We start from the raw sequence: 276744 nt of genomic DNA, 5'->3' as shown, positions 1-276744 counted from the left end.
ATCTGTAAAGAGATCCGATGCCCTCTTCTGGTGTATCTGAAGACAGCTACAGTGTAATCATATATAATAAATGAATAAATCTTTAAAAAAATAAAAAAAAAAAAAAAAAAGAAAAAGAGGCCATTAATTTGGGAGTGAATGAGGAGGGAACCTGGAAGGAATTAAAGGGAGGAACAAGGAAGGGGAGAAATTAAGTAATTATGTTTTAATTAAAAACAAAAAGATTGAAATTGAAAATATTTTTATCTTCTAATGTTATCTTCTTCTTTTTTTTTTTTTTTTCTTTTTTTCCGGAGCTGGGGACCGAACCCAGGGCCTTGCGTTTGCTAGACAAGCGCTCTACCACTGAGCCAAATCCCCAACCCCCGAAAATATTTTTATGTGTGTGTGTTTGAGTAGGTCTGTGTGCAAAGTGTGTGCTGGTGCTTGTGAAGGCTGGACGGTGGCCCTCAATCTTCTGGAATTGAAGTTACAGATGGTTGTGAATCACCAGACAGGGCTGCTGGGAACCAAACCTCGGTCTTCTGTAGGAGTAGGACATATCCTCAACCTCTGAGCTTTTCTCTGCCCCTCTAATTTTTTTGTCTTTTTTGAGACATGGTCTATTATGCAGCTCTAGCTGACTCAGAACCTGCTCTGTAGACCAGGCTAAGCTGGAGCTCATGGAGATCGGAGATCAGCCTCTGCCTCCCCAGTGCTAGGATTAAAGGTGAGTATCACCGCACCTGACCTAATTTTTTTTTTTTTTTCGGAGCTGGGGACCGAACCCAGGGCCTTGCGCTTGCTAGGCAAGTGCTCTACCACTGAGCTAAATCCCCAACCCCCTCCTAATTTTTTTTTTTAAAGACAGGGTCTCAAGCCCTGTGATGGTGTCACACACCTTTAATCCCAGTACTTGGGGGACAGAGGTATTCAGATCTCTGCCAGTCTGAGGTCAGCCCAATCTACAGGGCTACACAGAAAAACCCTGTCTATAAAAACCAAGACAAAGACAGGGTCTCATGTAGCCCAGACTGCTGTCTCCTCTTTACCTCTCAAGTGCTGGGATTACAGGCATATGACATCACACAGAATTGTAGGAAGAAGTGTGTGTGTGTGTGTGTGTGTGTGTGTGTGTGTGTGTGTGTGTGTGTGTATGTGTGTGAGAGAGACAGAGAGATGTATGTATGCACTGTACAATCATGCCATTTACCTGTGTCAACACTGTGGTGTCTATTCTCACCTTCCCCGTTACATGGTTCCGGTTTTTGACTGAAGACACCAGTCCTGCTCAGTAAATGATTTTATTTGCTAGGCAATCTCTCTAGCTCCCCAGAATTAGCCCCCCCTTTTTTAAAGAAAGGGTTTCATGTAGCCTAAGTTGACCTTAAAACTATGCATAAGGATGACCTTGAATTTCTTCTCTTTTAGCCTCCACTTCCCAAGGACTGGGATTAAAGGCATGGCCCACCATGCCTGACTGAATCCAGGGGCCTTGTCCATGCCGGGTAAGCACCTCTACCCAGTGAGCTACATTTCCCCAACCCCAACCCCCAAGCCGTTTCGTTTGTGTTAAAATGCTGTTCATGTCTGTGGTGTTTTGAATAGGTTGAGCCCCAATAGACTCCTGTTTTTGAATGGTTGGCCCACAGGGGGTGGTACTATTAGGAGGTGTGGCCTTGGAGGAAGGATGTCACTGTGGAGGTGAGCTTTGAGGTTTCCTAAGCTCAGGTTCTGCCCAGTGTGGAATATGAGTCTTTTCCTGGGTGGTTGCCTTTGGATCAAGATGTACAACCCTCAGCTCCTCCAGCATCATGCCTGCCTGGATACTGCCATGCTGTCATGATGATAATGGACTGAACCTCTGAACCTGTAGGCCAGCCCCAGTTAAATGTTGTCTTTTCTAAGATTTGTCTTGGTCATGGTGCCCCTTCCCAGCAATGGAACCCTAACAAAGACAATGACTGTTGGCCTATAGAAGAGACTGCAGTTTCCCCAGGCTACTGTGAGTGTGCAAATTATCCAAGAGCGGGGTTGGGGATTTAGCTCAGTGGTAGAGCACTTGCCTAGCGAGCGCAAGGCCCTGGGTTCGGTCCCCAGCTCCGAAAAAAAGAAAAGGAAAAAAAAATTATCCAAGAGCAGTGCCAACGTAACAAACACTTCAAGGTGCTTCATCATTGAGACCATCTGGCAAGGTGGTTCATCGTCAAGGACTTCTGAGCTCCGGGATGTAGTTTCCTCCCTCCCAACAGAGGGAAGTGGCGAGCTATGTCATACTTTTCTGGGGTTGACATAATCTCAGGACTTGCCCTTGAAAATTCTGCATTCACATGAGAACTCATGGAGCCCAGAGCTTCAGAGATGAAGACCTGAACACCCTCATGGCCCTCCCAACCTCTCGGATGCCAGCTGCAGTTCTCTCAGCGCAACTCCTTGACAGCTTAGGCCTGCTGTGGAGATGCCTCCCTCAGTGCTGTTCCCAGGAAGTTCTCTCACCACTGTGGAGACCTCACACTGGGGTGACAGTGGGGGTCCACAATAAAGAGAGCACATGGGGGGTTGGGGATTTAGCTCAGTGGTAGAGCGCTTGCCTAGGAAGCACAAGGTCCTGGGTTCAGTCCCCAGCTCCGAAAAAAAAAAAAGAACAAAAAAAAAAAAAAAAAAAGAGAGCACATGGGCTGAAGACAAACATTTTATTTGAAGGTATTCTTCAAGGCGTGCGGAGTTCCCATCATGCACCTCTCTGGGACTGTTCTTCCAACCCAAAGAAAATGCACGTAGGGGCCAGGTGGGAGGCCCCTGAGAGGCACCTGGAAGCCAACTGACAGATGTAGTCTGAGAGCGATGGAGAATGTGGAAAGGCTGGGCTGGGGTGGGGACAGCACAGACCTCAGCTCATCCAAACTGGCCTAGAGTCAAAGTGTTAAACTCTTGGCTCCACCGGAGTATAACCTCCTCGCCTTTAGCCGGGCTCAGCACGTGGTACTTCTCGTTCAGCATGCACTTCATGCGGGACATCTACAAAGGGATGGTGTATGGGGAGTGGGGGTAAGGAGGTGCCAGAACCAGGGGCAAGAGGGAGAGGGCAGAAAGGAATACAGGTGGAGGAGGCCTAGACTCAGAGAGGAAGCACGTTACCCTAGACTACATAATGCATAAGGCTGGGAGGTTGGACTGAAACTCACTGTCTGGTTTCCAGGCCAGCTGAGGCTCTCCCTCTGGGTTCTCAGGGCCCATCCCTCTTATCTGTCCCAGCCTCTCCTGCCCACTCCTGCCTGAGAGACCCTGGCTCACCCCAAGGCTAAGAAGAGAAGGCATCGTGTGAGAACTGCTGACGGGGAACTGTTTCCACAGCCTAGCTTCTGGAAGAGAAGGGCTGGGAACAGGCCCTCCCAGGGGCACTAAGGGACTGCTGGGAGGTGAGGACAGGGCCAGCCACTCACCTTTCTGTTCTGGTTTTTCAACAGGCACTGTTGGCTTTTGAAGGAACAGTAGTTTGGGTACTGGACGTAGTTTGTGTCACAAATCTACACCGGGAGAGCCAGGGAAAGAGCATCAAAATCCTGACAGGACACCAGTATCTAGTTTAAGGGTAATGACAGCCTGCCCTGGGTGGGACAGGGCTCTAGTGCAGCAAACCTTGCATAGCTGGGGGTGGGGAGGCACCCCACTGTCTTCCTTTACTTCCTTCTACTCTCCATCATGAACCCCTGGGAAGCAGTCGGGAGGTAACAGGGACCACAAGGGTCTGTTCTATTGGCCAGCTTACTGGGTGCAGAGAAAGGTGCTTAAGAGGCCAGTACATGAATGGCCAAGGGTTTGCTTAGCACACATAGGTGCTTGGTGCCACCCCTAGCAACACAAGACACAGATAGACATACATACAGACATACATACATACGTACAGACAGACATACACACAGGCAGACACACAGACACAGACACACACACACAGACACACACACACACACACACACACAGAGGTGGGGGTGGGGAGACAGAAGAACAGAGTATAGATCCAACTAGTGGTCCAATTATCAAGAAGTCTGTTGGTGATGAGTGAGGGGGAGGGGGAGGGGGGTCTCTGACAAGTGACAATCACTCCCCCACGGACCCTGCCTACCCTCAAACTGTGGAGAGGGCTTGGGGACTAGCTCTGAGCAACAACAGATGATTAACTACTCAGAGGAGGCAGGTCGGGGGTGAGGGGGGATGTGCTGATATTATTGGTCAGGGAGAGCACTGGGCTGTGGGGAACACGGCTTCAGGCTGAGCTAGGAAGGCAGGGTCCACAGGGCTGGGCGGTGAGGGTTGCAGCAGTGACTGTAACTTTGGGCTGCAGTGGGCAGTGACTTGAGCAGAGCCAAGCAGCTAGTGATGGGCAAGGCTGCAGCTAGAGCCTCCGTCTCCATCTCGTACCCCCGAGGGTTGGAGTTTTCTCCCTGGGTAGCGTTCCTACTGTTGCTTGAATGCGACCCTGCTTTGCTGAGGGAAGGGTGTTGAAGAATGGCAGGAGGACGCTAAGGGCTGTGTCTCGGAGCCAGGATCCGAAGGCCAGGCTGTTTAGAACAAGTACCTAGAAAGAACTGGGGACGGCTGAAGGAGCTAAGGTTGAAGAGGAGGATCTGACCTTCGTGGGGAGATCCCCATCTTGGAAGCTAAGGAACTCTGCCTTGAGCCAGTTGGCGACCCGGTCATCTTCACAGCCCTTCAAGGCGAGCCGGTTACACCAGAACTCAGAGCTGAGCCCTCCGTACATTTCTAGCCCAGCAAAGCGACCTTTTTCTGGTATCTTCGCCTATGGGACAGAGACGCGTGAGAGGTGCAGGCCTCTCTAGCCCCAGGCCTCCTTCCTTCCCACAGCCCCGTCAGCTGGCCGCGCTGCGGGCTTCCCAGCTGAGGTACCTGGTTGCCGGTGGATATGCTCTGAGCTGAGAGCAGGGGGCTGATGAACGGGATCTTGTGGGAGGCGTCGCATTGCTGGCGCAGCACGCTGGCTTCGCTGTGGCACTGCTCTAGCTTCAGGGAGCAGAATGCACAGAGGGGACAGGCAGCTGTGTGTCTCCGTCCAAGATTGTCACAGACCTGGGACAGGAGTTTGAGGCTAAGTTTTGGCAGGCTCTCCTTTCCCTTGCTTCAGACCTCCAGAGCATACTGCACAGTGTTTGATGCCTTTGACTTAAGGCCTTTTGCTTTCCTCCCCTCTCCTCCTTCCTCAGAATTCCTTGGGGACCTCCTCTCAGCGCTTTCTGGATGGTTATTCAGTCCTAGGCGATCTACTTCTACAGGTGGCACCCACATCTTTATTACCAGCTCTGACTTCTTCCCCAAGGCCCAAATCCTCCTCACTGAGTAATTCACAGGCCTCTAACATGGGGGGAGGCAATCATCCTTGCTTAAGCAACCCAAAAGGGACCAATTCCCCTCTCCACTTCATAATGACAGTGCTAATCATATTTGCAGAGGTGACAGTGCTGGCCAGCAGTCAGGAGCATCATAAAAAGACAAGCAAGCAGTCAGGGACTTACCCTGTTGGAAGGTGAAAGCAGGAGGATCAGGAGCTCAAAATCCTCAAGTTCCGGGCCAGCTAGGCCTACAGAGATCCTTTCTTTAGAAAACAAAAGAAAAGAAAACAAACAAACAAAAAACCCCAGCCAGGCGTGATGGCACAAGTCTTTAATCCCAGAACCCCAGAGGCACTGGCAAGTGGACCTCTGAGTTCCAGGCCAGTCTGGTCTAGGTGGTGAGCCATTGTGTCCAAGTCAGAAACAGCAAAGAAACACTGTTAGTCCCCAAAGTTCTATCCAATGTTGGCACTTCTTCAGGAGACTGAGGTTCCATGTGGTTAAGAACACTGCTCGAAGTTGGATCCAGGTCTTTCTATCTCCAAGTCATCCTCCATCAAATGCCTAGATCCAAACCCGCCAGTTCCTGGAAGCTCTTTCACAAAGTGGAGCTCTTTCACAAAGTGGAGTTACAACCTCCTGGCTGAGCGCTGGGCTCTCCTTACCCCAACCAGACAGATCTGGCCAACCACACCTTCAGGGGAGCCCACTGTCACCCAAGGTGCAGCCTGAAACAGCATGGGCTCCTTTGCAACCCATGCTAATCTCGCAGCAGCAGGCAAGGAAGACAACAGGACCCTGGCCCCAAACCTTTATGGATTTTCCTTTGCCTGCAACATTAAATGGGCTTCAGGTTTTCCCCATTAGTACCCTATCTTTTTGACTCTGTTTTCTGCTACTACATGCTCAGTAAAAATGGACTCTGTTCCCTTATCCAACCATACCACCCTGAGTCTCCATGACCTCTGAACGTACGTGTTTCTAAAAAGGCTCTACCACACCCTTTGATAAGATTGCCAACTCCCCATTAGCCTCCTGCACCCGGGCGAAGACCCTTCCAGCCAGAAAATAAGTTCATTCCGAGCTCTTCATGAACTTTCAGTTCTTGCTTGCTGCAGAGAAAGCCACTGTGCACACTGGTCTTTCTACCAAGAACTTTCCACTGTGCCCCTTCTTTTGCCTTGTTACCTCCCTTCAGGTCTCAGTTTAAACTCCAGTTCCTCTAAGAACATTCTCTGGTCCTTGCAATCCTGGAGAGTGGCCTGTTCACGACGCCGGATGCTTTCTTGCAACTTTCCTCCTCACCCCCACAGTGCCCATCTCCCCGATAATGCCCAGGTCTGCTGGTATATACCTGCTGCCCCAAGTACCAAAGCCAAGTACCTCAGATATGCAAGCATTCTCCCATGAAGCACACCCCGGGGCCTTGCACACCCTCCTACTGAGCACACCCCAGCTTTACTTTTCCTTCTCTTTCTCCTCAACGATGACGAGAGCAAGCATCAAATCTACTGTGAGCATCCCAAGTGTCTAGTACATAGCTGGAACCCCATCAGTGTCTGTCGAAGAAATTGGTGAATGCCTGGTAGACTGGCACTCAGTGGTTGTTGGCTAAACTGTAGTTTCAAAACCAGGGAACGGTATGTGGCAGTGCGTACTGCACACTCAACTGTGAGAGGATCACTTGTGCCTAGGAGCTCCAAAGCGCCCTTTGCAGCAGAGACCTTGGCTCAGACAACGACACTGACAACAAAGGAACACTTAAAGGTCTATCTTTCAGGCTGGAGAGATGGCTCAGTGGCTAAGAGTTCATTTCCCAGCAACCACACGGTGGCTCACAACCATCTGTAACCCATTACAGATGCCCTCTTCTGGCCTGCAGGTGTACATGCAGGCAGAACTCTATACATAATAAGTAAATCTTGTTTTTAAAAAAGTATCTTTTAGCCGGTGATTGTGGTGGCACTTTAATCCCAGCACTCAGGAAGCAGAGGCAGGCAGATCTCCGTGAGTTCGAGGCCGGCCTGGTATACAGAGTTCCAGGGTGGCCAAGGCTACACAAGGAAACTGTCTCAAAAACAAAACAAAACAAAAAAACCCGAAAAAGAAATATCTTCCTGGGAATAGACTTGCTAAATGTGGGAGAAATATCAGAACTGGAATCTTTTTTCTTTCTTTTTTCTTTTTTTCGGAGCTGGGGACCGAACCCAGGGCCTTGCACATGCTAGGCAAGCGCTTTACCACTGAGCTAAATCCCCAACCCCTGGAATCTTTTTACAGATCCCTCCAAGTGCTAAGATGGTTGTCTTGATTGTCAACTAGACCGCATCTAGAATCAACTAGAAGGAAAGCCATGCAGCATTCCTGTGAGGGATTTTCTTGACCAGCTTATTCAAGCGGGAAGACCTGCCCTAAATACCGGATGGAAGCGGGGATAAAAGGAAGACGGGAAAAGGAAGCTGTATTTCTTTGCCTGCTTGCTTCACTCACGCTGGCAAGTGTGTCCACTCCACTGCTGTCAGTGCTGTACCCCTCCACTTCAATGGCTCCCAGCGTGGACTGAAGACCAGCTGCTCCCCAGGAACCCCGCATGCTCCAGTACCTGGCTGGGAAAGCTGAGACAGCCCGGCTCATGGACTGAACGACTACCACGGCTGGACTATCAAGGAGACTGTATCATGTTACCCACTCTAGTAAACCTTCACTCTCGTGCATCTAGATTATGGCACCAGGCTCCCGGGGAACAGCTATCCACCTCACGGAAGGTGGCATTGGGGAAGTGCAGTGTGTTTTCTTTCCATGAATACTTATGGGTTTTTCTGTCTTGCACATAACGTTTCTGGTGAAATTGTCATCCACGGACTTGCAGAATGCCTGCCTTATCTGCCATCATGGAATTCCATCAGTTCTGCTTCTGATCAAGGAATGCACTTCTCAGCCCAGTGAGTGCCCTATAGCCATGGAATCCACTGCTCTCACCATGTTTCCCAATATTCGGAAGCAGCTGGCTTGATCAAACGGGGGAATGGACTTTTTACTTTTTAAATATTGTTTTGGTGTATGAGCGTTCTGTGTGCACGTACATCTCTCCGTCTACTACTAGCGTTGTGCCTTGTGCTCTTGGAGGCCAGAAGAGGGTGTAGGATTCCCTCATGTTCCTCGTGTTGTGGAACTAGAGTTGCAGACGGTTATGGGCCACCATATGGATGTTTAGAATTAAACCCCGGTCGTTTGGAAGGGCAGCCAGTACTCTTAACCTCCGAGCCATTGCTCCAGCCCCTGGATTTGGCTTTTTTAGTTCTTTTTTTTTTTTTTTTTCCGGAGCTGGGGGCCGAATCCCCAGCCCCGGATTTGGCTTTTTTAAAAGACAGTGACTTATCAATTAGATGGGAGTAGCCTAGAGGGCTGGCGTAGTGTTTTCCAGAAGACTGTGTATGTTCTGAATCAACCTCCTCCGACATATAGTATTTTTTTCCCTATAGCCAGGATTCATGGTCCAGGAGTGAAGGAGTGGAAACGCGATGGAATTCCTCACTATCGCCTCTGTGACACCCCAGGAACAGTTTTTCATCCTGTTCCTTGGAGTGCATGCTCGGCCAGCCTAGAAGACTTGGTTCCACAAGGGTGAGCACTCCTGCCGGGAGTCACAATAAACATTCCACTTAATTGGAAGCCAAGACCTTTCCTTGGCCACTTTGGACTCATGACACAAGTCATCGGGCTAATAAAGGGATAATGTTTAGGAGGGTGATTAATCGGACTACCAAGGGAAAACTTCACCATGGGGATAAAATTATGTCTGGACTGCAGAGATCTCTAGGACTGTGGTTCCCAACCTTCCTAATGTCATGGCCCTTTAACGCAGTTCCTCATGTTGTGGTGACCCTCAACCATAAAATTATTCTCATTGCTACTTCATAATGGTAATTCTGATACTATTATGAATTATAATATAGATATCTGATATGCAGGATACAATATACAACCCCCAGGGGGGGTCACAACCCACACATTGAGAACCACTGCCTCACAGCATCCCTTGGTGTTACCATGACTCGTGTTTAAGGTCAATGGGAAACTACAACCTAATTCAGGCAGGATGACAAAGGGTCCAGACCCTTCAGGGATAAAGGAATGAATTACTCCTCCGTGGGGGAGAGCCAAGGCCTTCCCAGGTCTTCCTGACGGGAGGAAATACAGGATGAGGAACAGAAGACGGTAAAATCAACGAAGGCCTAGTGACCAGTCCCAGAAATGAGGACTGGGCCTGACCCGAGTGCTCCTGACCTAGTTTGCTAAGAACATGTTTGTGCAGACACGTATATATTAAGCAGATATCTGTGTTTTCTTTCCTCTATTTCTTTATCATGTAATGTAGCATCCATTGAGATACTATCAGTGTTTAAGTGTTGTAAGTATATATTACCACATGTAAATTATGGGACACTGAAAGACTAAGCATTCTTCAAGGGATTTTGTCAACTCCTCTTAAATAGTGTTTAGTTATATGTGGGGTAGTTGTATCACGTGTAGGCAGAATTGTAATCTCGTCACTGTTTCCATTTGGAAACGAAGCATGCCGTCAAGAGCTGACTGGATGCCAACTGACAAGGGGTGGATGTTTGACGGTTATCCTTGGTGGTCAGTTTGACTGGATTTGAAACCAACTAAAAGCAAGCCACAGAGAACTCCTGTGAGGGATTTTCTTGACCAGATTATTTGAAGGGGAGACTGATCCTATATATGGGCAGAACCCTTCGGCTGTAGCCCAGATCAAAGGGAGAAGGAAGAAGGGGGCTTCACTTTTTGCCTGCTTGCCTTCACGCTTGCTGGAAGTCTGTATCATGTTGGTGCGACATCCCTTCACTGATATTAGAACTGGCTTCTTTGGCTTCCAATATAGACGGAAGACCAGCAGCTCTCCAGGAAAATCCTCAGTCTTTCAGTGCCATATTGGGACCGCTGGGACATCCAGCCTCACAGATTAAGCAACTACCAGATTTGCCAACCTCTCCAGTGCGAGACAGACATTGTTGGGCCATGTAGACTATGTCATGTAAGCAAATCTAATAAACTCCTTTCAATATATATTCATTCTATCAGTTCTGCTTTTCTAGAAAAATCCTAATATAAGCGCTTTCTGTAATACATTGGTTTTTAGTGCTGGGGATTGAACGTAGGGTCTTCTGTACGCCAGGCAAGTGTTCTACCGCAGAGCTCCATCCTCAACCCTCTGTGTCCTTTTTTTTTTTTTTTTGCAACTGGGTTTCCCTAAGTTGAACTCATAATTCTGCCCATTCCAGAGTGAAATTGGGACTCATTTGCTTCAGCCTCCCAAGGAGCTGGGACCACAGCCCACGTCATCAGACTCAACAGGAACAGGTTCTACGACCCTTTTGGCAAGAAATAGAGCTGAGTCTAAGGCACAGCTAGGGACTGAAGGTGCTGAAGAGGACTGAAGGGATGGTTTACGACCTAGCAATTTGAAAAACTGAAGGACGCATTCCAGCCCAGACTGGCTTCCAGACCAGGTCTGAGCCTTCCTCTGCAATAGATGTCCTTCCAAGGTACCTCTTCAACTAGGTCTCATGCTTTCCTTACCCAGCCCCTCACCCATGGCTCACACAGTGCCAGGCCCATGGGATGTCCATTAAATAGCATGGTGGACATACCGAATCCCCGAAGCCAAGGATCTCCTCCTCCATGTAGCTCCAGGCCTTGGCTGTGGGAGTCATGGTGCAGGTATTCTCCATAATGGAATAGCATAGCACCATCAGGGTCTCCGTGTGGGGCAGCTGCTGGAGGCTGCAAGAAGACAGTACAGACTGGTAGGGATGGGCTAGAGGGCTGGGGCAGAACACCACATCCATCTTCCCCTCCGCTGAGCACTTGGTCTTGGTCATATGCACTATTCAGCATACTTAGCAGAGGGTCTCCATCCTGGAGCCCGAGAGGACCTTGCACCAACTGCCTACTTTTACAAGAGGAACCGAAGTCAAAAATGGAAAGAAAAAAAAAAAAACCAAAAAAAAAAAAAAAAAAAACAACAGTGGCTGGAGAGATGGCTCAATGGTTAAGAGAGCACCTGTTGCTCTTCCAGAGGTCCTGAGTTTGGTCCTCATCCTCAGCACCCACTCTTGCAGCTCACAACCATCCATTTCCTGTAGACCCAGGGGATCCGACGCTCTCTTGTGGGCTCCTCGGACACCTGCACACGTGTACACGCACACACACACACACACACACACACACACACACACACACTCACACACACTCACACTCACACACACTCACACTCACACACACACACACACAGACACACACACACACACACACACACACACACACACACACACACACACAGAGTCACACGCGTATTATGCCTGAGTAAAATTAAGTAAATATTAAAGAACAACAACGAGATGGAGAAATAACTTTCTGAAGGCTTTAGTGCTAATCAAGGCCAGAGGTAAGACCAGAGCCCAGGGTGAGGCTTAAAACAAGGATGGGCACAGAACAGGAGGGCCGCCATTGCTAGCTGTGCTCGAAGCCTAAGCAGGTCTGAGTGGGTCTGGAGACCAAAGCTGGTAAGTGGGCTTCGCATTTCCAGAGGAGGCAGCAGGGATGGCAGGGCCCATGAAGAAGTCACAATTTCCTGTACCTGCCAGTGCTTTGGCTTCTCCAGGAGTCATCGTACAGTTCGTTCATTTCGTCCATTTCTTGGGCGGACCGGATGAGCTCCTGGATGTTCTCCATCATCAATGGAGCGGACTCCACCTCTCGGACCCGGGGAGTGAAGAAGGAAGGGTTGGAAGACAGTGACTTGGACTGAAACTTGGGCTCCGAGTCTGACTGCAGTCTGGACACTGAATCCAGACCCTCCTCTGTCCCCTGCCCCTCTTCCTGCTTTGCCTCTTCCTCCTCTTCCTCTTCCTCTTGCTCCTCCTGCTCCTGCGCTTCTTCTAGCTTGTGTTCTTGGATCTGCTCCTGCTTGTGCTGCTGCTCCAGGCCTAGCTTCCGACTACTCTGTTGCTCCTTGCCTCCCAGGGACAAGGACGACTGGAGCAGCTCCTCCACATTGTTGTTGAGCCGCTCGGGCCAAGGCTGGAAGGCCTGGTGTTCCGTGGCTGCAGCAAGGTTTAGGAGAGAGCAGGAGAGAGAAGAGGAAGAAGGGATCAGACTTCCAGCCCCTGGAGTCACCTCATCTGCATAGGCAGCTGTGGAGGTACAGGCCTGCAGACTCAGTAGCCCGGAGGTAGAGACAGGAGGGTCAGGACTTCAAGTCCAACCAGCTCAGCCACATCTCGAGCCTGAGGCGGGAACTACATGAGATCCTATCTTGAAGCAATGTCAACACAAGCTTTTTGTCTGTTTGTATTGTTTTGGATCGAGAAATTGGGGCTGGGGGGGTCAGCTCAGTTGGTAAAGTATTTGCAAGTGTGGAGACCAGAGTTCAGCCGTTAAAATCTACATAAAAGCTGGGTATGGTAACGTGTGCTCGCAATCTCCGTGCTGGGGAGGCGGAGGCAGGATGCTGTTGAGGATTTACTGGCTTACCAGTGAGCTCTAGCTTTATTTCCATTATTATTATTATTATTATTATTATTATTATTATTATTATTATTATTTTGAGATAAGGTCTCACTATGTAGTCTTGGCTAGTGGACTTGTAGCCTGGAATTCAGAGTTCCCTCTGCTTCCTGGATGCCGATGCCATCACTAATGGGCCATCTTGCTCAGCAGCTCTGAGATTATTTATTTATTTATTTATTTTTATTTTTGGTGAGTACACTGTTGTTGTCTTCAGACACACCAGAAACCAGAAAAGGGCCTCAGATCCCATTAAAAATGGTTCTGAGCCACCATGTAGTTGCTGGGAATTGAACTCAGGACCTCTGGAAGAGCAGCCAGGGCTCTCAACTGCTGAGCCATCTCTCCAGCCCGGTGTCTATTTTTTTGTTTTTTCTTTTTTTTGGATATGTTCATCTTTATTTTATGCGCATTGCATTTTGCCTGCATGTATGTCTCTGGGAGAGCGCTGAATCACCTAGAACTGAAGTCACAGACAGCTGTGAATGGCTATGTGGTCATTGGGAATTGAACCCCTGTCCTCTGGAAGAGTGGTCAGTGCTTTTAACCACTGAGCTCTCTCTCTCCAGCCCAGCTCCAAGTTTATTGAAAAGACCCAGTCTCAAAAACTAAGGTGGCCTGAGCTGGGGGTAGGGGTGTATATGCCTTTAATGCCAGCATTCTGGAGAAAGAGGCAGGTCTTTGTAAGTTCTACATAGTGAGTTCCAGGCCAGCCAGGCCTTCACAGTCATACCCTGTCTCAAAATAAATAAATATGGTGACTGAGGAAAACACTCAGCATTGACCTCTGATCTCCACATACGTGCACGCACACACTGAACACAGTATGTACAAACACGGACATTGCCATAACATGCTGGTATGTGGCTCCTTCCCACTGTCTTATAAGGGTCCCTGTTCCCTAACTCCTGGAGCAAATGTTATCATTTATCCATGTCACCTAGAGAACACCATGTATTCCTAAGAGCTGGCAACTAACACCTTCTGTTAGAATGAGGGGGGTCTAGGAATCAAGCCTTGAGCCTCAGGTATAGAATGTATGTGTAAAACATAAGTATACATTCCACCATTGAGATATGTATACCTCCAGCCCAAATACTGTCTAAAATGAAGATATCAATTTACAAAAGGCCCGGGGGGCTTTTATTCTTAATTTCATTTTATGTGTACAGGTGTTTCGCCTGAATATACGTCAGTGCACCACATTCATGCAGTGCCTGTGGCGGCCAGAAGGGGGCGTCAGAGCTCCCAGGAATGGAATAACAGACTTGTGAACTGCCACGCCAGGGCTGGGAACTGCGGTCCCCACTCTGGGAGGTCTCACCTGTGGCACGGGATACAATGGGGGTGGTCACGGAAGTGAGAGGAACTTCTGCTGAGGACTCCACCTCCTTTAGAGTGTTGGGGGAAAGGATGGAGACTGGCTGGGAGCACCGGACCCTCTGCAAGGAAAGACAGGGAAATGGAATTCCTTTTCCAAAGAGGAGCCGCTCCTGCCCCGGCAGTTTCCTCAGACCCCTTTCCATTAAGTCGCAGCCCCCACGGTTCCCATGCAGGGAGGAAGGAGCGCAGTGCCTCTAGGGAGCCTCTACTTCTAAGAAAGGCCACCTGCTGGCCTTCAGTGTTTTCCAGCTGATTGACTAAAAAGCATGGACCCTTTGGGAGCAATGGACAGGCCATATGACTCTGCCTTCCCTGTATCTCTTCTCTCCTTCACTCACAGTAATGAGGGTGGTTCAGTCAGTATGAACGGCCAAGGTGAGAAGACTATGCCCACCTTGGCAAACTGACAGGGAGCGTGCACTAAGATGACTTTCCCAAAGCCCTTCCTCAACTTCCCACCCCCACAGCGTTCCCTTGGCCCTGGCTCACCAGACCTAACCTTTCTCACCTTGGCATAGTAGACATGGTTGGAGCAACGATACTGAGCAAACTGGCAGAAAGACTCAAACCAGGAAGCATAGGGTAGGTCAGAGCAGACAGCACCTGAGGAAGGACAGCGCACATGGAGAGGCTGGTTATAGGAAGGCCAGGGTCGAGTCAAGGTCACCAAGAATGAGAACAGGTTCTGGGGTGAGCTGTGCTATAGCCTTCTCCCGACTCTCATGTGAGCACGAAGCTTTTGCCCTGAGCCTAGGTGACCTCTAGATGCCTAAGTTTTCCCACCAGTCTGGCCCTCACCATCTGGTACCAATCCGTGGTTTTCATATTGATCCAGCTGAACGAGAGTGGGGTTCCGGCAGCCGTGGGTTGCACGGAGGCGGCAGGTGGTCTCTGCCTTCCAGGTTGGGGTCAGCAGGGCGAAGAAACGTTCATATTCAGTGGATGAGAGAGGGCTGCCTGGAGTGGAGGCTAAAGCTTCCTCAGCTGAAAGAGGTGTTTCAGGCAGGAGCAGCACTGCAAGGTAGGGGGACAGACAAGAATGGACCTTAACCCATAATGCACTTCCGGTCCAGTGGCCAGATCCAGACTAGATCTGGAGTGTATGTGTGTGTGAGTGTATGTCTTGGGTGATGCCTGATGGCTATGGTGGAAGGCTTCCAGGGACAAGAGATAAAAGACCAACCTCTCTCAAGCTTGTATCAGGCACAACTCAACTTCCTGGAGCCTGCCGGCTCAGAACCCATAACAAGGGAGCTCAGGGGGGCAGGGCCCTTCTGAAGCATAAGGGAGCCCCAGAGAAGCTCCACCCGCAGCTTCAGACTACTGCAGCGTCCAGCGGGCCAAGCGTAGCCTCTCACCTTCCAGAAGCATCAGAAGGAAGCTAGCAGCTAGTTTCATCACGTCTTGGTAAGATCCTCCCGCGTTTTCACAACAAAGCGACCTCCAACGGGCTAAGCCTCGGAGATCGTGGGTCTCGGGTTGCTAGCGCGAAGGTAGGAGGCGCGGCTGCGACGTCACAAAAGGTGAGGGCGGGGCCAGGCCACGAGGGGGAACTCCTCTGAGCCGCACCAGTAGCGGGCCAAGGACCGAAGTCAGAGGCAGCCTTTCCAGTCCCATCTTCAACAGCAGTCAACCTCTACTTCTTGGTACCACTTTCTTCGAACTTACTTTAGTGCTGCCGGGAAATGGACCTAATTCCTCCTTCTCCTACCACAGAGCTGTTACCCCAGCTCTGCGTGCTCCTTCCTGCCACTTAACCCCTAGGCCCTGGAGGTGTGTACTCTATCAACCCTTCTTCAGATACAGACGGTGGGCTTCGTGAAGCAATGTCCGCGGTTTTATGGAGATCTGGCTGTTGAGTATAGGCAGAGCTGGAATGTCTGAAAGGAAGGCAGGGAAGGGGAGGAACTAGAGAAAGCACCTCTTAGGTAAGAAACAGGCCCAAAGTTAAAATGCACGCAGGGCAGACCAAGGCGAGCACACGTGTAAGGATGGTTCAGTGGTCCAAGGGATACTGTCCTAAAGGAGGAGGTGGCCAACACTCACTGAGAGATGGGAAGAAAATACCTGTTTTCTATCTGTATTTAAAAGGAGAAATCAAGCTAACACTATTATCACAGCACACACATATAAAGCAAATACATGATTTATTGAGTGAAAGGTGTTTCGCGGAGCGCGTACTCGTAATTACAAAGTTCTGAGTCCCCGATGCCGGCACCCTCCAGGTGGAGAAGCTGAGGATACCACAGGACAAAGACCATTTTGGGTTTTATGTCTTGTCCTATTTCTGGCAAGCCATCCTCCTGCCTCTCATCCAATCCAGAGAATGCAAAAAGAATGCTTACCACATATACGTAAACAGTCTCTACAATAAACACAGAGGCTAGCGTGGATAGCTTTTATTTACTACCCCGACTCCCTTTACATGTGAGCTATCTGGGCTCCACCTTCCCTCTCCCATTCAAAGTCAGCAGAATTCCCCGGGCCATAGAGGTTGGGGTAACCACTCAACTAGGCCACAGCCCAAATGACCTAGAAGACCCTCCCCATGGAGAAAAGGAAGAGCACAGAGAAGGCAGTCTGTCCTACCTAGTTCCCAATGGGGGAAGGAGGATTGAGGGGACTGGGAGAGTGCCCACTCCACTGCCCACTTCTAAGTCAAAGCAAGGGGAATGAAGAGGACCCTCCCTCTGAAACACAGCACCAACCTCCCCACGGAGGCAAAAGGACAGTGAGTGGGACTACTTCCTCTGAGGGCGAGGCGGGGAAGGAGAGCACATCCCGTCAGTGGCTGTGGCACCTTCTCTACTGGGGTTTGGATGCAGCCTCAGCACCGAATGGGGAGAAGGGAGAAGGGATGACGGTACTGCACTGTCCCCATCTCCCTGGACCCCCATCCCCAGCACAGGCACCCCTCTCTGTCCACTAGCCCAGGTCAGGGGGATTCAGAAGAAGTCTCTGATGGAATCCAAGGAAACCTATTTCTTCTTCCGTTCTTGGGAGCAGCGTGGGCAAAACCTAAAACCCAACATGGAGGAGAGAAGAGTGAGGCAAGCAGAAAGCAAGACAAGTCTGCATGTTCTCTCTTACATTGGGTGCCGGGACAGCCCAGCCAGCTCCTGCCACAGCTCTGTCACTTACCATTTCCCTCGAGGCTTGGTTGTCAGCCCCACACAGGCAAAGTGGAACCACTCAATGGAACACTGGAAAAGGAAGGAACACAGTCATCAGGGAGGGACCTGAGCCAGGTAAAGGGAAGGGCCAACTGTGGACTCGAGAGGCACCCTTTACTCCAGCTTAGAAACTTTCTCAAGTTCCAAGCAAACGAGTCCCCCCCCCCCCCCAATTCTGCATTCTTCTCTTCAAGCCAATTACCTCCTATTCACGTCCTCACCCCTCAGAGCCCCTCCCCCAGAGCCCAGGGCAAAACGGTTCTCACGTCTGGGTTGTCACAGCCAATCATCTCTCCATAGGAGACCTGGTGACAAAGGCAATATGTGGGTTCGTTGGGATCCACAGGCATATCCAACACATCAGAGGGGTGGACACTGCCAAAGGTCACTGAGGGCATCCCATACTCAGGACTTCTGCATGCCAAGAGGAAGACAAATGTCATCTGCAGGAAGGGAAGCTACAACCTGCGCTCTGAGGTGGTAGAAGATCATGGTGAAGCATGGTGTGGCTTCTTCTCCATCCAGCAGACACCACAGTGACAGTTTTACTGGCACAGAAGACAGGGAAAGTGGCAAGAGGCAGGGCTGGCTGGGAGGTGGGTGTATTCTGGTATACTCACGTGCGCACAAGTTTTAACTTTTTCTGGGCAGCCTTGGGGGCTTCTTCATCTGAGTTTTTCCCTTTGGAACGGGCACGGGCAGCTTTTTTCTCCTTTTGGGTCCGGCCTTCTAGGAAGAAAGGGTAAGCCAGAAGGCAGAGACAAAAAGATGGGTTAGGTTCTCTTTGTTCCTGATCCAGGCAGTGCTGCTCCCTCAGGCTGGAGTAGGCCTCTTCTCTCTGACCTTTCGCCCCATCTCACGGCCCCGCCCCCGCTTCTCACAGCCCCGCCCCTCCTCACTCCTTTTGCCTTTGCTGGAAGAGCTGTCATAGTCACTTGACTCGATCTGTTTTTCCTTCAGATCAGCCTCAAAACGGGCCAGGTCTGTGTCCAGCCGCCGAATGTGTTTGTCCACCTGTGGGGGAAGGAAGGGAAGCGGTCCAAGTCTGGTCCCAAAGGAAGAAAACAGCTAAGGTAGACTGATGGATCTCCCAGACCCAATACAGATCCCAACACAGCTGACCCTGAGGATTAGATGGGAGATAGGTGGGAAGCCATGAACAGAGCCATACCATCTCATAGGTCTGCATGGCCAGCTGCACCTTGTCGTCACCAAATTCCTTGCATTTGCCATAGGCCTCCTGGATCTGTCTGAGAAGGGCCAGTTTTTCCTCGGAGCTCAGGCTGCGGGCGCTACTCATATATTCAGTGGCCAACTTGTCAATTTCAGCCTTCAGGTCTACAACAGAGACAGGCCTGGGTCACAATGGCCCCTGGTGGCTAGATGAAATATACTTCTTCCTCTTGTTCCTTGGACCTTTTCCACTGGCCATCAAAACCTTCCAAGTGAACTGTTCTGAACATTCACCAGTACTATGCCTTGTATTCAGGAAATGCAACATACTCAAATTATTTGGGCCTTCTGGCTTGTTTTGAGACTGTCAGTATGTAGCTCAGCCTGACCTTGAACTTGGGATATCCTCCTGCCTGAGATTTCCTAACACTGGGATTATAGGCATGTGCCACCGTGCCTGGCTGAGACTGTCTTAAAGTACCTTCAAGGTACAGAAAACATGGCTGCCGCAGTTGGGGTTGAGACTACTGCAAAGGCATTGTGGAATTCTCTGTACAGCATGTTAACATGTAGTGCACTGGATGACATTTCAAGACGCTTCTTTGCAGGGCTTGCTTGCTGCTTGCCTCGTGAGTTTGGATCCCAAGGCCATCTTCTTTCTTTCTTTCTTTTTTTTTTTCTTTCTTTTTTTCCAGAGCTGGGGACCAAACCCAGGGCCTTGAGCTTGCTAGGCAAGCGCTCTACCACTGAGCTAAATCCCCAACCCCGCCATCTTCTTTCTTAATAACAACTCCAAACGGCCCTGCCCTGACTCCTGCAAACTGGGTTGTGCCACTCACTGGGGCTCTGGCCTCCAGGTCTCTCTCCCTCCTTTTTTGAGATAGGGTCTTGCCCGGGTTGTCCTTGAATTTATGATACTCCCGCCTTAGCAGCCAGGTCTGAAATGTTAACATTAGGTCCTAATTCCTTCAAGGAATGCTGTGTCTGCGTCCTCCTTCCTGTCCACCCTGAGTACCAAGTCTCACTCTGCAGCTCAAGATGTCTTAGAACTTACAGTCCAGGCTGACACCAAACACAAGCAAATCCTCCTGCCGCAGCCTCCTGAGTGCTGAGGTTACAGGTGTGAGCCACCACGTCCGGCTTGCTCATCTTATGCTGCCCACCGCTTGGACTCACTCACAATTGTTGTCACTTTCTTTTTCTGTCTGTCTGTTCATCTGAGATATTGCTCAAAACACCTTTATACTAGAGGGCTGGTGATGTCCCGGAACACTGACTCAAAGAGCTCTACCCCCTAACATAACGTAGGGCTCTTAAAAATGACAATGGAAAGAGACAAAAGACTGACAGTAACCCAGTGCAGCAGCAGGCAGGGAGAGCATCTGGGAACATGCTATGCCCACAAGTCATGGCATTCCAGGCCTTTGGAAGAAGTGGGAAAAGTGCACGATTCTGTAACTGCCAGCTGGTCTCTGTACACAGAATCAAGACTTAGAATGGCACTGCAAGGAAATCCAGCCGACTCTAGCCATCTCGCAGACAGCCGTCAGAAGCAGGTGTCCAGGGTGCTAGGTGAATCCATGAAGACACTCAGCGGGAGCCACTTAAGTCATGGCTTCACATCCCAGTCTGTTCTCTCGTTGAACATGGCTACATAGGATGGCACATAAGACTTAGATATCTATCCTTCAGTAGGTATGAGGACACCTTCAAAGTGAACCGTGAGTCTGGAGCAGAGCGACCTGGGCATTGTAGTGTAGCCTTCCTTAGGCTCCCAGTGGATACCTCAGTGGAGCCAAATCAGCTCTGAGTCCAAGGACTGAGAGGACATCTATGTGTCTATGAGTTCAAGAAGACAATATAATACACTCTGGATGTTAACCAATGCCTTTTGTTTTCTTTCCTTTTTTTTTTTTTTGTTTGGAGAAAAGGTCTTATATAGCTGAGGCAGACCTCAAACTCTGGGTATGTACCTGAGATGACCTCAGAATTTTTTTTTTTTCCACAACAGGGTCCAACTATGTAGCCCTTGCCTGCCTGAAACTTAGTATGTAGGTCAGGCTGGCCTCAAACTCACAGATCTACCTGCCTTGCTACCGTACCCTGCCCTTTCTTTTTAATAGCTCCTCATCAAAGTTCCCAGCAGCCCACCACGCGGTGGTATGTAGTCTCAAGTGCTGTGTAACTGCTGATAACAATGAGGTATAACTCGTGGTTCTCATGCATAAGCAACAATCAAAACCAGGAGAAACGTCTGGGCTTGCTATCTTCAATTCTTGAGGAAGAAGGTACAAAACCCTAACACCTCTGAACCTTATATATTTTGTGAATAATTTGTATGGGTGCAGATGAATGTGTACAATGGCCCACAGGTTGTGGTCACGGGACTAACTTCCGGGAGGATCTCTCCTCCTCCTGTGTGGATCCAGGGGATCAAACTCAGGTCATCAGGCCTGGTAGCGGACACCTTTACCCACTGAACTGTTTTTCCAGCTTAGCATCACTGAGTTCTTCAGGCATCGTCTCAATACTCCATTTGATGTGGGAAAGTAGAAAAGAGGATGACTTATCTTTCTTTAAGAATTCCATGAAAGTCAGGAGAGATGGCTCAGGGGTTAAGAGCACTGGCTGTTCTTGCAGAGGACTTGGGTTTGGATTCCAGCACCCACACGGTGACTCACAACCATCTTTAGCTCCAGTTCCGGAAGATCTGCCTTCTGGTCTCTTTGTATACCAGGCACACACATGATACACAGATACACATACAGGCAGAACATTCATACACATACATATATTCATACATACATGCATACACACACACCCCAAATAAGTCACAGTTTACCAGATGGTTTGGCAGCAGAGAGCAGGAAAACACATGGTGGTCAACCAAAGCCTGTTATCCTGTACATACCCTCTGTCCTTTGGTCTAGGTCCCTCATGAGCTGAAAGTTTCTCTGCAATTCAAACGGGAGGTTTTCAATACCTGGGAAGAGACAGAAATAGCTGGTGGACTACACAGACGTCTTTGCAAGGGCTCTAGCACTAAGGTGCTGCAGCTGTCTTCTTATTTAACCTTTTGATTTATTATTTTTGTGATGCTGCGGATGGAATCCAGGTCTGTGAGTATGCCAGGCTAGTGTGCTGCCTCTGGTCTACATCCCTAGCCTGGCAGCTCCTTTGAAAATGAAGTTCAAGCTGGAAACAGGAGGGGGGTGGGCAGGGGAATTATGAACTCAAGTCAGTCTCAGCCATAGGGAGTTTGTAGCCATCTGGTTACATAAGATAGTGTTTTAAAAGGGAAAACAAAGAACGAGAAAAATAGACAAAAGCTCAGGGCCTGGAGATTCCAGCTCTGGGAGATACAATGTTTCTGAGTTGCAAGAGGGGCATGCATTCATACACACACACACACACACACACACACACACACACACACACACACACACACACACACAGAGACTGTATTCCCATGGGTGCATAGTTCATAAAAAAATAAAATACAAAGGTACAATTCAGTATTTAAAAAAAATCAAAGTATGGTTCAGTTTTTCCCTCATTTGAAACTGGATTTTTTTTTCTTTATTTTTAATTTATCTAATTTTTTTGGTGACAGGGTCTCTGTAGCACAGCTCAAACTTGCTTTGTAGCCAAGGATGACCAACAATGAATTTCTATTCTTCTCAAGTGTTGGGTCCTGAGTCCTGTGTCAATATGCTAGCTGTATACTGTTGGGCATCAAACCTAGGGGCCCTGAATGCCGGATTGGCATTCTATCAACTGAGCTAATGCCCTGCCCTGAAAATGAGGGATTTATCTGTGACAGGATTCATTTGCCTTTCTCAAAAGCTGAAGACCTTCCCCTCTTTTTCAGCTAGCCTCCTGTCTCTGCCAGTGTCCCGGCCTCTTCATTGGTGAGCTTACTCTATAAACCAGCTTTCTCTGAACTTCTACCTCCGTCTTCTCTGCTCTCAGCTTCAGCGCTCAGTAAGTTACAGCTGTGTTCCATACTCCTACCTGGCTTAGCTCACTCAGCCACGCTATCTTCCTGCTCTCTCTGACAACACTCTGGCCTTTTAAGCACCTCACACTTGCCAGCAACTTCCCAGGAGTCCTGTCTTCCTCACCCCACCCCCATTTTTTTAAAAGATTTATTTATTTATTTTATGTATATGAGCACACTGTAGCTGAAGAGGGCATCGGATCCCATTACAGATGGTTGTGAGCCACCATGTGGTTGCTGGGAATTGAACTCAGGACCTCTGGAAGAGCAGTCAATGCTTTTAACCGCTGAGCCATCTCTCGAGCCCTCACCCCACTCCCATCATACCTGCTCCCCTACTCCACATCTGTTTAGTCTTCAAAGTTCAATTTCAGAGCTAGACTTGCCCAGACTCCGACAATGCCTTACACAGACAGGCTGTCAAGATAGTCTAGCTAGTATTTTTGGTATTTATCCAACCATAACTAAATAATTAATGCAATCTGGGCCTGTCTCCCTAACCTTCCAGGACACACGCCTGGATCCACTTTAAATTTCCCTCATGTTTAGAATTGTCTTGTATACTGAAAGTGTCAAGTAAACAATTGAACAAATGCATTATTAGTTAAGCCTTTCCATAAGAGTGAAATCTCTTTACACAGCTTAACCTCATTTTTCCCCCCTCTGGAGGTGAAGACTGAACTTTAGTATCAGGGGATTCCCCATTAGGCAAGTGCTCTAATGTCGTCTCCTAAATAAATATAAAGACAGGGTCTCTATGTAGCTCTGGCTGGCCTAGACCTCACTACATATACCAGGCTGGTCTCAGAACTCACAGAGATCTTCCCAAGTGCTGGGATTAAAGGTATGTGCTTCCCAAACTTGTGTTTCTGTGACTCTAACTCAAATGTAAAAACTGTTAGTACTAAACAAGGCTTGGTGCTTATCAATAGCACTGGAGATGGAAGCAGGCCCTGGAGTTCAAGCCCATCATCAGCTATGTAGCAAATTCAAAGTCAACCTGGGCCTTATTAGATACTGTCTAAAAAGTCAAAACAAGAAGGTGCTTCTAGGGGTTGGGGATTTAGCTCAGTGAGAGAGCTTGCCTAGCAAGCGCAAGGCCCTGGGTTCGGTCCCCAGCTCCGAAAAAAAAGAAAAATTAAAAAAAAAAAAAGAAAAAGAAGGTGCTTCTAGTAACAGACAGATTATCAAATGAAATGACTCCTCTTTGTGAAGAAGTTTGAGGCAGTTGGTACTACCTTCTCCTTCAAGTAATTCCTTCCTGCTAGCACTGCCAATACTAGACCAGAGGCCTTATTACAATGCCAACACTGACATCTAGTCCTTTAAATGCTGGTTTCTTGAGCTCACTGTCTTTTCTTTACTCTGTGTCTTTTCCGTGAATGATCTCACTGTCAGATTTTATGCCTATTTCTAAGGCAAAGACTAAATTATTACTCCTGAATCTGCTACACTATGATATAGTTTATTTTCTAAGCAGAATTCACCTTGGATTTTCCCTCTCAATCAATCTTGCCATGTTTATAATATCGAAAACTTTTGGTCATTCTCTAAGAATACACTTCTGACTTGGCTTGCTACCGTTAACTAATTCATTAAAATCAATACTCTATTTTAAGATGCTAATACCTTAGTTTGGCATAACAGTTTGTCTAATACATCCCCAGCCTACTTCTCACTTTGAAGTCTCTTACACACACACACACACACAGGGCAGGGGTGGGGGGAGGAAGAGAGAGGGAGAGAAAGAGGGATAGAGGGAGAGAGGTGGTGGTGGGGGAGGCCGGGAAAAGAAAGGGAGAGAAGGGGGAAGGGAGAGACAGAATCTTCGTTTTTGAGAACTGGATTTTGCTCATAAAGTAAAGCATTTCAGCGATCAACTCAGTGGTCGCTCTATTCCACCCAGCAAGCTTAATGAGAAGCCACTTTTGAGACATAAAGGAATTAGACCAAATATTTGCAGCTGCTCCAAATGGCAGTGAATAACGATCCTGCACAATTTAGGAAAATAATCTACCCTCAAGAACTGAGTGAGCAAATACTTTCCTTGCTACCCTTACCCCTTTAAAATCCAGCCCTGATCCCACGGGACAGCCCTTTCCTTGTCTATACCTTGAGCGAGGCCTCTATTCCCCCTGCCCCACCCCCTCCCTCTTCACCCTCGAATAAATCCTCCCTCAGAACCCTTTCCCAACTGTGATCTTCAGTTTACCAGAACCTCGGGGCCATATAGTCTATCAACCCGGACCCTCTACACCACTCTATGACCCATGTCCCCTTCTCCAGTCGGCTCTTACTGTCCAGATAATGTTCCAAATACATCCCAGCAGCCATCTTGAAGCAAAACAAAGCAACTTCCGATCCTCCCCGGAAGTGACTGAAACGACAGGCGCTGTGACCATTCTTGGATTACAACCTTTCCGTACCTAAAAGAACTTCCGCCCTTACTAAACTACGGTCCCCGGATACATCCGCCCGGCATTGAACGTTTTTGCGCGCCTGTTCACGGTCGCCCACATCGAGGCTGCTTTAGCCTGGCTTCCGCCCTTAGTAAGACGTTAGTATGTTCCTGCGACAGGTATGACGTCACGCAAAGTCGCCATTTTGCATTCTCTAGCAAACTTTTTTTCCCTCCAAAAACAGGAATGTTTGGTAAATGGGGGAAATCTGTTCTGTGTAGTTATATTATGTAAATAACCGCTTTCAACAAATAGGGAATCGAGTGTTTTCGTTTATCTATTATAAATGTGATCATCGAAGTAACAGCTTAAGCAGAATAGAAGGTAGATGCTTTCTTCAGAAGTTGTCAGGCTTTGCAAATTTAACCCTTTGCATCTCTCACCACTCTTCTATAAGTTTGTGAAGCCTTCGCTGTCCTCAAATTTGTGAGACCCTCCTGCCTCTACCTCTGCCTCGCAAACGCTGGGATTAAAGGCGTGTGCTATGGGGAAACCGATGTTTATGTTTTACATTTGAACTAATGTATGGTATTAACATGATCTGAAAAGACTGGGTCATCGAGTAAATATCAGAAGACTGATATACATTAGCCTTCACTGTAGTCAAAAGTATCAGCTACTGTACAAAAGCAAGAGTCCGGCAGGTTGCTGCTATCTTACGGAAACAGAACTCAAACCCCGTAATAGTTAGTGGTGGTAGAGTCTTGCAAATAGTGTCACCTCGAATTGATACATCTTTCACAGAATTTACACCACATAGCACTTTTAAAATAAAATTCTAGCTCCCTTAGCCCAAATATGTAAAGGGCACCATAAAAGCCCAAGTTTACTACTGAGCAGATGCTAAAGTTAGGCAGTGGGATGTGGACTCCATTTTAAAAGCATGCTGTTAGATAATTTACTCTGCCCACTCTTTTCTATACAGTGAGAATAGACAACATCGAGTGAAAGTGGAAATGGATATTCACCCACAAAGGTGCGGATTCCAATCCTGTGAGGAGAACGGGGTTGTAACTCTCCGTAGTTGGCCAGTACACCAGGCAGTAACCAACAATGGGGTATACTGAGGTACTGTCCTGGATGCCTCGTCCCAAATTAAATGGGACTTATTACCCACATCACTAAGTAATGACAGTTGGTCAGTTCTCAGATATGAGAACACTTGTCAACTTTTTCAGTACCGTATGAAGGATTTAATCTTCATGAAGCAGTCTTGGGAAATTAGCTGAATCCTTTCATGGTACAGTGTGAGAAGTCTTAGGTTTCTTGTTATGCTCTGTGCAGTACAACAATCTTCCATTTTAGGTGAACATGATAATCATTATCACGGGAAGCTCACTACATTTGGCATTTTCTTCAGTCTTTTTTTTTTTCTTTTTCTTTTTTTTTTCCGAAGCTGGGGACCGAACTCAGGGCCTTGCGCTTGCTAGGCAAGCGCTCTACCACTGAGCTAAATCCCAAACCCCGTTTTCTTCAGTCTTAAACCCAGTAGCAGGTTATGGTTTCCATCACGGGAAACATCTGGTCTTAGGCACTTGAGTCTAGTGAGACATTATGTATACAAACACAGTGCCCAATAGAATTTGGATAAAATAGGTGAAGCACAGGTAGTGCAGGACCTTTCAAAAGGCCATACATGTCTGTGCCCCTACCCCACCTGCGCAAGACAAAAGTTCTCTGTGTAGACCAGGCTGTCTTAGAACTCGCTCTGTAGACCACGGTGGCCTCTCAGAGATCCAGCCTTCTGAGTAAAGTTGTGCACCATCATGGCCTGGCAGGGTTTTTTGTTTTTTTTTGTTTTTTGTTTTTGTTTTTGAGGGCAAAGGGTAAGGAATATAGCCATTTTGTTAAATGAATTCTTGTCTCACATAAGTAGGCGTGCAATCTCTATGGCAGAATCTGTACACAAATGTTCCTAAACTAAAAATGGCCTTGGAATAAAACATATGGTAGCTTACCACCCAAGCATCCATTCTCCACACGTTCCAGTTTAAATCCTTAGTGCTGTCCTGGAATAGCTCCCCAAATAGTCTTTTCCCATGCTAGCTTACATCAGCTGCTTACTGCCTCTCATCCTTAAACACAAATTTATTTCTGTACAATGTTCTAAAAACACCCCTTAGTTTGTACATAAGTTTTTCATTTTTAAATTGCTTTATAACAACTGTATAATTCCTGATTATTTTAATTTTCTTTTATCTGAAATTTCCCATGATTAAAAAAATTGAAAGGGAAAAGAAAATTAAAATGCCATGGCCAGAGGACAAGGTGGAGAAAAAAAAATAAGACAAAAATAAAACATCAATATGAAAATTCTCAGAGATAATGCATTTATAAACACAGAAATGGTTACAACAAAGATGGCCGTGATGAGCAGGTATATATATATATTTATATATATATATATTTATATATAAATCCATGTCCGGCATCTGACCGTGGCACCTAGGGAGGCTAAGTCCAGTCCTGTGTGTGCCCTGAATTCTCCCTTCTCTGCAAAGCCCAGATGGCATCGCAGAGAACACAGCTTACACAGCTCCCAGAGCTCCTTGGACTGGGGTAGTGAGACTGAGTATATAGGCCCTTGGTTGGCAGAGAAGGAAGGAGGTTGTAAGGAAAAATGGTAACTCACACTCTTAAGCCACCGTTGGTCACCTGGGGAATCTCTGGCACCTTGGTGACCATGTATCAGCTATTGCCCCCCTTACAAATAAAAAAGGTATAGTCACCACCCAATATGAAGTGAGACCATGTAAGGGGAAGAAAATGGCTCACAGGGATCAGGCCACGTGCAAAATCTGTTCTTTTACAGGTAAGCATAGAACGGAAGGCTGGCGACATTTAGAGCTTCCTTCTCTGTTATCTGGGAGGGCCAGCCACTAGTCTTCTATCAGCCCCAACTTTGAGGATGGAGAGAAAGGTAATCGCCCACACACTGGACAAGATGTGAGGTTACAGCGGATCCTTCTCTCAAGCACCAAGCCCCAGTTTTAAAAGCTCTGCTTGGATGGGGGCTGTTGGATAACACTATCAGCTCAGGATTCCTTGGCCAATCAGGAGCAGCTGAGATTAAGGATGGTTATCTTGCGAAGAAAAGCCATGCCTGAGACCCAAGGAGCTGGAGACAGGACTTGTCAAGGAAGAAGAGAACTTTCCCACCAAGAAGAGTTGACAAAGGAGGGACCAGGACTTCTCCCCTTTCCAATGGATGGCAGTACGGATCTCTAAGAGCTGGCCAGGTGTTCCACCTGGATGGTGCTGGTGGTGACAGTGAGGCAGATGTCTTTATGATGCTCTGCCGGCTTATAGGGGGTCAGGTCAAAGGAACACTGGGGTGGAGGGTTCTGGTTGCTGTCCCCACCACCCCCTCCCTGGGGAGCTGCCCCAGGAGACTGGAAGTGTGGTGGTTGTGGAGGTGGTGGCTGCTGCTGTTGCTGCTGCTGTGATGCCTGTGAAGCTTGGGCCTGGGCCTGAGCCTGAGCCTGGGCCTGGGCCTGGGCCTGAGCCTGGGCCTGGGCCTGAGCCTGAGCCTGGGCCTGAGCCTGGGCCACTGCCGCTGCCGCTGCCGCCGCTTGCACTTGTTGTTGGAGATCAGGAGGGTTGTGTTTGCGCATATGTTTCATAAGATATGTTTCCTGAGGGAGACGGGTATAAAAAGAAGTTAAGATAAAAGGAAGGGAAAAGATAACCTGCAACTCCCAGCCTGGGCTCTTACTCTGTTGTATCTATTTATGAAGGGATGTTCTGGAGTTGGGCAAAAAGGAACAGAATCTTTTTTTTTTTCTTCTTTTCAGAGCTGGGGACTGAACCCAGGATCTTGCGCTTGCTAGGCAACCGCTCTACCACTGAGCTAAATCTCCAACCCCAAGGAACAGAATCTTTAGAAGTCACTGTGCACACTGAGCTGGCAGACAGAAACCTATTTCTCTCAAAGACCTCTGAGAGAAGCAATTATAACCTTGTTCTAGAATCTTATAGAAAGTACCTGAAATCTTTTTCCCTCACAAAGCTAGCCTTTTATGTCTAGAATGAAAGTCATTGTTTATGGTGCTAACTGTCTCTGAATACTGACAATTAAGCAAGAGTGGGGGAAAGCAGGTGACAGGCCAGTCACCAACAGACCTCCATCAAGAAAGGACACAGTGGATTGCTGTCTTAAGACATATGGGGGTTGGGGAGTCACAAAGTACTTACTGATGTATATGCCCGACTACAGATTGTGCAGGTATAAACCTTGGCGTGCTTCACTGTGTGTGTAGATAAATGAGCCTCTAGTGAGGCTGCGTCTGTGTATGCTCGGTGACAGTTGTGGCACTTGAAGGGTTTATCTTTGTTGTGCTGCCGTCTGTGAGACTGCAAACCAATGAGAGAAACCAAAGTAAGTACTGACTCTTCCTTGGCCTTTATAGAGAGACAGCCCCAAGGTGAGCATAGACCATCCTCGCTTCCCTTTCTACAGGAAACAGTAGAGACTGCTTTGAATGAAACTTTAGGAGTAGTGACTAAGAGAGGAAACGTTATCTCAAATGGTACATGTCCTTTCCAGGGGTTCACAGAAGCAACTCTTCAAAATATTGAGCTAAGGGCTGAGGAAAGGATTCAGTAGGTAGAGTGCATTAACAACTGTGCTTAGACCCTCAGCATCCACGTAAGAGTAGGGTGAGGTGTTGTGGAAACAGGAAGACAGACCCCTAAGGCTTACCGGTCTAGTCAAAAAAATGGTGAGTTCCAGATTCAGTAAAAGATACTGTGTCACAAATAAGGTGGAGAGCTATAGAGGCAGACATCCAGCTACAGCCACACTCAAGCATAATAGCCACAGCTGTCTACACACACAGGGGACCAGGTGTGCCTCTGCGCTCTTGCTCTCTCACACTACAGATCGGCTGTATCAGGTGAGAGGAATCTGTTCACATTCAGCTAAGCCACAGACCTTGCAAAAATCCTGGGCATAGTAGCACATGCCTATAATGCCAGCACTTAGAAGGCTGAGGAGTTAGGATGGCAGGTTCAAGGCCAGCCTGAGCTACATGCACGGCACACCATTTTAATAACAAAATCACAAGGATTGCATGTGTAGCTCAGTGGTAGAGTGCTTGCCTAGAGTAGGCTATGAAAAACAAAACAAAACCAAAACATGAAAAATATGCCATATTTCCCATTGAGTGCCTTTGTGAGATTGGGGATATCAATGTTCTATTAATGCTACCATGGGATTGGCTCATATATTAGGATTATGCTTTGTTTTGTTTTTGAGATGGGGTTTCATGTAGCCTAGGCTGTGTTTTTGTTTTTTTAATATTTGTGCAGGCCAGCCTGGTCTACAGAGCAAGTTGCAGGACAGCCAGGACTACCTATCTCAAAAACCAAACCAAACCAAACCAAAAAAACCCAACCTCCATCCCCCCTGCACAAAAAACAAAAACAAAATAAGAGGCCCTCAAAAATGAGTATTTGTACAGGTGCCTTGGGGGTTAGAAGTAGCACTGGATTCCCTGGAGTAGAGTTAGAGGTAGGTAACTGTAACATAATCCTAGGACCTCTGCAAAAACAGCAAATGCTCTTAAGTGTTGAATGCTATTTTTTTTTTTTTTTTTTTGTTTCTTGTGTCTTGCTATGAAGTCCAAGGGAGGCTGGTCCCAGGCACATGTCACTATTGCCATTACCTGAGGGTTTGGGCTTTTTGGTTTTATTTTTTTAAATTTGGTAATTGTACCAGGGACTGAACCTATGGCCTGGTACATGCTCTACAATAACTATCAGTGAGCTACAGAACTGGTCTTTCTCCTTTCATTTGTGTGTGTACGTTTGTGTCCCAGACTGTGCGTACAGGCATAAATGCATTATGTGTGGGTGTGCGTACTTGCCATGGTACATGAATAAAAGATAATGGACACCTTCTGAGAGGGTTCTCACCTTCCAGTCAATGTTGGCTGCAAGGGTCGAACTCAGATAGTCAGTCAGGCTTGTACAGCAAGTATGTTTCAGATTTGAGCCATCTTATCAATCTCCAATTCTTAAAAATAACCCTTTTGGGTGTTTGTTCAGATGCACATGTGTACACATGCATTTGGAGGCCAGTGTCAACTTTGGTATCATTTCTCAGGAGTCACCCACCTTATTTTCTTAGACACAGTCTCAGTGGCCTGTGGCTAGCCCATTGCTTAGGCTGGCTAGGCAGTGTGCTCTGGGGATGCCTATGCCCACTTTCCCAGCACTGGGACAACCAGCTCACACCAAGACGACTAATGGTTTTCTAGATTTATTATTTGTTTATTAATTTATTTATTATGTATACAATGATCTGCTTACATGTGTGCCTGCAAGCTAGAAGAGGGCATCAGATCCCATTACAGATGGTTGTGAGCTACCATGTGGTTGCTGGGAATTGAACTCAGTACCTCTGGAAGAACAAACAGTACTCTTAACCTCTGTGCCACCTCTCCAGCCCTTTTTTTTTTTTAAGATTGTAGGGATCAATTCGAACCTTCATGTTTGTGGCGAGCACTTTACAACAATTTTATTTTTAAACCTTGAGACACGGTTATATCAGGCTGACCTGAACTCATTTTGTAGCTTAGGCAGGTCTTAAACTTTGGATCCTTTGCCTCAGCCTTCTAAGCAGCTGGGATTAAAGCCTGGCAGGCCCAGCCTTACCTCAGTAATTTTTAATGTATTTTTCTGGAAAAACCCTGAGAATCACAGTATTTGCTAAAAGGCATCCCCAAGTTTGAGACTCAAGATCTCATGTGCAATCCAGACACTGACCTGCAGGTTGGAGAGTTGTGTGAAAGCCTTCTCGCAGCCCGGGTGTGCACATTTGTATGGTCTATCGCCAGTGTGGATTCTACAGAGGACGAGAAGAGGCAGAGCATGCACGTAAGCAAGGTCACTTAGGAGACGAGCTCCGTACAAGATCTCAGGTTCTTCAGGTTGCCTCCAAGAAAGCTGCTCAGACGCATGTGCAGGAGGCGCTAGCTCAAGCCCCCCTTTGCCCTGGGATGGTTTGTGATGCCTCATCTCTGCTCACTGCCTACAGCACTCAGCTCAAGGATTCTGCTGCGAGAAGAAGGACTGAGGACTCAGTCACCAAGTCACAGGCAGGGCATGATTTGACATACAAATCTGCATTCAGAAACAAGGTAAATACAATTATAAGAAAGAATAATAGACAACACTTCCTCCTTGGTCTCTAGCCTATAGGCAGAAACTGTCCCCTCAGCCTTGAGCGTCCTATCCAGAGACAGTCCTGTTACAATGACTGTTGAAAGAAGCAGTGACTTTAGTGGAAACTCGTGGAAATCCCTGGGGAGATTCCCTCCAGTCTAAGCTGTTAATGACAGGAAATCCTGAGGTTGGAACCAAGTTCTCCTCTTCCCAACACCATAAGGCACTCTATCTACTACGATGCGCCCAAGACATGAGGATGCACCAACACCTGCTCCTTTTTAGGGCTTCAGACCATCTCTGTGATCAAGGCCTCAAATACACGAAGACAGCAAACTCCACGTCTGACCATTTTCAGGTGAGAACATCACATCCACAGGAAGCAGGGTGAGATGGCCAATTGCCAAGTCTGGACTTCATCTTGATAGATCACCAAAGGAAAAGGAAACCATCAGCTCTTTGGTCCCAAGCTGTCAGACTGCCTTTTCCCTAGTAACTCCACATTGAGATGAAATGCAAACAAGCATCCTGCTTATGAAGTAAGAGCTTTTCGTTTGTTTCCACTCCTCTGTGAATGTTCAGTTCATGTCTCCTCCTGTGCTCTTCTCTTGGCATCCCTTGAAATCAACCTTGCTTCTTGCTGTGAGTGTATCCAGGCTGGTGCCAGCTTCATCTGATTACGTCTCCCGATTCTAACTGTGCCCTGAGGCACCAGAGCAGAAATCTGGTAAGACGTGTGCTTGGTATTTCCAGGGAGGAAAGCGAAGGAAAGAGTCCTCTTTGCTCCAAGTTTGCCTCTGTCTTTAATCAATCAGGAAAGTACCACACAATCACTGTGTCTTTTCAATACAGTTTGTGCTCCAGAAAGACTCTTGGCTTCCACTTCTTTTCTCTGTTGCCAGTCATATTCTCCTCCAGCCAGGTCTCACCTCCAGCCAGGTCTCTCCCCCGCCCCCCCGCATGCGGGTGGTTGTGTGTCTCCGGGGCGGGGGTGGGGAGGGCATGCCAGCGGGGCGGGATCAATAGCCCGCCCCTCTCCCTTACCGTGTGTGCTGCTGGAGGTGGGAGAGCTGGCGGAAGGCCTTCTGGCAGTAGGAACAGTTGTAGGGCTTGGCCCCCGAGTGGATACGGAGGTGCTGGGCCAGGTAGGAGGTGTTGGCGAAGGTCTTGGAGCAGTGCGGGCACTTGTGGGGCTTGATGGTCTCCGTGTGCATCTTGGAGTGAATCCTGCCGGAGAGGAGAGGAGGGAAGGGGGGGGGGAGGAGGAAGCAGTTCGACACCATGGGCTCAGCTCTCTGCTGGGTGAAATGATGTTGCTTGACGGATGAGAGCACCCCCTCCTCCCTCCTCCCAATAAAGCTCCGGCTGCAGAGGCTAATGGAGGACACCCATGCCTAGGTTGTTGCTGATTGCAAGTCGGTTGCTAGAATGGCAGTGAGATGATGAAGACTGCAACCCATGGCTCTCGGTAACCTTACGGCACTCAGTCTTGTCAACCCTCGCTCGTTCAGCCTTTTCCTAAGGTTATACACTCACCACAGTTACCCTGTTTCCAAAAAGCAATTTGAACATAGGCCAATACCGCCTGTTCCCCATGGACCTGAAGTTGAGTGCACACCATGGCTCTGAACTGAAGCATATAGTAAAAGCAGGGTCTGCTCTGTAGAAGATTTCCAAACAGACACAGAAAGAAACCACAAAAGTTGTTCCAGAACTGGGGATTGGAAATCACAATTTTCAAGGCCCCCCACACTGCTAGGTTACACAGTTTAATTTTCAGATAGTAACAAAAGAGTAAGATTTCAAAAGGCAAAGGAGAGAATGGTTGGCACAGGCCACACGGCCTTGAAGGTTTTGTACCTAGGTAGGGAGGGGTAAAAGCAGCCTTACCGGGTGTGCTGCTGCAGGTGTGAGAGCTGACGGAAGGATTTCTCACAAAAGTTACAACTATAGGGCTTGGCCCCTGAATGGATACGGATGTGCTGGGCCAGGTAGGAGCTGTTGGCGAAGGTCTTGGAGCAGTGTGGGCACTTGTGGGGCTTGGTCTCGGTGTGTGACTTGGAGTGGATCTGCATCTCCGACTTTGAGTAGAAGGTCAGTGAGCACATCCGGCACCTGGCCAAGCAAGGGCAACATTAGAGCTTCCACTAGGAGGTGCTGCCTGCTGAGCCTCACAGCCCTGCCAAGAGACACCCACCTAACATCCCATCTCCTGTTCCAACCACACAGTGAGGCTTCTAGACGCTTTCTCTTTTCTTTTTAAAGAAAGGGTTTCATGTAGTTCAAGCTGGCCTTGAACTCATGAGACTCTTGTTCTTACCTCCCAACTGCTGGGACTGTAATAGCTATGTGCCACCAAGCCCAGCTTCTCACTTCTCTTTACTGCCTAAGCTGACACAGTGCCCAGGACTCAGAAATACCCAATCAGTGCTGCTGGTAAATGACTGGATACCCTAAGTATACACAATTTAGCATTGGACTTGGGTAAGGCAGGAAAATATAAGCTGAGTGAATACAGATCAGAGGTTCTTGACCTTCCTAATGCTGTGACCCTTTAATACACTCTCTCGTGTCGTGATGATCCCAACCACAAAATTATTTCATTGCCACTTCATAACTGTAACTTTGCTACTGTAATGAATCATAATGTAACCATCTGTTTTCTGATGGCCTCAGGGGACCCCTGTGAAAGGGTTGTTTGACCTCCAAAGGGGATGTGACCCAAAGGTTGAGAACCTCTGATAAAGACTTTATTAGGCCAGGTAAGTGTTCAAACTTGTTTCTCCGTGTTTATCTATTTGTCCCTTAGTGTTCAGGTCTCCATGCAATGAGGAAGAAAAGCTGGCTAGATGAGCGCTCCCACCTCTACATAACAGTCTTCAATGATTTCCCCTACTTCCTTTTCAGACTGACTGCTAAAGAGATGGAGACAGAAAGTACCAGAATTACTTGGAGGGGCTTTCCCAACCCTTATCTGGTCTCTACGTAGCTGACATTCCACTAATCATTTGCCCTTGCCTCTCGTCTCAAGCCAATCAAATGAAGACCACTTTTGAAACAGGCCAAGGTAACTGTTAGGAGTGGATTATAGTCCTTAAGTCTTAACAAGAAAAAGGATTGAAAATCAATGCTGAACTATGCTAAACCTTTTCTTTTGTTAACACAGGAAGCCAGCACTGGCTCTCCTAGATGACGCCCACAGCACCTGAATATATGTACTGGTCACCTGAACCAGTGGATCCTTCCTGCTCTGAAGCTATCCAACAATATCAAATAAGGAGGTCTCTCCCCAAATTAAGCCATCTTTGTAAACTGGGCATCAAAGGGGATGGGATGATTCTTGTGTTCTTCTCATTTCAGAATTTTTGAGATCAGCTAAGACCAAGACAACAAGTTCCCTCTGAGAAAACAGTATCATTTGCTCTCATCTCTGTATTAATCCGTTCACTAAAATCACAGTAACTTGATAACCAATCTTCGTGCTGTACTCACTTTGTAACTCTGAAGGAAACTCTGACTACCAGTTTATCAGTGACTGAGACGTCCAAAAACCGCAGGAGAGATCAGTGTGGTCCAAAGTATAAACAGTCAATGGAGATACCTGAACTCAAGTCCAACGGACGGAATTCAGTTACAGGTTGCCCACTAAACTGGACCTCAATCTTCTCATCTTTAGAATAATGCTATTAATTTTTGCCTCTAGAAGGGCCAGTAAGCACCCATGACCATCAAAAGTAAGCTAAATGTCCTTTATTAATAAAACATTATTGCTAACAGCCTCAGTGTTGATAGGTGAGCCAATGATGATACGGGTATTTTACAAAGACTGAGGTCAGCAACTGGACACAATGCCATTTCTATGACACTGAACTAATGTTGAGAAGTCCTTCGAAAACTAAAATTTCTCAGTCCAGGTAGAACATGTTCACTGTTTAGTATATGTGCTGCCGAAGCGAGCACACATATTCACTGTTTAAAAAGAAATGTTTTTACAGTGCTGAGGCTCGAACCTAGGTCTTGCCACACACCATGAAAGTGCTCTACTACTGAACTGTATCCTCAGCTCCAACATACATTTTAATTTAAGTCCTATCACCCTTAAAATGAAAGTTAATTATAAACAAGAAAATAATCCTAGCACTCGGGTGACTGAGGCCTAGGATGTATTCCAGCTTGGGTTAGAGTGAGACCCTGTGTTAAGAAACCAGAAAGAAATCTTCATCAAAACTTTAATTAGAGGGGAAGCTGAAAAACTTAACTGAAAACAGACTGGCAAGCTAGGTACAGTGGCACACGCATATAGTCCCAGAACCCAAGAAGTGGGAGACGGGACAATCAGGAGTTCAAGCCAGCCTGGGTTGCCTGAGACCCCCATCTCACAACAGAAAACAAAAGTTCGGCATCAGCATAACCAGTCTCAAAAGATCCTAGGATTCAACGACATGAGGATGGTCAGACAGTTGCTATGACAACCACAACTGCTGCTACTATTGCCAGGGATGGAGGTAGGTGCTTTTAATTAAGCATCTTTTGTTTCTACTCAAAATAACCTCGCAGGTATTCTAATTCTATACAAAGGAGCCCAAAAGCTCCAAAAACAAGCTATTTGTCAAAGGGCAGCTGTAAGCATATGATTGCCCAATGCTGACCTAACTAACTCCATAGTCTTGACACTAGAAGGACTCAAGCAGAGGCTGCAGAGCCATCTGCAGGTGAGGGCACTGACGTCTGATGATCATTTAAGTACAGGCTGGGCTTCCTTAATCCAAAAATCTAAAACCTGAAATGCTCAAATATACAAAACTAAGCACTGAAAATTCTACATGTTGCCTTATGGGACAGATGGAAATCAAAACACAGGTTCACTAAAAATACTGTGTAAAAGTACATTTAGGTTATCTAAATAAGGTATATTTGGAACAAATGAATTCCCTTCTCTTACTTAAAGCCTGAGCACAATTTTATTAAAGTCTAAAAGAAAACTGGCAGGGAAGGCAGATGGAAAAGAAGAAAGCCATGCCTTTCTGAGTTAGACATGAAGGTTCAGGGGTTGGGGATTTAGCTCAGTGGTAGCGCGCTTGCCTAGCAAGCGCAAGGCCCTGGGTTCGGTCCCCAGCTCCGAAAAAAAAAAAAAAAGAAAAGAAAAAAAAAAGAAAAAAAGGACATGAAGGTTCAACAAGCAGGCAGCCCCAGAACACCCCAGCAGTTATGTGGGTTGGAGAAACTTCAGAGAAAGTGAGGAAGTCCAAAGTGTTAGGGAGAGCGATCCTAGGCTTGACCCACTACTGGGATAGGGGGAAGGGGGTGGGGGAGGGGGATAGCTATACCCTTCTGAGCCAGGACTAAGGCTGGCAAATCCAACAGTCTCATAAAAGTTCCACAGCAGTCGTCTCTATTCTGGCTTTTGAGAAGCTATAGAGACCAGGCTGGCACTGAACTCTTGATCCTCCTGTGTCAGCCTCCCGAGATTGCTAGTGTGTGCCAGGTACCACATCCAGCCTAACAAATTCATGTTCAGACATGGGCCCAATCCCCACAGGTCTCATCATATATGTGCAGATATTACAAAATTTGAAAACAGCCAAAGTCTTAACCACTTTTGGACAGGAAATATTCAACCTGTGTTTTAAAACTCTAGGGTCCTAGGAAGCCAAGTGTGTCCTTGACTGTAAGGTACTGACTATTAAGAGTCTGACTCAGGACCGCTCTGGCGGTAGGAAGGGAAGCTAGCACCCACACCATCCAGGCCATCACTTCAATGGACACTAATGGACATCAGACACATTAACAATGCTATGCAATAGTGGCCTTGGATTCAATGATCACTGTGATTATTATCCCAGTTTTTTCTAATCTAAGATGCTGGAAACAGTTTCAAGTGTTCTGATTTCCCCTCAAAATATTTTCACACAATGGGCAATCTGGCTGCCTTTCCCATTCACTTCGCAGATGGGAACAGAGACTCGGAGCTGAGTTGTCCACAGTAGCAGCTCCTAACCCTCCATGCCCAGTCGTGCCGCTCACAACTGCGATGGGCAGAGCTGACACACATGCACCAAAATCAGGATTCTTTCTTTATAAGACAGGCAGCCAGCCAGGATTCTTTGTGATTTAATAGATCCCTTTGGACTTTAGAATTTTAAGTTTCTGAAGCCATTTTTTCCAACTAGGATATAGTCATTTCAGTTTCAGTGTACTATTTAATCATCCAAGTATGGGGGCTTTTAAGAATTCCAAAAACACTGAGGGTAGAAGGTCCCAGAAGGCTTCCTGCCTGCCAGCTGTGTACTCACAATTCTTTATATATACACCCGTGCACATATTCATACACAGCTGCAAAATCCACAATGATTTTAGTATAGAGAAAAAAAAATTAACTTGGCAGAATGGAAGGCCCTGGTGAACCAGAAGGGCTGCCTTCACCTTCAACATGGTATCAATGCATCTCATGTCACATGCCCTCACTTTAAGCAAATACATAAAAAAAAATCCAGGTATCTACACAACCAAGTTTAAAGGGATTTTCATTTAACTGATATAATAAAAGAATGCCTTTAAATGAATCAAACTTGTCAGGTACCTTTATAATATGGTATGATGTAAACATTTTCCAGGAACACTTATTGTATAAAGTGGGGTACACCTGTAATAATAAAGCTACAATGAACTTCTGGATTACAGCTGGAATTCTGCAGTGCTCAATATATTCTGCATAGCAACACCGCCCTCTTTTTCATGTATAAAGAGGTATTTAAACAGTGTACTTGTGGATAGTCTCCATAGAAGAACTAAACAATTCAAGTAAATAATGCTAAATTGTGATTAGCTCTCATCTTTCTGAACTTCCCAACATTTTAAAGATTATCTCATCTATACTCCCAACAAATGGGAGGCATACAAAGAATTCTCCCCATTTTACAGATGAGGAAACTGAGGCGCAGAGAGGGGAAAAAGGACTTGCCCAGGGTCACACAGCAAGTTCGTGGTGGAGCCGGGAACTGAATCCATGAGCCCAAGGCTCTGTCCATTTCCTGTGCCGCAGTTCCCTTCGCTCCTAAAATGGGAACAACATTGCCCATCTCGGTACACTAAGGACAGAACCAGTCTCCCAGCCATGCAAATCTGCCCCTGTCTATGAAAGCTGTGTAAAAGTTAACCCATTTTAAACATTGGGACCAAGTGCCCAGTACCCACTAGGGACCCTAACAGTTCTCAAGGAGGTTAAAGTTATTTCAACTTTCAAAAGGTAAGGAGTTTCTTTGTATGAAGTACAACATGCAATTATGCATGTGCTTTTTTGGAATGGACAATGTAGGAGAAAGTGGAGGATCAAAATGACTTCCATGAATTAGAAAGTGGTCGAACAGTCATTTTAGAGGTATACTACTCCTCCCATCCCAACCATGCAGGGCTGATGGACTCAGTGCTCAACACAGCCCAAAAGCTGGTGGATGGCACACAGGTTAGGTAAGGTGCTTACGAGAGGATTTCTTGGAAAATAATAAACAGAAAGGAAAAAAAAGCTGCAGACATTGTCTGGAACCCCGTCTGAAGCCGTATTACAAGAGAGAAACTCTTGTCAATGAAAAACTAGTCAAGAATTCTGACAAACCTCTATTCTAAAACGGAGGAAGGAGGAAGGGTCTAAACAACTACAGGTACCAAGAGCCCCGCCTTCCTATCACAGTACAGGACACCTGGACATGCAAATGGCTCTCAGGTAGACAGCTGCTTAGAGCACAGAGCCTAACTTGGGGCAGAACCCAAAGCAGATGGGGGAGACTTCAAATAGTGACCCTCAACCCATCCTGCCCCTGGCTTTGATTCCTACCTGTAGGTCTTGCCATCTTTCTGATGGTCATCGTCATCCCCAGGGGCAAGGACGTAAGGGTCATTCATCTCAGGAAGCCCTGATTCCAGCATCCGCTTCTTCTTGCGGCCCCGAGGAGGTTTAGGAGGAGCCACAGTGCCACCTCCACCACCACCTCCGCCTCCTTCCTCAGTTAGGGTTGATGCTACCTTCTTGGAGAGGTCAGGGACCACCTGTAGGGCTTGTGAGCCAGGGGGAAGAGCTGAGACAATCATGGGAGTCGAGATAGGGAAAGTCTGAGCTGATGAGGCTGTGGTCACAAGAGAGCCTGAAGGGGATGTGATTACCAAACCAGGACCTGGGGTGGGGAGGAAAAGAACATGGGGTCACGCTGTTCATCTTTGACACTCACTATCTCATTTTCCCCAGACAATTGTCTAATTAACCCTCACCACCACCCTCCAGCCCATACTCTAAAGGAAACCCCAAACCCTGTACAAAACCAATGGTTTCCTAACCCTTGTCCCCAGCCCCCCAGTAACAGTGAGATTTACCCCTTGATTGACTCCCTTCTCTTCTCCACCTCTGAGAACAGGAGACTCCTTGATTCAGAGAAGGAAAGAATGTCACCTCCTCAAAGGCAGGGACCGCATCTTCTACTTCTTTGTATCCCCCACAATGCCTAGCACATTGCTAGGTACACAGTAGGCACTTAATAAAAATCTGATTGAGGAATTAAACACATACCCCACTCCCCATGTCCTCAGAGCCCTCCAGACTGGGGTACTGATCATGGGAGATCAACACCTCAGATTGGAGAGGAGCAGGGGTGCTTACCCGCAGTCATGAGTCCTGTAGATGGTACAGGGACCACTGTGATGTTCTGGGTAACAGATGCCTGACTGTGTGGGGTCAGCTGTTCTGACTTGGACTCTGTGTCCATGCTGATGCCAGAGGACAGGGACACTGAGGCAGGCACTGTCAGCAAAGTGGGATAGTGAGGTGGTGCCAGTCCACAGCCCTTCTCTGGCAACAGCTGATCCTTCATCTTGTTGATGAACATAGTGTTTTCAATCTAAAAGAAAAGGAGAGGAATACCCTCTTCAGAAAGAGCAAACGACTCTGTCTGTTCCCTAAGGACTTTTCATTGTCTTCCTTGGAAATCAGCTACAAGGAGTTGATCTCTGCGTTTCTGGACAGGAGCCAGACCCACACCATGTAACTCTCAGTAGTAACGGATTCAGTGCAATGTTTTTACTTTGCTTCAGCTCCCACAGCAGAAACACCAGCATGACAAAGTACTACTCACCAGGGAGAACAAAACAATTCACTTACCTGCCCTGAGACCGTGGGGATAGAAGGCCAGAAGTACGGGTTAGAATTGAAGTGAGACTCTTCCATTCTCCCTGAGAAGACACAGACCACAGTGCACCCATGAATAACTACTGAACGTTAGTAATGGCACGGAGTAGTTGATGAAATTCTGGTCTCTGGCACCTGACCACATAGTTGGGAATTAACAATCATGACCTCAATGTCTAGACCAGACAAAGTGGCACAGTGCTATAATCTTAGCACCTAAGAAGCTGGAGTCTGAGGCCAGTATGAACCACCTATTCAAAGTCTCTAAAAATAACAAAATAGAAACAACCACTGAGCAGTATGGCCCATCCCAAAACACACCTTTAAATGTCTGACAAAATTTACATGCATCTCATTGAGCCACAGAATGTTTATCAAGTTTCAAAAACCCAGAATTGCCATTTGACATTGAAGAGAAATGGAGTTATAGAAAAGAGATGCGACCAAGGGTACACACAGCAAAGCATCCACAGGCCTGAGAGCAGCCATGCTAGCTTCCAGCATCTGCCCCTTCCCTTTTCCCTTAAATCCATTGTCCTTGGGAAAAAACTCTTATCCCCGATTTCCAATCAACACATCTACGAAACTGCAATTCTACGCCACTTCAGAAAGTTTTGGGGTAGGTTTTAAGCAGACAGGAACCCGAGCGATTCAAATTGGTGCTGTGACACTCCGCTGTGACTTTCTTGCCTTGGTGGGCACTTGAACACACAAAACATTTTTAAGTAGAAAAAGTATTAAAAGCAATCGCAAATCACTTTAGAATTTAGGTCTCCCCACCACTAGTTTTCAAAATCTGGTCACCTCTTTTGGAAAGGCTTCACAGGCGGAATACCTGGAACTCCTTCTCCAGACCAGGCTGGCCTTGAACCCAGAGAACTCCAGCTTCTGCCTCCTGAGTGCTGGGATTAAAGGCCTGCTCCACTGCCCAGCTCTTTTAAACTTTTAATTAAGCAAACAACTTGAGACAGGGTCTGATATAGTAGTTCAGGCTGGCATGAAATACACAGCAATCCTCCTGTCCTAGCATCCTGAGACCTATGATTAACAGACATGAGCCACAATGACTGTCTCACCATTCTATCAGACAGCATCGTCCATTTTCTTATATTTATTTATGTCTGTGTGCTTATATAGTGTAAGTACAGGCACACACAAGTCACAGTATGCATGTGGAGGTCAGAGACAACTTGTAAGAGTACTGTCCTACCATATGGGTTCTAGGGATCAAACTCAAGTCATCAGGTTTGGTTAGCAAGTGCTTTTGCCCTCTAAGCTATCTTATAAACACTTGAATTTTCTTTTTTCTTTTTTTTATTAAAGATTTATATATTTAATGTTTATGAGTGAGTACACTGTAGCTGTCTTCACACCAGAAGAGGGCATCAGATCTCATTACAGATGGTTGTGAGCCACCATGTGGTTGCTGGGATTTGAACTCAGGACCTCTGGAAGAGCAGTCAGTGCTCTTAACCATTGAGCCATCTCTACAGCCCCAACACTTGAATTTTCTTAAACAGTCTACAAAAGGAATTAAGTTTACTTCAGCCAAGGAGAAGAATGTAACAAATCTGTGGCTTGGGCAGTTTTACACAAGTAAGGATCAATACTAAATGGCTGGGCAATGCCAGGCAGCTCCTGATCCTGAGTTAAACAAAAAAGTCACCGAAGGTATCCCCAGGGGACTGATTCTAAGACTCCTTCCCAAGGGATATCAAAAGTACATGTTTAAGTCCCTTTAAATTTAAAAAAAAAATTTCAGGGGTTGGGGATTTAGCTCAGTGGTAGAGCGCTTGCCTAGCAAGCGCAAGGCCCTGGGTTCGGTCCCCAGCTCCGAAAAAAAAGGAAAAAAAAAAATTTCATTTATGTCTGTATAAGTGTGCGTGTGTATTTATGTGTCTGGCACGTGTATGGAACTTAGAGGACATCTTAAGGGAGTCAGTTCTTTCCTTCTTCAGAGAGACAATCATCCCAGGTGCATTCACACAGAGCACACTATTGCTAGTATGTAATTGCTTCTTAGGCTATCTACAGCTACAGGTAGCTGACCGGGAGGCTATGGAATTCCTTTTCAGATGGTAACCTAGCTGATCCGGCCCTTCTATGTAAGGGAGGTTCAGGACCTCAATCTGACTATAGTTTAAGGTGATCCAATCCAGCTCAACTCCACAGGGGCAGTGATGACATATTCTACATTGATGTCTTCCCGCTGACACTCCAATGTTACTCTGTACTTAATGATTTGACTAGTGGTCTCTCTATATGTATAAATTTTGAAGAAAAAAAAAAGCACTAGGAGTTCAAACGTCAATTACAACCTTTGTCCTCCTTTTCCACTGAAGAGAAATAAACCAAAAGCAAGCCAACCAATCAACCAAGTAGGGGGTCTAATTTCTAATTTCTCCTTAAAGAATAAAGGAAGAAGCTGGATAGTGATGTCTTTTAATCCCAGACCCAAAGAAAAGCAAATGCATTATAGATATGAAAATTCACAAGAGAAATCCAAAAATAAAAATGTCCCCGTAAAGAATTCCTGAAAACAAGGTCACAAAGTTTACACCCCTCCTATTTTCCTACAGCTCAGATCACTACCACAGGCAACTGAGGCCACCACCTAGTGCCACACGAAGGAATGTGAATGCAGCAGCACCGTGTATCATGTTCAGGACTGTTAAGAATTTTTTTTTGTGGGAGGTTTCCGAGTCAATTTCTCTACATAGCCCTGGCTGTCCTAGAACTCAGAGATCCACCTGCCTCTGCCTCCCGAGTGCTAGCATTAGAGGTGTGCACCACCACCACCTGGCTGAGATGATTTTTAAATGTATGGTGTCAGCATCTCATGTAGAGAGGCTAGGTGACAATCTGCAGTTCTCCTTCTACCTTGGATACAGGTTCTGAGGAGCAAACTCCGTCCTCCAGCTTGCTCAGAAAGTACCCAGCTCAATCATCTAACCTAACTCAAGAAAGTGACAGAGGACCTTACAATGGCTACCATATAATCCTGACAATTCTAAAAGGCATGAATTGTTAGCTTCACTCTGTGTGTGTGTGTGTGTGTGTGTGTGTGTAACAATATTTTTCTTGGCTGGGCTTAGTGACACATTCCTTTAGTTCCAGCACTCCTGAGGCTGAGGCAGGTATATTCCGGTGAGTTCCAGACTAGTCAGGGAGGACTACAACAGTGAGACCCTAATTAAAAAGTGTGTTTTTACATTTAATTTATATAGTTTGTGGGATGTGATCTGGGGCAGGAAGTTTGTACATACGGCCTTACGTGAGGAAGACAACCGGTTTTCCTCTTATGGCGTGGGTTCTTGGAACTGAATTCAGGTTATCAGGCCTGGCAAGACATGACTTTATCCACGGAGCCAGAAGATGGCTTGTTTTCAGTTGTTTCTGAGACAAGATCTCACATAGCCTAGACTGGCCTCTACCTCCAAAATGCTGACTAAAGGTATGTATCACCAAGCCCAGTTTCTAAACCCAGGCAGGGAAAAAAAAGGGGTTAAAGAGCTCTGCTAGATGAGACAGAAAAACTCTGTGATGGCAAACCGAGGGGGTGGGGGCGCGCGCAGGACTTGCAGGTCATCCTTAACTACAGCAAATTTAAAGTCAATTTGGGCTTGCTAAACGACCCTTTCTCAAAAACAGACAAAAGTTTAAAAAAAAAAAAGCAGGGGTTGGGGATTTAGCTCAGTGGTAGCGTGTTTGCCTAGCAAGCACAAGGCCCTGGGTTCGGTCCCCAGCTCCGGAAAAAAAAAAGAAAAAAAAAAAAAAAAAAGCACTTGGGTGTATTGGTTCACACCTACAAAGCCAGCCCTCCAGAGGCTGAGGGAGGTCAAGGTTGCCATGAGTCTGAGGTCCATGAGCCCCCCCTTCCCCTCCAATTGAGGCGCTATATACTAGCACATGGGGAGTCATTTTTCTTCAGTAAATAACCGTACTCATATTCATGCAGCTATCTTAAAACTGAGTGAGCCGGGTTGGGGATTTAGCTCAGTGGTAGAGCACTTGCCTAGCAAGCGCAAGGCCCTGGGTTCGGTCCCCAGCTCCGGAAAAAAAACAAAGAAAAAAAAAAACAAAAAAAAAAAAAACAAAAAAAAACAACAACAACAAAAAAACCGAAAAAAATGAGTGAGCCATTAAAAAAAAAAAAAAAAAAAAAAGACTCCAAAAGGAAAGGAATAAGAAAGGGTAATGGGGGAATCATAGGAACAATATATATCACAGGTGTGTAAAGTTATCAAAAAAAATTTAAAAAACAAAAGAAAATCCAGTCATATGATGGTGACAGATGCCTTTAATCCCAGGCAGAAACAGGTAAATCTCTAAGGGGCCAAGCCAACCTGGTTTACAGAGTGAGTTCCAGGACAACCAGAGCTACAGAGAGATCAGTTCTCAGACAGACAGACAGACGAGAAACTAGAGCTATGGCTCAGTGATTAAGAGTCCATGTTGCTCTTGCAGAGGACTCAGGTTCAGTTCTCAGCACCCATGTGGCAGCTCATAGCCTCCTTAGGTCCAGTTTCAGGGCCGTTTCCAATGCCCTAGACTCTGAGGGCATTGCATGCTCGCTCGCTCTCTCTCTCTCTCTCTCTCTCTCTCTCTCTCTCTCTCTCTCTCTCACACACACACACACACACACACACACACACACACACACACACACACTTACACTTAAGTTTTAAAACAAACAAACAAACCAAACCCACAACAGCCTGTAATCCCACCAAAGATGGCACAAGCAAGTCACATCATGAAGGAGTTCCCCAAATACCTGTTTTCTACTTCTGTTACAGTGCCATCTGCTTCCAAGCCTGTGTCTATAACCTCATGGTGTGCCCTAGGATCTGTCAGCTGACTGAGGTAGAAAAAAAATTGGGCCTGGTTTACTAATAGTTCTATATGTCATTCAGGGACAACCAAGAAGTAGACAGCTGCAGCACTGCAACCCCTTTCTGGGATAATCCTGAAAGACATAGGTAAAGGAAAATCTTCACTGTGGGTAGAACACACGGATGTATATTTTACTTGAAAAGAGAAATGGATGGGGTTAGGGATTTAGCTCAGTGGTAGAGCGCTTGCCTAGCAAGCCCAAGGCCCTGGGTTCGGTCCCCTGCTCCGAAAAAAAGGAGAAAAAAATAAAAAAAAAAAGGAAAAGAGAAATGGCCAGATGTGCAATTATTTACTGATTCATGGGTGTGATGGTTTGTATGTGCTAGGCCCAGGGAATGGCACTATTGGAAGGTGTGGCCCTGTTGGAGTAGGTGTGTCACGGTGGGTGTGGGCTTTAAGACCCTACTCCCAGCTGCCTGGGAGCCAGTATTCTGCTAGCAGCCTTCAGATGAAGATGTAGAACTCTTAGCATCTCCTACACCATGCCTGCCTGGATACTGCAATGTTCCTCCTGTCTTGATAATGGACTGAACCTCAGAACCTGTAAGCCAGCCCCAGTTAAATGTCCTTATTAAGAGATATCTTGGGGGGTTGGGGATTTAGCTCAGTGGTAGAGCGCTTGCCTAGCAAGTGCAAGGCCCTCAGTTCGGTCCCCAGCTCCGAAAAAAAAAAAAAAAAGAAAAGAAAAAAAAGAGATATCTTGGTCATGGTCTCTTCACAGCAGTAAAACCTTAACTAAGACAGAAGTTGGTCCCAGGAATGGAGTATTGCTGTGACAGGCCTGACCATGCTTTTGTTTGGAAGAATGTGGATTTGGGGACTTTGGATTTGGAAAGCAGTAGAATGCTTTAAATGGGACTTAATGGGCTATCCTAGTAGGAATATGGAAGACTTTGTTACTGAGTATGATTTAAATTGTGTGGAACTGGCCCAAGAGGTTTCAGTGGAGAATTTCAATATATGGCCTAGAGACTGGTTTTGTGGTATTTTGGTGAAGAATGTGGCTACCTTTTGCCCTTGTCTGAAGAGTCTGCCTGAGGCTAAGGTAAAGAAACTCAGATTAATTGCACTGACAGAGGAAGTCTCAGAAACACCCACCATAGACTTTGTTCTCTGGTTGTCTCATGAAGAGCATTTTAAGCAAGCATAGCAAGCTTCAAAAAGAAAAATATAAAATATATGGTTCAAATATTAAAGGGACACCAGGAAGTAAAATGGAACTGAATCCTATGTTTCAGGAGATAGCAGATTAAGGGAGTAGGACTTTTGGGCAAGATCCTACCCAACTAAATTTAGATTCAGGCATGGTGGTACACACCTTTAATCCCAGGAGACAGTCAAGCTGATCTCTGAGTTCAAGGTCAATCTACAGAGCAAGATCCAGGACAGCCAAGTTTAGGCAGTGAGGGAGTTGGAAACAGAAAGCTGGTAAAAGACTAAGGGGAGGCCACGTTCCAGCCCCAGCAAGCAGCACAACACAGCAGTTTTGTCCATGTGGCTCTGGCTTTAGAGTGAAAAACAGAAGGGACGACTGGGACAACTGATGCTGGTGAGCTGGAGCTAAGAAATTAGTGGTGAGTAAGAGACCAGAATTACTGAGGTGAAATCTCCTGGGGAGTGTTTTCTGAGAGCACAAAGAAGCCGTGCTCCAGAGATAGCCAAGGGTGTACCTCGTGCTGCAGCTGTCCTCGGTAAGTGTAATAGTCACCAAGGTGGTACTGGCTTTGAAGGCTGGAAGGTGTCATGAGAGCTGCTGAGGCTTGGTGTTCTAAGAGGCCATGAAAGGCTATTGGTGAAGGTGCAGCCTCAGCTGCAGTTGACAGCCCAGGACTGAAGGGGTCGTGCAAAGGATTTGAGGCTTGTCACCATAAAGAGAATCTATGAGAGGGTACTGGTTAAACTTAGTTGCAGAGAAAGACTCCAGTGTATTGGAGATGCCAGTACCATGGTATGATCACCAAGAACAGCAGCGTCAGCAGAGTGGATCAATCTGAGCTTCAAGTACTACCGAGGGCAGAGCTGGAGAAGTGATGCCAGCCCTTTGGAGGAGCCCAGAAGTTCATGTGTGGATCCCAGACATTGAATTAAGTTGTAACACTGAAATTGCCTCGGAGACCCCAAGATATTTGCGATGCTAGAGCCTTGGGCTATCTGCTGAGGAAAGCACTAACAGGAAGTAGAACCAGTCCAGGAGAAAGAAGTTTGTTGCAGTCAACAAAGATGAAAAAGGAGTTAGAGATCTGAAAACTGCTTTGACGTCAGACATGGAGATGCAGAGTTTGGAGTTTGCCCAGCTGGTTTCCTGTCTTGCTTTGGACTTTACAAGTTAAGGGATTGGATAAATCTCAGAAGAGACTTTGAACTTTGGACTTGTTGAGACTTTGAACATTGTGGAGACTGCCATAGACTATGGGGACTTTTAATTTTAGACTAAATGTGTTTTTATGCTATGTTTAGATATGGCCCCCATAGACTCATACATTTGAACAAGCCTATGGGAGCCAGGGAGTGAAATGTGATCGTTTGTATATGCTTGGTCCAGGGAGTGGCACTATTAAAAGGTGTGGCCCTGTTGGAGTAGGTGTGTCACTGTGGGCATGGGCTTTAAGACCCTTGTCCTAGGTGCCTGGAAGCCAGTATTCTGCTTGCAGCCTTCAGATAAAGATGTAGATGTAGAACTCTCAGCTCCTCTTGCACCATGTCTGTCTGAATGCCTCCATGTTCCACACCGTGATGATAACGAACCTCTGAACCTGTAAGCTAGCCCCAAATAAATGTTGTCCTTATAAGAGTTGTCTTGGGGGGCTGGAGAGATGGCTCAGTGGTTAAGAGCACCGGCTGCTATTCCAGAGGTCCTGAATTCAAATCCCAGCACCCACATGGTGGCTCACAACCATCTGTAATGAGATCTGATGCCCTCTTCTGGTGTCTATAAAAATAGCTACAGTGTACTCATATAGAGTTGTCTTGGTCATGGTGTCTGTTCACAGCAGCAAAACTCTTAACTAAGACAATAGGGCTATAGCCAATAGATTGGCTGTGAATGGTCTAGGACTTGGAAAGAGCATGATTAGAAAATTGGTGAGATACCTGGGAAATAAATGTGGGCAGATCTCTCCAAATAAGCGAAAGATGCCAGCATATTGGTATCCCATCTCAATACCCATCAAAAGGGGACTTTGAAAATTGGTTATTTTTTTCACTCATTATCCACCATCAGGGGTTTCCATAACAATCGTTTCTGACCAAGGAACTTACTTCTCAGACAGAAATTGTGACAGTGGGCCCACACTCATGAATCCACTGGTCTTACCATGTTCCTCACCATCCTAACAGCAAAGGGCTTCAATAGTCAAGATGATAAGATGACCCATTCTGTGGGCAGTGAGCCTCCCCCAAGACTTCTCATCCCTGTCATTAACCAATAAGCCTGTGAACAAAAACCATGGTGGCAGAGATGGAAGTTATACTTAGGCTTGACAATATGGACTTTCACTCACTGCTGAACTGGCTACAGGGGCTGCTCACTCAGAAGTCATCATTTCTGGTACCAGCTAGCAACCCCACGGCAAGCTGACTACTTCAGGAAAAGGAAAATATTTTATCCTTACTAGAGCAGACACTTAGTCACTTACGAATTTGCCTTTCCTAGTTCTAACAGAAGGACCACTGGTGGACTTACAGAATACTTTATCTGTTAAGTCTGAAACCTGGGACAAGTAGCTGAGGTGCCTATTTAACCTGGCCTCTAGGTTCTCCTAGCATCCCTCAGTCCCTGCCTGTTACAAGGTATGGTTGGCATACTCTTCACCTAGAGGCTCGTCCCTATATAATCTAGATATTTTGGTTACCTGCCCCCTTTGTACCTTTGGTCTCCTGGCTGCTGGACTTGGTTCCCCCCTCCCTTTCCCTCTCCTTCAATCTACATAGTTTAGTCATGGCCACTCTGGACTCTCCCAGATATCCTGTCTCTGGCTGTGCTCCTACTTATAATGAACCTTCTCCTCCACCATACCCAAGAGCAGTCATGTCCTTTCCATTTTTTTTTCCCCATTCATTATCCACCATCATGGGATTCCACATCAAATTGCTTCTGACCAAGAACTTACTTCCCAGGCAGAAATTGTGACATTGGGCCCATGTTCATGGAATCCACTGGTCTTACCATGTTCCCCATCGTCTTGAAGCAGCTGACCTGATCGAATGGTGGAATAGCTTTTTAGAGACAAAGTTCATTAGGAGGCTAATGACAAGGTGAAAGTAAGAAAAGAAGTTTAGGGTTAGGGCAAGAGACAACTTGGTGGTTCAAAGTGTGTGCTGCTTTTGCAGATGACCAAAATTTGGTTCCCAGCACCCAACATCAGGTGGCTCACAGCTGCCAGTCCAGTTCCAGACTGATCTAAATCCTCTGGTTTGAGGGCATGCATACTTACATAGACATAACCACACATATACACATAACTTAGAAAAAAAAAGTAGTTCAAGGCCATTCTAGTCTACATAAGTTTGAAACCAATCTAGGGATATATGAAACCCTATCTCAAAAAAGTAAATTAATAGTTTAAAACAGGGTTGGGGATATAGCTCAGAATACTGAACTCCAAACCAAGGTTAAAGAGATGATTCAGAAATTAAAAGTACTTATTCTTGGGGCTGGAGAGATGGCTCAGCGGCTAAGAGGTCTGACTGCTCTTCCAGAGGTCCTGAGTTCAATTCCCAGCAACCACATGGTGGCTCACGACCATCTGTAATGGGATCTGATGCCCTCCTCCTGGTGAGTCTGAAGACAGCAACAGTGTACCCACATACATACAATAAATAAACAAATCTTTAAAAAAAATAAGTACTTATTCTTACAGAAGACCCAGGTCCAGTTCCTAGCACATGGTGTCTTGCAACCACCCATACTCTGACAGACAATAGGCACACACATGGTACAAATACATACATATAAGCAAAATAACTTTTTTTTCCTCTTTTTTCTTTTTTTCGGAGCTAGGGACCGAATCCAGGGCCTTCCGCTTGCTAGGCAAGCGCTCTACCACTGAGCTAAATCCCCAACCCCGCAAAATAACTTTTTAATAAAAAAAGATTAAAGTAACAGAGGGTTAGGCAGCAATGGCTCTTTCCGCCAAGCCTGGAGACCTGAATTTAATCCCTAGGACTCACACAGTACAGAGAATAACTATGACAACTATTAACGCATACATGTGATCTGTGATGTACCCCATATGAAAAAATAAAATAAACCCCAACCTGCCAGTCATCATGGCACATGATTTTAATAGCAGCAGCACTGAGGAGGCAGAGGCAAAAGAGACTTAGTAAGTTCAAGGCCGGCTTGGTTTCTATAGTTCCAGCCAAGGATTCATAGTAAGAATATCTCAAAATAAAATACAATACAATAAAATAAAGAGGCACTTCTTTTTTTTTTTTTTCCCCCAGAGCTGGGGACTGAACCCAGGGCCTTGCGCTTGCCTAGCAAGCGCTCTACCACTGAGTTAAATCCCCAACCCCAAAGAGGCACTTCTAATAAACAGGTCAGCCCAAAAAAGCACAAACAATTACTGCTCAGGAGCATAAATATTTAAATATAAAATGACACATGAGGAAAGTGCTGTAATTTGTAGGACACAGTAACTCTTGCCTAGGACCTAAGCATTTAAGAGACTCAGACAGGAAGACTACTGTGAATTAGAGGCCAGCATCTGCTCTACATGGTTCTAGACGAATCTGAATACCAAGTATGACCCTATCTCCAAAACTACAGACATGCTAGCATGTCTTAGCAGGCGAAAGTGCTTGCTGTCAAGTCTAAGAACCTGGGTTCCATCGCCAGCATGGACTTGGTAGAAGGAAAGACCCAACTCCTCCAGCTTGTCCTCTGACTTCATATGTGTACCATGTCTCACATTTGTGCAAGCACACACACACACACAAAAAGAAATGTAAAAACACGGGGCTGGGGATTTAGCTCAGTGGTAGAGCGCTTACCTAGGAAGCGCAAGGCCCTGGGTTCGGTCCCCAGCTCCGGAAAAAAAAAAAAGAAATGTAAAAACACGACAAAAAGCATACTACCTTTCTACTGATAAGTTATCCTAAATCCTTACATTCCTTGATATGACATTGCCAAGAATGAAGGTCATGGCTAAAGTACAATGCAAATGGTGTTCCCCACTCGCTCTCCCTAATATTCTCACAACTTAAAGAAGGCCACTAATATAATAGGGGACACCATCTCTACACAAAACATCATTACCAATTGTAATTATACTGACACACTTAACAACAAAAAAGAGCTCAGTGTGGTGGTTGGTGCAGCCTTTAATACCAGCATTCAGGAGCCAGAAGCAGGAAGATCTCGGAGAGTTTGAGATTCGCTTGGTTTCTGCAGTGAGACTGTATCTCAAAAACAAAGACATAAATAAAGAACAGGAGAGACAGCTTAAAAGATGGCTCAGTAGTTAAAAGCACTCGTTGCTCTCTCCTGGGTTCAATTCCCACATCCACATGGCAGCTCACAACCACCTGTAAAGTCAGTTTCAGGAGATCCAGTGCTCTCTTCTGTCCTCCACAGCCACTAGGCATACAAGTGGCACACAGGCATACATGCTGGCAAACCATCACATACATTAACGAAATAAAAAGGGCCAGGTATGGTGGAACATGCTTGCAATCCCAGCACTCAGGAAGCTGGGGCAGGAAGATTCTGACCTCCATATCAAGACCAATCTAAAGCTGTCAACATGGCTCAGTGGACAAAGGTGATTGTCACCAGGCATAATGACCTAACTTTGATCCTCAGAACCCACAGGGTAGAGCTACCTTCCACAAGCTGACATCTGACCACTCTCCTTGCACCATGGCACGAGCACCCACATACATTATTTTTTCTTTCCACTGCCATACCTCCCATATGCAAAAACCAACCTGGGTTACAGTGAAGCTATGTCTCAAGAACAAACAAAAAACAAGAAAGGAAAAGAACTGGAGAACTGGCTTTGCTCTAGGATTTGGGAGCAAGTAGAAGGCTTTGAAAACAAAAAAGGAGTAGTTAAGAAAGAGTTCTAATTAAAAATGAGCTTCGTTGGGGATTTAGCTCAGTGGTAGAGCGCTTGCCTAGGAAGCGCAAGGCCCTGGGTTCGGTCCCCAACTCCGGAAAAAAAAAAAAAAAAGAACCAAAAAAAAAAAAAAAATGAGCTTCAATTTGCTATTCCTTCAAGCCTCAACTATGTAGTTACTAAGAAGGGAAGGCTAGATCCACAGGAAGGAAAAAATAAACCATAATTAAATTAGCACCTTTCTTTCCAGTCTCCAACCTCCATTTGGTGTTGTGGCTCCGCTGGTAGAGCACTTGTCCAGCATGCATAAAACCCCGGGTTTGATTCCCAGCACCACTTTAACCTGGGTGAAGCAAAATTGCTAACTCCGGCATTCAAATGGAGGCAGGAGGATCAAAAGTTCAAGGTCATCTTCTGCAACATGAGATCCTATCTTAAAAAATAAAGTAAAAAGATAGCTGCCCAGATGGCTCAGTAGGCAAAGTCACTTGCCACTGGCCTATTGTCTTGAGTTTGAGCCCCAGAATCCAGAACTCTTTCACAGTTGTCCTCTGACCTCCCCAAACATAAACAAAGTAAACAAATTTTAAAGGTACAAGATACAAAGATTTGATTTCAAAAGAAATTATAGGCAGTGAGGAGATGCTGACAGTAGGGGAGCACTCTCCCACTGATTGTCCTCTTCTACCCTGTCACTTATGGTGTTTCCAGCCATTCAATGATAAGGGGCCAACTTGCTATTCTGTCTTTTGTGGATTTATAAAGTGAACATAGAAGCCAGGAGGCAACCTCAGGTGTCATACCTCTGGTGCCATCCACTTTATTTTTAGATACTGGGTCTTTCACCAACCCCTATAGGCCTCACCACTTTTGGTAAGCTGGCTAGCTAGCTAGTAAGCCCCAGGGATCCAGCCACCTCTCTGCCTCCCTAGTGCTGGGTTTACCATGCTGGGCTTTCCTGCAGATTCTGGCAGCACCCCTAGGTTCCCACACTTACATGACAGGTACTTTACCAACTGAACTATCTCTCCAGCCCTCTACTGCTGTTGTTTTTAAACATTTGCTTATGGATTTTAAGTATATAGGTGTTTCATCTGTGTAACAGAAGAGAGCATCGATCTCATGGGACTACAGTTATAAAAGTTGTGAGCTGTCATGTGGGTGCTGGGGCTTGAAGAATTCAGGACCTCTGGAAGAGCAACCAGTGCTCCTAACTGTTGCTTTTAGCTGCTATTTTTCTACTAAAAGCCTTTCTTATTGCCATTCACAGTGGCATATGCCTGTAGTCCATACACATAGGGAGCAGAGGTAGAAGAGGTTGCCTCAAGTTCGAGGCCAATCTGGTTTATTTATCGAGTTCCTGGTTAGCCTGGGCTTCATAATACAATCTTGTTTCCAAAATATAAAATGCAAGGATTTCAGTATCACCATTAGGTTTCATTTTGAATTCTCCCAGATTTACTGGCGTAGACAGCATATAATTTTATCTCTTTTATTTCAAACTATCCAAGAAGCAGTGTTCCCCCAAAAAATATTACCTGACATATCAAACTCAAATCATCTCATGTTAAGAGTCTCATCTCTCAACAGAGCCACTCAAACACTCTACTGGACACTAAGAATGGGAAACTCCAAACTTGGCTGTTTGTTTCTATGAACTACACCATAAAGACTGCATTTGTAGCCAGAGTCCCTGTGTCTCCACAGTAGAATACATCTCTCTGACAAAATGCAAGCCCATTTGGTGGCTTCACTTGAGCACTTCACATTTCATTCCTGTTAAGTACCAGTGGCCATGAAAGGTAACAAAGGAAAAGTACCAAAGCTTTACACAAAAACTTCCTGGGTACCACAAAACAAACAATTAGGAAAAGGCCTTTTTTGTCTCTCACTGCAAGCCCCAGTGTTAATTACTCTAATAATTCTATCACACTGTTAAGAAAAAAAAGAAAGAAAAACCATTTGAGATGACCCCATCACTCCCCAAATCAATAAACGAAGAATGTCTTACCCTCTCTCTCTCTTCCTCCTGTCGTCTTATTCCTTCTCCTTTCCAGGGCTCCTGAACTTTCTGGAAACAAATTGTCTAGGTTACAGAGGCCAGTAAGGAAAGGCCACCAGAGAACTGTGGAGAACCTCAGAAGTTGACTGTCAGCAATTTGGAAAGCAGGCAGCTTCCCCAACCAACAATCCAAGGATGGAAGGGTGAGAATCACAGGCGTTCAGTGACACCCACTAAGTGTACACAAGGGAAATAAAGCCAGTTCCCCAAAACTAAGATGAGTTCCATCAGCACCATTTGGCTTCTAATCCTAGGCTCAGACACTTAAAATTCTTCATTCCCCAGGGCTACAGGTAACCAGGAGTCAGAGAATAGAAGAGATGAAGGAGGGTCCTGCTCCTGGGAAGTGGCATTAGAAAGCAAAGCTGAGGGTAGGGGGTATGCCCTAGCCCTGCGTCAGGCACAGTGCCAAGTTCAGGCCCAGCCACTTCCTCTAGCCTCGCTCCCCCCACACACACACTTCAGCTAGGACTTCGCCCCCTTCCTACCCAAGGCCTTGTGCCAAGAAGTACCTCCTTCAACCTTCAGTGGTCTATATACTGGAGACTCCCAGCTGGCCCCCTAAAACCTTCGCTCCCCTGAGACACCGAACTGGGTCCTTCCGATGTCAAGTCCCACTCCTTCCTCAAAGACCGGTCTTTGGGACGTCCCTCCTTCACCCCTCCAGGGAGCTGAACTCTGCCACCCACCAAACAGGCACCCGCCCCCTAAGCCCCCCCATTCCTCCTCATCGCCCGCTCCTCCACAACCACTTCCGGTTCCGGGACAGACACACTTACAGTCACATCGTGGACCCCCCCCTCCCCGCTCCCCCAAGGAAAAGGGGAGGGGGAGGAGCAAGGGGCTTGGCGCGCACCGACTACAGCGGCGCGAGACTCACCAGGCGGCGGCGACGGCGCCGGCGCCAGCGCCAGAGCCAGCGCGCGGGAGGGGCGGCGTTCACTGGGAAAGGAAGGAGCCGAGGGAGTGGGAGGGCTCGCAGGGCGCGGGACAGGGGACGCGAGGCCGGGCGCGCGGGCATGCACTGCAGGCGCGAGACAGACCCCTACACTCGCACGGGCTACGCGCTACACACCCGCAGGGCGGGGGCGCGAGGCAGCGTATAGGCCCCCCGCCCTCCTGAACACTCACCCGGAAGTGGTGCTGCGGCTCGTGCTCCCGGGAACCCCAATTCCTCCACGCCCACTTTTCCTCCCCGCCCCCTCCCCAATAGCCTCAATGAGCAGTCTTTTTGCGGAGAAGGCGGGAGAGCCGGAAACGAAAAGGGGGCGGGGGAGGGAGGAAAATAGCGGTGGGAGGGCGGCAGCAGGAAAGGGGGGGGGAAAGAGTTCAGAGACCGAGTCACTTCCGGGAGCGGCAATAATACATCCGGCGCTGTTTGGGCTCCGGCATATTCAGGGCAGAAGTTACGACAAGTAAGGGCGGAAGTAGCTCCTACCCAGAGACCTGTAGAGCGCTTGGTGGATGAGAGGCCCAAACGGAAGTGAAGACGGGTTCTGTTAAAGGGCTGAAGCTGAGCATTCAAAGAGCGCTCCCAGGCTTCCGGAAGAGACTTCTGGGGAAGTGGGAGGATGGATGGAAGCTGGACAGGTTCATGAATTATGCATCAAGACACTAAAGACAGTTTAGATTCCCCCCCTCTTTCTAGATTTATTTTACTTTTATATACATATATCTGTGTAAATGTATGTCATGTGTGTGCGGTGCCCTCAGCAGACCATTGGAGTTACAGTTTCGAGCTTCCCTGTCTGGGTGCTGGGAACCGAACCTCCGGTCCTCCGGAAGAGCAGCAAGCACTCCTTACAGTTGAGCCCCATAGAAACCGTGCAGAATTTTAAAAGACAAGGATCAGAGCTCATTTCTGAGTGGACTAGGTTGTTGTAGAGAGTTTACCTTTTTTCTTGGATCTTCACGAAATGTCTTTTTTCTGAGGTAGGGTGGGAAAACTCTCATTTATTTGAATATTCAAGAAAGGTAAGAATGAGGGGTTGGGGATTTAGCTCAGTGGTAGAGCGCTTGCCTAGGAAGCACAAGGCCCTGGGTTCGGTCCCCAGCTCCGAAAAAAAAGAACCAGAAAAGAAAAAAAAGAAAAAAAGAAAGAAAGGTAAGAATGTCCATAGTTGTTTGAGGTTTTGGGGTCAGTGCTATCAAAGTTTAATCGGTCTTCCTCTACCATACTCTTTTCTATTTGGTCTTTTCTTGTTGCTGACACCCACATTCTTATCTTCTTACCGGGTTTTACTTCTAAATAAAGCACTTAGCAAACCCGATGTTGTTTACAGCTCCCCTCCTAGCTCCATAAGGGCAAGCACTTTGAATTGCTCCCGATGGTATCAACGGATCCCAGAATTTATTAAGCATTCCAGTAAACGTTTGTTATATAAATGAACAATTGATTGTGAACTATTGCAGGAACTGTTTTCTGATTGTGCAACCCAAAGTTTTTTTTTTTTCATAGCATTTACTGTGTTTTTGCCCTTTAGTTTTTATTTATTCATTTATTTATTTTTGAGACAAGGTTTCTCTGCAGACCAGGCTGTCCTTGAACTCAGACCCATCTGTCTCTCCCTCCCACCACCCAGCTATGTCTTTGTCTTGAGACAGGATCTTCCCTTGGTGTGTTTAAAACTGGCCTTGAATCCTTGCTCCACTTTCCTCCATCTCCTAAGTGATAGGATTTTGAGCCTCTCTTAGTCTGTTGCTTTTACTAATTAATTTGTATATTTGAGTACCTACCAAGATTATCGGGGAAGAAACTGTTTGCACTAGATACAAATAATACATGTGTAAAGTCACAGATGCTGGCCCTGTAGAGATCAGCTTCCTTCTATCCAATCTTGGGCCTTCCCTAAGCTGCTAAACTGTTAGCTTGTAACAGCTCCAAGGTAGGATGGGACAATGGGACTAGCTCATAAACGTCTGCTTTACATCCCATCTGCTACCTTCACTAATCTGCTAGGCTCTGAGACCCCCTACCTCTCTAAGACTATAACTGTTAGTAATTCCCTTTGTTCTGCAATTTCCAGGTGGGTCTCCTGTGCCAGTTTCCTCTGCTTCAAGTGGCTGGTGATTAAAGGGCATGGTTACCAGAAATCCATCCCGGTACCAAACATGGAAAGAATCTTTAGTATTTAAAATAATGTTTATTTATTTAGTAAGTATATGTAGCTACAGGTCTGCACAAGATCAAATCTCTCTGAGCTCAGGTCGGTCTCAGCTCATGCAAATGAGCTCCCATAGTGAGAAAGCAAAATTGCTCTAACAAAGAACTGTGATCTTAGTCTACAGATAATTAAAGTGGGACTGTCAGTTTTAAGTGACTTCTCCCCTCAAAGTCATAGCCAGGACTTAGCAAAAGTTACCTTTATATGTCTGTCTGTCTGTCTGTCTGTCTGTCTGTTTGTTTGTTTTAGATAGGGTCTCACTATATAGCTCTGATTAACTTGGGACTCACTATATAGATCAGGTTGGCCAGCTAGCCTTGTCTACTTTTGGAGGCAGAATCTCTTGTAGTTCAGCCTGCCCACAAACTTGCTAGAATGACTGAACTCCCAGTGTTGCAGCTGCCTCGGTGGCCCTAATCTGTGTTGGATCACAGACACACACCACCGCACCTTTTGTTTTTTGACTTTTGTATGTATGTGGAGGCCAGAGGTCACTATTAGATGTCTTCCTTAATCCTTGTGCTCATGTTTTTCTGTTGAGATGGGGTCTCAAACTGAACATAAAGCTCAGCAATACATCCGGTCATCAAACCCCAAGATGCTAACTGCCTCCCTAGTGCTGGAATTAACAGATGTGAACCCTCATGACCAGTATTTTTATGTGGGCGATGGGGATCAGACCCAGATCCTCATCCTTCCATGGAAAGCATTTTACAAACTCATCTACCTCCCAGCACTGTTTTGGTTTGTTTTCGTATTTTGAGATAGTCTCACACAGCCCAGACTGACCCAAACTTAGCACATAACTAAGATGACTTTGAACCCCTCATCCCCCTGCCTCTGTCACCCAGACACTGAAATTATAGGCATGAGCTGTCCTGCAAAGTGTCTCTTCCTTTTTATTACAGTTTTGAACGCAGCACTCAGTCTGTGTTGATTTCACTGGCAAGTTAGCAGGATAAGGGCTTATGTGATGGTGAAGCTATTGTGTATCTGTAATCCCAGCATTCAAGAGGCTGGGGCAGTATTCAAAGTTAAGGGCAGGCCAGCCTGGGTTATATATAGAGAGACTGCCTTCAGAAGAAAAGGAAGAGAAGGTGAAAGAAAAGGAAGAAGGGAGGAGGAGGAGGAAAGAAATATGGAAGCAAAATAGTGATTTCCAAAGGTCCTGGCTCTCCAGCTCTGCCTCTCCTGTGCATTCATCAACCATTTTCTGAGTCCCGGTGCCTCTGGCAGCCTTCCTCCTGCCTTTTGCTATAAGGAGCGACTTTTAAGTCCCTAGAACAAAGCTCTAGAGCAGTAAATGTGGGACACGGTGGGGTAGGGAGGAGGGCTGTTAATTTTAGCCTGGGGTTCTCCAGCTGGCACAATTTCCATCTTGAATCATTTCCTCACCCTGAGCTCTGCTAGGAGATCCCTCCTCCTGGGGGCTTCCCCATCCCCTGCTTTGGTGTGCCACAATGGTAAGCATTCCAGAAACGTGCCTAGGAGAACTTTGGCTGTGTCATTTGACATACTCCCTCGACAAAGAGTTTAGTGATGGGAGAGGATGCCTCCCTCAAATTGGGCTTGTGACTAGTGGCCTCCAAGAAACTTTGAGTTCTCAAAAGAGCAGTTTGGCCCTGGTTCTTTTTCTCCTCTGTAACTCTGTTGCCTGAAGCCTTCTGGAGATTTAAGAAAGAGAAAAATTAAGGTCTGTTCCCCAGGGCCCATGCGTTGTCATGGTTAGCAAGACACTGACCTAGTCTGGCATAATTCCTCCAGGCGATCCAAACATCCAGACTGTTCTTTCTCCCATCTTTCTATCCATCTGCCTTTCCGTGGGGGAGAGGGCATCTGGGGAAAGGGAACAGGTGAGACTTCTAGCGTCTCACTGGTATGTTTAATTTATTTAAATTTAGAAGGACTGCAGTCTAATCAGATGGCAATTAATTCCTTGCTCATTAGGGGACTTTGTGTGTGCCTTTTGCATATGGATGAGCCACAGGGTCACACTGTCCCTCTAGAGAGAGAGTTGTGGGGGATGAGAGCCCCAGGAGCACTCCACACAGCATCTTGCCCTTCTACACTAAGTGCTCTTTCGTTCCCACTCTCCTTGGCAAGGACTGTGGGGACAGCTGGAAAGGTTAAGGAGACTTCTTCCCTTACCTTCCACATAGCCCTTCCTTCCCTTCCTCCTTCCCTCACCTACTTACCTCCCCCTGCCCCTTCAGTTTCCTCCTGGCCCCCTCCTTTTCCATCCCCTCTGGAATCTCCTGGTGCACTCTGTTGACAACCCTCCTTAGGCCGTTCGCCTTATACCTCTGCTGGTTGTTTCCTTACTCCGATTGCTGTTCTCCTCAGGAGCAGCCTGTCCTAACACTACTGCTGTCCTAAGAAATACACTCCTTCCTTCCCACACTCACCATCGTGTGCTTTAGGGTCTTAGCCAAACTTCCTTCGATATACAGTATAGCTCTTCAGCATTTAAAACACACCTACCAGCTCTCTGGAGCGCGCGCACACACACACACACACACACACACACACACACACACACACACACATTCCTATTTATAGCATCAAAGGTACAACACAGAGAGGCAGGTACATTCCAGGCAGCCCACACTGCCCTCTTGGATACTATATTGTCTCCTTCTTCCCTGGGGCTACCCATTTCCAGAGAGCAAGTGAGGCACAGATGGGGGATGGGGCCAGGAGGAACAGGACACAAGACCTAGGTGGTTACCACAGCAACCGAGCCTAGCAACAGCTGAGAAACTGATGTGTGTGTGGGCTTTACTATGGCTGTTAAAGAGCCAAACCTGGAATTGGGACCTCAAAGGTGACTGATCCCAGCTGGGCAGCCTGTGTTCCCTCCCCAGACACACCCCTCGATTCCACCCACACCTTACCACATGGGAAAACCACACTGAGCTGCACACAGGACTCCTGGTAAAGCATACTTTTTGGAGGGCAGTCGTGGACAGGGCCATGTTAAGGAGCACGGATGAAAATAGATCAGGCAGAGCACCCTCTCCTCAGGCTAACTCATCCTTTCTTGTTTGCTGTCTTTCTCTCCCATTGACCCTTCATCCTCTGCATTAGCTGTCTTGCCCAGTGTGGTGTGGTGACTCATGCCTGTAAGCCCAGGAGCCAAGGTGGGAGAATCTAGTATGGGCCAGCCTGGACTACAGGGTGAGAGACTCTGTCTCAAATCAATCAGACCTGTCCCATTGCTTGTCCTAAGAAATGTTCCCACTTTTCTCTGTCTTTGGTCTCTCTTGACCCTCACTAGTAAGGAACAAGCAAGCCTTACAAACCCTTTGGATTCCAATTCCTCTCCTGCAAGGCTCTTTCTCCTCTGGAGCCTCTCTCCAGTTCTTTCATCCTGTCCAAAGTTAAGGTACCCATCAGTCTGCAGCTTCAGGTAGAGCCGGCCAGGTAACAATCTAGTCTGAAGAAGTTCCTCATCTCCCCTTTCTCTCCCATTCTCCTTCCTGCCCTTCCTCTTCTGTATGTATGTGGTGTGTGTGCATGTGTGTATTGGGGGTGGAGGGGATTACAAGGGAAGACAGGGAACTCAATTATCTTGCAAAGGCTTTATTTGAAAATTTTGAAACTTACATCCCACAAGATTATCACCACAAGAAGAAAGAGATAATACAAAAATATATATCACAGCATAGGAGCCAGGTAAGAGGGAGAAGGGCTGGAGAGATGAACAAGAAAGAGGGGAGAACCTGAAGAAAGGAAAAGGGAGAGGGAAGGAGGGGACATGAGGGGATGTGACGGGACCCAGGAAGAGAAGGTGGATACGGAGGCAGAGCTCCCAATGGCCTTGAACCAGCTGGCTTCAGTTCCTGGCAGCCTAGGTACATTTAGGGAGGCCTTAGGGGAGGGTGGGAGGTGGAGGACCTATGGAGGGGGCTCCGAATTCCATACAGACACATACACACAGACAGCCAGGGCAGACAAGACAAGGGACTTGGGAGGGAAGGGAGAACATGGGAGCCCCATCTCATGTAGTGCAGCAGGTGACTCCCCCAAATCCATATTTCAGGTGACAGAGTTTAGTAATTGGGCCTCACTACCCCAATTCCTGTGGGGGAGCCCTCGGAAATGCCAGCATCCTTGGAATGGGATGGAAGGATGGTGAGACATAAGACATGAATGGGCCATGACACATGGTATAAGGAGCCCCTGGCTCACCTCCCACCCACCTCTAGGGCAGCATGCAAGGGCCACAGAAGCTAGACCAGTGAGTATTGATGAGGCAGAGTGGGCACACTATGTCATATATTGGGGCCAGAAATGCCCATGCCCAGTCTGAGATGGGCACAGAGAATGTAAAGGGGCAGAACGTAGGCAACACGGGAGAGAGCGCGGAGCCAGGTGAGCAGACGTGAATGGGGACACAGCAGAGGAGCAGCATGGAGAGTGTGACTGTGCTATGGCCTGTGAGGGTGTGGGTGAGTGATCAAGGCTTTCATGTGAATGTGCAAGGGTGGGAATGGGAGACCCCAGTCACTGGGGGACAAACGCTTGGGCTTGCCCATGGGATTACTGAGTGTCCCAGGTTGTGTGCAAGGACAGGAGCTAGGAGCCCCCCACCATGGCCCCAATTCCCCATGGTTGCCCCACCCTCAGTGGATGGTGGCTATGCTGGCCACTTGGCCTCCTGCTTGGCAGCACCCCAACATGGGGGGCATCACAGATTCACCAGGGGAATCCTGAGAGGAAGAGGGAAAATGCATAGTCAGGAACCAAGGAGGAGGCTGAAGCCGAAGGAGGAGTCAGGGTTAAGAGGACACAGCTAGAATTAAAGGGTGGTAGGAGAATAGGACAGAAAGCCTGGGCTGCAGGGAGCCCCATTGCCCTTGGAGAGGATCCGACTAGCCCCCTCGGGAGGCAGGGGACCAGAGGCTGGGAACCAGATCAGGAAGGGGAGTCATGGACTGCATTGGGGAAGACCACCCACCCGGGAAGAATAACTGAAGGTCTAGAGACCTAAATTGTCTTCCCTCCTCACCCTCCCATCCCATCAGTCCCTCTCATCCCATTGCCCTCACCGGTTCAACTGGAAGGCTGGAGCCCCCTTAGGCTGGGGCATCCCAGGCCGGGGTCCCCCTCGGGGTTCCTCATGATCAGGGGTGGGGGTAGGTGAGTCCCCAAAAGCCCCCAGCACAGTGACTCCAGCAGGAGACAGGTCTGTCAGTGGTTGCTGGCTCTCTTCCTGCCTCAGGGCACCTTGCTGCCCTGAGGGCCTGCGCCGCTTCTGGCTACGGTCCCAGCTTGTGCATCAGAAGGAAAGAGATCTTCTTACACAATTGACTACTCTCTATCTCAGTCCAGCTTCTCCCTCTCCAACACCCCCAACTTCTCCACAGCAGAGAAACTGGCTTCTGAGACCAAACTCCAATCAGACTATTTCTTCTGCTTCCCTCTGGCCCATTTTTGGAGAGCCACAAGTTTAATGCCTCCTCCCCACCAATGCAAAGCTCCTTAAAACTGCCCCCTGCCACTCTGATGTCCAGAGGAGCCACTGCCCTCCTCTGGAGGTACCCGGCAGATTTAGTTCAAGCTCAAAGTCAGCTAACGACTTGGGCACCTGAATCTAACGATTCTCTCAGTAAAGTGTGAAGGACTTCGTGACCCACTATTAAATGTGTACAAAGAAAGCTCCTGATTTTCTTCCTCCTGGACAGAAGCCCCAAGAAAGAGTTCTGCAGCCTGATTCAGTGTTCTCTGTCACAGGAGCAACTCCCCGTCCTCCCCACTACCCTTGTATTTTTCCTGAAGTAATTGGCACTGATTTCCCTCAGTCCTCCTCCACTCCAGTCAGCTTTCCTCAAGCTCTCCCCTTCATGATTCCCTACTCCCGTGAAACGTGTGTCCTCGGTCTTGCCCTGGGTCTAGCCTTTACACACACACACACCTTTAGGGGTCTCCCCAACTTACCAGAACTTGAAGATGATGCCAGTCGCCACAAGAACAATGATGATGGATATGGTAATTGTCACGTAAAGCTGAGGGTCCACACCTGATAAGGAGGGAAGACAGCTGTTGGGAGGCCTGAGGCAGGTTCAAAGTGGGTGTGGCCAAGTGCTGCCACGGGCACCCACACTGCCTGCCTCCTGTGGGGTCTCCCTCCTCGATTGTAATCAACCTTCTCCTGAGCCATCTGCCAGCTCTTCTACTCTCCCAAGCATTACATGTACCAAATCTTGCACAGGCATGTGATGAGGATGAGGCTCCAAGGTCAGATAGAACCATCCTGTACTGTAACCCTTGTTACCTTTATCAGATTATCTTCCCTCAGCTAGTGTCCAGCACAGCATGTGCTAATAGTGACCCTAATAGTGACCTTCCTCCATGGCTTCCCTCTGCCTGGAATACCCATTCTGTTTTTAAGATCTAGCTCACACGTCAGTTGTTTGATCTGCTCGGATCCCCAGGGTAGAACAGTCTCTCACTTCCCTATTTTCCTAAAAACAAGCAGGGCGCGCTTCTCTCGGGGTGTTTATCCTGTTGACTCATCCCCAAGTGTTTGAACATCTGTCTTCAGCGGTGGACCTGAACTCCTTCAGAGTGCGGACCGCGGCTCCACCTCTGTATCCATTGCCAGCCTAGAACCTGGCACGTTTGCTGAAGACACTCACAGATACGGCTTCAATTTCGGCAGATCCCGCCCCCCAGTCCTTCATATCCCTACCAGCCTTGTTCACTCACCTTCTCCGCGCCCTCCAAACAGGAAGGGCCTCAAGGTGGCAGGTGTTTCCCCAAGGATGAGCCCGTCTCCATCATCCCGCATGGAGTCTGAGTTGGGGTGCGGAGTAGCCAGCCCATGTGGGGCTGCAAAACCATAGTCCAGGGGCAGAAATCCAGGATTGACAGAGTTGGGGTCCCCTCCATCCTCCCGAGATACTGTGGGACCCCACACTATGGCCCAAGGGTACTGAGAGGAGGGAGGCCCCTCCTCAAAGCCTGATGGAGTAGCAGGGGGTGCAGTGCCTGGCAGAACTTGCCGACGTGATCTTGGGACCCGTGGGGATCGGCTTGGTGGAGGCGCCCGCTCCCAAACACACACGTGGCGAGGGGCTGAGGGCCCACCCCGGACGCAGGGGGGACGGGCTGGGGCTGGGGGGGATCGATGGGAGGAGCCCTGAGCAGGCAGTGATAGGGGTAGCAACAGCAGTGGCCAGAGAGGGAGGAGTTGGGACAGCAGTTGAGCAGGCCTATAGGAAGGGAGAAAAAGCAAGTGAGACCCAGGGCTCAAGTATGAAAAGGGTAGGTTCACACCAGGAGTCTTGGGTGCTTCCCTCCAGGTTTCTCTGCTAGAACAGGTGTGTGTTATGAAGACCCTGGCCCCATTTTGTCTCTTCCCAGGGGCTAGTCCTTAATAGGTCCCCAAGAGTTGGCCTAGGCAGGAAAGGGCCCAATCCCCCAGGGAAAAGTGGTCTCCAAGCTCCCCCTGCTGGGCCAAGCTCCCCCTGCTGGGCCAAACTTACCACATTCTGTACTCTGGATCTGAGGTCTTCCTCAGCTGTGACCCAGATTTTTGGCCTTTACTGGAGGAAAAATGAGGGTGTCACACCCCAATCTGGTCTGTATACTCCCCCAGCTCACCCATCCACCAACACCGCTCCTTCCTGCCTCACCCAGGCCGCACAGTTACCAGTCATGCTTCTGCTTCCTAGAATCCTCCGTTTCTTGGCATACTTTTAGGGGAAAGCTCCCTAAACTAGCCCCCTGCCCCACCCACAACATCCCGGATGGGTTCTGTTATCTCCTGGCCCTGGTGTCTGTCTACTCTTGCCTCTTTGGCTTCCTTCCTTCTCACTTCCTCTGCCCACAGCTCCAGGCTCCTTGGATCTTAATTTAGAGCCAAGAACCTTGTGATTCCCTGAGCACCTACCGCTAGGGAGGGAGTTTTCGAGTGGGGGAGGGAAGGGAAGTCAATCTTAGTGAGCGTTGGGGGAGATGCTCGAAGCCCGGTCACCTCTTGTAGTGCCAGGAACTTCTTTTGTGATGAAGCCTAGAAGCTAGCTGCCTAGCTGCCTTTTTTCAGACAAATGGGAGAAAATAGAAGGTGGGAAGAAAGCTACAGGACACGGTTTGGGTTTTGATCTTGATGTTCAACCACCCAAGTGCATAGGTGCATTCTAAAAGAAGGCGGAGCTCAAGGGAAACCACCCCCTCAACTGTGGCTGCTCCGGGTGAAAGTCCTAGGAGAGTCTAGATGGTTGGTTCTGAAAGGAAGTGCAGTCTCCAAACTGAGGGTGGTGAATCCGGAGGGGCTGGGATCTTCAGAGAGAAGGAGCTTGTGACACCCTGTGTCTTCTGGATCCCTAATCTATGTCTGTCTGCACGTTGAATACCCCCAGGGAATAAGCTATGGAGGGGAGTGGGGTATGAGAGGTGAAGGGCCGAGAGGGAAAAGGTTGGTCAAGAGTGAGGAAATGGACAGCAGCTGGGAGGAGAAGAGATGGGGAGGGAAGAGGGGCTACAGGAGACTGGCGGAGGATGCTGAAGAGAGAAGATGGCAGGGAGGGAAAAGAGAACAGACATCGGGCCCGAGGATGGAGGGGTCTGGTCAGGACACAAGCAAAGAGAGTGGAAAGAAAAGGAAGGTGGACATCAGAGATGGGGAGAAAGTCATGGAGATAGATTAGAACATGGTGTTGAAGGCAAAATCAAAAAAGGAAGGGACAGGGACTGGGGGGAACAGAACAGCAAAGATGGAGGAGTTAAGAATTGTTTCTTGAAATTTAAAGAGATATGGAGACAGAGCTGGAGGCCAGGTGAAAGAGAAGGGGAAGGAAAGAGGCCGGGGGGCTTGGTGGGAGGAGGTTAGAGACGGGAAGAAAGAAATGGTAACCGAACCAGTGGAGCGGATAAGGACTCAGCGACACCAGTGGCCCGCTACTCAGGGCACACCTGCCCCTTCGTCGGCTACATCCCACCATCACCACCACCAATGTCAACTCCAGTCCCTTCACACACCCGATACCCCTTTGTCACCCCCTCCAGGAAGTCCGCAGTCCCCAAGCTGGTGCGCCACCCCACCCCCTTCGCGCTCCTCACCGACCTGTTGTGCGCAGAAGACGAACTGGGGGTGGGGTGGGGGAACCGGGCCCCATCTCTAGCAGAGACCCCAATCCCGCCAATCCCACAGGCCTGCGCTCCCTGGACAGGGCTGGAAAGCGGCGCGAACCGGGAAAATGGGAAAAAGATCGGCCATGGAATTTGGAGGGAGCACCCAGAGCGGAAAGGGAACCTGAGGCAGGAGGATGCCCGAAGCTGCAGGATGAGCTAAAGGCGGGATGGAGGCAGACGCGGAGACGTTGACTGCTGCACCAAGAGGATAGGATGGAGTCAGGACAGCGGAGGGATGGAGGGCACGGTGGAAAGGAGCTCTGGGCGACTGGAGGCGGCTGGAGACCGCTCCAGGAAGAGCGGGGGGCGAAGGGCGCGGAGCTGGCACCGGGGAGGACAGAGCCAGCTCCCTACCGGTAGGGGCTTTGGGTCCCCCCTCGCTCACCTGCATGCCTGGTGTGGCGGCGCGACGACTGCAGGCGCTCGGAGCTGCGTGGGGCTGGGGGGTCGCAGAAGCGGGTGGGGCGCCGGGCATGGTCGGGAGGTTTGGCTGGCAGCGAGGAGCTGGAGCTGGAGGGGGGCGGGCGCCCGGGGCGCGGGGCGGCGGCGGCGGTGGCGGCGGCGGCGGGAGATGCTCGCTTCGGCTGGGCTCGGCTAGGCTCGGCTGGGTTCGGCGGGCGACTAGAACCATTTGGTCTCCGCCTCTCCTTCTCACGTCTGTAGGCCACGCACGACTTAACCCTCCATTTGCCACTCTGCGAGCTCAGCTTTTGTCCCAGGTGCAAGGTTGGGAAGAGGAGCAGGGGTTGGGGGTGGGGTGGGGGAGAGCGCAACCTCCAATTCCTCAGGTTGTGATGGGGCAAGCTTCCCCTCTACCTAAGCGCAGCTTCATAGATCCCATGATTTCTGACCTCCCAAGCAGTTCTGAAATTCTGAGTCACCCATACTTTTGAGTCCCTAACTCTGGCCAGGGTGGAAAGGGAGTTCAAGGCCATGGGTAAGAAAACCAAGGAGGGGTGGGAGAGAAGAGTGCATACACAAATTAGAATGCCCCCAACAGATCAATCCCCCATTTCACTCTGATCCTGCTTGTTCTCTCTGAGGCAGCCCAAACAGTCTTTAAATGGTTCAAGACCCATTTACCGCACTTAGCTTTTCCAAGAAACAGAATACCCAACACGTACTATGGCTTACAAGGAGGCCACGTAGATCCCAGCCTCTGGGTACCTCCAATTTTCTTTCCTAAGGATTTCTGCGACTCAGCCTCAAATGCAGCTGGCGAATGTTCCTAGAAGGAAGCACTAGAAGCCTGCCTTCAGGGCTCTGCACCCCGCTATTCCCTCTAGAAGCTTCCCTGGCTGGTCACAACTGGTCCACACCAATCTCACTTAGATTCAGACTTCTGAGGACCCTTTCCTAATCTCGTAAAACTCCCTTGACCTGACTACCTGGGTTCTATCCTCAGAACCCACATGGTGGAAGGACAGAACTGTTGCATTCACGTTGTCAACAGACCCCTGAACAAGTGTGACACATACACTAAATAGATGTGATAAAGGAAGTTCCTCTGACCTTACCCTTCTCCCTGCATTGCCTTCAAACCTGCACCCCAAACTTCCAGGAAAACACTCTTCCCCGCTTTCCCTCCAACCTCCCTGGCTGTTCTGTACTAGTCTTCCTCAGCTCTGACCTCCACACATTGGAGCCTCCAAGGGCTTAGTCCTTGGCCTTCTTTTCTTTCCACGTTCTTTGTCCAGTGATCTCATCCAGTCCCAGGGCTTAAACACTCTGTAAATGTCAGTGAGTCCTAAATTCACAAATGAGCGCCAGACTCATTTGTCCAACGCCCACTTGACATATCCACTCCGACGTCTAATAACCAGGCGAACCTAATGTGACTCAAACAGACGGCTTCAACTACCCCGCCCCCAACCCTCTTCTGTCCGGTGCTCTTCAGCCCAGGACAATGACAGCTCCTTGTCATTCAAGCTAAAACTGTTTGATTTCCGGTTCCTTCGCTGTATCTGCATCACCAGCAGGAGCTACAGCCTACACTTTGAGCGCATGTTCAGGGTCTGCCCCCTTCACCTTTGTTTTTAAGAGGCCCGATCCACCATCATCCTGCCTCTGGAACTGAAGGACCCTCCTAGGAGCTCCTTCGTTTCTGTCCTCATCTTTTGCAAAAGTAGTCTTTACAACTACCAATAATATTTTAAAATCTAAACCCTACCATGCTCTCCCCTTTCAAAAAACGTTCGAGGGCAGGCAAGGTGGCTCAGCAGGCCATCAAAGGTGACAAATTGAGTTTAATAGTCAAGACCCACAGGGTGAAGGGAGAGAACCAACTCCTACAGAGTTGTCCTCTGACCGCCCTGCGTGAGTATGTGTGTGTACGTGTGCACACACTAAGTACAGTGGGAAAGCCACCAGTGTGTGCTCCCTTCATAAACAGTGCTTCTGCCAAAGCAGACCCTCTGCTGTTCCAGAGCATCAGAAGCCACTCTCTCAGGACCCGGAGACTTTGAGTTCCTCTCCCTCCGAGGCTTCTGTTTTCACCTAGCTGGCTCTTTCTCGACCTTCTGCACTCTGACCAAAACCTAAAGGAAGATGGGGGTGGGGGGTGTCTCCATTCCTCATCAGTTTCCTCCTCTTCTCTGGGCCATCGCTCTCTGGCACGGTTTTACATTTGTTTGCTACTTATCGTCTTCCCACAAACACCAAGAGAAAACATCTCACTTGTTCGTTCTCTTCGCCAGACATCCTGACGGCAGCTTTGTCACGTGGTCAAAGCTCCCTCCTCAGTGCTCGGTGAACAAGGTCCCGCTCTCCACTCCCTTCATTCTCTCCATTGCATCCGTCTGGCTGCATCCCCTCATCTCTTCGCTCTCCCCTCAGACACGCCCCTCCTGGCCATCCATCCATCTCCTCCCGCCCCGAGCACCCTCATTACTCCCGCCTCCAGGAAGGAAGCCTGCTGTTGAGAACAGCATCCACAGCAGCTACTCCCCTTCTTGCCCGTCCCTGACAGCCTTTCATTCCAAGTCAAAACAGCAGTGAGTCAGTGAGATGCTCTCCCTCCCAGTGTCTCCCAGTGGCAGGAGAAAGACGGTGCACATCATAGGAAGGCACAGCTGCAATGCTGCTGCTGCTGCTGCAGCGGGGCATTGCAAGGGAGCTGGGACAACTCCCCACACAGCCTAGCCTCCCAGGGAGCGTCGGATAAGCTCTAGTAGACTCATTGCAACCTTCACATTGATCAAATGAATGTTCATTTAGCAAATAGGGCCTTGTACACGAAGCTTTGCATCATGATAAATTATTTTTACTGTTTTTTTTTTATTCCTTTCAACTAATGTTTATTTATGTGAGACAGAGTCTCATAGGGTCTGGCCTGGCCTTGACTTCACCATGTAGCTGAGAGTAACCTTGAACTCCTGACCTCCTGCCTTCATTTCCTTAAGTGTTGGGGGTTATGGGAATGCAGCACCACACCCAGACATCAGCAAATATTTTTGGAACATTAACTACAAGCTGGGTAGGGCACTGGACCAGGGCATACAGTGAAGAGCAAGAACAAAGTCACCACAATCTTCGTGACTTACAATTTAGTAAGGGAGACAGTGAGCCATCATGTGATAGGCTGGAGGCGTGAGTCACTGGTGGAACACGTGCTTAGCATGTGCAAGGCTCGGATATCTTTATTACTATTGCTGTACTCAGATAGTGTTCCCAGGATTTGTCTGGGTCAATTTCTGTCTCTTTGTAGCCAGGCTGGCTTTGAATGTGCACTCCTCCTACCTCAGCATCCTGAGTACTGGTATTATAGGTCTGGCAAATTTCTATGTTTTCCTGTTTTAAAAAAAAGTACGTGTCCTTGTGCCCCGGTGCATGTTTGGAGGTCAGAGGACAGCTTACTGAAGTGTCTCTCCATCATGTCGCTCCGAGGGATTGAACTCAGGTCATCAGGCTTGGTGGTGGGTGCGGTTACTCATTGAACCACCCAGCCGGCTCCATATTTCCATGCTTCCTCCTTTGCTCAAATGTCCCGTCTCTCTCCCTCTCCCGCTCCCCCCTCCTTTTCCCCTCCCCCCCTCTCTCAGAATTGACGGTAGTGCTGCTTCATTAGTACAATAAGAGCAGGCAGAGAGATTTCTTAGCACCCCAGTCTTCCTGCACCACTGCTCTTCTGGTGGACCCAAAGTTGTCACTGCAGCCACTGTCCCCTCCTGTCCCGAAGCCTTCCTGTCCCTCTCTACTTGGTTATTGCCAGCTGTGTGCAAGCATGTTGAACTTTCTTAAGACCAGTCCTTCTCGGCTGCCTTTCTCTGCTTCCCACTGCAGGAGGGCTTTCTCCAAAGATGGCCTCTACTCATCAGCTCCTCCACTGTTCCCCTCCCCTTTTTCCTCTCCTACAAATGCAAATCTCAAGGGGTTACATTTGTAGTTCACTGCCTGTTGTTTCTAAGATAGTTTGTACAGCCCTGGCTATCCTGGAACTCCCTATGGAGACCACACTGGCCTCAAATTTGCAATTCTATTCCTGCCTCTGCCTAACAGGCTCTGGCGTTCCAGGCAAGAGCCCCCACTTCCCGTTCTGTAATTCATATTCTCTGTAGAAATCGGTTCACAGAACAGCAGGTCCCTTTGTGGTATCTTCCCATAGACTTCACTCTGGTGCATTCTCCTCCCATCTGCCCGCCCCTTCTTGCCCCTCTCTACCGTTCTGCCCCTTCTGCTTTCCTACCTCACATGTCCTATTGTTCTCCCCGCCCCCTTGCTTAAGGTCTCTTTTTTTTTTCTGTGTAAGGAACCTTTTCTGGTCTCCTAGCATTTACCCACATTCACTCCCACGACATGCGTTTATTTAACAATTAGCAGCTAGGATCCCCAACTGAGAGAGAACATGCAGTGTCTAGCTTTCTGAGCCATAGTTATCTTAATTAATACAATATTTTCACCTTCTCGTGATTACCCTGCCGACTCCATACTTGCGTTTTTCCCTGTGGCACAGTGAAGTTGCGCTGTCTCTATGGACATTTTCCCCACCCACTCATCTGTTGATAGACATCGAGGCCGATCCGCTTTCTCGCTATTGTGAAGAGAGCAGTACTCAACATGAAGGAGAAGCAAGAGTCTCTGGAGGAGGATGCAGAGTCCTTTGAGTATACGTCCAAGATATTACGGCTGGACCATGTGGTAGTTCCAGTTGTATTGTCTTGAGAAGCCTCCATGTTGATTCATACGGTGGCCACTCTAATTTATGTTCTTACCAGCAGTGGATAAGGCTTCCTCTTTCCACACGTTAATGCCAACAGTCTCTGCTGTTCGAGTTCTAGTTAAAAGCCAGCCATTCTGACAGGGGATGAAATCCATGGGATCTGGGGACTGAGTTCAGGCTTGGAAGCAAGCACACTCATCCATTGGGCTATCTCACCATGGTATGCGTGTTCCGTATACATACACGTGTCTGCAGGTGCTGATGCACACACATGGGAAGGTCGAAGCATGTGAGTTGGTCTTCCTCCGTCCATGCTCTCCTCACAGGGTCTCTAACCATTTCAGAGAAGCTCACTACCTCAGCTATGACTGAGCAGCAAGCTCTGCTTCTCCCTCTCTGCCCCAAGCCCTGCCCAGGGTTACTAGTGTACACAGTCATGCCTAACTTTTTTTTTTTTTTTTTGGTTCTTTTTTTTTCGGAGCTGGGGACCGAACCCAGGGCCTTGCACTTCCTAGGCAAGCGCTCTACCACTGAGCTAAATCCCCAACCCCCATGCCTAACTTTTTATGTGGATTCTGGGGACTTTAATTCAGGTCTTACCTACTGAGCCATCTTCTAAGATGCTTGGATACCTTAAAAATATTTATCGGCCAACTATACCTCTTCTTTCATTTAAAAAATTTATTTCTTAAAATCGGTAAAATGATTTCCAATGATATTCTGGTCTACCCACAGATCAGTGCCTCGCCCAGTCATCCTCAGAGAGGCTTCCCCCAGCAGTGGTTGGGAACAGATGCAGAGAGCCCCCAGGCAGACATTAGGTGGAGAGAAAGCCCAAGTTGGAGTTCTTCATTGGATTCATCTTCCCCTTGGAATTCCAGGATCCCTGAAGAGGAGTCGGACGGAGGAAGAACTGTAAAATCCGGAGGGGACAAGGACACCGTAAGAATGCAGCCCACAGAATCAATGAAGTGGCGCTCATAGGAGCCCACAGAGACTGAAGCGGCAGTCTACAGTCTTACCTGGGTCTCTGTTAAGTCATGTGCACACATGCTGTGGCTGTTAGCTTGGTGTTTTTGTAGAACGCCTAGCAGTGGGAGAAGGGCTGTCTCTGACTCTTTTGCCTGCTCTTGGGACCCTTTCCTCCTACTGGGTCACCTCATCCAGCCTTGAGATGAAGGTTTGTGCCTTGTCTTGTTGTGTCATGTTCCCTCTTCAGTTGATATCCCTGGGAGGCCTGCTCTTTTCTGAAGGGAAGCAGAGGAGGTGTGGACCTGGGGGAGAGGGGAAGTGGGAGGGAGAACTGGGAGGAGTAAAAGGAAGGGAAACTGCAGTCGGGATGTATTGTGTGAGAGAGGAATACATTTTTCAAAAGTATTTCTTTTAGTGGGTGATTTGCCCCACCGCATACATGTCTGTGTATTCTGGGGCTCGCAGAGGCCAGAAGAGGGAATGAATCCTCGGGAACTGGAGTTGCAGATGGTTTCGAGCCACTACTCGGGTGCTGGGAATCAAACCTGGGCGCTCTGCCAGAGCACTGCTGAGTCATCGCTCAAGCCTCCCCCTCGTCCTTCCTTTGACAGTTTCTCGTCGGTCCGTTGGCCCACGTACTGATGAGCAGGTTTGTCCCTGTGTGTTTAATAGGTGATTTAAAATATTCTAGATAGCAACGCCTTGTTGGAAACAGAGCTGACAAAGATTTTCTCCAATTCCACAGACTACTTACTTTGCTAATAATTTGTTTTGCTGTACGAAAGCTTTTAAATGTTATGTAACCGCATCTCTCAGTTCCTGGGGCTGTTTCCTGTGTTATTAGCATCCTACTTGGCCATCTCCTGCCTCTACCTGTGCCTGTGACTGTATGACCTGAAGTGTTTGTCCAGCACTTTCCTGTAGTGGTGTCAGTGTTTCCAGTTTCAGATTAAGGCTACTGATACAGTCTGAGTTAATTCTTGTACATAATGAGAGGCAAGAACCAGGGACTGGAGAGATGGCTCAGTGGTTAATAGCACTGACTGCTCTTCCAGAGGTCCTGAGTTCAAATCCCAGCGACCACATGGTGGCTCACAACCATCTGTAATGAGATCTGGTGCCCTCTTCTGGCCTGCAGTCACATATGCAGGCAAAATGCTGTACATAAATAAATAAATCTTAAAAAAAAAAAAAAGAATTAGGTTTCCATAACTGTACAGGTTTATCTCTGGGTCTCTGGCCGTGTTCCACTGTCCTATGCATTTGTTTTGTTCCAGTGCCATGCCATCTTTGTCACTATGGCTCTGTTGTGGAGTTTGATGTCGGGGAAGGTAATACCTCTGACTGCTCTTTCTACTTAGAATGGCTTTGGTTCGCCTTAGACTTTTGAATTTCCATGAGAATTATAGATTTTTTTTCCTTCAAATTCTGTGAAGACTGTCCCTGGAACTTTGATGAGGACTGTATTGAATCTGCAGGTTGCTAACCTGCCAATCCGGGAGCAGGGAAGGTGTTTTCACTGTCCAGTGTCCTCCTCAATTTCCTTTTCCAATGTCTTAGAGTTTTTCTTAAAAAGGTTCTTACCTCTTGTAATTGACTCCTTCAATGGTAACACAGTACTTGTCCGAAATGAATATAGAGGCTTCCATTTTCATTCCATCCACCATTCCTGTCCCCGTTCCTGTCCCTGACCTTAGCATGGTTCACTGTATGCATTCTTCAAAGGTTCTCAATGTATGTAAAAGCAAATGGCACTATAACACAGGCACACACACACACACACACACACACACACACACACACACACACACACACACACACACACACACACGGGCTGGAGAGAGGCTCAGAGGTAAAGAGTACCCAGCACTTTTGCAGTGGACCTGTGTTTGCTTCTCAGTGCTCAGGTGGTGACTCAGAATCATTTGTCACTTCAGTTCTAAGGACTCTGGCTCCCTCTTCTGGTCACCGCAGGTACCAGAACATCTATGGCTTACATTCATACATAAGGCAGACACTCACAAACAAACCTTTTTAAAGTCTTTCTCCCCCAAGACCTGAGGGTATAACTCAGAGCTTTCCTTAGCGTGTTCGTGACTCTGATTCAATCCTCACGCCACAAAAATACCAAGGTAGTAATAAAATACCAGACGTGATGCCGTGCACCTTTAAGCCTGCACTTGAAGGCTGTAAGACAGCACCTGTGCAGCCCCAGACCCCCTGACTGAGGTGGTGAGAGAATGGAGGAAGAATATATACAAACACAAGGACAGAAAATCTGGGGTAAGGTGGGCTGTGTGCACGCTAAGGGAGCCGCACCAACTACCCAGCAACCTTGAACATTAGAGCATGCGCAGCACGGGAGGAGGAGGAGGAGGAGGAGGAGGAGGAGGAGGAGGAGGAGGAGGAGGAGGAGGAGGAGGAGGAGGAGGAGGAGGAGGAGGAGGAGGAGGAGGAGGAGGAGGAGGAGGAGGAGGAGGAGGAGGAGGAGGAGGAGGAGGAGGAGGAGGAGGAGGAGGAGGAGGAGGAGGAGGAGGAGGAGACAGCAGCAGCTGGGGTTGCTAGGTTTTGCACACATTGTCAAGATTCCAATTCAGACAGCAGAAGGCTTTGCCTTTCCTCCGAGCCTCTCCTCTTCCCTTTACACTTTCACTCAAGACTTCCCTGGCTCCCCACTTTCAGAGCCAAAGACAGGTAGATCACCAGGAAGATCTCTGTGTGTTCAAGACCAGCTTACTCCAAGTAGTGAGTTCGAGGCCAGCCAGAGCTACAAAGTGAGACCCTGTCTCAAAAAAACGAAGAACACACAAAAATACCTTTGAGGCTGGAAAGATACTCAGTGGTTAGGAGCTCTTGCTGCTCTAACGTGAAATAGATCCCCAGTACTCACATGGCAGCTCACTGTCATCTGTAGCTCCAGTTCGAGGTGATCTGACACCCTCTTTGGACCTCTTTTGGCATCAGGCACACGTGAAGTCCCATACATATTTATGAAAAATACGAATATACATAAAACAAAACACACATGTCAAAAACTAGTAACAAAAAACATCTCCTTTTCTCTCTCTCCTCCTCTCTGTTCTAAGGAGAAACCCAGGGGCCTCACACAAGCTAAACAAGTGTTCTACCACCAAAGTATAAATGCTCTTTAAAACGTTTTATACACTTATGGGGTGGGGGTGGCGCTCGTGTCACAGACCATGTATGGAAGTTATAAGACAACTTCCCTCTCCCCTTTAACTATATGAGGCAAAGAGATCTAAGGTCCTCCGGATTTTATCCAACGAGCCATTTTGTAAGTCCCGTTCTTGTTGAAAAGATGAGTTTATTGTTTATTTTATGCGTATGGGTGTTTATCCTCCAGAACTGTAGTTCCAGACACTTGTGAGCTCCCACACGGGTTCTGGGAATGGATCTAGGCCCAGTGGAAGAGCAGCCAGAAGTCTTACAGCTGAGCCATTGCTCCGGTCTTTATTGTTCCTTTTTTTTTACTTTGCCTCGGGTCTTTGAGATCTTTCTATATCTTTCTAAATCACTGGTCCTTTTACACAGGCATAGAATTCTGATGCATGCACGCCCCCTCAATGTCTCTTGAATCCATTCTCGGGCAGGCTTCTGCCCTAACTCACTACCTAAAATCTCTCACGTGAACACTGCCTAAGATCTCAGGTGTCCATACCCAAAGGTCAGTCACAGGGTAATTTCTTTACCTGGTTTGTTGTTGTTGTTAGTTTGGTTTTGCTTTTTTCAAGATAGGGTTTCTCTATGCAACAGCCCTGGCTTTTCTGGAACTTTCTTTGTAGACCAAGCTGGCCTTGAGCTCACAGAGGTCTGCATGCCTCTGCCTGCTGAGTGCTGGGATGAAGCCACCATACCGGCTTTTTACCTGATGTTTTTGACATTCTGCTGTTCTGGTTGCTCCCACCTCATCCTCCGAGGTCTCATTGCTGGTCCCTGTCTCCCATCAGATATCTCCCTCTATCTGTATAAATATTCATTCCCCCAAGAGATCATTTAGTTTCTAGGTTCTAAATATATTTTTCTCATAACTTTCTAGTATTATCTAGTATTATCTCTGTCGTTTGGCCTCCGCTAGTCTTTCTATTCTACTTGTCCCTTTTTTAAATATTTTCTCTTAAAAAAATACTTGGTTTTATTATTTCAAATTGTATGCATGGAGCCAGTAATCGTATCTAATCTCTTTAATCCCAGCACTTGGGAGGCAAAAGCAGGAGGTATTTTGTGAGTTCAAGGCCAGCCTGGTTTACAGAGCAAGTTCTAGGACAGCCAGGGTACACAGAGAAACCTTGTCTCAAAAGGGGGGGGAGGGGGAGATGTACAGACTTCTAATTAAACAGGGCTGTGGTAGTTTGAATAGGAATGGCTTCCACAGACTCATGTGTTTGAATGCTTAACTCATTGAGGATGGAGTGCCAGGTAGGTGTGGCCTTGCTGGAGGATGTGTCACTGTGGAGGCAGGCTTTAGGTCTTATATGTTCAAGCTAGGCCCAGTGTGGCGGTCTCAGCTCCTTCTCCAGCACCATGTCTGCCCACATGCCACCATGCTTCCCTCCGTGACAATAATGAACTGACTGAAGCTTTGAAACTGTAAGCCAGCCCCAGTGAAATGTTTTCCTTATAAGAGTTGGCATGGCGGGGTTGGGGATTTAGCTCAGTGGTAGAGCGCTTGCCTAGCAAGCGCAAGGCCCTGGGTTCGGTCCCCAGCTCCGAAAAAAAGAAAAAAAAAAAGAAAAAAAAAAGAGTTGGTATGGTGACAATGTCTCCTCACGGCAATAAAACCCTAAGACAAGGACAAAAATGTTGAAGTCCCTATTTTTAAAATTTAGCTTTTCTATAGCTGCCTCAGATTTTTTTCTTTAACCTTATTTTATGTTATATATACATAGGAAAAGTTTTATTCGACGAAATTCACAGAATATAAAAGTTATCATCCAATTTAAGTCTACAGTTCCGTGGTATTAAATGCATTCATGGGTTGGGGATATAGTTCAGTTGGTAGAGTTCTTAGAATTGAATCACCAACACCTCATGAACTGGGCTTGACAGCACACAGCTCTAGTCTTGGTATTTAGGAGGTGAAGGCAGGAGAATCAGAGGTTCGAGGTCAGGACTGGGGAGATGACTCAGTACAAGGTTTCCAGTACAAGCATGGAGATCTGAGTTCAGTTCCCAGTAATGACATAGAAAGCCAGTTGCAGAGGCAGAGACTGGGGGGATCACTGGATCCTGCTCTAGGTTCCATGGGAAACTCTGTCTCAAAAAACAAGACAGAGAGCAATTGAGGAAGTCACCAACATTGACCTCAGACTCCATGTGCACACACAAACATAAACATGCCCACCTGTATAGACAAACAAGTACACACACTCAGAAAACAGTAAGAAATGCATTTATGACGCAATGCCATCCCTCTCTGTCATCTCCACAACTCTGCTTGTTTGGTTTCAGAACAGGGACTTAGTATAGAGATCGAGCCAGGTGTGGTCCACTCACCTGGAATCTCAGCACTCAGGAGTCTGAGGCCACCCTCAGCTATATGGGGGGACCCTGTCTCAAAAAAATAATTGAAATGAAATATAAAGAAGACAGAAAATGAGCGCAGTGATTAAGATCACTAGTTACAGGGTTGGGGATTTAGCTCAGTGGTAGAGCGCTTGCCTAGCAAGCGCAAGGCCCTGGGTTCGGTCCCCAGCTCCGAAAAAAAAAAAGAAAAAGGAAAAAAAAAAAAGATCACTAGTTACTCGCTGGGCAGTGGTGGCACGGGCCTTCATGCCCAGCACTTGGGAGGCAGAAGCAGGCAGATCTCTGAGTTTGAGGCCAGCCTGTTCTACAGAGTGAATTCCAGAACAGCCAAGGCTACACAGAGAAACCCTGTCTTGAAAAACCAAAAAAAGGATTGCTCCTTACTCTTGCGGAGGACGAAAGTTGGATTCCCGGTACGCACGTGGCAGCTCACCGTCTTCCGTAGCTCCAGTCCCACAGGATAACGTTTCAGGCTTGCTTGGGCACTAGGCACACATGACGCACAGACATACATGTAGACAAAACACTCATACAGCTCAAATAAATTAATAAATAAATAATAAATAAATAAATAAATAAATAAACAAATGCATGCCCAATTTGGCCTTTTTGAGAAATATTTAATGAGTTTTGCCTGCATGTCTACGTAAGCACCATGTGCATGGCTGGTACCTGCAGAAGAGAGCAGGTACCAAATCCCCTGGGATGGGGGTTAGAGAACATGGTAAACTACTATGTAGGTTATATTATTGGGAACTCTGCCATAGCAGCAAGTTCTCCTCTCTCTCTCTCTCTCTCTCTCTCTCTCTCTCTCTCTCTGTGTTTATTTATTTTATTTATATGAGTACACTGTCGCTGTCTTCAGACACACCAGAAGAGGACATCAGATCCCATTACAGATGGTTGTGAGCCACCATGTGGTCACTGGGATTTGAACTCAGGACCTCTGGGAGAGCAGTCAGTGCTCTTAACCTCTGAGCCATCTCTCCAGCCCGAACCTTGAAGTCTTGATCTTCCTGACTCAATTTCTTGAGTGTTAGCATTATAAATATACAGTTTAACTTCGTTTTGGTTTTTTTTTTCTTTTCTTTTTTTCAGAGCTGGGGACCAAACCCAGGGTCTTGCGCTTGCTAGGCAAGTCCTCTACCCACCCCTTAACTTCACTTTGTAAAACTGAAACCCTGAACCCATTAAGCAATGACTTCCCAGGACAACTACCATTCTACCATCTGGTCCTATGGTATTAACTACTCTAAGGTGTGTGTGTGTGTGTGTATTTTTAATTATGCATATATGTGCAAAAGTGAGTGTGCAGCTGTCTTCTGGAGTCCAGTGGACAGAGATCTGCTAGCCTCTGCTTTCCACGGCATGTACCACCATGCCCTGCTCGCCACATATACTTGAAATGACATATGTTATAAAAGGCAATACACAGCTGTTGGCTCATGCATTTAACCCCAGTCAGTACTCAGAAAGCAGATGCAGAAAGATCTCTTTGAGTTCAAGGCCACCCTGTTCTACACAGAAAGCTCTAGGATAGCCAGGGTTGCATAGAGAGATCCTGTTTCAAACACACACACACAAAGTCAATATACAAGATACTACTATATATGTTAGGTATAAACAGGACTTGTTTTCTAGTTGAGATGGGATTTTATGTAGCCCAGGCTGGTCTCTAACTTGCTACTGCAATACCTGATCTTCTTTCTGTATCTTTCAAGTGCCGGGGACATAGGCAGACAGACACCACCATACTCAACGTACAGCTTCTCTGCAAACAGATAAAAGTGCAAATATGCTGTCTGTTTTTACGTATTGTTTTTTTTAAAGATTTATTTATTATCTATAAGCACCCTGTAGCTGTCTTCAGACACACCAGAAGAGGGTATCAGATCCCCATTACAGATGGTCATAAGCCACCATGTAGTTGTTGGAATTTGAACTCCAGACCTCTGGAAGAGCAACCAGTGCTCTAAACCACTGAGCCATGTCTCCAGGATCCACCCATGGTATTTCATGATACTGGAATTCTCACTATGTAAACCAAGCTAGCCTTGAACACAGAGACTATCTCATCTCTGCCTTCCAAGTACTGGGATTAAACGTGTCCACCACTATGCCCAGCCATTTTAGTTGTGAGTCTCTGTGTGTGTGTGTGTGTGTGTGTGTGTGTGTGTGGTGTGTGTGTGTGTGTGTTGATTTGAGGCAGTTTCTTGTGTAGCCTTGGATGTCATTTTAGTTGTGAGTCTGTGTGTGTGTGTGTGTGTGTGTGTGTGTGTGTGTGTGTGTGTGTGTGTTGATTCAAGGCAGTTTCTTGTGTAGCCTTGGATGTCCTGGAACTAACTCTGTAGACCAGGCTGGCCTCAAACACACAGGGATCCACCTGTCTCTGCCTCCCAAGCACTGGGATCAAATGTTTGCCACCATTAGGCTGCCACCTTAGTTTTTAAAGACGCGGTCTCTCACTGAATCTGGAGCTCACTGGTGGGGCTAGCTGGCCAGTGGGCTGCAGGCATTTCTCTCTGCCTTTCCAGCACAGGATCACAGGGCTTGCATTTCCTTGCTAGGCTCTTTCACATGGGCAATGAACAACCTAGTTCGGTCCTCACATCTGCATGGCAAACACTTTACTGAGCTGAGCCATTGCCCCGGCCCTTGTTTGTTTGAGACAGGGTCTCAAATACTCAAGGCCATGAATTCACTCTGTAGCTGAGGATGACCTTAAACCTCTGATCCTCCTGCTTTATTTCCTGAGAGCCGGGATTGCTAGCATTGGCTAACATGCTAGGCTGCGTTCAGTGCTGGGGATAAGCCCAGGGCTGCGTGCACACTAAGCCAGCAGTCTCCTAACGGGGCCATATTCCCAGCACCCTGCAACCTCCTTATGATACTGACATTTCCTGACATGGACTTGGACTATCGCTCCTTCTATCCGGGCCTTCTTGGTTTTGTAGTTTATTTATCTACATTGATGCACATGTGTGCCCACACGTTTGTGAGTGACCGTGGAGTCTAGAAAGGGGCACCAAAGCCGCTGGAGCTCTAGTTACAGAGAGTTGTGAGTCACTCCGTGTGGATGCTGGGAACCAAACTCTGCAAGTGCAGGAAGCACTTTTAACTGCTGAGCCATCTCTCCAGCTGCCTTTTAGGGTCTTCTTAGGTGTCTTTCAGTGAAGTGTGTGTGCGTGTGTGTGTGTGTGTGTGTATGGTACACCCTCTGCTTTATTTATCACTGAGCCCTATTGTGATTTTGTTGTGATTTTTTTTTCAAGATTGCATTTTCAGGGCTGGAGAGATGGCTTAGCGGTTAAGAGCACCTGGCTGCTCTTCCAGAGGTCCTGAGTTCAATTCCCAGCAACCACATGGTGGCTCACAACCATCTGTGATGAGATCTGATGCCCTCTTCTGGTGTGTCTGAAGACAGCTACAGTGTACTTATATAATAAATAAATAAATCTTTAAAAAAAGAGAAAAAAAAAGAGGCCGGACTTCTTTAAAAAAAAAAAAAGAAGAAGAAGACAGCATTTTCAATGTTCGGTTGGTTCTGCTGACACACAGAAACACAATTGCATGGCAATAAGATTTTTTTTTTTTTTTGGTTCTTTTTTTCGGAGCTGGGGACCGAACCCAGGGCCTTGCGCTTGCTAGGCAAGTGCTCTACCACTGAGCCGGTCGGGGTTGGGGATTTAGCTCAGTGGTAGTGCGCTTACCTAGCAAGCGCAAGGCCCTGGGTTTGGTCCCCAGCTCCGAAAAAAAAAAAAAAAAGAAAAGAAAAAAGAAAGATTTTAGAGTCAACGTCCTTGACAAACTCTCTTGTCTAATAATTTTTCTATACTTTTTTTTTTTTACATTTTCCACAAAAGTAATTGTTCCACAACAAAAGACCATAGTTTGCTTTCCCCTCTCTAATGCTATGCCTTTAGTTTTCTTTCGTTGTGTGGACCAGGACCTTTAGTACAACATTGAGTACCAGTAGTGACAAGCTGTTTGTCTGCCCCTGCTTTTAGAGAAACTACTTCCAATGTTTTCACAGTGGAACTGCATTCAATCCCCAGCACCACGGAAATAAAGGAATAAACGATCCCTTCTTTTAAAAAGATATACCCCCACTAAATACCCCTGCTTGGCATGGAACTTACTATGTAGACCAGGCTGGTCTCAAACTCAGAGATCCCCCTGACTCTGCCTCCCGAGGGCTGGGGTTAAAGAGATGCAGTATCATGACTGGCCCCAAACCAGCCAAGACTACATAGTGAAATCCTGTTAAACAAAACATTATCTTTTAAACAAAATCTCATTTGGTTTTACCAATGAAGACTTGGGAGCCAGATGCTTCGGTGAATGCCGACTAGCTCAAAGAAGCAGAGAAAACACCCAGCTGACCTTCCTCCTCAGTTGTCATCCCAAAAGGAATGCCCCCTCTCATGCCATGTCCAAACCCCTCCTCCAAACTGTGTCCCTCCCCACTTCCTGTGCGTCTCTCTATCCGTCCCCTAGACTCCCTGTTACCCTCTGTGGTTCTTTCCTAGTAATCCTATGTTCACTTCCTGTCAACTGGTGGCTTGCTTTGCCTCTTGACCTATGGCTGAGTTTATTTAATCCTGTTTATAATATTCAAGCAGAAAGCTCTTAGATTAGAGGTGTGTGCTAAGGCTGAGCCACACCACAGCTAAAACCTGCTTTGTCCAGTAAATAACACAATCTCGGGTTTCACTGTGCGATCAAATACCCTGCAACAAAAATACCTTTTCCATAGGCCAGGGAGGGACAGTGGCAAATGTCTGTAATCTCAGTCTTGGGGGGGAGAAGCAGGAGGATGAGGAACTCTAGGTCATCATCAACTGTATAAAATGCCCAAGGCCAGGCTAGACCACATAAGACACTATCTCTAAATAAATAAATAAATAAATAAATAAATAAATAAATAAATAAATAAATATAACTTCTACAAATTAAGGAAGATGTTTTTTTTTTTAAGTCTTATCTCTTCCTGTTTTTTTTTTTAAGATTTATGTGTATTTATGTGTGTATGTGTGTGCCTGCCTGAGTCTATGTGTACCATGTGCATGCAGGTGCTTGCAAAAGTCAGAAGAAGTTACCCTTGGAGCTGGCAGTTGTGAGCCTGCTGACGTAGGTGTCTGGAACCAAACTCTGGTCCTCTTTTTTTTTTTTTTAAGACTTATTCATTTATTTTATGTATATGAGCACACTGTCATTGTCTTCGGACACCAGACCCCATTACAGATGGTTGTGAGCCACCATGTGGTTGCTGGGAATTGAACTCAGGACCTCTGGAAGAGCAGTTGGTGCTCCTAACCGCTGAGCCATCTCTCCAGCCCACTCTGGTCCTCTTAAAGAGCAGTAAGTGTTCTTAACTGTTGCACTGTCTTTCTGGCCCTGAATGAAATGCTATTTAAAGCCTTTCTTCTGGGGTTGGGGATTTAGCTCAGTGGTAGAGTGCTTGGGGCCCTGGGTTCGGTCCCCAGCTCCGAAAAAAAGAAAAGAAAGAAAAGAAAAAAAAAAAAAGCCTTTCTTCTCTTGAAACGTGATAGACATAGATTCGAAGGTGGCAAAACATAAAACGTAATGAGAACTTACAGAGGGAAGGGTTAGGAGCTGAGTAACAGCATCCCCACTGCGTCATCTGCATGTAAAATAGCTCTTATACTCTTCAAAGACAGTGTATCCCTGCCCAGTTACATCTACTCACTGCTCACTAGTGAGAGGTAATGTATGGTTTTTTATGAAAATTACTTTCGGGGGTCCTGAGTTCAATTCCCAGCAACCACACAGTGGCTCACAACCATCTGTAATGAGATCTGATGCCCTCTTCTGGTGTGCATGAAGACAGCGACAGTGTGTTCGTAAACATAAATAAATCAATCTTTAAAACAATTCTCGGGGTTGGGGATTTAGCTCAGTGGTAGAGCGCTTGTCTAGGAAGCGCAAGGCCCTGGGTTCGGTCCCCAGCTCCAAAAAAAAGAAAAAAAAAAAAGAAAAAAAAACAATTCTCTCTCTCTCTCTCTCTCCCTCTCTCTCTCTCTCCTTCCCTTTTCTTTCTTTCTTTCTCTCTTTCTTTCTTTCTTTCTTTCTTTCTTTCTTTCTTTCTTTCTTTCTTTCTTTCAGACAGGGTCTCAAATAGCCCAAACTGCCTTTGCAACTCAGGACCTTGAACTCCTGATCCCTCTGCCTCCTTCTCCTGCGTACTGAGATTACAGGCACGGGCAACCATGCTCAGTTTACCCCAGGCTGTCTCAAACCCTGGGATGTAATGCTGGCACGAACTCTACTGAGCTATGGCTTCAACCCCCTTATTATATTTCCTCTTCCTCCTCCTCCTCCTCTTCCTCCTCCCCCTCCTCCTTCTCTTCCTCCTCCTTCTCTTCCTCCTCCTTCTCTTCCTCCTCTTCCTCCTCTCCCCTTTCCCTCCCCCTCCTCCTATTCTTCCTCCTCCTCCTCTTCTTCCTCTTTCTCCTCCTCCTCTTCTTCCTCTTTCTCCTCCTCCTCTTCTTCTTGGTTGTTTTTGAGACAGGGTTTTTCTGTGCAGCCCTGGCTGTCCTAAAATCCAATCTGTAGACCAGGCTGGCCTTTTGTTTTCTATATATGTGGGAGTTAAATTATCCCACTTTATTAAATAATGCTAAACTCTTTATTCCAAAGTGGTTTAGGTATCCAGACATGGTGGTACATTCCTGTATTCCAAGTCTGAATGAGGAAACAGCTAAATTTGAGGCCAATCTGGGCTATGGAACTAAGGCCAGTGTACTTAAAAACACAATGTTATAACACAATGTTTAACCTCTAGTCTGTGGAGTAGAGTATCTTTGCTGCATCCCAGTCAGCATCTGGTATTTTGGGCTTTAATTTAGCAGCTCTACAGTGGACAATGTCGCTCATTGTGGCTGTAATTTGCATTTCCATCATTATGAATGAAGCTGGGGCCATTTCCTTCTGTTGGTTGACCTTGCAGATTTCTTTTGTGAAGTGTTGGTTCAAACCTTCAGTTCACATTCATAACTTTGGGGTTGGGGATTTAGCTCAGTGGTAGAGCGCTTGCCTAGCAAGCTCAAGGCCCTGGGTTCGGTCCCCAGCTCCGAAGAAAAAAAAAAAAAAAGAAGAAGAAAGAAAAAAAACACATTAATAACTTTGTTACAGTTTGCAGCTTTGTTTTACTTTTTTCTGTGTAGTTCTCTATGCATCTTGGACATACCTTTTAAATAAGTGTTTAAGTATGTTGGGGCATTCTCTCTCTCTCTCTCTCCCATACTGGGAATTTGGATTTGATCTAGGGCCTCACATCCTGGCCATATTACTCATATGTACCCCACAACTCCCGCCCCCCACTCCCGTATGTGTACAACCCTCGGTGTCATTCCTCAGGAGTTACCCACCTTGATTTGAGATGAGATCTCTCACTGGTTTGAGGCTTGCTGGTTCTGCCAGCCCTAACTAGCTGGTGAGCTCCGGGGATCCTCCTGTCTCCCTCCATAACTCCAGAACTTAATTCCAAGTGCATGCTACTGTGCCTAGCATTAGTTTACATGGCATTAATACACTCAATACAGGTCCTCAGGCTGGAGAGGTGGCTCAGTGGTTAGAACACTGACTGCTCTTCCAGAGGTCCTGAGTTCAAAATCCCAGCACTCACACAGTGGCTCACAACCATCTGTAATGAGATCTGATGCCCTCTTCTGGTGTGTCTGAAGACAGCTACAGTGTACTTATATATAATAAACAAATAAATCTTAAAAAAAAATACAGGTCCTCATGGCCAGCATCTCCCTACCTCCCCCCCAAGTTCACATTGCTGGTCTTTCTTAGATAGGCTCTCATAGAGTCCATCTGGCCTCACACACTAGGCATCCAAGATGTTCCTTTCACCTTAGTCTCCTAAGGTGAAACTCAAACCTTTGTATCTCGGGATTTTCAAGTTGGTCTCCTAAGATTCATTCAGTCTGAGTGCTGGGATTACAGCCTGTACCACCAGACTGGGTTGATGTGCAGCTCAGAAGTGACTCAGGGCTTTGTAAATATTAGGCAAGCACTCTATACCTGACCCATATCCCCTTCTGGTGGCTTGTCTTTTGATGAACAATTGTTGCCAAATGTAGCAATCTTTTCACACCACAGTTAGAATGAGTATTAAGTACCTCTCACCTGGTTTATATCCCAGATTCAACTCCAAAAGCAGAGAAACGGACTGACAGAGGTAAGGGCAGGACTGTAAACATGGCTTGCCTCAAACGCAAAAATGATTATGTCTCTGTCTTGAATTCATGGATATATTCTTCTAAATTATGTGCTAGAGACTTATGCATTTACTTTGTAGTGCACAGGCAGAGGAACACAGTCAAAGGACTGAGCCGTAGTGAATGCCTTGGGGAGCTGTGAGAAGAGGCGCCAGGGAAAAGGCAGAGTGTCCTGTACCCCAGGTTCATTTTGTGCCCTGGATTGTTCTTGGACGTGATTTTGTGCCTTCTGTGGCAAACATTTACATTCAACTTACAAAACGTGCTGGTTCTCGATTGATCTCAGAATCTAGCTGTAGAACCCAAACTGGTGAAAGGACTTGCTAAGTGCTGTTTTCAGCGCGCCCTGAGTCTGGGCTTGGCCTCTGCCTTGCTTTCACGCTTTCCCGGATATAATCTATAGCCCATGCCAGGCAATGGTGTTTAAATTGGTCTGTCCTGAGAAAGCCTGGGAAAGGGCTGCTCCGTTAATATTTTGTATGTGCTTCCTGGTGCTTATTTACATGTTTCTCTGAACTCAGACAACCTTTCCTGTATCATTGCTTTCTTTGTTACATTTGTGTATAAAAGTACACTGTCATTGTTAGACATGCTTTCAGGTCCTCACATCCTAGGTCCAGCAGGAAGGATTCAGTTTTCTCTCTTTCACATATATCCAGTTCTCAGAGCCAGTGAAATGTATATTCTTCCTTTCCTGCAGTCACAAATCAAGTTGTTTGTGTGAGTGAATCTGTTTCTGGGCTATTAAGTCCAGTGACCCATCTGTGTACATCAATAGTACACTCTCCTTCTGTATTGTATGTAGATGAATCTAGGGTCTCGCATATGTTAAGCATGTGGTTTACACAGAACTGGATCTTGTGAAAGTCATAATACATGTCTTGGTGTCTGATAAAGCTAGTGTGTCTACTATGGTTCTACTATGGGAATATCTTCTTGGGAACCAGTGAGATGGCTCAGTGGGTAAAGGCCTTAATGACATGAGTCTAATACCCAGGACCAACGTGGTGGAAGGAGAGAGCCAATACTGGAATTGACATCTAACCTTACCCAGACATTGCAGGACATATGTACCCACTCATACATAAACACGTGTCACACACACACACACACACACACACACACACACGGCCTTCTCTCTTCAGGTTTAAGACTGCATCTCACACTGTAACCTACATTGGGCTTTAACTTAGAAGAATCCTCCTGTTCTGACATCTTAAATGTTGGTATGATAGACATGTGTCATGATGTCTGGCTACAAGATAGTCCTGAGATCGTCAGTTTTTCACACTTTGGGGTTGAGTTTGCAAATATTTTGCTGAAGATTTCAGTGTTGGCTTGTGATGCTGACCTATAGTTTCCAATCTCGTTTTGCCTTTGACTGATTTTATCAAAATAGTTCTGTCCTCATACAATAAGCATTCTTTCTTTCCCCACTTTCTGGAAATGTTATATGACATTTAAATGATTGGCACTCTGTCTTTTTAGTTGCCAGCTTAGCCTTTAATGGCTGAGCCATCTTCCCAGACCACGATGTGCACTTTAAAAGCTTTGTTAACTTCAGATTATTTTCGTTTGCTCAATTTTTTTTCCAAGAAAGGATTTCAAAAAAAAAAATTTATTTCATGTATATGAGTACACTGTTGCTGTCTTCAGACACACCAGAAGAGGGCATCAGATCTCATTACAGATGGTTGTCAGTCACCATATGGTTGCTGGGAATTGAACTCAGGACCTCTGGAAGAGCAGTCAGTGCTCTTAACCACTGAGCCATCTCTCCAGCCCAAGAAAGGATTTTCTTAAGTAGCCCAGGCTAGTCTTAAATATGTGATCCTCTTTTAGCTTCCCAACTCTAGGGATCATATGTATATGCTACTACTCCTGGCTGTAGTATCATTTTCTTCCTTTCTTTTTTTCAACACATGTTTTCTGTGTAGCTCTGATAGTCCTGTAACTCCCTCTGTAAACTAGACTGGCCTCAAACTCACAGAGCTCCTCCTGCCTCTGCCTCCCTCGAGTCCTGGGATTAAAGGCCTGCGCCATCATACCCAGTTTGTCATTTTCTTTTTGAGACTTTATAGGCTGGGTGTAGTGGTGCACAGCTTTAGTCCCAGCACTCAAGAGGCAGAGCCAGACAGATCTATGTCAGATCCAGGCCATCCTGGTCTACACATCGAGTTCCAGGACAGCCACCTGGAAACCTGTCTCAAAACGGTTGAGAAACCCTGTAATAAAAAACAAAGTCGGGTTGGGGATTTAGCTCAGCGGTAGAGCGCTTGCCTAGCAAGCACAAGGCCCTGGGTTCAGTCCCCAGCTCCGAAAAAAAAAGAAAAAGAAAAAAAAACCCAAAGTCTTATGAGTACTTTTTTTTTTCTGTCCACGTGTGTGTGTGTTTGTGTGTGTGTGTGTGTGTGTGTGTGTGTGTCTGTGTCTGTGTCTGTGTATACATCACATCCACGCAGTTCCCATGGAGGCCAGAAGAGGGCACCAGAACCTTCTGGAATTGGAGTTAGTTGAGTGATTTTGTGAGTGTTGGGAAACAGAAACCAGGACTTCTGCAGGAACATTCGGTGCTCTTAACCACAGAGTTTTGCCAGCCCCTATGATGTCATTCTTAACTCTTTCACGCCTTACATCTAACCCGCTTGCAAATAATGTTCACTCAGAGTACTCATTTCTGTTTCTGCTCAGTCCAAATCAACTTCAATGTTCACCTGAACGGTTGTCATAGTCACTGGTTGACCTTCCTGTTTCTGTCCATGAGCTATCACAATAGTAGTTTAAAACCAACACTTGGAAGGCAGAGGTAGGTGGACTTTTGTGAGTTCCAGGGCATTTGTTTGGTTTTGGTTTGGCTACGTTGACAAAAGCTAGAATCATCTGAAAGAGGGAACTTCAATTGAGAAAATGAGCCCATTATATTGCCTGGGGGTAAATCTATGGACTTTTCTAAAAACTACCTGTGTGAGTGGTTTGCCTGCATGTATGCATGTGCACCATGTGCATGACTCGAGCCTAATGACCCATTCAATCCCCTGAAACTAGAGTTATAGATTGCTGTGGGTACTGGGAATCAAACTCAGGTGCTTTGCAAGAGCAGCGTTTTAAATGTTAAGTCATCTCTACAGCCCTGTGCTTATTTCCTTGATGAATGACTGGTGTAGATGATACCACTGCTAGGCAAGCATCCTGGAGGTGTAAGGAAGGTGCTCCAGGTGAACCCTCAAGAGCAAGTCCATGGTCAGCTTCCCTCACGGTCTCTGCTCAGTTTGTGCCCTGACTTCCCATCCAGGTAGACTGTGGTCAGGATTTGAGAGCCAAATAAAATCTTTCCTGAAATTTATTTTGGCCAGTGATTTTTACATGGCAATAGAAAGCAGACTAGGTCACGTGGTTTAGGGCACATCAAAACTAGATCAGATTACCTCTCATTTCTCCCCCCATTGCCTTTTTCCCAAAAAAATTTATATATAAGTATACTGTAGCTGTACTTCAGACACACCAGAAGAGGGCATCAAGTCCCATTACAGATGCTTGTGAGTCACCGTGTGGTTGCTGGGGTTTGAACTCAGGACCTCTGGAAGAGCTGCCTGTGCTTTTAACCCGAGCCATCTCTCCAGCCCACTCTTTTTCTTTTCTTAAGTTTTATTTATTATGTAGTGTTCTTCATGCATGTACACGTGCAGGCCAGAAGAGGGCATCAGATCTCATTATAGATGTTCGTGAGCCACCATGTGGTAGTTAGGAATTGAACTCAGAACCTCTGGAAGAGCAGCCAGTGTTCTTAGCCTCTTCTAACCTCTCTCTCTCCACCACTCTCAACCTGGAACTCACTACGAAGCCCAGATGGCCTCTGGGCCTAAGATCCTCCTGACTTAGCCTCCCGAGTGCTAGACTACAAGCATGTACTACCATGCCTCGTTTTTCCTGCAGGGAAGCAATGGAATCAGATAAGCCTGCACTTGGACCCTATGTTCCCTTGTCTCATGGGTTACTTCCAGAACTCAGGTCTTGAACTTTCAATTCCCCTGCCTTAGTCTACTGAGTAATGGGATTACAGATTATGAAACAGTAAGTCTGGCTTTACCTTAATTTGCCCCTTAAATGGTTTCTGTAAGTATTTTTGTTTTGTTTCATTTTGAGACATGGTCTCACTAAGTAGTTCTGGCTATACCATAATTCCCTATGCATAAGATGCTGGATGATTTAACTCAGAAATCCACCCAATTAAAGGTGTGTACCACCATGCAATTTAAAGTATTCTAAGACAGGGTCTCTCACACTGTAGCACAGGCTACCCTCCCAACTAATAGCAATCCTCCTGCCTCAGTCTCCTGGCTGCTGGGATTACAAATAACCAGCTGAATCCTTTAACTTTTAAATTTCCTCACCTGCCTAGGTTCTACTTACACTTTTCTCCTGTTGAGATTCAAGTATTAAAACCAGAACGATTAGGTGTAGTAATCCTTCTGGTTTTAATCGGCCAAAAGTCTGGTCACGTGGTCTGAAATTCCAACGGAAGAAAACCTCAAAAGCCTGACCAATACACTTCCCTTTCCCCTTAATCATTTGGGGGTTTGTTTTGTTTTTTCCAGACCGGTTCTCAAGTAGCCCAGACTGGCTTGGTATTTGCTATGTATTTTTTGCTTCGTTTTTTTTTTTTTTTTTTTTTGATTCTTTTTTTTCCGGAGCTGGGAACTGAACCCAGGCCCTTGCGCTTCCTAGGCAAGCGCTCTACCACTGAGCTAAATCCCCAACCCCCTGAGGCTGGTTTTGAACTCCCGATCCTACCTCTATTTCCAAAACACAGGGAAGCGGTGTGGGTCACCACTCCCTGCCCCCTTGCATTTTAAACTTTTATTCTGCTCTTTAAAAAACATGAGTGGTTGAACTACCTAAATTATCTACCGTTGAATTCTAGCCACGTTTGTCTACTTTTTATTCTGCTCTTTGAAAAACATGAGTGGTTGAACTACCTAAATTATCTACCGTTGAAACTCTAGCCATGTTTGTCTCCTATTTTTAGTTTCTGCATCTTCTCGTCTTCCACTAACGCTCATGCGGCCGGAGGAACTTGGCGCTGCCCTCCTCCCCTCTCCTGCAGCTACCGGGCGGTTCATCTACCCAGGACCTCCACGGAGCCAGGATTTTCTCTACACCCGGCATCCACCGCTCCCGCACCAATAAAGCTTTATCGACAGAGCGGAAGCTAGGTGTCGCTCTCTCACCTCCTTCGGTCGGGAAACGGAAGCAGGCCATAGCCGGCCGGAACCCGCCTCTCGAGAGCGGAAGTGCGGCCGGAAACTGGCCATAGAAGCGCGTGGCTAGAGCGACCCTGCGGGGAGGTGGCAGGAAAGGCTGGGAGCCGCTGCCGGAGGTGACGGAGCGGCCGCCCCGCCCCGCGCGCTGGAAGACGAGGCTTCCAGGTAGCGGTCGGTCGCAGTCTGTCCCAGGGTACGACCCGGCCTTGGGCACAGATTCGCGGACCCGGGGCTGCCTCTTTAAGGGAGGGGGTGGAGCCACGAGTGAGGATCGAAAAGGTGAGGTCACGTGGTTGAGGACACGTGCAAGACACGAGTTTAGAGCTGGGAGTTCGTCGTCGTTGGGGTAGACACCATGTGCCACCTCTTCCCTCCCTTCCTCATCTGTCCTGGAACTCAATGGGATGCACGTGGTGGGGCTTGGGACTGCCCCGATGGAGGAGAGGGTGGGCGTGGCAGCCAGGATGTGGCCGACTTTAAGGAACCCTAGAGTTGGCTTTTAGACTTCTTGACCTAATTGCACACTGCAGAAGTGACGTGGTACCTCTTGAGTGCAGTTCCCCACCCTTGAGCTGACCACCCTCACGTGGTTCAGGGACCTTTAGTTTTACGTTCCTCTTTCCTTGCAGCTCCAGAAAACTTGAGGCCAGAGCCCCGCACCAGGGTGCAGCCATGAGTGCGGAGGTGAAGGTGACAGGGCAGAACCAGGAGCAATTTCTGCTCCTTGCCAAGTCGGCTAAGGGGGCAGCACTGGCCACACTCATCCACCAGGTGCTGGAGGCCCCTGGTGTCTACGTGTTTGGGGAACTGCTGGATATGCCTAATGTTAGAGAGGTGTGTTGCTTGCCTGGGTAATTCAAAAAGAACCTCGGGACCAAAGTTTCCTTGAGAATGGTGGGCTCATTTTGTAACCAATAGCCACTCAGGTGAACAGGGTATTGATAATTAGATGTCAGCTTGGAAAAGTAAGCAGTCAAAAAAAGGTCTTCATTTCCTGTATCTCTTACAGAAAAGGGGTCTGTAAACTTACTGCTCCCTTCCTCTGTACCCACAATTTCAGTCAGGGTTTCACTTCGTAGTCCTGGCTGCACTAAACTGGTAATCGTCATCTGGGCTGGCCTTGAATGCTTGGGAATCTTCTTGACTATGCCTCATGCAGAAGTTTAAAAAAAAATCTTTTTTTATTTAAAAATGTGGAACGCTTTATAAATTTGAGGTCATCTTTGCCCAGGGACCATGCTAATCTTCTCTGGATCGTTCTAGTTTTAGTATATGTGCTGCTGAAGGAAACACAGATTTTAAATTTTTAAACAAAAGAACATGTCATACACAATACCACTCATAAATGCCAGCTCGTCCACCAGTATGATATCTTTACTGTTGTTATTGATGTTGTTGTTTTTCGAGACAGGGTTTCTCTGTGTACTATAACTTGTGTTCTGGAACTCTCTGTGTGTTCAACTCAGAGATCCACCTCCGGAGTGCTGGGATTGAAGATTTGTGCCTATTGATACCTCTTAATAATCCTGTCACCATCATTTGGGAGGTAGAAACAGGTGGATCTCTGAGTTAGAGGCCAGCTTGGTCTACAGACTTGAGTTCCAGGACAGCCCCTGTTACACAGAGAAACCGTGTCTTAAAAACAAAACAACAAATCTTGTCACCTGGATCAGAAAAACCTAATTAAGTCTCAGTTTTCCCTTAAAAAATGGTGATGAGAACCTTGAAACAGCTGATAGAGTGGTTGCCTAGCATTTGTGAGGCCTTGGCTTCCATTTCAGAACTTGGGATGCTAAGGTAGGGCACCACAAATTTTAGACCAGCCTCTGCAACTTAGACCCCATCTCAAAAAAGGAGTAGGGATGTACTCAGTGAAAGAGCCCTTGTTTGTCGTATGCATGGCTCAGTATAGGTACAGTTCTCACAACTCCAATGAGGGAAAAACCGAAAAAAACACTACCTGGGCTGGAGAGATGGCTCAGCGGTTAAGAGCACTGACTGCTCTTCCAGAGGTCCTGAGTTCAATTTCCATCAACCACAAGGTGGCTCACAACCATCTGTAATGGGGTCTGATGCCCTCTTCTGGTGTGTCTGAAGACAGCTACAGTGTATACATATACATAAAGTAAATGATAATAAGAAAAAAAGCACTTCCCTTCACAGTTACAGTAGTAACTGTGGGAAAGTCTGGAGTCTCCTAAAATCAGAGAGAATGGGCATTTGAGTTATGCCATGGTAAATCCCACCCCCACCCCTACCCCACCCCCAGGTAGATGGTGAAGATGCTGTCTTCCCTAAGACAGTGGCAAACTGCTATGAACACAGTGACGAGAACATTCAGGGAAATGGCTGAGTCAAGAACGTTAAAAGTGGGGTTGGGAATTTAGCTCAGTGGTAGAGCGCTTGCCTAGGAAGCGCAAGGCCCTGGGTTCGGTCCCCAGCTCCGGAAAAAAAAAAAAAAAGAAAAAGAAAAAAAGAACGTTAAAAGTATAGAGCAGATGGATGGCCAATCCTGGGACACCAGCCTGTCATGAGAGTGACAGTAGTGTGTGGCTAGACTGAGCCAGGCATTAGAAGACCCGTGGTGGAATCAGAGGATAGAATGTTTTTTGGGACTGCTGTTTCACAAGAAACTGGCTTTTGTCCCTGATTTTCTCTACAGTGAACTAAAGTATGTCCTTAAGATGAGGTAGAAGGAGCATTTCCAGCTTGTGTTCCAGTGAAAGAGATCGGATAAATGGATAAAACAATACAAGTCAGCAATTTATCAGTAACTTACTTCGAAGGCCACAGCTCTGGGTCCTTGGAGGCTAGCAGATGCTGGGTCTATAGCCTTGTTAAAACATTGTTGGGGCTGGGGATTTAGCTCAGTGGTAGAGCGCTTACCTAGGAAGCGCAAGTCCCTGGGTTCGGTCCCCAGCTCCGAAAAAAAGAACCAAAAAAAAAAAAAAAAAAAAAAACATTGTTAGGTGAGAACCAGCAGAGTGACATGCCAGGATAAGTGGCAGTGACAGGAGGGAAGGTGCTGTGGATGACGTAAGACCTCGCTATGAGGACATTCTGAAGCCATGGCCACAAACCCTCTGGGGGGCGGGGGGGCACATAATTTACAGTGTCTGGTGTGTATGTGTGTGCACACGCACCTGTGCTACTCTGAACACTGAAAGTTTTCAGCCCTGACTGAGAATAGGAATCGGATGCGTAGCACAGCAAAGGGTTAATGGCAGAAATGAGCCCCTGACAGACCAGGATAGGGACTGTTGGGAAGGATGGGGTGAGAAAGCAAGGTCAGAACAGGGCCTCCTTGTCACTGCCTCCCTTGTGTTCTTGCAGCTGGCAGACAGCGACTTTGCCTCCACGTTCCGGCTGCTCACAGTGTTTGCCTATGGGACCTATGCTGACTACTTAGGTAAATAGGGCCAGAGCTGTGGAAACAGGAGAAGGGTGGTTTCTGGAGAGACTTAGAAGAAATTCCTGGCTTGCCCTTCTTCGATGTCATAAGTGAACCTGGGCAGGTTAGACCATAATTGGTGCAGAAAACTTGCAGGAAATGGCTAAAAACAAGATCCCCTGGCTTCTGTCCCTGTCTAGCTGAAGCCAGGAACCTCCCCCCACTTACTGAGGCTCAGAAGAACAAGCTTCGACATCTGTCAGTTGTCACTCTGGCTGCCAAAGTCAAGGTAAGTGACAGTCCTGCCAGTCCAAAGCCAGAGAGTACCTGTCGTGAGTCCCTGGGAGTGTGTAGGAGAGCCGTTGGCCTCCTTCTCTGGGTCTGAGCTGAAACTGTCACTGTACGCATTTAGTCAGGGGTGTTTGGGGTCCAATAGCCACTGGAATGCTGACCATATGGAGTTCACCATAGGGAGTTCCAGGCCAACAAAGCCTCAGAGTGACATGAGGTTCTTCTCCACTTGCTATAGTAAGATGGGTGTGACCCACGAGTACCTGTGTGCCCTGGGGGCACAGTCTCGTTAGATCACATCACTCTCCCAGTTGTTCAGTAGAACTGAGTCCTGGTGATGTGTGCTGGAATCAGGCTTGTGGCTGTAGACTCCTCCAAGGTAATGCCACTTTGTCAGGCAGCTGAGTCAACAGTACCTCCCGACCCTCCTCCCCTCTGGTGTCATGCTGAGCTGAAACAGTTTCCTTAGCGCTAGGAAGATGTCCCGCTTTCCCACTGCACGTGGGAGGCAGGCATAGGAAGAAGAGCATCTGTCACCAGATTGTCTTTTTTGAGTCTGTGGTCATGTCTCGTGTAAGCCCAGCGCTTGGGAGTCTGAAGCACAGGATTAATGTGAGGTCTAGCCTGGACTACATAGTGAGTTCCAAGACAGCCTGGGCTATAGAATGAGACTGTGTGTCAGAATACCATGAAAGGAGGAAGGAGGGAGGGATGGAGAGAGGGAGAAAGGAAGGACGGAAATAAATAGAGGTTGAGAGATGCTCTTTTTTCTGGTGACGTGTTTGGGGGCAGTAATAGGTTTTGCTTTAGAACCAACATCTTCCGGGAAATGGTTTATGGATAGGAGTGGAGGGATGTGGGCCTGGGCGGTGGGGAAAGACTCGAAGAGGACTCTGGAAAGTCCTCTGCTTTTGAACCCCACACATTCTGGTCTGACCTCTGGACCCAGTGTATCCCATATGCAGTGTTGCTGGAGGCTCTCGCCCTTCGTAATGTGCGCCAGCTGGAAGACCTCGTGATCGAGGCCGTGTATGCCGATGTCCTTCGTGGATCTCTGGACCAGCGCAATCAGCGGCTAGAGGTTGACTACAGCATTGGACGGGACATCCAGCGCCAGGACCTCAGCGCCATCGCCCAAACCCTGCAAGAGTGGTGAGAACTAGTCAGGCCTTGACCCCTCCCACTCCCTTATATAAGCAGGAGAGACCAGGGACTGGGGTGCGGAGGGTTAGCCTAAGAGGAGAGGAAGAGATCAGTGCTCTCTTCCCAAGGCTTCTGAGGGAACAGTCTCAGTGGGGCCCTGGGTGCAGAGCAGAAACGGGAAAGGAATGGGAGCTGTGCTCTTGACAGCTCTTGGTGGGAGGCTTGTCGCTGTTGCAGGCGCAGTTCAGTACAACGGCTTACAACATCAGGGGCTGCGATGGGTCTCTTTCCTTTTCTTCTTTGTATCCTTTATAGATACAAAGGATCTTTATAGACATCTCACTATGTACCCCAAGCTAGCCTTGAATTGAAAATCCTGCCTCAGCTTCCCGATTCTGAGATTACAGGCGTACACCACCATGTCTGGCTCTCCCATTATGTTTTCTGATTCCCACTGTCATCTTGTTATCTTGATTTATTTTTATTTTTAGTTATGTGTTTGTATGTGATAGAGGGGTGAGAGGATGCCCGTGAATGCAGGTGCTCACAGGGCCAGAGGGCTCAGATCCTCCAGGAGCTGGTAATTGTGAGCCTCCTGGCGTGGATGCCAGGGGTTAGACTCGGTTCTCTGGAGGAGCATTACATGAGCTTCACCACTGAGCCACTTCTCTAAGCACACACGCCACCCCCACCCACCTTGTCTCTGTCACTCAGCTGCTTCCTTATCCCTCTCTTATCCTGCCCTGGGGGTTTTGGTGATGAGAAAGAATACCGCTGTTGTTGGTTCCCTGGTCCCCGGTCAGCTCAGGCAAGAGTTTCCAGTCCAGCTCAGAGGCTTGCTTTTGAGGCTTTTGGTGTGCCCTGATTCCCACAGGTGCGTAGGCTGTGAGGTTGTGCTGTCAGGCATTGAAGAGCAAGTCAGCCGTGCCAACCTGCACAAGGAGCAGCAGCTGGGCCTGAAGCAGCAGATCGAGAGTGAGGTGAGCAGACAGGGATGAGACGAGCTAGAGCTCCCCAGCCCGGGCACCTGGCCTGGGCACTGGGGCTGGGGTGTGCCTGAGGCAGACTGATAAAATACTCAGGACCTGTCAGTTCTGAAACCTCCTTTGACTATCCTCGTTCCTTTCATCCCAATAGGTTGCCAACCTTAAGAAAACCATTAAAGTTACAACAGCGGCCGCTGCTGCAGCCACTTCCCAGGACCCTGAGCAACACCTGACAGAGCTGAGAGAACCAGCTCCTGGCACCAACCAGCGCCAACCCAGCAAGAAAGCCTCAAAGGGCAAGGGGTGAGCCCATGCGGGAGCCGCTTGTCTCTGGGTACCCAACTTTTACCTCAGGGATCTGGCTGCTCCACTTGCCTTAGTCATTTGCATGGGGTCGGGAGTGGGGGTGTCCTCCAGGAATTAGGAGACCCCTTGCATCCCCTCTCTCTCTCTTCCCCTTGCCAGACTCCGAGGGAGCGCCAAGATTTGGTCCAAGTCGAACTGAAAGGACTTGTTTCTTCCCTGGGAATGTGGGGTCCCAGCTGCCTACCTGCCTAGCCCTTAGGAGTCCTCAGAGAGCCTTCCTGTGCCCCTGGCCAGCTGATAATGCTAGCTCATGACTTCCATCTCCTCCACCCCCAAGCATAACCACATCCTCTGTGGGGAGGAGGCCAGTACAGGTCATGCTATGTTGGTACTTCTTACGTGTCCCATTCTCCTCCCCACCACGCTTGCTCCCATTGTTCTTTAGCACTGTGTCTGCCCATGACCCCCGGCATTGAGCAGGCCGGCAGTCCTACAGAGGGTGCTGGCTCTCCACTACCCACACCTACCCCTGCATGCCTAACCTGCAGCTCCTCCTCCTGCCTAGTGGGCTGCATCTGAAAAGCCATGGGGAAGGGGGTCTCCACCTTCATCCCAGCCTTAGAGTTCTGGAGTCAGTCTGCTACCCTGGGAGTCACTGGACATTTTCCTCCCAGAACCCCATCACACTACATTGTCTCTTGTCCTCTCTCATCTCCTTGGGCCTGGGGATACTGCTGCTCCAGTGACCCCAGAGCCTGAGGACAACTATTTCTGAGATGTTAAGAAATGGTTCTTGGTTAGCTAATCATCTTAGGAAACACAATGGAAATCCTGCCAGAACTTATATCTCCTGTGGTTTTGGTGGGGAAGGAAATATAGATTGTATATTAAAAATAAAAAGTATATATGAATAGGTCTATATATAACATGACACAGAAATAAATCTATGAGAAATCTATGTACAAAAATGCCAGGAACTGGGCCTCTTCTGTCTTTGGTGTTTGTTAACAGGGAGAAGATTAACCCCCAGTCCTCTGTAAAGCCAAGTGCCAAGTGAAAAGAACCAGACACTTTGCAGACTCTGGGCCTAGCAGCTAGGAGGCCTAGACCCTGGACAGATTGCTCCACCCTCAGGCCACTGTCAGCAGTAACGAACCGTCATGTATAACAATGGAGATGCAGACTGACCGTCTCTGTCCCTGCAAGGACCTCCAGTGTAGTCTGCTTCCCTTCACCTCCGAGAATCACAAGGGAGGTGATGGTAGTGAACCTGACTTTTCACATTGAAAGCACATAAAACTATTAGATTTGTTGGTCTCTGTCCCTTTTGTCCAGATTGAGAGTTTCCAAGAAGTATGTGTGTCAGGAGATTGGCCTGCAGCACTGCTTGCTTCCTGGAGGTGGGAAGGGCTAACTCAGGGGCAGGTGAACCCTCTCCTCACTCAAGTGTGAAGTGCTGTCTGAGGCGTTGTCTGGGCCGTGGCTGCTCTCTAGCTGGGGATTTAGGACTTCTCCACCACCACCCCCTTCAGAACATGGTCTTTCTATGTATCCCTGGCTCTCGGAATGCACTAGCTCAACTCAGATTTACCTACTCCTGCCCCAGAGTGCTGGGATTAAAGACATGACCTGGGGTTGGGGATTTAGCTCAGTGGTAGAGCGCTTGCCTAGCAAACGCAAGGCCCTGGGTTCGGTCCCCAGCTCCGAAAAAAAGAAAAAAAAAAAAAAAAAAGACATGAACCACCATGCCTGGCTATAGACAAATTGCTCTTAACTGCACCTGAAGCTTGCTGTCATTGGACCAGAAAGTAGGGGCAAAGTCCTGGTGGTGGCTTGGCGTGTGAGTTGGGGTAATCACTGTGGTTCTGAGACCATCTGGTATTTCAGGCTGACCTTGAACAAAGGATGGCCTTGGATTGAGGCTCCTCCTGCAGCCAGCCAAGCACTGGGATCACAAGTGTGCACCACCAAACTTGGTTCAGTTGGCACTCTGGTTCTCAGCTTTCTGAAACAAGCTAATTGAATCTCTCGCCTCTGAAATAATGCCGCAGTCGTCCCACTGTGTAGAAGATGCCAGTTTCCAGTGGTGTGAGCCAGCCCTCGGACCCCTTTAATCTCGTTCCCTCCTTTTCTTGTCGGTTGGTTCAGACCCAAAATCCCAAGCTGGGTTTGAACTGCTAGACTTCGTTCCTGAGGAAGGAGGGTGGGTGAGTTCCCACTGTAGCCCTCACAGCACAGTGCAGGGTGGTTTTGATGCACCAGGGGGCCTGCTGCTCAGAGCACAGGGAAGTGGCAAGTGCTCGGTTGGTTTTTGTTTCTGTTTTGGCTTTTCCAGACAGGATTTCTCTGTGTAGCCCTGGCTATTCTGGAACTTGCTCTGTATACCAGGCTGGCCTCAAACTCTCAGACATCCACCTGCCTCTGTCTCCTGTGTGCCACCTATGCCTGATGGGTGCTCAGTTTTGTTTTTTTTTTTTTTAAAGATTTATTTATTATGTATAAGTACAGAGTAGCTGTCTTCAGACACACCAGAAGAGGGCATTGGATCCCCATTACAGATGGTTGTGAGCCACCATGTGGTTGCTGGGATTTGAACTCAGGACCTCTGGAAGAGTAGTCAGTGCTCTTAACCGCTGAGCCATCTCTCCAGCCCGAGTGCTCAGTTTTTAATGATGGAATTGGTTCAGAAGTTAGGGATTCCGTGTGCTCATGGCACTAGGGAAGTCCTCTAAACAATTATACCGCCTACACACATGCTCACACAGGCTCACCCCTCCCTCCTGTGTTACAGTCTTAGATGTCCAGCCCTAAATCATCATCAAAGTCCAGAGTTGACACACACAAAACATGGTAAATGCTTAAGCCAGGGGCTAGAGTGAGACATGACTCAGTGGATGACCTGTTTGCTGTGCATGGGGAGAGTCCAGATCTCAGGATCCATTGTAAATTGTGCTAGGGTATGGCTGTAATCCCAGTGCTTCCAAGAGACAAAGACAGACCTGGAAGCTCATGAGCCAGCTAAGTGGGCACACAGTGGGAGAGTGGGGGTGTGTGGTGACCAGAGGCAAACAAGGCAGAAGGTGAGGGACTGGACTGCCAGACCCACTCAGAGGCAATGGTACAGCCTCATTCCAGCTTGGCAGGCTGAGGCAGGAGGCTCTCAAGTTCAAGGCCAGCCAGAGCTACATATTAAGGCCCTCTCTCAAAACCACACAAGAGTTGGGGTGGTATATGGTATAGCTCATTGGTGGACTCTTTACCTACTGCTCCTAAGACCATGACTTCGACCTCTGATGCCAATACCCTGTGTAATAGGTACCTACCCCCTTGAGCTGACACAGAGGGCTCAACCTGTAAGGGTCTCTTGATTCCAGGTCCAATAAAACCACGAGTTTAATCCCTGCATGGAATGAGAATGAGCTCCCGGAGGTGGTTCACCACCCCCGCCCCTGTGTGCTTGCCTGTGTCTGTGTGTGTGTGTGTGGGGGGGCATTTAAAAACAAAACATTTAAAAACAAGCAGACATTCTGAAGACAATACTACCAAATGGGTACATGCAGAGAATATCTGCGTTTTTTCTTTTGCTTGTCATATTTGTTTTTTTAATTTTTAATTTAATGTGGATTTTTGCTTACTTGTGTCTGTTCACCACATGTGTGCCTGAGTGGTGCTAGCAGAGGCCAAAAGAGCATCAGATCCCCAGGGACTAAAGCACTCCCCATGGGTGCTGGGAATGAAACCTGAGTTCTCTGCAAGAGCAGCCTGGGCTTCTCCTCAGTCATCTCTCCAGACCCTCCCTAGAAAACCTTAAATTTTAAAAATAAAATAGAAATTAGCTTATAGAGAGTAATGGGTTTCCATAGTTTTGTTATCTGGGTTTTGATTTCACTGTGTGAGGGAGATTGCTCCCCACCGGTCCTCCACTCAGTCTGTTGCTTTGGTAGGAGACAGGATTTCCTGACTATCTGGCTTCTGTCTCCAAGTGCTGGGATTACAGGCCAGGGCCATTGTACATTCCTACAGTTGGTGCTTTATAGACTTCCCTTTTGTCTTTCAGAGCAGGGTCTTGCTATGTAGCGGAAACTGACCTGGAGCTTCCTATGTTGTGTTTTAGAGAATTCTGTCAAGCGGTCAGAAACTCCCAGAGGCGGGAGACATGGCTCGTTGTCTAAGAGTGCATATAAGTCTTACAAAGGACCCAAGTTGGAGCCCCACCCCTCCACAGTGCATGGCTTATAACTGCCTGTAACTTCGGCTCCGTGAGGACTTAGTGATTGGCACCTGCATTCGCTCGAACACAGACACACACAGGCACACATATCCACAGTAATAACAACTCAAGAAAATCTTGTGAAATCCGTACATTGAAAAGCTACTAAAATTCCTAACTGGGAGGGAAACTTTTCTCCACTTAGGTGAGTAGTCCAGCAGGCGGGTAGAGTGAAGTTTAGGGAAACATAAAACACTGCCACTGTGTGCAGCAAACAAGTCTGAACTTTAAGAGGCTTAAGGTAGCATTTTCGCTAGGCATGGTGGTGTGTGCCTGTAATCCCTGCATTTATGACATGAGGTAGAATTGCTACAAGTTTGGGGCCAGCCTGGGCTATGTGGTACCAGGCTACCCAGGTCTATGTAGCAAGACCCTCTGCAAAACAAAATCCCCCAGCATACTGCCTTTGGTCGTATGGGAAGAAACCAGGTAGATCAGAGCCGAATTCTTGCTTCAGTGTTTCTCACGAGGCTGCAATTAAATTGTCAGCCAATGAACTTGAGTGTAGCTCAGTGATGGAGCTGTTGCCTGTTAGGGTTGGATCTCTAGTACCATGAAAGAAAAGGTGTTTGGTAAGGTCATGGCTCTCTCAAGGCTCAAGTGTGGCCGACTTGGCTTCTAGACTCAGTAGTGGTCATCAGGAATCACTTCGTGGGTGACTGGACTGAGGAACCTACCAGGACAAATGTTTAGTGTCCTCTCAGGTAGTCTTCACCATCATAGCAAGAACAGAAAGACCACACCGACCAGGTGAAGTCTTGGTAATAGCGGATCATTTCCACCACAGAGCAACCCTACCCAATCTGTTTTCAAGAGGGTGGGAGAAAGCAGGGAGCATAGGAAGTCCAAAGGCAGTGTTTCTATGGACCACCAGTATCAAAGTTCCTATGTAAGCCAAGTGCTGGTGGTGCACACCTTTAATCCCAGCACTGGGAAGGCAGAGGCAGGAGATGTGAGTTCGAGGCCAGCTTGGTCTACAGAGTAAGTTCCAGGACAGCCAAAGCTACACCCCAGATCTCTGTGTATATGTAAGGTTTTTTGGGTTTTTTTTTTTTCTTTTTTTCGGAGCTGGGGACCGAACTCAGTGCCTTGCGTTTGCTAGGCAAGCGCTCTACCACTGAGCTAAATCCCCAACCCCATATGTAAGTTTTTAAAGGTACTTTTAAGATAGCTTAGTAGGTAAAGCTCCCTCAAGTTGTCCTCTGACTTCCGTACACTCGTATGCACATCGTCTGCACATGTGCACACACACACACACACTAACACACTAGAATCTCTAGAATGTGCTTTTCCATTCTCTGTGGCTGTCCTGGGTGTGAAGCACTCTTCCCCACACTAAAGACAGCCTGGAACTGAAGGCTGATACTGCGGAGCTCTGCGGAACAGAGAAAGGCTGGGCCACCATCTGGGAAGGAGGAGCAAAGGTGACCGAGTGCAGAAAGTGAGCAAGACAGGACCTGCCTTCCTTTGGTGCTAGGTGTGTGGTTATAAGAAGGCCCATGTGCTAAGAAGTACTGGATGAGCTAAAAAGTGGTTGGCAGGGAAACCACAACTTGCCTGAGGTCAAAAAACAGAACAAAACCCAACAAAGGATGTGACTTCTAAACAAACCAGAGGCTGCAACAGGAGAGAGCTGAGGAAGAGGAAATGCACCCGTCCTGGGAGGAGCAGCAGGGCAAGTTCCTGCTCAGAGGTGTTAACCTGCGGCCCTCCAACACTCCTCCAGACAGGGACAACCCAGTCCACCCCTTTTTTTTTTTTTTTAAACCTGAACGTTGGTGTAGTAGAACCAATTTACACATATCCCCGACTGGCGTACACATAAACGAGACTCGGACTGCGGTCTCGTTTTGGCTTTGACAATTACTAGCGGTGGTGGTGGTGGGGGGGATCACCCCTAATCTACCTTCTACTGCTGGCCTGGCTACCTTCTGGGCATCGTACCCTGAACACTTGCTGGCCAGTGCTCACGGCTCATCTCCCCTCATGGTGCCTTCCCTCTCACCCTCCTCCCTCATGGTCTCTCCTCACTTCCTCTAGCTACCCCACCTCCTACCCGGGAACTCAAAACCCACCCACTCCAGTCCCTCCAGTCATTGGCCAGAGCCAATTTTATTAACCTATAGTTTTAAATTAGGGAGCAAGGTTTACAAAACAAAAGCTTGTGAACTTGAGAATTCACTCTAAGGCCTGGACTTCCAGGTACAGAATTTAGCATTGAAATAACATAGCAACAGATCAAACCTCTACAGCCGGATGGCTGTGTGCTAACTGAAAAGCCTGAAACTATATAGAATGCCTTCGTGTTAAGCATTCTGGGAAGTGGAGTTTGAGGTGATGTCCTCTGTCTTAGGGTTTGACTGCCATGAATAGACACCACGACCAAGGCAACTCTTACAAAGGACAACATTTCATTGGGGCTGGCTTACAGGTTCAGAGGTTCAATCCATTATCATCAAGGCAAGAGCAGGGCAGCATCCAGGCAGGCATGGTGCCGGCAGAGCTGGGAGTTCTACATCTTCATCTGAAGGCTGCTAGGAGCAGACCAGCTCCCATGTGGTTAGGAGGAGGGTCGCGTTGCCCAGCCCTACAGTGACACACTTCCTCCAACAAGGCCACACCTCCAAATAGTGCCACTCTCTGGGCTAAGCATATTCAAACCACCACAGGTGACTTTTTCCCTTTTTACCTGAATCTATTTTCTGGGACTGCAGAGAAAACCTGGTGGTTAGGAACACTTGTTGCTTTTGCAGAGGATCCAGTTTTGGTTCCCCGCATCCACATAGCGCCTAACAACTGTTAATTTTCAAACCCAGGACAAGTAACTGAGATGCCTATTTTAAGATATCAAAGCAGACCTGACCTCCATATTCTCCCAGCATCCCTCAGTCCCTATCTGTTACATGTCATGGCTGCCATACCCCACCCCCTACCCTGAACTCTAGCCCAGGGACTGAGCTGCCCTTCCCTCAGAGGCTCGTCCCTATATAATCTAGACATTTTGGTTACCTGTCCCCTTTGTACCTTTGGTCTCCTGGCTGCTGTCCTTGATTCCCCCTCTCCCTTTCCCTCCGCTTCTCCATACCTGGTTTAGTCATGGCCACTCTGGACTCTTCCAGATGTCCTGTCTCTGGCTGTGCTCTCCCGCTTATAATGGAACTTCTCCTCCCCCATACCCAGGAGCAGTCATGACCTTTCCTTTTTATTTCTTTTTTTCATTCAACAATCACCTGTAACTCTAGTTCCAGAGGACCTGATGTCTTTTCCTGGCACTGTGGGCATTGCATGCACATGGAGCACAGACATACAGGCAGGCAAAATGCTCATAGACTTAAAAATAAATCTTTACAGTGGGAGTATGGGGCATGTGGGACCTTGTCATCAGACAGGCACGAGAACTGGTAAGGTCGAATGCCCTAAAACCATAGGAATCTCAGTTCTGAGACTCCTTTTTTTTTTAATTTTATTTATTTTATTTATATGAGTATACTATAGGTATCCTCACACACACCAGAAAAGGGCATCAGATTCATTACAGATGGTTGTGAGCCACCATGTGGTTGCTGGGATTTGAACTCAGGACCTCTGGAAGAGCAGTCAGTGCTCTTAACCACTGAGCCATCTCTCCAGCCCCTGAGACTCCTTGTGTACCCGGATGCTGGCAGGAGTGGAGCCAATACCGGCCTACCTCTACCTGCTCTGGAACAAGTTACCATGACACTCCAATGAGGACCGTGCACTGGCGCAGGTAGCGCAAACATCTGGAGTTCTTCTCCAGGTTAATGAGGTAGCCCTGAGCCTTCGGCCTCCCCTCCTGGGTATTCCCACAAAAGGTATTTAATTCCTGGTTCGTCTAGGATAAAGTGTATTCATTCACATCCACCATCAAATAAAACAGTATGAATAAGCAAGGATCATCTCATTAAAGATCGCCTTGGGGAAGGCCTTCAACTTAAAGAGTTCCGCCTAAACTCCCAGCGAAGGCCTTCTCTCTTCCAGCCCCTTCTTACTCTTGGCACTCATTTTGAATCAGACCGGTTCTGCCTGGCCTGGGCTCTACCTTCTCCTTCTTGCCCTGAGGGGAAGCATGAACCCCGGACCTCCATCCCCAACTTCCAGCAGTATGCCAGTGGGTACACAGGACATCCAAACCCACAGCATTCGTCCCCGACCCTGCTGTTTCTCTTTCTAGTCTGGCGAAGGCAAACACGGACTGAAGACCACCATTATGGACTTCAGGACTTCATTCTGCCTTCCCCAAGCGGCATGCCACCTGTGCCAAGGCACCCAGGGTTGAGGCAGGACACAGCACAGCACAGTGTGTGTGTGTGTGTGTGTGTGTGTGTGTGTGTGTGTGTGTGTGTGTGTTAATAGACAGGTTACTCAGGTTACTCTGTGGCTCTACTGCCCCATTATTGGACTTAGCCCAATCTGTGCCCCAGCAAGCCAGGCTCTGCCGCTGTGCTCCAAAAGCTTGAGTCAAATTAATACAGAAAAGAGTAGCCATTTTAGGAAGAGAGAAAAAGATCCAGTGGCCATCCCGGTCCGCAGTTCATCTTTGAGGTCCTGGAGTGAGATTAAAGTGTAAGTGGAGAACCAGACAATCTAGGTCAGGGTGTGGTCCAGCCCACTATTGACCCATCATTGTCTCTGCAAAGTAGCCCGGCAAGTTGTAAATCTCTTTTCTGGAGAAGAATTTCCCTTCTGGCTAGCCTAGGCAGGAAATACTGGGGAAGTTGGGCAGAGGCAGAGGCAGGCAGGCTTCTGTGAGTCCAAGGCCAGCCTGGTCTACGAAGACTTCTTGGACAGCCAGGGCTGTTACATGGAGAAACCCTGTCTTAAAAACCAAAGGAGAAGGAGGAGGAAGGAGAAGGGGGAAAATCTGGGGGAAATTCTAGTTTCTTGGAGGCCATATTTTCTTTTTTTTTTTTTTTTTCTTTTTTTTTCTGGCGCTGAGGACCGAACCCAGGGCCTTGTGCTTGCTGGGCAAGCGGTCTACCACTGAGCTGAATCCCCAACCCCCAGAGGCCATATTTTCAAGAGTTGGTAGCTGAAGTAAAGGACCCAGATGTGTGTCTAGCATTCCAAATGGAGCAAGACCCAGTGGTCTCGGCAAGGTGCTAGGGGAGAGAACCTAGGAGGCAGTATTCCCACACACGTTAATATATATGTATAAAATATATAATACATATAAGTAAATAATATATTAGTATATATATTTTTTCCTTCCAAAAACGAAGGAAAAAGAAAAGGAAAACAGCCAAAATCTGTGTAGTTCCTAGTGGGTGACTGAGACAGGTTACTGCAGACACTCAAAGCTCCGAGGAAAACTGGGATGTCTTTTTCTTTTTTTTTCTTCTGTTTTTAGACAAGGTCTCACTAGGTAGCCCCCAGCTGGAACCCGCTAAACACACACACACACACACACACACACACACACACACACACACACAGAGTCCCAGGAGAGGATAGAGTATAAAGGGGGAATGATCTTGGGGGAAAAAAAAAACATAGTTTAAGACTTCCAAATTTTAGCAAAAAATCTAGCAGATTCAAAAGGTGTGATCAGTGAACAAGATGTACTTGATAAAATCCACATCTAGACACATTGTGCTCAAACTTCCGAGGACAATGAAGGAAAAAGAAAAGGAAAACAGCCAAGAGCTGTGTGCAGTTCCTAGTGGCTGACTGAGATGGGTTAGTGCAGACACTCAAGGCTCCCGGAAAACTTCTGTTTTGCAGACAAGGTCTCACTAGGTAGCCCAGCCAGAATCTGCTCTGTAAATGAGCTGACTTTGAAATCACAAGAGCAGGGATTTTTTTTTTTAAAGATTTATTTATTTATTTATTTCATGTATGTTGAATACACTGTCGCTGTGTTCAGACACACCAGAAGAGGGCATCAGATCTCATTACAGATGGTTGTGAGCCACCATGTGGTTGCTGGGAATTGAACTCAGGTCCTCTGGAAGAGCAGTCAGTGCTCTTAACCACTGAGCCATCTCTCCAGGCCACAAGTGCAGGGATTAAAGGTGGGTGCTACCGACGCCCAACCTTCCAATGACTTTTTTTGTGGGGGTAGCTTTTCCAGACAGGGTTTCTCTGTGTATCCCTGGCTGGCCTGGTACTTGCTTTGTAGACCAGGGTGGCTTCAAAGTCACAGAGATCCTGAGTGCTGGGATTAAGGAGCATGCCACCACATCTGGCCCCATCCAATGACTTCCAAATGGTTAACGGGAAACAATTCAAAATTACCCAATGAGAACATGCTTCAGGAATGAACAGGCAACATGGACACTGAGAGAGACGTTTGTTATCATTAAATGTGCTCTGAGAGAGCTAAAGGGAGTGCTTGGGAGAACAGGGACATGACACCAAAGGAAACTTGAAACATCAAGAACAGCATGAGCCCAGTGAGGCTGAAAAATGGCTCAATGCTTAAAAGAGCACTAACTGCCCTTCCCGAGGACCCAGGTTCAAGTCCCAGCACCCACAGGGTGACTCACACCCATCTCTAACTCCAGTTCCAGGTGATCTGACACCCTCTTCTGACCTCCTCAGGCACCAGCCACACACATGGTGCACATACACATCCAAGCAATACACTGACACACATAAAGCTAAAAGAAGTGCTATAGAGAAGAACGGAGAGGTAGCACCTGAAATTGCTGCACTCAGAAGACGCAGGGGGTCACGAGTTCAAATCTACAGTTGGTTATCCAGCCTGACCTAAAAGGAGACCCATCCTCCAAAACCAAGCCAATCAGTTTCCCTCCCTGCCCCCCACCCATCTCTCTGTGCACTCACCTCTTCAAGATGTAATTTTTTTTTTTTGGTTCTTTTTTTTTTTTTTTTTTCCGGAGCTGGGGACTGAACCCAGGGCCTTGCGCTTCCTAGGCAAGCGCTCTACCACTGAGCTAAATCCCCAACCCCAAGATGTAATTTTTAATTCTTTTGTCTTGTGGTATTAGAGATTGAGCCCAGGACCTTAATCATGCTAGGCAAACACATTTGGATGCATCCTCAACCCTAAGATAAATAAGTTTATTTTAATGATACTCTTTGCTAGAACTCAGCATAAAATTTCAGTATGTGAAGTTTCGTTATTGGTAGTATTTTATTCTCATCACGAGTATATTTATTACGTCGTATGACCAAACCAGCTCAGTCAGTCAGTCAACAGGTCCTCCAGGGCAGGAGCGAGCATTAAAAGGAAAACAGACAATTAGACAACATTATAACTTGACTCCAGCCTGTTCTGAGGCTGAAGGGAGTTTATTATTTTCCACTCTGCTTTTATACCACTTTAAGTACGTTCAAAACAATAAGATCCGGGTGTGGGTCAAGGAACAAGCAAGGCAGTAAACAAAATCCGGTAAACACCTTTCTAAGGGCTGGTCAGGATGACCAAGACAAAAGGACTGCCACACTTGTCTCCACGGAGCCTGCTCTGAGCTTTGCAGGAACTCAAATGTAAATGTTCTTAATCTGGGCCTATTTCTTGAGTCCTGGCCCAAAGTCAGATTCCTGCCTTGAGCTTACTTCTTTTGTCCTGGCCAAATTCCCGCCAAGTGTCTAGAAGAGCCCTGAAAGGCTCTCCACAGTTGTATGCTAAACAGAAAAGCAGGTAAAGGAACCAGGTGGTGGTAACATACTTCCAAATTTAACTCAGGGTGGTAAAATGAATTCTGTACACGCAGTGATACATACGTCTTTTTTTTTTTCTCTTTTCTTTTTTTCGGAGCTGGGGACCGAACCCAGGGCCTTGCGCTTGCTAGGCTAGTGCTCTACCACTGAGCTAAATCTCCAACCCCTACATATGTCTTTTATAGTTCCTAGGGAAGGACGTGGTAAGTCCTGCTCCTTAAGGTGCATTAAGTCTGTTGCTAGTTGGTGTGTGTGTGTGTGTGTGTGTGTGTGTGTGTGTGTGTGTGTGTGTGTGTGTGTGATCATGTGCCGGCAGCTACATTCCCACGTCCCCACGTGTACGTATAGACCAGTGGACAACCTTGGGTATTGTTCCTCAGGCACCATCTATGGTTTGGGTTTCTTTTGTTTTTGCTTGGGTTTCTTTTGTTTTTGCTTTGGTTTCCTGAGACCCTCACCAGCCTGGAACTCACCCAGTAGGTAGGCTGGCTAGACAGTGAGCCAGTGAGCCCCAGGGGACCTGTAGTCTCCATCTTCCCAGCGCTGTGATTACAAATTTGTGGTGCCATTGGTATTGGTTTCTTTTTTTTTTTTTTTTTTTTTTCTTTTTTTCGGAGCTGGGGACCGAACCCAGGGCCTTGCGCTCCCTAGGCAAGCGCTCTACCGCTGAGCTAAATCCCCAACCCCACCATTGGTTTCTTATAATACAAGTTCTGGGAAGGGAACTCGGGTCCTAAGGCAAAGCACTTTTACCCACGGAACTATCCCCCCACCCCACCCCCAGTCCCCAACAGACTGCTTTTTATAAATCAAATCTGAATATAATTTTGCCTCGTTTAGATAAGTCATAAGGTTGCTATCCTACTACAGCATCCAAGCGGAGTGTTGGAACAGATATGGGGACTATTAAGTCAACATATTTATTATCTGGACCTTTATGGGAGAAGGTTGCCAATCCCTGCCTACAGCCATTGAAGTATGTATGTGGAAAGGTGATGGAATAACTGAGGAATTTAATGAAACAAACAAACAGAAAACCAACAATCCAAAACATTACTTGGCAGGGGAATGACACAGACCTGTAAACCCAACACTTGGGAAGCAGAGGCAGGAATGCCACTAGCCTACGTTCGCTGTCTCAGAACAAGCTTAGCTCCTCGGAAGAACACAGGTGTAGTGAGCCATATTGGATTTGGGCCTGGCCGCTTTGTAACTGCATGGCCACAGTTAAAGTCATGGGATTGTTGGACAGAGGCCTCTCCCAAGTATTTACGGCACAGGAAGAAAAGACCAAGTAGTAAACACCCGCTGTCTCCACTGCATGACCCCTGCTGAGCCCGGCTGATGCACGTGGAACCAACACACCTGGACCACACCTGGGTGGTGGTCAATTTACTTCTGCCTTTTGCTTCCTCAGCCTTTATCCTTGAGATTTAGGCTGGTCTTCTGGGATTTCTCCCTAATTAATTCAGGTCTCGCCTGGTAGTCTGGAGCCAGGGTTTCCCACTGTGCTTCCCAGTTATTTTCTACCTGGAGACTTGGGTATATAAGTGGTGAATAAAGCTACAGGAGACTCTCTCACTCTTCCTTCCGCTCTTCCTCTCTCTCTCTCTCTCTCTCTCTCTCTCTCTCTCTCTCTCTCTCTCTCTTCTCTCTCTTCTCTCTCTCTCCCTTCCTCTCTTCCTCTCCTGGCTTGACACGATAACCTGTGTGTGTGTGTGCGTGTTTCTTTCATCCCGTAGGCTTTCGCCCGATTCTCGGTACCGTGTCGGTGCTGGCGCCTACACACAGGTTCTGTTCCCAGCCCCCCACATCCAGCAGCTCACAAGCCCCAGAGGATCAAAGCCTCTGGATCTGCAGGCATCTGCACTTGCATGTCCATACCACATGTAGACACACACACACCATGCCTGGACATAGTTAAAAACAATAAAAATAGGGGTTGGGGATTTAGCTCAGTGGTAGAGCGCTTGCCTAGCAAGCTCAAGGCCCTGGGTTCAGTCCCCAGCTCCGAAAAAAAAGAAAAGAAAAAAAAAATAATAAAAATAGGGCAGTAGAAACTGCCCAGCCATTAAAGATACAATCGATCATCAAAAATAATAAAAATAAATCTTAAAAAAAAAAATAGAACGCTAAAGAACATTCAAATAAGAGGCAGGCAGGACTCTGAGTTCAAGGCTAGCCTGGTAAACAGAAGTGAGTTTCAGAACAGCCAGGGCTACACAGAGGACAAGAAAAAAACCCATCTCAAAACAAAACAAAACAAAAAACAAAAAACAAAAACAAGAAAAAATAGCCTATTAAACTAAACAAGTAAACCTAAACAATCTGGAAAGTTGTGACAGAAATCACAAATGGGAAGCAACAAACAAATAAAATGCTAGAAACAAGTCAAACTTATTAGTAGCTTTTAAGTGTAAGTCTATGCATACCTATGAAAACAGAATTCATCAAAACAAACCTTAGGGCTGGAGAGATGGCTCAGCAGTTAAGAGCACTGACTGCTCTTCCAGAGGTCCTGAGTTCAATTCCCAGCAACTACATGGTGGCTCACAACCATCCGTAATGGGATCCGCTACAGTGTACTCACTCACATTAAGTAAATAAATCTTTAAAAAAAAAAAACTTTAAAGTGTTCAACCATATGCAGTTTCCAAAAATCCTACAAAGTGGTTAAAAGAATGGGGAAAATATACCATCAAACACTAAACAAAGTAAGTTCAATTGGGATGGGCAAGATAGCTCAGTGAGTAAAAGGGTTTCTGCTAAATTTGATGTCCTGTTTTTTTGTTTTTTTGTTTTTTTAAGATTTATTTATTATATGTAAGTACACTGTAGCTGTCTTCAGACACACCAGAAGAGGGCATCGGATCTCTTTACAGATGGTTGTGAGCCACCATGTGGTTGCTGGGAATTGAACTCATGACCTCTGGAAGAGCAGTCAGTGCTCTTAACCACTGAGCCATCTCTCCAGCCCCTGATGTCCTGTTTGATTCCCAGGACTCTTGAAGGTTATCTTCTGACACATGTTCGAGCGTGCGCGCGCGCGCAGCGCGCACACACACACACACACACTCATGCACACACTTGCAACAAACACATGTATACACATGTGCATGTGCACACACACATAAAATGTAAAAAATTTTCAATTAAGGGGCAAGAGAGATGACTCAAGGTTAATGAACAAAAATGAAGACCTAACAGCTCCTAGTTATGGCTGAGGAGAAGGGCTTTACTGTAGATATGAGGGAGAGTTTAGTCAGAAGCATATGGAAGGGTTCAGGCTGAACTGGGCCTGTCACAGGGTGGTGGTGGTGACAGTGACAGTGGTGGTGTGTACCAAGAGTGGAGTCAAGAGGCCATGAGAAATTGCTCTGCCAAAATGGCTGGTTCACATAGGAATTAGAAACTGGGTGAAGGGAAGGGAAACCCAGAGGGTGGGGGGAGAACTGCTGGGAGGAGCCACAGAGACTGAGACTTGTCCTAGGTTTCTTTGGGACCTAACATTTTGGCTGTACTTCCAAAGGACCAGGTTCAATTCCAAGCACTCACTTGGCAGCTCCAGGGCAATCTGATGCTCTCTCTTGGCCTCCACAGCCACCGTATATATGGTACATAGTCTTACATTCACACAAAATACCCATACACATAAAATAATAAAACAATTCATTTTTTTTCAATAAAAAATTGTAGTGTTATTAGTTAGCAAATAAAAAGGGACATTACATAATGATTAAAAAGAAGTTTTCTAAGAAAATAACATCTGTAAATGTGAATTCTGTAACTATGGAGCTTCAGGCCACAGAAAGGTAGACTTTTTAAAATTAATTTATTTTTATATGCATTGATGTTTTGCCTGTACTGGATCCTCTGGAACTAGAATTACAGACATTGTTTGCTGCCATGTGGGTTCTGGGAATTGAACTCGGGTCCTTCGGAAGAGCAGCCAGTGCTTTTTTTTTTTTTTTTTTTTTTTTCTTTTCTTTTCTTTTTTTCGGAGCTGGGGACTGAACCCAGGGACTTGGGCTTGCTAGGAAGCGCTCTACCACTGAGCTAAATCCCCAACCCCGCAGCCAGTGCTTTTAATGATTGGAGATGAAGTTATTCCCAGCCCAGGGAAGATAGGTCTTAAGGGAGACACACAAAGATCCACGAGTACATTTGAAAGCATCTGTTACGAAGGGGCCTTGGAGTTGGCACAGAACACACCCAGATACCAAATTCTCAGCACGAAGGAGGTTCATTGGATTGGCAAAAACAGCAGCAGGGATCTCTGCAGGAGTGGGTGTTGAAGGAGAAAAAAATGGAAGTCTTTGCCAGGATGAGTTGGTAAGTCGTGATTGGACAGGTTATCCAGTGTGGCCAAATAATGGGTTTTGATAGCTGGACCTTGGAGTTATAGTCAGGCATAAGGAAGTGGCCAGGCACAGGACTGGACCTTGGTAGCCAGCTTTAGGAATGTGATCTAATGATTTAGCAAGAGAGAAAGAAGGGAGGGTGCAAAGGCCTGACGGCGTCATGTTAGCTGTGATCAGACCTGTTAGACCTTCGTGTTACAGTTAGCTTCAGCTTGAAACACCTACAGTACACTGGGAAGAGGGAACCTCGACTGAAGGATCACCAAGAGCAGACTGTCCTGTGACTGTAGCTGAGAAGGATTTTCTTAATTGCCAGTTGATGTAGGAAGGCCCATCCCACTGTGGGTGGGTGCCACCTCTGGGTATGTAAACCTGGGCTGTCTGAGAAGGTGAGCTGAGAAAGCCCAAGGAGCAAGCCAGGAGACAGTGGTCTCCCACCAGTCTCCCTCTCAGTTCCCGCCTTCAGGTTCCTGCCTGAGTTCCTGTCTTAGCTTCCCTGGATGACAAACTCTAACCTTTTCCTTCTCCACGTTGCTGTGGGTCAGAGTATTTTATCACAACAACAGAGAACCTAGAACAGCTCCAGAGTTCAATAACCAGCCACTAAACAAACAGCGAGACAGGAGAAGAACTGAACAAGGTCACCAACTAGCAGGATCAAATTGATACTTGGCAAACATTCTGGGGCTGGAGAGGATGCCTTAGCAGTGAGGGGCTCTGGCTGCTCTTCCAGAGGACTGGGGTTCAATTCCTAGCACACACATGGTGGCTCACAACTGTCTGTAGCTCCAGTTTCAGATCTGACACCCTCTTCTGGTCTCCGTTGGCACCAGGCACACACACAGCACACAGACATACATGCAGCAAAATAGCCATACACATAATTGTTTTTCTTTTTAAAGGGTCGGACATGGTGGTCTACATATTTAATCCTGGCATGCAGGAGACAGTGGCAGGCATATTACCGTGAGTTTAAAGTCAGCCTGGTCTACATAGTTCTAGGTCAGCCAAGGAAGGAAGGAAGGAAGGAAGGAAGGAAGAAAGAAAGAAAGAAAGAAAGAAAGGGAAAGGAAGGAAGGAAGAGAAAGAAAGAGAAAGAAAGAAAGAGAGAGAGAGAGAGGAAGAAAGAAAGGAAAGAGAAAGAAAATGCTGTTCTCGGGATAGCAGAACACACACTTTTTCCAAGCATACATAGAACATTTAGAAAATCCAATTATACCCGGTCTCATAAATCTCAACAAACCTAAAATAAATGGTACCGCGCTGGGAATGTCACTTAGCTGGCAGAGTGCTTGCCTAGCACGCACAAAGCCATGGGCTCAGTCACCAGCACCATATAAACCTGGGTGTGGTTTTCACACACCTGGAATTCCAGCACTCAGTGGAGAAGGAAGAGGGATCATCCTTCCTTGCTTGTACAGACCACGCAAGGCTAGCCTGAGGTACATGTCTGTGTGTGCGTGCGTGAGTGTGTCTGTGTGTGCGTGTATGGTGTGTGTGTGGTGTGTGTGTGTGTGTGTCTGTGTGTGTGTCTGTGTGTGTGTAGAGGCCAGAAGAGAAGGTTGGATCCCTGGAGCTGGAGTTACAAGGACTCAGTTGTGAGCCACCCAGTGCGGGTGCTGTCATATGAACTTTGGTCCTCTGAAGAGCTCTTAACTCCTGAGCAGTCTCTCCGGCCCCCACGCCTGAGCTTTTGATTTTCCTGCTTCTGCCTCCTGAGCAGCTGGGATTACAGTCTTTCAATTCTGTATATCATAAATTAAGTTCCCTCTGTATGGGAAATCACTTTGTCCCTTCCTAGTACATTCTCTGTGAATTGGCATTTGTCCCTATTACAAATTCAGGATGGGTTTTATGTGTGTGTGTGTGTGTGTGTGTGTGTGTGTGTGTGTCTGTGTGTGTGTGTATGGTGTGTGTGTGGTGTGTGTGTGTGTTTTGTGTGTGAGTGTGTGTATGTCTGTGTGTGTGTGTATGGTGTGTGTGTGGTGTGTGTGTGTGTTTTGTGTGTGAGTGTGTGTATGTGTGTGTGTTTTGTGTGTGAGTGTGTCTGTGTGTGCGTGTATGGTGTGTATGTGTGTGTGTATGGTGTGTGTGTGTCTGTGTGTGTGTGTCTGTGTGTGTGTGTCTGTGTGTGTGTGTGTCTGTGTGTGTGCGTGTATGGTGTGTGTGTGGTGTGTGTGTGTATGTGTGTGCGTGTATGGTGTGTGTGGTGTGTGTGTGTATGTGTGTGCGTGTATGGTGTGTGTGGTGTGTGTGTGTATGTGTGTGCGTGTATGGTGTGTGTGGTGTGTGTGTGTGTTTTGTGTGTGAGTGTGTGTGTGTCTGTGTGTGTGTGTATGTCTGTGTGTGTGCGTGTATGGTGTGTGCGTGTATGGTGTGTGTGGTGTGTGTGTGTGTGTATGTGTGTGTATGTGTGTGTGTGATGTGTGTGCGTGTATGGTGTGTGTGTGGTGTGTGTGTGTGCGTGTATGGTGTGTGTGTGTGTCTGTGTGTGTTTTGTGTGTGAGTGTGTGTCTGTGTGTGTATGTGTGTGTGCGTGTATGGTGTGTGTGTGGTGTGTGTGTGTGTCTGTGTGTGTGTGTGCGTGTATGGTGTGTGTGTGTGTGTGTGTGTGTGTGTGTGTGTGCGCGCGCGCGCGCACGTGTTGCTGAGATGGAGGCAGGGCCTTGTACAGAACAGGCAAGCCTTCCGCACACTCATCTGCACTCAGGATTCTTTGCCTACGTTCACTAAGAAGCACAGCCTTGCTTTCTTCCCCCAAACCACTTCCCAGTCATTGTCACCTTGACCTTCATGCTATTTCTGCTAGTCTTATGCAGCCCAACCCAGTCCCACAGCACTTTTCTAGGCCTCTCTTCTCTTCCCTTCATTTCAACTCCTTCAGTCACTTGGCCGCCTGGCTGGAGAACACTGCCACTGCTGTCCCGAGTGGCAGGGGACAGGCAGGAAGAGGTGCAGATGTTGATGCTACAAGAAACAATAAGGGACACTCCATGCCCATCTAAGAGATGACCAACTCAGGAGCAATGTCAGAGGGCAGAGGCAGGGCAAGGCTCCAATCACTCTAACTCCCTCTCTCAGGGGCACGCACCCGGCCTTAGGCAGACCAGGAGCCAGCAGCCTCAGCACGGCAGATCCCACAAAGTACCCTTCCCTCAAGCAGGGTCAGCTCTGTGTCCAACACCAATTCTACCTAAAGGTGAAACAACACTGTGTGGAAAACCAGCCACACGAGGCCTCTCCTCAAGCCCCAGCTGGTGGTGCACGTCTCTCACTTTCCAGGACCTGTGATGGCACATGTATGCTTTCTTTTTCCTCTGTCCCACACCATGTCCACACAAAGGCTGGAGATAGATCTCAGTGGGAGGGGCTTCTCCAGTGCCACACTCATGTACACATAGAGTGGTTCCACATCTATACTCTCAGCACTTCATCTGTACCTTAGCCTGAGGTAGCAGTGAAGTGGCAAGTTCAAGGCCAGCCTGAGCTAAGTAGCAAACTCTTATCTCAAACACAATAGGAACAACAACAACCACCCAACTCCCCACTAACAAAACAAAACAGGAAGAGGTAAAGGCTTCTTTGCTTTTGCCCCTAGCTAACCAAGAATGGCCTGAGAGAAGAGATCCTCGGCCCTTGCTGCTCCCTCAGCCCTGGACCTTGGGAGCAGGGCTTGTCCTGATATGCAGAAGTAAGAAAACTTAAAACCTATGAGCTGAAGCTGGGCTGCAGTGGTGCACAACTTTAATCTCAGCACTCAAGGGGCAGAGGCAGGGGGTTGGGGATTTAGCTCAGTGGTAGAGCGCTTGCCTACCAAGCGCAAGGCCCTGGGTTCGGTCCCCAGCTCCGAAAAAAAAAAAAAAAAGACCCAAAAACCCAAAATTAGATGGAAGGAAGGAAGGAAGGGAGAGAAAGAGAGAGAGAGAGAGAGAGAGAGAGAGAGAGAGAGAGAGAGAGAGAGAGAGAGGGAAAGAAGGAAAGAATCTGAAGTAACAGAACAGACTGCTGGGTTTACTTCAGTTTGAGACATTTTATAGCCTGGGCTGGCATCCAACACTGCAGTATGTAGCCCACTCTAGTCTTGAATTCAGTTCTTCTTCTTCAGCCTCCTGAGTGAAGGTACTGGGGTTATAGGTATGTGTCACATGCCCAGCATTACTGTGATCTAATTGCAGGTCACTTCCTGGTTCTCCAGGTAACGTCATCTATGGGACTTGGACACAGAATAGGGGAAGATGGAGAGAATTTCTGAATCTGAGGCCATTACAGCAGGAGAGGGAACTCCAAACCCCAGCAGAGCAGAGCCAGTGTTGCTCTAGGCTAAGAAGTCAGGGCCTGGGGGCTGGGGATTTAGCTCAGTGGTAGAGCGCTTACCTAGGAAGCGCAAGGCCCTGGGTTCGGTCCCCAGCTCCGAAAAAAAGAACCAAAAAAAAAAAGAAGTCAGGGCCTGAATGCCATTCGTCACCACCTGTCATCACAGCATCGCAAGGAGGGCTGAGACACAGGGCAGCAAAGGATGATGGTTAGGGGCCAAGTCCAGGCCAAGAGGATGGTTTCCAGTTCGTACCCGAAGCGTTTTAGCTCTGAGGAGAGTAGGGGTTGAAGGAGCACCACAGAGTAATAGAAACACAAGAACACTGGTTTGTATTCCGTCTAATGTGTCCTCTGCCCTGCACTCACAGTTCTGAGGTGTGACTCCACGAATCCACACCTCCAGTGTCTAGAAAGCCCATAGGATACGGGGAACTAACTCTGAGAGATGAAGAACCCTCTTCGAGTCACAGCCCCTAAGCAGTGGAGTCAGGCTGGGGCTTGCTCACTACTGAGTGTGCTACTCTGCAGTGCTCAGTTCGGTCTCACACCAGGGACCTGCCTCTTCGGACCTATACCTCTCTGCAGTAGGGCAGACCGGAGTATGTCTACCTAGTGTCTGGGGCTGAGGTGGAAGCTGTTACAGAGCGAAGCTGAGCCAGAATGGAGAGCTAAAACAAAATGCCAGCATTCCTAGGGAGGGGAACTTTATTGTTTTCAGTGTTTTGGGAAAGGGTCTCTTAGCCAGCGGTGCTGGCACACATCCTTGATCCCAGCAGTGGGGAAGCAGAGGCAGGTGAATCTCTGAGTTCAACGTCAGCCTGGTCTACAGAGGGACTTCCAGAACAGCCAGGACTACACAAGTTACTGCCTGAAAAAACAAAAAGAAAATGTGTAAGTGTGAAAGGGAGAGGGAGAGGGAGAAGGGGAGGAGGAGGGAGGGAGAGAGAGAAACAGAGGGAGAAAGAGAGGGAGGGAGGGAGGGAGGGAGAGAGAGGGGAGAGAGAGAGAGAGAGAGAGAGAGAGAGAGAGAGAGAGAGAGAGAGAGGAGAGAGAGAGTCTCTTCATAGTTTTATTTATCTTGGAACTCATTCTGTAGATCAAGCTGGCCTCAAACTCACAGAGGCCCACCTACCTCTGCCTCCCCAGGGCTGGGATCAAAGGTGTGTGCACCAACTTTATTTGCTTCCTAGCTCTCCCTCACAGAGATCTCAGAGGTGAGGTACCGGGGGTACCCAGGATGGCTAGCTCTTCTAACTCAGTCTCTTGCTGGCACCTTGTGTCCTACAGCATGTCCCTGCTGAACACTACAATCACATGGGCCAGGTTGAAGCAAGGTGATCATGACTATCTTAGTCAGGGTTTCTAATCCTGCACAAAGATCATGACCAAGAAGCAACCTGGGGAGGAAAGGGTTTATTCAGCTTACACCTCCACATTGCTGTCCATCACCAAAGGAAGTCAGGACTGGGACTCAAGCAGGTCAGGAAGCAGGAGCTGATACAGAGGCCACGGAGGGACGTTTCTTACTGGCTTGTTTCCCCTGGCTTGCTCAGCTTGCTCTCTTATAGAACCCAAGACCACCAGCCCAGGGACAGCACCATCCACCATGGGCTAGGCCCTCCCACCTTGACCACTAGATAAAAAAATGCCTTACAGCTGGGTCTTATGGAGGCATTTCCTCGACGGAGGTTCCTTTCTCTGTGATAATTTCAGCTTGTGTCAAGTTGACACAAAACCAGCCAGTACAATGACCAACCCTAGAGACCAGGGAAGTATTAGTTCCTAAGGACTGGGGCTCAATGGTAGAACACACTTGCCCAGCATATGTGAGACAGCCCCAGGTCCCATCCCCAGTACTCCACAAACAAAACAATTCATCTCTATGCCTGAAAACTGGAACCCAAAGTGTGAAGCCGTGGTTGTGACACTCAAGAGTGAAGTCAGGGCCCTTAGCCCTGCTCTAGTCTATCCATAGCTACTCTTGAAAGCTGGTTGGGCTAGCACAGCTTGTAATCCTACCACCTGGGAGAACCCACCCTGCAAAACAAACAGACTCCAAAGAACAGCACTGGAATGTGGGGACCAGCACTGGAAGGCAGAGGGAAGCCAGGCATGGCCTACACCCTAAGATTACTTGCAGTTGGAATATAACTATATAATTGAGGCCCAGGTAAGCGAGAAGACGTGGTTACAGGAAGACTGGCCTGGAGACCAAGCCTCTGGTCTTCTTCACCCAGTCTCTCAGGAGAGTGGTAAGAGCAACTTGTATGCACAGAAAGTACGCCTAGCCAGCCGTGTCAGAGGTTAGACTTAAATGTCTGGGGGTGCTTTGAGTCTCAATCTATCAGCTTCCAAACCCAGGCAATGGTGTTGCCTCTGCAGGGTGTGAGTCTTCACCAGCCCTCCAGTCAGTGATTGCTCTAGGCTAAGAAGTCAGGGCCTGAATGTCACACACAACCTTTTTCTTTCTTTCTTCCTTCCTTTCTTTCTTTCTTTCTTTTCTTTTTTTTTTTTTTTTTTTTTTTTTTGTTGTTGTTGTGAGACCAGAGTCCTCACTATGTAGCCCTGGTTGGCTCCAATTGTGGGAATGCACCTATTTCTGCTTCCGATGCTGGGATTAAAGACATCCACCATCACCATGCCTGGCCTTACATATTGACTTCTATCAGCAGAAAAATAGCTGATAGAAGAAACCTGAAACGCTTCAGCATGGGGGAACCTGCCCACCGTCCCAGCAGGAGGGCCAGGAACTCAGGGTTGTTCTTAGTTACAGTGTGAGAGCTGTCTGCAGAAGGAAACAGAAGGAGAAACCTGGCTCACTGGCAGAGTGCTTGCCCAGCATGCAGGAGGGACAGAGTGACCCATTTGGCTGCAAAGCTGGAGTTGAACATGCTGAGAAATGTGAGCTCTTCCTGTCTGCCAGACTGCTCAAGTTCCAGCTTACCTTCTCCACTGCTCTCCTCCCCTGGCTCAAGTTCTCAGCAGCTGAGGGGTGACGAGTTTGAGAAAGCCTTCCCTCTTGAAGACTTGTGTAAAGTTTCCTGTGCATGTCTGCCTGGCCCTGGCAAACCCCTCTGCCCAAGGGAAGGGACAGCCAATTCCATAGGCCTCACTCTGTACCCTAATACGACCCTGGTCAGTTAGACCCCAGGGAGAGCAGTCATGTGAGCTACTTCCTTCCGTCTAGCCCATCCCTTGGCGTCGGCACGGCAACAGCTCCATAGTTCCTTGAGGAGCTGGTACAAGAACAGCCCCACAGGCTCATGGTTCAGTGTCTGGTCCCCAGTTGTGGTGAACTATTTAGGAAGGACCAAGGTGTGTCACTGGATTTGAGGTCCCAAAGGCCAAGCCACTGTCTCTACGTCCTGTGGATCAGATGTAGGCTGACTGCTCCAGCACTATGCCTGCCTGCCTGCTGTTCCCCACCATGACGGTCACGGGCGCAGCCTCTGCATCAAGCAATCCTCCAATCAAATGCTTTCTTTTCTTTTTTTTTTTTTTCCCCGGAGCTGAGGACCGAACCCAGGGCCTTGTGCTTGCTAGGCAAGCGCTCTACCACTGAGCTAAATCCCCAACCCCAATCAAATGCTCTCTTGTATATGCTGCCTTGGTTATGGTGTCTTGTCACAGCAAAAGAAACGCTAACTCAGACAGCTGGGACACATGTGGAGGCGAGAGGGAAGATAGGGTACAGAGGGAGGGTAGGGTACGGAGGGTTGAACTGAGGCAAAAGAAGAAAAGCAGCCAGAACCTTACTTTTTTCCATTCTCCTTTATTCCATAAACACCTAGTTACAAGTTGCACAAATCATTTATTTTTATAAAGGCAGAGAAGGGAATAGGAAAGTGTTTTTGTGATGTGGGGGAGGGACAAAGAATTGGGAACTAGTCCACTTTCCACAGCCCTCATAGGACCATGGCATCTGCAGTGGAGCTCTGAGGAAGAGGTGGGCAGGGTCCAGGGGAGCTGAGGGATGGAGATCCCTAAACCCAGAGCTTGCCCCCAAACCCTTCAATGCATGGCAGGGACTCGGGAAGATGAGGCGGCTTGGAGATGGAGCAGCAACATGAAAACTCAAGTTAGTGGATACAGGATGGGTGGGGACACATGGTGAGGGTGAAGATGGAAATGAAGGTCGGGGGGGGGGCAGTCAAAGGCTCTCCCTGAGACTCAGGGAGAGGTGGGGCCAGCTTGCCTGTTAATTTAATATTAAATTGGGATGGAGGTTGGAAAGGACAGTCATTTCAAGGATTTCTCAGCCTCCCAGCCTGCACCTGGAGGACAGAAAGATGAGCCTGTCAGGGAGAGAAAGGACACAGAAGCGTCTTCCAGGCACTCAGAGGGAGCAAGTCTCTCTGCCCCTGACAGCTAAGCTACACTGGTCTGCGCCCAACCTCCTCTGGGCTGTCCTATTTCCCTCCCTCCCTCCCGGCACTTACATGAGAGTCTGAGAGCCTGGGGCCTTCACCAGTCATAGCGACGGGACTGTCGGGACGGGGAGTCCTCAGGTCCCTGGATAGCCAGGCGGGGAGGCCCCTCAGCCCTTCGTCCCCCACCCACAGACGCCTCATGCCGTCGAAATTCCAGAGGACGTTGCTGCCTGTATCGAGATGTCTCCCTTCTCCATTCATCATCGAACGCTGCTGCCTCACCTAAAGAAGACAGAGTGCAGACATGGAAGGCCGTGAGCCACAGCCTTCTGAGGTCAGACACCTTCTGAGGGGCAAAGGTTGAGATCATGCACGGGAGAACGGGGGCTGGGAGCTATTTTGGCTTCAACACAGTTCCTGATGTCACTGGCAAACCTGAGACACAGCTACAGGAGAAAGACACCAGGAGTTAGTTACCCACCATGGGAAGTTAATAAAGCACTAATCTGAGAAAAGAAACCACTGATCCCAACACAGGAGGGTACAACTGTCAGCACTTGATGTCAGTCAGGCTCTGCCCCTCCCTGGCAACACCTGACTCAGCCCTGAAGCTGGCAACAGAGCCTAAGCACAGGGCTCCCCTCAGCTGCCTCAGCTGCCTGTGGGACGGTAGAGAAAGCTGTGCTCTAGTGCAAAGGAACTGGATTACAGGCTGCTGCTCGGAAGGAAGGAAGGAAGGAAGGAAGGAAGGAAGGAAGGAAGGAAGGAAGGAAGGAAGGAAGGCAGGCAGGCAGGCAGGCAGGCAGGCAGGCAGGCAGGCTGGCTGGCTGAGTGGCTGGCTCACTCACTTTCGTCCAGGTTGATGTAGTCCTGCCGCTCCTCCTGGTCGCCCGTGCGGTGGTTTCGGGAGCGCTGGAGGATGTGGGCCCTATCCCGAATGTGATGCCCAATGGACATCTGCTCTAGGCCACTGTCTGAGTCCCGGACAGTCCTCCGTGTCTCCCGGATCTGGGACAAAGGGACCAGACACATGCAATTGTCCCCACAAAGCCCTGGCTACATCACCCTGGATGAACACACCACCCACGACCCATTCCTGAAAAAAGACGTCCCTGGTTCCTGTGTGTGCCAATCAGTCCTACCTCCTCTGAGATAGGGGAGTTCCTTACTCACCCCGCCTGGGGCAGAGCGCATCTCAGATGTCTCCTGGTAAACCTTGGGGGCACCATCCCCAGTGTTGGAGTAGGAGATGACCGTGGAGGAAGAGAAGGTCTGGCAGTTGCCTCCGGCGGCCATGTGCTCCTGAGGAGAGACTGAATGAGGAGGGCCTACTTTGCAGAAGGGAGCTCCCTCCAGCTGACTGCTCTTGCCTCAGCTTTCTTAACTACACAAGGAGAATGGGCATCACAACTGCCCAACTCCCTAGCCCAACACTAACACATGTGATCGCTCAGGGGTATAAGAACACACACAGGACCCCGGTGCTCTGGCTCAGCTCAGTCCAACCCAGCCTCTTCACTAGCACATCACCTCACCCCCTCCCGCCATGTTGGCTGCCACCGAGATCAAGGCCGGGGAAGACTGGAGCAAGTCATACCATGTTCCCAATCATGTCGTTCATCATCCCAAACATGTCCATGAAGCCGCCGGACTGAGGAAAGGAGAGGGTCAGGAAGATGGGTCAGCGGTTGTGGGCCTGTCACTCACCTGAGGACAGACCCGCTTTCCTTCTTAAATGTAGCCAGAACACTCATGCTCCTCCCCATAAGCTGCTGGCCACCTTCTCGGGTCTGTGGCTGTTCTGATGCTTCTCCTACCTGTGCATTTCCCTATCTTTAAGGAAGTGACCCAAAAGCAGTGAGTTAGCTCCTCTGAACATGCTAAATGTTGACGGTTTGCCTTTAATCCAACACTGGGAGGCAGAGGCAAGCACAGATGACTTGTGGCCAGCCTGGTCTACAGAGTGAGTTCCAGGAGACCCAGGGCTGTTATAAAGAAACCTTGTCTCAAAAAACCAAAATCCAAGACATCGACCAAAAAACCCTCTGAATATCTAGAGTTGTAAAAGTGTCCCAAAGTCTCCCTCCTCAAAAGAACTGCTATACAATCTTACTTTCCCCAGTGGATAAGAACTTCCAGCTATCAGGAGTATTTGAGCACTTTATTTATATTTTTCTATGAATGAGTGTTCTGTCTGCATGTATGTGTTCCCTCCATTCATGCAATGCACGGTAGGGAACAGAAGATGGCATCAGATGCCTGGAGACTACAGACAGACAGTTGTGAACTGTCATGTGGGTGCTGGGAACCAAACCCTGGTTGTCTGGAAGAACAGCCAGGTGCTCTTAACCCTGGAGCCATTTCTCTAGCCCTAGCTCCATGATTTATATTCAATGGGCTCTAAACTATGTCAACTATCCAGAGAAGATTTTGAGACCACCCCTAGACTAACATTGTCACCAAAGTGGCACATCTGAAAATAACATCTAAGGTCTGTGTGTATCTGTGTGTCAGAGAAAGAGAGAGACAGAGACACAAAGAGCCAGAAGAGAGAGACAGACAGAGACACAGGAGAGAGAGAGAGAGAGAGAGAGAGAGAGAGAGCGAGCTCGAGGGGAACAGAGAAGACAAGAACTCACCATTCCCAACATCCCAAAGGGAGAGACAGCCCCAGCCTACAAGATAAGGAACAGAAGTTAGAACTACATCCTACGACCTTACTATACCAAACGTGGCCAGTGCCTCCATCCCCCAACCCCATCCTTCTCTCCTCGGGAGTCAAAGCCCCCTTTCCCAGATTCTCTATCCCCACTCCTCTGCCTCCCACACAGATCATGTCCTTTTAAAGCTGGTTGTAGGACCAGAATGGCAGCATACTTAACTAGTCACCCTGGGTCTCGGTATGTTCCAACTGTTACCTGCATCCTGCGGCTGGCAGGCCTGGTTGCTGGCATGTTACCATCTGTGATGCTTAGGAAGGGGCTATATCCAAAGCCACCTGACAACATGCGGCTCATATGCTGACGGTGAATTGCAAAGGGGTCCCTGTGGAGTGAGCATACAATACAGACGGCAGATTAAACCCCAGCCTTCTTCACCTCCCCCCAAATAAGTCAGGGTGCGCAGTGGCAGGAGACCAACTCCCGTCTGAGAGCTGCAGCTAAATTCTATCCGGTTCCAGACACGGGAACCCAGAGGTCTGTCTGAACTGCTCAGACCTGAATTAGAGTGGGATGAGTGCACGAGGGGGGAGGGAATTCTCACATCAGGAACATGGGATCCTCAGGCTCCACGTCCCTCATGAAGCGGAACATCCTGATCTCAGCTCCAGGGGGCTCCACACTGTGAAGATACGGAGGCTGAGTTTCATGCAGGCTTATGCACACCAGCTCAGTGTAGCTACTCTTAAAGCTGTCTCTTGCACACACTATCAATGACCCATCCAAACTCCAGAGAGACCCTTCGGCAGGTGGACCACATAACCTTCTAGTTTTGAGAGCGAGTAGCTCTCCAAGCCGGTCACGGAATTTTCCCCAAGCTTCTTAGTGTTGCCCCTCCACCCCCGCCCGCCATCCTCTTCCCCGAGCCACGGTCAGCTCCTCCTCCGACGCCAGTCTCGATGAGAATCTCGAACGGCGGCCCGCCACCCCATTAATGACCCCAACTACTCCGCCTTCTGCTGGCACGGGCCGCTACCAGGCCTCTCCGGGCGGGCCTCACTGCCCACCGAGCCGGTCCGCCGCTGCCCCAACCCGTGCCTCCCGCCGGGCGAGCCGGAGAGGGAGGTCCACTCCCGGGCTCGCATCCCTGCAACCGTGCGGGCCGCGCCGCCCTGGCCTCACCGGTCCCCGACTCGGGCTCAGCGGCCCATCCGGCCGGCCTCTCCTCGGGGCGCTGCAGGAGCAGGGTCTCGGCCCGGGACGCAGGGATTGGTCCGCGCGGGAGCTTCTCGCCTCCCGCACCGCCTCCTGCCTTCAGCTGCCACCTCCGTACCCCCGCCCTCGGCCCGAGGAGCCGAACCTCGGTCAGGCCCGAGCGGAAGTGACGTCATGACGGACAGTCTTGGGGGCGGGCCACGGGAGCTCCACCCACCTGCATGGGAGGGGGCGGCGGGCTCGCGGCGGAGCCCCGGAGGGCGGGTCCTCTGGGGCCGGTGGGAGGTCTCGTTAAGCTGGCACGGGGATCTGGGGACAGGAAGAGGCTCCTGCAAAGGTGGGGGAGGGCGGGGCGGAATCGGGAGGGACTGGTTGAGCGCGACGGGGGCAGGGTGTGCCGCACCTTCTTTGCGGGAGGGGGGAGGCGGTCTGTCTGGGGGCGACCGGTGGGGCGGATCCCTGCGGGGACCTTTAAACTCAGTGCAGGAGGGGCGCTTAACCAGGGGAGCGCGGGGGCCTGTCCCTCTGGAGAGACGCTCCGGCGGGCGGGGTCCTCCGAGTGACGCAGAGGAGGAGGTGACAATTTAGCTCAGGTCTAGTTCAGCCTTGGAAAAGGCCAACCAGGGAAGGGATGTTGGGAGTTTGGCCGCCAGAGAGCGCTCCTGGGCCAGGCTGGATCTTTACTGCCTTAGGACACCGGGTTGGCTTAGGCTTCTGGACCACTCCAAGACCTGTCTGTGAAGGGTTGGCCTGGGCAAAAGCGTTAGTTCTGATGTTTGCTTTTTGTTGTCGGCTTTTTAGTTTTGGCTTTAGTGCTCAGGATCCAACTGAGGGCTTCGGGTTTGCCAAGCACATGTCCTACCACTAAGTTACATTCCAGTCCCATTTCTCTAGCTCTTACGTCTTTAAAACTTTCTTTGCTTAGTCTAAGCAGGTAGGTAGGTCAAGGGACTAAAGTTTAGAAGGATAAAGAGGTGGAGAGTTAAATTAAGCAGAATCACTCAGGGGCGGAGCTAAAAAGTAAACCCATGAGGCCTGACTCCAAAGCCAGAGACTGGTATTTTGACATACTAATTGTCTTGCACAAAATCTGGCTGAGCCAGAGAGAAGAGCCCTCCCCTTTGGGTCAGAGGATATGAACTGAATTGGGTAGACTTTGACCCACAGAGATCCAAACTCAAAACTGTCCCAAGTTCTTTACTCTGGCTGTAAGCCACATTGGTACCGTGTGGAACCTGATCTAAAAAGAAAGGTTTATTCTTCACAACTCCCTGAGGGAAAAGAGTCCGTGGTTACTCGGGAAAAGATTGGGAGCAGAGGTTCTCAGTTTCTATTTGATCATTGCTAGAGGGGAAAAAATAGTGCTAACAGGAGAAACAGTGATATAGCTAAGGTAAACTGACATTGACAAAGTGAAACCAAAAAGAAAAAAAAAAAGAAAAAAGAAAGAAAATTTGTTTTTCATTGATGTTTGATATATAAACCTTTTTAAAATTTCTCTTGATATCCCACCGGACAATCGTCCTTTCACCTTGCTCTAAAGAAAAGCAGTTTTGACATTCCATCAAGAGTACTTCAGGGGGCTGGGGATTTAGCTCAGTGGTAGAGCGCTTGCCTAGGAAGCGCAAGGCCCTGGGTTCGGTCCCCAGCTCCGAAAAAAAGAACCAAAAAAAAAAAAAAAAAAAAAAAGAGTACTTCAGGGCTGTAGAGCCAGCTCAGTGGCAAAACGTGTCTGCTGGTTGGTGGGGGCAGGCTTTTAATCGAGGCACCGGGAGGCAGAGACAGGATGATCTCTGTGAATTGGAAGCTGACCTGGGCTACATAGCTTGTCTAAAAGAAGAACAAAAGCATAAAAATTAAAAAAAAAATAAAAAACAAAAAAACCCAAAACCCTTGCTGCTATTTCAGAGAAACCCAGTATAGTTACGGAGTTCCGGCTCCAGCAGATCTAACACCTTCTGCAGGCGTCCAAGGATATGCACACACCTGGCATATGGGCACACCTATACACATAAAATAAATCTGAAAAAGGAACATGATGTCCTGCAGAGGACCTGGCTCCAGGACCCACTTCATGACTCACAAGCATAAATAAAACCCCAGTTCCAGGGTATCCAGTGCCCTCTTTTGGCCTCTGTAGGAATTGTATACACGTGGCACAGACACATATAGGCAAAATACATGGAAAATAAAAATAAATCTGATTATTTAAAAGGGTTACTCCAGCCTTTCATCCCAGCATTCAGGAGGCAGAGGCAGATAGATTTCTGTGAGTCTGAGGCTAGCCTGGACTGAGGGGGCGGGGGGAGAGAACGAATACACACATGCCAGGCAAAAAAAAAAAACAAGCAAAACAAAGAATGTTACTTCAATGAGTATTCTGCCACCTGCACTTAAAGATACCCTTGTCGGGGTTGGGGATTTAGCTCAGTGGTAGAGTGCTTGCCTAGCAAGCACAAGGCCCTGGGTTCGGTCCCCAACTCCGAAAAAAAGAAAAAGAAAAAAAAAAAAAAAGATACCCTTGTCTCTTTGGAAAACAAGTCTCCTACTCCCCATCTACCCTACAAGGTCTCACTGTGTAGCTCTGGGACTAAAGGTATATGCTACCTACCTGGCCATTAGAGTGAGTTCTACATTGCTTGGCCAATCAACAGCTATTTAATGAGCACTTGCCCTGTGCTGGGTCTAGTGTATTAAACAAACAGACAAGGCTAAGACAGGCCCTGCTACCTGGATTGTACAGCCTTTTAGCCACCTTGCCTGTGAGTTTTGCTTTGACACAGGTTTTTGCTGTACAGCCCAGGTTGGGACCACTTGAACTAATGGTAACTTGCCTTAGCTTCCTGGCTGCAAGGATTCCAGATGTATGCCACCATGGCAAGCTCTGTCTCCAAGTTTCTTTTTCTACTATTTGCTGTCCTGTCTCCTACCTTTGAGTGTCTAGAGTCCTTTCTCCTCTTTCTCTCAGACTGTAAGAATGCCACCATGTTGTTGGATATACATCTGTAATCCCAGAGATACATAGCAAGTCTCTGTGTGAGATGCTGTCAAAAAAGATAGATAGCACACAGAAAACCTTAAGAATTTCATACTGGGCTGAAGAGATGGCTCAGTGGTTAGGAGCACTGACTGCTCTTCCAGAGATCCTGAGTTCAATTCCCAGCAACCACATGGTGACTCACAACCATCTGTAATGGAATCGGATGCCCTCTTCTGGTGTCTGAAAACAGCAGCAGTGTACCTCATATGCATAAAATAAATAATTCCTTTAAAAAAAGAATTTCCCGGGGTTGGGGATTTAGCTCAGTAGTAGAGCGCTTGCCTAGGAAGCGCAAGGTCCTGGGTTCGGTCCCCAGTCCCAGAAAAAAAAAAAAAACAGAATTTCCTACCATTCCTTTTTATCTTTGCATGTGTGTTCCTGTGTGTGTGTGTGTGTGTGTGTGTGTGTGTGTGTGTGTACCCAGGACTTTGCATATGGTAGACAAGTGTTCTTCCATTGAGCTGACTTAAGTCCACAGCCCTGTTTTTTATTTGGGGCAGTCCTATTGTGTGACCCACACTGACCTGAATTCCTGTTATTGAAGTCCTGATTGTCCTGCTGTCACTCCCTAAGTGGTGGGATTCTGGGCCTGCGGTGCTATACATTACCTTTTCATAATTTCATTTCTATTATAGTCACTTGTGTACAGAGTGCTTATGATATGCATGTGGAGGTCGGAGGATAACTTTGGGGAGTTAACTCTTTTCTCCTACCACGTGGGTTCCAGGAAATCAAACTCAGGTTATCAGGCTTGGTGGCAATTGCTTTTACCTGCTGAGGGACCTCACTGGCTCTGTATGATTTTACCTTAAGATTTATTTAGGCTAGCTACGGTGACACACATCTTTAATCTCAGCACTTGGGAGGCGGAGACAGGAGGATCTCTCTGAGTTTGAGGCCAGTCCAGTCTATGTAGTTCCAAGAAAGCCTTGTCTAAACATAAAAATAAATAAATAAATAAATAAATAAATAAATAAAGGGGGGAAAGTAGGCTTATTTTTTTTTCTTTTTTTTTTTGGAGCTGGGGACCGAACCCAGGGCCTTGCGGTTGCTAGGCAAGCGCTCTACCACTGAGCTAAATCCCCAACCCCGGCTTATTTATTTTATATGCATAATGTTTGGGGCATGTATGTCTGTGCCTTCCTGATGCATGCAGAAGTCGGAAGAGGGTACCAAGAAGGTACAAATAGATGTAAGCCACTATCTGGAACTGAACCTGGGTCTTCTGCAAGAACAGCAGTGCTCTCAGCCATCGTGCCATCTCTCCAGAGCCTCCCTGTGATTTTAAATGAGCGTATTTCCTCTCCTAGGAATGGTTACAAATTACAACTTAACTTCTATTAGACATAGTCTGAAATCTAAGGTGCTTGTTTGTTTCTTGGATTCTCAGCAACATGCACACACACACACACGTGCACACACACATGCACACACATACAGACACACGCACACACGCACACGCACACATACACACACACACTCACACACACACACACACACGAACAGGTAGAAGTTGAGGGAGGATGCAAGCCTGTGTCAGTATGCCTGGTGACATACATAGGACATAGGCAACTCTCTGGGAAATGGTGAGAGATAATTTTACAAGCAGCCAGTAGTTATGTCTGCCTGCTTCTCTTTTCCTTCTCCCTCTCCTCTCCCTCCCTCCCTGTCTGCCTTTGTGTGTCTCTCTCCTCTGTCCGATCAATGAAGGGCAGGAGTTTGTCAGTCATTGGCATTTCCCGTAGATGATGTGACACAGGAGGGAGAGCAGGTACTTCAAGGAATGAAGCTCCAGAGGACAAGTACTGAATGCGCCTGCTACTTTCGCTGCTCATCTGGCTGGACTCGGAGTCAGGAAATCCTTGAGAGGGTAGAGCTGGGCCAGAGAAGGGGCCCTCTTTGGATGTGAGGTCATCTGGAACCAGCCCAGAACAGTTGGATATTTGAACCGAGGGGAGGGTGGAGCAACGTTGTAAGTAGGGAACTTACAACAGCCTGTTTGTATTTTAAATCGAAGGACCGTTTGGGAACTTTTTTTTTTTTTCCGAGTTTGTACAATATAGCAGGTATGGAAATGGGGAAACTGAGGTAGGCGTGAAGATACAAAAATCCCACACTCGTGACTGACAATTGTGAGGGGTGAAGCTGGGCCTCTGAGAACATGCAGGTCAGGGTAGGGAAGACAAGAAGCAAGGACCTAGGCAAGGGAAGAAAAACCGAGGTCTAATTTTGCATGGAGGAAACTGCCATCAACCCAGAGAGGGAACGCGGGGCGATTTCGGTTCGCTTCTGTTTGAGGCTCCACGGAGCACAAGGCAGGGAAGAAAGGGGGGTGAGTCTGTGAGTCTGGACCTCAGCAATAAAGCCAGTGCTAGGCCTGGGAGTCACCGGTGCTCCAGTTCCACGGTAGGTGATGGGGCTTCGGCAGACATCCTGGATGGCGCAGTTGAGGGAGACTGCAGCCTATAATAGACATCACCTGGAAGGTCCCTCAGCGTGCACTGACTCCTCCTCCTTATTCCCTTATAAGTCTTCGACTGCTGGGCCAAGTACGTCTTTGTCCATCTTCACTAGCCATTCATTTTTTCTTTACTGGTCCCCTGGATCAGCCGTGGTCTGTGCAATGTGTGAGAGCTGTAAACACACCGGAGGGTAAGTGTATATCGGTCGCCTGTAAAGACGCACACAGCAGCCGGAGTTCTTCTCGGACATTCTAATTACAAATTGCTGGGGTTGGCTGTGGGCAAAGAGGCAGGCTGCAGGCTGGACTAACAGTTCACTGGTGAGGCATGTGATTAGTATGCACAAAGTCCTGGGTTTAATCCCCAGAACGACCCTTAAAAAAGAAAAAGAACAAAAAAAAAAAGAAAGAAAGAAAGAAAGAAAGAAAGAAAGGAAGGAAGAAAAGAGTTGGTTAAGGGGCAGGAGAGATGGCTCAGTGGTTAAGTCCACACACTAAGCTCACAGAGAATGAAAGTCAGAAATGATTGACAACTACTTGTCACTCCAGTTCCAGGTCTGGGACCTCTGCTAACACCTGTACTACGTGTGCACATTCACATGGACACATACATAATTTAAAGGCAACACAATTTTTTTTTTTCTGAGACAGGGATTCTGTGTAGCCCTGGCTGTCCTGGAACTTGGCTCTGTAGACCAGGCTGGCCTTGAACTCACATGGATCTACCTGCCTCTGCCTCTGGAGCGCTGGGATTAAAGGTGGGAGTTCACCACTGACACCACTGCCAGCTAAAATATTTTTTTTTTAAAAAGAGGTAGCTTAAAACAGAGATCTAAAATTGCGGTGTCCAATATGGTAGTTGCTGGCTATGGATATTTAATTAGGCTTGATGGTAGACCTCAATGGTGTAAGCCTTGATCAGCAGGTACTAGGCCCTAAGTCTGACCTTCTGGGTAGCAAAAGCAAACAGCAACACTTAAATCCATAATTCATTTTCTTCTTTAGTGGGTCTAGCCACTCAACACCCCCCTCCCTTGAGATGGGATACCATACACATCAGTCTGGCCTTCAACTCCTATGATGACTTTGGATTTCTGACCTTCTTGACTTCACCTCTCGTTATTAGCTCTAAGCAGTCACCTACCACACCTAGTTTATGCAGTAAAGAGTGTTAAACCCAGGACCTCATGCATGAGAGGCACAACACTTTATAACATGGCCCAGCCCACGAGCTAGCCGTGCTGTCAAGTGTTAAATAATCACATGTTTGGGGTCGGGGATTTAGCTCAGTGGTAGAGCGCTTGCCTAGCAAGCGCAAGGCCCTGAGTTCGGTCCCCAGCTCTGGAAAAAAAGAAAAGAAAAAAAAATAATCACATGCTTATTGTATTGCAAAGAACAGATGGCTGTTCTCGGGCTGACAGTGTGGGTCAGTGGTAGAAGCCCTCACCTGGTAAGCACAATGCAGGGTGTTCCGCACGGGACACCATCAGAGTAAGTGTTTGTCTTGTTTTTTCATCGCAGGAAGTTCTGATGCAGGGCTGGGAAGCACCTCTAAATGCTCTCTTTCTTATCGGCTTTTCTGAAAAGTCTATAAATGGCTTTTTGAAGAGTAAATATGAGAGAGAAATAGAAATGGCAGCAGAATGTTGGACCAGAGTCAACTATTCTAGGTGCACAAGTGAAGGAGAAAGCAGAGGAAGAGTAAGGCTTGGTGGCACGCACCTGGAACCCCAGCATTCTAGAAGCTGAAGCAGGAGGATCACCTCGAGCTAGACCCTGCCTCAAAATGATGGCCCGTCTCAAGTTCTAAGAAGTAAAGCACTTCACTAGGGAGACTGTTCAGAGAGAGGTAAAAAGGCGCTAACATTCTCATAGTACAAGGCCAGCCTAAATACAGTGAAATCAGCTCCAGACAGTTCAAGGGCAGCCTAGGGGACATGTCAGAACCCTGCTCCAGTCAACCAGGCTGCGGCTGTAGTGTGCCTGTCTAGCAGGCACGAGTCCTGGGCTCTGTATGAAATGGTCTTGGTGGTTTACTCTGTAACCCCAGCACCCAGAAAGTGATGGATGAGGATCAAAAATTCGGAGACCATCCTTACCACATATAGAGGTCATCCTGGGATACAAGAGACCACCTCCAAACCAAACCGAAATAAAACATAAAGCCAAAACAGCTGGGAATAGAACTGTGTCTCCTGAGGCATGTGGCTTTAGAGTCTATTCTCAGCAAACACAGAGGCAAAAACATAGCCCTCCTACTTCAACAAACGTTAATACATCTCTTGGTAGCTGGTAGGGACTGTAGTAGTCGGTGAGAGACGAAGCTGAAAGTTAAAGACAAGGTCACTGCCCTGAAGGACTGTAGATCAAGGGCTCTTCACATCAAAGTACAGCCTAGGGGCTAGGAGAGTGGCTCAAAAGTGAGGGGCAGTGGCTGCTCTTCCAGAGGTCCTAAATTCCATTCTCTAGATCCACAGTTTGGCTCAAAACCACCCGAAAACTCCAATCCCAAGGGCACAGGAACCCTCTCCTGATCTCTGAAGGACTACAGGCAAGCGGTGCACAGACATACATGCAGACAAAACACCGCCACGCATGAAAATAATAGATTAAAAACGTTTTAAAGTACAGCTTAAAAGGGAAGTAATCTGATAATTCACTGATCTGTATCCTAGCAGTGAGCTGCAGAATGTTGGCATTACGAGTGTCCGCCATCATGTCTGGTTTAAATTTAAGCCCGAGAGAGATGGTGGTACACTTTAATCTTAGCACTCCAGAGGCGGAGACAGGCGCATCTTTGAGTTTGAGGCTACCTTGGTCTACTAGACCGCCAGGGTTACACAGAGAAACCTTATCTCAAAACAAACAAACAAACAAACAAACAAACAAACAACCCTAAGCTTAATATAAAGGCTCAGTGGAAATTTAAATTTCCTCAGCTAAAATGGACATATCAGAATAGAATTTTGATGGTGGATAAGACCAATGAAATTGGTCTTTAAATTTAAATTTTCTTTTCATTCTCTTTCAACCAGATTAATTACACATGATGTGACTGTGTTTTGAAGGTGATTTGTTTATTTTTTTTTTCATCATTCTCTTGTGACAGGGTCTTGCCATAGGTGGCCTGGTGTTCACCAGGTAGCCCAAGCAGACCTCGCATTTGAGGTATTCTGCTGCCTCAAGCTCCAGAATATTGGGATTACAGAGAAGCATTATCTCATTCTGCTTTGTGAAAGTTAACTTTTCTTGTTTGCATGCTTGTCAGCTGAAACAGTCTTATGTAGCCCAACCTGGCTCACCTCCAGCTCAGTATGTAGGCAAGATTAGCATGCTTATATATGTGCATACATACATATACACACATACATACACATATAAAATATATGTACTATATAATATATTATATTAACTATATATAATAATTTTATATATACTATATATATAATTATATATATATATGTATATATATATATAATACATTAACATTGCTGCAGGAAAGACTTAGACATTTTATGAGCTGGAGTCCTGGACTGAATAAAGAAAGGAAACCAGGCAGTGGCCTGGAGAGATAGCTCAGTGATTAAGAGAACTCACTATTCTAGCAGGTCTGAGTTCAAATCTCAGCACCCAAGTCCAGTGGCTCACAACTGCCAACAGTAACTCCAGCTTCCAAAATCCAAGTCCTCTTTAGACTTCTAAGGGTACCTGAATGTGCATGAGCACGCGTGCACGCGCACACACAGGTGGTAGTGCACGACTGCTTTTAAAACCCACAGTGGGGAGGAAGAAGCAGGAAGCAGGCCAGCCTGGTCATCACAGTGAGACTCCTTTGCCTAAAAAAAAAAAAAAAAAAAAAAAAAAAAAAAGAGGAAGGAAGGCTCTGGAGAGATGGCTCATCTGTTAAGGGCACTGAGTGTTCTTCCAGAGAACCTGGGTTTTATTCCACACAGAGGCTCACACTCTAGTTCCAAGGTTTCAGACACCCTCTTCTGGACTCCTAGAGGGAAACAGGAACACAAGTAGTGCAGACACACTCATTGGCGAAACACCCAGACGTGCAAAAGGAAAAGGACACCACGTGCTGAGCGCGGGTATGCATTACTCCCTCCTTTGAATTTAAGGAAAGCTGCTGCCTCTTGCTCTGCTTACCACACCTATCTTCATCTCCCAGCAACAGCCTGCATCACCGTATATCACTGTATCACAGGGAACTGTTACCAAAATAAAGCTTTCCTTCCAAAACAAACAAACAAACAACAACAAACCATGCGCACACTTGTGTCTGACTTCTGCTGGAGCACACCAACACACACAAAAGAAATGTAAAAAGAAATTATCTAAAAGGCTTGGCTAATTTCTAAGTGTCCATCTCCTCTCCTCCCTCCTGACTCTGAGGGCTTTTTGTTTGTTTTACCTAAGATGAAGGGAAATACAGAACCAGGGTCACTAGGAGTGAGCTGAAGATTTAGTAACGGGAGGTGGCCCAGCTCTCAGGACTTGTGTGCCCCACTACCCTGAGTGACAGTAGGCTCTCCTTAGCACTCATGGGAGGTACACATACACACTGACAGCAGAGCCCGAGACCTCACTAAGAACGAGTCTGAAGCCATTAGAAGGGAACACCTTCCATACTTCAGAGCAAGAGCAACTTCTAGGAACTCAGGCAGATGTCGTAGCTTTCCAGGGGGCTCTGGCCTTTCTTGTTCTCACCTCGGTCTCTCCTTTTTCCCACTTTCAGAAAATGTGTAAGCACTGTTGTTTTGTTTTGTTTTGTTTTGTTTTTCCTCCCCGACTCAACTCGTGGGAAATGTCTCAATTGCATTGTAGAGTAACAGAATTCTAGGAATAGGCAGGCCTCCACAAAACCTCAAGAGTACTTCTATGGAACGGAGCAAATGTTGGCATTTGACACCACTGACCCGGGGCACAACGACAGACCTTAGAGGGCCACTCTGGTGGGTTCTCAACATCGCATTTCCTCCAAATTCACCTCAAGTCTCCCAGCTGTTTTCTCACAAAGCAGAACTTTAGGAGACTGGTCTGTGTTCGAACAAAATAGAAAAAGATGTAGACGTCCCCCACCAGTCCCTGCAGACCCCAATGTTCGACCCCTTAGATTTCTCTTGCACTCCCTTGGGCCTTGGGGCAGGATTCCCATTCTCTGCCTCGCCATCTCCCTGGAATTTTCCACTGCAGCTGCCTCCGCTCCCAGACACCCCTCCCTGGGCAAAATTCCCGGCTCCCTCCGCCTCCCCTTCCCTAATCACACCTCATTCCCACCCCCAGCCCTGAGGCCCAGCCCACAGTCCAACCCACTCCCCACGGTTCGTCCCACACCTCGCAGCAACCCTGGTGGTCCCATTTGGAGAAATGGGAAACTAGGCCCTTTATGAGAGGCTAAACTAGAGGGTCCCAATCTCCTTCCTAGGCCAGAGTGAAAAGACAGTGGTGGGGCTCGTCCCCTGTGGGGCGGGAGTGGGGGGAGTGGCCCTCTTCACATCCCCTTATAAGGCAGGGCAAGCAGTTAGGATCTTGGATTGGCTGATTCAAATGAGCATTCCACCTGGCAACAGGGTTTCTATTGGCTCTCAGGAAAAACAGGAGGAAGGTGGATGGAGGTTGTTGGTGGCGGTGATTGGAGGGGGGAGGGGAGTGGAGGTGACCGGAGTTGAGGGCGGTTACCAGGGCAACAGGGTAAGAGCCCAGCAGGGTGTCCGAGACAGCAGGCGGGGCTGGGAGGTGGAGTAGAAGGCAGAGAAAAAGAAGGCGGGAGGGAGAGGAAAGAGACCAACCCAGAGGGAGCGAGATGGGGGGGCGGGTAATGGAGGGGGGAGAGGGAGATAAATGAAGCAAGAGGGTAGGTACAGAGATGGAATATGGTGAGAGATTGCTAAGGACATCAGTCACCGAAGTCTGAGAAGAGCATTGAAAAGGGGAAATGGAAAGATCTCAGAGAAAAGGTGGACCGAATCCTGCCAGGAAAAACCAGGGTGGGGCGCCAAGATTTATGAGACCAAGAAACCGAATTAAGAGTCAGAGAAACCAGGAGATGTGTACAAGGGACCAAATGATGGTTGTTGACACGCTTACATGCTAAACAGTGATGGAGGATCAACAATGGCTTCTCTCTCTCTCTTTTTTTTTTCTAATTTTTTTTGAGGGGTAGGGGAGGGCAAGATATCTCACTGTGTTGTCCAGGATGCTCTCAAACTAATGGCAATCCTCCTGCCTCAGCTTCCCAAGTGCTAAATAGGTCATTTGACTAAAGGTGATGGTTTTTTGTTTTTGTTTTTTTTTCGGAGCTGGGGACCGAACCCAGGGCCTTGCTAGGGCCTTGCTCTTGCTAGGCAAGCGCTCTACCACTGAGCTAAATCCCCAACCCCTAAACAACCTGTAAATGTGCAGAGAGGAATCTCTCTCTCTCTTTTTTTTTTTTTTTCTTTTTTTCGGAGCTGGGGACCGAACCCAGGGCCTTGTGCTCGCTAGGCAAGCGCTCTACCGCTGAGCTAAATCCCCAACCCCTAAGATGATGGTTTTTTATTATGGAAATAAAAATGATTTAGAAAAGGTGAAGGATGATGATGACAGATAAGACACATACACCAAAGACAGTCTTTTCCCAAAGCCCAGACTTCTTCATCCACCCTTGGAGGCCGTCTCTTTCTGAAATCCCGGGGTTCTCAAAATGATCTAAAGATGCTGTACCTAGGTGTGAAGCCCTGAGGATAAGCGCAATAGGGTGTGGCTGGAACCCCATATCTGGACCAGTGTGTGCAAAGGCGGCCAGTTGAATTCAGAAAGACTGGGGGCAAGATAGAAGCAGAAGACCGAGAAGAGCGACTGGAGGAAAAATGCAAAAGGACAAGAAAGAGAGTTGAAAATTAGCTAAGTTTATAGGGCCGGGTGACTGAGTCAGGAAAGATAACAGTGTTGTCTGGGAAAAAGTAAATTGAGACACATGGGATGTAGATGGTTATAAGGGAGGGGTCTCGGTCTGTAGGAAGAGGGGCGAAGGGAAACAGAAGGACCAAGCAATTGAGTGAGGGGAGCCGGGTAAGATGAGAGAAGAATAAAGAGGCAGAAGAGACCATCAGAGGGCCCCTCACATCACAGGAAACAGACAGGAAGGAACCCGCCAAGGACCACAAATGTCAAGTCCAGCCGAGAGGCCCAGGCTGTCCTTTGTACTCTCACTTTCCTCCTCAAGGCCACCTAGAGAAGGCGGACAAGAGCGAGAAATGGAAGTGGCTCAGGAGCCTTCTTCCTCTTCTCTCAGCTTTTGGTTTCTCAAATACCTGCCCAGCCTCTACATCTGCTCCCCCACCCACCCCGCCCTTTAGCAAAATCTCAGGCCTTTGAGGAGGTCAGCAGGAGTCTGGCCACCTCTCCAGTCCGCCCCCAGGAGCCAGACTCCAGCTCGCAGGCAGAAGGCTGGCATTTGGAGCGGTCTCTCCCCGCAGGAACCCCACCCCTTCCCACCTCCTCGCCCTACTCTGCTCTTTCCCGAGCCGTCAGTCTCTCCATTCCCCCTCCCGGTCTCGTCCTTCCTCCCGTCCCGCTCGCTCTCCCGCCCTTCGCTTTCATCCTCCTATCCCCACCTCTCCAACCTCCTCTTTCATCCCCCTCCCCTCTCCTCTCCTCCCCGCTCCCGCCTGCCCCACCCCTGGGAAGCCCCTCCCGTCGGGCAGCGCCGCCTTAAAAGCGGGTTCCCTTCCCGGGGGCGGCAGCGGCTGGTCGGCGGCAGCTCTGCTGGTGCGGGGGCGGCGAGCAAGACCGAGCGACCGCGACCGGAGCGTGCCGGCCACCGCCCGCATCATCCTCCTGCCCGCCCTCCGGACGGCCGCAGCCCTGCGGGTCTCCGCTCCGGACCCACCCCCGCCCCACCCCGCGCGCCTCTGCCGCCTCTTGCTGCGAGCCAGCTTGCCGAGCGGCCGTCGCTGCCGCTGCCGCTGCCGCCGCCGCCACCGCGCCAAGTTCCGGCCGCGGCCACCTTCCGCCGTCCAGGGCTCCTCCGCCTCGGCCCCGGGACCCCGGCTCCCCGCCAGCCCCGGCCCCGGCACCATGTCGGAGAAGAGCGTGGAGGCAGCGGCCGAGCTAAGCGCCAAGGTACGGGCAGGGGCGGCGGCGGCCCGGCACCCGGGCGGCCCCGGGATCGGCGCAGTCCTTCGCGCCCGGTCGCCCCCGACGGCCCCGAGCGGCCCTGGCGCCCGGTCCCCGCGGACCCCGCTGCGCCCTCCCCCCCTCCCCGCTCGGAGCCCGGCGCTGCCCGCTCGGTGCTGCGGGCGCCCTCTAGCGGGCCAGCGCGCCGTGGCTCGGGCCTCTGCGCCCGGCCTCGCCATCCCCACCCCTCTCGTGCCCCGCCGCGCCAGTCTCGGCCCGGTCCGCCCTCCGGTCAGAGAGTGGCGCCTCTCAGATCCCGGGCCCCATGTCGGAACCGCGGCTCCAAGTCCCTTTCCACTATGACCTCACCTTTCCTCTGCTAAGCGGTTTGGGATCCTCAAGTGTAAACAGGACTCTCCCGGGAGGCTACTCCTCGGCTCCTCCCCCTCGCCGCCCGACCGTCCGTCCTCGTCCCCAGAGGGCTGCTTCTCTCTTGTACCCCCCCCACCCTTTTTTTTCTTTTTTGCCCATCCTCATTCGTTCTTCCTCTAATACTGACTTCCAATTTTCTCATTATCGCCCCCCCCATGTCGAATTTCTAAAAAATCAGAAAGGTGGCGAGAATAGCCTTCGAAAAAGCCGAAGCTCATCATCTCCTGACCATACGTCAAGCTGTCTTAGCTCTCAGTAGCTGCCTTTCCCGGCTTCATCCCTTTGCCCTTGTCTCTCTTTCAGCCTTCCTCTAATTTCCCCAGGGAAACTGCGGAGTGTCGCTTAGGGAAATTAATGCGGCCAGGCTTGGGGGCTGGGAGCCCAGTCTTTTTTTTGAGGGGGGGCACTATAGTTCTCCAGGTCCAAGTGGAAGGGGGAGTCTAATAGAATGAAAGGCAGTGGGAGAGGGGACATGTGAGATCTGATAAGGTGTGCCTGTGTGGCCCTCCGGTGGGTTGTGCGGTGGCATGTGACTTCACTGAGTAGGCGTCTTTGTATGTCTGAGATCCAGCGAGTGTGTGGGACTGCCCGTGTCAGTTACATGTGTGCATGTGGAGACTTACTGAGATGTCCTGGAGGCATGTTGCTGCTTTGTAAGTATCGAGTGGCTACACTGTGCTCCTGAGAGTGTGCCAGAATGCCCAAACATTGGGCCATGTGTCTCCAGAGTGTGTGGGCGCTCCCTTGCAGATGTGTGAGTTGGTGTTAGCCTGGGTGAGCTTGTGTACCCCTGTAGAGGCCAGAGAGCTACTAAGCAGCTGGGGGCAGGTCACATACCCTCCTGGAAAAGAGATCATGGCAGGACAGTGACCAGGACAGGACCCAGGAGGAGAGGGGCCAACCCTGTGGACTTTGATCTCTGGTATTCGCCCTCCCTTCCCCTCACCCCTTCATCAACCCCAATAGAAAACTCAGGCTTGCAAGGGCTGGATCAGGCTAAGTTGACTTAGTCCCTGCCTGGCCCGGGATGTAAGAGAAAGCTCACCTGGTAGTTCAAGTGCCAGACCTACCATGTGACCGAGAAGTGACAAATCAGAATGAGGAAACCTGCCTGGTGTGAAAGGGTCAAGTGTTTTGTGCTCTTCCTGAAGTGAGAAGGGAGTGGAGTGTCCACAGGCCAGTCATTTGGCACCTCTTCTACCTCAGTCTTGTTCTAGAAAGGACACATCCTTCTGGGGTGATCTACTTATGAAAACTCCGACCCAATTGGGATCATGTACCCAAGAGTTGCATGCTAACATTAGATAAGGTCGTAGGAGAAGGTCCGTGTCGTCGTCTTCCCCCCCCCCCCCACACACACCAAGGAGAAGCAGTAGGAAGGCTGGTGTGTCCAGAGGGGCTTACCCACTGGCCCAATAGGATAGGACCTCAAGCACCTGCCAGGAAGGCAGACAGTCTGGTGGGAGGGGCTCTGGACAGGTAACTCCCACCTTCCCTCCCGGCCGCACACTTGTTTGTTGTGCTTTCTCCTTCCTCTGCGTGAAGGTGGGATGTGCACAGGGAACGCTGAGGCCGCTTAGATGGGGGATAGAAACCGATGTGGGAAACGTTAGAGAGTGATTCGGCCAAGTAGGAGTAGGAGGATGAGGGAGACAGAACAGGAAACAAAGACCTTAGGAGCTGAAGAGGAAGCTGGGAGGGATGCCCAGGAGAGAGAGTACTTAGGCAAAGGCCCCTGAGGTAGACAAAAGGCAGAGCGGGGCAAGCAGAGAGGGTGAGGGGGTGGGGCAACCAGGCTGCCAGCAGATGGGGGATTTGCTTTGTGGAGCTGAACTCTTAAGTCAGGGGATGTTTGGAAGAACTTGATGGGGTGGGAGCCCCAACTACTCTGGCCACTTATCATCACTTGCCCACTCCTCTTGGGTCCTGGGGACAAAAATCTCTGGGATCAGCCAGTTATGGCCCAAATCTAAAGATCCAAGGACTCCTGTTTTGGTTCACTCAATGGCCACCTTCACATAATACCTTTGACCTAGCTGCAGAGTTGAAGGGACTCAGGGCTGTCTGTCACCCCTGCTGAGAGAGAACCTTCTGTCTTGCAGGACCTGAAGGAAAAGAAGGACAAGGTGGAGGAGAAGGCTGGCCGGAAAGAACGGAAGAAAGAAGTAGTGGAGGTGTGTGTGAAGGCAGAACATGAACACACTTTGCCCAAACATCCTCTTCTCTTACCTGCTGGGGATGACCGGGTCCTGCCATTCTCTTGCCCTCTTCATATCCCTTCCCTGCCTGGCGCCTCCTAAGCCCTTTTACCACTCAGTGAGTGGCAACACAGCCAGCTTGACATCACTCCTTGTTTTGGTCCCCACAGGAGGAGGAGAATGGAGCTGAGGAGGAGGAAGAAGAAACTGCTGAGGATGGAGAGGATGATGATGAAGGAGACGAAGAAGGTAGGGATGGGCAGGGAAGGCTGGGCTGCAAAGTTGAGACTCACAGGAGCAGAGTCAGGGAGCAGTTGAAGACTGAAAGCTGGGATGAGGGGAGGGGTCTGTGCCCCTGCCTCCCAACCTTCCCCCATTGACTTGTTTCTGGTTTCTCAGATGAGGAGGAAGAGGAGGAGGAGGATGAAGGCCCCGTGCGGAAGAGAACTGCTGAAGAGGAGGTTTGAGCCTAAGGGGCTGTCGGGAATATAGCAGGGTCTGGGTGACCTTTGGATTTGGACCCAGGTCCTTGTGGGTGGCATAGATGGGCAGGGGCTGGAGCAGGGCCAGCAGGAACGGGGGGGGGGGGGGGCTCCTCTGTACAACTACTCCAGCTCTTCTCCCTCCACAGGATGAAGCGGATCCCAAGAGGCAGAAGACAGAAAACGGGGCGTCGGCTTGAGCCCCTGCCCGTGGGCTTGGGGATGGGAGGCCCCTCAGGTCCTGGAGGTGGGGCAGGAACACACAAATCCAGCCCCCCTTCTCCTGGCTCCCTGCTCTGGCCCTGCCCCAGAGCTGTGACCCTTGCCCTTTGACCCAGCCTCTCATTTCCATCTCTCCAGACACTGCTCCTTCACCCTCACTGCCACAGGTCCAGCCCCCAACCCGCCTCATCCAAGCTCCCCAGCCGGCCCTCACTTGCCCTAGCATTCCTTGTTCTTCCCTGCCTTCCTCACCATCGATCTGTTCCAGTCCTTGCGAAGCCTCTCCTTCCCCTCTGCACCCCGAGCCTCTCAGCCTGCCCTTCTCTCTCCTGCCTGACCCCTGGGTCTCCCTCAGATTCCCTCCTCTCAGACAGCGCCAGGCCGGGGTGGGGCTGGGGTTGGGGCCAAGCCCCGAAGCTGCCCCCTCCCCTTTTTGTATAATTTAATAAAGAAACGGTCGCGCTTCTGTTTTTAACCCGTCTCCTGCTTTCCCACAGTCCAGTCAGGGCATGAAAGGGTGTAGAGGGTGTGGTTGACCTCATACTCTGATTATAGAAGACATGGCCAGTCCTTGAGTGGGAGCTCAAGGTCTTCCTCTCACGGCTGAAGGGTTCTGTTTGGGGTTCCTAGGGGTGTTTCTCCTCAGCGATGCACACTATCATGTTAACTCACGTAAGATCTAGACACTGCTGAGCCCAGTGGAAAGCTCCATTGTGCTGAACCAGGCAGTTAGAAACAGGAAGTCCTGCCCTCAAGGTGGAAGAGGCTGGTAGGCTTAGGTCTCTACCTAGCGTTTGGAAAGAGAACTCCCAAGCACGCGTGTGGGAAGCAGGGTCCTCTTTGGCGGAGTAGCAACAGACTTCAGAATCAGTTATCAGACCTTTCTCCTGGTGGTCTGTCTTCATTTTCTCAGCTGAGCTGGGGGGCTGTGTTGTTGGATCCTCTCTCCTCCTGCCTCAGTTTCCCCTGTTTGTGACAGTCCTACTATGCAGCGCTGGCTGGCCTGGAATTCATAAAGCCGCCTGCCTCTGCCTACCCAGTAGGTTTTTTTAAGTTTCATTTTGTTGGCATAGGGTATACCTTTTAGCCAATGATGACCCTGCACTCACTAGCCCAAGCAAAGCGAGCTTCAATTTACTCCACTTTCCAAACTCTAGACTTACAGATACATGCCACGGTTTCGACACCTTGGTCTCTCGAGTTTTCCTCGCTACAAGATTCCCACATTATTCCATCTCCATAGACCCTTTCCTTCATTTTTTTTTTTACTACAGAATCTTGGGGAGGGAGGGCTTTGAAGATGGGAAAGCATCCTACTGTCAGGGCTGGAAAGACTGTTTAGCAAGTTACGAATGCTTGTTTCTCGGCAAGAAGACCTGAGTTTGGTTTCCAGCGTCCAGATCGGGCAGCTCACAAACCACCTGTAACTCCAGCTCCAAAAAACTTGACCCCCTCTTCAGGCTTCTGAGCAGTCACACACGGGGGGGGGTGTGAATTTATGTACACAGACACATAAATAAAAACCGGCATTTAAAACACGTATCCCATTGTCCTCTTCCTGGAAGATGAAAAGCCACCCCATCATGCAACTAGGGTTAAGGACTAGACAGCTTTTTGCCTTTGTGCTTCCTAACCTTGGCAAGTTATTTGATGCCTGTGAGCCTCGATTCCCTCATCTGTACAGAAAGGAGGAGAGCATCAAGTTTCCCAAGTTGCCTTATGTATGGAAAATGTATAGTACGCTATGTAACATAGAGTGGAATTAGCACCATGTAGCTACTGCACTTTTCCACCAAGCCCTCACCCAGGTCTGGTAACTTGTGATGTGGTAACACTTGTGTACCTGTCCAAGGGATGCTGAGCAGCTTAGGGAGGCAATCTGCAGGGGCAGTGACTGGGTTGTTGCGTTTTTTGGTTTTTTTTTTTTGTTTTTTGGTTTTTTTTGCTTTTTGTTTTTTGTTTTTTTCTCTTGCCAAGTTAATGGAAAAGAGCAAGTCAAGAAGAAACTGACTGGGGACAGTAGAGGAAGCTTAAAGTTACAACTGGAGTTCTATGCAGAAATGCTTGGCAGAGATGGGGTGGTGGGGAGAGAGAGAGAGAGAGAGAGAGAGAGAGAGAGAGAGAGAGAGAGAGAGAGAGAGAGAGAAGAGGGGGAAGAGGTGAAGAGGGGGCGGAGGGGAGACCCAAGTCTGAGGAAGTAAACAAGGGGAGTGCCACCACAGAAATGGAGGGCTAGGCTGCTGGGAACCAGCCCCCTCACACTTTCCACTGCGAAGCGAAACCCCGGGCCTTGGGCTGGGGGGCGGGCAGTGGGGAGGAGAAGCAGAAGGTCTGGGCCTGGAGGAGCAACTCAGATTCTAGCTAGCTGTAGTGAGTGGGCTTGCCTGCCCTCTACTCAGGGCCCTAGCCCTGTCCTCTGGTCATTGACTGTCCTGCTGTCCCCAGACCCCACTCCTGAAGGTCCTCTTTATCCTACATTCTTTGCCTCACCTCCCTCCTTGTGGAATTTCTCTCTCTCTCTCTTTTTTTTTTTCTCCCAGGACCTTTTTCTGAACTCCCTTGCAGGGCCTGTGAAGCCCGGGGGCCACAGAGGAGATGAGGCAGGATCTGTTCCTTGACCTTTTGCTTCTGCAGCTGCTTTGGGAAGCTCCAGGTAAGATGGGGAGTCCTGGAAAAGGGACTGTCTTTTTAGCTCTGTGGTGATCGCTGAATGCCTTTTTGGTGGTGGGGTGTGTGTGTGTGTGGGGGGGATTGAGACAGTGTTTGTGTTGCCCTGGCTGTCCTGGGTCTGGCTCTGTAGACCAGGCTGGCCTTGAACTCCAGCTGCCTCTGCCTCCCCAGGGCTGGGATTAAAGGCATGCGCCATCACCTTTTGTAAGGGCAGCCTTTCCAATCCCAAAGCTGCCCCAGTGTCCCCTCAACAGGGAGGAATGATGTTTCTTTCTTAGGAATACCAAGGCCCTTCTCTATTTTCAAATCTCTTGGCTCAAGGCCCTTGGCCTCTCTTTTGCTCCACTAGTTGTGTCTTCAGGGCCTGGGAAAGAGCTCTCCGTGGTGTGGGCCCAGGAGGGAGCTCCTGTCCATCTTCCCTGCAGCCTCGAATTTCCCCACCTGGATCCCAACTTTCTGCGAAGAGGATGGGTCACCTGGCAACATCGACCAGACAGGTAGGAACTCCAAAGATGGACAACAGAACCTCCCAATCCTGTCCTAACGGATAATACCCTATCCAAGCCAGTTTTGTCCTCTTTGTGAGCCCCTCCAAAAGCCAGTAGCTCAGTGTCCTCTAAAATCACACAGACATTCTGTGGATTTCTCGGCAACCTGCCCCCCACACACCTGCATCCTGTAGTGCCCACCTCTCCAGTAGCAGATGGTGCTGAAGACCAACGGAAGTGGGGACAGGGGTAGTTATGGGTGAGAAGGGAGGCTGCTGACTGTCAAGAGGTCTCTTAGGTGGGTTAACTATCTTCAAAGCATGCTTGGAGTGCATCTTCTTCATGGCCTTTTCAAATTGCCCCAAAATTTCTCAGTCCTTATTCTCTCTCCCCAACCAGTGACCAACCCGCTTCCATCCCGGCCCTTGACCTTCTCCAGGGAATGCCCTCGACTAGGAGACACCCACCCCATCGCTACACGGTGCTGAGTGTGGCTCCAGGAGGCCTGCGCAGCGGGAGGCAGCCCCTGCTATCCCACGTGCAGCTGGAGAAGCGTGGCCCCCAGCGCGGGGACTTCTCTCTGTGGTTGCGCCCAGCTACGCGCAAAGATGCGGGCGAGTACCACGCCTTCGTGCGCCTCCCGGACCGCGACTTCTCCTGCAGCCTCCGCCTGCGCGTCGGCCAGGCCTCGAGTAGGTGGGGCCGGACAAAGGGGAGGGCCAGCCCGGGGTAGGGAGAGTAGTGGCTAGGATTGTGCTTTAGACCTTACCTGAGGATCTCCAGAAGTGTAGACGAAGGGATAATGCCTGATGGCAGGATGGAAAGGCAGGATGGAAAGTGCCCCCCTGAAACGCGCGCCTCTAGGCGGGGATGAGGGGCCTATGGAGAGACTGTATCACCACCCCACCCCACCCCAGCTCCCTTTCCCCCACCTACAGCGGGAGTGCCATCCCTGGTAGAGGTAGAGATGGGGAAGCACCTCTTCTCTGGGGGGCTAGAGTGATTCATTTAAGACATCTGTCTGTAGCGAATTCTCAGGCTAGGTCTGCCCAAAGAATAGGCCAAGCCAAGTAAAGTAGAGGCAGGACATCGTGGAATGGAGACCCGGGTCTCTCAGAGATCCGCCCTTAAGCACCCCCAGGTTTCAAGAACTGAGTTGGAATGGGCGGCTGTGTGGAGACTCTGAAAGCAGCGTCTCTGTTTCCATGAGTTTTCAGCTTGGTTTGGCCGGCTCCGTTGAGAAAGCATTTTCATTTATTGGACTGATTTTCTTTTTTTTAACTTTTGCATAGTGATTGCCAGTCCCCCAGGAACCCTCAAGCCGTCTGATTGGGTCATTTTGAACTGCTCCTTCAGTCGTCCTGACCGCCCAGTCTCTGTGCACTGGTTCCAGGGCCAAAGCCGAGTGCCCGTCCACAATTCACCCCGTCATTATCTAGCTGAAAGTTTCCTCTTACTGCCCCAAGTCAGCCCACTGGATTCCGGGACCTGGGGCTGTGTCCTCACCTACAGAGATGGCTTCAATGTCTCCATCACGTACAACCTCAAGGTTCAGGGTAACTCTTCTAAGCAGTCTTTACTCTTGACCACAACCTTCCTGTTCAGCACCACCCCTGACTCATGGGTCCCCAAAACTGTTTGCCAGCTGTGTGCGGTATCACGCCAGATCACTTTGTCGCTTTGTCTCAGTGTCCAAACCATTTTCTCTCTGGGCATCTTTTAGCTGCTGGCTCACTTTCTTTCTTTCTTTCTTTCTTTCTTTCTTTCTTTCTTTCTTTCTTTCTTTCTTCCTTCCTTCCTTCCTTCCTTCCTTTCTTTATTTTCATTTTAGCATGCATTGGTGTTCTGCCTGCATATATGTCTGTGGTAGGGTGTCAGATCCCATGGTACTTGCTCTATAGACACTTGTGAGCCACCATGTGGGTGCTGGGAATTGAACCCAAGTCCTCTGGAAGAACATCCAGTGCTCTAAACTACCGTCTCTTGTCGTTTATCCCTTGGCTTGTTCATCCTTCTGATGGCCTTTGGTCTCTTGCTGCCTCAGTTTCCCTAGTACTTCCTTGATGTCCCCATGCTCTGACCCACTGCATACTCTTGGTAGTTACTTGGCTTCTCCTTTTCTCTCCAGGTCTGGAACCTGTAGCCCCTTTGACAGTGTACGCTGCTGAAGGTTCTAGGGTGGAGCTGCCCTGTCACTTGCCTCCCGTTGTGGGGACCCCTTCTTTGCTCATTGCCAAGTGGACTCCTCCTGGGGGAGGTCCTGAGCTCCCGGTGACTGGAAAGAGTGGCAATTTTACCCTTCAACTTGAGAATGTGGGTCGGGCACAGGCTGGGACCTACACCTGCAGCATCCATCTGCAGGGGCGGCAGCTCAGTGCGGCTGTGACGTTGGCAGTCATCACAGGTCAGCCACAGGTGGGAAAGGAATGGCTTCATCTCGGGAGAAAGAACAGGGTGGGAGTGTTGGTGATCAGAGACTGTGCTGGTGTGTGTGAGTGTGTGTATGTGTGTGCGCGCGTGTGTGTCTGTGTGTCTGTGTGTGTGTCTATCTGTGTATGTGTGTGTATGTATGTGTGTGTATGTGTGTATGGTGTGTGTATGTGTATGTGTGTCTATCTGTGTGTGTGTCTGTGTATGTGTATGTATGTGTGTGTGCATGTGTGTATGTGTATGTGTATGTATGTGTGTGCGTGTATGTGTATGTGTACGTGTGTATGTGCGTGTATGTGCGTATGTGTGTGTATGTTTATGTGTGTGTATGTGTGTGTATGTGTGTATGTGTGTGTATGTGTGTGCGTGTATGTGTGCGTGTATGTGTGTGTGTGTGTGCGCGCATGTATGCACGCCTGCACGTATGAAGGATGGGTGCACATTCTCAGCACGTGTCAAGGTCACTGGACAACTCTGTGGAGTTAGCTCTCTCCACCCGCCTTTCTCTGGGTTCCAGGTTTGCAGAGCAAGCACCTTTTCTCCTGCTGCTTACGATGATCTTGAACTCCCACCCTTGCTGCTCCCAAGGCCCAAGGGCCGGGACTAGAGACATATACTACTGTGCCTGTCAAATTATAAGCTAGTTTTTTTTTTTTTTACCCCTGTGATAAAACAAAACAAAAAACAAAACTGAAACTGAAAATCTCCCCTTGAGTCACAAAATAAAAGTTCCACTCTTCCCCAAGAGGGACTCCCCTACTCTGAATTGCCGGGATGTCTGAGAAGCTAGATACAGAGATGATAAAAATTTGAAAAAAATTTTTTTGAATGGTTAAAAGAATGAGGCATATATTCTCAAACCCTTGTCTGCTTTTGGCCTAGGGCTCGGTTAAAATTGTGAGAGTTGACCTGGGTTTAGAAGGAGCTAATAAATCAGTCCCTTGACAGCAAATTATTTAGTGAATAAGGATTTTTTTTAAAGACAGCATAAAACAAATACAGGCAAAAACAAAAACAAAACAAAACAACCCCAAATCAGAAAGTACGCCAATCAATGAGTGGCAGCTGTCGGCTGTGACAAAGATCAGCTACATTTGCAGGTATTTTCCTTCGGCCATTAAGTAGCGCCACATGTTAGGTGCTTAGCAATGTATGCTGGAGCCAAGTGGGACGCTGCTGTAATCCTAGCGCTTTGCAGGAGGAGCAGGAACTCAAGGCTAGCCCCAACATACGCGGCGAGTTCAAGGCCAGCCTGGGCTACATGAGCTCCTGCCTCAAAACAAACAGACATCGAGTACACGAATGAGTAAAGGACCTGAATCCCACGCATGTTTTCCATAACTCTATCTAGATATGGTATTGACTCAACCCCTCAGCTTCACAGGGAACCCCATCTTTTCAAGTCACCCCTTGGCTGACTCAGTCTATTAGTAACTCCACTGGAATCCCACTCAGCCCAAACCCTTCTTTAAAGCCCGCCCATTCTTCTGCCTTTCATGCTTCCAAGTACACTCATGCTTTTGAGGCAGAGGCAGGCGGATCTCTTAGTTTGAGACCAGCCTGGTCTACAGAGTAAGTTTGAGACCAGCCAGTGCTACACAGAGAAACCCTGTCTCAGAGAAAAAAAATCAACTGTGTTCAGGTGCTCAGGGGAAGAGGGATTGTCATTTCTGTTTCACAGAGAAGGGATGTTCAAGGTCACGCCACTTTGAGAAATGCTAGACTCAGGGTCTAAACGTGAAAGTTGGATATCTGTGTCACTAAGTCCCCCATGCCCTGCTCAGCAGGGGCCAAGGCTCTTCACCATTTGTCTGTTCCTACTGTCCTATCTCTAGTCAGTTTGGAGCGTGTTCTGCCTGTGGATCAGTCAGTTGCTTACTTGTTCTGTAAACATTCAAGAAGCTGCCATAACCTTCATCCAGGGGCAGCACAAAGCTGGGGGCATTGGTGTGAGCTAAGTGATGGAGGGAGGCAGGGGAGCTGTCAGGAGTACCGGGTGCTGATACGCTTGACTGAGCGTCGAGAGTCTGAGCACTTTGGAAGAGAATATCCTTGTGAGTTGTGTGTTTCTGTGTGAGTGTGAGTTGTGTGTTTCTGTGTGTGAGTTGTGTGTTTCTGTGTGTGTGAGTTGAGTGTTTCTGTGTGTGTGAGTTGTGTGTTTCTGTGTGAGTTGTGTGTTTCTGTGTGAGTGTGAGTTGTGTGTTTCTGTGTGAGTGTGAGTTGTGTGTTTCTGTGTGAGTGTGAGTTGTGTGTTTCTGTATGCACACATAGGGTGTCCAAGGAGATGTGAGAATGGAGTGTTGGATCCCCTGGAGCTGTCATGTATGGGTGCTGTGAACTGAACGTGGGTCCTTTGGAAGAGCAGTAAATCTAATTTCTTAGTCAACCCTGAGCCACCTCTCCACTTTATCTTATTTTAAAAGGTATTTAGTAAACCAGGTGGATGCCTTTCACCCAACCCTGGCGAGGCAAGCGCAGGCAGATATTTGACTTTGAGGCCAGCCTGGTCTACAAAGTGAATTCCAGGGCAGCGAGGACTACAGAGAAAAACAAACAAACAAAAAGTATTTTATTATATGTGTATTTTGCCTGCTTGTACATCTGTGACCTGTACCCACAGAAATACAAGAGGGCATTGGTCTCCTGGATCTGGAGTTACAGATCTGAGCTACCTTGTGGGTGCTGGGAATTGAACCTGGGTCCTCTGGAAGAACACCAAGTGCTGTTAACCACCGAGCCATCTTTCCAACCTTGTTTTATGTTTTTTTTTTTAATTTTTTTTTCCAGAGCTGGGGACCGAACCCAGGGCCTTGCGCTTGCTAGGCAAGCGCTCTATCAATGAGCTAAATCCCCAACCCCTTGTTTTATGTTTTAAAACAAGGTCTCATGTAGCTTGGGCTGACCTTGAATTCAGTGCATAATGGGTCTTTAGCTTCTGATTTTCTTGTATCTACACCAGTTTATGTGGTGCGGGGAACCAAACCCGGGGACTCACACATGGTAGACAGTGTTTTGCCACCTGAGGTACAAACCCAGCATGGGCACCGTTTCTCCTGTGGCCTCCAGTACCAGTCTGAGTTTGAATAATGTCTTGAAGGATTATTAACATTTTGAGCAGGGGCACAAACTGGAGTGCAGTATTAAGACGGCTGTGGCCAGGTGGGACACCCCTGTAATCCCAGTACTTAATAGGCAGAGGCAGGAGGATCACAGCCTGTTCAGGGTTATGTTTGGCTACATAGGAAGCTCAAGGCTTGGGCTGCATGAGACCGCGTCTCAAAAACACAAAACCAAACCACAGATAAATGTAGTCGTGACCTACGACCTCTGCCCCTGAGGTTTTCCCAACCTGATACCAGTGAGAGTTGGGTGACAAGAGTTGTGGGTTGCAACACTGACGACAGTAAGGTCAAGGCTGCCATGAGATCTCTTCCCTCTGATTTTTTCAGTGACTCCTAAATCCTTCGGGTTACCTGGCTCCCCGCAGAAGCTGTTATGTGAGGTAGTCCCGGCATCTGGAGAAGGAAGATTTGTGTGGCGCCCCCTCAGCGATCTGTCCAGGAGTTCCCTGGGCCCTGTGCTGGAGTTGCAGGAGGCCAAGCTTCTGGCTGAGCAATGGCAGTGTCAGCTGTATGAGGGCCAGAAACTTCTTGGAGCAACAGTGTACACCGCAGAGTCTAGCTCAGGTCTGAGGTTCCAGAACGTCATGGCCCCAACTCAGAAGCCTTCCAAACCCCCATACCCGCCTATGTCCTACCCACTCCCCCTTCTCCCCTTCCATCAGGGACCTGACTTCAAGCTCTCTAGGCCTGACCTATTTCTCTCATTAATTAGCTGAATGATCCTGGACAAGTCCCTTAGATTCTTTGGCCTCGTTGTATCTGTAATGGATGAGAGTGTAGCAAGGCATCCTTTCCCATCTCCACCCCTGAATCTAATACAGTGCTTTCTTCACAGGCGCCTGGAGTGCTAAGAGAATCTCAGGTGACCTTAAAGGAGGCCATCTCTTCCTCTCTCTCATCCTTGGTGCCCTTGCCTTGTTCCTCTTGGTGACCGGGGCCTTTGGCTTTCACCTGTGGAGAAGACAGGTGAGCTAGGACACAGTTCCCTTTCAGACCTCAGAGTGCTGTGTGGGACCCCCTTCCTCAAGGAAAAGAGCCATAATGGGTTCTGAATGTGCTCCCAGAGTCCCTGTACTGCGAACACCTTGAAGCTGGGAGGCTTAAAGGGGCTGAAAGATGGCCCTGGCCAAATGGGGAAGTCTGGAAAGAGAGCAGTAGAGCTCCGTGATTATCCTGATTCTTCTTCGTCCTCCATTGTCCTTTCCGTCCCCCGTTCCCCCCCCCCCCCCCAGTTGCTACGGAGAAGATTTTCTGCCTTAGAGCATGGGATTCGCCCACCTCCGGTTCAGAGTAAGATAGAGGAGCTGGAGCGAGAACCGGAGACCGAGATGGAACCAGAGACAGAGCCCGATCCGGAGCCTCAGCCGGAGCCCGAGCTGGAACCAGAGTCCAGGCAGCTCTGACCAGGAGCTGAGACAGCCAGCAGCAGGTCTCAGCAGCTCTGCCCGCCCGCCCGCCTGCCCGCCCGCCGGAATAAACTCCCTGTCAGCAGCAAGCTGGAGTATCTGTCTTTCTTGTCTGGAAAGGTTCCTGTCTCTCCCAGCCACTAGGGGCTCCCTTCTCTCACTCCTGCCTCCCAACCTACTTTCTCCAGCCAATCTTTCTCTTCATTCCCTTTTCTGTTGCTTGCCTCTTTGTTTCACTGTTGTCCCCTTTCTATTAAGTAATCCGTTTTTCCTTCTGAAAGCTCCAAAGAGCCCTCACTTCTGACCTCCGTAGTCCTTTCCTCATCTTGTACCCACATTGTGCTGGCTCTCCTGATCTCCTTTATATTCGAGTCCCTTTGGCCCACACCAAGCTCAGCTGCACTTCGGTACTTGGGGCTCAGGCAGGCAGGCGTTAGCGCGCGCGCGCGCACACACACACACACACACACACACACACACACACACACACACACACACACGACACACACGCACGATTTCGAGCTGGCACCAGCCATGTGAAGTCCAGGAGATGGGAGCCTCCTAATCTTTCTGGATAACCAGCTGACGTTGCTACCTCCGCCCCATCCCCCATGTTTGTCATCCGTGGGTGACTTTTCTGGCCCCCTCAGGCATGACAACACACTGCCACCTAGCGGTCACCTCTCGTCACACCCTAGAGGAGGTCACTGGACACAACTGCCACAGCGCGGACAGCTAGCACACTGCAGCAGGCTAGGTGGAGCAAGGATGCAGGTGCTTCATTTACATATGTACTCTGGGTGCCCAGCCTTGAATGTGCTCCCAGCATCTGTCACGTGCCCGATGTACCCTGCAGAAGAGGGACTAAATAATACATGTTTCAGGAAATACAGCCCGGTACTGGCAAGGTTATGATCCAAGTAAGACAAAGAGGAGGACTATAGACAAAGACCACATGCAAGGAGAGAAACAAACCACAAGGACAGCTGTGTATGGGAGTCCTAAATCCTGGATTCTCATTCTATTACTGTTGACAAGTTTATTACAAGTCCCTTTGAACCTTTGTTTTCTAATCTATTAAGTGGGACAATGACCAGGCACCGAGGTAGGCAGCTGAAGTCTCAGCTATGTGGGAGACTGAGGCAGGAGGATCCCCCGCTGGACAAACATGGGTAACATAGTCAGACTCCCATCTTTTAAAAGTAAAAACCGAATATGGAGGTGCCTGCCTATAATTCCAGCACATGGAAAAGTCACCTACTTAGTAAGTTTGAGGCCAGCTTGGGCTATGTTAGATCCTGACTCAAGAATGAATTATCCGGTGGGGTATGACATAGGAGCTCCCAACACTGGGGAGGTAGAGGCAGGGAGATATCTGTGAGTTTGAGGCCAGCCTGATCAACGTAGTGAGTTCTAGGACAGCCAAGGCTACACAGAGAGACCCTATCTCAAAAAACAAACAGACAAACATTATTGTAATGAGTAGGCCGGTGGGATGGAGCAGAGGCTAAAGCATGTCACAAGTGCTTGGTGACCTGAGTCACCAATGCCTGGTGTTAGCAGTCTGTCTAAGCTCCAGTTACCTGGCAACAGCCAGGTTATGCCTGACACTCTACAGTTGCTTTTTCTTTTTTCTTTTCTTTTTTTTCCCCGAGCTGGGGACCGAACCCAGGGCCTTGTGCTTGCTAGACAAGCACTCTACCACTGAGCTAAATCCCCAACCCATGCCTGACACTCTAAAAGGCGCTGCTTGACCCCTCCTCACTCTCTTGCTCTTGCTCTCTTTCTCCTTCTTGCTCTCTCTTCCCCCTTTGTCCCTTCTCTCCACATGCTCATGGCCGGCCTCTACTCCTCTCCTTCTATTCTTCTACTTCTCTTTCTCTGCCCTACTACCCTCTTAACTCCCCTACCCACAACCTGAATAAACCCTATTCTATACTATAACATCGTATTGCGGGGAAGGGATGCCCCAGCATGGGCCCACTGAGGCACCCCCTTTCCCCAGACCTCCATAGATCATACCCTCCCTCTTCTTTATCTTTTTTTTAAAATTAATTTTTATTTATGTAAGTACACTATAGCTGTCTTCAGACACACCAGAAGAGGGCATCAGATCTCATTACAGATAGTCTCGAACCACCATGTGGTTGCTGGGGATAGAACTCAGGACCTCTGGAAGAGCAGTCAGTGCTCTTAACCACTGAACCATCTCTCCAGCCCTCCTTTATCTTTTGATGAACACAACATTGGTGCTGAAACCTGGGATTGAACCAAAAACCCAGGACATATCCTCTTCTTAGCTTTTTTTTTTTTTTTTTTTTTTTTTTTTTTTGGTTCTTTTTTTCGGAGCTGGGGACCGAACCCAGGGCCTTGCGTTTCCTAGGCAAGTGCTCTACCACTGAGCTAAATCCCCAACCCCTCCTTAGCTTTTTATAAGCACATCACCTGGAACGCATGCAGAGATGAGAGAACGAAACCACCAGTTCCACATGCATGCCAGGTACCCACTCATATATACACCACACACACACACACACACACACACACACACACACACACACACACAGTATTAAAATAAATAACTAAGTAGAAGGAGATAGGGGCTGAGGAGATGGCTCAGCACATGCTTGGCAAGCATGAGGACCTGAGTTCAGATCCCCAGCACCCGTAGACTTCAGAAGACCCTTCAGGACGTTGTTCTACAGTGTGCTCGTCTCCAATCCTCCTTCCAGTGCTACTGGGTTTCCACCTGTGACAACCCAAGAGCTCCAACACAACCCTGGACCTCAGAACACCAGAGTGTCTTAAATGGCCAGGTATTCAGGCTTCAGTGACTTCCTCGTCCCTATGGCTCAACACAAAATAGTGGCGTCATTCTCTGTCTGTCCCTAAGTCTCTGGTCCCTCTGTCTCCATGGAGACAAAGACCTTCAACCTCCTGCTTGGCTCAGGCACTGTGTAGGGTGTTTCTCACAGCTGTGTGTACCACCACGAGACCTGCAGGCTCCCTTCCTCTTGGGGTCACTAATCTGCTCTCCTGTGCAGAGCTAAAGCTCCCTGATAAGTAGCTCCCTGATAAGTGGCTCCACGTTCTTCACAGTGCGAGGTCTCAGGTCCTGGCCCAGACTTGAAGGTGCTTTTGGCTGAGGCCCAGTGTGTTCTGCAGTGATGTCTGCTGAGGCAGCTCCTCAGCAGCCCCGCCTCAGGCCTTCTTTCCACGGCCTCAGTGGAAGCCACCATGTTTTCACAGGGCAGGGGTTTCCTGGAAAGTTCTGTGGGTGGCATTTTTTCCTTTGCACTAGATAATAACCCATGCCCTTTGGGTCTGTTAAGAGGAGATATCACAGGCTCACCAGGGCTCCTGCAGGGACTTCCCCATGCTCTTTCATGAAGGGAACAGAGGCAGAGTGGAAGACCACCTCGTTCTTCTGTCTCACATAGAAGGTACTCGAGAGAGGGGCTGGCGGCTTGTGTAGAACAGCGCTGCACAGTTCACACAGAGCCCCGCCCTCTTGCCAGCAGGGTAACTTCTAGCCCTTTCTGTGTCCTTGTAAGGTCTCAGGGAGTTGGAATAATTCACTAGGTGTGCCCCCAAGTGGTTGTTTGTTTCGTTTGTTTTGTTATTTTTTTTTAAATTTTTATTTAAAAAAATTTTTTTTATGGCATTGGAGTTGGAACCTAGGCTCTCATGGGTGTGGCAAATGTTCTACCAGTGGGCTCCTCAGCCTGTCAGCCAGTTTATCTGTAAACCAGTGCTCTGGGCTGGGAGCTTGAAGGGGAAGGGAGCCTGTGAGGAGGTGAGTTGCTCAGGAAACTTTAGGGGTCGGGCGGAGGAAACAAAGAATGTATATTATAGCTCTCTGTTACTGCACTTAAAAAAATCACCCCAGAATTGAGTAATCCTCTCCCAGCCAGAAATCAGGCTAGCTGAATAGTTCTGGCGCAGGGTTTGTCATGAGAGGTTGCTCTAAGGTGTGGCCAAAGCTGTGATCAAGGGAAGGCTAGGCCTGGGCTGAGGGATCTGCCTCCAAGCAGACTCACTCATGTGGCTGAGGGCCAGACCTCGATTCTTCCCCTTTAGTGCCATGGGAGCTGGCTCCTCTGTGGACAGGATGGATCAGACAAAAGCAATCCGGTCTCATCACCTGATCATGAAAGCGATAGGCCACCATTTCTGCCCCGGTCTGATCACACAGGCCACTTGTGACACAGCACAGGAAATGCAAGATAAGGATGTGAACCAAGGAAGCGGGATTGCTGGGACCTCTTATAGCCTGGCTGTCACAGGCTAACGGTGCTTGAATGACAGACAGCCCAAGAGAGGAGGGGCATCTCTGATTATCTGACATCCTCGGACTTCTCACGAAATTGGCAGTTTCCTCCACCATCAACCTTGCAGAAGTGCTGGAGGCTAATCAAGGCCAAGTTTGTCAGGTGGACGGCTACCGTGTGAGCCTTCAGACCCTTGGCTACTGCTCCTTCCACATCCGAACTTGTTTACTGGGCTCCCTGGGTTGGAACCTACCTAGAGAATTTTCTGTTCTAAATTCCCAACCCAGTCAAGGTGTTGGGGTTCAAATTTGAGCCCCAGCTGTTAGCCCTCTGCAAAGAGAAAAGAACAAAGGGCCTAGATTTCCCTTCTGAGCTCCACCCTGAGATGGAGTCTTCTTTAAAGGGAGTGAGGTTGGGTTGGGGGCGGATCCTATCTGTTTCTCTCTGTGGCTGGCAGTTTCTCCAAAGGGTAACAGGTGTCAGATGGCTGAGCCTAGGCTGAACCCTGAACCGTGCCACCTCCATCTTCTCACGGCTGGAGGCAGCCTCTGTAAGACACAGAAAGAGGCCGAGGGGCTCAGGAAAAGGCGGCCAGGGTGAAGTAGATTGGTCCTCCCAGTTGCAGCTTCCAAGGTGCCACCAGGATCTGGGCATTTCGCCCCACACCAAGGAGAAGCCTTTGTAACCTGGCCCAGCTACTGACCCAAGCCCACCCCTCAGCTCTCTTGCTGTAGTGTCTGTGCTACAGCAGATGGTTCCAGTAATGAGGTCACCACAGGGCTGCACCTGGTGCTCCACTTCTCTCGTCCTCATCTCTAATACACTGGTCTCTAGTGCTCTTTTGGGAGCTTTTCATAGTGTTGGGACCCCTGCTTCCTTTCTCCCATTCTCTGCATTTGGTTGCTTCCCTTTCTTCTAGCTAGGAAGCGTAGAGTAGCTCCAGCCAAGAACTAGGAATCTGCGTAAACCAGGCTCTAAGCTCACCGTCAGGGACCGGGGCAGACAGTCTGACTTCAGCTTCCATTGTAAAATGAGGATTGTGAGCTGGCCTTGGTGACTCCTGCCTGCATCCTTCCATCTCGGAGGGTGAGGCCAGAGGAGCTCTGCTTCCAGGCCAGGCAAAGCTACTTAGACCCTCTCAATAAAGCAAACAGAAGTGTTACTTCTATGGTACTAAGGATTGGATCCAGGAGATCTCGCACAGATCCTGAGTTGGATAAATGCTCTTCCACTGTGCTACCCCAACCATATTTATTTACTCATTTATTTTGAGGCAGAGTCTAACTGTGTAGCACAGGCTGGCCTACAACACCCATTCCTATAGCCTGAGCCTCCCAAAGACTGGGATTACTGGTGTGAGCACAACACCCAGTTTCTAGTTCTTAGCTGATATGCCAAAACATTAAATGCATTTATTAAACTGGGCGTGGTGGCATAGGCCCTTAATCTCAGAACTTGGGAGGTAGCGTCAGTGGATCTCTGTGAGGGCAAGGCCAGCCCACTCTACAGAGCAAGTTCCAGCACAGCCAGGGATACACAAAGAAACACTTTCTCAATGAATCAGAAACACACACACACACACACACACACACACACACACACAAAACAACCCCAAATTCAATTATTTGTGAGAGCGTCTCGTCTGTAATGTGTTGGCACATATATACTATGTAATGTTTAAATCAGGGCAAAGGGGGCTCTAGAGTTGGCTAAGGGGTTAAGAGCGCTGGCGCTTTTCCCAGCAGGCCTGGGTTTGATTCCCAGCACTCACAACAATCTATGGCTCCAGTGCCAGGGATAAGGTCCTCTTCTGACCTCTGAGGGTACCGGCAAGCATACGTTACACAGACATCCGTGCAGGAAAAACCCACACATAAAGCAATAAAAATAATAAATAAATCAAGGCAAACCATTTCTTCGTAGGAGACATTTTGTTTGTTTGTGCCTTTGCTGACGTGAGGTTTTCTATACAGACCAGGCTGGTCTCAGAGTCACAGAGGGATATCCACCTGCCTTGGCTTTCCAGGTTGAGTCTCAGGGTGTTTTTGAAGGCAGGGTGTCTTACTGAGTCCTAGGCTTGCATCTTGGATTAGGCTAGCCAGCCAGCGTCTAAGGGGACCCCCTATTTCTGTCTGCCTAGCGCGGGATTAAAAGTGTGTGCTATGACACTAACTTTCATTACATGGGCGAGGGGCCCAAACTCTAATCCCTGTGCTTGTTTGCAAACTTTTTATTGACTGCACCATCTTTCTAGGCCCCTTCAGCCCTAATTTTTAAAAGAACATTGTTCTGCCCCAGTTTCCTTATCGCTATGCCTGGGGAATGGTGCCCGAGCCCCCCTCTTCTTGCGAGGATTAAATAAAACCATCAATCACACAGCGCCCATAGCGAAGCCATCTGCTCACCACAAACCCTCTCTCTCTTCCTTTTTTCTTTTCCTCTCTGGAAATCCCCTCAGGAGGAGCTAGGCTCGTGATGCCCTTGATTTTCAGATGCCAGTCCGAACAGGCAATCACAGCCACACACACACACTCTGGACCCATAGTCTGCAAACTGGTGAATTGGAAGCTAGAGCCAGATCGCTTTGTTTGATCTACCCAGTGGCATTGCCAAAACAAACAACAAACAAACAAACAAACAAAAAACAAAAAAAAAAAACGAAGGCAGGATGGTGGGAGTGGAAGGCCATCCCTGTCTGTGGAGAGAGAGTTCCGTGCCAGCCCAAGCTGCATGAGACCGTGTCTGAAATAAACAAACGTCTATTACTGGCTCAGCTGGACTTCTAAAGGTGGCCTCTTCTCGTCCTAGGTGATACGGGTACCCTCTGGCTTTCCTCAATTCCCACCCCTCCCTACGAGGTCACAGCCAGCGAGCTTTCTCACTTCGCTGGGCACACTCCTAAAGGCATTTAGGTCAGAAATCTGCTGTGGTAGGCCAGGCCTTTTCATTCATTCATTCTCAAATAGCTAGGACTAACAATGCCTGCCCCCAACTAACCCCAGGCTGTGTGTGTGTGTGTGTGTGTGTGTGTGTGTGTGTGTGTGTGTGTGCACGTAGGAAGTTATGGTGTTTAATGAGACCAGAGAGTTTAGATGGAGAACATGAAAACATTCCAGTGGTAGATACTGGTATTGATGACACAACTACGTCAGAGACATTTTCTAAGTTTTCCTAAGTTTAACAACAAGGGTCAGAAGATGGAGAAGACCAACAGGGGAAGCCATTCAGTAGCGGCTATGTTGCTAAGCCAACAGCAGCAGCACAAAACCACTCCACAATTCGGAATGTATCTATCAAGAGTTTGACTCAGACAGCAGGTGGCTGACTTGACAGGAGTTCCTGAATTTTGCTCCCAACTTAATCCAGAAACAAGTCTGTTCTCCTCACCGACTTTTCCATTCCAGAACCTCCTCTGCTTTGAGTCTCTTACCTCTCTTTTCAATGAGAAGCTGATAGTTTCCTTCTTCAACTTTTGTTATAAAATTGTTCTCAAGGCCCAGCACGGTGGTGCACATCTTTGATTCCAGTCCTTTGGAGGCCGGGGCAGGCTGACCTTTGTGAATGTGAGGACAGCAGTTCTAGGTCAGCCACGGAAACAGAGAGACCCTGTTTAAAAACCAAAACAATAACAGAAAAACAAACAAACGAAGAAACCCACCTGTTCTTGGACATGAATGAGTAAAGAAGGTGTGTGTGTGTGTGTGTGTGTGTGTGTGTGTGTGTGCAGCGTACAGTGACAGACATATGTAAATATGTCACAACGAAGCCCCATTATTTTGTATATTAAAACTGGGGTGTGGGGTTGGGGATTTGGCTCAGCGGTAGAGCGCTTGCCTAGCAAGTGCAAGGCCCTGGGTTCAGTCCCCAGCTCTGAAAAAAAGAAAAGAAAAAAAAAACTGGGGTGTGTACATGTGTGTGCATGAGCACAGGCGTGCATGCACACCAAATAGAGAACACCAGGTGTCTACCTCTGTGGCACTCTACCTTACTTTTTGAGACAGGTCTCTCAGTGAACCTAAAATGCCATTTTTTAGGTTTCCAGTGAGCTTTAGGGGTCTATCTCTGTCCCCCAACACTAGGATTATAGGCACACAGGGTCATGTCCAGCTCTGCAAGTGCTGGTGATTTGCACTCACTCTGAGCCATCATTCTTCTACAGCAAGTGCTGTGAACCATCTCCCAGGTAAAGGTTTTCTTTCTCTTTCTCTTTCCTTTCCTTTCCTTTCCTTTCCTTTCCTTTCCTTTCCTTACTCCCCTCCTCCTCTTTCTCCTCCTCCTCCTTCTCCTCTTGCTCCTCCTTCTCCCTCTCCTTTTCTTCCTCTTCTTCTTCCTCTTCCTCCTCTTCCTCCTCCTCCTCCTCTTCTTCCTCTTCCTCCTCCTCCTCTTCCTCCTCTTCCTCCTCTTCCTCCTCTTCCTCCTCTTTCTCCTCAATATGGTCTATGCCTGTACTCCTAACACTTGGCAGAGACAGGAGGAATTCTATAAACTTGAAGTTATCCTGGTCTGCATAATGGATTGCAGGCCAGCAGCACACTGGCTGTTCTTCTAGAGGGCCCTGGGTTTGATTCCCAGCACTCAAAAGGCAGTCCCAGTTCCAAGGGATCTGATGCCCTCATCTGGCCTCCTAGGGGACTGCATGGACACATACACAAGCAAAAAACGCCCACACAGATAAGATAAATCTTAAGAAAAGTAGAGGACAGCAGTTCTAGGTCAGCCACGGAAACAAAGACAAAAACAAACAAAACAAAACAAAAAGCAGAAGTGTGATTGCCACATCTGTAGCTTAGCACTTGGGTGGGGGTGGGGAGGAGAAGGATCAGGAGTCTAAAGCCAGCCTTGATTACAGGAGAGTTTGAGGTCAGTCTGAATTACAGGAGACCGTGTTAAACAAAACAACAAGAAAATGAAAACAATGATTTTTTTAAGTTTTTGGTTTGTAAGCTCAGTGGCTATATTTTCAAGCACTGTTTGGCTTTCAGCTGAAGGTCTTGGGACTGTCCTCCTCCTTAGCGGAAGTTGATAATGATTCAATAAATCCTTTCCTTTCTGAACCTCTTGGTCTCAAGAGTTTTGCTTTAAGGTTACATCAACACATCCTGCCTGCCTGTAATCGCAGCACTTGGGAGGCTGGAGTGAAAGTGTTTAATCGTTTGTCTTGCTTTGCTCTGCAGTAGGGTCTCCTGTTCAGGATGACCTAGAATTTGCTATGTGCGCATAGGGTGACCTTGAACTTGTCACCTTCCTGCTTTTCTTTCTAACTGCTTGGAGACAGGCCAAGCACTGTGCTACCGAGCCTAGGCTGGTAGAAGGAACTTTGCGGTGAGAAGCCAGTATAGACCATGCTGTGAGACTGTTTAAAAGGTCAAAGGTTTCAGTTCCACATGGCGACAGAACTTAAACCCACGGAGATGTAGATTTTCTTTTTTTTTTTTTAAAGATTTATTCATTTATTATTTATAAGTACACTGTAAGTATCTTCAGACACACCAGAAGAGGGCATCAGATCCCATTACAGATGGTTGTGAGCCACCATGTGGTTGCTGGGAATTGAACTCATGACCTCTGGAAGAGCAGTCGGGTGCTCTTAACCGCTGAGCCATCTCTCCAGCCCGAGATGTAGATTTTCAAATGTTCTCAGTGTGGGCTGGGATACAGCTCAGTGGTAGAGCTCATTCTTGGCAAGTGTCAGTCGCTGTGTTCAATCCTCAGGGCCAATAATTAATGTATAACTTTTAAATGGTTTAGGGTTGGGTATGGCTGTGCGTGCCTGTAATCCCAAGCACTTGAGAGGTAGAGGGAGGAAGATAAATATAAAAAGGCTATCCTTGGCTATATAACAAATTCAAGACCAGCCTGGGCTACCTGAGACCCTTTTATTTACAAAAAAGTCATTACCACCACGAACAAAAAATGTAAATGGCTAAAATGGTAAACTTCATGGTGTGTATATTTTACCACAAGAAGTTTAATATCAATTAATTTTAACATGTAAAAATGTTTTAACATATGGCTGTGTAGGTATAGGCCAGGGGTTAGGAAGCAGGAATTGATAAAACAAACAGCTGGGCAGTGGTGGCGAACACCTTTAGTCGCAGCCCTCCGAAGGCAGAGGCAGGCAGAGCTCTGCATTCCAGCTAGCCTGGTCTACAGAGCAAGAAATTGGTAAAATAAAACAAAACGCTATCCTGGTCAGAGTCTGCAACAACCCTTGTTCCTGTGACCCAGGGTCAACACTCGTCTACCCAACACTTGGACACTTGGACTTGATTCTAAGAAAATAGCTCCTAATCCTGGAAAAGGCCTGTTGCTGCAAGGACGAGACCCTGATAAAGGTTTAGACTCCAGCATCAGGGTGACAGCTTAGGCAGGGAAGAGCTTACCTTACAAGTACGCGGACCTGTGGTCAGTTACCAGACCTGAGAGCCTGACTGCTCAGTGTCTTGGATATATATGCTGTTCTTCTTTTGTTTGCTCCAAAAAGCCTGCCTGTTCTTGCTGAATCTCTTTATATATATATGTGTGTGTGTGTGTGTGTGTGTGTGTGTGTGTGTGTGTGTGTGTATGTACTCATCTCTCTCTCTATATATGTGTGTGTGTATATATGTATGTATGTGTGTGTATATATATACATATATGTGTGTATATGTGTATTCATATCTCTCTCTATATGTGTGTGTGTGTATATGTATGTATGTGTGTGTATATATATACATACATATATGCGTGTATATGTGTATTCATATCTCTCTCTATATATATCTATATCTATATATCTATATATATATCTCGTTATGTAGCTCAGGTTGCCCTAAGCTTGTAGCACAGACATGCACCACCCTTGAATTTCTCCAAGGACATCGAGAGAGAGAGAGAGAGAGAGAGAGAGAGAGAGAGAGAAAGAGAGAGAGAGAGAGACTGTAGTGCATAGTACTACACATATATGTATATATGTAGTACATAGGTACTGGGCATCTTTGCTGGGATCCTGGGGGCAGAATGTTAAATAAGGCACTAGCCGGCCACCACTGTGTTTAGGAAGATGGACACCAGGTAATAAATATTTTATTTTGGCTGAAAGATGGCTACAGAGAAGAGGCACAAGGCGTCCCTCATTCCTTACATTAGGGAAGTGTATTTCATCTGGAGTGGCTATAGCCTATGGACAGAGGTCATGAAATAAAAGAGCAAGTTTACCAAGAGTCTAGACCCTGGCACTGGAGTAGCTGGTGCTCCCTCCCACAGAACCACCACTCTCGACCTCTTATGAGGAATAAACTCATCTCGGTCAAGCCAAGCAACTGTTGAATTTTCTTCCATTTGCTGCAGCACAGAAGCTCACGATACTGAACACTACACTTGCAGTTGGCATAAGGCTACTTTGTGGTGAGCTCTCCCTCAGCTCTCACGCTTTTCCTCTGTACTGCATGCCATTTGCAGTAAGGTCCTTCTTTATGGATGTGTCACAAGCCAAAGCTTGTGTGGCCTGATCTGCTTTGACATTCACTATCATATATTCACACTCACTGTTACACCCCAGCATTCACACTCACTGTTACACCCCAGCACAGACTGAAGTGGCTTGGGTTGGTGGATGTTTAACACTCTTTGAATATGTGGATAGGTGGATGGATGATGGATGGATGGATAATGGATGGCTGATTGGATGGATGGATGGATGGATGGATGGATGGTGGGTAGATGGGTGGGTAGGTGGCTGGATGAGTGGGTAGGTGGGTGGATGGATGAATGGATGAATAGATGTACGAATGGGTGGGTGGATGGATGGGTAGGTGGGTGGATGGGTGTTTAAGTGGATGGTGTTTGGGTGGATGGATGAGTGGTGGATGGGTGGGTAGATGGATGGATGGGTGATGGTTTGTATATGCTCAACCCAGGGAGTGGCAGGATTAGGTGTAGCCCTGTTGGAGTAGGTGTGGTCTTATTAGAGTAGGTTTGTCACTGTGGATGTGAGCTTTAAGATCCTCATCCTAGCTGCCTGGAAACCAGTATTCTGCTAATAACCTTCAGATGAAGGTGTAGAACTCTCAGCTCCTCCTGCACATGCCTGCCAGGTTGCTGCCATGTTCCCGCCTTGATGGTAATAGACTGAACCTCTGAACCTTTAAGCCAGTCCTAATTAATTGTTGTCCTTATAAGAGTGACCTTGGTTATGATGTCTGATCACAGCAGTAAAACCCTAAGACAGGTAGGTAGATGGGTGGGTGGATGGATGGGTGAGTGGATGGATGGGTGGGTGGATGGATGGGTGGGTGGATGGATGGATGGGTCTATAGCACAGTCACAAATTCAACAGCCTACCAAAGCCTGTTAGTTAATGCAAATGAAAAAGAAGGGTTGGGTATGTGTTATATTGAAGGGTTTGCATAGCAGTCTGAAGGAAAAGAAAGCCCCAGGCAGGGGAATCAACACCTAGCTGCTTTGAAAGAGCAACTCAGAGGTTTTGTCTGACACGTTCACTTCAATTCATTCACAAAACTGAGTCACTTGGCCAGAGCGACTGCAAAGAAAGCTTGGATATGTGTGTTATATCTGGTTGCTAAAGGCAGCCCTGTAATTCCAGCTACTTGAGAGGAGACAGGAGGACTGTCTGAGCCAGCAGCTGGAGATCAGACTGAGCAATGTTGATAGATCCCATCTCAAAATACATAATCAATACAAATTGAGCTCAGGGGCTAGGGAGATGGTGGATACAGCATTTGCCTTGCAGGTGTGAGGACTGGAATCTGGATCCCAGAACCCGAGTAAAGCCAGCTAGATGCAGTAGTGAACGTCTATAGCCCCAGTGCTCCTGTAGTAAGTGAGACGAGAGGGAGAGGCAGAGGCACCTCAGCTAGCTCATGGGCCCAAGATATGTAGGAGAAGACAAGAGACTTTCGTTCACATGAGGAGGAAGGTGGAGACCAACATCACTGTCCTTTGACCTCTACATGCAGTCATTGGCACACTTGTACCTTTACCTAAACAGAATAACACCTCCCCCCCCCCTCTCTCTCTCTCTCTCACACACACACACACACACACTCTCTCTCTCTCTCACACACACACACACACACAAATGATAAAAAAAGTGGGGGGTGTCTATTAGTAAAAAGAAAGAGAAAACCAGTTTGAGACATAGCTAAATAAAAAAGACAGCTAGGATGTAAAAAATGAATAAAAAGTTCCCTAGATTTATGGTTCCCAACGTATAAGTGTGGCCCGTGGACCCCTAGGAGACCCTGAAACCCTAAAGGGCAAGCCAGCTTCATTAAAGCAACAGGACGCCATCTGCCCGCTGCTGCACTGCATCCCAGTGGGGCTGCAAACGCTTCCCGGCTGAAGCCGCTGCCTCAGCACAAAGCAAGGGAGCCTCAGGAAAATGCACCTCTGTCCTTCACTGCCAGGCACTTGCGATTTTAAAAACATGCCCATATTTTACTGAACAATGTCTTTGGTGAAACAATAAAATTTAATTTTATTAAAATGCAACCTTTGGGAACACCGTGTTATGAAACAAGAAACTGCAGAGAGCACTTTCAGGGCAGACGAGGTTGCGAAGGTTGCCATGAGTAGAAACACTTATATCTGTCATGGAGGCCACAAGTCGAGCTATGCTTTTAATATCTCTTTTTTCTTCCTATCAGTTTTATTAATTTATTTATCCTAGCAGCCAATGCTCTTAACGGCTGAGCTATCTCCCTGGTCCATTATTGTTTAAGGTTAATGTGCACAGTAATGGGTTTCATACATATATGTCATCACAGCGATGGCATTTTCATACCTATAGTTTTTTTTTCTTCTTCTTCTTCTTTTTTCTTTTTTTCAGAGCTGGGGACCGAACCCAGGGCCTTGCGCTTGCTAGGCACGCTCTCTATCACTGAGCTAAATCCCCAACCCCACCTATAGATTATTAAACTCTGTTCTTATCTTATTCTTCCCGTGTCCTCTATGCCCATCTTGCTGAAGCAGCCACTTTATTCTAGTTGCGTGTGTGCGTGCGTGAGTGCATGCGTGCGTGTGTGTGTGTGTGTGTGTGTGTGTGTGTGTTTTGTTTTTGGTTTGTTTGTTGTGTATGAGTATTTCGACTCTATATCTGTACATCATGTGATGTGCCTGGTGCCAGAGGAGGCCAGAAGATGGGGAGGACCCCCGGCACTGGAGTTACACACGGTTGTGAGCCACCAGGTGGGTATTGGGAATCGAACCTGGATCCTCTGGAAGAGCAGCCAGTGTTCTTAACCACTGAGCCATCTCTTTAGGCCCAGAACCAGCCACTTTTTTAGAGTAGGGGAATGGCCAGAATACGTGTGTACCTTTCAGTGATCACTCTGGCTGCTGTGTGGAACAAGACCTGGAGGAAGGCAGAACACAGAGTGGGTACCATGGGTATCAAATGGACCAGGCAGGGAGTGACGGTAGACGGAGATCCAAGACTCTGGGTTCACACCAAGACTAAACAATTTTGCCAGGTGGGGTGGTGCATGACTTTAATCCCAGCACTCAAGAGACAGAGGCAGGAGGATCTCTCTGACTTTGAGGCCAACCTGGTCTATAAATGGAGTTCCAGAATAGCCTGGGCTTTTGTACAGAGAAACCTTCTCTCAAAACCAAACAGACATAGATTTTATTTTTCCTACCACTGTTCATATATCATTTCTCTAACTTTATAAGAGTTCTCCCTTCCAAGCTCCCTGCCCTTCAGGCTTTGATTTGTCCCAGAGGACATTCCTCCTAGGTTTTATCTATGCTTGAAGTTTTCCAAAGTCAGGCGATCATGGGGCCACATCTGGGTCAGGATTTGTGTCCAAGAAAGGAACAGCAAACCATCTGGATTCCAACAGGAGAGGGACGTGGGGGTGAGGGACAGGAGCTGCCAAACCAGCACAGGATGCAGTGCCACCCCAGACTGGAATGGTGGTATTGGCGCACAGTGACCTAGAGAGATTTTAAAGACATTTAGAAGAATTTATAAATAGATACATGAGAGGGCCTGGGGGCTCAGGAAGTAAAAGATTGCACTCGGGGTTGGGGATTTAGCTCAGTGGTAGAGCGCTTGCCTAGCAACCGCAAGGCCCTGGGTTCGGTCCCCAGCTCCGAAAAAAAGAAAAAAGAAAAAGAAAAAAAAAAAAAAGATTGCACTCGATGTATTTGGCTTGGGTAGCTTGCCCTCCTCACTCAGCGGAAAACTTGAGACAAAGGCACGCAGGTGCTAAGTCAGTCCAGATTTGTAAAAATTGTTATGCCTGTGTCTTAGTCACTGTTCTAATACTGTGAAGAGACACATGACCAAGGCGACTCTCATGGAAGAAACCATTTCACTGGGGACTTGCTTACAGTTTCAGATGGGGTCCATTATGGGAAGCATGGTGCTGGCCCAGTAGCAGAAAGGGGGGGGGGGACTGGTGCTTATCATGGGCTTTTTTTTTTAAAGATTTATTTACTTATTTATTATACAGAAGTACACTGTAGCTGTCTTCAGACACACCAGAAGAGGGTATCAGATCCCATTACAGATGGTTGTGAGCCACCATGTGGTTGCTGGGATTTGAACTCAGGATCTCTAGAAGAGCAGTTAATGCTCTTAACTACTGAGCCATCTCTACAGTCCCCCTGACATGGGCTTTTAAAACCTTAAAGCCCTCCCTCAGTGAAATACTTCCTCCAATAAGGCCACACTTCTTAATCCTTCCAATCCTTTCAAATGGTGCTGCTTTCTAGTGACTAAGCATTCAAATAGATGAACCTATTAGGGTAATTCTTAGTCAAATCACCACAGTCTGGTAAACACCCGAGTGGAGTGGAGATGTCCTGCAGGAAGGTGGGCGTGTACCTGCAGAGTTTAGGTGAGATCTGGGCTAGAGGAGAATATGGGGAATATTAGCAATAGTATGCTCCCCATTCATTCCTGTCTTCTCAGATGTCCATATTTCGATCCAGGCCTCTCTGCCGCAGCAGGCCAGATACACGGTCTGCTGATCACAGCCCTGGAAGAAGCCACATTGCACAGATGTGCTCAGGGGTATGTAATGAGAATCCCTCGGAGGGATCACCACAGCTGCTCTCAAATTGTCACTAAAGGAAGTGTAGCATGTTTGCTTACCTGTCCAAAAACAGTGACCCTACTCTCCTGTAAGGGGGGGTATACAGTCTAAATGGCTTCTTCATGCCTTTTCCATAGAGGAGATACACAAGATTCTCATCATGCATGCTTTTAGCATCTTGGCCATATGCTACCCACTTGGTCTTCAGCAATGGCGGAAGGGAAAACCACTATGCCTTTAGCTGTCACAGAGCCATGTTGACCCTTGCTGTTTCCCTCTAGGCTCTCTGAACATCTCTAAACTGCTGACTTAGTGGATTGGTTGGGCAATGAAATCTAAATTTTCCATTGATGAAATTTTTTGACAACTTTTTTTTTTCTTCTTCTTTTTTTTTTTCGGAGCTGGGGACCGAACCCAGGGCCTTCCGCTTGCTAGGCAAGCGCTCTACCACTGAGCTAAATCCCCAACCCCTACAACTTTTTATTTTCTTTTTGATGTGGCATTACTACATAAACAGCCCAGTCTGGCCTTGAGCTTGTGATTCTTCGGCCTAAGTCACCTAAGTGCTGGGGTCACAGTTATGTGCCCCTAAGCCTTTCCTCAGGCCAGCCCGACCAGGCTGTGCCAGCCTTTTTACTTCCCCAAACAGCATTGACATTCCAAACTGCAGCCTGATTCTGCTTGGTTATTTCCAATGACTTTGGCATTTTTAATTTGTCAACTTCCCCAACAACTGGGGGTAGAAGGGAGGGACTCCTGAGGGCTGGCTCACGTCCGCCGCTGTGTAGAGGAGCCTCGCCACCAGGCTTCCTGTCTTTTCATTTACGAACATCTGTGAAGACATAGCAAGACTGTCTTCTTCACTAGGCACCTGTCTGCAAGGCCTCGAGCCCTCCTATAGACACACCTGTGCAAGAAGCAGAGCGAAGAAGGAAGGACTGGCCAGAGGTAAGAGGGACGTGTTCAACTTCGTTCTTTCGAGGAGCTGGAAGGGGCAGCCGATGTGCTGGAATGTTCTGGATGCGGTTCTCTGTTCCCAGTTGTGGCCTGGAGTTCTCCCATACTCCTCTTAGAACAGGTCATGGACAGTGACCTCCCACTGGAATCATGAGGTTCGAAAGGCTCGGCAGTAAGCATTGCTCATCTTTGCCAGTCACTGCCCGCCAAGCATAGTTTAGTGCTCAGAGCAGTAGGTGTCCCCTCGACGCACCCCAGCTAGAATGCAAAGTCAGAGGGGTGATGGCTGGGAGCTAGAAAAGGCAGCTGGGAGACGGTGGGAAGGGTGAAGCCGGGGAGAGAGAAAATGCAGAAGTATTTAAGCAAAGGACAGAAAATCAGAAAGAAGGAACAGATATTGAGAATGGTGGAGACACTAAGAAATGAAAAAAGAAACCGTGAACACAAGAAAAACAAATAAAAAGCAGAGTAAAAAGGTGGACTACATGCCATTTAAAAAAAAAAAAAACAAAAAACAAAAAACAAAAAACAAAAACTACTTTGCAAAACACCAAGGATCATACACTTAAGAGCAATGCAAGCCACATGGTCCGTTTTTGGCCTCGCTCAGTTTCTTCTGTGTTCACGTGAGCTGTGGACCTCTTGTTATCTTCTGTGGACTTTTAGGATCTTGGTTTGTTGTGTTTTGTTTCTGAGGTCTCACTGTGTTGCCTGGGCTGGTCTCAATATCCTGGGCTCAGGTGATCCTTTTACCTCAGCTTTCCTGGTAGCTGGGATGGAGGCACATGCTGCTACATCTGGACTGATACTTAGGGTTTTTGAAATGTTCTAAGGGGACTGACTCTGTTTTAGTTACCCTGAGTTAGGAGATGGGGAAGGTAATTTATCAGAAAATGTTAAAACTGACCTCTTATCTATGAATTGCTGTAAAGGGATACTCTCCTCTCTCTCTCTCTCTCTCTTTCTCTCTCTCTCTCTCTCTCTCTCTCTCTCTCTCTCTCTCTCGTTAGAATAATTAATTCTAAGAGAATTCGTCTTGGCTACAGACCCCAGTGGTCTTGGTACAAAGTGGGCATAAGGTAGAACTCTATTTCTCAAGACAGGGTGAGCTGTTCAACTCTGGCCCCCTGACTTCAGACCCTCAGACCTTTCTCCTCTCCTACAGCCACATGGTCTTGAAGTCCTGTTGTACCCATGGATGATGTCCTTCAGTTCATAGACTTGTTCCCGGAGAGTGGTTTCCTGAGGTTCAGTCTGATTCTTCATAATAGAAAGGTTCCGTCTTGATAATTCAAAAACTCTATTGAGTGGAATAGAGGAATGTCCTGGTCTTGTAGGGAACTTTATTTATTTATTTTATTTATTTAATGTCGTAAGCAAGGCCGGGAGAACCTGATGACAGAGACCAGTGCTGTTTCATGTTCTGACCATTTCTGGTGCTATCTGAGATTCTGAAGGTTGATACAAAATGGCCGCCCCGCTAATGAAAGATCCCCTGAGGAGCCAGATACTCAGAACCAGTTTTCCCTTTCAACCGGAGGCCCTCATAGAAGAGGCCTGCCTCTAAGTGCAAAATCTTCCCCCACAATCAACCATACTAGGCAGAGGCTCGAAGTGGCCTTGGGTCTTGCTCTTGACCACAGTGGTGAAGAGGCAGTGGTTGGGAGTTGGGTGGCCATGTCTGGCATGTCTTAGACACGTAGTAAACATTTGTTGGGTTAAATACCTTGGATGGAGATGGGAAATGTTATGATGGAGGGGAGGATGTGTATACGAGCATCTGTAGGGCGTGCATGTTCAGTGCTTTCAGAGACAAGAGCAGCAGGGGGTACAGACCCCCCACCCACTGCCACCCACCCTTTGCGCGTGGGCATCTGAGGCAGAGGAGAGGGTGGCAGAGGTTGCAGCCACTGAACCACAAGGGTCGCTTAGAGGGTCACATCTCTAGGAAGTTTATACAAAGCTAGTCAGCAGAGGAAGGGTGTGTGGTGAGGGGGCACAGCCCACAACTGGGCTAGAGTGGGCTGACTGGGGACCATGAGGAGAAGATGAAAACGCCTTCAGGACCACAGGCTGTCGTTGTGGTGGGGCTGTGCTGGAGCTGTGCCCTCCTCTCCCATCTCTGGGGGCCCTGTGAGGGTGGCAGGAACCCCAAGCATCTTGAAAGGTGTGTGGTATGTATTGTCACTCGGTAACATCCCTTGTGTGGTCTCTCTCTGTGTTCCTTTGGTGTTGTGTTCTCTGCATGCATCTTGCCTTCCACAATCCCTTCATTTCTATGCCTCTCCCCTGTCATTTCTGACAGGCCCTGTGCTTTTTGTGTGGTAATGGATCCTGTGAAAGGTGGCTGTGGCTTTGCTGACCTTTTTCTGAGTCTCTTTCTCCTTCGCTCCTGTCTTCCCTCGAGGCCTCTGTGGTTGGTTTTTGCTGTTGTTGTTATTTGTTTTTTGTTGTTGTCTTGTTTTGTTTTGTTTGTCTAGAAAACATGTCCACCTTCTTGGTCCACTGTGTCGTCCCCCCTGCCCCGCACCCTCTCTGCAGCCAATCCCTCTCACATCATCCCCTCGGGTCCAGCCTATATTCTGCAGCTTCCTGTCAGATCAAAGCTCCTGGAAGACTTGCTACTGGCCTGCCGGAAGCTAGGCAGCTTGTTTACAGGGTAGAAGGAACCAGAGATTTTTATGGTGTCTGAGGAGGGGAAAGAAGAGGAAGAAGAGATAGGGGGCACTCCAAGGGGAAGAGAGCAGTAAAGGCTGCAGCTCAGAGAAAGGCACCCAAGGAGCTGAAGCAGAAGCATGGAGAAACAGATTGAGAAACGCAGACCTGAGGCGGGGGAGGGGAACCTTGCAGCCAGTCAGCTCTTGCGTCTTTTCCCAGGGGTGCGTACAGGATGCTGCTCTTATGTTCTGTGAGGTACAGCGCCTCTGGGGAGGCTGAGGATGTGGGAATCAAAGGCCAGTTCTCTGGGGTAGCGGCGGAAACCTGAAGCACCAAAGCAGGCTGTGGCTGGAAACCCACAGCGTCCTCCACGGAGCCAGTTCCCAGGGTGCATTGGTGCGGTGCCAGGAGCTGGAGACAGTCGCCAGGGTTGTGGAGTGAGGGAGAGAAAGTGTCTACCAACTGGGGAAGAGCCAGGAAGAGCCCTCATTCCCCCAGCATCTGTACCAGAGCAACCAGAACCTAGACCCCAAGGAGGAAGAGCCCAAAAGGGATTTGGTTTCTTTGTAACTTGTACTCACTGGACCGACACGCCTGCTCACCAAAGTTCTCCATCTAGGGTAGGGACAGTAGGAAGCCTTTTTGGGGCTAGGCTTCAGCTCTTGCCACCCCAAACCCTCTCCTTAAATGCTCTGCAAACCCTAACCCAAGCCAACTGTACCCTAACCCGTGCCAATTTGTACCCCCTCCATGACTACAATGACTAGACTCATCTCCCAAAACCTCTCTTTTGGCTATCTATCTATCTATCTATCTATCTATCTATCTATCTATCTATCTATCTATCTATCTATCCTCTATCATCTTTCTAGACATTTGAAACATCTTTGTGTTTTAGGTTCTGGAAGATTCTCCTTTGAGTCAGTGGAGGAACTGGACAGAGCTATTTCTTAGCTTCCCCCAAGCCATATTGTCAGAACAAATGCCCCACACCTCCTCTGGGTGCTATGTCCCCATCAAGAACTATGTGTTTGGGATCCAAATGGCCCAGTGGATAAAACCGCAGGTGTCATGACCATGACCTGACTTCAAGGGATTGTGTAGAAAGGAAGTAATTACAGTGTAAGGGACAGGGCTAAGGAGACCAACCTGTACGTTGAGGGCCACAGACACTAGCAACAACGGTGAAGTGTTTAAAAAGGCAAAAAAAAAAAAATGTTTCAAGAAGCCAGGCAGAGCCTAAGTTGTGGACAAGGACCAACAGGCAACAGTTATAATGGGGCAGGACAGAGGGAGGGTGGACATACAGCTCTCGGCATCAAACGCACCCAGAGGATGGATAGAGAGTAGAGAGACGCTCCAGTCTCTGGCTCAGACACTCCCCTCTCCTTTTGACATTTCTCATTGGCAGCACCAAGTGGTCACTAGAGGACCAGGAAGCCTAAAGGACACAGCCAGTAGCAGCCAACTCCCTTGGTGGAATTTGGTCCTAGAGTAAGTTGCATGGTGGGGGTGTCTTGGCTCCATCCAGGCCAGGCTGGGTGTGAGTATACCCTTAGTGCTGGCTTTCCTTCTCAGGGTGCCTCTCTCCCCCTCCCCCTTCTTTCCTTGAAGCTACATTTTTGTAGTACTGAAGATGGAACCCAGGGCACGCAAAGCAAACTCTGTACCCCGAGCTATGTCCTCGGTGTTCACTGACCCATTTAGGGAACAGAATTAATGCCCTGCGTATAGAAGGACACCCCAGTGAGTTACTTGCCTTTGGCTTAAGTTAAACAGGCACTTTATCCACTTCCACTGGTGCCAGCCTGAGACTGTCATCCCTCTCCTTGTGGAGTTCAGGCTAGGGGAAAGGGAGTCTGTGAATCACCCTCTCTTAAGGTGACAGAGGGGACATGGCCAAGAGAGCGCCATCAGGGAGCTGACTGAGTTCAGAAAGGGCAGATTGCTACAGAGCAACACAGCAAGGGTTAGCCAAGGGGACAGAAAAATCAGGCTTGGGAGAAAGAACAACAAAAAACTCTTCATGAATATCTCGCCTCACCAGCTCTGGACCAGATCCCTGCTGAGACTCACCCATAACAGTCACTTCCCTGAGGCCTGCTTGGACTGAGCGTGGACTGCTGGGTTGCAGTATGTGTGTGTGTGTGTGTGTGTGTGTGTGTGTGTGTGTGTGTGTGTGTACATGTGTGCTTGGGTGTGCATGTGCAAGGTGTGTGCATGTGCGTGTGTAAACAACAGGGACTCTACTTATCACCAGAACCAATCTCAACTCTCCTAGCTTGCCTGTTAGAATTTATTGTCAGGCCCCAAATACCTTCCTCTATCAGTTCCCTGTGCTGTGTTTGTTATTAGCACTTCTGCACATCCACACACCTCAGCCAGCAAGGGACTAAGGATGGTCCTTCCCCCTCTCCTGTCTGCTTGCTGAGGATGGCCTTGAACTCCCGACTTCCTGTCTCTTTCTACCTTCTGTGCAGGGATTATCTGTATGCCCCACCACAACTCAAACCGCTACACACTTGGTGCTCCCGAACCCACTTTTAATAATTTTGAAAAAAATGTATATTAAAACATTGCCACCATCGCCACAGACACTTAGTGGTAGAGCACTTGTCTAGAGTGTGGGGTCCCGAGTTCTGTCTCAATAAGAAATTTTATCAGAAGTAAATATACCTGGCTGGTGAGATGGTTTAGCTGGTAAAGGTTCGTGCCACAGAGCCAAACCATCTGACTAGATCCGTGAGCCTCAAAATGGTGGAAGGAGAGGACAGACTCCCACAAGTTGTCTTCTGACCTCCACACAAGTGTAACATTTGATAAATGAATAGACAAACAGATTTATAGATACGTAAATGAATATGTAAACAAGGCAGAAAAGTTGAACGAGTAACAAGTCCCCCCCCACTTCAGTAAGAGACATGTTTTGCTTTCAGTTTGATGATTTTCTCTTTCCTTCTTAAAAATGTTATTTTTAGACAATTTTGTAAACCTGTATAAAGTGTTCTGATTACTCCCACCATCTTCTCTTTCTCCCAATTTGTCAACTACCCTCCCCTTCCCAGCAAGCCCTGCTTCCACTTTTACGTCTTGTTTGGTTTTGTTCTTTTGTGACCCATCCAGTTTAACTAGGGCATCATGAGTATGGAGTGATTCACTGCACGGGAAAGACACCAGTGGCTTTGCCACTGAAAACCATGACTGTCCCTCTTCCAGCAGCTGCCCGCTGCCCACAGTTCCTCAGGGAGAGGTGGGGCTGTGGCCTTACGAGCTCCCCACAGTTGTGCCCACCCACAACTGGGTCCAGTGTTGTACAGGTTCAGAGGTTTAAGGTTGACAGGAACCACAGCTTTCAATTGCGCTCCGTCTCGGTGCTGGCCTGCTTTTGGCAAGCAAGCGAGAGATGTATCAAAACCTGAATAAAAGGCTAGGGGTCCAGGTAGAATGCTTGTCTAGAAGGTGCAAGGGGGTTGCATCTATGCCAGCATGAAATGAATAAACAAGGCAACTGTGCAGCCTTGGTGCAAGGTCCATCTGTAAACCTAACATTAAATATTTGAAAATTACAGTTATCAGGGCTAGGAGTGTGGCTCAGTAATAGAACATGTATCTGGTGTGTGGGACTCTCTAGGTTATAGGTCCATGGCTGGGGAAAAGCAAAGAAACAAAAAAATTACAATATCAGTAAAGGTGATATGGTTTAGAGGTGAAATAAAGCTATCTGAAAATGGTTTATCAAAGTTTCTGAACCTAGACCTAAACATGTGTGTGTCTGTGTTTGTATGTGTGTATGTGTATGTGTGTTTGTGTGTGTATGTATGTGCGTGTTTGTGTGTATCTATGTGTATATGTATGCGTGTCAGTTTGTGTGTGTGTATGTGTCTGTGTTTGTGTGTGTATGTATATATGTATGTATCGTGTGAGTTTGTGTGTGTATGTATATGTGTGTATATGTGTGTATTTGTGTGTATCTATGTGTATATGTATGCGTGTCAGTTTGTGTGTGTGTATGTGTCTGTGTTTGTGTGTGTATGTATATATGTATGTATCGTGTGAGTTTGTGTGTGTATGTATATGTGTGTATATGTGTGTATTTGTGTGTATGTATGTTTGTGAGTTTGTGTGTGTATGTATATGTGTGTTTGTGTGTGCATGTATACTTGTGAGTTTGTGTTATATGTGTGTGTTTGTGTGTATGTGTATATATATGCATATATGTATGTATGCATATATATAATTTTTGTTTACATGAAATGTTGTTAGACTATGCTTATACTTTAATTTTTTGTTTATTTATTTTATGTGTAAGGATGTTTTTTCTCCATGTGGGTCTGCACACTATATGCATACCTAGTGCCCTGGGACTTAGTTCCAGACAAGCCGCCATTAAGTGCTAAGAACTGAACCCAGATCCTCTGGAAGAGCAGCTAGTCCTCTTAAGGGCTGAGCCATTGTTCCAGTTCGTGATTATACTTTTAAATCTAAGTCTAACGATAGCTGAAATCTAAACTAAAAAGAGCTGTTTCTCTATACAGAGTCTAATAGTTTCTCTAATGAACCACTTGTCCAAAGCTTCAAATAATTAACAAAGCACCAAACCTACTCACAATATTGACTCTCAAAACTAGATCTGAATGCAAGTGAGTATATATGTTTGAATTAGCATATTTGTGTGTGTGTGTGTGTGTGTGTGTGTGTGTGTGTGTGTGTGTATCCATGCCAGCTTGCTCCACGGGTTCCATATTTCTGCCTCCCAAAATGCTGGGATTACAAGTGTCTGGCTGGCTTTTCAGTGAAGTCTGGAGGTCCAAACTCTAGACCACACATTTGCATGGTAAACATTTTATCTACTGACCATCTCTCCGGTTCAAAATTAGATATTTCTTTTTATTTATTCTATGTACTTGAGTACACTGTCGCTGTCCTCAGACACACCAGTAGAGGGCATCGGATCCCATTACAGACGGTTGTGACCACCATGCAGTTGCTGGGAATTATGCTGCTGCTACCGCTCAGAATGTTAAAACTGTCTTCGGCTACCAACATCCCAGCCTCAATTTGGCATGGAACTTTCTGGTGCATCACTGTAGGGCGTCCACTTAAGTGTGTGCAAATGAGGTCCTCTGGGTTGGTTATAAAGGTCCCGAGAAGAGAGAGAGCTCTTGTGTGCCCCAGGTCCAAGAAATACCTGAAGACTAACGATTTCTATCTTCCTCCGCCCTTGCTATTTTTGCAGACTCAGATCCCCATCCGCTCAAGCAGGCCACCATGTGCCGAGGCTTCTCTTTCAGGCACTTGCTGCCGCTGCTGCTCCTGCAGCTGTGTGAGTTCTCTGACTTGGGGACCAGTGGCAGATGGTGCGGGAGGAGGGGCGAATGGGAAACCACAAAGGGTGGGACGCAGAAGGAGACAGCTGTTCACATCTGAAACATGACCTTCTTTTCTGTGCAGCAAAACTCCTAGTTGTCACCCAAGGAAAGACCGTGGTGCTGGGGAAGGAAGGGGGTTCAGCAGAACTGCCCTGTGAAAGTACCTCGAGGAGGAGTGCATCCTTCGCGTGGAAGTCCTCTGACCAAAAGACAATTCTGGGATATAAGAACAAGTTATTGATTAAAGGTAAGATTCCCTGTCCCCCTAACCCAGGGAGGAAAACAGTGAGTTGAATGAACTTGCAGTTGGAAAACCTGTTCCTAGAAATCCAGAGTGTCGTGATGGCGAGGCTCCTCACAATCTCAGTGGCCCTCTCCCCCGGGATCCCCCCTTTCTAACTGGTGATGACACACGGCTTCAAGAATCTTCATTTTAGTCTTTTAATATTTATGACTTTAATGGACATTGCAAAAGTTATCACACAAAGTATATGATTTCAAGAGTGTTATTACTACAGACCGTAAAGATGATATGATACTGTGTTTACTCCTGTTAAAAGCAACAGTTCGTGATATAGAGTGCTTGCCTGGAACATGTAAGGGCTCTGGTTTGATTTCCCAGCAAAAAATCAAACAAATAAACAAAAACAAAACAAAGTCAGGTGGTGGTGGAGCATATCTTTAATCCCAACACTCAGGAGGAGGCAGAGATAGGAGGATCTCTGTGAGTTTGAGACCAGCCTATTCTATAGAGTGAGTTCTATGACAGCCAGAGCTATGCAGAGAAACCTGTCTTAAAAAACAAACAAACAAACAAACAAACAAACAGCCTACACACACACACACACACACACACACACACACACACACACCCCACACCACACATGTCCTCTTAGCATTAGGAGGCTAAGGCAAAAAAGTGATATGTTCTAAGGTCGTACATCAAGCCTGTCTCACAAATAAATTTACTCTTGAAAACAAACACATTCTAAGATGCTGTGTAAAGTAGAGAGATTTGGTTAAACTATGTGCAATGTCTTTGAATGGTTGAAGTTTGAGAAGCACAGCTCCAGTCCAGCCTCTAGTCTTCCCAGAGGAGCGTCTGAGGCCCAACCCTAAGATTTCATGCCTCTTTGGAGGGCCTGGGGTGCTGGCCTCCACTAGAACGCTTTGTTCTAGACAATCAGATCCTGCTTGATATCTAGATATATATTTTAAATTTTTTTAAAAGATTTACTTATGAGTACACTGGAGCTGTCTTCAGACACACCAGGAGAGGGCATCAGATCTCATTACAGATGGTTGTGAGTCACCATGTGGTTGCTGGGATTTGAACTCAGGACCTCTGGAAGAACAGTCAGTGCTCTTAACCACTGAGCCATCTCTCCAGCCCCTAGATATATATATTTGAAAGATGAGTCTATATTCCTATGTGTGTTAATACATATGCTTGGGCTGGTGAGATGGTGAAGCAGATTAAAGGCACCTGCCACCAAGTCCAACAACCTGACTCTTGTTCTAGGACCCATGTGGTCAGGCCCAGCTTATCCTCTGACCCCCATGTGTGCTCTATGGCATGTGCAAGTGAGAATGCTCACACACTCTCTAAATAAACCAACAAATGTAGTAAAAAAATTTTAAGTATATTTATTTATCCAAAATTGGCACGTAGTCCTAGTTCATTTCTTTTCAGAAACTACTTAATTCCTTATTCACCTATACTATGATTTACTTGACTGATCCCATCTTGTTGGGCATTTAGGCTCTTTGCAGTTTTGTAGGAACACCAGAGGATAATTTTGTGTCCTCGAACACATTTTGCAAATACCCTTAAAGTTAAAATGTATTTTATTATTTTACATTATGGGTGTTTTGCCGGCATGCATGTCTGTGCACCATGCTGTGCCTGCTGATTGAGGAGGATGAAAGAGAATGTGGCATCTACTGGAACCAGACCCCCAGATAGTCTACAGTGAGCCACTGTGCATGCTGGGACTGAGCCTGGGTCTTCAGATAGAGAAGTCAAGGCTCCTGTTATGAAATAGAGTAGGGTGAGGGGGTACCATGCCAAGGTATGCCCCTGAGTAACACCATACAACAGGTCTGGTATAAAAGGGGTTTACCGGGGAAGGAGTAGAAGCAGACAAATAGACATGCAGAGAGACAGACAGACAGGCGGACAGACAGACAGATGGGAACAGAGCCATAAGAGCAAAGAAGGGTGGACAGAGAAGGGCCAAAAGGGGGACAGAGACTGGTGGAGAACATGAGAAGGAGGTGGGGGCAGGGAGAGAGAGGTGGCTTTTTATAGGCATGCCACACCTGGTGGGGGTGGCAGGTGGTGACACAAGCCATTGCTAGGGCAGGGCAGGGAGGGCAGGCCAGCAGAATGCCTGCTTGCTGACACTAACTGAGGCTTCATCTCCCCAGCCCCAAGTAATGTCCTCTAACATGGTGGTTCGAATGAGACAAGGTCTCACTGGGTAGCCCAAGCTATCTTTGAACCTACAGTAATCCATCTGCCTCAGTCTCTCACATGGTGGCGTTACAGGCATGAGCCACCATTCTTCATGCTGCTGGGAATAAAAATTACTGTTTTACCTGACATAGCATAATATTTAACAATATTTTAATTATGATTTTTATTTCAAGATAAGGTCTCACCATAAAGCCCAAACAGCCTCCACCTCTTTATGTAGGTTAGGCTGGCCTTGAACTTGTGATGTTCCTGCACAGCCTTCCAAATGCTGAGATTGCAGAAATGTACCACCACACCCAGATAAATATGATTTCTGTAGCTTTGGTTTGCATTTAAAAATCATTCTTTTTAAAATGTTTTTGTCATCATCATCATCATCATATTTAGTATGTGTGTGTGTATGTATGTGTGTGTGTTTGTGTGTTTGTATATGCAGATGTGTGAGAGTCAGTGTGCACGTGTTCATGGTCAGAGGACAACTTTTGGGATTGAACTCAGGTAGTCAGGCTTCTGTGGAAGCACTTTTATTCGCTGAGCCATCATACCAGCCTTGAGGTCATTTCATTATTGTCGCTGTTGTTTTTAAGACAGGGTCTCTCTTCGTGGCCCTGGTTATCCTAGTGTTTGCTACTTAGAGCAGGCTATCCTTGAACTCATAAATATCTGCCTGCCTCTGCCCCCAAAACGATCGAAGCCACACCCAGCTAAGACAATGATTTCAAACATAAAGTTTTATAAAGAAAAGGCTGATAAACTATATTTACTTATTCAGACACGGGATCTCCCGTAGCAGGCTGGCCTCAAGTTCAACCGTGTAGCTGAAGATGAACTTGAACTTCTGACCCTTCTGTTTCTCATACCTTCCAAGCACAGGTATTGCAGACATGTATGAACACACTGTCGTCTGTGTGGCCATGTGTGTAGTTGAGAATCAAACTCAGGTCCTTGTACAGCATGCTGTGAAAGCACTCTACCAGCTGAGGTACATCTGAAACAGGCTATAGCCTAGGCTGGCCTTGAACTCAGTATGCAGCAGAAAGGAACTAGAACTCCCGATTCTCTTTTGTCTGAGAATTATAAGCATGGTGCGGGGGTGGGAGGTGTCAAAGTTAAGATTTCGTGCATTCTAAGCAGACATCCTGTCAACTGAGTGAGCACATTCCTAGTGGGCACACATTGGATTCTAGAAGGCAGTTTACACTAACTCTCGTCGACGTGACTGAGTGCTTCTGCCCCCAGCATCATGGCCACCATTGAATGTTTTATTTAAACATGGGTGTGCATTTGTTTGTGAGTGCAGGAGCAAGCCACATGCCACACAAACATAGAGGTCAGAGGTCACCTCGTGTGTTGGTCCTCACTTTCCACTTTATTTGAGGCAGGGTCTCATGATGTTTGTCACTGTGTGTGCCAGGAAAGCTGGCCCATGGGTTTCTACACGTTGTCGTCTCTGCCTCTCTCATGAGTTTGTGGCAAGCAGTTTACCCACTGATCCACCTTCTTAACTTTGCCTCCTCTTCCTCCTCCTCTTCTTCCTCCTTCTCCTCCCCTCCTCCTCCTCCTCTTCCTCCTTCTCTTCCTCATTTATGTCAGTGTTTTTTAATTTGTATTTATTTCTCTTACCTGTGAGATTAAAAAACTTTCTAAAAATTTCTAATCTTTTTTGTTAATGCTTTTGTTCCGTAGAAACAATTCCCTTTTTAACTTCCTGGTTGTGTGTGTGTGTGTGTGGGCACGCAGATATGCTCACCCTGTGTGTCTGAGTAGAGACCAAAGGTCAATGTTCGATGTCTTCCTCTATTGTTCTCTGCTTTTTTTTTTTTTTTTTCGTTTTTCTTTTTTTTCGGAGCTGGGGACCGCACCAAACCCAGGGCCTTGCGCTTGCTAGGCAAGTGCTCTACCGCTGAGCTAAATCCCCAACCCCTGTTTTTTGCTTTTTAATTAACTAATTAATTTATTTATTTTATGTGCATTGGTGTTCTGTAAGGTCCCCTGGAAGTAGAGTTACAAACAAGTGTGAGCTGCCATGTGGGTGTTGGGAATTGAACCCAAGTCCGCTGGAGGGGCAGCCAGTGCTCTTTTTTTTTTTTTTTTTTTTTTTTTTTTTGGAGCTGGGGACCGAACCCAGGGCCTTGTGCTTCCTAGGCAAGCGCTCTACTACTGAGCTAAATCCCCAACTCCCAGCCAGTGCTCTTAATCCCTAAGTCATCCCTCCACCCCCATCTTTGCTTTACCTTCGAGGCAGGGTTTCTCACTGAACCTGACGTTCAATGCTTCTGTTAGATGCTCTGCTGAATAGCTCCAGGATCTACCTGTTTCCACCACTCGTGGTGCAGGACATGTGCATGGGCTTGCATCTGCACAGTTGGCTTTACATGGCCGTAGGGGATCTGAACTCAGGTCCTCCTGGTTTGGCAGCAGGCTCTTCACCTATTGAGCTGCCCACCTCCTCTCACTTCTTGATCTTTAACAATGGCAGCATCACCCTCTTGTTGCCTGGATGTGTGGAAGTCAACCCCTTCCCTCTGCTCCAGGCTGCCACCTCTCACCACTCCCCAGCTACAGTCGCCCCTCTCCTTCACTGATTTTTGGTTTCATCCTCTCTGAGATGCACCTGTCCCACGGAAGGGCAGCCTGGCTATTCTCTTCCTTGTCTTTCTTCTTGTCTCTCTCTTTCTGTTGCTGCGGTACTGGCTTCCCAAGCGAGCATTGGCACGCGTCGTCCTCTGCGTAGGACCAAGCCTAGGAGCTTCCACTGCTCCTTCTGCTGTCTTTGCACCGTGGCCCAGCACCCCAGCTGGAAACCTTCACGCCCTCATGTCTCGTGACAGCTGGCCTTGGGCTACTTTCTTATGTCATCCCCCTTCCTGAACGACCTTCCCCTGCATCCATTTTTCTGTACTTAAACCTTTTTATTTCTTGAGGCCGGGGAGCCAGTGTGTGAGAGCTCTTCCAGCATGAAGTCTTCAATTGGAAACTCCATCACCCATGTGAAAATCTGGAATAGTGTGACTTGTGACCCACCTGCTACCCCTGCGTTGTACAGGGCAGACGGGACGATCATGGGGGTTGCTCACCACCATACTAAGTCCAGGGTTAGTGAGAAACCTTGTCTCAGAGAAATAAGGAGAGTGGCATAGTAGAATATCTGATAATGCTCTCCTTCAGGCACCTACACACTCATGTGCACACACACACACACACACACACACACGAAAACTTTTTTTCTTGCCAAGTTAGAAACTGACAGGCAAGTGCTCTACCATGAGGCTCACCCTAGCCTGCCTATATCTTCCTTCTTAAAGATAATTTTATTTATTATTTGGCTGGAGGCACAGCTGAGTGGCTAAGAGCACTTTCTCCTCCTGCAGAGAACCTGGGTTTGGTTCCCAGCACTCGTATAGAGAGGCTCACAACCATCTGTGACACCTGTGCTGGGGAAATGACACCCTCTTTTGATTCCCATGGGTATCGGCCACACACATTGTGTATATACATACATGCTGGCAAAACACTCATACATATAAAAGAAAAAAAACAAATCTTTTAAAAATTGTTATTTATGCTAGGTGGTGGTGGTGCATGCCTTTAACCCAAGCAGTCAGGAAGAGGCCAGCCTCAAACTACAGAGCGAGTTCTAGGACAGTCGAGGGTATGCAGTGAAACCATAAAAGAAAAAAATTACTAATTGTTATCACGACAGTGAGGGTGTGTCAACTTTTTGAACTCAGTTCTCTCCTTCCACCTTTGTGTGGGTTGCACTTAGGTTTGCATGGTCAGGTGAAAAGCAACTTTACTAAGACATCCTAGCACCCTACCCCCACCCTATCACACTCACTTTTGATGATGATGGGGTGGAGACTGAACCCAGGACCGCATGTGTACTAGTCAAGTTCTCTACCACTGAGCTGCATTCTCCATTCAGTCTTTTAAGACTTAGCTCAACACCGCTCTCCTCAACCAATTTGTCTCAGGTTTGCCCATTCTCTTAGATACACTACAACCTTTTGAATTTCCTTTTCGAATCACGAGGCATCTTGGGCATTCGCGTCATGATTTTCTTCATCAGAAGTCAAGAAAGGCAAGCAGGAAGGCTTATTTTAGGAGCGAGGTGATACATGTCACTTTGAACAGTTGACTCTGGGACGTTGTGTTATTGGAACACAACGAATTCTTCCTTGGGCTACTGGATATACGAACCTAGAGTCGAACAGAAGGCTGGGCTGGGGACACCCACCTACAGTGATAATAGAGCTGTTTAGTGGGATTCAGAGTAGATGTAGAACTAGGGAAGGAGAGCAGGAGATAACTTAGGCCAACACTAAACAGTTGTCTAAGATCAGGAAAGAATAGGCAAGGGACCAAAGGCGTAAAACAGGAGAGAAAGAAAGGGTGAGAGTGGGGGAGACCTCACCGGGTAAGGGCATTTGCCACCAAGTTTGGACTTGATCCCTGGGCCTCACACAGTAGGACACACACACACAGAGAGAGAGACAGAGAGACAGAGACAGAGAGACAGAGAGAGAGAGAGACAGAGACAGAGATAGAGAGAGAGACAGAGACACACACACAGAAACAGAGAGAGACAGAGACAGAGAGAGACGGAGACACACACAGAGAGAGAGAGACAGAGAGAGAGAGAGAGAGAGAGAGAGAGAGAGAGAGAGAGACTCTGAGGAAGTCTGATCAGTTGTGAGAATGTAGAAATGAGTTACGGAGCTGCTACCGAGAGCTAAAGGAGAAATTTCCTCTTGGAATCAATTGACAGGATCCTGAAAACCACCTAGGAGATAGGCCACATGGGACTCCTGGGAGACTTTATAGCCTCTGGACATGACTGTGAGGACTTTTCTTGATCAAATTCTGGTGGAGGAATCTGCCCACTGTGGAAACAAACAGGAAAAAACAAAGCCAAACCAAACAAACAAAAACCCAGCTGAGCACAAGGATCAGTCCATCATCCCCTGCCTCCTGCTGGTTCATGGAGCATGATCGACTGCTTTCAACTCTCGTTGCCTTGGGTTTGAATCGTGATGGACTGGACCCTTGAACCATAAAGCGCCCTCTCTTAGGTTGCTATGGTCAGGGTGTTTTATCATAGCAATAGGGAAAGAATGTAAGACAGAGCGAGGAGACATGGGCAGGGTGTCGTTCAGGCATACAGCCTCCTTAATATGTGTGAGGCCTTGGGATCCATCCCCAGCATGAACGAGGTGAGGAAGGGAGGAGGGAGGACTGAAGGATAGAATAGATCCTGCGCCCACACTGCAGGAGACAGCATTGCAGAGTGTACGTCCCAGGCCCGAACTATAAGCTCCACCTCTTACAGGTGTCCAAATTTAAAGGTAGAAAGGGGGTGTGGCAGGGGCAGGTGAAGCCCCGAGTTTAAGGCCAGCCTGGTCTACAAAGCCAGTTCCAGGACAGCCAGGACAACATAGAGAAACCTGTCCTCCTCCTCCTCCTCTTCCTTCTTCTTCTTTAACGATTTATTTATTTTATGTATATGAGTACACCGTAGCTGTCTACACCAAAAAAGGGCATTGGGTCCCATTACAGATGGTCGTGAGCCACCATGTGGTTGCTGGGAATTGAACTCAGGACCTCTGGAAGAGCAGTCAGTGCTCTTAACCCCTAAGCCATCTCTCCAGCCCAGGTATTTGGTTCTGAAGGCACATTAATAACTCTAATTCATAGGACTAAATACTAAGATGTATGAATTTGAGCAATTGTTTCAACCCTGAGCGGCAGTGTTCATATCTGCACAGTTGGCAAAACAGTCTGTGCGCTGTGGGATTATTGTGAAGATCGCTGGAGATGGGGTGTGCAGTGTTTGGTAGTAAGAGCGGGTGCTCTCCAAGTCAGCATAGTGTCTTATGATATCTTTGGGCCACTGCTCCCACCATGTGAATAGATATGGTGGGGCTTCTCATCAGTCTGGAGCTCCTGATAGGGAATGAAGTGAAGAAGGCAATTCAGACCAGCAGGCTTGTGGGCCCTCATCTTGGCAGGGTGCCGGGCACCTCAACTTCTTTCGTACGGCTTCTATTCACAGGTTCACTTGAGCTGTATAGTCGTTTTGATTCCAGAAAAAATGCATGGGAGAGAGGATCATTTCCCCTCATCATCAATAAACTTAGGATGGAGGACTCTCAGACTTATGTCTGCGAGCTGGAGAACAAGAAAGAGGAGGTGGAGTTGTGGGTCTTCAGAGGTGAGTCAGGCGGCCCTGGGATGTAGACGCCTCCCCCTCTTCCCTTCCATTCTCACACCAAAACCAGGACCTGAACCGGTGACATTTCAGACCACAGGTGGGTCAGAATGTTCCTCTGGGTGGTTAATGGGTGAGGGACAAAGAAAGAGAAAGAGAGAAGGAAAGAAAAGGGGGAGGAACTGAAGGAAGGAAGGAAGGAAGGAAGGAAGGAGACAAAGAGCAAGGGAAGGAGAAAGAAGGGAACCCTCCCTGCCTTGTGCTAGGAGTGGGCAGATGGGAGTTGGGAGGGGAGGGAGGCACTGTTGAAAGATGGGATGATGGAAAGACACGGTTGTTCTTTCTTCCTTAGTCCTTGGGGATGGTGTGTGTGGTGCAGGTGTGTGTGGTGCAGGTGTGTATGGTGCAGGTGTGTATGGTGCAGGTGTGTGTGTGTGTGTGTGTGGTGCAGGTGTGTATGGTGCAGGTGTGTATGGTGCAGGTGTGTGTGGTGCAGGTGTGTATGGTGCAGGTGTGTATGGTGCAGGTGTGTATGGTGCAGGTGTGTGTGTGTGTGTGTGTGGTGCAGGTGTGTGCGGTGCAGGTATGTGTAATGCAAGTGTGTGCGATGCAGGTGTGTGTGGTGCAGGTGTGTGTGTGTATGGTGCAGGTGTGTGTGGTGCAGGTGTGTTTGTTGCAGGTGTGTATGGTGCAGGTGTGTGCGGTGCAGGTGCGTGCGATGCAGGTGTGTGTGATGCAGGTGTGTGTGGTGCAGGTGTGTGCGGTGCAGGTATGTGTAATGCAAGTGTGTGCGATGCAGGTGTGTGTGGTGCAGGTGTGTATGGTGCAGGTGTGTGCGGTGCAGGTATGTGTAATGCAAGTGTGTGCGATGCAGGTGTGTGTGGTGCAGGTGTGTGTGTGTATGGTGCAGGTGTGTGTGGTGCAGGTGTGTGTGTTGCAGGTGTGTATGGTGCAGGTGTGTGCGGTGCAGGTGTGTGCGATGCAGGTGTGTGTGATGCAGGTGTGTGTGGTGCAGGTGTGTGTGGTGCAGGTGTGTGTGATGCAGGTGTGTGCAGTGCAGGTGTGTGTGTGTATGGTGCAGGTGTGTGCGATGCAGGTGTGTATGATGCAGGTGTGTGTGGTGCAGGTGTGTGTGGTGCAGGTGTGTGTGGTGCAGGTGTGTGTGGTGCAGGTGTGTGTGTGTGTGGTACAGGTGTGTGTGGTGCAGGTGTGTGTGTGTGTGTGTGTGTGTGTGTGTGTGTGTGTGATGCAGGTACTCTGCTTTCTCTACAGTGACCTTCAATCCGGGTACCAGACTGTTGCAGGGGCAGAGCCTGACCCTGATCTTGGATAGCAACCCTAAGGTCTCTGACCCCCCGATAGAGTGCAAACACAAAAGCAGTAACATTGTCAAGGACTCCAAAGCTTTCTCCACGCACAGCCTAAGGATTCAGGACAGTGGCATCTGGAACTGCACCGTGACCCTGAACCAGAAGAAGCACTCATTTGACATGAAACTCTCAGTGCTGGGTAAGAGGCTACACTCTCTGAAGCTTCCTCACTGCTCAGGAATTCCTCAGTCTGCTCTTCTGTTGGTTCCTGGATCTCTTGAAGTGAGTGATGGGATGGCTGCAGACCCTCCTCTAGCTGAGGTCCATCCTGAGGGCCCTCCCCGCTTAGGGAGTGCCAGTACAGCAACCAAAAAGTACATAAGAGGGAAGTGTGGCAAAGTAGGAGGTGAGAGCACAGGAGTCCTAGTGTCCTCGTCCCCAGCTTTCACTTCTAGTAGTGGACAAGTCCATACGCTCAGGAGTACTGACTTCAGCAAACCAGTCGCTGCATCTCTACATCCTGAGCTAAGCCCTGTGGGAGACTGAACACAGACCTTGTGTGTAGTACTGATTCAAGTCCCAACTCTGCCACAGCCACTCACTCCTGCTTTATTATTTTAATTTTGGAGAGATCATAATATAATTACATCATCTCCTTTTCTTCTCTCTAAACCCTCCCATGTACCCCAGCCAACTCCCTTTCAAATTCATGGCATCTTTTTATTTGTTTCACACACACACACACACACACACACACACACACACACACACACACACGCGCGCGTGCGCCACTTGTTTGGTCTGTATAATGTTGCTTGTATGTACATGTTTTTACGGACCTGATCCTTTCTTATTGGATAACCAATTAGTGTGTTTTTCCTGGAAGATTGTTGTTGTTGTTGTTGTCGTTGTAGCCTTGGTCTAAGCTTGAGACCTCCGGAGTTCTGCCCCTCTCACATTAGCATGTCCATTAGCCGTGTTGGTAATGAGAGTTTATGAGTATAGTTTCTGACATTCGTAGGAGACACAATCTCACAGCAAACTCTTGTTTCTCTGGTCCCAGCCATCTTCTGAAACCATTCCTGAGCCTTGGGTGCATGAATTATGTTCCAGATGTATCAGGAGGGATCGGAAATTAAACATTTCCATCTGTCCCAAAGAGAAGCTTCCTCAATGAGGGGTGAGGACTACGCCTATCTGTGGTATAAGGACAAACGTTTAGAATGTTGTTAGGGATTATGCTGGTTTAGTGAAGCGATGGTTGTAGGTTGTGATGGTTTGAATAAAAACGGCCCTCATTAGCTCATATATTTGAGTGCCTAGTCACCAGGGAGAGGCACAATTCGAGAAGGATTAGGAGGTGTGGCCTTTTAAATGGATGTGTCATTAGGAGTGAGCTTTGGGGTTTCAAAAGCCCACAGCAGGCCCGGTCTGTCTGCCTCTGTGCCTTTGCGACTGGATGTGTCCCTCAGCTGTTGCTCCAGCACTGCCTGTAGGCCACCATGCTTCCCTCTGTGATGAGAATGGATGAAACCCCCGAAACTAGAAGACGGGCACAGTTCATTGCTTTCTTCGATAAGAGTTGCCAAGGACATGGTCTCTTCACAGCAATAGAACAGTGACTGAGACACAGGTTCTCCTCCAATACCCATGACTTCAGCAGCCCTGGGAAGCTGGTTAGCTCCCCACTACCAGGATTCCTCTTCCTGTCAAGTGACAACTGTATCTCTTATCCTGTGCTCTCATATGCCCAAGATGGGGATGATGCTGTGACGGCAACTTTCCAGTACCATCGAGAGAATGACAGTGTAGATCAGTGCCTTATTTTAGTGTTGGTTCTTATTTTGTGAAGGATAAGCAAACGTCTAATAGCTTCTGGCCTCCAGGGGTCCTAGGAGGGAGAAATGACCACCTTGGTGGATAGATGGTCCCTGTGTCCCTGTGCCAAACGCTTGCCCTGCCATATGCTCCCTCATCTGCCTCTCCCTCTGCACCCAGAGTTATTTCTGCTTATTTCACACCTCCAGGCTTTGCGAGCACATCCATCACGGCCTATAAGAGTGAGGGGGAGTCAGCGGAGTTCTCCTTCCCACTCAACCTTGGAGAGGAAAGCCTGCAGGGAGAGTTGAGATGGAAGGCAGAGAAGGCTCCTTCTTCCCAGTCCTGGATCACCTTCTCCCTAAAGAACCAAAAGGTGTCTGTGCAGAAGTCTACCAGCAACCCCAAGTTCCAGCTGTCCGAAACGCTCCCACTCACCCTTCAGATACCCCAGGTCTCCCTTCAGTTTGCTGGTTCTGGCAACCTGACCCTGACTCTGGACAGAGGGATACTGTATCAGGAAGTGAACCTGGTGGTGATGAAAGGTAAGGGGTGGGCTGAGAAGGGCAAGCCGGGGTAAAGTGAAAGGGCAAGCCTGGGTAAAAGGTGAAAGGGCAAGCCTGGGTAAAATGTGAAAGGGCAAGCCTGGGTAAAAGGTAAAAGGGCAAGCCTGGGTAAAAGGTGAAAGGGCAAGCCTGGGTAAAAGGTAAAGGGGCAAGCCGGGGTAAAATGTGAAAGGGGTGGTCTAGGACTCTCCATGGCTGGTCAAGTCTGCAAAGGGGACGCTTTGACTCTGATTGTCTCACTAAATAATGAAGGACTCTTTGGATCTTGAGACAGTTTTGTTTTGATTTTTATTTATTTGTTTGTTTGTTTGTTTATTTATTTATTTATTTTGTCCTGGGGACGGAAACCAGGGCCTCATTCATGCTGTGCACAAACTCTATTACTGGGCAACACCCAGTCCTGAGCTGGATTTGAATTGAGGCTGGAATTCACAATTCTTCCCCAACATCTATAATCCACCCTGGGACTGGCTCCACAGAGACTAACACACGGGATTTAGTTCTTCCTCTGCCTGACCTTCTGCAACCCTGGCTAAGCCCGTTCGGCACTGTGGACCTTTTTGCTCATTTTAAAAAATTATTAATTCACTTTACATTCTAATATCATCCCCCTCTCTCCTCCCCTCTGAGAAGGGGGAGCCCCTGGGGCTACCCCCCACCCACCCATCAGTCACTGCAGGACTGGGCACATCCTCTCCCACTGAGGCTAGACAAGGTGGTCCAGTTAGGGGAACAGGATCCACAGGCAGGCAACAGATTCAGGGGCAGCCGCCACTCCAGTTGTTGGGGGACCCCCATGAAAACCAAGCTGCACATCTGCTATGTATGTGCGGGGGAGAGGGGCCTAGGTCTAGTCCATGCCTTGTCTTTGGTTGGTGGTTCAGTATCTGGGAGCCACCAAGGGTCTGGGTTAGTTGACTCTGTTACCCTTCCCGTGGACTCTCTGTCTTTTTCAGGTCTCTCAAACCTTCCCCCAACTCTTCCATAAGACTCCATCTAACGTTTGACTGTGGGTCTCTGCATCTGTTTCCATTGGCTGCTGGGCGGAGCCTCTCAGAGGACAGTCATACTAGGCTCCTGTCTGTAAGCAGAGCAGAATATTGTTAATTCTGTCAGGGATTGGTTCTTGCCCGTGGGATGGGTCTCGATTTGGCCCAGTCATTAGTTGGCCATTCTCTCTGTTCTTCATCCCTGCATATCTTGTAGACAGGACACATTTCAGGTCAAAAGTTTTCAGGGCTGCTGCTCTTAGCCCTCCACTAGGAGTCCTGCCTGGCCACAGGAAGTGACTGCTTCAGGGGCCATATCCACCACAGCTAGAAGTTTTAGCTAGAGTTTAGTCTAGCTAGCTTTACCCCCAGAGATACCCTGGACCTCCCCCTGTGCCGGGTCTTAGGCATGCTCTGGAGATAACCCCACCTCCACCTCGCCAACGCCAATTTCTGTTCTCTCTCCCCTGTCACTTTTTAAAAAATATTTATTGGGCTGGAGAGATGGCTCAGTGGTTAAGAACAGCCGACTGGGGCTGGAGAGATGGCTCAGCGGTTAAGAGCACCCGACTGCTCTTCCAGAGGTCATGAGTTCAATTCCCAGCAACCACATGGTGGCTCACAACCATCTGTAAAGAGATCTGATGCCCTCTTCTGGTGTATCTGAAGACAGCTACAGTGTACTTATATATAATAAATAAATAAATCTTTAAAAAAAAAAAAAAAAAAAAAAAAGAACACCCGACTGCTCTTCCAGAGGTCCTGAGTTCAATTTCCAGCAACCACATGGTGGCTCACAACCATCTGTAATGAGATCCGATGCCCTCTTCTGGTGTGTCTGAAGACAGCTACAGTGTACTTACATATAATAAATGAATAAATCTTTAAAAAAATATTTATTTATTTTACATAAGTTATCCTTATTTTATGTCTGCGTGTGGGTGTCTGAAGCCCTGGAAGTGGAGTTATAGACAGGTGTGAGCTATCGAGATGGTTGCTGGGAGTTGAACCTGGATTCACGGGAAGAGCAGTCAATGCTCTTAAACACTAAGCCATATCTCCAGCCCCTTAAGATTTTTTTATTTGTGTGCGTGTGCGTGTGTGTGTGTGTGTGTGAGAGAGAGAGAGAGAGAGAGAGAGAGAGAGAGAGAGAGAGAGAGAGAATGTATGCCACTCATGCCTATGACTGAGGAGGCCAGAAAAGAGCATCACACACCTTGCAGCTAGAGTCACAGTTAGAGTTGCTGCTGTATGGGACCTCCGGAACAGCAGCAAACACTCGTAAGCTCTGAGCCATCTCTCCGGCCCCATCATCTTTTTAATATGGAACGAAATCTTTGCACGTGGTAGTGGTTGTAATATCAACCTCGACGAGTTATTTGTATCTTTAATACAGCATCCTTTCAACTGCACGCATCACAGTGACTAACCCTTCCTACTTAGCACCTGCCTGGCCCCATGCAAACACTTCAGGCATCCATTCACACATTCCGTACTGCCAGTCTATCCAGGGACACCCTGTGTCTCTGCTATCGCCATGGCTGGCAGAGTAGCCATGGTGCCAGGCAAGAAGTAAATCTGGTTCGCTCCTTACAGCTTGTACAGGCTGGGAACCCTGAACAACAGGACCCAGGTCTCTGCCCCTCTTTCCTCTGCAGTGACTCAGCCCGACAGCAACACTTTGACCTGTGAGGTGATGGGACCTACCTCACCCAAGATGAGACTGATCTTGAAGCAGGAGAATCAGGAGGCCAGGGTCTCCAGGCAGGAGAAAGTGATTCAAGTGCAGGCCCCTGAAGCAGGGGTGTGGCAATGTCTACTGAGTGAAGGTGAAGAGGTCAAGATGGACTCCAAGATCCAGGGTAAGGATCCAGTTTCTAAGGCCTCACGCTAAGCCTTGGTTGGCCTCTTCAACTGTGGAACTTCCTGGGACAAGCTATGCTGACCTAGACTCTCAGCCCCCTAGCTCCTCTGACGTGGAGGCATTTTGTACAGAGGCCTGAAGATAGAAGTGAGGAGGGAGAGAGGCCCTGGGTTCTAGGTTCCCACGTGCATCCTCCAGAGTCCTACTTCCATACAGCTTAGGATGAGGCCTTCCTGGCTAAGAGCTACCCATCTCCTTGTCTTCCCCTTAAACTTAAACAAACACATAGGGCCTGGTATCAGGCACCTGCTTCTAGTTCTCTAGAGCTCTCTGAGAAAAACAATCCCTTCCTTGGTCTGTAACCCCCAAAACCCTTGGCACTCAGCTCTTTTCTCTGGCCTGGGACCACAGGTAAGTCTGTCCCTAGCTGGAGGCACCGAGTTTCTCTCTTTCTTCACAGTGTCTGGGATGGACACGGGGCTTCCCTCCACTGGACCTAGATCCCCAACCAAAATATCTACCTTCCCTCTTCTCCCAGTTTTATCCAAAGGGTTGAACCAGACAATGTTCCTGGCTGTCGTGCTGGGGAGCGCCTTCAGCTTTCTGGTTTTCACGGGGCTCTGCATCCTATTCTGTGTCAGGTGCCGGCACCAACAGGTGAGTGAACCTTCCATAGTTGCCCACTGAATCCTCAAGCACTGTGAAACCTTGTCCTTGAGGCTGAGCACCCCACGACGGGCTTCTGGTTTAGCTTTCTCTGCCCACCAAAGCCCGCCTCTGATCCCATCTGAAGGGAGACACCAGAAGGAATAGCTGTCACCTGACAGGACAGGTGGCTTAAGCCATAGTAAATGCTTCTTCTCTGCCAGCTTCCCCCCCTCCCCCCTCCAAGGGGCACCTCCCTCCTGGAGGACTAGGACCCTCACCACTGCTCTCCTTGTCCCTGGGCAGCGCCAGGCAGCACGGATGTCTCAGATCAAGAGGCTTCTCAGTGAGAAGAAGACTTGCCAGTGCTCCCAGTAAGGATCGGGGCTGAAGGGTAGGAGGGGGAGAGAGAGGATGGGAGACCAGTGCTCCCAGTAAGGATCTGGGCTGAGGAATGGGAGGGGGGAAGAGGATGGGAGACCAGTACTCCCAGCAAGTATCCGGGCTGAGGGGTAGGAGGGGGAGAGAGAGGATGGGAGATAAGTGCTCCCGGTAAGGATCTGGGCTGAGGAATGGGAGATGGGAAGAGGATGGGAGACCAGTGCTCCCAGTAAGAATCTGGGCTGAGGAGTAGGAGGGGGAGAAAGAGGATGGGAGAAAGGGAAGACAAGGGTAAGGGAGACAAGAAAATGGAATTGAGAAGGATGAGAGGTGCGAGTAAGGGTGGAGAGAGTGAGAAACAGAACTTGGGAAAGGGCTGGCAGAGGGAGATGAAGGGGCAGTGGGCCTGAGGTACGCAGACTACAGCGATGCCCTGAGGTCCCCCTGTGCTGCAGGAGAAAAGTGGGCAGAACTTTTATGAAGGGATTGGGAGAAGGGATCTGCTCCCCTTGTTCTTCTCTCTTGCAGCCGGATGCAGAAAAGCCACAATCTCATATGAGGCCTGGGCCCCACCTGCAGCCCTGCCTGTGTCCTGTCGCTGACCCAGGCCTGTGGACCAGATGAATGTAGCCCACACAGTGCCTCTGGCCTCCTGCTTTTCTCTTCCACAACTGGCCACGGTTTCTCTGCCTCTGTTCCCAAGCCCGTTGGCTGAGCTTGCGCTCGGCTGTGTTTCAGACACTCAAGCACACCCAGCCAGCTTATTGATCCTCCGTAGCTGCCTTTACGCCAGAGCCCAGCCCTTCTCTGACTAACATCCTGGATCTTCTTTCCAGCTGTCTGCTTGGATCTAAGGGCACCTGACCTGGATGGTGGGACTGGTGTCTGGAAACACACAGCACAGTTCAGGAGAGACCTCTGGGACCAGGCTGAGTGGGGGGCCTCACGCACATCACACATCCTTTCAGGGGCAGATGCAGTCTGAGAGGGCGCGGAAGTCAGCTTCAGCTTCCCTGGCTGTCTGCTTCTTGTTTGAGGGGGCAAGACCAGACTCACATTCTGACCAGTTCAACAACACATGTCCAGACCACCTGCACACGGCCACACACCTGTCCATATATCGGAACAGCATATCTTAATTCGTAAGCCAGTTTAACGTCCTGGGTGTTTGACCCTCACAGAAACCTTACATGTGGGTTAGCAAGATGGGCTCAGTAGTAGAAAGCTCTTGCTGCCAAGTGTGGTGACCTGAGTTCGATTCTTGAGAGCGGAAGTAGAGAATCGACTCTTGAAAGCCGTCCCCATGTGCGTGTGGTGACCCTCATGTGTACACCACACACACACACACACACACACACACACACACACACACACACACACACACGCACGGTGAAATCTTACAAGCTGACAGTGACAGCCAAGATGGCAGAGAGAACCAATCATCCCTAGTAAAATGGAACGTGGGTTGAATGAACAAGTGCTGATGTGGGACCAACCCAGAACTTCTGATCCCTAGAGCCTCTGTGTGAGAGACAGGGATGACCGCCACACAGAGCTCTGGAGCAAGTCCTAGGCACCAAGGACACACAGGAGCATAGCCCAGGCGGAGATCATGAGAGCATGGAGGAGAGCTTGTTTCAAATCCTCCTTGACCACTGCTGTCCGGCCCTTTACCAAAGGACAAAACCCTGCTTCTCTTAGAGTGAGGCTGGGAGAGACCCACCCCTCAGTGTGTGCAGAGCCTGGGAAGTGAGCAGTGCCGGGGTCCTTCATGGAGAGCACTGTGGCAGGTGGCTGTACCTCCCGTCCTTCCCACACATCCGGGGAGGTCAGGGGTCTAAGGACTCGCCCTGCTGGTCTTGATCTGTTCCTCTCAGACTCTCAGCCTCCTCTGCCTCTTTCTGATTTCTGGCTTTAGGATCCCCTTTCCCTCTCCCAACCCCTTTCCCTGTTTTCCTATTTTCTTCCCAGCTGGTCTTCTAGAAACATCCCCTCCCCATTTCTCCTCATTGCTCGCTTCTTATTTTTGCCCACTCCCCACTCCTGCTTCCTGAGCTGACAGGAAAATAAAGGCTATAAATAAAATGCACTCTGTGTGTGTGTGTGTGTGTGTGTGTGTGTGTGTGTGTGTGTGTGTGTGTGAAAGAGAGAGAGAGAGAGAGAGAGAGAGAGAGAGAGAGACAGACAGACAGACAGACAGACAGACAGACAGACAGACAGACAGCAGTTGCCAGGCCTGGCCCAGGAAGAAGATGAGTTGCCCAGAGAAGGGAAAATTCCCTGGAGGCTGATCGCCTACCTCCACATCCCCAAAGCATTGTGTGCAACTCTGTAATTAACAGAGAGACTACAAGGTGATGTATGGGAGAGGAAAGAGGACTGAGAAACCGTGTGTGGTAACTGTGTGTCCCCCCCATCGTCAGTGTATGCTTGCGTTCCAAGAAGAGAAAGAGGTGTGTGCAGGTGCACCAAGAGCCCACTTCTCTTTGGATCCAAGCAAGCCCTTCCAACTTCACGATCGGTCTCAGCTGGCATCGCAAGCCCCCTTAGCTTCTAGTAGGCCTTCAGGCGGGGCTCCTCTGAGCTCTACCCAAGAACAGCTCTCACAAGGATGCACACAGTGACACACGGTGACACACGCTTCCTCCTCCCTGAACAGCTAGCTCCTCAGTCCCTAACAACACCAGCTGCCTCTTCGGGCTCATTCGTGTTGAAAAACCGGGATGGGGTGGGGGCAGGACACCAACCGCTTCACCAATGAAGCCCGCTCCCCGCCGTCCTCCTCGCCCCCTCCCTCTCCGCGCCTTCCTTGCCCCTCCTCCTCTAAGTCACCGCCGTCCAGTTTCCCCGCCCCACCCTTGCCACCCCCGACCCCAAGACTGGCCAACGGCTCCCTAACCCCAGGCTCGCAGGCCGATGACCCTAGGAGACAGGGGCCTCGAGGGGCCTCAAACTAGCGTGCCGCGGGCTGAGCCCGAGAGGCCGGGCTGGGGGGAGGGAGGCCCGGAGGGAGGGAGCGAAGGAAGGAGGAGGGCTGGCGAGCTGGAGCCGGCAGGCGGCGGGAGCCCGGGCGAGCCTCGTCGGGAGTGCGTCTCCTCAGCAGAGCAGGACACAACCAGAGGTAAGAGGACCCCTGCCCGGTCCCCCGCGTGTCTCCACTCCCCCACCTCACCCGCCCCGCGAGCTGCCTCTGCGCCCCTCCTCCCGGCCCTCCTCCCCAGCCACCTGCTGTTTCTGCCCTGGAGAACACCCTAGGTGACTGGAGGGAGGAGCCGCCTGACCTTATCCCATCAAGGCGAAGGGCGAGGGACCCCTGTCGGCCAGAAAGCCCCCAATCTTCCTCCTCCCCTTCCCTTCGCTCTCTGTCCTTCACCTCCTTCTCTCTGTCCTTCACGTCTTTCTTCTTCTTCCCTCCCTTTCTGACTCTCCCTCTTTTTCTTTCGGAACCACCAACTGGGTCTGGGGGTGGGATGAGGGTGAGAAGTGGGAAGGGGTCCAAAGGCTGTAAGGGAGGGCAGTGGGGGGCATCCGGACCAATTCCCTACACCTCCTCCTGGCTGTCCATTGCCATGGCAACTAGGATGTACTGGGCTGGAGAGGGGGGAGAGACAATGGGGGTGGACTGGGACCTCTTAGGGGAGAGCTAGGGTCTAAGGTTCTCCGCAGGAAATAGACGGTGGCACAGCTGTGCCCCACTTTCCCCGTCTGCCCCGAAGCCATCATGCCGGTCCTTAGAGCCTCTACTCTGTTCAGTGCTTCACTTGATTTCCTAGTGCCTTCCCCAGGTCTCCCTGTACTGTGTCACTAAGACCAGGACCCTCCTTCTCTCTCCTCCCATCAGAGGGAAACTGAGGCTCTGGGCTAGGGGAAGAGACCCAAGGTCTCCTAGTGAGGTCAGCAAGCCTATTTAAGGTCTGCCCCCCCCCCAAGTTCTCTGTTCCCAGGCTCCCCACCTCCACCCTCCTTCCCACCCACCTCCGTCTAACATCTCCGCCTCAGGGGCTTCTGAACCTTCCCTTCTATTTTCAGATACTACCACTTTCTCCCTCTTTCTCTCCTGCTCTTTCTCTCCTCCTTCTCTCTAGTTCCCCCTCTTTCCATTTCTGGATGCTTCTGATGTCAGTGGCTTCCCCGCCTTCAGGTTCCCTAGCTCCCCCACCCCACCCCCCTTCAGTCCCAGTCTCCTCTCTCCCATTTTCCTTAGGTAGCCGAAGGGGTGAAAACCCAGGCTTAGATAAGTGGGCTGAGCACACAGACTGCAAAGTCTAGGAGAACGGCATGCAGGAGAAGGCTCCTGCTTTAATGTGAGTCCCCAAGAAGGAACACAGCGCATTAGCAACTCAACTCCCATTAGCAACTGAAGAAAGACACAGCGGCGGGCGGCGGGCGGCGGGCGGGCGAGCGACAGGGGTGGGTAGTTCCAAGCATGGGCTATTATAAGAAGGAAACTTGGAATACCAAAGCAGGGAGAAAGGGCTAAAAGGAATGGAGACAGGGAGACTTTCCCATGTAGTCTGGAAGTATATGAAGTCTTATCCCCGTGGGTAAGTGGGCATCTGATTTAAGGCAGGGGAATGCTCCGAATGACCCCAGTGACCCTCAGCAATCAGTCATTTCTGTAGTTTCAAGAGAAAGGGGTACACGTGAGCTATAGTACAGCACAGGCCTAATTTTTGCTCCCTATCTCATCTTCCCTTACAGCTTGTCCAGGTGACTGAGCTCCACCCCTGTGCACCAAGACACCCACCCGCACTGGTCAAGCCTCACTGGACAAGAGACCCGGAAGTCCCAGCATGAGATTCAGAGCTCCCCAGCCAGCTTCATAGATGGGGAAGCAGCCTGCTTGCCTCCCCGGTCAATTACAGGGATAATTAAGAAAGAGCCCCACCCAATATGGAGACTGAGGGCTACCACCTCTATTGATTCTCTGCCTTCTGCCCTGCCCTGCCCTGCCCACCTGACCTTAGCTGGTCAATGCTATGCTGAGAAGGAAGGAAGACTTGGGGTCAGCTTGCCTGGCTACAGGGCAAGGATCGTGGGCATCATGGGGGTTTGCGTGAGCGGGGCTCCAGGGTGAGACCTAGCCCCCGCCCCCAGGAATTCAAGGGGGTGGGGGTGGGGCCAAGGATAGAATGGCTCGGGGTGGGTTGGGGGCAGAAGAGGCCTCCCTACGCTCAAACGCATTGTCCTGGCTGGCCTGCGGGCTGCTGGCCCTGCTGGCCAACGCCTGGATCATCCTCAGCATCTCGGCCAAACAGCAGAAGCACAAGCCACTGGAGCTGCTGCTCTGCTTCCTGGCGGGCACACATATACTCATGGCCGCTGTGCCCCTTACCACCTTCGCTGTGGTACAGCTCCGGCGCCAGGCCTCCTCTGACTATGACTGGAACGAGAGCATCTGCAAGGTCTTTGTGTCCACCTACTACACGCTGGCCCTGGCCACCTGCTTCACGGTCGCCTCGCTCTCCTACCACCGCATGTGGATGGTGCGCTGGCCCGTTAACTACCGCCTCAGCAACGCCAAGAAGCAGGCACTGCACGCCGTCATGGGCATCTGGATGGTCAGCTTTATCCTGTCCACGCTGCCCTCCATCGGCTGGCACAACAACGGGGAGCGCTACTACGCCCGAGGCTGCCAGTTCATAGTCTCCAAGATTGGCCTGGGCTTTGGTGTCTGCTTCAGCCTCTTGCTCCTTGGGGGCATTGTCATGGGGTTGGTCTGTGTGGCCATCACGTTCTATCAGACACTGTGGGCCCGGCCCCGGAGGGCTCGGCAAGCCCGGAGAGCGGGGGGCAGCGTGGGAGCCAAGGCAGGTGGGCTGGGGGGCTTGGGTACCCGGCCAGCTTTTGAGGTGCCAGCCATCGTGGTGGAGGACACCCGAGGGAAGCGGCGGTCCTCGCTGGATGGCTCTGAATCTGCCAAGACATCCTTGCAGGTCACCAACTTGGTCAGCGCCATCGTCTTTCTCTATGACTCGCTCACGGGGGTGCCCATCTTGGTGAGATTGAGGTCTTTCAACCCGTTTTTCCGTAGCTGGGGCCCTTCAGTTCTACCAGCCATGCAGAAGCTCTGTCTCCAGTTTCGGGATCTACCGTCCACTCTCCTCCCTGTTTCATGACAGCTGGGCCTTCCCTGTCTCTATCCTCAGTCCTCACCCCACCACCACCACTCAATCTCCCAGCCCCACCAGCCATTCCTCACTTCCACTTCTATTCTTCACCTCCACCGCCCGCCACTCTTCAACCTGTCACCCGGCTAGCTGCCCTGAGTCTATCTATTCCCCGATTCTCTCTGGAGATCATTCTCTGAGCAGAAACCCCAGGCTCACTGGACCACACTATCCAGGCCCGATTCCTGGGTTTCTCTGTCCGACTTTCTTGATGTCTCACCCCTTCCCAAGCCCCCAATGTCAGGGTCTTGCCTTTCCTCATTCGGCCTCTTCACCCACCTCCCTTCCTAATCCCTTGCATTAAGGGTGGGGATCAGGCTTCGGTGAGGCCTGGGGTTCTCACGCCTGACCGGCCATTCCCTATTCCCCGGTCAGGTGGTGAGCTTCTTCTCCTTGAAGTCAGACTCAGCCCCGCCATGGATGGTCCTGGCTGTGCTGTGGTGCTCCATGGCACAGACGTTGCTCCTGCCCTCCTTCATCTGGTCCTGTGAGCGCTACCGTGCAGATGTGCGCACAGTGTGGGAGCAGTGTGTGGCCATCATGTCCGAGGATGACGGTGATGACGGTCAGAGGAGGGATGGGGGCCTTTTCTTTCCTGGACAGCTACCTCTATTTTCTGTCCTTTCTACTGCCCTTCTCCTTGAGGAGATGTGCTGCCCTGGGGTGCCCCCTGCTGGACTAAGCTGGAGCCTACTCCAGCCTCCCTCTAGCCTGATCACGTGCTTGGCCATCCGAGCCTTGCATCCTTCTGCGCCTTTCACCAGGCCTCTGCTCCTCTCTGGAAGCCTACACTGCCCAGCTTGGTCCATGCCAAGCAGAGTCCCAGGGAAGGGGTCCTCAGTCAGTCCTAATGAAAAGAAGGTATGGCATTAAAGGGGAGCTAAGCTTCCTGAAAGAGATTCCCTGCTCTTGGGAAAATTCTTAGAGAACAAGCAAAATTGTCTGCCTGTATAAAGGACCATGGATTCAGTGAAAGAAAGAAAGAAAGAAAGAAAGAAAGAAAGAAAGAAAGAAAGAAAGAAAGAAAGGAAGGAAGGAAGGAAGACAGAAAGCAAGCCAGCCAGCCATAGATCCTCCGGGGCTTACAGACTAATGGGAACCAAAGGTTCCTCCCGGACTTTATGAAGGGGATAGGGAGAGGGTGGGTGTTCTCTGCTTGTAACCACCTGGCTCCTTCTCTCTCCTAGATGGCGCCTGTGATGACTACACAGACGGCCGCGTGTGCAAAATTCGCTTTGATGCTAATGGAGCCACAGGGTCAGGGAGTCGGGACCCCACCCAGGTGAAACTGCTGCCGGGTCGGCACATGCTCTTCCCACCCCTTGAGAGAGTACACTATTTACAGGTACGGGACAGAAGGACTCACCTCCATTCTGGTCCCCTGCACCACTACTCTGTGGCTTTGGACTGCAGGGTACCCTAGGGGTCAGGTGAAGGAAAGACAAGAGGAAGAAAGGTTCCCTCAGATCTCTCGGAACCAGGCTTGCCCACTAGAGTAAATGCTTTGGAGAAAAGGAAGAGTGTGAAGCCATCTTGCTGAGGCCCCGCTTTGGTTCCTGTCACCTCTACCTTTGTCTCTGCAGCACCTCCCTCCAGGTCTCACCTGCTCCTCTCCCCAGGTTCCTTTGTCCCGCCGGTTATCCCATGATGAGACCAACGTCTTTTCTACTCCTCGGGCACCAGGCTCCTTCCTGCACAAGTGGTCATCGTCTGATGATATCCGGATCCTCCCAGCCCAGAGCAGAGCCCTTGGAGGTCCTCCAGAATACCCGGGACAGAGACTCAGGATAGAGGATGAGGAGGACGAGGAAGAGGCTGAAGGTGGGGGCTTAGCCAGCCTTCGACAGTTTCTAGAAAGTGGGGTTCTGGGGTCAGGTGGGGGACCCCCACGAGGTCCTGGTTTTTTCCGGGAGGAGATCACCACCTTCATCGATGAGACACCTCTGCCTTCTCCAACTGCATCACCAGGACCCTCTCCTCGTAGGCCTAGGCCGCTGGGCTTTTCACCTCGACGACTCTCCCTTGGGTCTCCTGAGAGCCGAGCTGTTGGACTTCCTTTGGGGTTAAGTGCAGGAAGACGCTGTTCCCTTACAGGGAGTGAAGGGAGTTCAAGGGCTTGGGGAAGACCCTGGGGGCCAGGCAACCCCATCTTCCCCCAGTTGACCCTGTAAGGCCATGGGTGAGTGAGTTTGCCTCATTCTGGCCCTGAGTCTATGGCAGCTGCCTCCAGGGAGATGGGGGGCTACATCTGGGCTCTAGAGCCCCAGCTCTCTCCCATCCAAGTGACCAGATACCCAACTCACCCGTCTTCACCCTTAGCAAAATGTATTAAAAGGCTGAAGTGTTGCCGTGGAAACCTTGGTGTTCAGCGACTGCGGTGGCAAATGGGTCAGTGGCTTGGGTGAGGGAGAATGGCTCACAGAGGACAAAATGGAGAAAGGGCAGGAGGAAGAGATACAGAAAGAGACAGCCCAACATGCAGGCAGGAGAAATGGGCTTAGGAGAGACTGATCCTGAGGTGGAGCATGGGGCACTTGAGTGTGTTAGTTTGAAGTGGGAAGGATCCTTGTTCAAATTAGTAAAGGCGCTCAATCCTCATCTCCCCTAAATGCGTCCGGGTGCTCACTTTCTGGGTAGAAAAGTTTTGGTGCCAGAATTGGTGTCCCACACCCGGAGTCACCCTCTTCCACGGAGTGTTTCGAAGATCCTTCTTCATACGGTGGGTTGGCAGAAACGTGGGGAGATGAACGTGTGAGGGGCGTCCAGAATCCTTTTCCAGGACCCCAAGATGGACGGAAACGAAGTTACCTCCACGCCACAGGCTTCCCAGGACCCCTATTTCATCCTTCTTTCTCCATTTTCCTTTTTTACCCACACTAGACCTGTGTCCTTTGGAATTCTTGCTCCGTCTCTCCGTCTCACTTCGGTTTCCCCAGCGACAGGCCTAAACCCAGCAGGTTTCAGCATCACTCATTCCCTCTCTCTCCCTCTCCCTCCTCCTCTCCATCTCTCCTTCCTTCTCCTCCCCCTGCCCCCCCCCTTCCTCTCCCTCCCTCCGGTCTCCGCATTTCCCTTCGGCGGTGGGCCCGCGGCTCTGGGCACCATGCTCCGGCTCCTGCGGTTGTTGCTTTTGCTGCTGCTGCCTCCCCCGGGGTCCCCCGAGCCTTCCGAGCCCCCAGGTCTGGCCCAGTTGTCGCCCGGGGCGCCTCCTCAGGCCCCGGACTTGCTTTACGCGGACGGCCTGAGAGCCTACTCGGCCGGGGCTTGGGCGCCCGCAGTGGCTCTGCTGCGAGAGGCGCTGCGGAGCCGGGAAGTGCTGGGCCGCGCGCGCCAGGACTGCGGGGCGAGCTGCGCGGCCGAGCCGGGCGCCGCGCTCCCCGCCCAGATCCTGGGAGCCCCGCAGCCTGTCTCGGGGCCCGGGGCCTGGGAACCCCTGCTCCTGCGCGCCACGCTCCGCCGCGCCGAGTGCCTGACCCAGTGCGCGGCGGGGAGGCTGGGCCCGGGGGGCGCGGCGCGGTTCCGCGTGGTGAGCGCGCTGCGGGATGCCTTCCGCCGGCGGGAGCCCTACAACTACCTGCAGAGGGCCTACTACCAGGTGCGGGGGCCGGCCAGGGTGCTACCCCAACCAAGCCCAGTGACTGTCTTACTTGGAGCTGACCAGGAGAGGGCGGGATGCTCGCCGCCTGGACTCGGGGTTGGACTCGTGGAGGGCGTATAACGGACTCCTGAGTGGGTACCATAGAAACGGTGGCCAGGACTTGCGATGGCCGCAGAGGGAGGATCAGGAGAGAGCGGGGCAAGGAGGAGAGGAGTCAAAGTGGAATGAAGAGGAGTGGGAGTAGACCGAATATGAAGGAAGGGCTCCGCAGTGTTTTATTTGTTTTCTTTTAAGCGGGTCTAGGTGAATGAATGCAGCCTCTTAGATACGAAAAGCAGATGAGGAGCCCCAAACCAGCCACACATACATACATACATACATACATACATACATACATACATACATACATACATACACGCACTCACACGCACGAACCCACACGCACACTCACAAAGACAGAGACAGAGACAGACAGAGAGACAGAGACAGAGAGAGACAGGGACAGAGACAGAGAGAGACAGGGACAGAGACAGAGACAGACAGACAGAGACAGAGAAAGTGTGTGTGTTCGTTCAGGAGTGGGAGTTTGAGAAGAAGCTTTCTCTTGGTGCAGAGAAAGGCTGAAGGAGGGGGGCTAGTTTGGAGAAGGAAGTAGAGCAGCTGAGGTCGGAATCCGGGCACTGTGCAGTTTCCAGGATGGTGGCTGATGCCTACGTGGCTGGAGGAGGGAGGGGCGCTAGTGACACAACTGAACTCAGGGTCCTAGAGGCCTGCAGATTCTCGTCACTCAAGGTCTCCCCCTCCAACCCACCCCCACCTCATCTACTTGGGCCTCCCACTTCGTTGTCTTCAAAACAGAGATCCTAAGGTCCTCAGTCCATGGCCCAACCACTCTGAAGTGTACCAGAGTCCTGGGGATCCCAACATTCTGGCTTCCAAGGGATTTTTGGTGGTTCCCAGTTCTGATTGGCTAGGCTTCCATAACGCTCTGGGAGAAGCTGGTGAAGGAACAGAGGTCTAAAATACCAACCACCCACCCACCACCCACCCACACACACACACACACACACACACACACACACATACATGTACACACACACACACACTTATACCACCACCACTACCCCCAACACCCCATGCATACACACACGCACACACCACCACCCCATGCACACACGCACACACACACATGCACACACACACACCATCACCCCATGCGCACGCGCACACGCACACACATGTACCGCATATACACACACTCATATCTCATCCCTTTGGATTTAGTTGAAGAAGTTGGACCTGGCAGCTTCAGCAGCACACACCTTCTTTGTGGCGAACCCAACGCACTTGCAGATGCGGGAAGACATGGCTAAGTACAGGAGAATGTCTGCAATACGACCCCAGAGTTTCCAGGACCTGGTGACGCCCCTGTATTGGGTGAGATCCTCAGTCTTTGTGCAGTTTGAGCATCAGGAGATCTGCTCCTCAGTGGCCCTGGTGACGAGTCTTTCCCTAGCCCTGCGGCCACTGAAGTGTGCTGTTCTAACGTTCTCATTCTGAGGCCACCACACCCATTCTTCCTCTGGGTGTATGAAATAGGATAAGCTTCTGTAGTTTCTATGTAAGCCCAATTCTTTCCTTTCTTTTTTTTTTTTAAAGAAAAGTGTACTTATTTATTATATATGAGCACACTGTATCTGTCATCAGACACACCAGAAGAGGGCATCAGATCCCATTACAGATGGTTGTGAGCCACCATGTGGTTGTGGGATTTGAACTCAGGACCTCTGGAAGAGAAGTCAGTGCTCTTAACCACTGAGCCACCTCTCCAGTCCTGTAAGCTCATGTCTTTCCCACCTCCATCTTTCTTTTTGAAACAGGGTCTCACTGTGTAGCCCTGGCTGGCCTGGAACTCACTATGTAGAGACCAGGTTAGCTACAAAGTCAATAAGATCCGATTGTCTCTGCCTCCTTTGTGCCAGGTTAAAAGCATATGTCACCATACCCTTTGACCTCCCAGTTTTACTTGATACCTCCCCTCCACCACTAATCTCAGGTGACTAAGTGCTCCAGTTTCCCCACAGGCAGCTTATGACACTGGCCTGGAGCTACTGAAGCAACAGGAAGCAGCTTTGGCTCTACCCAAACTAGAGGAGGCCCTCCAGGGGAGCCTGGCCCAGATGGAGAGCTGTCGTGCTGGCTGTGAGGGACCTGAGGAGCACCAAGGGGCTGAAGAAGAGGAGGAGAAAGGGACCCAGGGGGGCCTGTATGAAGCCATTGCAGGTGAGGGGTTTGGACCGTGTGCTATGTGATAGCACCGATGCTAATACCGGTGACGATGGTGATGGCGATGATGCCGATGGCGATGCCAGTGTGGGTGCCGGTGCCGGTGCCGGTGCCGGTGCCGATGCGATGAGATGCGATGTGATGAGATGCGATGCGTTTGCGGGAGTAAGCACGCCACAGCCTAAGGCTCGTTTGTATTCTCTGCAGGACACTGGATTCGGGTTCTGCAGTGCCGGCAGCACTGTGTAGCAGAGACAGCCACACGTCCTGGTCGAAGCTTCCCTGTCCGGGACTTCCTCCCAAGCCAGCTGAGACGGCTGCACGAGGCCTATGCTCAGGGTCAGCTTGGGAAGGACAGAGCCTGGGAGTGAAGATTCTGAGGCGCATGTATCTCTCCTATCCGTCTGACTCTGCATTGCTAGTTTCCCTGTGAGGGCCGATGGGGACCGCTTCAGGATGGTGTCTTTTGGCCCCATCGTGCAAAGCTCAGGAGATGGGTTACTGGGCTCCTTCAGCCCTGATTGCTTCTCCCCTCCCTTTCATTTTATCCCTGATTCCTCTTCTTTGAACTCTGCCATTGAAGGTATGTTCGAAAGAGGCGCTGGGTGGGCACATGCTGAAATCGGGCTGGGACTTCCTGGAGGTGGCAGTCTTCCCAAGTGACCTCGGCTTTCTCTATTCTGCCTTGTTCGTTTCTCACCCCTTCTCACCTTCCTCCTACTCCAGTGGGGAATGTGTCTCAGGCCGTGGAAAATGTCCTGAGCGTCCTGCTCTTCTATCCAGAGGATGAGGCTGCCAAAAGGGCTCTGAACCAGTACCAAACTCAGCTGGGAGAGCTGAGACCTGACCTGGGACCACGAGAGGTAATCCCTTCCCCCACACTCACTGACAGGTAGGGCCTGGAACAGGTCAAACACCCAAGAGTAGCCCAGATTCTACACTTCATTTGGCTTCTTTGTTTATTTCATTTATTTATGTATCATTATTTGTTTTATTTTATTTGCTTGCATGTATGTGCTCTATATATGCGCTCTCAAAGGTCAGAAGAGGGCATGGAGCCAATGTGGTGGTGCACTCCTTTCATCCCAGCAGTTTGAGAGTTAGAGAGTTCAAGGCCAGCCTAGTCTACAGAGTGAGTTCCAGGACAGCAAAGAGCTACCTATCGAGATCTTATCTTTTTTTTTTTTTTTTTTTTTTTTTTGAGCTGAGGACGGAACCCAGGGCCTTGTGCTTACTAGGCAAGCGCTCTACCACTGAGCTAAATCCCCAACCCCGAGATCTTGCCTTAAAACAACATCAACGGGGTTGGGGATTTAGCTCAGTGGTAGAGCCCTTGCCTAGCAAGCGCAAGGCCCTGGGTTCGGTTCCTAGCTCCGAAAAAAAGAAAAAGAAAAAAAAAACAAAACAAAAAAAAAACAAAAAAAACAACATCAACATTAACAACAGAAGACAGTGTGATGTGGGATGGAATGGAAACTCCTGGAATGGAGTTAGGGTGGCTGCGAATCACCACGTGGGTGCTGAGAACTGAACCTGGGCCCTCTGCAAGATAAACAAGTGCTCTTAACCGCTGAAGCGTCTGTCTGTCCCTTTATTTATTTATTTTTTTTTAGACAAGGTCTCAGTATGTAGCTCTGGCTAGCCTAGCACTCACTGTATACACACCAGGCTGGCCTGGAACTACAGTGGTCCACCTGCCTCTGCCTCCCGAGTGCTGGGATTTAAAGTGTACAAGACCACACTCAGTTCATTCTGGTTTCTCAAGCTTTTTAGTCACTGAAGCAGTACCCAAGGCTAGGTTCTGACTTCTGCCTTAGCTCCCTGCCCCCACATATCAGACTGTGTTTTCTTGGGAGTCTATCCCCAGAAGCATTCCTTAATCTTATGTCTGCCTGTGTGCACAAATGCGTGCACACACACAGTCTCTCGGGTCCTCTCTTACTTTGAACCCAGACACTGAAAATTGAGCCGCTGTAGCATCAGAGTTGGAGAGGGCTCCCAGGGGCATGCAAATATCCCACACAACCCAGGGCCACCCTCTTTTCCAGCTTCCCCTTCCATCCCCATTATATCTCCACTCTCCTCTGTCTCTGCCCTGCTCAGGACGTCCAGCGTTTCATCCTTCGCTCCCTCGGGGAGAAGAGACAGCTATATTACGCCATGGAGCATCTGGGCACCAGCTTCAAGGACCCGGTAAACAGTTGTTCTTCTCCCCGGAGGGAGGCACGGTGACGATTGACATCAATACACAACTGCAGCCCTCAACCGCGGGTTTGCCCACAGCCCTGCAGACTTAAACTCTGGCGTCCCGGGATCCCAAGGACCTCAGCAGTGTGCCCACAGTTAAAATGGCCATGGGAGGGGCTGGAGAGATGGCTCAGTGGTTAAAGAGCACTGACTGATCTTCCAGAGGACCCGGGTTCGATTCCCAGCACCCACATAGCAGCTTACAACTGCTATTTGACCTTTCTGGGTGAAGTTCATTAGACCATTATAAACTTTAAACCTCAAATCGCACTGCAAGTATAGAGCCTTAGCACCTGGCAAACAGTGTGAAGGACTTCATTGCTTATTACAGTCTGGTCTAGAACCTCAGCCTCTAGGCTGTTGAGCTAGCTCTGGCGCTGAGCCCAGGCTCTCCCTCCTTTGCCTTCCTCCCTGGAATCGGGAAGACCTCAATAAGGTCCTTCAGATTCTAAGGTCAGGAATCCCAGGAGCTAGTCATGGAGGGTGAGGGTGCTGTTCTTGACTATCCCAGGATTCTTGGACCCCAGAGGCTTTCATCCCTAAAGCACTGAGAGAGAAGCTCAGGTAGGGCACACTCTGTGATGGGGGCTGCTTGACCCAGGCTGGGAAGGCAAAAGGGTGGGTCTGCACGGTCTACTGAGTATGTCTGTCACCCGAGAGAGGATCAAGAGAAGAAGCCCTGGGACAGTGAGCCGCCACAGCAGAAGCCCCCGACTTACTGGAAGGGTGAGTTCCTTAATACATATTGGGGACCGGGAGCTGGGCGGGGGGGGGGGGACAGGAGGTGAGAGTGGGGGTAGGGAGGTAAAACGGCAAGGTGGGGAAGCTCAGAGGCAGAAGCCTGAGGGCCTGGAATCTGACAGCTACTGCTCTTTAATTGAGCCCCCATGACATCTGCCCCAATGCTTCCTCTCGCAGATGCCCTTCTCCTGGAGGGTGTGACTCTCACCCAGGATGCCCAGCAGCTGAATGGATCCGAGCGGGCTGTGTTAGATGGGCTGCTAACTCCAGCCGAGTGTGGGCTTCTACTGCAGCTGGCCAAGGTACGCTGGTGTGTGGTGCAGCCACCTGGTTAGGCTCCCTCAGGCTCAGCTGCCTGCTCCTTGCTCTGGGCCTGTGTCCACTCAGGACTCTGTCTGTCTCAAGTTTCTCCTTGGCTGTCTGGAGCTCATTCTGTAGACCAGGCTGGCCTCACTGGCTTCGAACTCGTAGAGATCCATCCGCCTCTGCCACCACCGTCTGGATTCAAGTTTTTCTGAAAGTCTGTGTTTTATCTCAATTGTGGAAAAATTCTTTTTCCTCTTTTTATTTACTTTTCATTTGTTTGCATAAGCATGATGAGTTTATTCATGATACAGTCTTCAAATTAGCTCATTTGAGGCTAACAGTCAGTAAAGTCTTTTAAAAACTACAGTGATGGGGTTGGGGATTTAGCTCAGTGGTAGAGCGCTTGCCTAGGAAGCGCAAGGCCCTGGGTTCGGTCCCCAGCTCCGAAAAAAAGAACCAAAAAAAAAAAAAAAAAAAAAAAACAGTGATGATGAGGCATAGTGGACTTTAGAGACGGTCTGGCTGGGGAGTTGTCCTTTAACACTTTTGCTGTTAGTTCTGGGTGAACCAGGGTGGCCTCTTCCTGTGCTGTTCAACAGTCCTTCTGCCCTGATCCTGTTCAGATGGTGTCACTCCTGTGTGCAGCATCTGTGGAAAGAGCTTTAACACATATCCCCCCCCCCCTTTTTTTGAGAATTGGTCTCACTAGGATAGACCAGGCTGGCCTTGAATTCAGAGAGAGCCATCCAGAGGTCTCTGCCTCCCTAGGAGCGAGGAGCGCTGGGACTAAGGGCATGCGGCCACCACGCCCAGATCCTCCTCCTGGAGTCTTCATTTGTTGTCTCCTCAAGCATTTTCTCAGAGCAGTAGCTACAGAGGATGAGTTTCTGCTTCAGGTGACCACATTCAGGACAGATGTCTCTATGTTCTTAACTTAATAAGATCCACAGGGCTTCTTCTCCTACACCTGCTAACTCCACTCCTGCATCTGTGTTGGAAGCTGCCATCCAAAAGACACTATCTAAAAGGCTAGGGCTTTCTATTCCGTGGGCACCATTTGCTTGCTCTGTGGGTGTGGATGGATTCTGTGCTTGCTAATGCCCACAGAGGACTGCAGCAGCTTCAGAGCTTCCAGGATGGTCCAGGGTTCCATCAGCAATGCAGATGCCGTGTTCCTCTACTTGTGTGTGTGTGTGTGTGTGTGTGTGTGTGTGTGTGTGTTCTTGGTTTTTGTTTTTTGAGACAAGGTCTCTCTATGTAACCTGGTTGTCTGGAACTCATCTTGTAGGCCAGGCTGGCCCTGAATTCACAGAGATCTCCATGCCTCTGCCTCAGAGCACTGAGATCTAAGATGTGGTCCACCACCACCCAGCTCCTTTTTCCTCTTAATTTAGCCGATAGAGATAGGATGGGAGTTCTTATTTGAGACAGGGTCTTGCTATGTTGCCCAGGCTGGCCTAACCAATTCAGGATCCTCCTTTCAGCACTCCACCTAACCTAAAGGACAGCCTCGTAAGTGCATGGCCCCACACCTGGTCAGGGTGGATATGCTTTACAAAGATTAGGAAGAAAAGAAGTGTGTGGGTGTGGGTGGGTACACGTGGAAGGCTCCCTGGCTACCAGAGAGATCCCATGGGGTTCAGGATTCTTTTCCCTGGCATTTCATCCTCTCCTGGATTGGGTTGAATAACCCACGCTTCCGAGTTGAGGCTTCCATCCCATGATGCCTCAGTCCTTACTCCAGACTTGGACCCATTTAGCACATATTCATGGCGTACCTGCTGTGGCCTAGAAATGGAAGTAGGGGAGCAAAGACTGTCCCTTAGAGTCACGTATGCAGAGGGAAACAGACAAGGAGACATAACTGGAGCAGGTGGTGAGTGTGATAAAGAGGTTTGCACCATCTAAACAGAAACACTGACAAGCAATGTCTTAGGAGGTTTATCAGGGGGCCGGTGTTCCAGTTCAATCCCACACCAGTCTTGCTGTGGTTTGCAGTGCCTAAGGGTTAAACTCGGGGTTAGCACACACTAGGCAAGCGCCGTGCCACACCCTCGGCTCCTTATGCTGGTCTCCCTCATTTTCAGTTTCCCAGTTAGTGGGGAGGCCTAGGCGGGAGAACTGTTGGGGCTTAGGAGTTTGAAGCCAGCCTGGGCAACATAAAAGAGACCCCTTCTCAAAGGAGAGAAAGAAAGGAAAGAAGGGAGAAGACAAAGGAAGAAGGAGAGACTGAGAGATGGCTCAGCGGTTAGGAGCACTGAGTGCTCTTCCAGAGGACCAGGGTTTGGTTCCTACCACATGGTGGCTCACAACTACCTGTAACTCCAGTTCCAGGTTTGAAGCCCAGACCTACATGCAGGCACACATTCATACACATAAAAAGAAAATGATAATAAAAACTTTAAAAGGAAGAGAAAGAGGAGGAAGAAGAGGAAGAAGAGGAGGAGGAGGAGGAAGAGGAGGAAGAAGAGAGAACAAGGTGCTTTCCAGGATCTGCAGTAAAACACAGATTGAAAGTGTGGAGCAGGCTGAGCAGTGAGCAGTTGAATCTCTGAGGTCTAGGCCAGCTTGGTCTTCCAGGACAGCCAAGGTTACACGGAGAAAGTCTGTCTCAAAAACAAAACAAGGGTTGGGGATTTAGCTCAGTGGTAGAGCGCTTGCCTAGCAAGCTCAAGGCCCTGAGTTCGGTCCCCAGCTCTGAAGGAAAACAAAACAAAACAAAACAAAACAAATAAGAACCCCCCCAAAAAGCAACCAAACAAAAAAGTGTGGACCAGACCCAGATCCAGTAGTTCTGTGACTTTGGGCAATTTACTTAAATGTCTGTGAGTTAGTTTCCCATCTGTAAAGTAAGACTGATCATAATGTTTCTAGCATAGTGTTGCCCTGAGGTTAAATACGTTAGTACATTGGGAAGCCTTTAGGAGAATGAGGAAAGCAACTCAGGATGCACAGCTGCTGTTAGTCAGCTGTTATCAAGACGGTATAGGGAAGAGGAGAGAGCTGGGGTGGTAGCCAATCAGCACAGAGGGCCGTCAGTTCCCTGCTAGGGAGTGTCAGCCTTATTTGTAGATGGTGGACAGTTACTAGTGGATTTAAGCCGTTCATTCTGTAGACTCAGGAGCTCCCTCTAGTGGCAGTCTTTGGAAGGCATGGGAGAAACGTATGGCGTATGAGGTTGGATGGAAGAGAGGAGAGGGGAACAGAAGAGACCGGCAGGAATAAAAGCGAGAGAAGTTAAGGACTAAGTCTGCAGAAGACTGAGAGAGCGACACCAAGGGTAGCCTCAAATATCAGACGTCTTTCGGTTCCTTAACTCAATCTGGCCTCAGGACCTCTGCTGTTTTTCCTTTCGTATACTCCATGTGGCATCTCTGCATTATTTGGTTTCAGTTTACACGGCACCTCTTTGTGTGTCTGTGGGCAAACACATGTAAACCCGTAACCCTATTTGATGGCCTTCATATCACTTATCCCCATATGAACCGGTCTTTCTATGCATTTATTATCTTAAAACAAATTGAGGAGGTTGCCCTGTTCGACAGAGGGCTTGCCCAGCTCGAACACCTCATGAACCAGGTCTGCAACCAGCACTTAGGAAAGCTGAGGCAGGAGAAGCAGGAATTCAAAATCATCCTTGGCTCCATATCAACTTTAAGGTCAGCCGGGGCTACCCAAGACACCATCTCGATGTATACAGATGGACAGTTTGGTGTGTGGGGATTGCTTAGCATGGGTTAGCTCCTAGGTTTGATCCCAGCACTGCAGAGGAGGAGGAAAAGGAGGCAGAGGTGGCAGCTTAGATGTCTTGGGTGACCAGGTGGACTCTCAGGCTGTTTACTAGTGAGTGACACAGCTTCAACAAGCAGGCTATAAAGTGAATGTCTGCAGGGCACGGTTGTTCACTCCTAGATCCCAGCACTTGGGAGGTGAAGGAGGAAGATGGCTGCAAACTCGAGGCCAGTCTGGGCCACCTATTTATTTCCAGGCTAACCTTCGCTACAGAATGGTACCCTGTCTTAAAAAACAATCTCAGGGTTGGGGATTTAGCTCAGTGGTAGAACGCTTGCTTAGCAAGCGCAAGGCCCTGGGTTCGGTCCCCAGCTCTGAAAAAAAGAAAAAGAAAAAAATCTCATAGGAAGACATGACTCGGGGCAACTCGGGTAGTAAATCATGGGAGGCAGGTGGGTGATAGGAATCTGGCGTTAGAGGCAGTGTGGAGTTATGGAGCCCATAGGTTCTCCAAAAACTATCAATGAGACAGGATCAGTGATGTCTCAACGCCTCACGCTTCCTATCAGAAGTGGCCTGTCAGACCTTGTGTAACGGTCCTGCTTGCAGGACTCCTGTCCTCCCCAGGGAAGGGTGATGCACTTCCTTCCCCACACCCCAGCTCTGTCTCTCCTTCAGTCACTCTTGATCTCTCAAGGTCACTTCTTCCCCACTGTGGGATGCTCTCCAGGATAATGGCCACACGGTCCCTTTAGTAAGCAGCATTTCCCAGCTTTTCTCTGAGAGTGACAGTCTGGACAACCAGGACAATTGCCATTCTCTGGGAGAGAGCCATAGCTCAGGGAAAAGTCACAAGGGGATTCTGGAAGTTTCTATTCAACTCCAGGCACCCGGAAGGCCTGCAGGAGAGGCCTGTGGCAGCGAGGTGTGTCGGGAGTGACTCCATGTAAACCTCTTCTCTTTTTAGGATGCAGCTGAGGCTGGAGCCAGGTCAGGCTACCGTGGGCGCCGCTCCCCTCATAGTCCTCACGAACGGTTTGAGGGACTCACGGTGCTCAAGGCTGCTCAGGTAAGAGGAAGCCCCGAGACTGGTCTGGTGCTCAGGGCTTGAGAAGAAACGCCATGACAGGAGGCTGGATACCAAGCCTGGGCTTCTAAGGAGGAATTCTCTGGGGACCTAGATCACATATTCTGAAACTTGGGGCCCTGGTGTTGTCATGGGGATGCTGGGAGGAGAAGCTTGGGCAACTGGACTGTAGACCCACACAGAAGATTGGTATCAGAGACAGGCAGGGGCTCATGCTAGGCCTGCCTTTTTCATGGAGTCTCTCCCTGCCTGCAGCTGGCCCGGGCTGGGACGGTGGGCAGGCCAGGCGCTAAGCTGCTTCTGGAGGTGAGTGAGCGAGTACGCACCTTGACCCAGGCCTACTTCTCCCCGGAACGGCCACTGCATCTTTCTTTCACGCACCTGGTGTGTAGAAGTGCCATAGAAGGTAATGACCAGGGTACACCATGGCGCCTGCCCAGTCTCGGTCCCTCATCCTCACTGCAGAAAGTCCTCTACTGGCCTCACTGGGAGCAGGGAGCACCTCTGCTTATTCGTCACTCCAGGAGCTGGCATCTGGGTGGGGTGAGCCCAGGTGGGGACCATGGTAGGGACCCTGATTCATTCACCAGATCCATTTGCATCCTAGGTGAGCAAGAACAGCGTATGGACCTGAGTCACCCGGTTCACGCAGACAACTGCTTCCTGGACCCTGACACCGGGGAATGCTGGCGGGAGCCCCCAGCCTACACCTATCGAGACTATAGGTGGGTAGTCAGTTTCTCTGGGGTAGGCACACAAAGGCACAAGGGCTGTCTTGCTGCAGGCTTGGGGGCTGGATGGGGGCCTCACTGCCTCCTCCTGCCTTTTTTTATTTCCCAGTGGACTCCTCTACCTCAATGATGACTTCAAGGGAGGCGACCTGTTCTTCACGCAGCCCAACGCCCTCACTGTCACGGTAGGGGGTTGGGGCAGAGGGCCCAGCTGTGGGGACAGGATTCAAAACAGAAGCTCTCCAGAGGCAAATGCAGGGAAATGGCTGGGGCCACCTTAACCCTGTCTCCCCCGCCTCTCTAGTCCTACTGGCCCTATGTTCAAGGCTTTCTGCAGTGGTGGGTTGAGTCCCCACAGGAGATCGCTAAGTGGTCCCTCACCCTACCTTCATGGTATGCCTTCATCTCCTAAGGATAGTTAAGTGTAGCTCGGGAAAGGATTGTAATTCAAGCTATTGAGGAAGCTAAGGTTGGGGGATCACATGAACTCAGGAGTTCAAGGTCAGCCTGAACAATGTACCAAGACACCTTCTAACAAAACTGTGAGGTAGTTCAGGGGGTAAAAGTGTGTACCCCTAAGCCTGACACCCAGAATTTGATCTCTCTAGAACAGACAAGGGAGAAGGAGAGAAGCGGTTTCCATGGTTCTCCTCTGACCTCCACACCATGCTGTAACATTCACCCCCCAAACCCCAACAAAAGTAGTTAAAAACAAAACAAAAACAGACAAGGAGGGGTTGGGGATTTAGCTCAGTGGTAGAGTGCTTGCCTAGGAAGCGCAAGGCCCTGGGTTTGGTCCCCAGCTCCGGAAAAAAAAAAAGAAAACAAAAACAAAAACAAAAAACAGACAAGGAGGGACTGGAGAGATGGCTCAGTGGTTAGGGGCACCAGGCTGCTTTTTCAGAGGACCCCGTTTGGTTCCCAGCATCCACAAGGTGGTTCACAACCATCTCTATCTAGTTTCAGGGGATCTAACACCCTCTTCCGTCCTCTACAGGCATCAGGAATGCGTGTGGTGCACAGACATACATGGAGACAAAGCATGCACAATAAAATACAGTAATAAAAACCAAGGGAGCGGGGGTTGGGGATTTAGCTCAGTGGTAGAGTGCTTGCCTAGCAAGCGCAAGGCCCTGGGTTCGGTCCCCAGCTCTGAAAAAACAAAAACAAAAAAAAAAAAAAAAACAAGGGAGGGGGCTGGAGAGGTGGCTCAGCGGTTAAGAACACTGACTGCTCTTCCAGAGGTCCTGAGTTCAAATCCCAGCAACCACATGGTGGCTCACAACCATCTGTAATGAGATCTGACGCCCTCTTCTGGTGTGTCTGAACAGCTACAGTGTACTTACCTATAATAAATATTTAAAACAAAACAAAACAAAAACCAAGGGAGATGAAGCACAACCTAGGGGAGCCCACAGAGCCTTGTGTCCCTACTCTAGGGACCTGAAGATTTAACCTTTCCTCCCCCACAGCGAGGCCCCAGTGGAGCTAGTGGCACAGGCACAGACAGGACCACTGGACTAGAGTTTCTATTGGGGTTCTTAGCATTTCTGAGGCTCACTTCCCTAACAAAGGGTGACAATAATACCCACTATTGTTGACGTTGGTGCTATTATTGTTGTTGTTTACATCTTGCCACACAGACCAGGTTAATCTTGGATTGACAAGGTAGCTATCACGGCTACTCTTGCATTTACAGCGATCTTCCTCTTGTGGCTTTCTGAGTGCACCGCCCCGAGTGGCTGGCTAACCGGTCTCCCCTTTTCGTTTCTGGAGGCAGGGTCTGTGCAGCCGGGCTGGCTGGAACTTACTACGTAGACCAGGATGGTTTCGAGCCACAGAGACCTGCCTTTTTGAACCTCCCAAGTGCTGGGATTAAAGGCGTGTGACCCCATGCCTGGCTTTGCACACACATACTGTGTGGCCTGCAGGTGTGTGAACATGCCAGGACATGCACATGTCAAATGCACATGTGGCGATCAGAACACAGCTTCAGATGTCATCCTCTTGCCTCTGCCTCACGTCTGGAGTGTTCTGCTTCATCTAGCTTTTATGTGGGTTCTGGGGATCCAAACTCTGGTCCTTATACTTGCACTGCAGGCACTTTACCTACTAAGCCATCCTCCCAGCGCTATGAGAAGTAATTTTTAAAAATATTTATATGTGCATCTGTGTGTGCATGTGTGAGGAGTGGGTGTAGGGGTGAATGCACACCATCACAGCACGTGTGTAAAGAACAGAGAACAACGGGTAGGAGCTGGTTCTCTCCTTCAACCATGTGGCTTCTAGGGCTTGAACTCAGGTCGTTGGTCTTGGTGGCAAGCGTCTTTACCCCCTGAGCCATCTCTCTGACCCCATAAAAAGTAATTTATATAATATGCTTAAAAGAATGAGCCAGTACTGTATTAATAAGCAGTCGATTATTAAATTAGCATTCTACCATTTATTATTTACTATCGATCCATTCTTTCATCATGGAGACTTCTATTCCAGGACCTAGAAATGGGCGGGGAGAGGGCAGGCATGGTAGTATATATCTGTAACCCTAGCGCTAGGGAGGTGGGGGCAGGAGTTCCAGGCCAACCTGTGTTACCCAGAGGAATTCTGCCTTACTCTTCACCCTAAAGCATGAACAGAAAGGAGCAGCCGCCTTCTAGCCTTCTGTGCCCTCATGCACAGTCTCCGGTTTCCTTAGGGTGCAAATGCATCCATCCAAGGTCCTTGTCTCCTTCTATCCCTTCTGGTGTTGCTGTAAGCCCTCAGATTTCTTCTCTCCAGTCTTATGGAGTCATCAGGCAGGAAAGGTCAAGCTCTAGGATGGGGAACGGACGAGAGACCCTCCAAAGGCACTGCCCCTTTGATTTCCATGCCCCTCAGCCTCAGTTTTGCATTTTTCCTTCCTGACTAAGGGCCAACTTCTCATCTGCCCCAAGCTAGTCTGAGTCAGGGAGTGAAGTGTGATAGGGGGACAGGAAGTCTGACACTGCATTCCTGCACCCCTCAGGCTCAGGTCCGTCCTCGATGTGGACGCCTCGTGGCCTTCAGCTCTGGGGGTGAGAATCCCCATGGCGTATGGGCTGTGACTCGGGGACGGCGTTGTGCCCTAGCTCTGTGGCACACCTGGGCACCTGAGCACAGGGAGCAGGTAGGGAGGAAGAGGTGAAAGGGGTGGGCAGGTGGGCAAGTGGTCACAGGGGAAGTTTGTGAGTGGGTGAGGCTCCCTTCCCTATAAAGCTCTTGGGTGACTGAGATAGCCCAGGAATGGTAGATACAGAGGACTGAACCACAGTTCTCTCCATTCCCAGGAGTGGACAGAAGCCAAAGAGCTGTTGCGGGAGGAAGAGGAGGAGGAAGAGGAAAATGAGGAAGAGGAAGAAATCCTGAGTAGAGACCCTTCCCCAGAACCCCCAAGTCACAAGCTTCAGCGGGTCCAAGACAAAGCCGGGAAACCACTCCGGGTCCGAGAGGAACTGTGAACGGCCAGCTTCTTTGGATATGGCCACTCAGCTTGGGAAGAGACCAATGAGAATGCCCTGATGACATTGGGGACATAGTAGCATGCCGAGTCTACCATCTCGGGGACCTACAAGGGCCACCAAACCCTGGCCTCACAAGCTTGCAACACAGACTCAGCCTAGAGAACATCAGGCCTTGGGAGCTAGGGCTGGCCCCGACTGCGGGGCCTGCAAACTCCCTAGGACAGGCAAAGATCACTGTGCCTCTCTGAAGGGCATGGCGAGGATTGAGGGCCAAGTGCTTCTCATAAGAAACACACAGAGAGGGGCTGGAGAGATGGCTCAGCGGTTAAGAGCACCTGACTGCTCTTCCAGAGGTCCTGAGTTCAATTCCCAGCAACCACATGGTGGCTCACAACCATCTGTAAAGAGATCCGATGCCCTCTTCTGGTGTATCTGAAGACAGCTACAGTGTACTTATATATAATAAATGAATAAATAAATCTTTAAAAAAAAAAAAAAAAAAAAAAAAAAAGAAACACACAGAGAGGAAAGACAGTCTCACCTTCTCCCAACCTGTGCAATAAAGGATGTGACTACCCAGCCAGGGCCTGGTCTGCTATATCCCAGCTTTGGCGGCTGCTGGAGGTGGGGTTGGCTAGGACTGGCCTGGGAGGAGACAGGTGGTGTCTGGGGGCCTCCCATAGGTGGAGCCATGACAGCCGTGATTTGTCAGGGAAATCTCAGCCACCTGCTGCTTCATGCAAATAGGTCCTGTGCCCCATCCCCACCAACACCGCTGCTCCTTGGGCCTCCCACTCTAAGCCCTGTCATCCCTCCCTGAGGAAGGTTCAGAGGGGTGGTCTGGTCCTTCTGCCTCCCACCTTCACAGTCCACTAAGACTCCAGGAGTCATGTGAGCAAGCGTGAAGACAGACGCTAAGCTTAGGAGCAGGACACAGAGTTCTGTTCTCTTTCGAAGTCATGTCTTTGCCCACAAGGCAGGGGCCCATGGCCCAGCTTCCCTCTGGATCCCCTGCCAACTCCCCCAACTAGGATCAGGCCTAGGGGCAGCTGGTCAGGGCTTGTCGAGAAAAAGGATTATCCAGCTCAGTCCCTTGTAATCTCAGCTTCTGCCTGTACCCTCTTCCCCCACAGCCCTCGACAAGGAAGCATGGCTTGTGGTGTTGACAACAGGGTCATCTATCACCCTCCTGTCCTGGCCCCTGGCCGGCTTGCTTTACACGCCCACACTGCCAAGATCATGACCACAAGTTGGGGTTAGGGCCTGGGGGCCGCTGGAGCTGTGGCTGCCCCTGCTCCACTCCCCAAACCCGGCAATAATCCTCACAGCTTTTCTCTGATCCACAGGCTGATGCTCTTATCCCTGTTGGCAGACTGACCGTGGAGGCACCCCTTTATCCCCCCTTCTTATAGCTGGATAGGGGGGTGCTGCTCTTCTCTGGTTCACAAGCCTGTTCCCCACCCCTCTAGGCAGGCCCAAGTCTCTGGAAGCCACATACCTCCCTCCCTCCCTGGCCTCTCCCCTACCCCTGCCAGCTGATTTCATTTGCCTGGCTGTTGCTGGCCTTACCCTTCCCTGTCAGTCCCCCCCTCCCTCCCAGTCAGGGCCAGGCCAGGCCAGCTCCTCTGGCAGCAGAGGGGGGCAGGTGACAGGCAGGCATCACAGCTGAGACCGTGAGGAGGCGCCTGGGAAGCGGAAACCTGGGAGAAATCCAGCTAGAGCCCAAGTAAGAAGGAGCTGGCCCTCTGGGATTGGGGGCCCACTGGGAGGGTCCAGACAGGGCTGGGATTGATATCCAAGAGGGAGAGCCCCCCCATCACAGGAGTAGGGCAGGATGGGAAGAACAGAAATATGATCTGATGGGGACTCCTAACACCTATTCCACATCCCTGGCAGGAGCCAGGACTACCCCTCGACCTGTGAACCATGGGGGAGATGGAGCAGCTGAAGCAGGAGGCGGAGCAGCTCAAGAAGCAGATTGCTGTAACCCCAGAGCCCTTATCCTAGGGACCCTGGAGAACAGAACTCAGGACACGAAGCAGTGTGGCCTGGGAGGGGTTGGGTTCACTCTGGGGTGACACTTTAGAGTCCTCCGATCTAGCAGGGTTCAGAGACGTTAAATCTGGACCTCCCATTTGAGATCACCTCCCAACTGCAGAGCCCCATGCCCTCCCACATGTGAGGCGCGCGTGCATGCCCCTACCCTCCCATAGCCTCCCTGATGTCTGCTTTCCCCGCAGGATGCCAGGAAAGCCTGTGCGGACATCACTCTGGCTGAGGTGAGACCTTCTGCTCCTCTGAGGCAGGACATGACAGGAGGGGAGGGGACTGAACAAGCACTTCAGGACCAGCAACTAAGGGGGCCTGCGCTTTTAGCACATTGTATCCTTGGAGCGAGGAAAGACATTCATGAATTAATTCAACAAACATCTCCTAAGACCTGCTCTGGGCCAGCCATGATATTGGATACTGGAGACCTCGTCCTGAGCAGTGAGGATGGAGGGGGTGTGTAGGACTCGAATTGACAGTCACTAAGGTGACGTTTCATCCATTTTAAGACACGTGCTTTGTCACAGATTTTTCCAGAATGGCGATGCATCAAACGACGCACAAAACCTCATTAGGCTATTGTTTCTCCCTTGGTGGTTCACAAACTACTACTGTTTCTTAGAATTGATAGCCCATGCTGGGTGCCACAGACTTGTAATCTCGTTACCTGGAAGGCAGAGGCGGTATTGAAAACTCAAGGCATGCCTGGGCTGCAGAGTGGGTTTAAGACCAGACTGTCTCAAAGTAAAAAGGGAAAAACTGAGCTTTGAAAAAAATGTCGAAAAGGAAGACATGAAGTTGCATGGGGGTCGGAGGTAAAGGGTGGACGTGGGAGGAGCTAGGACGAGTGGGACAGACACGACCAAAATGCCTGTGCAAAATGACCAATTAATAGAAATACTGTGTTAAAGAAGAAAAAAGCAGAAAGGGTCTGGGCATATATTTCAGTGGTAGAATTCTTAGCATACTGAGGCCCTAGTGCAACCTGCAGTACTGAGGGGAGAAAAGCTAACAGAATCCATTGAATTAAATATGTACCAAGAGTAGACATGAGGAAGGCACTGGGTTAGACGCAAAGCTACTCACTCTACGGTTTTCACGGTAGCTCTGTAAGATAAAAGGCCAGGGAACGGTGTGACGATTTGCTGAAGGGGACAAAGTCGAGCAGACGGAGTCTACGGACTCCCTAGGCTTAGCGGCTAGGAGGCTGCTTGTGGCTGTGCGGCGTGGAGGACAGGATTTCAGCAGGTGCAGTCCCAGATGATGGCAATGCAGTGGCTGTGTGCCACAGGTGTGTGGGAACAGCCACCTACCAATCTGACACCACCAGTGTGTCCCCAAGTTTATGTTCAGTGACCTCATACTAGCAGCTTGAAAATTGATCGAGGTAGAATATCTCCGTACCAGAAATTTCTCCTCTTCTTCTTCCCCCTCCTCCCGCTCCCTCCCCCACTTGGTATGGAGACACCTACTAAACACTCACTATACTGTTTAGCATCTTAGTGGCCATTAAGCTAGCCAAGCACCCGTCTACCATCGGAGGCTCGGTTACGCTAGACCAGGGACTGCTTTCTCTAAGGTCAAGGAATCTGCTCAAGTGTCTGGTCCCCAGCAGAAGCTCATCCGGGGCAGGGGCTGTGAAACCCAATAACCCCTTTCTCTGCAGCTTGTGTCTGGCCTGGAGGTGGTGGGACGAGTCCAGATGCGGACACGGAGGACGTTAAGGGGACACCTGGCTAAGATCTATGCCATGCACTGGGCCACTGACTCTAAGTGAGACTCCAGAGGGACCTAGAGGGGAGGGGGAGGCAGGGAAAGAGGGACAGGTGACACAGGTGCCTTTCTCCAGGCTGCTAGTAAGTGCCTCGCAGGATGGGAAGCTGATCGTGTGGGACACTTACACCACCAATAAGGTACCAGCCCTTCCTACGGACCCTCCACCCTTCCTGGGGATGCCATGCCTAATCTCTGTCCTGTTTGGCTGAAGCACGTGTTCCACCTGCCACCAAATCTACCCTCCCTTGCAGGTGCATGCTATCCCGCTGCGTTCCTCCTGGGTCATGACCTGTGCCTATGCACCATCAGGGAACTTCGTGGCATGTGGGGGGCTAGATAACATGTGCTCAATCTACAGCCTCAAATCCCGTGAGGGCAATGTCAAGGTCAGCCGGGAACTCTCGGCTCACACAGGTGAGAAGTTGTCTTTCCCTGGGTAGGAGGTCAAGGAAGTCCAAGCCCATGGCCAGTTATGCCCAGGGCCTTGAGCCAGGGCACTGCCCTTCTAACCACCTCCAGGTTATCTCTCCTGTTGCCGCTTCCTGGATGACAACAACATTGTGACTAGCTCTGGGGACACCACGTGGTAAGGGCTGAATGCCGTGGGTGCTGAGGAAGGTCACCCTGTCCTGGGCAACTGTGACATTTCTCTGTGATGGGCTCCCTCTCTCCTGGCAGTGCCTTGTGGGACATTGAGACGGGGCAGCAGAAGACAGTGTTCGTGGGACACACTGGTGACTGCATGAGCCTGGCTGTGTCCCCAGACTACAAACTCTTCATCTCGGGAGCTTGTGATGCCAGCGCCAAGCTCTGGGATGTGAGGGAAGGGACCTGTCGCCAGACTTTCACTGGCCACGAGTCAGACATCAATGCTATCTGTGTGAGTGCCCTTCAGCTACTACCTCAAACCCCAGTACATGCCTCTGACTCGCTTCCAAAGTGCCTCTGAGCCTTTCCTTATCATTTTTGAAAATAATTTTACCTCGTAGGATAGTTTCAAAACCAGTGACAAGGAATCCCATGTCCGCTTCTCCCAGATCCACCGTTAACATTTTGCCACACTTGCTTTACCGTTGTCTCCAACTCAGAGCTTTCACACGTAACCAGGCGCCCTACCACCGAGCTGCACGCTAGGTCCTCAGTCCTGGGTTCTGAGAGTAGACCGCAGAGATCATGGCTTTGCCCCTTAAACACTTCCTGGAGGACAGAAGAGGGTGTTGGATTCCCTAGAACCAGAGTCACAGTCAGGAGCTGTCGTGTGGGTGCAGCTGAACTTGGGTTTTCTGCAAGAGCAAGTGTTCTCAGCTGCAGAGCCATTTCTCCAGCCCTAAGTCAAAAAACAAAACCCTAAAAGAAAGTCTTATTATATATACTCTGGCTGTCCTAGAACTAGCTCTGTAGACCAGGCTGGCCTTGAACTCAGAACTCACCTGCCTCTGCCTTCCAAGTGCTGGTATTAAAGGTGTTCACCACCACTGTCTGGCCACATTACATCTTTTGGATGAGGGCACACTCGTTTTCTAGAATTCCCCTCAAAGTATGCCTGTTATTCTTTATGATGGCATTCAGGTTATATGCCTGGACCTTGTGTTACTTTACAAACCCTGATGTAGTCATTACGGTAGTAGCAGTAGGAATCTGATCTTTCTGGGAGACCCTGGGAGATCTTGGTTCTCTTGCCTGCCTGCGACATGCCTGCCTATAGTGCTGGACTCATGGGTTGAAGGAGCTTCAAGAACAACTTCAATGCAGCTGGCTGCCTCGCCCTACCAAGAAACAGACCCAGAAGCTGAGAGAAGCGGCTCACACTCCCCCAGTAGGAGCTAGGAAGCAGGCAGGAAGGCAAGGCTGTCCCAGGTCTGAGCCCTGACCACTTCCCAACTGTATCCTCAGTTCTTTCCCAATGGGGAGGCCATCTGCACTGGCTCAGATGATGCCTCCTGCCGCCTCTTTGACCTGAGGGCAGACCAGGAACTGACAGCCTACTCCCACGAGAGCATCATCTGTGGCATCACGTCCGTAGCCTTCTCACTCAGTGGTCGCCTGCTCTTTGCTGGCTATGATGACTTCAACTGCAATGTCTGGGACTCTCTGAAGTGTGAGCGTGTAGGTAAGGGTCTGCCCTAGACTTGCCTGCCCTCCCTCTTTTCCTCTCAGTTCTCTTCATTGTGACCCCCCCCCCCCCAACACTGCTGATCCCTAACTGTTGCCTTTGCTTCTGAAACTAAGACCATGTTCCCCAAACAGAAAGCAGCCCTTCCCCTGCCTAGTGCTATGTCTGCTCCTTCTGGTCACCCCCAAACCTGTGTACCTTAAATGTCCAGTACTGCAGTTTCAAGGCCATACACTTAAAGGGACAGCCTCAGGGAGGTGTGGATGAGAGTAAGTCAAGATGTAGAGAGCACCAGGATCTTGGGCTAGCCTAGGGGCTTGTCTAGCATTGATCTACTCCAGTGTGGGAAAGGACAGTCTGCCTTCTACCAGGAGAGACCAAGCAAGAGCTGAATGAAAATACCCCCGAGATAGGCCCCAAGGCCTGCTCATTTGCTTACTTTCTGAGGTCCCCTGTACATGTCACTCCCCTGGGCCTTGCCTTTTCTTTTCTTTTCTTTTTTTTTCTTCTTTTTTTTGGAGCTGGGGACCGAACCCAGGGCCTTGCGGTTGCTAGGCAAGCGCTCTACCACTGAGCCAAATCCCCAACCCCTTGCCTTTTCTTTTTTAAACCTAGAAACAAAGGACCTTTTTGGGCCCTTCAAAGTGGCCCTGGCCTTCTTCATAGCATCCTGACGTTATTAATCAGTTTACCCTTGCCCCACCAGTGACTCAAGTTCTCGATGGAGGATCTGACCTGACAAAAAATCCCTCTCCTCAGGGCTAATCCTCCTCAGTTCCTTAGTCTCCATCAAGGGCAGTCTAGTCCACCAGGGCTTCTGTGCTCACACAGACCTCACACATTGTGGCACGGTAGACTGACTTTTTCTCCCTCCTCCTAAGGCGTTCTTTCTGGCCATGACAACAGAGTCAGTTGCCTGGGGGTCACAGCTGACGGCATGGCTGTGGCCACTGGATCCTGGGACAGCTTCCTCAAGATCTGGAACTGAGGAGGCTGGAGGAAGAGGTGGGAAGCCATGAAGGCTCTCAGCTGACTCCTATGCCCTGTCTCCTTAGGGTCAGTCTTCTATACCCTGGGGCCACTCCCAGTAAACTTCCTTCTAAGGGCAGGTGGGATTATGGGAGTGTGCCTTTGGGAGTAGCAGGGACACAAGGGCAAAGAACTGCCCCATTTCCTCCAGGGCCTCTCCTCTCCACAGTCCTCATAGCTTCTCCCTTCATAAACAAGAACAGACCCTCCCCATCCTAGATGACTCCTGGGCTACCAGCAGCCTTTGTCCGGCCTGGGAATGGCCAGAGCGCTCAGCCCATGACTATAGGTGTCACTCCTAGTATCCTGGCTCCCTCCCAGCCACTTTCTTTCTGCCCTTTTGTTCTCTCTTATTACCTAATAAAATGTAGCATCCTGGTATCTTTGTGATGCCTGGCTTCCATGCCCTTCGCGTTCCAAGAAGTCCTAGGTCCCGTTAACGGGCAACAAGCTATTAAAAGTGCTAGGGATAAGGCTAAGTACTGGGTAGATGTGGGCAGGAAGGACGGGGCAGAAGCTGAGGTCTCTTGGAGAGGCCAAATAGTGGGAGGCATCTAACCGAATGCTACAGACTGCAGTCATAACGTGTGTGTGCCTGGGTAGGAATTGGATACTAATGGCCCTGGAGGCCATTAAAGAGCTTCAAATGGGGCAGTACCGTGATCATTAAGCTTGTCAGAAAAACTGCTGTAACAACAGTTTACGGAGGTGAAGTGAAAAGAGAGACTGGCCCTCTACAGGCCCATCAAAGGATGAGATTCAAGGGGAACCAGACTCAGTAACAGAGTACTCACCTAACAGGAGCAAAAATTCTGGGTTCAATTTCCAGCAAAACACACACACACACACACACACACACACACACACACACACACACACACACACTCAGGCAAGACAGGGGAGGAGAAGACATTAAAAATATACAATCACCAGGATCTAGTGACAACCTCACAGACATGCCATATTCAATATGATGACCAAAGCTGAAATCTCAGCCTGAGCAGCTGGGTAGACTATATTCCCTTATCCATAAGGACAGGGAATAGGCAATGAAGAATAGCTTTTAGGGGAAGATCACGAATTTTATTTTAGGGGAACTAACGTTGAGCATTTATGTGGAAAGAGGAACCTGAAAATTACAAGCAGGTAAGCAATAGCTAAACCCAGACAAAAGGGGAAGAGGAGAGGAGGGCCAAGGGCAGAGCCTTGGGGACATCAAAACTTAAGCAACATAAAGGAGGTTCAGAAGTGGCAGGAGAGATACCTATCCAGGTCTCATAGGCTCCCAGAATGCCATCCTACATTCTATACACAGAAGACTCAGCACAGCTTTGTTCTAACGTCTTAAAACATCACGTAAAATCATCTACTTTAATATACAGGAAACACACGAACATAAAAGAATAGTGTCCAAATACCAGAGTTGGTAGCCTGAGCGGAATCAGAAAACAGGACTTTCCTCGGTGCTCTTGGGGAAGAATCCAGCAGAGACCTAGCTCTCCATCAAAGCAAAATGCTGATTCTCCTTGTCATGGTCCTCGTTTTGCTCCCATGCTCCACCTCCAGCTTTCAGAAACCTTCCAGTTCCAAGAATGACTCCTTCCTTTAGGTCCTTAACATTTTCACTTAGGGCAGAAGGCCGCTTACCCTGCAAAAGGCGTTTATATGAGCTGAGAGGCCAGAGGGGGTCTGTCAGGGAGAGGCAAGGATTGGGAAAACCAGCCTCCCACTTTAATGAGGGATACTTTTTTTTTTTTTTTTTTTTTTTGGTTCTTTTTTTCGGAGCTGGGGACTGAACCCAGGGCCTTGCGCTTCCTAGGTAAGCGCTCTACCACTGAGCTAAATCCCCAGCCCCGAGGGATACTTTTTTTAAAAAAAAAAAAAAAAAAAAAAAAAAGATTGATTTATATATATGAACGCTCTATTTGCATGTATGCCTGCAAGACAAAAGGCATCAGATCCCTTAGAGATGGTTGTGAGCCACCATGTGGGTGCTGGGAATTGAACCCCAGTCCTCTGGAAGAGCAGCCAGTGCTCTTAACTGCTGAGCCATCTCTCCAGCCCATAATGATACTTGGTGACAATTCTCACGCCCTCTTCCTTTACCTGTCGTAGTGTCAAGGTCCCAGGGGAGTTGTCATCCTGCAGGATGGTGAGTGGGGACCTCCCTAGAACCTTGTTGTTTGTCTTCCGTCTACTGCGCTTAGAACCTGTGGTAAGAAAGGTTTTGTTAAAGTAAGGGCTCAAAGTTTAGGGCCTACAGTTTGCTCTTCCTCCATTAGCCCAGGATCTGACTGTAACTGCTCTCCCTCCATCTTGCTCTTCAGTTTTGTACCTGAGGACTGGGGAGTCTCTGGGTCTCTGGAGGGCTTGTCTGAGGTCTGGCCAGAAACCATGGTTTCTGTGGATTGTTTTGCTTCCTCCTTGGCAAACACCTGTTTGGAATTGAGTTCAGTCTGGCTCCAAGGCAGCAACTGGTCCTCAAGGGATACCTGGGGATCCGGGTCCGGAGGCAGGTCCAGTTCAGAAGATAAAGGGGTTTCCTGGGGCAGACCAAGCACTGGAGAGGAAATCGATTCGGACACTTCTGTCTCGGACACTTCGGTCTCAAACACTTCGCTCAGCTCTTTCACCAGTGGACACTGAGAGTCTGAGGGAAGATGGGAGAGAAGCTGTATGTAGCTTCCCAAGGAGGGAAAGGAGCGGAGGGAGCACTGGGGCTCCTGGTCAGGGGGAAGGGGGGAACCGGGGGGAGAGTGAACGCAGGCTGGAAAGAAGCGATACAGAGAGGACCCACATAAGCGCTGGGTGGCGTCCCAGCCAGGCTAGGGCCTTGCGTGGTGGTACATGTGTGCAAGTCTAACACTCCCAGTACTAAAGTAGGGTTGCCTCCAGTCCCAGGCCAGCCCGGGCTACAGTGGGAGACCTTGACTTAAAAAAGAAAAAAGGAAATGATAGAAACACCAGATTAGTGGATGAAGGAGCCAAACCTGATGGCCTGCGTTGGAACCCAAGAAGCTCCATGGTAGAAGGAGAGAACCGATTCCCCATTCCCTGACCTTCACATGTGAACTGTGCCAGGTGTGTGCCCTCCCCCTCCCCCCCCACAAAATCGATGTAAGAAAATGTTTTTAAGTGAGAAAAGTCCAATACAGGAGGATAGAGCCCCTGGCACGCTTAAGACCTTTGGTCCAAACCCCAGAACAACAAAAACCAAACAAACCAGGAAAACAAAAATGGTCGTGATAGCTCCCTAGGATAGGTGTCAGTTTCACAGGTATCCCCTGAGCCTGTCACTTACCTGGACCACTGATCTTCATGGGTGTCCGCGCAATGCCAAGAGTAGGAGAGCGGGGATCTGGGTCTTGCGCCTGTTTGAGACTGTTCAGCTGTTCTGCAGGTGGGTTTGGCTGTGGCGAGCTCTCCACCTGTCAATGCCATAGGTTAAGACTAAATCTGGGCCCTCACCTTTATCTATCTTCTCCCCTTATTCCTGGCCAGACCTGCGTTTGCCCATGCAGCCTGCCTAATGCAGATTAAAGAATTCACAAAGTTGCCAGGCATGGTAATGGCACATGCCTTTTATCTCAGTACTTGGGAGACCGAGACAGGAGGATCTCTACAAGTTTGAGGTCAGCCTGGTCTACATAGTGACAGGGCTACACAGTGAGACCCTGTCTCTCAAAAAAAAAAAAAAAAAAAAAAAAAAAAAAAGGGCATAAAGTCAGCTAATGAAAAATGAGATCACGAATTCATGAATTTGAAAGGAGGGATATATGGAAGGGTTTGGAGGAAGAGAAAGGCAGAAATGAGGAGATCATATTAGAACCTCAAAAAATAATAAAAGAGAGAGAGAGAGATGGAGAAAGTAAGATTCCAGTGGCAGTGGGAATGAGGATTCATGTAAATAAGCTAGGCAGAGGCCCAGGAATCCATACAGCTTCCTTGCATTCCCCACCCCAGCCCAGTATACCTGAATAGGAGTGCGCTGGATGCCAGCACTAGGTGAACGAGGGTCTGCCACCCGAGACACATGCTTGTTGCGTGGCAGAGGCCGTGCTGGAGTGCCTGAGACGCTCTGGGTAGAACCCATCTCCACTAGGGCTGGGGATGGGGCCCGGCTGTGCAGACGCAGAGGAAGGAACGTCCATCAGAAAAGACTCGGGTCTCGGAGCTTACTGCTTCCGTGTCGAACCTCTGACCCCGGACCCACCCGATCTTCCCAGTTTCCAGCAGAGGAACCTCCAGGTCGCTAGCCCAGAGACCTCGGCGGGGATAATAAGTGGAGCTTTTTAATGGAGCGTTCAGGTCTGCGGGAGCTTCGAATTTAACCACTAATCCACTCAGATCACTTACCGGGCCCCAGCGCGACCTCCGGGCAAACACCAGCTCAACAAACTCCCAAAGCCCTGAGTTTCAAACTTCCCGCCACGCCCCCTGCCCTCACCCTATTGGCTGAACCGAAGCAAACTCTCATAGGCCAGTTGTGGAAAACGCGCTCTCCAGAGCAGAAAACCATTGGTCTGAAGGATGTCTATCATGACGTTTGGCCAATGGCTGGGGACTAGCTTGCCCTCCGGTTGGTGTCTCGGTGAGCTGGGGATTTTTGTTTAGTATGGGCCTGACAGCGGTCAACTTGATGGGTGCCACTCAGCTTTTCTGTTTTATTAAACAAAATAGAATGAATTACTACAATGCACAAAACCAGCTGGAGGCGGAGTTACTGTGGTTTGTCTAAAGCGAGACAGCCATCCTTATTGGTTGACGGAGTTATCACACATCTCTCAAAGTCGGCCTCATTACTACTGCTTTTCAAATACCAAGAAGACAAGTGCTTCTCTGCTTTCCGATTGGACAAGTCCTTGGAAAAGATTCAGTAATCAATGAGTTTAGACAACTGACAGTTTCTGCTCTACACGTAAGGCATTCTTCTAGAGTCCTTGAATCACAGCACCTGCAGCTCAGAGCCCTCCTCCCTGGCGCCTCCACAGGAGCACTTGCCCTGGAAGAACAGGATTGGTCCTTTCGACCATCAGTTGTACCGGCAGCGCTTTTTATTGGCATTCAGGGCAGAGGGCGGAGCGCCAGGAGGCAGGCTCAGTCCAACTGCCGATCTCGCGCGTCTTGCCTTTAGCGCATGCGCATAGTGAGTCGCGCTCATTGGACGCGGCTGCGGTGGGGGGGGTACTAGGTACAGTGGGAGCTGCCGTGTGAGGAGGAGCTGCTGCCGGTGTCATGGCGGAGCTGAGTGAGGAGGCGCTGCTGTCAGTGTTACCGACGATCCGTGTCCCCAAGGCGGGAGACCGGGTCCACAAAGACGAGTGTGCTTTCTCTTTCGACACCCCGGTAAGCCCATTCCCCACGCGCTCGGCGACCACGACTTCCATCGCCCTGGTCATTCGGCCAGGCCTGCAAACCTTGGGCTACCGCCTCCTTGCGATGCACCCTGGGACTTGTAGTTTTCTCCGTATCTTTCTGCTTTTGCTTTTCATTATCTGTAGCTGTAGTATGACTACTACTCCCGGAAGCTACGGCTCTCGCCTTGCCCATACCTGGTCTCGTGAAGCATTATGGACATTGTAGTTGTCGATGTCCCATGTTACCATTCTAAGCTCGAATTGGAATCCGATCGGCGAACTACATCCCCCAAGCGACTCCCGGAAAAAAAAAATCCTTAGAGGTGGCCTTGCACGTTGCGCAGGGCTCTCCGGGTTTTGTAGTTTCATGTGGGAGGAGTAGGGGCGACTCCCCACTGTTCTGGGCAAGGGTTGAGGTTGGGAAGGTATGTATCCTGAAGCTTCTAATCTGGAAGAGGATGCCAATGTGTAAAGAAGTCCGATTTAATGAAACATTGAGTTAAATAGCCTCCACTCGTGGTTAATTTGGACAGGGAATGAGGAGGTGGGTCATTGGTCAAGAGGAGGAAAAACACCCAGCGGAGAGCCCTAGTCGTTTTTCCTTTGAAGTGAACTATAGCCGCGACCCATCCCTTTTCACAGGTTGCCGAGACAACCCCTCTTTCAAGTAGTCCTAGAAAGGGTTTCTTTGGAGGATGCTAAGGCCCCTTTCTCATCTTGCTCCCACTCTTGTCTAGTTAGACAAAGCCTCCACCCACACCGAGCTTCACGTTTTACAGGCTCCACCTTGTGCCTCCCTTCCTGCTGTTCTGCCTTCCTGTGTCATCTTCAGCTGGAGACAAGCCTCCAGGCCCGAACTGAAAGGGCTGCAGTTTGGTTGGGATCCGCCCCCTATCGCCCCTCCCCTCTAGCGGTTGTTGGGCCCTGCCCAGAGCGTTCAGCCAGACCAGCTCATGGCCTGAAAACTGCAAGTCAGACTGGAAAGGCTTCATTAATGCATCTCCAGTGCTGAGTATAGCAGCATGATGTGATGCCCACTTCAGGACCAGTCCTGTGATTTGTGGTTTGCTCGGTTTGCTGGGCTTCGATCAAAGCCCCAGATAATAATGCTCTGCTTCTCTCAAGTTGGCTGTGGTAGAAGTAAAGGAGGATTGCTGGTCAGGGTTTTCTGTCTGCTCTGAAGCTAGCACCTTTTATTTTCATCTGAAGAGTTACTTGAGTGTACCCACCTTCTTCCCAGGAGGGAAGACAAGACACTTGTTCTTGACTCTTCTTAGTTCTCTATGTGACTGAAAAATAATGTTTCATTTGTTTTGTAATTTTTTCCAACGCCTTTCCTTTTTCATTCTGAGCCTACTTGATGTAGTAACAAACTGAAGCTCGTCAGATCATCTTCTGATTCTTTTTATGGAAAAAAGAGAGTGTAACTAAGCTTTGTTGTGAGAAATGCGTTATTAATGAACACTGCAGTCTACACTAGTCTAGGGAGTGATGTAGTGCAATTTACTGGTCCACTAACTGCCTTAGATACTGTCTGTTGTTGCTATCACAGTGGAGAAAATTTCAAGGCCTCTAAGACTTACATTCCAGGAAGAGGATGCCTATTGCTCAAAGCCTTGGATCTGAGATAAGATTCTTCTCCAGCTCCCTCTCTCGCTTTCTCTAGCACTCTTACAACAGCACCCACACTTAAAAAACGCACAGGAAGACTGGTTTAGTTTTACAGGAGCCTGTCCTTCCCTCCTCAGCCTGATTCAGGATGGGTACTAATCTTCTCTGTTGTTCTTGAATTTTATGTTGTTGGCTCTCTCAACAAGTTGCAAGATTGTTCATAAAGGATATCTCAAAGGGGTGTGGTGGCAACAAACCTGTGATCCCAGCCAGGCCACGGAGGCTGAAACAGAACAAAAGTTTAGGTCATCCTGGGCTACATAGTGAGTTCCAGGCCAGCCCAAGTTACAGGAGAAGATCCTGTCTCAAAAGTAAACAAATGAAAGTAAATAAAAAGGGATAGCTTTGCGATTGCAGGTTGATTTGAGTGGGGCTCTTATAGGGGAGAGGGATCAGGCAGGCGGTGGCTTGTGGCTGTAAAATGATGGACTCCATGGCCTAAACTAGCTTCAGGTTTAGCTGAGAGCCCCAAACAAGGTATTTTCCCCTAAAGCCAGGGTTTTCCTCTGGTAGAGAGTGTGACAAAGGAGAGGTGTGGCCACTGTCCTGCTTGTTGCCATCTCTGCCCCTGTGATCTAGGAGGTTTTCTGAGTTACAGACATTAGGTAGGGTTTGTCTGGCTGGCAACCGTTTGCAAGTGTGGGTCTTTTCTCTCCCACCTCTTTTAAATGTAATAGCTGATAGTGGGTACACCTTTCCTTTCTGGCTCTCCTGAGCCAATGAAGAGGGGAAGGATGTCAACCTCCACTCAGAATGGGTATGTGAGGGGTGTTGCTCAGCTGCTTCCTGAGCTTGGTGGCTGTTTCAAATTCTGGATAGAGAAGACCTTCAGCCATATAATTCCGTGTCCCCGAAAGCTACGTAAGTTGCTAAGAGCTGCCAGTGTTAGGAAACAAATGCTTTCTGACTCTTGATCCTTGGTTTCCCCACATGTACAAGCTCATCCTTCTTGTGTTCCCCACTTTGCTTGTGCTCTGCAGGAATCTGAGGGTGGCCTTTATATCTGCATGAACACATTCCTGGGATTTGGGAAACAGTATGTGGAGAGACATTTCAACAAGACAGGCCAGCGTGTCTACCTGCACCTTCGGAGGACCCGGCGACCGGTAGGCATAGTGGCTAGGGCGTGGGCTGGGAACACCCAGACTCATTCCACTAGGTGTCTGTTTTGAGTTAGGGTTCTTCTTAGTTAGGGTTATTGCTATGGTGAAACACCATGACCAAAAACAAGTTGGGAGAATGGGCTGACACTGTATTTGGTTTACACTTCTACACCATAATCCATCATTGAAGGAAGTTAGGACAGGAACTCAAGGAGGGCAGGAACCTGGAGGCAAGAGCTGAAGCAGAGGCCATGGAGGGGGTTCTGCTTACTGGCTGGCTCAACCTTACAGAACCTAGGACTACCAGCCTAGGGATGGCACTCACATTAGGCTGGGCCCTTCCACACCAGGCATTAAGAAAATGCCCTACAGCCGTGATTCTAATGATGTGACCACAACAATTCTCATGTAGTGATGACCCCTGTCTTAGTTAGGGTCTTATTGCTGTGAACAGACACCAGGGCTAATGTAAGTTTTATAAAGGACAACATTTAATTGGGGCTCGCTTACAGGTTCAGAGGTTCAGTCCATTATCATCAAGGCAGGAGCATGGCAGCATCCAGGCAGGCATGGTGCAGGAGGAGCTGAGTTCTACATCTTCAGCCTCAGGCAGCTAGGAGGAGGGTCTCCAAGCCCACCCCCACAGTGACACTTCCTCCAACAAGACCACACCTTCTAGTAGTACCACACCCTGGGCCAAGCATATGCAAATCATCACAACCCCCAACCATAAAATTATTACTTTTTAAAGATTTATTTACTTATTATATATAAGTACACTGTAGCTGTCTTCAGACACACCAGAAGAGGGCATCAGATCCCATTACAGATGGTTGTGGGCCACCATGTGGTTGCTGGGATTTGAACTCAGAGCCTCCAGAAGAGCAGTCAGTGCTCTTAACCGCTGAGCCATCTCTCCAGCCCCCATAAAATTATTTTTGTTACTACTTGATAACTATAATTTTGCTACTGATATGAATTGTAATGCAAATATCCGATAGGTGATCCCTGTGGGGATACAAAACACAGGCTGAGAACTGCTGCCCTACAGGCTTGCTACAGCTGGAACTTATGGAGTTATTTTCTCAGCTGAGGCTCCCTCCTTCCTGCTAATGCTAGCTGTGTTAAGTTGACATAAAACTAGCCAGCAGCCCTCTAACTCTGTATTGTCCTTTGCTTTCCTGTCACACTCTCATTTGTGTCACTGAAATCTGTTGATCAGCCTCCTTGCGTTGTGCAGTTCACCATCTTTTCTCCTCACCTCCCTTTTTCCTTCTGTCCCTGAGGCTTAGTGCTGGTCCTGACCCTTTACTGAGTAGCCTGGAACTCTTAGAGCTCCTGCTTCTGTCTCCCAAATGCTAGGACAAAGTCGTGTGCCATCATGCCCGGCCCTCTGAACCTCTTTTCATTTCAGAAAGAAGAGGACTCCAGCGCAGGCACTGGAGACCCACCCCGGAAGAAGCCCACCCGGCTGGCCATTGGTGAGCTATCTGCCGGGACAGCCCTGAGCCTGATCAGTGGCCTCAGAAGTCCGGGGGGACAAACTGGAGAGACGATGACAAATGGTAGCTGCCCTACTTTCTTCCGTATTCTCTGCCCTACCCAGGTGTTGAAGGTGGGTTTGACCTCACCGAGGACAAGTTTGAATATGATGAGGACGTGAAGATTGTCATTTTGCCAGATTACCTGGAGATCGCTCGGGATGGGTTGGGGGGGCTTCCCGACATTGTCAGAGATCGGGTATGCATATCTTACCACCCTTCTAGAGATTGTAGGGCAGGAGGGGCTGCTGTGACAGTACTAACAAAACAGGAGACCACGGGTGACAGGGTGAGTGGGGCAGAGGCGGGGTCCTGGCTGACTTTTCAGTTCTTGTAGGTGACCAGTGCAGTGGAAGCCCTACTTTCGGCTGATTCAGCCTCTCGGAAGCAGGAGGTACAGGCTTGGGATGGGGAAGTCCGTCAGGTGTCTAAGCATGCCTTCAACCTCAAGCAGTTGGACAACCCCGCTCGGATCCCTCCCTGGTGAGACCTGGCTCCTCTTGTCATGGGGCACCATCACTGAAGGGGGGTACAGAGGCCATCTCTGTCTGGGAGCTGGTAAGAGAGGGGGTAGGGAGCAAGCCCAGAAGGAAGATATGGGGGCGATGAACAGTACAGGGATGCAGAAGAGAGAAGATGGGCTGTTGGACTGACAGGGGCCTGGAGACTCCCCTCTCGTTGCCACTCCCGTAGACCCCACCCACAATTGAGCTAATCTTCTTCTCCCTGGGCTAGTGGCTGGAGGTGCTCCAAGTGTGACATGAGAGAGAACCTGTGGCTCAACCTGACAGATGGCTCCATCCTGTGCGGCCGGCGCTACTTTGATGGCAGCGGGGGCAACAACCATGCTGTGGAGCACTACAGGGAGACTGGCTACCCCTTAGCTGTTAAGCTGGGCACCATCACACCCGATGGAGCTGGTACTCTCCTGCCCTCCCCATTACTGTGTTCCAGTTACCCATTTCATAGGACACAAATAACCTAGATGCGTTCCCGATATAACGAAAGCCTTTCACAGATCCCAGCCATCATCATGTGCTGCGACTGTCTTTCCAGACCTATCCTGCTGCCTAGCTAATGGTGCAGGGTACAGTCAGAACCAGAATTGAACTGCGTGTGTGTGTGCGATTGCACTAGTGCACATCTGCTATCCCAGAACTTAGGAGTGGAGGCAGGGGGATCGAAAGGTGAAGGTTTTCTTCAACTATATAACGAATTTGAAGTCAGCCTGGACTATGGGAGACCTATCACCAGAAACCAAGAGGAAGAGAATGCACCCCTGCATATACACCAACACATACATGTGTTAAAAAAGAAACTCACGGGGCTGGGGATTTAGCTCAGTGGTAGAGCGCTTACCTAGGAAGCGCAAGGCCCTGGGTTCGGTCCCCAGCTCCGAAAAAAAGAACCAAAAAAAAAAAAAGAAACTCACAATTCCTTATCCTGTTAAACCCTGTTTCCTCTGACAATTAGTTCAAGTGAGCCAGGAGGCTGATCCTGCTGGCCGTCTCTCTGTCCTCTGGGCAGGAGGTAGAGCTCGTAGATAGGCCAGCACCAAGCTATCTGTCCCTGCCACACTGTCTGCCTTTTCCTCTAGATGTGTACTCTTACGACGAGGATGACATGGTCCTGGACCCTAGCCTGGCAGAGCACCTGTCTCACTTTGGCATCGACATGCTGAAGATGCAGAAGGTGAGGGAGGACCCCGCCCCACACTAGCTTCAGGTTCTCATTCCTGCCTCTGCGGCTGTTCTGGGCCTGAAGCTGAGGTAACCCAGGCCCCAAGGTATATGAATTTCTCTTTAAGAGATTGCTATAGTCATTTAGTCATTCAGTGAATACTACCAGATATTGGCTCTATGCCGATCACCATGTAAATAAAATAGGCATGGTCATCCGGGCAGTGTTGTGCACACCTTTAATCCTAGCACTTGGGAGGCAGAAGCAGGAGGATCTTTAAGTTCAAGACCAGCTTGGGGGTTGGGGATTTAGCTCAGTGGTAGAGCACTTGCCTAGCAAGCACAAGGCCCTGGGTTCGGTCCCCAGCTCTGGGAAAAAAAAAAAAAAAAAGAAAATCTACCCTCAAGACCAGCTTGGTCTACAGAGAGAGTTCCAGGACAGCCAGGGCTACACAGAGAAACCCTGTCTCAGGAGAAAAAAAAAGATAGGTACAGTTCTGGCTTTCATAGGCTTAGTGTAGGATATGGCAGGTCCTAGTCATGTTCCCAAATAAATGACTTATTTGTAAACTACTGACAAGTAGTACGAGAGAGGATGAAAGTATGGGACTACCGTAGTGTACGGCAGAGGCCCTGGCCTGCCTAGGGGACCAGGGATGCTTCTCTGATGAGTGTTCTTCAGTAATAATCTAAAGGTGAGTAGAATGACTTCAACGTGGGAAAGGACATTCTGGGTAGGAGGAGCTTGGTCATTTGCCTCCTAATTCAAGCAGAGTCTTGGATTAGGATGACTCCCAGTTCAGAGCTTAGAGACTACATGATATTTAATATGCCCAGACCCCTAATTCCATAAATCCTGGGCGGGCTATATCTGGTCTTGCCCTAGGCTCTGGGAAACTTCAGGATTTAGCCTCTTGCCCAGTCTTAAGTCCCCCTTTCCTGCAGACGGACAAAACAATGACTGAGCTGGAGATAGACATGAACCAGCGGATTGGTGAGTGGGAGCTGATCCAGGAGTCAGGCGTGCCACTCAAGCCTCTCTTCGGGCCTGGGTACACAGGCATCCGGAACCTGGGTAACAGCTGCTACCTCAACTCCGTGGTCCAGGTGCTCTTCAGCATCCCTGACTTTCAGAGGAAGTGAGTGGTCCCTTGTCTTTCCTACTGACCTGTGCGGTGTACCTGTGCAACCCAAGTAGGGTTTAGTTTAGCATACTTTTGCCATGAGAATGGAGGAGAGGGCTGAGAATTGTTAGTTGGCTGAGCCCAAATACTTTTTAACATCGTGGCTCCTCTTTTGATTGGCAGTCTTTGTATGCTGTCCTCGGTGTCTGTGCCTGCTCTCATTCTTAGAATAGCACTGTTCTTCCACGGCAGGCGCGCTAGGAAGGAAGCGTGTTCTAGAGCTGCCCTAGCACACCCTTCCCTGTAATAGAGCCAAGAAGAGCAGAAGAGGATGAGTTGTGTTGGTTCTGACCCTGGGCTGCCTTCCCGTGTTCTTGCCTCTGGCTGGGTACACCGCATGCTGTCTTCAGTTGAGAAGGGAGGTAGACAGGTGGCTACAGAGATGTGCGCTCTAGGGGAAGTGTGCTCATGTGGTTGGTAGATGGTTTATCCTTCTGTTCTCCTGCTACTCTTCTTTTGCCTCTTAGGTATGTGGATAAATTGGAGAAGATCTTCCAGAATGCCCCAACGGACCCTACCCAAGACTTCAGCACCCAGGTGTACGTAGTCCACAAAGGCTGTTGAGAGCCTCACAGCTTTCTACCCTTCTATACCCTGATCTCCTCAGGCGGGCATGAGTAGAGACCCTGAACAGTTAGAAGCTGCGGACTGCCTCTTATGCTGACTTCCTGTACAGCCTAAAGTGTTTCCATCTCTACAAAGCCACACACAGATTTTTAAGAGTTGTCTAAGTTGGGTCATGAGCAAGATTGAAAGAAAGAGAAAAAGATGCATGTAGCTTCCAGAATCATCAGTTGACTAGCTAAACAGTTTTCTTGGGTATTACCACAGGGCGAAGCTGGGGCACGGCCTTCTCTCTGGAGAATATTCTAAGCCAGCACTGGAGTCAGGTGATGGGGAGCAGGTACCAGAACAAAAGGTGAGTCTAGGGCTCTATCCTTTTCAGACTGTAGAATTATACAGAGAAACTAAGATCTAGGAGGTATCTGAATGGTGCCTACTGAATCTCTGCCCTGGCTCTGCCTAGGAAGTTCAAGATGGCATTGCCCCTCGGATGTTCAAGGCCCTTATTGGCAAGGGCCACCCTGAGTTCTCCACTAACCGGCAGCAGGATGCTCAGGAATTCTTCCTACATCTTATCAACATGGTGGAGGTAAGGACGGGGCAGTGTCAGGAAGCCACTCCTGTTTGCACCCACTTGTTCCTTCTCCCCACACTCAGCCCTGTAATTTAGTGTATTTTCACTCAGCCTGTTGTGTGCACAGTAGTTGCACTCAAAGGAAATAATCAAGACAAGGGATAATCTTTACCTGTGATTCCTACTTGTAGGAAACCCAATTAAGGTTATAACAGCAGAAACATTAAGAGGGCTGAGAGGTAGGGCACAGAGGTAGAGCACTTGGCCAGCAAGCATGAGTCTCTGGGTTCATCCCAACAGGAGAGTACTTAGCACTTCTGTAGAAAGATACAGGTAGGGGCTGGAGAGACGGGTCCGCAGTTAAGAGCACTGGCTATTCTTCCAGAGGTCCCAGGAACCTCATGGTGGCTCACAACCATCTGTAATAGGATCTGATGCCCTCTTCTGGCAGATGGATGCATGTGCATATGCAGCAGAGCACTCATACTTTAAGTAAATAAAATTTAGGAAAAAGAAAGAAAAAGATACAGTGGCCAGAAGTGAGGTCTGAGGGTGGTTAATTAGGGAAGGTTTCTACTTGGTCTTGCATCCCTGTCTTCCTGAGTGGCATCTCCCAATCCACTGCCATCCCCTGCTGATTCCCTAATAAAAACTTTTGAGCCTCAATTCGTTCCCTGGCTGCCCAGACCTTCCTATCCTGCCTGTTTCCCATAGAGGAATTGCCGGAGTTCTGAAAATCCAAATGAAGTGTTCCGCTTCTTGGTGGAAGAGAAGATCAAGTGCCTGGCCACAGAGAAGGTTAAGTACACTCAGCGAGTTGACTACATCATGCAGTTGCCTGTGCCCATGGATGCAGCCCTTAACAAAGGTAGCTCGCTCTGCTCGCTCAACAAGGCCTTGGTGTGAGTGGAAGCCCAGATCTGAAGCCGGACCACAGTGGGGCTGGAGTTAATCCCTCCTGTAGCTTGTTAGCACTGGGACAGGAGGCAAGGTACACGAGACACACATGTCACGTGGTCTTTGCGGGGGTTGGAGGGGTAGGGAAATGGGAATAGCTTAGGGCGCAAGGCCAGCCGGCAAAGTTGAACAGAGAACAAGGGACGTCCCCTAAGACTACACCGCCTGTTTTTTTCCAGAGGAGCTTCTAGAGTATGAAGAGAAGAAGCGGCAAGCAGAAGAGGAGAAAGTAGCACTGCCAGAGCTGGTTCGGGCCCAGGTGCCCTTCAGCTCCTGCCTGGAAGCCTATGGGGCCCCCGAGCAGGTGGATGACTTCTGGAGTACAGCTCTACAGGCGAAGTCGGTTGCTGTCAAGTATGTCCTTTGGCCTGGGTTTCAGCTGCCGTCTTGGTGGGGTAATCACCAAAGACATTCTGCCTCTTGACTGTTTGCTCATCCTTTTGGTAGAGATCTCAAGATTATCAAGCCCTGGGCTGGGTTTGTCCCTGAGGGTACCAGGAGGCTGTGGTGGGGCAGATGGGAGATGATTCCATCTCTTACCTTATCCTCTCCCAACACTCTTATAGTACAAGCTTTTTTTGCCAGTATGGCCAGCCTCTACGTCATGCTCTAGCCCAGGCACTTAGTGTCACCTGAAGGCAAATCTGGCTTCTAGAAAACAGCAGGCCTCTGGCATGGTTTTGAGACCTAAAGAGGTGCTTCAGTTTTAGGGAGCAAGTCCTCAGCACAATGCTGCTCCGGCCAATCAAATCTTTGCTTCTGCAGCTCCTTGTTGTACCCCCTGATCTCTACCCAGGCAAGAGGAGAAGGGAGTATCTAAGAGACACCAAGACCAGTGTAGAGAAAGGAGAGCTCTGGGGTGCCAGCACATTTTCTCTCTCCAGGACTACACGGTTTGCCTCCTTCCCTGACTACCTGGTCATCCAGATCAAGAAGTTCACCTTTGGCTTAGACTGGGTGCCCAAGAAGCTGGGTATGCTGTTCGGGATGAGGGTGGTGATATAGAAAGTCCTAGAAAGGGGCTGGAGAGATGGCTTAGCAGTTAAGAGCACTGACGGCTCTTACAGAGGTCCTGAGTTCAATTCCCAGCACCCACATGGTGGCTCACAACCATTGGTAATGGGGATCCAATGCCCCTGGACAGGGTACTCATATAAATCTTTAAAAAAAAAAAAAAAGAAGTCTTAGTAAAAGATAGTTTTTTTTTTTTTTTTTTTTTTTTTTGATTCTTTTTTTCGGAGCTGGGGACCGAACCCAGGGCCTTGCGCTTCCTAGGTAAGCGCTCTACCACTGAGCTAAATCCCCAGCCCCGTAAAAGATAGTTTTAACATGTATCAACTAGTGTTCCTCAGATTTTTCTCTGAAAAGGGAAGCATTTTGTATATGTTTCAAAATGTATCTAGTTTGAAAAGATACTGATTAAAACTTGAGTTTTTCCTTGTTTTTGAGACAGAGTCTCACTGTGTAGCCCTGGCTGGCCTGGAAGTTGCAGTGTAAATCGGGTTGGCCTCATACAGAGATTTGCTTGCCTCTGCCTCTCAAGTGCTGGGATTGAAGGCATGTGCCACGATACCTGGCTAAAACTATCTTGATAGTCATGACTGATTGTATTGTTACAATTTTTCTAGTTGATGACAGTGCTTTTAATTGGGTTAATCTTGAAGCAGGTCTTACAGGCCCCTGGCTCTAACCTGGCACTCTTGATTTGTCTTGGTTTTGTCAAGGAGGAAACTGAGCCCTTCAGAAGTATAAGGCACTCTGACCGTAGAGGCCCCTTGCCTGTCTATCACTCGTGGTAGATAATAGGTCCTCTGACTCCTGCCCTTGCGCAGGTTTCCCATGGTTGGAACTATTCAGAGCAGATCTAAAGCATGCCACAGGAGCTTGACAGTCTACTGTGCTTTTGCAGGTTAGCATCAGGAAGCTGCCGAAGTGACCTTTTCACCGTTCCAATTGCAGATGTGTCCATTGAGATGCCAGAGGAGCTAGATATTTCCCAGCTGAGGGGCACAGGGCTACAGCCCGGAGAGGAGGAGCTGCCTGACATTGCCCCACCCCTGGTCACTCCGGATGAGCCCAAAGGTAGCCTTGGTTTCTATGGCAACGAAGACGAAGACTCCTTCTGCTCCCCTCACTTCTCCTCTCCGACATGTTAGTGATTCTTCTTCCTGCCTGTCTCTCTCCCTTGCTGATGGGGGAGGGCTTCTCTGTATTCCTTCCTTCCCTTCCTTTGTTTCTCCTGTCCTCCCTTCCAAACTCCCTGTGTACCCTTGTTGGATGTGAAGACGGGCTGAAACACTCCCATCTGCATTCTTAATGTGGATGTCGGTAGCATGGGCTAATGGCCTCTGTATCTTTGTTACTTCCTTGGTTTGGGTGGGGCGGGGGAAGGGGAATGAGCTCCACAAATGGCAGAAAACTGATCAACTTTGGGATACCAGGCTCATAGTTTGCTTGTGGCTATTTTAGTTGTGGTATGAAATGCTTGTCTAGGAAAGAGAAAAGCACATGCGGGGTGATTGGGAGAAGGCTAGAGGCTTGGCATGGGGTTGGAGGAGGTGAAGAAACCAATGGAAACAGTAGCAGGAAGTCATCGCTCCAATTCTACCACAGCGCCCATGCTGGACGAGTCCGTCGTCATACAGTTGGTGGAGATGGGCTTCCCTATGGACGCCTGCCGGAAAGCCGTGTACTATACAGGGAACAGTGGTGCTGAAGCAGCCATGAACTGGGTCATGTCACACATGGATGACCCAGGTAGGCACAGGCAGGGGGGAGCAGGGTGGGGCGGGACCTCTACACATCCCCAAACACTCATCCCTTCCTCATCCCCAGATTTTGCCAATCCCCTCATCCTGCCTGGGTCCAGTGGGCCTGGCTCCACAAGTGCAGCAGCCGATCCCCCACCAGAGGACTGTGTGGCCACCATTGTCTCCATGGGCTTCTCACGGGACCAGGCCCTGAAAGCTCTACGGGCCACGGTATGTGCTGCCCCGTGGGACCTGGAGCCACAAGTGGGACAGGGTGGGAGTAAGGTTACATGAACGCCTTTTGGTTAACGTACCAAACCCAGTACAGTGTGGTTGAAGCTGGCAGCTCTTGATGTTTGCGTGCCTGACTGACTCCTGAGGAAAAGTAACACTTCCCTCCTCTCCAAGAACAATAGCTTAGAGCGGGCTGTAGACTGGATCTTCAGTCACATTGATGACCTAGATGCAGAAGCTGCTATGGACATCTCAGAGGGACGCTCAGCTGCTGACTCCATCTCTGAGTCTGTACCAGTGGGACCTAAAGTCCGGGATGGTCCTGGAAGTGAGTGTCACCAAGACTCATGGTAGAGCTGGGGCTGTCTCCTGTCAGCCCCTTGTTCTAGTGCTGTGTGTTTCTCAGTCTGAGGGCTCAGGAACTCTGTCTCTCTGATGGGTCTTATGAGGGTGGAATTCAAGGAGCCGAGGTACCCTTTGCTCACGTTCCCCGAAACTCTAGTTTTGAGTTTGAGCTGTTAAATACGGTTGGTCACCCAGGAGTCTGTTTTCTCCCCTGCGTTGTCTCTCTCTTCTTCTCCAGAGTATCAGCTCTTTGCCTTCATTAGTCACATGGGCACGTCTACTATGTGTGGTCACTATGTCTGCCATATCAAGAAGGAAGGCAGGTAAGGGCGGGGCTAGCCGTGTGCTCCGTAAGTGAAGCGGAGCTGCTGGGAATTGGGAGGGCAACCTGGAAGCCCCTGCAATGTTCGTGGGAGAAGTCAGATTTAAAAAAAGTCTCCTCACAGGGACAGACCACCTGCATCCCAGGGCCAAATCTGTCTGCTTCTGTAGACCAAGTGTTACTGTCCACAGTCGTCCACTCATTTATGGATTGCCTGTGGCAGCAGTGAAGTTAAATAATCAGGCAAAGACTAATTACCCAGTGAAACGGCGGTCAGTGACTGTTCTAGGGCTTCAGTAAAGACCAGGGAGCCAGCAGTCGAAGCTCATCTTTGGCTACATGGGGAATGAGTTTAAGTGATCCCATGCTCTGTGAAACCCTGACTCCAAAGGGACTGGGCTGGGCTATAGAGATATTTATTGGCTGAGAATACTTGCCACTCTTTGCAGAAGACCTAGGTTCCGTTTCCAGCACCCATGTGAAGGCTGACGACCATCCATAACTACTTCAGGGGTCTGGCACCTTCTGGCCTTTATGGGAACCTATGGATCTGCGTGTGTGTACACATACACACACACTTTAAAAACAAATCCTGTTTAAAATAAGGATAGAAGATAGTGGTCTCTCCGGCTGCCCCGGCTTCACAGGAATGAGTGGAAGATGAGTGAGTGTAAAATGCAGTCTAGACTGACAAGACTCCAGTGAGGCAAGGCACCTGCTGCCAGTCCTGACAGCCTGAGTTGGATTCCCAGAACCAGAAAACTTCCCTGTGATCTCTGCACACACCGTGGTTCAAGTGGTTATTAGTGCAAAATAATTAAAAATTTTGAAAATACATGCTGGACATGGTGGCACACAACTTTAATCCCGGCATGGGGGAAGCAGTGGCGGGTGGATATACGGGCTTGAGGTTAGCTGGGTCTACAGAAGGAGCCAGGACTACACAGAGAAACCCTGTCCTCAAAAACAAAAAATAGGGGGTTGGGGATTTAGCTCAGTGGTAGAGCGCTTGCCTAGGAAGCACAAGGCCCTGGGTTCAGTTCCCAGCTCCGGAAAAAAAATAAAAAATAAAAATAAAACAAATATAACCTGGCTGGAGGAAGTCATACACACATGTAATCCCCACGTTGGGCAGGCAGAAGTAACCAGATCTCTGAGTGTGTGGCCAGCCTGGATTACATAGGGTTCCAGGACAGCCAGTCTCTAAATGAGCATCTGAGTACATCAGATGGGGAAATGAGATTTGGAAGCTCCAGTTAGACTGCTAGCTGGATGGTGGATTGGGGATGTAGGCATAGGATCAAAGTCGGGATCCTTCCCAGGAGCTCCCCAAAGGCCACGACTGAGATGGGTGTGACGCAATGTGGAGGCCCACTCTGTTCATCCTTCTCTGCCCTTTCCTCATTTCCCAGATGGGTGATCTACAATGACCAGAAAGTGTGTGCCTCGGAAAAGCCACCCAAGGACCTGGGCTACATCTACTTCTACCAGAGAGTGGTCAGCTAAGAGCCTGCCCTCAACCCTCACCACTTCAGGCAGGGGGCAGACCATCTGGCATGAGGGATGGACGGGCTGAGGGACGGACTTCATCCCCCTGCTCTGTACCCTTTTTCTTTTTGTCCCCAGCAGCAGGAGAGGGCTGGAGGCCATAGGAGAATGGCCAAAGAGGAGGGGTGGTCATTAGACTTGGGGACAGAGCAGGGATGGGACAGGAAGGGGCCAACTGCCTGTCCACAATGGGACCTTGTTGCTTCCTTCCCTGCCCCTTGAATCCACAGTGCTCTGCTTCTCTGTGATGGCCCAACCCCTGCCATGGGGAGGGGTCTTACCTGTGTGTGCGTGGATGTGGCTTTATGCATCTCTCCAGGGGAGGGAGCGACTGTGCCTCCCCTCCCCTTATGTGTTTGCTCCCTTGTGGTGAGGCAAAGGAGGCTATGAGGGAAATAGGACTCTCCCCCACACCCTTTGCCCTTCTGCCTCAGCCTCCCTTCTGTCTTTACGGTCCTCTGGAAAAATGCCAAAATACATGATGTGAATAAAGTACGATGACTGACTGCTTTTCAGTTTTTTGGGGGAGACTTACTTGTTTTGGGGAGGATCTCTGGAAGGGGCGGGTTCGGAGAGGCCCAACTGGGGTCCTTTGCCCTGCCAGGCAATTCCCTTGTCTCTAGTTCTAGAAATGCTCAGAAAACTGAGTTGGGGGATGGGAAATAAAGTGAAAATCCAGAAGAGTGCCCCCACCCCCGACCATGCACTTGATCTAGCCCCATTGTTTCTGGGCAAGTGGAGGACCTAGAGCAGGGGTGGGCAGTCCCTACTGTTACCAGCTGGATATACGGGCCGCAGCCTCACTCCCCTCCCCCACACACTAGTATCCCACTCGGCTCCATTTGGCCAAGGCTTGACAAGAGCTGCAAGGACCCCATAATCACCAGCCACGTTTGTGAAACACTTGGGCCCCTTCTTTGTGATTGCCGGAAGGGCTCCTCAAATGGCTTTGTTCTGTGCTGTGAGAGAATGGGGCGCTTTCGGAGTTGAAAAGGTGCCCTCAAACCCAGGGTCCAAGGCCCTGTTGCTGCCAGCTCCACGGGAAATGCCCTTTGGCTTTCTGAAATCGCAAAAAGTTTGTTTCCCTGAGCGCGAGGCTCGACATCTCAACTGTCGAACCACCAAGGTGGGACGTTTGAGCCCCCGGAAACCCCTAGAACATTGCTACAAGAAAGGAGAAACGTCAGAATATAGAAACACCGGGAGGTGGAGAGGCGGACCGAGGGGAAGGCGGAGCAGCAAGGGGCCGGTCTAACCATGGAGGAGGGCGGGGAAAAGGAGGAGTTCTGCTTCACAGCGATCTATATAAGTGGCCGGTGGCCAGAGCCGAGCGTTTGTTCTGACCTTCAGAGAGTTGATCCTTGTGCAATGGCGCCTTCCAGGAAGTTCTTCGTCGGGGGCAACTGGAAGATGAACGGGAGGAAGAAATGCCTGGGAGAACTCATCTGCACTCTGAACGCAGCCAAGCTGCCGGCAGACACCGGTGAGCTCCGTTTAGAAGAGGCGGCGGGGCGTGGGGGTGAGGGTCGGGCGTGGCACCACCTGCTCAGTGTCTGAGTGGACCTAGATGGTGGCCTAGGGACAAGGGTCATTTGATGTCCGGGCAGCACAGAGATTCGCTGAAGAGAAAAGACATTTAAATACTGCCCTGGGCCTGTGGGGCCCGAAAGGGGTTCTTGGGGTGGGGGCAGGGTATAAAGAAGGTTGCCCTTGGGAGTAGACGGGAGCTGCACCAGCTAGGGTTTAGGGTCAAGAAGAAGAACCAGTGTCCGGTTGGATAATCAAGGGAAATGGCACGTGTCCCCCAGATTGTGAGGGAGGAAGCTGAGCTTGCGCGGGCTCTCAGCTACCTGCCCCCTCGGCCTCTGGCTCCGTGCGTCTCTGCACGTAGCCCGAAACTCCTCCCCGCGGCGCCGCATGCTTCGGCCTCTGAGCTGGGGGCTTTCACATCCCTACCCTCCACAGCATGGGCCACTCCTGCCTTCCACCTTGGGCACTGAGTAGATGCCATACATGCTGAGCCGTTAGGAAATGAAAAAAAACAAAAAACAAAAAACAAACCCTTACAGCTCTTCTCAGACTGGGAAATGGGAAAACACTAGGTCTCTGCGGACTAGTCCATTCCCTGCTGCTCAAGATACCGCCCTCCATCCTTCTACCCACCTAAATCAGAGAACCTTGAGAATGACCTAAGTGTATTCTCTGATCATTTATTTCCCAAATACAAACTCCCTCGGTTGACCTCTTCTCCTTATACTAAAAATCCTTACCGGGATGGATATGTGGGGATGGGCTATTTTAGAAAGGGGGTTACCCCTGGAGAATGCTGAGTCTGAGAGATACCCATTCCCAGAATAGCCTGAGGAAATTAGAGCCACAGCTGTTAAAAGAGCAGAGGGCAGAGTAAGGGCCGTGGCCTATCAGAGGCGTTAGGAAGGCTCTGGTATTGGTAACAGGCCCAGCCTGGGCTGTGTAGTGGATAAAGGTCAACTTTCTGGACTGAAAAAAACCAAGGAAAGTAGAACCAGGGAAGTGAATGCAGGACTGTGAGCCTGAAGAGTGAGGGCTTTCTCTGATCTCATTCTCAGAGGTGGTTTGTGCACCGCCAACCGCCTACATCGACTTCGCCAGGCAGAAGCTGGATCCCAAAATTGCTGTGGCTGCACAGAACTGCTACAAAGTGACCAATGGGGCCTTCACTGGGGAAATCAGGTGAGAAGGGGCAGAGAGGGATGTAGAGGGAAAAACCTTCCTTGCAGGCTTCTTGGAGTTTATCTGGTTTGTTTGTTTGTTTGTTTTAGTCCTGGCATGATCAAGGACTTAGGAGCTACCTGGGTGGTGCTGGGACACTCTGAAAGAAGACACATCTTTGGGGAATCAGACGAGGTCAGTAAACAGGACGGGAGACGGGGTTTACTTTAATCCTAGGAAGGTATCTTACCTAGTATTTGTTCTTCAACAGTTGATTGGGCAGAAAGTGAACCATGCCCTATCCGAGGGACTCGGAGTGATCGCCTGCATTGGGGAGAAGTTAGACGAAAGGGAAGCTGGCATCACTGAGAAGGTTGTTTTTGAGCAAACCAAGGCCATCGCAGGTATCTCTGAAGATATGGATCATTGAGTCTAGCTAAGGCCACAGAGACGGGGTGGGGCAGTCAAAAGCCCCGCTCCGGGGAAAGAGGGCGGGTGACCTGCACTGTTCTTGTCACTTCTGTTCCTACGGAAGGCTCAAACCCCGCCTTTGAAAGCCACCTGGGGCTGGTGAAATGGCTCTGTGGGTGAGCCTGAGGACCTACCTGACTTTGATTCTTCCAAAGCTATGTGGCAGGAATGTGGCAGGAGAGAACCGGCTTCTGCAAGTTGTCCTCTGGTCTCATATGTGTACCATGGCTTGTGTATACACACACACACACACACACACAACTTGGTTTTTAAAAAGGGAGGGAGAGCTTGGCGGGTCAGCTCCCTCCTGTTTACTCTGCCCTGCAGATAATGTGAAGGACTGGTGCAAGGTGGTCCTGGCCTATGAACCAGTATGGGCCATTGGGACTGGCAAGACTGCAACCCCTCAACAGGTAACTCCCCAGGGGCCCTACTTTAGCCTATCACTTTAATAGACAGTTATGGAGCCCATTCAAAGGGCCAAGCCCCTTTAGAGACAGGGAGCTCCAAACACACCAAAGCGAGTGACTTTGCCAAAGGCATTCATTCTGAGCCTGGGGGGATGGGAGCCTTGCTCTTCTCTTCTCCAATCCCGACCTTTCTGGAAACCGAACTCTATATAAGAACCAGTGGTTTTTACTCCTTGTGGCAGGAAGGATCTTTCTTACTCTACCTCTTCCTTCTAGGCCCAGGAAGTACACGAGAAGCTCCGGGGATGGCTGAAATGCAACGTCTCTGAGGGGGTGGCTCAGTGCACTCGGATCATTTATGGAGGTGAGTGGCTTTGGCTCCCCCCAAGGCGGAAACGAGCTAAGACAGACTGAAGCTGCCTTGCACAGAGAGGTGGGGCTTAAGTGTTCTAACTGTAGCCCTGACCATCCTCTTGCTCCTGTTACAGGTTCTGTGACTGGAGCGACTTGCAAAGAGCTGGCAAGCCAGCCTGATGTGGATGGCTTCCTCGTGGGCGGTGCATCTCTCAAGCCTGAATTCGTGGACATTATCAATGCCAAACAATGAGCACTGCTCATCCCCCTACCTTCCTGCGTAGCCTGGACCAGGTTGCCCAGAAGTTTAGTAACTGCTCCTGCCAGTCACATGCTTCTGATAACATCATCAACTCCATCTTGTGACCTAATCCATACTGTACCTTCCTGAGCCTCTTACCTCCCCATAATAGTTGGGACCAGGCCAATCCCTTTACCACTTACAATGGGTAAAATCAAATATGTCACCAAGATGGCTTCCTGAGGAGGGGAAGGAGTAGAACTAGCTGTCCCTTTGGGCCCTAATGGGTGAAAACGGCCTTCCATTGGTTTGGGATGGAAACTCACAGCTGGACCACAGGAAGTAGGCTTCTTGTCACTTTGGCCTGTCACTTAGATGGCCTTGGCTCTAGCTTCACTCCCAAGCCCTACTGGATGTGTGATGCAGAGATTCAGAGTCTTCGGGTCTGAATTTCAGTGTACATTAAGGCCAAGATCCTTTTACTCTTAGAGGCCTGGGATATCCCCTCCCTGTAGTGCCGAAGCCCTTGTATTGTGTTTGTGAACCATCCTACATATAAGGGAAATAAACACCTGGGCCTAAACATGGTTTGTCATAATTTTAAGACAGTGAGGGGGCTCTAGCCTCGAGGGGGGGGGGCAAGTGGAATGTAAAAAGAACCAATAATGAAACACGTTCTGTGACAATATATCTCATTTTTTTTTTACTTCAAAAACCTTTTGTCCAAAGCTGCCACAGCCTATAGTATCATTTCTATGTCTTGTTCCTGTGAAAAGGGGTAGTGAAGGGGTCCAGCCTCCTTCCCTCAGCTCCAGCTTTTAAGTTGTCTAGGCCAGCAGTGCCTCTCCACCTGTCCCCACGGTAGGGTGCCAGCACACCCTGTGCCACAGGGTCATTTGTAGAGTAGATAGCGTTTCATGGCAGGGGGCAATGGCAGACTGGATATTTGACCCAGCCGGGTGTCCCCCAGAGCATGGCGCACACACAGGCGGCTCAGGTGCAGAAGGGATTGTGGTTCCTCCGCTGAGACAGAGAAGGAAGACAGGGTAAGCAAGCAACTCCCGCCAGACATCCTCAAACTCTCTCTCCACCTCCACCCTAGCTAAGGGAGACCCAAAAGCTCTGAATTTCTGGAAGTGAAGCTAGAGCCAAGGCCACCTAAGTGACTTGAAGCCCATTTCCTGTGGTCCGACCACGAGTTTCCACCCCAACCCATTGTCAAAAGTGGTATCCTCCCTGCCCCCCACACACACCTAGTCCAGATCTCACCTCTTCTTTCGCCCAGGTAGCGGATGCGGACCTGGCACTGTCCCCAAACAGCACTTACAGAGGGATAAAGGGTCCTCCCCTTCAGTCCACGGAAGGCTGGTCCCAGGTACGTGCCCCCAATAGAGTAGCCCAGAGTTCCCTCCTCCATGTCCAGAACCACCAACAGTCTCTCTGGCACCACTAGCTGCTCACCCTGAGGTCCGGCTGGGTACTGGGGGGCCTCAAGGCCCTTACTCTGATGATACAATTTTCCCCTCCCAATATCCCAGCCCCAGGACTCGCTGTTGCTGCCCAAAAGCGCCGCGTAGTGGTCAGCCTGCAGCGGGGCGAGGGCGGTGGCCACGCCCACCACGGCGTGTGTTCCCCTTTGCTCCAGGGGCCAGCTGATCTCCCAGGCATGCAGGCCTCTCGAATAGCCCCTCTTTCCCCGGACTCCATCAGTGCTCTGGGCCACAGGGCGCCGCTCAAAGCACAGTCCCCCTTCCTTGACATCGATGTTCTCGGAGCAATCCTTGGGGTTCCAGCCGTGGTGTCGTTGGGCCCCTAGGTCAGGAGGGGGTGCGGACAGGAGCTCCTCCAAGCCCTCGGGAGGAGATAAGTCAGAGTACAGAGCGTGCGAGCTAGGGGTGCTGCTGCTGCCCCTTGCCAGGGCCGTCTGGCCCATGAGGTGAGCAGCTGAAGAACTTCTCAAAACAGGCTTGTTGGGGCGTCTGTCTTTTGAAAGTTGAGCTCCGGATCGTCCCCTGGAGTGGCGTGGAGAAAGAAAGGACTGTTAGGCGTAGCATCTTTCCCTGAGGCTCCCATCCGTTCACCGGTGTATGCGAACCAGCCTCATCTTCCCTTGGTCCCCCAACCCGCCCAGGCCCATCACTTTCACCCCATCTGCGTCGCGCCTTTCCCCCCAAGTTTTTCACGACTTTTCTCCCTCAGACCTTACCGTGGACCGTCCCCTTGAGGTCTCTAAGGCCCGGCCCCTATCCCGCACCTCACTGGGCTCCCCCTACCCCTCAGAGACCTCAGTGGAAGCACAGATAGGGAAGGGTGGAAGCGCCCCTGACCAGCAACCGCTTCCGGCTCCAGCGGGGCCGTAGGACGCCCGCCTGCGCTCCGCCCCTGGGCTCTGGAGACGATTAACCCTATCGTCACCTCCCGGACCACGCCCGCCACATCATTTCCCGTCCTGGGAACCCACCGTCTGCAAAGAATTCAGGCAAGGAGTGTGTGATGACTTCAAATGTGGACAAGCGCTCATGTTTTGTGGGGCACACTCTGGGTGGGTAATCTCTTGTCCCTCCCAGGACTCCCAGCAGTTTATTTTTCCGAAGCCACCTGACAGCTGCGTGCCCCGCCCTCCCCCCATCCCAGCCTAGAATTAACCCTTTGATGACGTCATCGCCTTGGATTCTGCGTGTGTGGAGACTTCTCCACTGGAGACCTTTGCGCTGCCTGAGCAAGTCGATCCTGAGATTAGGAAAAGGCCTTCACACCCTTCCTGACCTACTGCTCCCGTTTAGGAGAACGTAGGGATTGAGATTGTTCCCTGCCTGTCTCCCTATGTGGCTGAAGCGGTAACCATTCATCCTCCTGCTTCAGCCTCCTGAGTAATGGGACTACTAGTGGGCACGTTGTCTAGAGGATGTGTGCTTTGAGGGTTAGTTCTGAGTGAAGTTAGACTACTATCTGCGTTATCATGGAGAGATTGTCATTGAAGTTTGACCTCCTTGGATGTCTATTGATAACAGTTTAAAAATCACATAATGCTACCAGTAAGTTAAATGTGTGTGTGTGTGTGTGTGTGTGTGTGTGTGTGTGTGTGAGAGAGAGAGAGAGAGAGAGAGAGAGAGAGAGAGAGAGGTGGGGAGAGCAGAGAGGGCCTAGAACTCCCTCTGTAGACTAGGTTGAACTCACACTGATCAGCCTGCCTCTGCCTCCTGAGTGTTGGCATTAAAGGTGTGTACCCTGTGCCCAGCCTAATTTTAACGTTGTTGCTGTAGTTATTGTTGTTTGGATGGGTTTCAAATGGTCTCTTGTAGCCCATCTAGGACAGAAGTGGCTCTGTAGGCAAGAGCTGGCCTTGAATTCCTGTTCCTCTTAGCTCTACTTTCAAATGCTAGGATTATAAAGGTATGAGTCACACCCAGCTAATTTTAACGTTTTAAAACTCTGATGCGAGCCTGCTGCAATGGCTCGGCAGTAAGAGCACAGGCTGCTCTTGTGGAGGCCCCAGTTCAGGTTCTCACAGCCACATTGAAGCTCACAGACGTCCGTGAGTTCCAGTCCCAGGGGTGTTAACGATTTCTTCGGAACTCCACACGAATGTGATGGCACGGATACACTGTGCTGCCTAGTCTTGCGTCAACTTGACCCACAAACTAGAGTTCTTAGAGCTGCCTGAAAGGAAGGAACCTTAATTGAGAAAATGCCACCATAAGATCTGGCTGTAAGGCATTTTCTTGGTGGGGGGTGGGGGATAGCACATTGTGGGTGGTGCCATCTCTGGGCAGGTGGTCCTGAGTTCTATAAGAAAGCAGGCTGACCCAGGGTTCGGTCCCCAGCTCCGAAAAAAAGAAAAGAAAAAAGAAAGAAAGAAAGAAAGAAAGAAAGAAAGAAAGAAAGAAAGAAAGAAAGAAAGCAGGCTGAGCGAGCCATGGTTGTAACTATCAGCCTTAGTTCAGTAAGCCAGCTTTTCTTCCTGATTTTTTTCCCCCCTTTTGGTTGGTTTTCAAGATAGGATTTCTCTGTGTAGCCCTGGCTGTCCTGAAACTTGCTCTGTAGACCAGGCTGGCCTCGAACTCAGAGATCCTTATCCACTTCCTCCTTCCTCTGCCTTCCAAGTGCTGGACCCAGCTTCCACCAGATTATTTGCTTGGGTGACAAATGGAGTGGTCGGACTGCCTCCAGATGGGTCCTGTTGTAGGGAGACAAGGAACCTTAGAGTGATACAATCTAACTGAAAAACAAAACAAAAACCAAAGCACATCTAGCCTTCTAAGCCACACAGAGAAAGCATGCATCGGGCTCAGTGGAACACAGTTCAGTTTCCAGCTAGTCACACTCTGCCCTATTTAACCAGGCCTTTGTTGAGTTCACGTCTGTTATAAAACGAAATCTTTTATTCTCAGAATAGATTTTCCCCGTTTCTGTTTTTTTTTTTTTTGGTTCTTTTTTTCGGAGCTGGGGACCGAACCCAGGGCCTTGCGCTTCCTAGGTAAGCGCTCTACCACTGAGCTAAATCCCCAGCCCCTAATAAATACGGAAGATGTAAGATTTTTTTTTTTTTTGGTTCTTTTTTTTTTTTTTTTTTTTCGGAGCTGGGGACCGAACCCAGGGCCTTGCTCTTCCTAGGCAAGCGCTCTGCCACTGAGCCAAATCCCCAACCCCCCCGTTTTTTACAGACTTATACGGAAGTTCCTTTAGCTTCAGCCTTGCAGAAACTAAAGCGCTAGTAAAATGGGGTGGTGTGGAGGGGAGACTCGAACACCTGCTGAGAGAATTCTTTTTTTTTTTTTTCTTTTTCTTTTTTTCCGGAGCTGGGGACCAAACCCAGGGCCTTGCGTTTGCTAGGCAAGCGCTCTACCACTGAGCTAAATCCCCAACCCTGAGAGAATTCTTTATGGGACAGAAGCGTCACCAGTGACATTTCAGCAATAGGGTTGCCTAAACAAGGCCGGAAGAATGACAACACCAAGGCCCCGCCCCTAGATGAAGAGCCGAGAGATGGCTGCTGAGGGAGAATCTGCATTCCTCAGGGATGAGCTCTCTTACTTGGGCTCCCCAACACCAAGTGGTCAGTCCTAAGAACATAACATTGGAGCCACACTAAATGAACTCTGCATGTTACATTTATATGTTTATATAATAACAATTGAAAACAAGTAGTATTATATAATATGTAAAGCAACCCAGAAAGGATCAAATCCAAAAAGGAAGCCTATTTTCCAAACTCACCAATAAGGAGGAAATGGCAACTGGGCTGAGGTTGAGAAACAAGGATTACTGGTCGCCCTAGGCCCCGCCCCCACACCCTTGCTGCTAGTCCCGTAACCAAGGCAACAACACTAGCAGGCTGGGGATGGGGAAGCTGACTCATGCAGTCTGACGGTCACGCGTGGGCCCGGAGTGTGCGCTGCAGCAGCCTGGAGGTCTCGCACGCCCCACTGCGACTATGTATGTGCTGAATCCTCATCCTAGTGGTCCGCCACTGCGGGCCTTCCCCTTGCAGCTTGTGCTTCGGGCGTTAACACTAAGGTCTGGAATGTTCCATCAGAGGAAACCTGGATCTAAAACTGGGATAGGGGGAGGTGGGGTGGGGCCTGAAAGCCTATGGCTAAGGGGCAGCTCTAGGTCGAGCTAAGGAAGGTCTTTTGGAGAAAAGCTGACCAAGGAAAGCCAGAGGGGTAAGCAAGAGTAACAATAAGTCTGGTGTGGTGACACGCCCCTGTAATCTTAGCTATTTAGATGGCCAGGAGGATGATGGGGAGCTTGGAGCCAGCCTGGGCTATATACTAAGACCCTAGCTAAAAACAAAATAGAATCCTACTGAAAAGATTTTATTTACTGCAAGCCGGAGAAAGCTTGGATGTAGGGAGAACGGAATCTGGACCCAGAATGGTAGAAGGGAGGGGGAGTTAGGAGAACCACTTAGGGGTTGGGGATTTAGCTCAGTGGTAGAGCGCTTGCCTAGCAAGCGCAAGGCCCTGGGTTCGGTCCCCAGCTCCGGGGGGGGGGGGGGGGGAAGAGAACCACTTAGCTGGGACTTGACTTACCCCAGTTTGTTTTTAAGACTCCGTTGTGGTTGCCCTGATAAAATGTTCCCTAGCTCTTCCTCTGCCGATCTTGAATTAAGGACTTTCCCCAGGCAATGTTTTGTTGTTATTGTTGTTTTTGTTTTGTTTTTGCACCGAGGTCTGAAGTAGGAAACAGCTCAGTTTGTGTTACTAGACCTGCCACTGTGGGGGGGTGGGGAGGGAGTAGGGGGGGGTGACAGTGGAGGGGGGCACACGACTCAGGAAAAGGTCCAGAGACGACACCTTCCTTGAGAATTTATAGTCAGTTAATGCTGGGGAAGGACAAAGGTTTCTTCTGTCATCTAGACACTGGTAAACTGCAAATGCCCCTTTAAATAATTTCTCATGCTTACTCCTATGAAGTAATTGTAAGAAAACTCATTAGATCAACAACCACTCAAATGCTGAAGGATAAAGGAGCACAGCCGTTACAATAGCCACGCCCTCTTAAGCTCCGCCAACTCCACCAAGATTAGTCACCAAAAATCTTAATTTACCTAATAAAATACTTTGTAATAACTTTGTACTGGAGCGTCAGCGGCAAGGAGACCAAGATCCAATACAGCCTGGGGTCTCGGTCTCGACACAGTAATTGACTGAAAGCCTCATTTTTTTCTTCTGTCCTTGACAGTCTTTGCAGCCTGTTTCCTTCTGATGAATCCTAGTGGGGCAAGGGTATTTTCCAGGCATGCTGTTGCGTCGTGACCGTCGTGACCATCCGTCAGTGATTCTCCAAAAAGACAGAGAGCATTTTGTTAGTAAGAGCAAATCCAAATGGAAGTGAGGCTTTGTCAAGGATTACTCTTTAAAAGCATGTTGTAAAGATGGCTCAGTGGCTAAGAGCACTGGCTGCTCTTCCGGAGAATCAGGGTTTGGTTCCCAGCCTCCATATGGTAGCTCAGAGCCATCTGTAACACCAGTTCCAGGGAATCTAATGCCTTCCTCTGGCCTCAAGGGGCACTAGGCACATGTATAGTACACAGACATAAATGCAGGCAAAACACTCATAGTGGGTTTTGCTTTTGTTTTTACTTTTTTCAAATTTATTGTCTATACAGCATCCTGCCTGCATGTATGCTTGCAGGCCAGCAGAGGGCACCAGATCTCATTGTGGATGGTTATGAACCACCATGTGATGGCTGGGAATTGAACCCAGAACCTCTGGAAGAGCAGGCAGTGGGACAGTGCTCTTAACCTCTGAGTCATTTCTCCTGCCCCAACTCATACACGTTTGAAAAAGTAAACAATATTTTAACCACATTAAAAAGTCCACTGTGGGGGCTGGGCACACTGCTCTTCCTGAGGTCATGAGTTCAATTCCCAGCAACCACATGGTGGCTCACAACCATCTGTAAAGAGATCTGATGCCCTCTTCTGGTGTATCTGAAGACAGCTACAGTGTACTTATATATAATAAATGAATAAATAAAAAAAAATTAAAAAAAAAAAAGTCCACTGTGGTGCAGATTTGTCTCCCAGAAAAATAGAAGGTAAGTCTGGCCTACAGCCTGGCAATCTAGTGAGACCCTGTCTCAAAACAAGAGCAAAGAGAAGTGTTGTGGTACTCACATTTAATTCTAGGACTCAGGAGACAGAGGCAAGTAGATATCTGTGCATTTGAGACCAGCCTGGACAATATAGCAAATTCCAGGACAGCCACGACTATATATTGAAACCCTGGGAAGGGAGAGACAGAAAGACAGAGACAGACAGAGCTCACACACATGTAGCTCACTGGTAGAGCATACTCGCCTAGTATGTTCAAGGCTCAAATTCAGTCTCTAGTTGTCATGTGACAGACTTTTCCTGGGAAGACGCAACACACGTATCTACTCACCCCAGTTAGGGAACCCACAACAGACCAAAGTATAAATACCATCAAAGTTCAATTTAGTGAACCAATGAGTTTTATTGTAGTTATTTAAGAGGAGTATGGGTGAGGGGATACTTACAGGAAGAGAAATGACTCAAAGACAACTACATCACCAAAGTCTACCCCGGTATGGATGACAGCTCACAAAAGCTGGGAAACCTGGAGCACACTGGACAGCCTGCCGACAGTTCATTTGGTTGGTAAGTGTTCTTTCCAGGTACCTTAGTTGGTCTAAAACTCTTCAGGCAGCCCTCTGTCTCAGAATCTTTTTACCTCACCTTTATCTTTACTGTCATCTGAAAGTAACACTTTTACAGTTTACTCTAGCAGGCCTAGTGAATCTGGTCAGTTTTAGGGACTTCCTGAAGCTATTTAGAGTTGTTTACATTCTTGCCCAATGAGTTTCCTTGCTAAATGAAATGTTTCAATCTCATAAGAAACTGTTACAAAACACTCCTCAAAAAGGAAAAAGTGTAGTGTCAGGATATTTGAAGTTTCTAGTTAGGGTGTGACTTAGCCCTCAGCATACACCTTTAATCCCTCAGGCTGGAATACAGACACACCCTTAGCACACACCTGCCTAAAACCACTAAAAATGTTTGTAGGGAGATGATGGAATATCAGAGTAATTTAAGGAAGAATCGAAACAAAAACACCATACATTACTTGCAGGGGAGTAATACAGGCCTTTAATCCCAGCACTTGAGTGCCAGAGGTGGGTAAATCTTAGCGTTGGAGGCCAGGCTGGTCAGAAAAAGTTCTAGCATGACCAGGGCTACACAGAGAAACATTGTCTCAAAAAAATAAATAGGGTATGTGTGAGGAAGGGCGGAGGCTAGCAGGGCTCGTTTTGTGGGAGTGGCTGAGAGATTGTTCCACAATTAAGAGAGCTTGTTTCATAATCATGAGGACTAGAGTTCAGATCCCATGTGTTCTTCTGGAACTCAGGTCCAACCTAGAATGAATGTTTTCTTTGATCATTAACTTGTCCCAAGCCTATTTTTATTGCTTGCACAATCAAACTCTTGTAATGAATGAAAGCTCACTGAACTCCTTCCCAAATCTATGCAGCCCTTGCCACTCTGTGAGGAAGGAGCACACTCTGTTCTTGATTCTGACTTTAAGCTAACTTTAAACTATCAATACCCTAACTTTCCAAAATTATTTAAATCAAAGTAACATCCTAAAACTCCTTAAATCGAATCAAGAATTCCATAAAATCATTAACTCATCTAAACAGCATTATCTCTTAAGAGTTCATCTTGGGGGTTGGGGATTTAGCTCAGTGGTAGAGCGCTTGCCTAGGAAGCACAAGGCCCTGGGTTCGGTCCCCAGCTCCGAAAAAAAGAACCAAAAAAAAAAAAAAAAAAAGAGTTCATCTTGATCTGCAGAAAACTTATGCAACAGAGTGGCCTATCACCCAGGAAGTAATTACACCAGGATGTAGGCAGAGAGGGCCTCCCCATGCCCTATCACAGCATGCTAGATATATAAAGAATATAGCAATGACAAATATAGAAGGCACATCAGTAGGACTTCAGAAACAATCCTGGGATGAAGCCCCTGGGACTGTGTGCCTCCTGGGTACACCCATCACAGCTGACAAAATGGTGGGCTATTTCCAGGAAGCTCTCTTGTCCATGGCTGCTCCTGCATGACATCTGCTGCTTCTTTCTCTTCTATCTCGTGTTGGGGGAGAAGCAGGAAAGGGGTAAAAGGGCAAAAGGGAGGATAATGGAATGAAGGGGGGAAAAAAAGAAAGGTGAATGATTGTACTTATTTTTAGAATAGAATGCAACAAGTCTCAAATTGGTATGGATTTTTGTATATGAATAGAAATGTAAGATTATTTTTGTTACAGCATATTGTGTATATGCTTCAAATCTTGTTTTAAGGTCCTGTACTTATGTAATTCATTTATATAATATAATATATTGTATAATGTACAGTTCTAGTCCAATACTATTGTAAACTCTTTAGGATAATGGAGAAATACAAGCTAGTAGTCAAGCAGACAAATTACCAAATTTATAACCATGCCAGGTATGAGTTTAGTTAACTGCAGAAATAAGCTTTAGTTAGCCTCCTGTAGATGTTTTCAAAGTTAAGGGGATAGTAAGTAGCTAGAAACAAGCAATGTGGGTCTGGAGAGATGGCTCAGATTTTAAGAGCACTGGCTGTTCTTCCAGAGGTCCTGAGTTCAATTCCCAAGCACTCATATGGTGCTACCATCTATCTATACTGTGATCTGATGCCCTCTGCTGGCATGTAGGCATATATGCAAGCAAAGTGCTATCTATATAAATTAGAAACGAGCAATGTTGGCTTGTTTATCTGTACTTTAGATAGATAGGTGGTCCTCAAAATACATCAGAGATCTGCAGAATATGGCATTTGAGGTGTAATAAAGGGGGGTTGGAAAGATGGCTCAGTGGTTAAGAGCACTGACTGCTCCCTAGAGGTCCTGAGTTCAATTCCCAGCAACCACATGGTGGCTCACAACCATCTGTGATGGGATCTGACGCCCTCTTCTGGTGTCTGAAGACAATGACAGTATACATTTATACTTACATAAAACAAACCTTTTTTTAAAAAAAAGATAATAAAAGGCTTTTCCAACAGAAACGTATCAGCTCCTGGCAGGGAAGCACCCCCATTCTACTCCAAAGAAGATGATGAACACCACAAAATATCTACTTGCAGTTTGCTTCAAATGTCCCAGTGATGGCCACTGGGCAAAGAACTGTTCCTTACCTTGACTGCTGACAGTATGCTGTCCTAACTATGGACAAGCAGGACAGTGGGAAGCCAATTGCCCAACTTTGCAGAGACAAGGTAGGACAGTCCTTCAAAATTCCTGTTTCATAAAAAAGTCTTTAAGATCATCTGGGCCTGCAGGCCCAAGATGGATGCCCTGATGACACAAGGAAGCTTCGAAGACTATCCAGGTAGCCGGAAGTCTCTGTTGTTTCTGTAGATTTAGAAGCTGCTTGTTCTGCACTTCCTGTTTACTCCGATAGAATTTATCCTTTTCCAGTCTCCAACAGGGTTGAAGACTAGATAGTTATAGTTTTACTGTTTTTCTTGTGATCAGATGTAGAAAAGAAATTTCGCAAAAGAGGTGCAAATTTATAAAGACATAAAAGCTCAAGTTGTTTGGGATCTAAGAAAATGTTATAGGGTCTAAGATGGTACTTTAAAGTTGATACATACAAGCTATAAAGGTTAGAAGAGGGCTGGAGAAGATGGCTCAGCGGTTAAGAGCACTGACTGCTCTTCCGGAGGTCCTGAGTTCAATTCCCAGCAACCACATGGTGGCTCAAAACCATCTGTAATGGGATCTGACGCCCTCTACTGGTGTGTGTGAAGACAGTGACAGTGTACTTCTATACATATCATAAAAAGACACGTGCTCCACTATGTTCAGCCTCATTTACAATAGCCAGAAGCTGTAAAGAATCCAGATGTCCTTCAACAGAGGAATGGATACAGAAATGTGGTACATCTACACAATGGAGTACTACTCAGCTATCAAAAACAATGAAATCATAGACAAATGGATGGAACTAGAAAACATCATCCTGAGTGAGGTAACCCAATCACAAAAAAAAAAAAAAAAAAACAAAACAAAACACACATGGTATTCACTCACTGATAAGTGAATATTAACCCCAAAGCTCAAATTACCCAAGGTACAATCCACAGACCACATGAAGCTCAAGAAGAAGGATGACCAAAGTGTGGATGCTTCAGTTTTTTTTTTTCATAGAGGGAACAAAAATATTCATAGGAGGAGATATGGAGACAAAGTTTGGAGTAGAGACTGAAGGAAAGGCCATCCAGAGCCTGCCCTACCTGGGGATCCAGACCATATACACACAGCCACCAAACCCAGACAATATTGCTGATGTCAGTAAGTGCATGTTGATAGGAGTCTGATATAGCTGTCTCCTGAGAGGCTCTGCCAGAGCCTGACAAATACGGAGGAGAATGCTCACAGCCAACCATTGAACTGAGAACAGGGTCCCCATTGGAGGAGTTAGAGAAAGGATTGAAGGAGCTGAAGGGGCTTGCAACCCCATAAGAACAACAAAACCAACCACAGCTCCCAGGGACTAAACCACTACCCAAAGACTACACATGGACAGACCCCTGGCTCCAGCTGCATATGTAGCAGAGGATGGCCTTGTTGAGCACCAGTGGGAGGAGACGCCCTTGGTACAGCCAAGGCTGGACCCCTCAGAGTAGGAGAATGTCAGGGCAGGGAGGTGGGAAGGAGTGGGTGGTTGGGTGAGGGAACACTGTCATAGGAGAAGGGGGAGGGGAGATGGGATGGGGCTTTTTTTTAAAAAATATAAATTTATTTATTTAATGTATATGAGTACTCTGTCGCTGTCTTCAGACACACCAGAAGAGGGCATCAAATCTCATTACAGATGGTTGTGAGCCACCATGTGGTTGCTGGGAATTGAACTCAGGACCTCTGGAAGAGCAGTCAGTGCTCTTTTTATTTTTTAATTTTGTAATTATATTTATGTACAGAAAACTTAGTGTACATCTAACCCAGTTTAGTGGCAAGTTCTTTAGCCTTTGCCTTTCTCAGCTTGGCAATGCGAGCCACAGACTTAGGACCCAGGATGTTGCCTCCCCAGTGGCGGCGGATCTCGTCATATCTGTCATTATAATTGGTCCTAATAGCTTCCACCAGCTTAGCCAGAGCACCCTTGTCTTCCGAGTTAACCTGTGTGAAGGCAACAGTGGTGCACATCTTCCTTTTTTTTTTTTTTTTTTTTTTCGGAGCTGGGGACCGAACCCAGGACCTTGCGCTTCCTAGGTAAGCGCTCTACCACTGAGCTAAATCCCCAGCCCCAGGTGCACATCTTCCTGTGGACCAGGCGCCCCAGCCTGGCCTTTCCCTTGATGATGCAGTAGGGCACCCTCATCTTTTGACACAGGACAGGCAGGAAAACCACCAGCTCAAAGGGGTCTACATCATGGCCAATCACCACCAACTGAGCCTGTAGAACTAGAGTTTCATAAAGGTTGCTCATTGTCAGAGTCCAGATGTGCAGGGCGGGACGTGCCTGAGGGAGAGCCAGAGATAGGACTTGCCAAACCAGCTATCAGCCCCAAGGACACTGACCATCCGTAGCTACCCCCTCCCCTTCCTTCACCCCCCTGAGTGAGATGAGTCACCCTACCTGCCTGCCGAGCTGCTGGAGAGCACGTACTCCTTGCTGATGTAATTTCGCGCCGAAAGTAACTGTGCACCATTTGAATTGACCAATCATGTGTAACCTCGCGAATGCCCCTAACCTCCCCTATATAAACCCCCGAGTCTGGAGGCTCGGGGTCGATTCCTCTGTCTCCTGTGTGAGATACGTGTCGACCCGGGATCCCGCTAAGACCCGGGATCTCGTTAATAAAGCTACCTCTTGCTGTTACATCAAGAATGGTTTCTCGTGATTCCTGGGGGCACCCCACCCCGCGATCGGAGCGAGAGACGCAGTTCCCCGTTTTGGGGTACGCTCTTTCATTTGGGGGCTCGTCCGGGATCGGAGCGTGACCCCCGGAACCCCGAATGCCACTTGGAGGTACGTTAGTGTGAGTGCTGGAAAGCGGCCGCTGTGTGTGAGTGTGTGTGAATTAAGTCCTGTAGTCTGTGTTTTTCGGTACCGGTTTAAGGTCTTAGTGCACTGTCTGGGCAGATGAAGGATTCCTGCCCTGTGCACGAGAGTCTTAGTGCACTGTCTGGGCAGAAGAAGGTTTCCTGCCCTGTGCACGGGTGGAAGAAGGATTCCCGCCCTGTAGAAAGCTAGCTTGAGAGTGCACTGTCTGGGCAGAAGAAGGATTCCTGCCCTGTGCACGGGTGGAAGAAGGTTCCCCACCCCGAATAGGCGCCTGTGAGTAGATGAAGGATTCCTACTCTGAATAGTCTTTTTCTTTCTTTTTTCCTTTTTAGAAAGCGCACCGGGGGACGCCCCAATCGCGCAGGCTCTGGGACGCATGAGAGACGTTCCACGAGTCAGCCTTTGTTGGGTCCTGGCTCTGGGACGCGTGAGAGACGTTCCACAAGCCGAATTTTGTCAGGAGGACCCGGCAACGGACAGTCAAAAAGATCTGACTGTGACTTTGGAGGTCGAGTTCGGCTGCCTATTTAAGTATAGGCATGGACAAGTGTGCTTAGATGTGTTAGTGTCTGTTGTCTGTATTCTGTGTTTGGTATCCCAGAAGCAGCTAAGGTTAAGCTGAAGTTTGGGCCAGGTACTGAAGGTACCAGGCATCTGTGGAAATTGGTTATAGGATGCTTTGTTTTAGTCTTGCTTGTCTGGTTTGTTTTCTGTGGTATTGTCTAGTGTCTTTTTTGGCTTTTGTTTCGTGTTTGACTTTGGACTGATGACTGTGTTTGAAATCATGTTATGCTTTGTTCGTCGAAGAGTTTTACTTGGTCCCCTTAATGCTTAGTGAGTAAGAAACTTAATCTTATGGACCCCGCTCTAGTGGCGGTGTGTTGGTTGATAGCCAAAGTTAATTTTTTTTTTTTTTTGGTTCTTTTTTTTCGGAGCTGGGGACCGAACCCAGGGCCTTGTGCTTCCTAGGTAAGCGCTCTACCACTGAGCTAAATCCCCAGCCCCCAAAGTTAATTTTTAAAATAGTGTTTTATCTGTGCTTGTGCTCGCAGCACACAGTAGAGGGGAGCGAAATTAGCTGCGGAGCTGCTGCAGCGAGCATGGGGACTTCTCAAGTCTCACCCAATTTTTCTGGCTCTTCAGGAGCTGTTTAAAAGGAAAAGGCTTAAGGTAAAAAGAAACACTATAGAGAGATTTCTTAGTGAATTACTACACCTTGGTTCGCGATCTCTGGGAATCTCACGTTGGACAGCTGAGATAAGCTGGAAAAGGATTTAAATTTTGCTTGGGAGCAAAGAATCTTAAAGGCGGAGTTTCAGCCGGTATGACACTTAGTGCGTAGCTGCCTAAAAGATCAGAAATGCTGTCAACAGGCTATAAAAAAAAAAAAGGGACAGGCTGTGTTAGAAATGCTACAGGAGGGCTGGAGAGAGATGGCTCAGCGGTTAAGAGCACCCGACTGCTCTTCCAGAGGTCATGAGTTCAAATCCCAGCAACCACATGGTGACTCACAACCATCTGTAAAGAGATCCGATGCCCTCTTCTGGTGTATATGAAGACAGCTACAGTGTACTTATATATAATAAATAAATAAATCATTAAAAAAAAAAAGAAAAAAAAAAAGAAATGCTACAGGAAGAATAATCTAAAAAGGCTGAGAGCTAGGTGGGGCTATAAGGAAAACAAGAACAGTAAAGGAATTTCTGACATTTGCTCCCAGTAGGAGAGCACTCATTTAGAGAAGTTCTTTAAGGAAGCCTGCCTTATCTGCTGTCTTTATTCCAAGGGAGGAGTCAGTCTCCAGCACTATTAATGTTTTCTTTTCCTTGGGCCCTTTAAACCCAGTGAGACAGTTTGGTAAAGGGCTACTACTGAGGTCCTGATAGCCCCAGGTGAACTGGTTATCAGCCCCCTGGCATCTAGCACCCAGGTTCTAACCATCTCTCCATCCTTTTGTTACTAGAAGCCTAGTGTCATTTGGAGGCTGGTTCTCTTGAGAGGCAAAGCCATGGAGCTGACACTGACAATGGCCTTTTTGTTCCAAGAAAGGCCTCCTGGTTTAGCTGTGTGACTAAATGCTGTTTGCCTTCTTCAGTAGACCTCTATTCTCAAGATTCTCTTGTTTTCTCACCATCCCATTTGAGATGCTTGTTAGTAACTGTTACAGGTCTTCTTTACCACCGAGGAAAGACGGAATCCTACTGGAGACCAGAAAAAATGTTCCAGACATGGATAGAAGGCCCTCACTTCTGCCTGCTCTCTTCAGACGCCTGAAGGTAGGGAGTGCCGGGTCTGCCGCCAGGCTCCAAGGGTGGGTCTCTGAGGGGCTGGAAAATGCCCCACCAATCTGGCTAAGATAAGGAAAAGATATGAAGAGAAAGTTACAGAAACTTGAAGGGTTAAGCTAAGTCACTGAGAGAGTTATTGTAAGTTGCAGAGAAAATAAGTTGATGCATGGTTCAGGGTCTGTGCAGAAAAGTGGACAGCACCTAATAGCTGTAGAAGAAGATGCAGAGAGACTGAAAAAAAGAAAGAAAGAAAGAAAGAAAGAGGTAAAGAGAGCAGGAAGCTAGGGAAGAAAAGAGACAAAAAGAAGAGGAAATTAGAGAGCTAAAGAGAGATAAAAGACGAGAGAGGAACATATACTGGCCACAGTAGTTAGGGAACCTAGGAAGATAGTACCTGGCAACAGAAAAGAATTCCTGGCTAAAGATCAGTGTGCCTAATACGAAGAAAAAAGGACACTGGGTCAGGGACTGCCCAAGAAGAACAAGAGGGGCCACTGGAGAGCCTCTTGGTCCTAGAGTGCTGGCTATGTACAGAGATAGAAGGGAAGTGTGGATACAGGGACCCAATGCTCTGTGCTCCTATGCCCCCCAGTGGGCCAATATCCAAAGACCTTGAGTGCAAGGGGCTACTGGCAACGAACAATACTTATGGACTGCCCGAAGAACAGTGGACCTTGGCGTGGGCCGGGTAACCCACCCACTAATTCATGGTCATCCCTGACTGCCCCTATCCCTTGCTCATGAGAAAATTGCTCTCCAAAATGGCTTGCGTGGGCTGAAATGGCTGGGTGAGGCCATGTGTATACATATCTACAGACTGTGTATGTGGAGCTTAAGACCTGTCTCAGTGCACCAGTACCTGATGCTGGGAGATGTGTGACTTAGTCCTGATCTGCCTGGAACACATCACTCCTGCCAGCCGGGCACTAACAATTATCACCCAATCCAGGACTTAAACTGTGATAGAGTGGCTGATGTTCTGCCTTTGAATAGAGTGTCCCAAAAGATGGGACCACTGGTCAGCTGCCATGGACTAGATTCTCCACCGGTTGGGGACAATCTGGTCACCTTGCTGCCCAATCCGGACCTGGAGCCACCACAGCACGAGTGTCAAGTACTGGCAGAAGCCCATGGGTGGAGGAAAGACCTCTGCGACTGGCTGATTGACCCCTGCTAAAAGCCGAGGACCTTGTCCACAGACGGGAACAGTTCTCTTCATGAATGAAGGTCAGAGACAAGTGGGTGCTGCCATGGTGGACAACACAATGTCATCTGGGATGGCTGAACCTCTACCCCCCCAGCACATCAGCACTTCAGATGCTGTTGCCATCTCTTGGATGCCCTGGTGAAGCCAACAACTGTGAGTACTATTCATTGCTCAGGATATCAGGAGGGAAGAGATTCAGTGGCATGGGGCAATAACGAAGCAGATCAAGCGGCTCGAAAAATGACTATGCAGGAGCCTATCCTGGTTGCAGGCCTGCAAGAGACAGCCACTGAGAACTAGGATCGGACTAAGGGATGGCCTCACTTAGAAAAGGCCCAAATTGCTTAAAAGATAAAGGACAATGGCACACTTGAGAGGAAAGCTATACTCCCCAGAGAACAAAGAAAAGACTCACTTTGCCAAATACAGAAATTGACTCATTTAGGAGATAAGAAGTTTGTCCAAGTAGTTAAGGTGTGTGTAATAGACTTTAAGATTTTAGCCAGAGAGACAGTAGAAAGTATAAGGTATGTCAATAAGTGAATGCTTAGCAAGCAAAAAGGGCAAAGAGACCCTGACCAAATTAAATTAACCATGGAGACTGGCGCAGACTGGGTGACACTCCTTCCCTCTTGCTCTCTTCAGAGCAAGAAATACCCCTTCCAGATTCAGCCTTATCCGCTTTGAGATCTTATATGGGGCCTCAGCCCCCCACCCCCGAATGTATTAGATGATGTTACTGAACCAACATGTCATAGTGCCATAGTAATAATGATTTGTGTGCCAGGCTAAAAGACCTACAGGTGATACAGAAAGAAATCTGCTCACAGCTGACAGCAGCCTATGCCCCGGAGACCCATCAGTTCCAGGTCGGAGATTGCAGCTACACTGAGCCCAGACACTCGAGCCTCGCTGGAAAGGACCGTACCTGGTGCTGCTGACCACCCTGAGAGCTGTCAATTCTCAGCCCTCACCAGCCACGTACTAGCTGTTGGGGCTGAGAGCTGGGACCTAGAGGGAAATTCAGTCATGTTTGTCCTGGGTTCTATCAAGATAGGTGTGGGATAGGCTTGATTTCCATTACAAATGATGTAACATTGCATATGTTAGTACTCTTAACACTTCTTGGGACTGTGCCTCAGGGATCACAGTCTGTATAAGCTTAGAAGTTCTAAAAGCTAGTCATGACCTTGGTGGATAGGCTTGGATAGTGTCCAGGTTAGAATCCTCATGTTAAGACTACAATACCAAGCTGTTATGCTAGATGAAGCTGAGTTCTCCATGAAGTTCTAGGATTAGAACTATTAACAAAAAAAAAAAAGAATTGGGGAATGTAGAACTAGAGTTTCATAAAGGTTGCTCATTGTCAGAGTCCAGATGTGCAGGGCGGGACGTGCCTGAGGGAGAGCCAGAGATAGGACTTGCCAAACCAGCTATCAGCCCCAAGGACACTGACCATCCGTAGCTACCCCCTCCCCTTCCTTCACCCCCCTGAGTGAGATGAGTCACCCTACCTGCCTGCCGAGCTGCTGGAGAGCACGTACTCCTTGCTGATGTAATTTCGCGCCGAAAGTAACTGTGCACCATTTGAATTGACCAATCATGTGTAACCTCGCGAATGCCCCTAACCTCCCCTATATAAACCCCCGAGTCTGGAGGCTCGGGGTCGATTCCTCTGTCTCCTGTGTGAGATACGTGTCGACCCGGGATCCCGCTAAGACCCGGGATCTCGTTAATAAAGCTACCTCTTGCTGTTACATCAAGAATGGTTTCTCGTGATTCCTGGGGGCACCCCACCCCGCGATCGGAGCGAGAGACGCAGTTCCCTGTTTTGGGGTACGCTCTTTCAAGCCTTCTTGTTCTCCACCAAGGTGGTGACTGTATTGACCCCTGCTCAGAGGACAGACAGTCTCTCAGTTGGGAGGCCCCCCTTGGCAGCAGCTTTCTTCTCAGCGCGGGCCAGCAGCCTCTGCTTCTTCTCCTGCTTTGTCTCTGGCCTGTACTTGTGGGCGAGCTTAAGCAGCTGAGTCACTGTCTGCCTGCCCAGGGCCTGGGTGAACTGGTTGATGGCAGGAGGTACTTTGAGTCGCTTATAGAGGATGGCTCTTTGCTGCTGCAGCCTGATGTAGTGGGGCCATTTGATGAAGCGTGTGAGATCTCTTTTGGGCTGGATGTCCTGCCCAATGCCGAAGTTCTTAGGCCTTTTCTCAAACAAAGGATTGACCACCTTTTTGGCCTCTTGTTTCTTGACCACGGCGGGGGCGGGACTACCTTCTTCCCCTTGGCCTTCTTTCCTTTGAGCGGCTTGCTCGGCTGGAGGAGAGAGTGAGCGGTGGGTTCTTAACCACTGAGCCGTCTCTCCAGCCCTGGGATAGGGGCTTTAAGGACAGGATAACATAAATGTAAATAAAAAATATCCAATATCTGAGGTCCACATCAAAAAAAAATCCAATAAAAAATGAAAAAGAATAAATCTTTTTTTTTTAAGTGACAAATATAGGACTGGAAAGATGGTTCAGCTGTTAGAAATAATGGCTGCTCTTCCAGAGGAACAGATTCAATTCCCAGCACCCATATCAGGAGGATCACAGCTGTCTTTAAGTCTAGGTTCAGGGAATTCTGGTCTCTGGCTGTTCTGTATGCATGTGACACACATATATACATGCAGCCAAAACACCTGTACACATTAAAAACTAGTAACAAAAAGAAGGGGGAAAACACATACACACACTTTTTGTTGTTTAAGACCAAAAACTCTGTGGCTGGTCAAAATTAGAGGGTCTTCTGTGGATCAATGACTTATTGACAAGTACATCAAGAAATGTTCCAATGACGCAAGGCCCTGGGTTCGGTCCCCAGCTCCGAAAAAAAAAAAGAACCAAAAAAAAAAAAAAAAAAAAAAAAAAAAGAGATAATGAAGAAATGTTCCAATGAGACTCTGGTCTTTCCAGTCTAGAGAACGTAGGCAGCTGGGTGTGTGGGTGTGGTGCCACATATCTGTTATCCCGGTATACATGAGGTGGAGGCAGGAGGACCAGCTAGCTGTATGCAGTCAGCTTCTACTTATGAGCCCCTAGCACCACCACCGAAACGTAGCCAGATCTCTAGAGTTGCCTTTGGGAAGCCCCAGAGCACAGTGGCCAGGGCTCACGTTGCCTTGGTCCAGTTCACGTGACTAAGGAGAGTATGATTAAAGTCCTTGGCAGGCAACTGGGCATGGGGACCAATGTCTGCAATGCTAGCACTTGGGGGAGGATGAAGGGTTTAGCGTTAGGGCTGGAGACATGGCTCAGTGGTTAAGAGCACTTCTTGCTCTTGCAGAGGACCAGGGTTTGGGTCCCAGCACCCACATGGTGATTCATAACCACATGTAACTATAGTTCCACAGAATCCAGTGTCTTCTAACGACCTCCTTGGGGACCAATACACATGTAGTGCCTATGTATATCTGCAACAAACATTTGTGCACATGAAAGTAAATAAATCTGTCAAAAGTTAGGTTCAAGATTATCCTCGGGCTGGGGAGATGGCTTAGTGGTTAAGAGCACTGGCTGCTCTTCCAGAGGTCCTGAGTTCAAATCCCAGTGACCACATGGTGGCTCACAACCATCTGTAATGAGATCTGATGCCCCCTCTTCTGGTGTGTCTGAAGACAGCTACAATGTATCCTATACCTAAAATAAATAATTCTTCAAAAAAGATTATCCTCAGCTATATAGTAAATGTGTATATTAAATTTGAGTCGAATCTCAGTTATATATGATCCTTAAAAAAAAAAAAAGTCTTCCTTATGGCTAAGTCTTTTAGTCTCCAGAAAAATGGATCAAACACACTCCCCAGTTGTGGCCCCTGGATGAGTGCTGGATGCTGTGTTGCTGATTCCTCAGTCACACTCAATAATGAATCCTGCTTCCTAAAAGAAAACCAAAGTGAGCCCAATTCTCTCGCTCGTGAAGAGAGGCGAGACTTAGTGAGACACTTCCCAAAGTGGAGGTGATGGCGTGTGATTTTTATGTATATTGTGTGTATGGGTTTAAACCCTCAGTGTATGCATGTGGCAGACAGAAGTCATCCTTAAGTATCATGGCCAGGATGCCAGCCACTTTGCCTGCTTCGAAACCAAATTTCCTATTAGTCTGAGGCTCACCATATAGGTAGCCTCTTGGGCCTAGGGATTCTCCTATTTCTGCCTCCCCAGTACTGGGATTACAAACCTATCATTCTATACTGTGGATTTGTATATGGGTTTTGGGACTTGAACTCTAGCCTTCCTGAATGCAAGGCAGGTGCTTTACTTGAGTTATCTCCCCAGCCAATGGTGTGCAATTTAAATATTAAGTTGTGTTTTGTTTTTGTTTTCTTTGGTGGTTGTTCTTGGTGGTGGTGGTGGTGGTGTGTGTGTGTGTGATTTACTTGACACAGGGTCTGGCAGACCTGGAATTTATTTTGTAAACCAAACCAGCCTCAGACTATGCCTTCTGAGTGACTCAGTCCAGCCTTTTATCTTATTTGGTGACAGGGTCTCAATGAGTTCCAGACTGTAACCCAGACCTCCTTCTATCTTCCTGCGTCACTGTCTAAGGATTACAGACCTGCATTTCCAGACAGCATGTTTTGATTGTTACAGTGGGATTTTCTCAGACCTGCCGGCAGTATAAGTAATGACATAAGCCTTTCCAGTATAGTTAAAGCTTAAGCCTTTTGCTTGGGCAGCCTCCTGGCTACCCTAAACTTAACCAGACTAACTGGCTAACCAACATGTGGCCAGCTCCACACATTTCTCTGTTGTTCTATGGTTCATGTCTGTTTCCTTAGTGTCTGCTCTCTGAGTTCCCCACATCTGCATTCTTCCCCTACAATCTCTATGCCTGGGAGTTCTGCCTCCCACTTCCTGCCTAGCTATTGGCTGTTGGATCTTTATTATGACCAATTAGAATCTCTAATACATTTCTAGATTGTCTTGAGGCAAGTGAGGAAGGCCGAATATTTACACAATATAAGGCCACTAATACCAATATCTTGCTGGCATTTAGCCCTCTGCTGGTACAGAATTAACTATTGAAAATACGGACGGGGTTGGGGATTTAGCTCAGTGGTAGAGCGCTTGCCTAGCATGCGCAAGGCCCTGGGTTCGGTCCCCAGCTCCAAAAAAAAAGAAAAAGAAAAAAAAAAAAGAAAGAAAGAAAATACAGACACACCTTCACACAACGTGAAGAAGAGGTTACCCCAACAGTTTGTTTTGTTGTGTTTTGAGGTAGGCTTTCCTGTATCACAGACTGACCTCAGACTCTATGTAGCCAAGGACAACCTTGAGCCTTCTGATCCTCCTCCCTCTACTTCACACATGCTGGATTACAGGTGTGTACTGCCAAGCCAGGATCTGGGAATGTTAGCATTCAACCCAGGGCTTCATACATTCTAGGCAAGCGCTCTCTACCTTCTGGGTTATATCTCAACCCTGGAGGCTAAGTTATAGAAAACAGAATGACTTCTAATCTCAGTCTTTGTCTTTCTTGGGCCACTGGGTTTGTGTGAATCAGCTGTCACAGTCTGAGGACACTCAAGTTCTAGAGGGACCAGAAGGACCGGCTGCCTTGGCAATAGCTGTAGAAGTCTGCATCTTAGAGGCCAGTCCTCCAGTTCCAGTCCTGCATCCAAACAGCTGCAGCCCAGGCTGAGTCTGACTGCAGCACAACAAAGCTGCTCTGGGACACACAGGAAGCCGGATAATGTTTAAGTAAATGAGGTGTTTGGAGCCAGCTCAGCAGGTAAAGATGTAGGACACCAAGTGTGACCGCCTGTCTTCAATCTCCAGGACCCACATGGTGGAGGCAGAGACCAGATTCCCATAAGTTCTCCTCAGACCTTGACATTTGCCCTGTGGAATCTTCATGTCCACACACATGCACACACACACACATGTACATGCACACATGCACACATATGCACACCCATACACCCACATACCCATACATTCACATACATCCACACGCACACACACATGTACACACACACATGCACACACCTGCACATACACATGCACACCCATACACCCACACACCAACATACATGTAGACTCACATATGCACACACATCCACATACCCATTCATGCACACACATGAATATACAGACACACACACATGCACACACACAGCTACACACCCATACATGCACATCCACATCCACATCCACACATACACATGCACGATAAATAAGATTTAGTGTTCAGACTAGGTGTAGTTTAATCCTAGTATTTAGGAGATAGAGGCAGGGGGCTTTTTGTGAGCACAAGGTCAGCCTAGTCTACATATTGAGTTCCAGGACAGCCAAGCCACTGCAAAGAAGCAAATGGATATTTTTAAAAAAGGAATAGATATTTACTAAGCCCCACTAGAAGTTCCCTTGCTGTGCAAGCATAATTTTAAATATAATGGAAAATTCATGGGCTGGCAAGATGGCTCAGAGGGTAAAGCCATTTCCTACTGAGCCTGAGGTGACTTACGTGGTAGAGGGAAGACCTGTGACCTCCTCTTGCGTTGTCGTGACATCAGTGACTCCATCTTTATAAAAACGGACAGTCCTCTTAGTGGTTGCTGTATCTGGCTATCTACACACCTTTTCATATTGTTTTAAAGATTCATTTCATGTGTACGTTCTGCTCACACATGTGCCTGTGCACCACTGCATGCCTTGTGCCCGAAGAGGTCAGAAGAGGACGTGAGAGCCCTGGAAAGGGAGTTACAGACAGTTCTGAGCCACTCTGGGTGGGGGGAATCGAACCCAGGTCCTCTGCAAGAGCAACAAGTGCTCTTAACTGCTGACCGTCTTTCCATCTCCTACCTTTCTCAGATTTTAAACTTAGTTTTCCTCTCTTAGATGTTTACAGCAGTTTGTTTAAACCTATGATACATTATGTTTAAGGAAAAGGAAGATCGTTATGTTTGTTCACAAAATATATGAACTAGGAAATGTGATTGAAAAATAGATTATTGGGGCTGGGGATTTAGCTCAGTGGTAGAGCGCTTACCTAGGAAGCGCAAGGCCCTGGGTTCGGTCCCCAGCTCCGAAAAAAAGAACCAAAAAAAAAAAAAAAAGAAAAAAAGAAAAATAGATTATTTTTTTGTTTGGTCTAATTTTTTGAGACGTCTCGATATGTATCCTGTCCTAGTTAGGGTTTCCATTGCTGTGACCAGATACCATGACCAAAGTAGCTCTTATAAAAAACATCTTTTAACTGGGGCTGGCTTACAGATTCTAAGGTTATTAATGGTTTCCCACCATTATTATCATGGTGGGAAACTTGGCAGAGTCCAGGCAGCCTTGGCACTGGAGATGTTGAGAACTCTACATCTTGTTCCCAAGGCAAACAAGTGTGGCTTCCATGTGGCTAGGAGCAAGAGCTCAAAGCCCACCCCCACAGTGACATACTTCCTCCGACAAGGCCACACCCACTCCGACAAGGCCACACCCACTCCAACAAGGCCTCGCCTACTCCATCAAGGCCACACCTCCTAATAGTGCCACTCCCTGGGCCGTGCATATTCAAACCACCCTTTAGACCAAACCGAATGATCTGGAACTTGAAGCAATCTTGCCTCGCCCTTTCAAGTGCTAGGATTATAGACAGGATGGCCACTGGGGAAGAATAGCAAGTATGTTAGGGAATCTAGTACTCATTGCATAGTGTAGATGTAGCCCTTGCCAAATAAACACAAAATGAAACCAGTGGCTCCCCACAGCTTCCAGGATAACGTCCAAGTTCCTCACTGTGATCTAGCTCTGTTTTCCCTCCCATTGCACTCACCCCCGCAGGACACCTACTGTTCCAGCCAGGAG

The 276744-nt window shown here is 48.8% G+C and overlaps 17 protein-coding genes, 4 long non-coding RNA genes, 1 other non-coding gene and 1 pseudogene across 159 annotated transcripts; 11 read left to right on the top strand and 12 right to left on the bottom strand.

The window, feature by feature from the left end:
- Window positions 1–2658: 2658 nt before the first annotated feature.
- On the bottom strand, window positions 2659–15840 carry Acrbp (acrosin binding protein). Of its 3 annotated transcripts, XR_015685776.1 has the most exons (11): window positions 15656–15840; window positions 15096–15311; window positions 14806–14900; window positions 14239–14356; window positions 11986–12451; window positions 10997–11129; window positions 5508–5587; window positions 4885–5064; window positions 4610–4777; window positions 3423–3506; window positions 2659–2997 (listed from the first exon to the last, which is right to left on the bottom strand). XR_015685776.1 is itself a non-coding variant. In NM_001401824.1 (10 exons), exons 1-10 carry the CDS (start codon window positions 15693–15695, stop codon window positions 2875–2877), a joined length of 1623 nt encoding a protein of 540 aa, NP_001388753.1. In that variant the 5' UTR covers window positions 15696–15789; the 3' UTR covers window positions 2659–2874. The 3 variants fall into 3 exon arrangements, 2 of the variants coding, with proteins under 2 accessions (NP_001388753.1, NP_001020220.1); NM_001401824.1 differs by lacking the exon at window positions 5508–5587 and having other exon boundaries at window positions 15656–15789; NM_001025049.1 differs by lacking the exons at window positions 2659–2997; window positions 3423–3506; window positions 4610–4777; ... (1 more) ...; window positions 5508–5587; window positions 10997–11129 and having other exon boundaries at window positions 11756–12451; window positions 15656–15790.
- Window positions 15841–15858: 18 nt separating this feature from the next.
- On the top strand, window positions 15859–35743 carry LOC102554095 (uncharacterized). 6 transcript variants are annotated; one of them, XR_015687002.1, is made up of 5 exons: window positions 15982–16070; window positions 22515–22627; window positions 26028–26078; window positions 35177–35336; window positions 35436–35743. It is a non-coding gene; the product is annotated as an uncharacterized LOC102554095 (long non-coding RNA). The 6 variants fall into 6 exon arrangements; XR_015687004.1 differs by lacking the exon at window positions 22515–22627 and having other exon boundaries at window positions 15866–16070; XR_015687001.1 differs by lacking the exons at window positions 22515–22627; window positions 26028–26078 and adding an exon at window positions 34946–35031 and having other exon boundaries at window positions 15879–16070.
- Ing4 (inhibitor of growth family, member 4) lies at window positions 16428–24990 on the bottom strand. 6 transcript variants are annotated; one of them, XR_015685493.1, is made up of 8 exons: window positions 24941–24990; window positions 21555–21626; window positions 18642–18808; window positions 18370–18484; window positions 18091–18199; window positions 17737–17775; window positions 17439–17500; window positions 16428–17315 (listed from the first exon to the last, which is right to left on the bottom strand). XR_015685493.1 is itself a non-coding variant. In XM_087657020.1 (8 exons), the coding sequence occupies exons 1-8, from the start codon at window positions 24975–24977 to the stop codon at window positions 17276–17278; spliced, it is 750 nt and encodes a 249-aa protein (XP_087513146.1). In that variant the 5' UTR covers window positions 24978–24990; the 3' UTR covers window positions 16428–17275. The 6 variants fall into 6 exon arrangements, 3 of the variants coding, with proteins under 3 accessions (XP_087513146.1, XP_087513147.1, NP_001073356.1); XR_015685494.1 differs by having other exon boundaries at window positions 18091–18196; XR_015685495.1 differs by having other exon boundaries at window positions 18091–18196; window positions 18379–18484.
- On the bottom strand, window positions 27176–56803 carry Zfp384 (zinc finger protein 384). Of its 35 annotated transcripts, XM_087655743.1 has the most exons (13): window positions 56592–56803; window positions 56341–56484; window positions 55410–55469; window positions 41415–41485; window positions 40917–41154; window positions 40634–40681; window positions 40101–40437; window positions 39231–39323; window positions 34160–34384; window positions 33314–33496; window positions 31871–31949; window positions 29297–29455; window positions 27412–28737 (listed from the first exon to the last, which is right to left on the bottom strand). In XM_087655743.1, the coding sequence occupies exons 4-13, from the start codon at window positions 41478–41480 to the stop codon at window positions 28327–28329; spliced, it is 1839 nt and encodes a 612-aa protein (XP_087511869.1). In that variant the 5' UTR covers window positions 41481–41485; window positions 55410–55469; window positions 56341–56484; window positions 56592–56803; the 3' UTR covers window positions 27412–28326.
- Window positions 56804–62190: 5387 nt separating this feature from the next.
- Window positions 62191–68358, bottom strand: Pianp (PILR alpha associated neural protein). Of its 4 annotated transcripts, none has more exons than XM_087657710.1 (6): window positions 68148–68358; window positions 66115–66174; window positions 65336–65841; window positions 64565–64646; window positions 63676–63897; window positions 62191–63336 (listed from the first exon to the last, which is right to left on the bottom strand). In XM_087657710.1, the coding sequence occupies exons 2-6, from the start codon at window positions 66117–66119 to the stop codon at window positions 63315–63317; spliced, it is 837 nt and encodes a 278-aa protein (XP_087513836.1). In that variant the 5' UTR covers window positions 66120–66174; window positions 68148–68358; the 3' UTR covers window positions 62191–63314.
- On the top strand, window positions 67680–75087 carry LOC147995062 (uncharacterized). The gene is made up of 2 exons (XR_015687009.1): window positions 67680–68118; window positions 73656–75087. It is a non-coding gene; the product is annotated as an uncharacterized LOC147995062 (long non-coding RNA).
- Window positions 73397–83884, bottom strand: LOC120102387 (uncharacterized). Of its 2 annotated transcripts, XR_015687008.1 has the most exons (8): window positions 83745–83884; window positions 81132–81207; window positions 79821–79921; window positions 79407–79460; window positions 76783–76843; window positions 74332–74549; window positions 73943–74223; window positions 73748–73833 (listed from the first exon to the last, which is right to left on the bottom strand). It is a non-coding gene; the product is annotated as an uncharacterized LOC120102387 (long non-coding RNA). The 2 variants fall into 2 exon arrangements; XR_015687007.1 differs by lacking the exon at window positions 79407–79460 and having other exon boundaries at window positions 73397–73833; window positions 79858–79921.
- Window positions 83885–93003: 9119 nt separating this feature from the next.
- Window positions 93004–100384, top strand: Cops7a (COP9 signalosome subunit 7A). Of its 8 annotated transcripts, none has more exons than XM_087657707.1 (8): window positions 93004–93111; window positions 93576–93780; window positions 96280–96355; window positions 96538–96626; window positions 97578–97780; window positions 98646–98751; window positions 98909–99060; window positions 100075–100384. In XM_087657707.1, exons 2-8 carry the CDS (start codon window positions 93619–93621, stop codon window positions 100118–100120), a joined length of 834 nt encoding a protein of 277 aa, XP_087513833.1. In that variant the 5' UTR covers window positions 93004–93111; window positions 93576–93618; the 3' UTR covers window positions 100121–100384.
- On the bottom strand, window positions 94134–94239 carry LOC120102584 (U6 spliceosomal RNA). Its single transcript, XR_015687422.1, has one exon. It is a non-coding gene; the product is annotated as a U6 spliceosomal RNA (small nuclear RNA).
- Window positions 100385–123407: 23023 nt separating the features above from the next.
- Mlf2 (myeloid leukemia factor 2) lies at window positions 123408–128068 on the bottom strand. Of its 3 annotated transcripts, none has more exon segments than NM_001446315.1 (9): window positions 123408–123950; window positions 124095–124307; window positions 124874–125033; window positions 125199–125327; window positions 125623–125676; window positions 126665–126700; window positions 126944–127070; window positions 127290–127367; window positions 127868–128068. In NM_001446315.1, coding segments are annotated over 7 exon segments (744 nt in total). In that variant the 5' UTR covers window positions 127340–127367; window positions 127868–128068; the 3' UTR covers window positions 123408–123950; window positions 124095–124119.
- A 4853-nt stretch (window positions 128069–132921) lies between these two features.
- LOC147995061 (uncharacterized) lies at window positions 132922–142268 on the bottom strand. Of its 3 annotated transcripts, XR_015686999.1 has the most exons (4): window positions 138742–138846; window positions 138343–138444; window positions 134849–134999; window positions 132963–133574 (listed from the first exon to the last, which is right to left on the bottom strand). It is a non-coding gene; the product is annotated as an uncharacterized LOC147995061 (long non-coding RNA). The 3 variants fall into 3 exon arrangements; XR_015686998.1 differs by lacking the exon at window positions 134849–134999 and having other exon boundaries at window positions 132922–133574; XR_015686997.1 differs by lacking the exons at window positions 134849–134999; window positions 138343–138444; window positions 138742–138846 and adding an exon at window positions 141874–142268 and having other exon boundaries at window positions 132922–133574.
- On the top strand, window positions 141134–145313 carry Ptms (parathymosin). The gene is given in 5 exon segments (NM_031975.2): window positions 141134–141510; window positions 144039–144110; window positions 144305–144383; window positions 144534–144595; window positions 144766–145313. Coding segments are annotated over 5 exon segments (309 nt in total). The 5' UTR covers window positions 141134–141465; the 3' UTR covers window positions 144817–145313.
- A 1377-nt stretch (window positions 145314–146690) lies between these two features.
- Window positions 146691–155043, top strand: Lag3 (lymphocyte activating 3). 37 transcript variants are annotated; one of them, XM_087657002.1, is made up of 9 exons: window positions 146981–147048; window positions 147379–147491; window positions 147858–148005; window positions 148396–148688; window positions 149289–149552; window positions 150125–150400; window positions 153876–154112; window positions 154384–154514; window positions 154781–155043. In XM_087657002.1, exons 2-9 carry the CDS (start codon window positions 147434–147436, stop codon window positions 154949–154951), a joined length of 1578 nt encoding a protein of 525 aa, XP_087513128.1. In that variant the 5' UTR covers window positions 146981–147048; window positions 147379–147433; the 3' UTR covers window positions 154952–155043.
- Window positions 155044–172081: 17038 nt separating this feature from the next.
- Cd4 (Cd4 molecule) lies at window positions 172082–198602 on the top strand. 23 transcript variants are annotated; one of them, XR_015685279.1, is made up of 12 exons: window positions 172082–172217; window positions 176296–176378; window positions 180121–180207; window positions 180336–180500; window positions 188785–188943; window positions 190213–190449; window positions 192278–192613; window positions 195282–195485; window positions 196026–196144; window positions 196439–196506; window positions 197042–198203; window positions 198399–198602. XR_015685279.1 is itself a non-coding variant. In XM_087656018.1 (11 exons), the coding sequence occupies exons 3-11, from the start codon at window positions 180153–180155 to the stop codon at window positions 197070–197072; spliced, it is 1374 nt and encodes a 457-aa protein (XP_087512144.1). In that variant the 5' UTR covers window positions 172082–172217; window positions 176296–176378; window positions 180121–180152; the 3' UTR covers window positions 197073–198602.
- On the bottom strand, window positions 188950–190208 carry LOC148006345 (uncharacterized; the record flags this gene model as incomplete). The annotated part of the gene is made up of 1 exon (XM_087659848.1): window positions 188950–190208. A coding segment is annotated over one exon (1179 nt), but the record flags the coding sequence as incomplete, so codon positions are not given.
- A 765-nt stretch (window positions 198603–199367) lies between the features above and the next one.
- On the top strand, window positions 199368–205288 carry Gpr162 (G protein-coupled receptor 162). Of its 3 annotated transcripts, none has more exons than XR_015685668.1 (5): window positions 199368–199634; window positions 201215–202512; window positions 203059–203544; window positions 203871–204028; window positions 204303–205029. XR_015685668.1 is itself a non-coding variant. In NM_001108646.1 (5 exon segments), coding segments are annotated over 4 exon segments (1767 nt in total). In that variant the 5' UTR covers window positions 199389–199634; window positions 201215–201645; the 3' UTR covers window positions 204855–205288.
- A 459-nt stretch (window positions 205289–205747) lies between these two features.
- P3h3 (prolyl 3-hydroxylase 3) lies at window positions 205748–221473 on the top strand. 7 transcript variants are annotated; one of them, XR_015685473.1, is made up of 16 exons: window positions 205748–206278; window positions 207566–207718; window positions 208366–208564; window positions 208775–208906; window positions 209294–209430; window positions 210671–210760; window positions 211326–211378; window positions 211473–211540; window positions 211733–211857; window positions 216561–216662; window positions 216936–217086; window positions 217288–217405; window positions 217521–217596; window positions 220416–220556; window positions 220717–221194; window positions 221413–221473. XR_015685473.1 is itself a non-coding variant. In NM_001106620.3 (16 exon segments), coding segments are annotated over 15 exon segments (2208 nt in total). In that variant the 5' UTR covers window positions 205755–205786; the 3' UTR covers window positions 220888–221192; window positions 221417–221469.
- Window positions 221474–222535: 1062 nt separating this feature from the next.
- Window positions 222536–228238, top strand: Gnb3 (G protein subunit beta 3). Its single transcript, NM_021858.3, is given in 10 exon segments — window positions 222536–222616; window positions 222787–222873; window positions 223131–223169; window positions 224606–224712; window positions 224789–224852; window positions 224967–225129; window positions 225235–225301; window positions 225394–225595; window positions 226609–226825; window positions 227710–228238. Coding segments are annotated over 9 exon segments (1023 nt in total). The 5' UTR covers window positions 222536–222616; window positions 222787–222816; the 3' UTR covers window positions 227817–228238.
- A 680-nt stretch (window positions 228239–228918) lies between these two features.
- Window positions 228919–232981, bottom strand: Cdca3 (cell division cycle associated 3). 7 transcript variants are annotated; one of them, NM_001443523.1, is given in 7 exon segments: window positions 228919–229505; window positions 229964–230067; window positions 230193–230507; window positions 231159–231285; window positions 231831–231978; window positions 232305–232516; window positions 232812–232965. In NM_001443523.1, coding segments are annotated over 5 exon segments (822 nt in total). In that variant the 5' UTR covers window positions 231951–231978; window positions 232305–232516; window positions 232812–232965; the 3' UTR covers window positions 228919–229349.
- Window positions 232982–233043: 62 nt separating this feature from the next.
- Usp5 (ubiquitin specific peptidase 5) lies at window positions 233044–248192 on the top strand. 3 transcript variants are annotated; one of them, XM_087656994.1, is made up of 20 exons: window positions 233044–233203; window positions 235866–235991; window positions 237403–237469; window positions 237595–237728; window positions 237867–238012; window positions 238265–238449; window positions 239127–239221; window positions 240154–240347; window positions 240860–240931; window positions 241224–241311; window positions 241420–241545; window positions 242245–242398; window positions 242667–242882; window positions 243284–243460; window positions 244447–244569; window positions 245101–245244; window positions 245323–245468; window positions 245646–245799; window positions 246055–246139; window positions 247551–248192. In XM_087656994.1, the coding sequence occupies exons 1-20, from the start codon at window positions 233093–233095 to the stop codon at window positions 247642–247644; spliced, it is 2637 nt and encodes an 878-aa protein (XP_087513120.1). In that variant the 5' UTR covers window positions 233044–233092; the 3' UTR covers window positions 247645–248192.
- Window positions 248193–249030: 838 nt separating this feature from the next.
- Window positions 249031–252539, top strand: Tpi1 (triosephosphate isomerase 1). The gene is given in 7 exon segments (NM_022922.2): window positions 249031–249169; window positions 250275–250398; window positions 250488–250572; window positions 250649–250781; window positions 251176–251261; window positions 251535–251622; window positions 251747–252539. Coding segments are annotated over 7 exon segments (750 nt in total). The 5' UTR covers window positions 249031–249054; the 3' UTR covers window positions 251866–252539.
- On the bottom strand, window positions 252529–254418 carry Spsb2 (splA/ryanodine receptor domain and SOCS box containing 2). 3 transcript variants are annotated; one of them, NM_001394356.1, is made up of 3 exons: window positions 254315–254418; window positions 253123–253865; window positions 252529–252876 (listed from the first exon to the last, which is right to left on the bottom strand). In NM_001394356.1, exons 2-3 carry the CDS (start codon window positions 253784–253786, stop codon window positions 252746–252748), a joined length of 795 nt encoding a protein of 264 aa, NP_001381285.1. In that variant the 5' UTR covers window positions 253787–253865; window positions 254315–254418; the 3' UTR covers window positions 252529–252745. The 3 variants fall into 3 exon arrangements, with proteins under 3 accessions (NP_001381285.1, NP_001009660.1, NP_001381286.1); NM_001009660.2 differs by lacking the exon at window positions 254315–254418 and adding an exon at window positions 254060–254223; NM_001394357.1 differs by lacking the exon at window positions 254315–254418 and adding an exon at window positions 254138–254223.
- A 16383-nt stretch (window positions 254419–270801) lies between these two features.
- LOC148006344 (large ribosomal subunit protein eL8 pseudogene) lies at window positions 270802–275468 on the bottom strand (annotated as a pseudogene).
- Between the last annotated feature and the right edge of the window lie 1276 nt (window positions 275469–276744).

This window comes from Rattus norvegicus, chromosome 4, assembly GCF_021556685.1.
Source record: "Rattus norvegicus strain SHRSP/BbbUtx chromosome 4, alternate assembly SHRSP_T2T, whole genome shotgun sequence".
Taxonomy (NCBI): domain Eukaryota; kingdom Metazoa; phylum Chordata; class Mammalia; order Rodentia; family Muridae; genus Rattus; species Rattus norvegicus.
Note: the sequence above shows the minus strand (reverse complement) of the source record. Positions and strands in the feature narration are given on the sequence as shown.

Coding starts and splice junctions, on each gene's coding strand:
- Acrbp (NM_001401824.1), bottom strand. CDS start 15,695: ATGAAACTAGCTGCTAGCTTCCTTCTGATGCTTCTGGAAG. Junction 11,130..11,985: donor AGAAGCCAAAGCACTGGCAG/GTACAGGAAATT, acceptor GTCTTCTTGCAG/CCTCCAGCAGCTGCCCCACA. Junction 5,065..10,996: donor TCCTTGGCTTCGGGGATTCG/GTATGTCCACCA, acceptor CTCCTGTCCCAG/GTCTGTGACAATCTTGGACG.
- Ing4 (XM_087657020.1), bottom strand. CDS start 24,977: ATGGCTGCTGGGATGTATTTGGAACATTATCTGGACA. Junction 18,809..21,554: donor CCTAGACCAAAGGACAGAGG/GTATGTACAGGA, acceptor TCTCTGTTGTAG/ACCTGAAGGCTGAAATTGAC. Junction 17,885..18,090: donor AAGTTAAAACTTGTGCGCAC/GTGAGTATACCA, acceptor CTTGGCATGCAG/AAGTCCTGAGTATGGGATGC.
- Zfp384 (XM_087655743.1), bottom strand. CDS start 41,480: ATGGAAGAGTCTCACTTCAATTCTAACCCGTACTTCTGGCCTTCTATC. Junction 33,497..34,159: donor CACCTGCAGCAGCACACCCG/GTAAGGCTGCTT, acceptor CCTCTCCGGCAG/GATTCACTCCAAGATGCACA. Junction 28,738..29,296: donor GTAGTCGGGCATATACATCA/GTAAGTACTTTG, acceptor CGTCTCCCTCAG/GAAACATATCTTATGAAACA.
- Pianp (XM_087657710.1), bottom strand. Junction 63,898..64,564: donor GGCATCATCTTCAAGTTCTG/GTAAGTTGGGGA, acceptor CTGATGCACAAG/CTGGGACCGTAGCCAGAAGC. Junction 63,337..63,675: donor CCAGCCTTCCAGTTGAACCG/GTGAGGGCAATG, acceptor TCTTCCTCTCAG/GATTCCCCTGGTGAATCTGT.
- Cops7a (XM_087657703.1), top strand. Junction 93,781..96,279: donor ATATGCCTAATGTTAGAGAG/GTGTGTTGCTTG, acceptor GTGTTCTTGCAG/CTGGCAGACAGCGACTTTGC. Junction 96,356..96,537: donor GACCTATGCTGACTACTTAG/GTAAATAGGGCC, acceptor GTCCCTGTCTAG/CTGAAGCCAGGAACCTCCCC.
- Lag3 (XM_087657002.1), top strand. CDS start 147,434: ATGAGGCAGGATCTGTTCCTTGACCTTTTGCTTCTGCAGCTGCTTTGG. Junction 148,689..149,288: donor GCGCGTCGGCCAGGCCTCGA/GTAGGTGGGGCC, acceptor ACTTTTGCATAG/TGATTGCCAGTCCCCCAGGA. Junction 149,553..150,124: donor GTACAACCTCAAGGTTCAGG/GTAACTCTTCTA, acceptor TTTTCTCTCCAG/GTCTGGAACCTGTAGCCCCT.
- Cd4 (XM_087656018.1), top strand. CDS start 180,153: ATGTGCCGAGGCTTCTCTTTCAGGCACTTGCTGCCGCTGCTGCTCCTG. Junction 192,614..195,281: donor GAACCTGGTGGTGATGAAAG/GTAAGGGGTGGG, acceptor TTTCCTCTGCAG/TGACTCAGCCCGACAGCAAC. Junction 195,486..196,025: donor GATGGACTCCAAGATCCAGG/GTAAGGATCCAG, acceptor CTCTTCTCCCAG/TTTTATCCAAAGGGTTGAAC.
- Gpr162 (XM_087658256.1), top strand. CDS start 201,646: ATGGCTCGGGGTGGGTTGGGGGCAGAAGAGGCCTCCCTACGCTCAAAC. Junction 203,249..203,870: donor CGAGGATGACGGTGATGACG/GTCAGAGGAGGG, acceptor TCTCTCTCCTAG/ATGGCGCCTGTGATGACTAC. Junction 204,029..204,302: donor AGAGAGTACACTATTTACAG/GTACGGGACAGA, acceptor TCCTCTCCCCAG/GTTCCTTTGTCCCGCCGGTT.
- P3h3 (XM_087656996.1), top strand. CDS start 205,787: ATGCTCCGGCTCCTGCGGTTGTTGCTTTTGCTGCTGCTGCCTCCCCCG. Junction 207,719..208,365: donor TGGTGACGCCCCTGTATTGG/GTGAGATCCTCA, acceptor GTTTCCCCACAG/GCAGCTTATGACACTGGCCT. Junction 220,557..220,716: donor CACCTGAGCACAGGGAGCAG/GTAGGGAGGAAG, acceptor CTCCATTCCCAG/GAGTGGACAGAAGCCAAAGA.
- Cdca3 (XM_087656995.1), bottom strand. CDS start 232,376: ATGGTTTTCTGCTCTGGAGAGCGCGTTTTCCACAACTGGCCTATGAGA. Junction 231,286..232,304: donor GCTTCGGTTCAGCCAATAGG/GTGAGGGCAGGG, acceptor TGGCATTGACAG/GTGGAGAGCTCGCCACAGCC. Junction 230,068..230,192: donor AGAGACTCCCCAGTCCTCAG/GTACAAAACTGA, acceptor TTCTTACCACAG/GTTCTAAGCGCAGTAGACGG.
- Usp5 (XM_087656994.1), top strand. CDS start 233,093: ATGGCGGAGCTGAGTGAGGAGGCGCTGCTGTCAGTGTTACCGACGATC. Junction 242,399..242,666: donor GGATGCAGCCCTTAACAAAG/GTAGCTCGCTCT, acceptor GTTTTTTTCCAG/AGGAGCTTCTAGAGTATGAA. Junction 245,469..245,645: donor TGAAAGCTCTACGGGCCACG/GTATGTGCTGCC, acceptor CTCCTCTCCAAG/AACAATAGCTTAGAGCGGGC.
- Spsb2 (NM_001394356.1), bottom strand. CDS start 253,786: ATGGGCCAGACGGCCCTGGCAAGGGGCAGCAGCAGCACCCCTAGCTCG. Junction 252,877..253,122: donor CTACCTGGGCGAAAGAAGAG/GTGAGATCTGGA, acceptor TCTCTGTCTCAG/CGGAGGAACCACAATCCCTT.